At 38.7% G+C, this 234971-nt stretch overlaps 5 protein-coding genes, 1 long non-coding RNA gene and 1 other non-coding gene across 22 annotated transcripts; 3 read left to right on the top strand and 4 right to left on the bottom strand.

Annotated features, from left to right (window-relative positions):
* Window positions 1-31387: 31387 nt before the first annotated feature.
* Window positions 31388-51001, bottom strand: COPB1 (coat protein complex I subunit beta 1). The gene is made up of 22 exons (XM_075755094.1): window positions 50828-51001; window positions 48801-48950; window positions 47847-48076; window positions 46924-47093; window positions 46198-46312; window positions 45498-45590; window positions 44859-44996; window positions 43718-43837; window positions 43191-43298; window positions 42951-43097; window positions 42375-42520; window positions 41256-41352; window positions 40514-40674; window positions 39735-39855; window positions 39147-39374; window positions 38793-38972; window positions 37580-37724; window positions 35985-36104; window positions 35397-35542; window positions 34009-34098; window positions 32985-33140; window positions 31388-31723 (listed from the first exon to the last, which is right to left on the bottom strand). The coding sequence occupies exons 2-22, from the start codon at window positions 48889-48891 to the stop codon at window positions 31664-31666; spliced, it is 2862 nt and encodes a 953-aa protein (XP_075611209.1). The 5' UTR covers window positions 48892-48950; window positions 50828-51001; the 3' UTR covers window positions 31388-31663.
* Window positions 51002-52568: 1567 nt separating this feature from the next.
* Window positions 52569-63647, bottom strand: PSMA1 (proteasome 20S subunit alpha 1). The gene is made up of 10 exons (XM_075755093.1): window positions 63493-63647; window positions 62798-62842; window positions 59787-59888; window positions 59172-59275; window positions 58239-58327; window positions 57455-57525; window positions 56368-56497; window positions 54497-54576; window positions 53263-53367; window positions 52569-52764 (listed from the first exon to the last, which is right to left on the bottom strand). The coding sequence occupies exons 1-10, from the start codon at window positions 63493-63495 to the stop codon at window positions 52708-52710; spliced, it is 786 nt and encodes a 261-aa protein (XP_075611208.1). The 5' UTR covers window positions 63496-63647; the 3' UTR covers window positions 52569-52707.
* A 1733-nt stretch (window positions 63648-65380) lies between these two features.
* On the bottom strand, window positions 65381-87237 carry LOC142602099 (uncharacterized). Its single transcript, XR_012835785.1, has 6 exons — window positions 86716-87237; window positions 85561-85649; window positions 82443-82552; window positions 82296-82352; window positions 72903-73045; window positions 65381-71891 (listed from the first exon to the last, which is right to left on the bottom strand). It is a non-coding gene; the product is annotated as an uncharacterized LOC142602099 (long non-coding RNA).
* PDE3B (phosphodiesterase 3B) lies at window positions 85891-181685 on the top strand. 7 transcript variants are annotated; one of them, XR_012835784.1, is made up of 16 exons: window positions 85891-88871; window positions 156201-156251; window positions 157141-157389; window positions 160634-160776; window positions 163944-164050; window positions 165982-166192; window positions 166745-166818; window positions 167342-167445; window positions 168220-168354; window positions 170452-170563; window positions 171287-171400; window positions 174022-174218; window positions 175887-176090; window positions 176380-176657; window positions 178052-178301; window positions 178639-179864. XR_012835784.1 is itself a non-coding variant. In XM_075755084.1 (16 exons), the coding sequence occupies exons 1-16, from the start codon at window positions 87858-87860 to the stop codon at window positions 178863-178865; spliced, it is 3354 nt and encodes a 1117-aa protein (XP_075611199.1). In that variant the 5' UTR covers window positions 85891-87857; the 3' UTR covers window positions 178866-181685. The 7 variants fall into 7 exon arrangements, 5 of the variants coding, with proteins under 5 accessions (XP_075611199.1, XP_075611198.1, XP_075611200.1 ...); XR_012835783.1 differs by having other exon boundaries at window positions 174019-174218; window positions 176496-176657; window positions 177720-178301; XM_075755084.1 differs by having other exon boundaries at window positions 176496-176657; window positions 178639-181685.
* LOC142602225 (U2 spliceosomal RNA) lies at window positions 118921-119106 on the top strand. The gene has a single exon (XR_012835905.1). It is a non-coding gene; the product is annotated as a U2 spliceosomal RNA (small nuclear RNA).
* A 10485-nt stretch (window positions 181686-192170) lies between the features above and the next one.
* Window positions 192171-217740, top strand: LOC104631337 (calcitonin). 4 transcript variants are annotated; one of them, XM_075755080.1, is made up of 6 exons: window positions 192180-192298; window positions 193095-193206; window positions 201741-201836; window positions 215826-215921; window positions 216232-216363; window positions 217180-217740. In XM_075755080.1, the coding sequence occupies exons 4-6, from the start codon at window positions 215836-215838 to the stop codon at window positions 217376-217378; spliced, it is 417 nt and encodes a 138-aa protein (XP_075611195.1). In that variant the 5' UTR covers window positions 192180-192298; window positions 193095-193206; window positions 201741-201836; window positions 215826-215835; the 3' UTR covers window positions 217379-217740. The 4 variants fall into 4 exon arrangements, with proteins under 4 accessions (XP_075611194.1, XP_075611195.1, XP_075611197.1 ...); XM_075755079.1 differs by lacking the exon at window positions 193095-193206 and having other exon boundaries at window positions 192171-192298; XM_075755082.1 differs by lacking the exons at window positions 192180-192298; window positions 193095-193206; window positions 201741-201836 and adding an exon at window positions 203749-204887.
* CYP2R1 (cytochrome P450 family 2 subfamily R member 1) lies at window positions 194063-203638 on the bottom strand. 7 transcript variants are annotated; one of them, XM_075755075.1, is made up of 5 exons: window positions 203304-203638; window positions 200123-200167; window positions 199202-199834; window positions 196005-196334; window positions 194063-194729 (listed from the first exon to the last, which is right to left on the bottom strand). In XM_075755075.1, the coding sequence occupies exons 2-5, from the start codon at window positions 200127-200129 to the stop codon at window positions 194554-194556; spliced, it is 1146 nt and encodes a 381-aa protein (XP_075611190.1). In that variant the 5' UTR covers window positions 200130-200167; window positions 203304-203638; the 3' UTR covers window positions 194063-194553. The 7 variants fall into 7 exon arrangements, with proteins under 7 accessions (XP_075611190.1, XP_075611186.1, XP_075611192.1 ...); XM_075755071.1 differs by having other exon boundaries at window positions 200123-200264; window positions 203304-203609; XM_075755077.1 differs by having other exon boundaries at window positions 199202-199398; window positions 203304-203444.
* Window positions 217741-234971: the final 17231 nt, after the last annotated feature.

The raw sequence follows: 234971 nt of genomic DNA, 5'->3' as shown, positions 1-234971 counted from the left end.
GCAGGGAAAAGATTAGCCAGGGGAAGTCTTGGGGAAGATGAAGTGAGTGGCAAAGGTTAGAGGGCTAACAGTCAGCAGGAAGCATGAGGGCCCTGACACGTTCTGGGCCTTTGTATATCCTGAAAATCACCTCAGCGTGTCACAGGGTCTCCTGGAGAACTTCAGTCAGTGCTGGAGGATTTTGTGATGGCGTAGCCCACTTGCTGCTTTGAACACTTTTTTGGAGTCCTCAGTGGTCCAAGCCAACAGGCAGCATGTGAGGACAACTGGGGGTGTTCACTCTGGAGCCACACCAGCACCCCAAGCCAAACTGCACGTATCTCTGCAGCTGATGGCTGGATTGCACAAAACACAGACGTAGCCGCTGCTGTAAAGAAATTACAAAACAAGGACAAGACAGGGATACGGCCCCGAGATTAGATGGAACAAGCAGACTCCTGATTACAGCTTGGCACCAGATCAGGTGACAGGCACAGCCAAACCAAGCATTTCCAGGAGTATTGGCCACCCCCAAAAGGCCTGGGAGCAGGCGAGTCTGTGGCTTCAGCCGCAGCCCGCAGCAGTGAAGATCGCTGGCCGGCTGCGGCCAAGGACCCTCCTCCACGGCAGCGCTGTGCCTGAGGCAGGAGGAGGCAAGCCAGCTTGGTCCTCAAGAGGGACATGAGAATCGCATCACCACAAGTCACTAGATGATGCAGTCGAAAGGTGTGGTTTGTTCATTTTGTTTGGATTTAACCTGATGTTAGTGAAGTGATAGAGATTCAGGTTAGTACTGGAATTAAGCTTTTTATACTTAGGCCCAAAGTGATAAAGAGACTTTGGATTCCAAATACTTTCATCAAGCCATGCCTTTGCATTTGCTGAAAATGCTTCTTAGTTTGTTGAAAGCAAGATTGCACACTTTGTGTTTGACCAAACTTCTTTATAATTCCTGTTCTCAAAAAAGTAAAGTCATTTCTCATTTCATTGTAGGAAGTCATAAAAACAAACCTGTCATTCATTCGTGCCCTACAGACTTTTTAGACTCTTTTGGCACTTGTCTTACTATTGGAGAACCTTTCTAGATAATTGAACGATGAAGCGTTAATGCTTTCCGGGGCAGGGAGTGAGGGACAGGCTTTTTTCAAAAAGAAACAGTACAATGTCTAATATAGACAAAACTTTGGGTTTGTTCTTTGTTGACCTTTTATTTCTGAGCAGGGCTTCATCCTCACCACTTCTTTCTTTCATGGCAGTCTGGATTTAATAACGAGAGATCCATTTGGGAATGGATCAGACGCAGTTATAGTCATTACATCCACAAGCAGCATGATTGCATTATTTTTGTGTTCCAATATATAAAAAAAGCTGCCCTAGGGATAACAGGCAGGTCTAAGTAACGTACACATAACATATGGGCTCCTGCTGCGTATTTTTGACACTCCTTAACAGTGAGAATTAAGATCTATGGCTCTCATCTTTCAGCTGATAACATCAAGACAGGCTGTAGTGACTGCACAGCCACTTAAAACCTAAGCCTTCCTAAAACCAAATTGGTCTCTGAGCAAACACAGCAGTTCATGTGAGAACTACTAAATAAGAACAATTTAGAACTGCAGCTTAAACGGCAGCGTATCTAGAAACAAGCGCTATTTTTTGCAGCAGATGAAGCTGTAGCTGATAGTTGCCTCTGACTTGGTTCTGTGATAAAGGGTCGCTCTTTTATTAGGGACATGGACAGAAACTACGAACAGCAGCTCATAGCTATGCAAAGAGGTAATCTCCGGTGGAAAAAACCCCAACCGTCACCAAATAATTAATCTTGCATTCCACTTGTGATCTCTCCCACACAAACGGGGGAAGGTGTGTCATAATTCAGATCACTGCCAAAATAGCACGACGTGGCATTTCTTAGTTTAATTGTTTCAACAGATCGTTTGGTTTTTTTCTGTAAGAATAAGTTTGATTTGAACTCTCATCCTTGAGATACCTGGGTGAACTTCATTAAATGCAGTTTACCTTCACTGAATGACAAACAAGACCCCCAGTGCTGCGGGATGTACAGCAGACTGTACACTCTCCAGGCAAATAAGCCCAACACCGCACGTTGCCAGTCACAGCCATACCCTCCCGTGTCCTTCAGCACGTGTTCAACAGAGGACAGCAATGGTCTGTGGCAAGTGGTAAGAGGAGAGGGCTGGATTTTGAGGGAGAAAGCCCAGGGGAAACCGGGAGACCTCACTACTGGGAATTCGAATCAGATTGACTTCTACCTTCTCCCTTTTTAATCATGAGCCATAAGAACAGCCACAAAGATGTTCTTATGCCCCAGGAGTCTCATGAGAACATCTACACACTGCATTGAGAAGAAGTCCTTGCGTGCCTGCCACACACCTTACTTACATGTATAAGTTACTCGTTTCTTCAGTCAGTGCTATTTTTTCCCTCAGAAACGTCAGAAGTGGCTTCCTATATTAGTAGTTTCAACTCAGCACTTACATATTAGGGACGTAGTAAGTATTTTAAAATAGGTTCATAATCAGTTCATAAAGCCTTTGTAAAATCTCAATGCACTTGTCTTTTATACCTCAGCCTGGCTTTCTCAACAGGAAACATGAAGACAATGAATCCCTAGTTAGATGATTAGCTACTTAATACACATCCAAAGCACTGCAATGCTTTTCAGAGAAATACACGAGTGCACGCGTGTGGCTACTAACAAGCTATTGGGTTTTCTAGGCATGCAATTACCACATTAAAAGAAAAATACATGGCAATACAAAGTCAGTTGTAGAAACAAATCAAAGTAATGGGCTATAGTTTCCCAGATTTTTCCCTATTGAGTGATGAACATGTATTTCTACCGCTTACTGACACACTAAATTGAGATTAAGATGAATTTAATTTGATGTTAATACTGGGTCCCTGCATTCAGAGTATCCACGGCAAGCACAACAAATGAGGAAGCTGGAAACCACAGCAAGGTAAGCAAAGTACTCAGCAATTCACCCTGACAGCACTGTTTTATCTATCCCTTGTTCAGGAATTAATGCAACACTGATTGAAAGTGGTGAGGATTTTACTGCAGAATTAGTAACAATTGTGAGCTATAAATTATGACAGAAAAAAAGGTTCCTGCAGTTACTATGAAAGGCAGATGAAGAAATAGGACATAAATTTACTTTTTGTGTGTCCTAGTGTTGATCTGAAGGTAATCTGTAAGTTCACACAAGGTGCATTAGTTCTTTTCCATAACTGATAAACAGAGGCAATTCCCTTTTACCTTTACACTGACATAGCCTTCCACTGCACTTCAGTAGGGCAAGCCACAGGTCACATGCAAAAGATTTCTTCAAGGCAACATAGTGTCCCTCATCTTATTTTAGTCATCGAAAATGGAACCTGCACTGTTAGAGAGTCTCCAGGACCTTCCTTTGGCATTGCCATAGAGGTTGGGTTCCGACTTTTGGAAGTGATATTCACACTTCACCGTTGCAATGAAATGTTTGGATTTATTTCACTAATAATACTAAAATAATACTGATAAATATAGGTACCCAAGACAGCAGGTATTCTGTGGTCCAGAAACCACTATTTATATTTATTAAACATTTTTAAAGGCCAAGCCTAGGAGAAGTGAAACACAAGGACTGAGATTCAATCCATACATCCTTATAGGGCAAAGTCTCCCAAGTCTTTCAGTGCCAGACAGCACCTGCCCAGAAGGTAGTTTGCACTAGTTACTAGTGAACTTGGACTTTGCCCTTCCTTAAATAACACATATAACAAACATCAACAATGCAAATAATAACACCCCTCACCCCCCCAGCAGCAGCTGAAACAGAAATCAGTAGAATGAGAAAAGCAAAGAATAAATCCACAGCACATATGACAACACTGAACAAATGTGAAAGCAGAGCTGCAGTCTGGTTTGCAGTAGCCCTTCACCTCCACTCGAAATCCTGGAACAGACAGCCATGACTTAGCTAATATACACGTTAGGGATAAAGAATGGATTCACTTACACAGTATTTGCAGTGACAGTAATTTATTCAATAAAAAGCAGCTCATGCCCACCCTGTCACAAATCTCTAGTAAACAGATTCTATTTATCTCTCCACCTACTTCTTATTCCTGTCTCCTTGCCATTCATTATTCTCTCCACAGTCAAGAGTCACAGCATCTGATGCATCACTTCACTAGCGCTTATTTCTTCAGGTGAAATCCCACCAGAGACATGGCCTGCTGTGGAAGCTCAATCACCACTCAATAGGGTTACTGCCGACCTCCCTCCGTGGCCTCCCACATCCCTCACTGCTCTTCTTTGCTTTGCCCTAGGCTGGTGACAGTAGAGCTCTAAGAGCAAGTCATCTTCCCCTTCACACTGCCTTGGAGTCCACTTCTTCCAAGGAATTCCTCTGCTGGCCTCCTGCCTTTGTGATCACGTTTTCCAGCTTCAGTGACTGACACAATCTCACTTCCATCATTGCTGCCATTTCTCCCTTTCTTTCCTTAAAGCTTTTGTAAGCACCTCTTCTTGCTGAAACCCTGAATCTTTGCCATCACCTCTTTTCTTCAGCTGCAACACGCTAAAAACGAGATTTTGTTCAAGCACTTTGAAGGCAGAATTACAGTTAATGGAAAGTTTTTTAAGATCATAAATATCTAAGAGTTTACATATCAGTCTAATACAGTGTCTAGTATAATGTGTCCTCAAGCCATGTTTGATGCAGCTGTAAAACCAGAAATAGCAATAACACAAAGGAAAGGGGTAATTGCTGAGAATTTCCAAGAGCTGTAGCATACGCCAGGGATAAAAGACGGAGATGACCGTAATCAAGGTTCCCTCAGAGTGAGATTTTTGCACTGAGCTCTCCTGATGCTTGTGACCACCAAGAGGACAGAATGGGAACCCATTATCTCATAAGTTACGGTAAATAGCTAGTAATGTGATGGAAACATCATTTGAGGCTTGTAGTAGCTCGTTTTCCCTAAGCAAGGAGGAAAAAAATGGTATTGTGCATCAGAAAAGTAAGAATGTATCCTCAGGCTTCTCCTTGTACGCTGTCATTCATGCACAGTCTGTACCCCAGGGTTTTTCCTTAGGCATTAGCAAACCGAGAGAGAGAGAGAAAAAAAGACTTAAAAGTTCAGGATGTCACTAAGAGCATGGTTAGGGGAGCAATGAAGGAGGGGAACAATGGAGGAAGGGACTGGAAGGTAGAAAACAGTGTCATAGGTTCAAGTAATTTTAAGTAAAAAAAACCACCAAACAACAAAAAACAGGGAGTGGGAAGCTGGTGAACATGGATAAAAATAGTTGAAATGTGAAAAAAAAAAAAAACTATCAACATCAAAATGTTCAAATATCTAATATAAGATTGTTCCTATCATATATGTACTGGGAAGAAAGCAAAGACATCAGAGAAAAAGAAATGGAAGAGTGTAAAGGAGACAAGAAAGTCTAAATGAAGTGTCCATTTCGATATTGAACTGTTTCACAATTTTCCCAGTTTCACTAAAATTGATCATTACAAGCAAGTAGCATTTTCCAGAAGGAAGCTGGTTAGTTTAAAATAAAAAATAAAAAAAAAATTATCAGCTCTTGCTATAAACGATCCTTGTCTCTATGCCCAGATATTTTGCCTTTGGGAGCAGAGCAGGTTTTCTCCCCCCATCTGCTGTTCTTGGAGAGATTTTACAGTATTCCCTCATGGTGCCGCCCCACGGTTCCAGTGAAGAACTTGGTGTAGTCTGGGGCTACGGATAAATGGTGATAAATTTTATAGAGAGGAAAAAAAAAGATGATAAATCTGGTTCTAGAAAGTTAACTTTCAGGTCTGCTGCTGACAGGTTCCATACCACTGCCAGATTACTGTTTTAATTAAGGTACTGCCTAGGAATATCAGACAGAAATTAGGAGTCTATTTCTGAACACAACATAGAGATAAATGACACAAATTTCACCATTTCTAATAAGAGAACAAAAAAAAAAGTTAGCCAAATCCTGTGCCCAGCGCAGTTTCATGGTGGAAGCTGACGGTCCAGGAGTTGGTTCTGAGGCGGTGGAGACACCAAACAGAAAAGGACAACAGGGCCAGGCAGGAAAACAGGCAACAAAAAAGTGAATGAAATCTAACAGGAAACTAGGAGTTTGAGGACACAACTCCTTATTTGCTCACCCTCTATTTCCTGAGAGCTGTGATAATGGTCCCCGCAGTACAGTCTGCCACAGGGCCTTTTCATTATTTCTGTTTGGTTTTACTCAGGGGGAGTCACTCAAGAGTTAGATAACAGAAAGTAGTATTAAGGGTTATGAAAAAAGCATGATAGAGTGCAAATTTTAAACAGACCTGCAAGTAAGCCTTGCCCTCACATCTTCACTGGAGGAGAAAGGTGGAAATACTCACCTGATATAGTAAGACCTACACTAAATAAACTCTCAACCACATTTAAGAAGTTCATGGGAATTTTCTGCTTTTCTATTGAAGGTTCTTCTAACTAGCTTTTGCAGTTCATTCAGTATGAGGTCCTATAGATCTACAGGCATTGTATAATCTTCGCTAATTACTACCAACCGTTACTTCTTCACTGTTTATCGTTTTTTCATACTCTGGTAGATTGCTTGTCCTCATTTTAATCAGTCAATTCATCCCATGAGTCAGTATCTGTATAAATGTCAAGTCAATACTTAATTCTGTTAAGGTTGAAATTGAAAACCTTATCTCATAAACCAAACTACATTTTGCAGTCTGGGCTTTGAGTCAAAGTCAGGTGATGTGAGGGAAACCTCAGAGAATCGGAAGAAATTCCTGGAACATTTTGTAAGCTAGTGACAATAAATTGCGTGTCCCACCAGATTCCACCTCAGGTAGATCCCTGCCACCCTACACTAGAGTGTACTGTCAAAGGCTTATCATTTCCAGTAAAGATTATTGTATTTTAGTAGGGAATTAAGGGATATTCTGTACTCATTAGTGGCCTGCTCAGTGCTGAAAGGCTTAATGAATTGCTTGAGATATCTAGAAGAGCATATTATCACTCACTTTTTGGAGAAGTACCAGGCAGATTATCAAATGATTCTCTTTTTTTTTTTTTTTTTTTTTAATTAATGAATAAGGAGATACTGCTTTTAACTGCAGGAAATTTCAGTAATCATTAAATACATAGAGATCACAAGCCATACAGAAATTAAAAGGAAACATATAAAGTTGCCTTCAGACAACAGTAGGTCCTGAATCTACAAAGATTTTCTAATTTCAAAGCTTCAAGAGGACACCATTTCCATTGTTTGACAGGAAGAGAAGAGTGGAGACTTGTGCTCCTGCCTAGATGTTTGCTGGGAACTCAGTCTCCCAGCATGGTGACTTTCTTCTTGATGGTTTAGATAGATGTAAGATTGAATTTACAGCTAAATTAGCTTCATAATATTAGTAAATGAGACTGCACTGCTCTATATTTATAGTCTTCTTGGAAATGCAAGATTCATCTGCCTTTTCTGAGACAGACATCAATGAACAGACTAAGAACTCCAAGCCAAACATTTTCCAGAAACAAGTAATTTTATCTTTTTTTAGGTTCATATTACTTTACTTATTTTAGATATAATCGAGCAGAGGCACTAAACCCATGTTTTTCTGAGCTGCTGAGCACCCTGCATTTTCCATGAAAGATGCACTTAAATAAGCCATGGAGGATGCATCTCTGGATGGGACCTGTTTACCCTCTGAGAAGTAAGGAACATTTTACAACTTCTCACTACCCCCCCTGCCCCCCAGGACTGTTTTACAGGCATTAGTAAGGAAAATGCAAACAAAACAAAACAAAAAGCTGAGCTGGGAAACATAATAATTTCTCATTTGAACACATCCTACAGCTGAGCAAGTGCAACTTTCAGAAGCGTCACCACTAGACCTGGGCATTCACCTCTCCAAGGTGTCCCTTCTTCTAGTGGCTGTTCGGTCCTGCAACTACTAACTCAGGTCATCAATATCTGGGGAAAGATTGACGTTTTTAAAAAATTGCTTGTTTTAACCCAAAACCTAAAATATTAAGACAGATTTATAGACTTACAAAAAAACATTAAAAACATTTCTCAGATACGGGTCCTCAGGTTTTAGCATGGACTTCAATAACTGAATTCCCAAGTAGCCTTGAGGCATGACCGGAATGACTTTGGCAAGATTTCCCATCCTGAGCAACTGGGCATGAATTTTTACTCCCTCGAACACTAAAAGAACCCTCCGCTATTGACTAAAACCAAAAGCAACCGCTCCCTCATTTTTTACACACCACTTACTGAGAGAAATAGGGTGGGGTTAAAGTGTTCTCACAGTAAGGGAAGAGGGATGTAGAGCTACAACAGAAAGGGGGCAAAAGTAATTATTTTGTTATCCTCCACACTGGCAACCACACCCCAGTCGCTCACTATCCTGCCTTCAAACCCACATCCCAGCGGGGCACCTCAGAGAGCATCTCCAGCTCAGACCACCTTGTGCTAGGGGAACAACAAGCACTCCTCTGCATCAGAGCATCGTTAGGCTATTGTCGAGTTTGGGGAGAGGGCAGAGACTGTTTGAAATCATAGTCGCCCCTTCTAAGCAGCGATGAGAAGGTCAGACACAGAGCTCTGGCAAACCTGCGCTGCCATTCCGCCCGCTGCAAAGCAGCTGGGGAACTTGGGGTGGCTGAGGGTTAAAGCACGCTCCGGGACACAGGCTTGGCTAACTGCTGTTCTCCAAACGAGTTGGCAGCAACTCCCTTTTCCACTGAACAGAAAGGCTCCTGTGTTAGGTTTGATAACTTCACCTTTCATTTAATAAGCCTCCTCAGTATGACATGAACTGAAATGAGAATCCTGCATTATGGACTTAAAGCCATCAGCTTTTTCACCGATTTCAATGTTTTTTAAATTAAACGACAGAGTACCGGGGAAGTGCTGGGGTGGAGTACATTAGGCCTAAGGCAGCAGCTGAGCAAGGCGGGTTTCTAAGTCAGGCTCTCAGCTTGATTTGCTTCCTGCTTTCGAGCTGCTACATTCACTGTCTCTGTTTTGTTTAGCCTTTGTTGCAGTGTCTCCTCAAACAGTGAATTCCTCCGCACAGGGGTTGTCTCCTACCGGGTACATACAGAGCCCAGCAAGATAAACTTCCATCCAGGTCCTACTGAAATACAAGTAATCAGCTGGCTTGATTGTAGCTGGGCATGTACCTCATTAAAGCAATGGATATAAGTACTGACCTTCGTTTAAAATGGCTTCAAGAAATCAGTAAATTCCTCTTTGAGAACTGATACTAGAAATAATAATATCCAAAATATGGCACCCAAATCCGAGCAGAAATGCCAGCCTAACTAGAAACCTGAGTGTGGCAGGAGGTATTTGTCCGAGTCCTGCCTTGGGTAGGGTGGCGTGTCCCCGGGAACTCACGCACACATACGTAATGCAAAAGGTGGGTGCAGAGCAAAGAGAGAAGAAAGCTCACCCCGGGCAAGCACGGCACGGTAACGATGAAAAACACCCTGGTGAGTGAAGGAGGGTGTGGGCTGCAAGAGCACAGTGCGACAGTCTCTGCTCCAGTGCTTCTCCAGTGCTCAAGGAAGGACGACTGGCTTCTCAAATAAACAAGGTCTGCTCCTAGCAGTACCTCTTTCTCTCACCAGTTTCTCTTAAGTGAGACAATCAACAAGATCCTGATGTTTTGGCTAGATAAGTAAGTATAGATAAAGAAATATCAATATTAACAGTGCTTATTAATGTAGTAGAAAAAGAAATGTCACGACGAATAAGCCCAGAAAGATACACATGTGCTGTGTTTGTCCCTGAGTGACAGCAAAAAGCAGGTGGCACAAATCCCAAAAACTCCCTATTTAGGAAGTTTTTCTCCCTTGATTTTCTGCTGAGCTGTGACTTTTACTCTGCCTTTGCTGCGTCAATTCACACGTGATTAGTCAAAAAGAAACTATACAGATTTTCTGAAGCTATGAAAAGCAAAAGCTCTCCACGAGCACAAAGGAACGAAGAGCCATGGATTCATGCAGCAATCCAGACCTGCAGAGACACCGTGGAATTCTGCTGCCTTTTTGCTCCTAGCAGAACAAAAACTAGACTTACTTACATCCTGAAAGGAAGAGTCACCAAAGGGCGTGCTAGGTGACCTAACAGACCTTTTGCATCTCTAACGTCTGATTCAGTGCAAAGAATGCAGACCTGTGAATCATGGCACTGAGCTGAACGGTGGCACAGCTGGAGCCAAAAGATCTCCAAACTTTTCCACTCTAACCAATGACTTATCATTAACATATAATGAACAGAAAAAGATGATGTGTTCGAGACAGAAACGCAAACCAGAAGGCGCTGTGCCAGCCTGATCCCTCCAGTGGCATGTTCCCCTACAGAAGCAGCAATCTTTGGGCTAATGACTGCGTAGGCAGGGGGTGGAAAAGAATCCCAAACTCAGTACCTCGCAGGTAGGCGGAGGATCTGATTCACGTTGTAATCATTTGTAATAGCCCGCAGCCATAAGGCCAAATGCTTTCATCTCCTCAGATCTCATAAGCTAAGCAGTGTTAGCTGGATCAATATTTGCAGTGGAAGGTCTCCAAGAGGCACCAGCGTGGGCAGGAAGCGATGCTGATGAGAGCTGGGCTCCTACCCCGACCCAGCACTCAGCCAGAACCGCAGGACGGGGTTTGGAAGGAGTTACCTTGGCAGCGTTGCCGCTTCTTACACAGGGCTGTAAAGGGCAGCCCTGGTGATGCGTGGTTGAGAAAGGCACCGGGCCACTTTCTCTCTGAAGAGGGTTTCCCGACACCCTGGATAAAGCCCAGCCTATGCAATTGCATCCTAACCTCTTGCCGCAGCTGAAGCTGGAGACAACGCGGATTCTCCCTGCTAGCAAACCCCATACAGGTCCCTGGGCTTCCGCAGTTCTAATTAACTTTACGAATTTAACAGGCTAAGGCTGCTAAACTTGGTCTGAAATCTCAGACTGATTTCAATAAAACCTAAGGATATGGTTAAGGAATGCTCAGTTTTCTTGAGCTGCTGTCTCCAGTTAAAAATAATGTGCCAATAGATAATGCTAAGTTTGAAATGAGGATCTTTGCATATGCTTCAGCCCATTTTGTCTATTTTGGGAATGGCCAAATAATTCAAGGCTGAAAAAATAAGTACAAGCAAAAGACAGTTGTCTCCTTGTTACTGAAACAAACACTAAGTCATATATTATCATTGTCATAAAAAAGACTTCATCAGGACAAAGAGACTCAATGCTACAGCCTGCAGCAAAGATACCATTAATAAAATAAATCACATCATTCACAACTACAAGTGCTTTGCTTTAAAGGCAAAAAATAGGGAGAATAGGACTGTGTGTACTTGGATGAAACAGTACAATCTGTATCAGTGTACTGCACACGTCAACGCTGCTCATACAATGAATAAAGAGGAAACGCAACGTGGTCAAATAACTTTATTAATGTTCTGCACAATGACCTTCTACTAAACTCAGATAACCAAAGTTTCTACATGCTATATAATCTATCAGATTGCTCCCCTATGAATAAATAAAATTCCACAGAAAAAAATTGAGAATGAAAGCTCAATTATTGGTATCTTTTAAGGCTAGTGGGCAAATATTTCAATAGAATATAAGATGACTTGGGGCCAAATAGGAGCACACTGAAGTTTTTCAGCATAAGAAGCAAACAGATACCCCTCCTGTTAATACCAATTTCAGCCAAATTTCACATACTACTTGAGATTATTTTTTCCTTCATGCAAATCAGGAGGAGGATAGCAACCCAAGCAAGTAGCCACATAGAGACGAAAAATGAATACAATGAAACAGTAGCCAGCTAACAAGTGCGTCAATACCGACCTGCCAGTCAGCCCATCCATAACTCTTAAGTCAGCCAAAATTATGCTGCTTGCCCAGAGAAATACAGGAAGGGAACTAGAAAGTCATATAAAAGCAGAAGGAAAAGCAGTGTGGATATGAGCGGGTGATGAAGATATACAACACAAATATGTAGGAAAGCTGCATTAGCTCTGCCCTAACAGAAAACTTGCTTTTCTCAAGGATTTTATGGTTACGCTTCTCAAATGAGAAACCAGGAGGCCGAATCCTTCATCCTGCTAAGGAAGTTTGGTGGCAATATAAAGTGCCATTTTAAAATGAGGCAGAGGTTCTAGCATAGAGAGCCCAGGATGCGAGGTGCTCGCCATCCTGCAGCCCCCTCAGAGGAGGAATGTAGGATGGGACAGGAGCAGGGCTGATCTGAAATGCACCACCTCCAATCTTCCTTTAACACAATCAGCTTTAAGTATGACTGAGGTTGATTTTTTTTTTTTTTGGACAGGAATGGTTCTGAATTGGAGAGATGCAATAATCTCTCTCCATTAGTTCTGAGGTACGGTCTGGGACTTACCCAACATTGATTTGGTTATTTACACATGAATGCTGTGAACGTGAAATGTGTAAATAAATATTTTTTAAATACTAACCAAACTCCCAGACAGCTCACAGGCACACTCACAAGCAGTCAGAAAATATTTAAAAAGTCCAGAAGAGTTCCTGAGAAAGGGCGAATTGTCAAAAGATTAATTTGCTTGAAAAGAAAGATCTGTGTGAAGTCTTGAAGGCATATGTAAAAGCTGAGGGCACATCATGCTCAGCAAAAGATGCCATCAATTAATTCTCTAAACGAGGAAGGCTTCTAAACTTTTCTGGATGAGCCCCATCAGGAGGGACAACAGGGCAAACACAACCAACCTCTACTGCCTTGCAGGGATATAGGGAAGAGACAGTCATTCCAGTACCTTGGGTCTACGAGCACACCGGCACGCTCCCTTTGTGCACCCGGCAGCAGAGGTAAGGGCACGCAGGATGCACCTACATGCACGTGCGGGTGACTCGTCCACCAGATCGTGTCTCAGCTCTTCACCTGACCGCTCGGTCCTGGCAGAGACCCTTCGCAGGAGCGTTGAGAGCCCCCACCCCAGTGCAAAGGAGCAACCAGGGGCATCTTTACGGAGCAGAAACAACCCTCCAAACCTCATACCCTCTCCAAAACAGGATAAATGTGTTTTAGCTGCATTGACTCCAGATGAATTAGAAAAATAAGGAATAGTTTAAATCAGTAAAGCAAAGAGCTGTGATTACATGAATATATATGGACAACAGATCTGCTGCAAAAGGGCCTGATTCAAAGTCCATAAGGAAAGCTATTTCAAATAGCATTCTTCACAGCAGCATTCCCTTTTATAGCACAGAAGAGATGCGTGGCTGTATTTAGGATACCCCAGTAGAAAGCCCAGGAGCAGAGTAAGAACCAAAGAGTTTTTATGTCAACAGAAATGTATACTTTCTTCTCCTCTCCTTTCTTCTTCTTTACACAAACACATTATGCAGTGCCAAAAAAAAAAGGAGAAGGAAATGAAAAGAAAATGGATCAGTTGAAGCCTCCAGGAAAGATAACCTTCAAAGGAAATTTAGCGGAAAATTGAAGAAAATAGAAGCTGAGATTTCTCTTGTACCTCATGGCTACAGAAATAGATAAGTAGGAGAAAAGGCTGCAAGCAGCATTGCTCCTTTTTGTGACAAGAGAGAAAGCCCCAGATATATTCAATCAATTCCAAAGGGAGAAAGATAATGAGAAATTAGAAATACCCATGAATAGGTTTGAAGTCTACTGCTTCTGGATACACATCATTGACAAGAACATGCAATTTCAACACAGACGGGAATCAAATGATCCATACGTGACATACTTAAAAACTCATGGAAACACCCAAACAAACTTTTAGAAGTTACCAGTGTTATCAAACCTCCATTAGGCTTTCAGAAATTTTCCCTATTATTACAGATATACCTGTCAATAAGTAAAAAAACTACTACTACATCTACAAACAAACCAACACTTCTGAGATTGTCACATCTGAGTGTAGCTACACTAATGACCAAAAATTAACACTCCCATCAACTTGTTGCTGCCTGTATGGAGGAGGGAGAATATGGAAAAGGAAAAAAATAATGGCAAAAATCTGAGAAATAAACATTTAACATTAATATCTCAATTTGAAATTAACAGCAATTCCAAGAGACAGGGGTTGTTTTGTTTTGGGTGGAATTTAGCTTTGGTTTTTCCTTTGTTTGGGGTTTTTTTCAGCAAAATACAGGCTGATCACTGGCTGAGCAGAGGAGTTGGGGCAAGAACTCCAGTGTCTTGATTTGGTGGCAGGAAGAAAGATCAGCATTTTCTTTACAGTTTCTAGGCTTAATTAATTTGCCTGTTATGGCGGTGTGTCCCTGAAGTGGAGGAAGTCTGCTGGAGGGTGAAGGCGGCAGAGGAAGAAACCTGAGTTTGCTTTCTTTAAAATGAGGGAGGAGGAGGAGGGATTCGCAGAGCCCAGCAAACAGGCACTGCTGGTTTGTGCAGGGGCTGCAGGCATGCGCGAATATCCTGCCCCCACCCCCTGCCTGAGACCAAACCGTCCCACCGCTGGGCATCCTCTGGTACTCGCAGAATTAAAGTTGATCCCAACAGCGGGAATCTTAACAAAGGGTAGCCGTGAAAACGAGGCACTCCTATTTTAAAAAAAAAAAAAAAAAGCTTTTCTGCAACATCAAGGGACTTGCTGGTTACACCTCGTTTTCTCTCACGCATTTCCACTATAAACAAGAACAATTAAGCATCTGCATTTTTAAGATGACATTTGAAAATTACCTGGATCTTTCAAAGCAGTCTCATCACAGATAAGGCACCCAGTTGGAGAAGTAGTGGACGCTCTTCCGGTTGTCCAGCTTCCTTCCATTAATGCCGGCCTGTGATCAGCGTTGGCAGTAGTCTCGGAAAACAAATAAAATCTTTAAACAATAAGCTACACATTAAAAGCCTGAGAGGCTCCCCTGTGACCCGTGCAGAAATAGGAGCATTACAGAGAGGGCTGGAGACCAGTGATGCAGAAAGTGAAGTCACTGGAGATGTGAGTTCATATTTGATGCATGGGTAGAGGTGAAACGGGCTTACGGCCCTCAGACACTTCAGGGGTTTGTTTGTTTCCTGATGTTCAGAGTCTAAGGACTGGAACAATGTGTGGAAATCTGTACTCAGTACCTGCTTTGTCTGTTGTCAAAAGTACAGTAAGTGCTGTCATCTTTGGGTTTAAACGCCAACTACACAATACTAAACCTAGAGTGGCTCGTTTCTACTGGTGACCAGTGAAAGATGGGTATTTCCCTTCTCCTTATCTCAGAATCAGACAAAGTGTCCATATCTGCTGGTAACCATCCCTCTCAGCAGCACACCTATATATTCCCAGGGACATCCAGAGGTGTGTGTATATATATACACACATATAAAAGCAGCACAAGGACAGGTACTGTAATGGACAGTGTGTATGTATGTCAACTAAGGTGTGCTGCCCCTGACTTTGCAAAATTAGAAGGGGAAAACATGGACAGTCCACTCTTAGCTGTCATTGGTGGGAAACCAAATCCACACCAGCGTAATTAGAAAAGAAGTAGCTGTTCCAAAAAATAGAGGAGTCAGTTGTCGTCTTTCTGAAGCTGCTGTTTGTACTGAAGGCGCACGCAGCAAAGGGAGAAACAAGAATTGTTTGGCAGCGGCCAGCCCTGCACCACGACCTCGCCCAGCTCAAAACACGGGAGAGGAAAATCCCCCAAAAAGCGAGCGAGAGGCCTCGAGCAGCTGCGCTCTCTGCTTCCTTCGCACACAGAGACAGTACCATTGCATGCCGCAGCCCTCAAGGGAACCCACCATCGTGTTCACTGACTCCAGAGCTGCGGCTGCTCAGGACCTCAGGTGCATTTGCCTGGTGAAATAAGTATAATTTCATTTAAAATGTACTAATATCTCAAATCCAACTGGCTGTGAAAAAGGAACACTGCCACAGGACCCCTACCTCGTGTGAGGCACTGGATAAGTAAAACCAGGTCCCTTTCTATCAAAAGCAAAGCAAAAAGTAAAGCCAACAATGTGGGTGCATAAATGGATTTTCCCCTACAGCTGACACCGAATCTAAATTAAACTAAATGGTTTTCGTAATTTGCAACCTCTGGTTTCTCCATAATTACAATGTTGTGAAATGAGCAGGAACGGCTAGTATATACCCACAGGGAAGAATTATGTTTAGTGACCCTATAATGATCGAGGATGAAGAAGATGCAATAAAGGACCCCACAGTATTCATTAATGGCTAAGATCAGTAAGAAAGGAGGAAGCTAGAGTTAATGAATATATATAGGATTTAGATGTAGAAGCTGCAGGCAGAAGTAGCCAATGGTTTTATGCCAGCGATGGCCTTAGACATAAAGCACTTCATTAGAGACAATCATCTTCTGAAAAATCCCCAGACTCTCCCCATCTGCAGAATGCTGGACAAAAAACTATTTTAAAAATACCTTGCCTTTAAAATACGATGTAAAGAGATGTTATTAGCTATTACACATGAAACATTCTGCTAAAAACTAATCCTAACCTCACCTGATTTTAGAGTTGGTGCTTCCATCTGTTCTTCCCTTGCACTGTTGAACTGTCTTTCTGTTGACCACCAAAATAAAAACAGTCTTTCAGTGACACTGTGTTCTCCTTTTTCCATCTGCTGTTATTCTGGGCCTGTTAAGCATTTATTAAAAAAATAAAAAAAAGTATAAGCAAACCACTAAGACAGGTGTCTATGGAAAATTACAGAATTACAGAAAATTAGAAGGAATTTCCCTTCCTACACACAATCTTCCTTTGTTTCTTTCTCACAAGCCTTTGCTCCTTGGAGAACGAGAACATACATAACACTGGGTAAAGAGAACGCAAAAATCATTTGAAGCTCAGATTATGGTATCACTCAGCTAACCCAGTTGTAACTGATGGCATGGTCCAAACATGTCTGGCACATGTTACACACATACCATCCCTGTCTCCATAAAGCTTATCTGACAATCTAGATAGGATTCAAAACAGAATTTTATGGTGGGAAGAGCTCGTATAGTTAACGCCATGTTCTGGCTAAAACACAATTTGAGGGGTACCTTTTGGGAAAGGCAAGTTCCCCTTTGCTGACATAGGTTGCGCTAATTAAATTGCGGTTGCATATTTGCACCTGTGACTGATCTGTACCAACAAAGATTTTAATTTGTGTTCACGCTTCGACATGCAGATACAAAAGCAGAGAATAAGCTGTAGCCTGCTCCAGCATCATTAAAGAATGCAATATTCCGTACGTGCGAACTCTATCCTGCCTACTTAACACTCCTACCTTACAGGATTAAATATACACTTGCTTCTAGTGAATAATTACATCTGGTATCAAAATTTGACGGTGTACTCCAAATGCCTGATAAAACATGAGAGAGGGATGAGCATCATAACTGCCATTTCCTTCAAAGTCCATCACTGAGCGTGTACACGAGACACCCATCTCCTTACCCTCAGGGACTAGGCATCCACCAGTGTCCTGAACTGTTAGAAAAGATCAATTATTCAGAAAATAGTATTCTCAAGAGTTTTCAAAAAAAATCTTATTAGGAAATTATTCCTTGAAAATTTGAATTCTTTATTAAAAATAATCTTCTGTCTTTACAAACAGCATTATACGCAGCATAATAGCTGGATGATTAGAATTTTCATTGTGCCTTACAAATTCCTTACTGATAACTAAAGAGGGTAAGACTTCCTTTAGAAAAGTTTAAAGCACGTGCTTTTCTTACATTCGGAGCCACCACCAGCAGTTAATAAGTATCTCAGAGACCCATTCCATCTCTCAGCAATCCGCTGGATGAAGAATTGCAAAGCCTTTTATTTTGCAAAAATCCCATTAGTTTTTGATAAACTCTTTCTGACGAACGGTAATTTTGACTGATTCACCTGAACAAAGTAACGCACCCACACTTTCAAAATGCCACTGGGGTGAGGTCAGGCGGAGAATGAGTCTGCCAGTGTAAATGACTGCATTTGTCTCCTGTCAGACACCTGCACAAAAAGTACTGCCATAAGATTACTGGCTCGACAGAGATCGAGAAAATGGATTGATTTTTAATTTTCAGGAAGTTTTCAGGGAATTTAAAATAATAGATCCTATTAAAAAGCTTGAGATGCTCTGAGAGTAGGTGGGCCTGTGTGTGCACGGGGAAGCACACCTTGCTGGGGGTTTTACTGATGTAGGAGAGTCGAGGACCACCCTTTTCTCAGTTATATATTGGTACATTATGCACAGTTGTGAACATTTGTGGAAGCAAACATACAGTACCTGGGTTTCAGAATACAACACAGGCCTTGGCAGAGGCCCCTAATCCCCTTTGGATGAGGGCTGCAATGCGCTTAGCTAAAAACAGGCTTTCCAGACCAAACCAACCACTACACCCTCCTGAAACACACTCCAAAACCAAATCAAACACACTCATTTAAAATTCAACCTTGAATTAACCCTCTTTAGCAAATTTGCAAGTGGTACCAAAGGTTGGTTCTAAGGATATCAGCGAAGTCCCTGGCACCAATACAGCCAGTAATAACTGCTATTACAACCATGGCTAGTACCTGGCCTGTAGATATTATAATTAATGCATTAGAGTGAAAACCATTACCGACCCTCCCATTGCCCTCAGATCCATTTCTCCTTGTCCTTCTTTTGCGGGGAGCGACAGCCCAGCCCCAGCCAGCCCCAAGCCTCTCAGGCTCCATCTTGCTTATGTTTCTAAGAAGCTCTGAGCTGGCTCTGACTGGGACACCAGCAAGATTCCTTGCCACTTCAGGACCATCCTCTAGCAAATGACAACCTTCCTTGTCTGCCTTATCAATGATCTGATGTTCTAGTCCCAAATCTAGCACTGAAGAAACTTGAATTAACACTCAGTTACTGCATCGCTGACATTGCAGCGTAGCTGTGCATGAGGTTTTATTTCCTTGGATCCAAAGTGCAGGGCAGAGATGATCACCAGTCAGTTATTCTCAAGCTCAGATCCTGTTTTCATCCCATACCTCAAATTCTGCATGGAAAGAAGTAACATAAGACCCATTTCTCTAAGTAGCTGCTTAACTTATGAAAGCTGAGGATTAGTGGAACTTCAAAGAGACAGGTATCTTTTTCCCAGTCATAAGAACCAGAATTAATTTCAGCCACAGAAACATAACATCTATACAGTAGTCAAACAAAAATGCATTGGATTGCCATTGGGCAATCTACACGATTCAGCTGGATTTGGAAACGGTTACATGGAGCACGTCTATGTGCATGGCACCATTTCAACATATTTTTCAGATGACTGAACTTTATATGATAATCTATAATGTTAGAGCTATATCACACTTAAGACTGTCATCAAAAAACATGAAGAGACAAGTGATTGTAATACATGCATCACTTACATCACCCAGGAAAACTTTTATCACACGATACAGACCCACTCCACAACATAACTCTGTTATCACTGTCATTCACACTCTCGGTGTAGTAGTGTCTTAGGGCAGAAGCATTTGTGAATGAACACTACCAGGAGTTTAGTATACAGCACCATCTCTTCAAATGCCATTGCATTTCTAAGTTCCCAATTAATTAAATGCAATTTCAGGTTACTTGAAAATCTATTGTAAATAGCAAAACATGAAGTTAAAAAACCACACCTCGAATCCTAATAACTGCAGTGTTCAGACACAACATATTCTAGGCTAGCAAAGTACATATTCCCATGCTTTGGTAAGATTTGGGCGCCTCAGTAGCAGAGGAGGATCCACTAAAGGATTCCTGTTATACAATAGTATCACACAAAGCTGAAGAATTTCTCTGCCCCAAAAAGCTTTTTATCTGATCAAACAGGATCAGCTAAAACTTTCAAGGGGCATTTAAGAGTTCTTTGAAGGAACACTCAACTCCACTGCGCTTCCCTTTGTCAATGATTACAAAGCCCTTCCTCTTTCCTTGGGGAAAATATATGTCAATTTGCAGATTCTCCTGAAAATAGCAAGATCTGGTCCTCTAGACTTCTCTAAATCAGTTTGGTTTTTGCAACCTGAAGCAACTGAAGCTTGATGCAGTATACTCAAGCATAGAATCATAGAATGATTTGGGTTGGAAGGGACCTTTAAAGGTCATCTAGTCCAACCCCCCCTGCCACGGGTAGGGACATCCTCAACTAGATCTGGTTGCTCAAAGCCGCATCCAACCTGGCCTTGAATGGTTCCAGGGATGGGGCATCTACAGCCTCTCTGGGCAACCTGTTCCAGTGTTTCACCACCCTCATTGTAAAACATTTCTTCTTTATATCTAGTGTGAATCTACCCTCTTTTAAAACCATCACCCCTTGTCCTGTTGCTACAGGCCCTACTAAAAAGTCTGTCCTCATCTTTCTCATAAGCCCCCTTCAGGTACTGGAAGGCTGCAGAGCCTTCTCTTCTCTAGACTAAACAACCTCAACTCTCTCAGCCTGTCTTCATAGGCGAGGTGCTCCAGCCCTCTGACCATCTTCATGGCCCTCCTCTGGACATGTTCCAACAGCTCCATGTCTGTCTTGTACTAAGGACCTCAGAGCTGGACACAGGACTCCAGGTGGGGTCCCACCAGAGCAGAGTAGAGGGGCAGAATCACCTCCCTCAACCTGCTGGCCACACTTTGTTTGATGCAGCCTGGGCTACGGTTTTCTTTCTGGGCTGTGAGCGCACGTTGCCAGCTCATGTCCAGCTTTTCATCCAGCAGTACTCCCAAGTCTTCTCCTCAGGGCTGCTTTCAATCCCCTCATCCCCCAGCCTGTCTTGATACTGGGCTGACTTGATACAAGGCCCTGACCCAGGTGCAGGACTTTGCACTTGGCCTTGCTGAACCTCGTGAGGTTCACATGGGCCTACTACTTCTTGAGCTTGTCCAGGTCCCTCTGCACGGCATCCCGTCCCTCAGGTGTGTCAGCCGCATCACTCAGCTTGGAGTCATCTGCAAACTTGCTGAGGGTGCACTCAATCCTACTGTCTGTGTCATTGATGAAGATATTAAACAGCACTGGTCCCAGTATGGACCCCTGAGGGACACCACTCATCACTGATCTCCATCCGGACACTGAGCTGTTGACCACTACTCTCTGGATGCAACCATCTAGACAATTCCTCATCCACTGAACAGTCCGTCCATCAAATCTGTCTCTCTCCAATTTAGTGAGAGGGATGTTGTGGGGGACTGTGCCAAAGGCCTTACAGAAGTCCAGATGGATGACAGCTGTAGCTCTTCCCTTACCCACTGATGTCGTCGCTCCATCATAGAAGGCCACTAGGTTGGTCAGGTGAGACTTGCCCTTGGTGAAGCCATGCTGGCTGTCTCGAATCGCCTCCCTGTCTTCCAAGTGCCATAGCTTCTAGGAGGATGTGTTCCATGATCTCCCCAGGCACAGAGGGGAGGCTGACAGGTATCTTTCACTAGGCCACGTTCCTCAAAGCCCCAGGCAGCTTGGCCTGGAACACTTCCAGGGATGGGGCATCCACAGCTGCTCTGCACAACCTGCTCCAGTGTCTCACCCCCCCCTTATGACCAGAGGCAGTTCCCTCAGCCTGCCCTTGTGTGCCACGTGCCCCGGCCCCTCAGCATCTCGAAGGCCCTGGGCTGTGCCCACACCCCCCACATCAGTGTCCTTCCTGGGCTGGGGAGACCAGGAGGGGACAGAGGAGTCCAGGTGCAGTCACCAAAGTACCCAACAAGAGAGGAGGAAAACATTTTTATTGTTATTTCCTTAGTTTATTGGGGGGGGTGGGGGGATGGGACAGAAGGGCTCACACCACCCGGGGCAATCAACACAGCAATCGTGGGTGCCCGGAGATGGAAGGGGTGGGTGAGCCCACAGGACGGCCAGGTGCGGAGCTTGGGCCTCCCAGCTAATGGCAGGCGCGGTGGCTGGGCCAGATGCTCCTCTGAGTCCAGGTGCTCCTCTGAGACCAGGAGTTCCTCTGAGGCCAGGCGCTCCTGCGGCATTGTTGCTGTGCTGCCACAGCGGGGAGCCCTGGCACGATGGAGCAGTGCCAGGGGAGCTGCGCTGGAGGTGGATCCACCTCCATCGGTTCTTCTTGATCCACGGGTGGATCCACCCCCATGGGCTCCACATCACTGTCCTCCGCCTGCAGCTGCCTCCTCTTTCCCTCCAGTTCCTGCAGCCATGCCTTGTCTCTCCTGCCACGTAAAGATGGGCAGTCACTCTCTTTGCTCTTAGACCTCTTGTTTCCAGGCCTCCTTGGAAGCCGAGGATCTCAAAGCTGAGCAAGTTGTGGGCCGGCTGCTGGGGTCCCAGTATTTATAGGGCCCAGAACAAAGGGCAGCAAGGTGGTTTAAGACATCAGGAGGCCACTGTGATGGATGGGAATGCATGTGGCCAAATATGGCTGTTGTGGGAGTCGGGTCTCTGTGGCCTGAAAGATGGCGTCATGTGGGAGAAGGAGGAGGGTCGGGGGGGCTGGGGGCCCTTTTCCTGGGGATCGCTGCCCTGGGCCCTTCTGCTGCCCTTGGGCACAGGGACTACCCTCCACCTGCCTCCAAGCTCCAGCCCCCTCCTCACCCCGTGCCTGGGCTCCCGTGGACAAGATGGTGGCAGCGGCCTTGCAGGAGGGTTGAGGTCCCATAAAGGGATCAAGACAAACACTTGATACAGCCCTCGAAGTGCATTTGGCCCTCTGAGTGCAGGAATGTGCGCATGATTTAACACGAGCAGAAGGAGCTTCCAAAACTACTGCCTAGTAGATGACAGCAGGACTATTGCATTTGCTCTCCAAAACTGGCTGTGCCTGTATCTATTAGAGAAGACATATTGGGAAACAGAGCTAGAAAACACTTTCACTACAACAAACAAGGTGTTGCAGAAGCCTTCACTAAAGGCTGCATGGGAGCAGCAGGACAAGCCTGCCAGGCCCAGCTTTCAACTATTTCTCAATTCCCTTTCCCTGGCTCATGGGAAAGGCCATCTGAACCACGCTAGGCTGTCCCTCTCGTAGAGCGGTCCCGCTGCTGCTGAACAACGCTTCAGGTACCCAGCAGTTTGTTAGCTTTTGTGCATGTCAAAAAGTAGCCTTGCTTTGCTGAGCGCTTACTGTCCCATATTAAACTATGGCAAAGTGTAAAACGTAGGCTGGAGCTGGCAAAGTTTGTTCTTCTGACAGCTAGCTGCTTACCAGCACTCCAGGCCGTCCAGTTCCTGGTTCCATCTTGTTGCACTCACCCAGAGCTTTCTCTGAAACCTCGCTCCGCTCAGTTACCTGCCCATTTATTGACTAGGAAGAAAGCGGGTACCGCTGACTCGGTTTTCAGAAGCAGAACCAGCAACTGAGCTTTTGTACAAAACTTTTCACCAACAGATCCCAGGACACTTCACAAAGGTGGCAGCGTATCTCCATGTCACAGTGATGAAACTGAGGCCCTAAGGTGATTTCCTGGACATACGAGAAAAATTGCAGAAATCTGTTTCATTCTCAATACCCACTCCCATGTATCATCCATTAAATACTGCTATAAAAATCAGTTACAAGCTTTAGAAAATATGGTTGCCCCTATCACAAACCCCAATAATTTCCAAGATGACTGGTAATGCAAAAATGCTTTGGTAACAAAAAAGCAGGAGTTAAACAAGCTTAATTATTTATCTGCTTTAGTATATATAACTCGGGAAGTTAGGGATTACTTTATGCTTCCAGAAATATAAGTATATATTTGTTAGGGCTTGTATCTTCATGCTCTACAATAACACATGAGGAATTAGCTGGAACACACACAATTCCTGATTTTTCACTTAATTAACAAATGCATTCCATAGTCTCACATGATCTGTATTTTCCATAAATAATAAGCTTAACTGATTAACTGATAAATGTCTTCATCTGCTTTTAGCATCTGCATACTGCAAGAACAGGTTTCTTTGGCATTCCATACCTCTCTCAAAGTGACAGTGTTTCTACGGCAACGTTCACATTTATTAAGGCTGGATATAGTATCGCTGCTGAACTTGTGCGCCTGAAGTATAAGTGAGAACAGGCGTAGGAAAAAAACCACCTGTTCTTACTGATGGAGTAAGCGTACCAGCCCTGGAGTAATTATATCTCTTGTTAAAGATGCATTAACATAGCGTTACATGCTTTAAAATATAAGCACTAAAGTCCTGTCAGGTCAAACACCGTAAGGTTTTAATAGCTTATTTTCTTGCACCTTTATAAAAGAAAGTTTGATATGGCATTAAAAAAAAATAATCTCCTACAGGAATCCAAGGCAATTGCTGCTAATCTGAGTAAAAAGAGAATCTGTTTTCCATGATGGAAACATTTATATTATATAGGTGAACTACAAGGAACAAAATTTCAGTTTGTTGGTCTCTATCTGTCAGACAGTCAGGAGATACATAGTCACACGTATCATGGGACAGTACAGCATGGCACAGGGACGCAGCTACCACAGGTGGGGCAAAATCGCTCTTCTGAGACTCCACATCTATGCGGGATGCACCAGATAAGCAAAATGCTCCTACAACGGGGTTTGTACTGACATCTATCTGATGCTCAGATGCTATCTGAGCAGGTAAACACCTGCCTGAATGCAACCAGGTAAAATGGATTTATAGAAACAGGGATTTTAGGAGCAGGTCAGTCAGCGGGACTCCACCTGGGCACACATGTAGGACCTTGCACGGTCTGAATCAGCCACCGATATGTCCTGTGCTGCATGTGCCACCACTTACAGGTTCAAGTGGTCTTTTCTTCTTCTCCACTTAGCTCAAGTATGGATGAAGGGTGAGCTACAGGATCCTTGAGGATGACATTTCTAAGAACCATAGCTACTGTAGAACAAGAATTCACTCTTTCTCCTTAGGAAAAGGATGCATGTCAGTATGGATCTAATTGTAAGGAGCTAGTGAATGCCATCACTTTCTACACAGTGACATCAGCTGTACTAACCAAATAAACTGGAACACTTGCCTTCTAGGCTGGTATCAGATCTGTGCATAACACACAATAAATTAAGTGGACCATTTCAAGTTGCAGTTTTCAGATATTAGAATATTGTAAACAAGCAAAGATGTTGCTTAAGAGACCTAACAGATCCAAGCCTGGAGCATAACTCCCATCTGGTACAAAGAACTGTACATTTGGTCTTTCTGACAAGATGTCTCACCACGTAGAGCGGCTTCCTACTGACAGGCACAGGAACAGCCTGAACGATCTCAGAGCATGGGATAATGCCTAAAGCAGACAGCCAGTTCTCTGCCAGCAGCCACCAAATGAGGTAAGGAATGACATAGGTAAGTTAATGGTTGAAGTGAAGCTCGGACACCAACTTGAAGATCAGCTGTGATTTGGGCTGACCTGTTGCCATTCTGGTACCACATATCCAAGCTCGGTCTAAACTAGGAATGAAGGCGGCACCAGGTCCTGGTCCCAGGCGCACATCCCAGGCACACAAAGACCCAACTGCTGGAGGTCCTCACAGCCACGCTGCAAGCGAGCCACCAAGATAACGCTCTCACACCTTCAGCCCAGGTCAGAAAAACTTCTTTAAGAGGATACCACGAGACTACAGATCCAAAACAGATTCACATGTAAAACCATGCACTGCGTTACTAAAACAGATGAACTCAGTGGGTTTTCATTGTGCTCACAGGTCCCTGTTTTACAGGTAAAAAAGAGAGCACCCTACAAGAAGCTGAGACATTTCTGAAGTGACAATGCTACCCTCCAGAGTTCAAAGGGGCTTACGCGTGCCTGCACCGTTCATTTGCTATTCCTGGCCTCAAAAAGAATTTACTGCTAAATGGTATATGGTTCTGCATATGAACAACTCTTTCACGTGTTTCAGCAGGCACAGCTCAAAGAGGAAACTGGCCCACTAGCACCACTGAATTCCACGGATATTGGAAAGAATGACAGAATTTCATTTGAAAAAACAATTAAAAGCGGGGATGCCTGTGCAACACGTCATGTTAGTTTTGGACAGTACATGAGACCTACAGTTGTCAGTAACAAATATTTAAAATCAAGGAAGGTAAAAAAAGTAAAGGTCATGGGCAATCTCATCTAAAATGAGGTTTCTACACATTAATAAAATATTTACGTATTCTCATATAACATATAGCTTTAGGACAACTCAGTGGAAATAATTCTTTATTCTTGCATCTGAATATGAGTGACAGCAAAGTTCTTCTAGAAGATCAGATTAAAAACTCATTGCTGTATTTTGAAATTCAAAAGATCATTTCTATAAAAGAAAATGTTTTCCTAACCTTTCTAAATACAGAAGTTGGATGGCATTTCCAAACTTTGGAAGCAATTAAAATTAGAAGCATGATAAAATTCTTACAACCCTCTACAGTATTGTAAGACCTTAGAAAAAGAAGAAACCACATTTTAAATGAAAAGCCATTATTGTGACCACTTCTTGTAAAAAACGTAGACCTTTGATCAGATATTACAGCAAAAACATGAAACCTGAAAAACACCGCCAATAGGTGTAGGAACAGTGAGACTCACAACCTCTGCTCTCCTGTTGGGGCAAGGATAACAATAGGCTTATTTTGTTCTGCTTCCCCTAAATGAAATTCCAGCAAAAGAGCAAAACAGGGACTTGCAAGCCACAGAAACTGCAGATTTGATACATATGTAAAATAACTGGTTTTAATAACATCCAAATTCATGTAACTCCATTATAAAATGTCAACAATCTAGAGCTAGAAGAATTATACCGATCTTTCAAAACAAAAGCAATCGCATTTTTGCTAGCATTCTATCCTTGGCAATTGTGGATCATTCTGATGAAATATACTGCACTGATGCAATCAAAAAAATGATACATAGAGTTTGGAAAAGGTTAAAATTACAAGCTACAGAGTACAAAAAAAAAAACCTCAGAAGAAATATCAAGTGAAATAAGATGGCTATTTATGGCTTTACTCAAACAAAAACTTGCCTGGATTAGTATTACAAATGTACGGGCAAAGTCAGAGTTAGAATTTGCTGTATTTTACCTATATCCCTCTCCTAATGAGCTCAGCATCATGTCTTTCAAACAGAAGATCCTCCCTAGGCCAGATGTACACAGCCAAATCTATCTCATTATGCTTTAGAAAAGTGCAATCTCTAGAGAAAGGTCAATGTTCAAACAGATGCACTGTATTAGTAATCTGAGCTGTCAGCATCACTATGTACTGGTTATTCATAGCTAGGCAACCTGAAAATATACAGAAAACAACTGAAGTGGCTGTGAGAGCAGGCCAAAATTACCCTGTGTCACTTTTATGACAAAACCTGCAGCACATCCTTTACTCACGTGCTTCCTCTGAACAGTTTTTAAAAATACTCCATCAAAACTTCTTACCAGTTGCAAGACAGCACCCCCTGGTGTAGCAACACACAAAAATGTTATAAAACACCTTAATTTGTGACAGGGTGCAGCTAACTGCTAGGTATTACTTACCCAAGATGTGGATTAGCTGCCTGGGTCTTTCCTCAACACTCCAGCTGCAGCTCTGTCCTAAAAAGTGCGTGACACAGAGCAAACGCCACTCACGTGAGGCTTCACACTTCTGAGCGTTGTATAAAGCTGTCTCTACAGAAATCACTTACAGATCTTTTTAAAGCTCAATATACAAACTATGTTCCCCTGTGGCCTGATTTATGTTTGTCTTATATTACCTACCTTCACATTTTCTTGGGATGACCCCTTCCTCTCCTGGATAACTGAGAGTTGCCTATATCATGCCTGTCACCAGACAAACATCCTGCTTCTCATGTTATCATCTAAGTAGGACACAAATATAAAACCTCCTTGGGCCCTGAATAAAGAAATCTGGCCCTGACTCGCAGCAGCTCTACGTTAGGAGCAGGGCCGTAGAAGAAACCGGCTTCTTGCTATGCCAGCACTGCATCGTACACTGACTTTCAAAAACTTTTAATGGAAAAGCAGCAAGTTTTCTTGTTCCATTTACACCTACTAGGAATTTATTCCTGTTCTTATCCAAAGCTTCTGAAATCAGAGTTGTGGAGTAACTCTACCTTTCCCAAGCATAGCGTATGCAATACGTACTTATTGCTGCTCAGAAAATAGGTTAGTAACATCCTTGTACAAAGTTTTGAACAATACAGCATAGCCACAGCTATACACTAGCTTTTACTAAGTTTTGTTGCAATGAAAAAGCTGCAAGTAAATCCTAAAGTAGGACAGTCTGTGTAAGATATTCCTTTGTATATGCAGAACAGTTCTCTAGTATCTAGAAAATCTTTTGCACCCCATTAATGTTGATCAAACACTTCAATAGCAATTACTTAAGAGTTCCTGTTCTCCTTAGAACAGCAATTTTTAAAGTGATTGGTGGTGCATCTGTGGTTCTCAAGTCTCCTATTTGCTCACAATTGCTAATTCTCCTGGAAACCGCGATGATGATACATCGGCTTTCCTCCTATTTCCTTTCTGTTAAGCGGTTGTGGTAGTTTCAGAAGCACAGATTTTTTCAGCAGTGACGGAAGACCAGCACACCACCGCTCTCGAATGACACAACCTGAGAATCCTGTCTGTGTAGACAGGCAGACACAGAAAGCCTCACTCAGTCAGTCTCTCTTTAGGGCACTAAGGCTATTTTAGAAAGAGTTGCTCTGAACCAAAATCAGTCCATTATCTGAGCTACTGAGCAAAAGTGTAGCCAAAACACAATAGCATTTATATGTAAGGATAGAACTTCATCTCCAAAGTATAGACGTGAAACATGCATCTAACTTTTAAGTGTTCAGGCTACTGAAAAAATACACCAATGAAGACTTCTCCTCAAGCCCAGTTCTGCAGGAGGGCTACTGAAAAGTGTAACAGGTGGAAAATGAATCCTTAAGTCATGGCAGCTTCTGCTGAACAGGTGTTTTCATGTCCTTGCATAAAGTTGTGATAGCAAAAGATAAACTGAGTTACATTATGTGCCCCTCCCAGCTAAGAGTCACATGAAATACAGGTAGCTGCACACGCCAGGATGTTTTTCTATTCTCCAACAAGGATAGCAGATTGCGACTGAAACAGGGCTTGGATGATGGATATTGGAAGTCATTCTGCTCCTCCAAAAACATCCTTTCCTTGGCTGTGGTCAGCAAATCCATCTCATTCACACCAGTCAGTATACATGCAGCTATGACTCAGTCTCTGTTAGTGTCCTAGTAATCGCAATGTCTTTGCAGTGATGAAACCATTCACCGGAGTCCTAGGATCTTCTTCTCTCTTGGTTTGGCTAAAAGCAATTGGAGAAGAAAATCCCCCTCACGCACCCCCAAGCAGCATACCAATGTCCATGGAATTTCACAGGAGAGCACATACAACATACTCCTACGCTTTTCTCCCATCATCCCCCCTGCCAAATTATGAAATACTATGCAATTAAGATCACATCCTGATTATCTCTATTACATCCTTGTGAATCTGGCATAACCTCACAGAAGGCAACACAACTGCTGTGAGATCAAGCAGAGACGTAACTTCATTATCAAACCAGACCTGCGTATCCAGAGCTTCAGCTCCTGCTGGTATGATGTGATGCACGAGTTGGAGCTTTCACTAGAAAGCAAATTAACGGCAGAACCAAAACGGGATTGCAAGACATGCAAAACCATGCTGCACTATCTTCCTGATTTACCGTCTCTAACATCTACTTGAGTACAAAAGCTGGATATTCCCCACTATAGCAGGTAAAGTGTTTAAAAATAGCATTGTCCTAATACTTAGCATCAACAAAATCTACTGTTTATACCCGAAACATACATTACTGTGACCTGTACAGTTCACAACCATATTTGATGCTCACAGAAGTGGCACAAGCCTTCAGAAGCTACATTCAAGTTTTTTCTCTGCTCAGACTCATGGGAACAGCTTGCTTATCTAAGACCCTTTCCTTATTCTTACTGTCTATAAAAAGAACGAGGTGTGAGCCTATGAGAAAATAGTAAAATAAAGACACCATAGCTTTGGAAGTCACAGGTTTCGAATCTAGAATATTTAACAGAAGACACAGCCTTCGCAGGTGTACAGGCTTGTCTGTAATAGAGGTGTGCACGCTGGAGTACAGTGACGCAGAGTTCGGTACTGTTAGATACAGCATGGCTTTGATGGTAACAGCTTAAAAAAATAACTACTGCCAGCAGACTTTTATTGGGTTTTATTTTATGTAAAAATTCAGAATTGTACAGTTGTATCAGTGCAAAGCTGACAGATCTGCCCCATTTTTAATCACGGGCAAACTATTTTCTTCTAGCACCTAAGCTTAAGAACAGGATTGGAATGAAAAGTGAACTTAATGCTTGGAGGAACAGATCAAAGCTAGCTGGCAAAACGTAGCATTGGGAGGAACAGGTAAAGAAATATTTATATGAACGCCACTTATTAGCTCAGTTTTTGCATTGTACTTCTAGGGCTATCCTTTATCCAGATAAAATACAGCAGCCTAGACTCTTTCATTTCAGAATTTAGATTTGTGTTCCTTCCTGTGCTTATTCAGAGTGGAAAACAGGTATTTTCATCACTAAGGCCTTAAATGTTTTGGGAATCAGCTACTCAGGACACTAACTGAGATCTCTTCTGTCCTACTGGAGCAGGGCACAGCTGTTCAACTTCAGCAGCAGGACTTTCTGCCAAGTGGAGCAGTGCTGTTGGCTCTGGGGGTTCTTCTGTAGAATTAATTGCTTGCCACAATTTAACGAATTCAGAATAAATGCTTAACAAATTCAGCTAAAAAGTATTTTCAATCTAATGGTTATGTGTTTTAATCTACTGCTAATTTCCACAATATGTAGTAGCCAAGTGGTGTTAACTCATTTCCACGTCCTGACCTGACCTTCACTAACAATTCTTCCTTTTCTGCAATTCCTCAACTTGGTTCAATTCACTGCAAGATCGTAATCAGTCTGAATCCTTCCTTCCTCAGCTTACGCACGTGGCTAATGGCTGCATTCACTGAAAATACTGCTTACGCTGCTACAGCTTTAATATTGCACTTGGCTGTCTTTTCTGTATTAACTAAAAAATAAGAACACCACCGGCAATTTTATGTTACTCTTGATAATGGTATTAGAGAAGCATTTCAGAAACAAATTTTAAGGTTCTACTACTTGCTGCAAAGAGCTGAATTTTGACAATCTCTTTTCTGATAGTATAGGCTTGTCTGTGCCAAGTGATTACATTACTAAACCAACCATCTAGAACATACAGCCTTTGATTTAGTTGTCAAATATGTATATTTGGTATACTAGGTATACCAGAGTATTTTAACAGTTACGATCACATATTCACACAATTCAGGCCTAGTCATTACCGTAAACGCTTAAGCTATTACACACTCCCACCTTCTTAGAGTATCAAAATATCCCTGCCAGATATTCAATACTGATCAAATAATACAGAGTTTATAATTTACAGACAAAACAGTACTGGCATAATTTGTTTATTGTACTGTGAGCATCAGTATATATTAAGAGACAAAGAAAACATGACTTCCAGGACAAAGAAAAAAAACCCTGGATATTTAAAATTTTGCTCAGTATCAATCATGAGGAACCTATAAATTATCTGCTGGAATGCTTTCAGCTCAAAAGCTTGGCTTCTACAATTACAGAAGACTGAAGAATACAAGATGTTCTGGATCCCGAAAGCCACATACCTAAGGTTAAAGTGTAAAAGACCTGAAAAGACATTAGGTAAAACTTATAAACTTGTTTTCTTCTGAGACAGATTGATTTTATCTCCAAGACTCAGGGCCATTCCCTGTAATGAAAAGAAAGATGACATTCATGACATTAAAAAGTATTTCTAACTGCTCATTTATTTATATACATCATAATGCATGCCTTAATACTAGGTAAAGGTTAGATCTACATATATTATTGAAATAATGAAACTTAAATTTGAGCAACTGCTAAATCTGTTATCAGTACAAAAGGCAGAAAAATAAAAAAAAAAAATAAAAAATACTGTAAACCTTTTGATCTCCCACCAGTTGAAAGTATGCTGCCACTGAAAAAAATGACAACCGTCAGTCCAGTTACTGGAATTCAGCTGTTCAAAGTCTCTCAGTGCTGATACTAGCACTCAATGCACTAAAGCTACCGAAAATACAGAACCATTTCAATACTGCACAGAAACTGAAGAAATCTCAAAAGAAACTGCACAAATAAATCCACCTAATCAACAACAGAATGATCTCCACGTGAAACTAAGCTGACATATATAATTGAATGCAGTGTAATGTAAAAATGCCACTGTAAACATACCAGAAACATTAATTTAAACCACTCTGAAATCTTTACAATGACATCACATGAACTAAATAATTTTGTGTTATAAATGTGAAAATTCTTAGGCAGTCCTTAATTGTACGCTGTTTAAATTACTTTTATTGGTACACTAGCTGTTTTGTTATTAAACAGTTCCAAATTTGTACTTTTTTTTTAGTCAGGAGGTATAAGTTCTAAAATCCCAAGCAGACTCAATAGTTGTACCTTTAGAAAATAATTCTACTGAAAGACTTTGGGGTTTGTTGTTTTTAAAAACAACCAGCAAACAGCAATTACATGCATAAAATTTCCTTGTTATATGAAATTGAAATGTATAAATCAGTAGGAAACAGATGATGGAACCTTGGGGAGCATTTGCTTTTTATTTAAAAGCAAATCAAGTATACTATCCTATTTGCAGCACTATGGATAAAATAAAATCTTGGCCCAAAGGCCTAATTTTGTGATAATGCACTGGGAGAGAAGATGTACAACGAGGCTTTAGGGTATTATTACACGTAATTAAAAGCCTTTCTTTCCTCACAAAATGTGTGTAAGATAGTTTTTTAAAACTAAAGCTGAAGTTTCTATATTCATCTTCCCTAAAAATTTTCCCATTTACCTAGAAACTAACTGACATTTACTAGAAACTAACTGATGTCCAAAAATTTGCAGATTTTTTTTTTAGAGTGCTCGGTACATTTTCTTAAAAATGACAAGGAGAAACAGCGCTCAAACAGAAGCCACATTACCTGACTCTTTGCACGGATTCGTATGTGACCAGTGACAGGTGCCTCTGGTCCAAGATGAATTGGCTTTTCAATGCTCACATTTGCGAGTGCATCTTCTCCAAATATGGAACGCGCATAAAGATTGGCCGCCATAAAACCACAATAACCAGAAAGTGCCTACAGAAAGCACATTTGAACTCTTCAGAAAGGCCAAAAATCCTTTAAATACATTTTAATTCATCCTACGTATAGCTAGGCAGATATCAGTATTTAACATTTAAAACTTCTTTCTTTGCATACAACATTTTTTTAAAATGTGAGAATCATGCAATGGGAAACAGTAGTGGCCTTTTTCTAAAATTAATATTGAAAACTATGCAATCTACAATATTCATCAAAATAAGGTAGGATGGTATTTTATGATCCGATTTAATGAACAGCAAAATGGTAAAGAAGCTATATAGTACAATAGCTACTATACCTATTTTGGCTACTATACATATATTAGCTAACAGCTATTTTATATATAATCATAACTTGAAAGCAAATAGCTATCGTGTTGTGTATAGATATGTATGGCCAGACAGGGGGGGCTGGACTACATGATCTTTAAGGGCCCTTCCAACCAAAACCATTCCATGATTCTACGATATTGCTTTACAACAAAAAAGCTAAACTGGCAAAAGAAAGGTAAATTTTGACAGAGAAGGAACGAAGTCGGGGCTACCGGAAAAAAAAACCCTGTATAAAACCAGATGGTTCCATCAAATCTCTTACAGCTTAGCTAGTACAAATGAAAACAAGACATTCTGATTTTCTAGCTGAGCAAGAAACAGCTAAAGTGATTAAGAGATACATTATTTTGATAAGATTAACTTGCACTCATTTCAGAGTGCTTATTTAAAAAAAACAACTTTGAAGTATATGTACTATTTCATATTGTAAACAAGTGCCTCTAATAGTATTTATAACAAAATGCTAAACAAATTAAACAAAGCCCATAAACTAAAAAGGGTGCCTAAAAGTCTTCAAGCAAATAGCTCACCTTCTCTGGAGTCAGACATTTCATATTGGTTGACTTCAGTATGTGCTGTAAGTATTCGTTTAGATCAATGATATTGGTATTCACTGTAACCTTCAAGAAGGGGAAAAAAAAAAAAGGCAATTACTTTACTTAGCATCACAGGTATGTCTTCTTCAGGGCTCTAAAAGATTACTGCTATGTTTCTCCTTGAGGAACACCAGATTCAGTAAGCTAGCTCCAAATCACATTATGTGGTGGCCTAATACAAAGTCTGCACCTCCTGCCATCCACTTGTTAAAAGGGTGGGAATTCCATGCTATGGTCATGATTTCTAAAATGTATTAAGTGAATCTAATACTCTGCTGAACATGTAGACTCTCTACAGCAAATAGTATACTTCTTGTCTGAATACAGTTTACACATTGCCAGTACAAGAAAAAGTGGTATGTAGTCCAAAAGCCTGCTTTTAGCCAATGATAAAAATTACTTTCATATTTCCCTTCTAGCAACAAAGCTCTCTGGGCTGCGCTGGCTTCCTCATATTGAGTATTGTGGGTCTTGTTTATATTGTTTTTTAACACATCTTTCAGAAGTAGTTCACAAATTGCTAAGGCTTCACATATTATGGATTAAAAATTATTGTTTATAAATTCCCTTTGAGGGAACTTAAATCCACTCTCAAGTGAATACATATACACAAAGTGTAGCCTTGTTTGCTAAAACATCTCATGTTCTGTTTTAAGGTTTCTACTCTGTTCTTAAATTATGTTGCTCTGTTGCATGATATTACCTCCCGTAAACCCTTTTTTAACAGGTCTACAACTAACAGTTCGGGCACCCTCTAACATTAAGTGCACCTACCATTTTGTTGGTCTTAATTAGCACCCATAACCACTCTGTACACTACAGCTGTATTCCAAGGTCAGGAAGTGAAAGATGTCCCTGCCCCTAGCAAGGGGGTTGGACTAGATGATCTTTAAAAGGTCCCTTACAACCCAAAACATGCTACGATTTTTATATTTTAAAAAAAAGGACAATGTAATTCAGAACTGGAAGAACTGGAAAGGCTGAGCAGTCCGACCAATTCTGCAGTCTCGGCATAAACTCACACTCGTTGCTCTCTTTCCTTTGAGCCAAAACACACAGCAATCACCAAGCAATTTGGACCCCTTCTGTACAGCAGGTAAGGCTCAATACAAATACCTCTTTTGTAAGAAAAAACGTTATTGCATCACTAAGCTTGTGAAACAGGTAACAATAAGAAAATTAATTACTTGAGGCCAACATCCAGTGCGGATGTTGAATGAGGTTTATACAACAAGAGATAATGTTGATGTAATGAGCTGATGTAGAAACAATTACACCTCATCAACAAAAACTCCAAATAACATACAAAAATTAAAACTAACTTTGTTTTCCCACTCAAATTCTGCCCACATTTGTCTGAACTCCGCATCCGTACAAGAAGCAGGCTGGATGTAATCCATGATGTCAATGTGAATATCACTGAGAACCACACAATTTCTGTCGCTGGCTGCTCCAGAGACATCATACACTGCAAATATAAAACACAAACCACCTTAATGTTTAAAAAAGTGAATTTGCACTAAATAAGAGTGCTGAGGTGCCACCTGCCAGTTAACAACAATCAACACTTGCTCAATCTCATTGCTGACCTCTGTCCTCTTCAAGCGCTTTACCTAGTTGCCACAGAACTTTGAATTAAGTGTAATGGTCTTTCAGGCAAGGCTGCCTAGCTCATTTCAATTTCAGAGATTGGGTTCAAGTATCATACTGACAATCATTCTAAAGGTAACCCGTTCCACTATGGTTTTAAGTTATATAATTTTTTTCAAATCATCACAAAATATTCATACATGGTAGACCATTTAATTTCCTCTTCCAGTATCAAGTGTTTTAAGTACTTTTGAGCTCATTAAGCAGTTAAGAAATGCTACACATTAATGACAATTTTGCACACTGAATTGTTTGCTTACCAATATTACCAAAAATTATTCCATTTTCTGTTGAGGCAACTTTGACATTAGCTTTAATATTTGCAAAATCATGTGGAGCAAGTGTCAGAGGAGATGGTTTTTCCACAAGTTTCAAGTCACCTGTGAAAAGAAATTGGGAGATGGGGATCAGGGAACATTAACAGTACATAATGAGTTTAGCTTTTGGAACAAATTTTTTATATTTTCTTCTCATTCAATTCTAGTGTCTACAGAATTGCACTAAATAGTTATTTGGGTTTTCTTTGGTTGGTTGGTTTTGGGTTTTTTACAGTTTGCTACCTGCAAGACAGAACAATTTACACTAAAAATTTTCATTAAAATATTAGTGTATTCACTCAAACCCCAATGAAAGCAGATGTAAATACTGACTTAACTGGGCTTCGGATTGAGTCTAGTATTAAATTTTTAAAAACAGGAAATGGTTAATTCTACCTTGTGTTTTAATCACTGACAACATCATAATACCTAATCCTACAGTCACGTGTCTTAAACCCAAAGTTCAAGATCCAGTATTACAAGCACTAAACTATTTAGAACAGGTCAAAGTATCACCTTGATTTTGAATGTAATTGCTCGCAGGAAACAGTAAGAGATGTATTTTTCCTAATCTTTAGCAAGCAGTTGTAAAAGACTCCTTAGTTCTATCCAACTGTGCAATTTGAGAACACAGCATGAATGGCATCAGCTCTATGCACGAGCGATGCATCAAGTCAGTTTTTGCAATCTATCTGAAGACACCAACTGGGAAACACAGAATTCCACTTTAGTGAGCTGATAAATACAGAATGACAATCTATTAAGTAATATATTCATGTTATTTATCTCCATCATTAGTCTGATCAAGTGATTTACAAAAGATGAGGAGAAGGGTATGACCCTTCAGTCACATTTACATCAATTAAAAACATATAATACGCACTCTCCTAGTATGTTATAAACATATTTCAACTCCTGACTGTCAAAACAGATGATACCTAATAGGGAACTGGTTACTGCTCTTGGATTATCTGTTCCAGTCCCTCCCCTAAAAGAAGTCAATGAAGCCTCAGTATTGTTTCAGCAAGCCTCTGGTACAGCTGTTGGTACAGGGAACGGTTTCAGCTGAGTAAACACAGGGTTTAAGTACTTCAGGCTGAGTGCAAGAACCACCTAGGGCACATGGCTTTCTGTTGCCTGACATTTGCTCCACACCAGTTTGGATTCTGTCCTCTTGCCTTACGGTAACAGCACAACGGGGAACACGTATATCAAAAAACCCTGTCCATATTTCAGGAAAAAGGGAGAAGGGGAAATATAACGCTATTGTTCTCATGAAAAAAACATGAAAGTTCAAAATCTTACTACAGTTTATATCGTCAAATAGTATTGTCAGTGCCAGTAGATACAAGTCTTCCACCTTTTGGAAGAAAAATATCTATTTAAGTCACTCAAAAAACATCCTTTCAAAATGGCAACAAGCTGGCATAAATTTGTAAGTATTTGGAAGTGTTTCAGAAACTCTTTACAACTAGGTGCTACTGCCCAGTACCTCATGGCTGCCCAATGGTTGCTTTGTTTCCACCAGTGCTCCTTACCTAGCGTAGCTAGTTCGAGCGTGCAGTTCTGCAGAGTGTCACTAGTCTGGTTGACCACAAGCACATCCAGCACAATGTCATACTGATTGACGTGGACGTACGCTTCTGCATAGACAGGGTCTGAGAAACCTGTCAGTTGAGTAACCTGTGAAAGAAAAGAGTTTAAGGTACTTTTCTTCTCATAAATCAGTTTAAAACATGGAACCATGCCAAACAATGACAAAAAATAAGAATAAAGTACAATTAAAGCCATTATTCTTTAATATGAGCCTCCAAATCAAGCAAGTGTGCAGAGAGCTTTTAATTTCACAGAACTGACTTACTAGTAAGAGAAAAGGGAAAAAAATAAAAAGGAAATTGGAAAAAACACTGCAAACAATCACCACAAGTTTTGTCTAGAAAATAGTATTTAAAGAAGTTGTGATGTTTAGGAAATCTACAGTTCATGCATAAGTCTTCCAAAATAAACAGATTTCATTGATGTATAGCTAAACACACACAGTCTGCACTATTCATACAAATAAATTTAACTGCGTTCTTCTTTCACATACCCTTTTGCATACACACTACAATCATAAAACCTTTCCAGATGAAATGTATTCTGAATTGAATTCACATAATTTCCTAAAAAAAGGACTAGTAATGCCATTTCTTTTTAAAAAGATCAGCAGGACAAAGAAACGCTGACTTGAAATGAAAAGATAACTTTAAACAGTAAAAAGAATTCATCCAGACTTTTAAAGATTAAAAGTCTGCTTTTTTAACCCTAACTGATAAATGAATCAAGAGATTTTTTTTTTCTCTTTGGACCTTCTCTCCAGGTCCTGGAAACCAGCAGCAAAAACAGGCATAAGGAATGAAACAAGAATGCATTACACTTGACAATAGGATACAGCAGCCAAAGAAAGTGGTTCTTAATCACTTGTGACATCCCTGCTCTCTTCCCTGTGAGCCCTACTGGGCTCTTCAGACTGGCAAACAATCTTAATTTCTTCTCCATGTCCTACCAGGTCAGCACTCTCCAAGTCTCCTCCTTACTCGTCCCCTCCCACACGAAGAGGGTAACAACTTCAAGCACAAGGGCTTTTCTCTTTCTCCTGATCCTAACCAGGAAACACCTGGGTCTCGCAGTTCCAGCCTGCAATTCCAAAAGCTGATCCTGAGCATAAGCAGCACAAAGCGTACATAATTAAAACACTGACTTTCACACTACCTTATTGAGTTTGGATGCAAGAGGATCAGCGGCTTCTTTCCTCTGTGTGTTTCCCATTGCTGCAAGAAGGCTAAGCTGAAACTGGTCTTCTTTTGAGCTCATTTCATTTTTAGCAGTAAGCTGCATGAAGGAAATGGGATCATCTGGCTGAACTGTCACATTCCTCTTCTCAGATTCTTTCTGCAGGAAGAAAAATATTCAAGAATTCATGATGAATTCCATTCCTTAGCACAGAAACACACTCAAGTAATGGCTGACTTACAGTCAAATGGCGACAACTCTGGGACCTGCTTGGATGTGAACATCTGTAAAAAAATGCCAAGGGTTAATGGTTACACACTTCTACTAGCTCACCTTCTGGGAAAGTTTCTCCTCTTCCAGCTTGGCTGAGAGCATATGAGAGAGAGACTGCCTGCATTCTTTGTTGAAAATGTCATTCATGAGAGGAGAACATTCTGACAAAACTTTCAGACACAAGGAAATACGGTCCACATCATCATCTGTAATTGGCTTCTTGGGAAGAGAGGACTTTCCCAAATGGAGAATAGTGGCCATCAGTAGCATAGCTTCAGCGATAAAGGACTGAGAAGGAGGACAAAGGAAAGAGAATGAAAGGACGTTACTGCATTTTACACAGCTTTACAGAAATGTTTGGTTTTGACTTATTTACAAAAAGGTACACATTGATCTGTTCAGAGATTTTATGATTTGATTACTTACTTTTTTAGTACTTATTATCTAGACACCAAGCAGCATTGATTTAGAGACTCCCTAGATAGAGTGGCTGGAAAGTAGTAGGTCCTGTTTGTGAGCCAAATTATCATTATTATCCAACCATGTAACTAGCACTTCACTTTGGACTTAAGCCATTTTGCATCTGTTTAAAAGAGGCAACAACCAGCTCTTCTTTGCAACTACAGTGAAACACAATAGAAGACTTACATTTTGTTTCTTCTTTTCCTGAACTAGTGACACATATCGTAAAGCAATCTTAGTTAAAGTTGTAGCAAGAGAAGCTGCAACAAAGAAATCGCCATCAAGCAGGAATCCTCGTAATGGAGGTCTGCAAAGACAAATGATCATCAGAAAACTAGTTTTGGATGACATTCTTCAGCCTACTTATCTTCATACCTTAACATCCACACTGTACAAACAAAATAAGCTTGAAAGGTCTCAGAAGTTGTTTTTTTCCCCTCTATAAGTAATTTTCCAGATACAGAGATATTTGCAAGTCACATTTCCATGCAGAATAGGAAGTGAAAAGTGTAATGGATAATAATTTCATTGTAGCTATGAGACAATAATGACTACCCCAATGAAGTAGCCTATCTGCAGGAATTCAGGAAATATAGCAGTTGTTCTAGCTACCAATGCAATAAACCATACCAAGTATTAAATAGTGTAAAGTGATGTCAAGAAAAAAATGTTTTAATCTAAAGGCAACATCTCTGTATCCAATTAAAATTGTGAGAGGTCTTATGTATAAATTATCATCAGCCAGAATTTAGGAAATCATAAATAATAACATCCTTTTTGATATGCAGTAAGCTGTGATTACAAATCCCAAGCAATTAGGCAAGTTCCTATCAGATACCATCTACCTGGGATAATTAAAACAGGCAATTACCTCAACCACTAAATTCTGCATGAGAGAGAGAATCACTTAAAAAAAACCCAAAACAAACCAAGTCACTCCTGGCTTAATATGAACTCTTAAATACCTGTCTTCTTCCTTTTTGGCAGGTCGGGAACTACTGAGAGCACTCTGTGTTGCGTAAGTGCCCATCTCTGTCACCAATTTTTGGGCTGGACCCACAGACACCTCTTCTTCAGGTTTTAGTTCACCAGCTTCTTTCTTGATTTCTGATTCTACTATTGGGATCTAGAAAAACAAACAGGAAACAATTGTTACAATGAATATCAAACATATATTTTTGTTCTGCAGAAGGTTTTAATAAAAAATATCTGTATTGTTAAGGTTTTTATGAGTAAAAGGTCAGTTACAGTGCAACAGTTTTGAGATAATTTGAGGAGATAGGCAGATGTTGAAATCCATACAGAAGCCTCCTACCCATGCATAAAGCTCACATTGCACAGACTGTCTTACATCCCTCTCTCAACAGCCCAGACTTAAGGCACTCTTCATTTGTAAGTGGATATAATTAAATTGTATCTTAAATCTGCCATAATTTTCTGAAATAAGGAATTTCTCATCTCTCCTCTTAATAGATATCACTTATACTCAGTATATGTTGGCTTCAGGTATGCTACTTAAAAAAAAATTAGTAACAAATGCAAAACCGTAACTAGTTTTATTTTAGATTTCTTGTGCACACATCATTACATATCACAAGATGTCCTGTTGCATCTTACCCAGTTGTCAAAAAGTATCTTTTACTTAGAAAACACACTGTATAATACAAAGTAAACCCACAAAGAGTTAGCCTAACAAAGTAAACACACCTCTCCAAGGGATCTGCGAACTTCTGTCATTACACTTTGTATATCTTCCTTTGTGCTGCAATATTCTCCAAGGATCCATAAAGCTCCTCGATAAATCCTAAGACAAGAACAGTAACTTAAGTCATGCTTTCATGACATACTCAAACTAGCATCAAGGGACATGATTTATGGTCAGGTGGTAAAGGCCAGCCTTGGCAAATTCAAGAAGATGCAACTGACAGAAAGCAAGTTTGATCAAGAACAATCATCCTTTCTGGCTTAATGAGCTAATGAACAAGTATATCAGGTGAGAGATATTCTCTGCTACAGATTTATTCTGATCTGAGTTAATCTTGATAGTTACAAAATTAAATTTCATTATGATCATAATGAAATAACTCTTTTGTATGTGAATAAAGTCATCTGTAAGTTCTCCAGTTAACTGAGACAAACTAACTTTTCCTCCATACAGGAGAAAATGAAAAACAGAACATGAATGAAGTTCAGGGGGAAAAAACAGCAAAGCTTCAGAGGTTTTTTTCCCCACCTAGTGAGGACAATAGAGATAGGATTCAAAGATTCCTGCGTATTGGCAGAATGGCAGAGTGGTGTCCTGATACACAGAAGTTCTCATATGACTTAACCCTTGCAGACCCATCTGAAAATCAAGTTTTTAGAGCCCTGAAAGGGACTAAAGAAGCTCTGCAAATTGCAAAGCCCAGTCTATGCTAGACTAGGTTTTCTAACAAACATACAGTATTTCCAGTTGCTTACAAGTGTAAATTCCTGCGGCAATAATCCTTTAGTAACTCTGTTGTAACAAATATATAACTTTAGAGTTGGCCTTCATCAAAAATGCTACCCTCTAGGAAGTGGCAATACAATTATCAATTGCCTCATTAAAACAAAATTTGAATTTATTTTCTTTATTCAATGCAACAAGCACCCAATATATCTTCTGTACAAGTAGACAAGAAAGAAGCTGTACGTAAAAATCATCTCCCCCAAAGTATCTCAGCTTCAGTTATTCTTGCATGTGGGTTGCAAGGATTCTGGTACATATTTAATGACAATATACATTCAATGCAAGTGAACCACAGGGTGCTCCAATGTCTGTTTGATATCATCTTTTGGACTCACTTGACAGATTTAATAGCGTGAAAGACTTCAAGCATCTTCTCAACAATAAGAGGTCTGAGGTTATCAAATCGCTGGATCGCTTCCCGCACAAACTCCAAGACATCAGCAGCTGCTGCTTCATTATTATCACTAAGGAACTCCATCAGCTAGCACAAAAGAGTGAACATCAGCACAAACACTGGCATGGCTGAGTTTGTACAATAGTATTTTCCTTCCACATTCAGAAAAATAAAACTGCATACATATCTCCCATTAAACAAAGCTGAAGTAAAAAAACCTTAAGTACATTCCAATCCATTTCCAATTGTCATAATCACAAAATTGTTTTTCTAATGATACAAATTATTGCACTTCTAAGTAAAGGTACTTTTCAGCTCACGTTCTTCAAAATATTTTAAAAGAAAGTCTCAAAAGACAAGTAACTACAGCATCAAAAATCCTGTATTTCTTTAGGGATTAAAAATGGTGTTGCTTTGTCTGAGGCCACTATTAGAAACACCTCAACTTCAGTTATTCTCCAGGTTTTGGGTACAGCTACAACATATCTACTGACAAGATAATTAAACATTTGCATACCACGGGAATAACATTTGCAGCCATATCTGGAAACCGAACACTACAGGAATGCAATGTACGAACAAGCAGTTGTCTATACTTGTCTGTATCTTCGTGCTCTGTCACATTATTGGTTTTAATCACTTCCTTCTTCAGAACAATCACAAGCTGCAGAAAAGATCAAATAATATTGAAGAAAGTCTCCTATTTTTCCAAAGAATAAAACACAGTGCAATGAAACAAAAGTAATACATATTTTACCTCCTCCACGTTTCTTGAAGAGACAAGATCCAGAGCTAGTTGAAGGGTTTTCTTGCGCACTTCCAGATCTGGGGTACTCAACACTCTGAGGATGTCCATAACTAGATCCTAAAACAATTACAAAACGTTAACTACTTTGATGCTTTAAGTGACTTTTCATATGATTTCAATTTCCTCAACAATTTTCAAAGATTTTCTGGAAACATAATATATAAACTACTGACAGACAAGCAAGACATCCTAGGCGTTAAGAATGTCAGTGTTCATTTAATTCAGTCTACATTTACATAAAATCTACCATGCAAGCTACATCATCAAGTCTTATGATCAAGAGAGCATTTGCTGTTGTTAATTCTTACACAGATAATAAAAGCAGCAAGTCATAAACATACAAGTCCATCCAAAACATATCAACAGAAGATTTAAACTTCAGGAGTACGTTTTTTCTTACATCACAACAACTGAAAGTTTTGTTTAGGAAACAAAAGCCTTCAGGAAGTTTGCAGGAAAAGAGACAGCTCCCATACCTGTAATACTCGTTCATGGGAGGGATGCTCCTTTAATTCAATCAAACGATCCAAAACAATCAGTTTCACGTTATTATCACTTTCTTTAATAATCAAATCTATGTAGCATTGGGCAGCTGCCTAAAATTAAAAGCATCAAAACCATTTTTTGAGTAATGAAGAGAAGAAACTGGCAAATTTCTGAGAGAAATTCAGGAAGAGACACCTATGTTACTATTAAAGCAACTACTCAAAGAGGTGGCACAGAAACGAACCCAAGAATAGTCTGTAAAGGTTTCTGGTTCACTACAAACATTGATTCCACCACCATGTTAGAAAAATTACACAGGAAGGCTCACAATGGTATCAGCTTACAATACACAGACTTGATTTCAAATTCAAAGAAAGTCACGAAGAGATAAATTTCCTGGCATGCTTGGGTTCAGTTCTTAAGTACACAGCTGGGCATTAAAATCAATTTAAAATAGTTGCCAGTATTGGCGTATACATATGATTTTAAGGACAGCTTCTGTGTAAAATATTCCTACTCAACAAAAATGACTACACTAAAGCAAGAATGCTGGAATTAATACTCCTCCTGATCTTTTGAAACTACTATTTACAGTGCTTTTACTCTAAATCTAGACTTGCATATTCTATTTTTGAAATTTCCATACAAGTTTAAAATTTCTGTGTGATCTCAAGTAATCAGCTGGACAAACATAAATCTAGGAACCCAAGGTAAATCAGTAATCAATGTAAATCTTCACTGCTCTGTGTTTCCACCCTGGCCTGAAAAGAATAGTATTTATGAGTAAAGAAAGTAATTCAATCTCTGCAAATCTTCAGCTTTAGTCTGCTTTGCTAAGTACACAAACAAGATTGCGGGTTGGTACTAATTATTGTACAACAGCTTGCACAGTATTCAAGCTTGTCCCCTACCACAGCAACACAAAGTCCACTAGCTGCAGGTGTGCAAAATACAGGCTCAATCTTTTTTTGTGACCATCTTTAAGAAATATTTTAAAACGTTTCACATGCGAAGCTTTAAACAACCCATATTACTAAAGCCTTCGTTCTTTCAAAGTATCAAGGTACAGCATACAGTATGCATTCCAGTGCGCTAAAAGCTGCTGAAACATCTGAAAACATCACTTTATACCTTGATTGCTGTCGGTGCACTGGAGAGCGTAACTAGAGTACCTGCAGCTTCATACTTCACTGCAGGACTCGATGACTGCAGTAGGTTGTAGATGCAGCGAATAAACCGAGCTCTCTCTGATGGATTCGCATGACAGACCTAGAAAAGAACAACAATGCATAGGTGGCACATAAAGAAAAGAGAAAATAGCAATCGTATAGATTAGCTGCTCCATTATCTTACAACAAGGAGAAAATTAAGCAAAAGGTGACAATCTTTTCTGAGGATAAGACGTGTCATTCACAGTTGTAAAAATCTAATTACAAAAGCTATTGAAAAGCTAATATTGACAATTCGATGCAATGCTACAAGGCCTTAAACTCACAGATCAGAAGGAAGGACATTACCTCTATTAGCTTAAGAGATGCCCTGCTCATGCCCATGAAAAACAGTCTGGTAATACACAGTCCACATGTGAGACATATCGCCGTACATTGTGCACATTTGAGCAGTTTATTGTTTTTACTAAACAATTACATGTTCCTGACAAGGACTAAATGCTAGTTATAATGTCTTTCCCAGCAATGTTTTATCCCTTTTAAAAAGCAGTCTAATGTAATCTAACATGTGCATTTATTTTAAGTGTGCCACAACATTTACCTTATAAATTAGTTCAACAATAACCAACTGCAGTATGTCACCAAATGTCTGGACTTGGTCAATACAGGTACTCAAATAATCCAAAGCTCGATCCTATACAAATAAAAGATAAATTATTCTAAATTGTTCTGAATTTGTTCACTCAAGCTACATTTTAAAATCAAAACACATTTTAAAAAATCAAAATACAAACCAGCATATATTCAACCCTTCAACTTGAAATTTAAAACAATTTACGAAAACATTGTAAACCTGAAGAGCAAATTACTCCATTCTGTCTACAGATGGCAAAAAGAGATACAAAACTAATGGTAATCAGGCACAAAAGGTCATTGCCTGTAGAGTAAACAATCTAAAATGCTAAACAGAAATTGCTAGTTCTATCTCATGTGACTACAAGAGCTATAAAACAGGAGGTAATGGAGGACCTCTCTGTGGTTAAGCTCACTAGGCAAAACTAATTACAGTTTTCAGCACCTTCACCTTTTCCCTTCACCAAATGCAGCAATTCTCCTTAAAAATGAAGACAGCACTAAAGACTAACTTTTTCAGTTACCAAATATTCCACAATTGGGTTAACACTACCATATATGGTTTTTAATGAATGTAAATAGTTTATACTACCAACAAACTACTGGCTAGTTACATAGCACATTGTTAAGTATTTACACCAAAGGAGTTTGAGGACAAATATCCTTACCTGATCTGCATGAATTAGCATCATAAAAGCATTTCTTTTGCAGCTTGCATCTTTCTCATTCACCAAGAAATCATGGATCAATTCAGGAGCATCAGGTATAAGATGTTCAAAATTTCTGAAAACAAAGAAAAAAAATCATAATGAAAAGAACTACTGGTAACGAGTAGAACCTAAAGCTTAAGCACATATTCTAAAGATAAGCATTTATAAAAATTCAAAAAGCATAAAATGATGTTACATAGATTTTGTGTAGCTATTTGAAAATGAACAGACTCAAGCAGCTTTAAAAAATTGTTTGTTATCATGACAGATAAGCATTACCCCATCAATGATTTCTGCTACGCTGTTCAGGTAATAACTGCAGTACGTGAAGAATGTCTCGCTTCAAATAAATTTATATATTCATATTCCCGCAAGGATTCTTCTATAGTTATGTTGTGGACAATGACGACTATTAATAATGCTTAGATCATTAAGGCAGGCATTTGCCCACACAAATCAACCTGCAATGTAAGGACCTCAGGTCATACTGGAAAAAGCAGACTTCCTTTTCCAAAGAAGCCCATTAGATAGAGGGAAAAAAGCAAACAAACAAACCAATCCCCAAACCCAAACACCACAACAGTCATTGATAAATGTTTTTGAGATCTCAAAAAAACTATCCACATCACTAAAGCTAGCCTTGCTCTTCTGCATCCACAACTTTATATTGTTTCTGGCACTTACCTATAAATCGTGTAAATTGCAAGAACTGCATTTCTGCGCACATAGCTGTGACGATGTTCTAGACACGCACGAATGGCTGGCATCAAAGGCTCCAACAGTTCTGCTTCTTTCAGCTTACAAAGAAAACGGAGAGTAGACCCCCGGATAAATTCATTTGGGTGCTGAAGATCCTAAAATCAACAAGAAATATTTGAAATGCCAGACTCTTCAGCCTAATGGTTCAGCTCAGATGAATGCACTTGTTAGCCTTCTCCCACATGAAGCCTTCCCATGGTACAAGTTCCCAATATGCACAATGACACATCACTGCGTTCTCATGAAATACCTTCTTAAAACACTGCTGTCACGCAATATTGAAAAATGCGTATTTCTGTGTAGTAAAACTTACAAACTCTGGAGGGTTTTTTCTGCATTGTATGTGTTTTCTCTGATCACTAGAGCTGTGAACGCTCACCCTCCAGGCACTCCTGCACACTGGGTACTAACCTCTAGCATATATCAGTTCACCTGCTTCCGACCCATTCCCAAAGAATCCGAAGGACCTTATTATCTTTGTGAAGGAATGTCCCAAATATACCACAATGAAGTTATTCCAAAAATGGTGCCTTTTATGACCCATGGTTTGTCCCAAGACACTATGAAGATGGTAATTAGGCTACCCTCATCTTTGAGGTTCACTGACTTGGAAACAAAGAGCACTAAATTTTTGTTACATCGTAACAGTAAAAGAACACATAAAAATTCCTTGGTAGCAGGTCTGCTGGTTGTCTATAATTATCCAGCTCTGAGGCACTGAGACAAAATGGTTAGGAAAGAAATGCTGAGCATAAACCACTTTTATATTTATTAAATAATAGAAAATTATATACTTTCTATAATGATCCAGTATAGGAACAGAAGTAATGAAATAAACAACAGGCTACCTTTCTGTATGCATCACACACAAGGATCATTTCCTGCAAAAGCCTGCCATCCGGAGTGGTCTTTGGCACTATCTCCCAAAAGACAAGCAGCAGTTTTTTGATGGTATGATCTTGGAGAGGCAGTACAAAACGTATAATGGTCATCAGAAGCCCAGGTAGTTTTTCACCATTCAGAATCATAATGATTACTTTCTTCAAGGCCTCCGTCTTCAACTTGACATCTCCTTTTTCTAGAGAAGGAGGAAATGAAAACAGGAAGGCTAACATATCTCAGTTAGTTTAACAGGAATACTGATCTTCCATGTCAGGAGATAGAAACCTCCTCCAAAGGACTGCAATACACCATATCAATAAATTCACACCCTTACTTCTACTAAAAGGATAAAGATGAAGCAAGAGACATTTAAAAAATAAGCATGGAGTTCAGACTTAATTCTAGAATCAACATCTTGGAATTAATGGAATTCAACAAATTCCACAGCTGTTTCAGGGTTTATTTAAACAGCCTTTTACACCAGGATACTACAATGCACTCTGATGTCATACGTATACTAAATGCTAACTGCCCTTTCTGTCAGCAAGATACAGCAGTGCAGTGAGCGTGTGATAAGACAACTTGTTGCTTATCGTTGCATTACTTAAATCTGCCTGAGCCCAAAGAGGTATTAATTCAAACAGAAAGACAGAAAAGGATTTCAAATTTTTGCACAGACTGAGGGAAAAAAAAACAACCCCACAACCAAAAAAATCAAACCAAAAAACATCACATAAATGTAATGAAGTTTCTCAAAACACAGTAAACAGAGGAAGGTACACACTTCAAAAATCAACAGAACAAAATAAACATTAAATTGACTTAAGTTTATAAAGTGTAAACAATATTCTAGGAAAGGCACAATGAGAGAATAATTCAGGTAAGATGGAATGTCCTTCAAATCATTGTCCATTACTTGCCTAGGTCATTTTTTAAGCTGATTTCAGAAGGTGGTTCTGAATCCATCGGAACATTGATTAACGTGTAACACACATTCTCTGCAGCTGTCATGGTTCTTGTTTACAAGTTTTCTCAATGGAAGAATTATTTTGACACAAATATCAGACAACCTAAAAAACAACCAAAAAAGCCATCCCAAAGTCAACAGATTTTATTAACAAACAACACAAAAATGTTTTCGCAACTTAATGATTTGAAGGGCTTGTTAGGTTTCTTGAGAAGCCACATTCAAAAGTCTTCTCAATTTTCTGTTACGCTAAAACATTCCTGTTAGTACCAAAAAATGAAGAGTGCGAAATTTCCCAAAGACAAAAAAAAGTAAAGAAATATTTCCAATACTTGGCCACAGCCAGAGATAACAGCAGGGTACAGGCACCTGACTGCAGCTGTAAGGATGCAGCAGCTTCCTCTTCATCTACTCCCCCCCCCCCCCCCCAATCCCAGCTATATAGTCCCATTACCTTTCCTGGAGTCCTGTGCCCCTCCAGGTGACCTGACTCAAGCTGCAAAATCAGCTAGAAACATCAGCCAAAAAAAGGGAAGACTTTTTGACTTATTTAACAAGTCAAATCAGCCTATGAAGGAAGCTTTGAAGATGAGCATGAGATCCAACATAGCAGAAACCAAGGATGGGAGAAAAGACAAGATGGCAGAAAGGGGAGCAAGACTGCGCTTCTACCTGCTGAGGATCCTCAGGCCAGCTCAACTCTACTGTCTAACTGCTCCGCTAGACACTAGTGACAAAAGTAAGTATTTTTATGGTAAAAAGTATGAGAAAGTTACAGATCCATCAAAGCTGCTGTGCTTTGTGTTCAGATAACAAAATTAGTGATTAAGTTCTATCCTCATTCTCATGTTTGTTTCTTCCCTGTATAACAGACATCTAGGATCAAATCAAACTTGTTGTTCCATTTCTTAAGTAATAAAAAATGACAACTCCTGCTCATTTGCAGGAATAGAACTGTTTTCTTGCCTCAGACGCAGATTTTACGTATTTTTTCTGCACTGTTACCCAGAACTCCTGCCTCAAAGCCCTGCAGCTAGCACCTTCATCTCCAATAACCACTCAGACCATAAAGTAGATCTTTGCAAAAAGTAGACCAGGTATCTTTACTCAAAGAAAGATCTCAACTGCAGAAATTCTCTCAAAAATCACAGCCAAACAGCTGTCTGAAGCATGAAAACGTGGAGTGTATCTGGCTCTGGAATGTAGCGGTGAAAAACAACTCTCCTAAGATGCAGAGCTGGGAGACTCGGCAGGGAGAAGCACCACGAAGTCTTCCTCCTCGTGAGGCAGCAAGCCTTGAAATCACAATTTAATCCTACAGAGAACCCCCACAGACACAGAAATAGGCGCTACTCTACTTCTTCAGCAATAAAATTTCTGAGTATCTGCAGAAGAAAATTAAAAGTTATACAGTTTATACAACGCAGGAAGACAAAAAGCCACGCCTGCTCTCCAGCTACATCCTTGGGAAACCTTATGAACTGGGACAACTTATGAAACAAAAAGCTAAGAAAGAATGATTTTATCGATGTGCAATCTAGAATATATATGTAAAAACGCTTACTAAAATACCCTAAGTAAATTTATAGCCAGTTTATGGAGATAGCTCTCTTAATTTTCCAGGTGATTATTTTTTGCTCAAAACGCCTGACATGTTTATCTACGAGTTAAAACTTTAAAAGATTCGGATGTCACCGTTTGCCTGCCGTTCCCCTGAATAAATCCAGACCTACAGTACCGGAACAACACAGCACCTCCCCGGGAGGCCGCACCACAAAGGCGGGGGGCATACAAGGCCCACGGCCCCGCGTTAGCGGTACTGAGGGCTTCCCTGAGGGAGCCGCCAGGAAGACGCCGGCGGCGCCAGGAGGCCTCGGGCCTGCAGGCCCCGTCGGAGCGACGGCACCGCCACGGCCCCGCACCCCCCCCACACACACAAGCCCGGCCCGGCCGTTGCTCCCCAGGCGCGAAGCTCCGTACCTCGGTAGCGTAGCGGCCCGGTTCTGTCGAGTCGAACCCGGTGCGGAGCTTTGCCCGCGGCTATCCCGCTCCGGCGATGGCTGACGTGGAGCCGCTCCCTCCCTAGGCCACATCGATACTACGGCGGCCTAGGCGGGACACGCCTACTCGCCCACACGCTGACGCAAAAGGGGCGGGGCCGCCGGCCCCGCCCCTTCGCGTCAGCGTGTGGGCGGGGCAAGAATGTGCGCCGGACCGCCACGAGGGCGGTAGGAGGAGCAACGGGGGGGGTGTGGGCTTCTGCCTCTGACGTCACGGCCCGAGAGGAAGTAACGTCAGCGCTGCGGCAAGGCGGGTTTTTTTCCGCGCAGGCAAGAGGGTGGGCTTAATAACTCTACACCACCTTCCGTAAAAATAGTAATTAAAAATAAATGGAAAAAAAAAAATTAAAAAAAGAGTGAAAGAAAAATAAGGAGGAAAAAAATAAGAGGGGGCAATAGAAAAATAATAGGGGAATAAAATAAATAGAAAAATAATAGGGGGCAAAAAATAATAGAAAAAATTAAAAGCACCTATGTCTAGTGCTTAAAACCAAATACACAGCCCTAACATTATTATTTCAATAATATTTTAATGACTGAACTATTTGAATGGATTCAACACAGTATTTAAAGCCTATTCAAAACCGCACTATGCTTTATTAATAAATACAAGATGCACATTTTAGGCCTTTTTTTTTTTTAACTGCATTCAGGAGTATATCGAGCTCCCACAAGTCCACCCCAAAAATTTGATTCTTACCCTTTTCAATACGTTCATTAGTGAGAATAATTGAGTGATCCAACACGGAAAATTTAAGAAAAAAAAGAAGTACGTTGAACTCATTTTGTTTAAAATACAGTATTGCCCCCATTTTGCACCTAGGAAGCACCAACTCACTGGGCTTTTCCGCCAGACATCCCTAAAGACGTCTCTGCTGGTCCCAAACTTTGTGGTATTCATCCTGAACCCAAACGGGCGCTGGGTACCCGTCAGACCGTGCAGAGCAGGCTGAAGGCACCTGTTCATTCAGCAGCAATACAGACTCCACAGCTCAGGGGACCTGTAACGGGAACGTGACATGCTTCCCTCGTTACCTCAAGTTGGGCCATTAGTGAGCTAAAAGCCCTTCCGTACCCCATGGCAGGCCGACGGCTCTAAAGAAATGAAGCGATTCACTTCGGTTCCACGCGAGCTGGGGTTTACTACAGTGAGAACTTGAAAAAACCCAAACACAAGCTGGTTGGCAGCTTCACGCTTATTCAGCGTACGGCTTTTCCGGTAAACACTCATAACGAGAAATGTCTTTTCAAGTTGAGTTTGAGACAATGACAAGACAACGTGAGGAAACATGCTGCATCCTATTTGTTCCACAACTATTTTGTAGTTTTGTAGGTGTTTTCAAGTCCTCTCAGTTCAACAGTTTTCAGGAGCACCACATTGATAAGTAAATGCTTGCTCTGACAAATGGTCAAACCCACGATGGCACCTTGATTTTACAGAAGTATTTGAATCGTTGGTCTCATTTAAAAAAAAAAAAACAAACCCACAGCAGATTCCAAGAAAGTTATTTATTTCTACTTGTCCTTACAAGTTAAAGACAGTATGCTTTTCATTAAAAAACAGTATCATGTACTATTTAGAAAATGATTACACCTTTCCTGTCAAAGAAAATACACCCAATTATCATGTCCTGTCTACCTTTTAAGGATAGGTGGGTTGGTTTCTTTTTTTTTTTTTGGAGTAATCCTCAGAATGTGTTGGCAGAAAACACATATAAGGTGAGGATAAAGTTACCGGCAAATGCATAAACGTTCCTGTATAATCAGACATACATTAACACAGAGGACCTCATCCACCAACTAGTGCTCCATTGGCTCCTCTGCCTTTTCTGCAGGTTCATCAGCAGGCGGAGCAGGCTTAAAGAGAAGAAAAATACATATTATAGGAGGGCAGAAAACAACAAATCAGCTTCATCCTGGATTGAGCATCACCAGTGGTAAATACTTCTCACGTCAGCAAATAGCTTACAAAGTGGCATTATCCAAATTAAGCCTGGAGCAGGACAAAGTTGGTAACGAGGAGACTACGGATCTGTCTTGCAACAAGCATGAGAAACCTCTGAGGCCACTTCTGTTGCGCAACAGTGAAAACCAGTACTTGATCACAGATGAGGAAAGAAGATGACATTGGAAAGGCCTAGTCACCAGTTCAGCATAAATTGATTTAATAAGCATCTTAGTCTCCAGCTAAGATGATATGGTTTTCATGCAATAACTTCAAATTTTAAAATGACATTCCTTAAAACTCTACTAGAAAAGTGAGAGTTAAATGCTGTAAACATAAATGTGATAGGTCACATATGACAAAATGCTGACTTTCAACAAAGCCTATTTATTTATATCTAAACCACAAACCTTTCTCTGTGGTCTCTCCTCGAGACCTTCTAGGAATGGGGCTACGTCATCATCATCATAGATAGTAAACTCCATGTCTTTGCCAACAATTCCAATGGAAACATTCTGTTAAACAAAGTTTTGAAAAAAGTGAGAAGCAGTTTTCTGCAAATAACTCTGTGGCTTCACGCTTTTTGAAAGAGATGAAAGTTTCCTCCTGCAATAAAGAGACTCATTGTGCTGTTTGCATCTACTTAAGGAAAAAAAAAAAAGGAAATTTTGAGACTCCCTCTTTGGTAGATTGCATGATGGAAGGGGAAAGGGGAAAGGGGAAAGGGGAAAGGGGAAAGGGGAAAGGGGAAAGGGGAAAGGGGAAAGGGGAAAGGGGAAAGGGGAAAGGGGAAAGGGGAAAGGGGAAAGGGGAAAGGGGAAAGGGGAAAGGGGAAAGGGGAAAGGGGAAAGGGGAAAGGGGAAAGGGGAAAGGGGAAAGGGGAAAGGGGAAAGGGGAAAGGGGAAAGGGGAAAGGGGAAAGGGGAAAGGGGAAAGGGGAAAGGGGAGATTCACTCCCTGGAAAAGCTATCATGTTTCAAAATCTTCTAAGTAAAACCACTATTCAAGGGCTGCAATTTCTTTCAATTTTTTGTTTTCTTTTTAATAACAAATATCCAATTTTTCCAAACCACTTATTTTAATCTTATTTTGCATTGTCATTATTTTAAGAGTTCTAAAAAACAAGGTGGGCTAAGAATAAAAAAAATAAAAAAAACATGGAAAAGGGCAGATCAGCCACAAGTGGAACACCAACTAATGGAGGTCTTTAGAATTTTTCTTGTTCAATAGTTCCTCAATTCACTGTCAGAAGTTTCTGCAACTTTATGATGCTGGATCTATCAAGGATGGATGCGCATTACCTTCCCTCACCTCCCAGGTGAATTGCCGACTGTGCTTACAATGCAAAGCTGTGATTCTAGTTGCATGTAATGTATCTTAAACACTGATTAAAGTTTAAAATAGAATGAAACAACCAGGGAAACAATGTCTTATTTAGAGAAAGTTACCATTTTTGTTAAGAAAATTCAATCTGAGATAACTGAGGAAACTGTAGATAAACTGCTGACATGAAATGGAGGTGATGGTATCCACCAGTATTTAGCTTCCAAATTTCAGTGCCAGCCATACTTTATACAAATTTTGTCACAGTACTTTCTAGTAACAGTGGCAGTAAAATTGCATGTTAAGAAAACCTAGTATTTACCTTGGTGGTCAGATCCTGTTCAGCAGGAAGAGTTTCTCTCAGGGCACGGAGTCCATGTTTAACTAGCTCATTTAGATTACCTTAAAATGAAATCAGGAAGACATTTACAGACTATATGTTATTACCTCTAGACACTCATTTCCCCTTCTTCCCATTCCTAGTTGACAACTAGAAAATCAGCTTGGCTAACTTGACTTCCAGAGCTCCTCTCCTTTCTGGTACTGTGTTTTGGGTTTGTGTGGCAAGGTTTTGGTAGCTGGGTGGGCTACAGGGGTGGCTTCCAAGAGAAGCTGCTAGGAGCTTCCCCTTTGCCCCATAGAGCCAATGTCAGCCAGCTCCAAGATTGACCTGCCGCTGGCCAAGGCCAAAACCATCAGCAACAGTGGTAGTGCCTCTCTGATAACACAGTTAAGAAGGAAAAAAACAACCTAGTGTCAGCTTCTGCAGCCAGAGAGAAGAGTGAGAAGACGTGAGAAACTCTGCAGACACCAAGATCAGTGCAGAAGGAGGGGGAGGAGGTGCTCCAGGCGCCGGAGCAGAGATTCTCCTGCAGCCCGTGGTAAGGCAGGCTGTCCCCCTGCAGCCCATGGAGGTTGATGGAGAGCAGAGATTTCATATTCAGCCCATGGAGGACCCCACACCAGCACAGGTAGAGACATCTGAAGGAGGCTGTAACCCTGTGGGAAGCCCACGCTGGAGCAAGCTCACGGCAGGACCCGTGGCCCCGTGGAGAGAGGAGCCCACGCCAGAGCAGGTTTGCTGGCAGGACTTGTGACCCGTGGGGGACCCACACTGGAGCAGTTTGCTCCTGAAGGTCTGCACCCCATGGGAGAGACCCATGATGGAGCAGTTCATGAAGAACTGCAGCCTGTGGGAAGGACTCACATTGGAGAAGTTTGTGGAGGACTGCCTCCCGTGGGAGGGACCCCATGCTGGAGCAGGGGAAGAGTGTGAGTCCTCCTCATCCTGAGGAGGAAGGAGCAGCAGAGACAACGTGTGATGGACTGACCACAACCCCCATTCCCCGTCCCCCTGTGCCGCTGTGGGGGAGGAGATAGAGAAGCCGGGAGTAAAGTTAAGCCCGGGAAGAAGGGGGGTGGGCAGAGGTGGTTTAGGATTTGGTTTTATTTCTCCTTACTCTACTCTGTTTTGCTTGATAATAAATTAGATTAATTTTTTTCTAAGTTGAGTCTGTTTTGCCCATGAGAGTAATTAGTGAGTGATCTCTCCCTGTCCTTATCTCGACCCACGAGCCTTTTGTTGTATTTTCTCTTCCCTGTCCAGCTGAGGAGGGGAGTAATAGAGTGGCTTGGTGGGCACCTGGCCTCCAGTCAGGGTCAACCCACCACATACTGATCACAGAGCTGGTTACAAACATGTATCTTGAGAACACAGCCCTTCCCTACATTTGAAGTTGAATGCATCTAGTTTTGGCACCTGCCTTGCCTCCAGTGCAGTGATAATCAAGCTTCCCCCCCCCGCCCCCCAAGAAGCTATTCAGTAGCCTCCTCATCACCATTTCATCTAAAAATAAATTCACCATTTTAAATTCACCTAATATCCCTGCTCTGATATGGAAAGAATTCTACTTTCCCTGGGTTAAACAGGGCAGAGGCCTTTCACTTTTTTTCTCTGCTTTACTGAGCACAGCTGCTCTTTTCATTAGATGTAGTAAGTATCCCTGATGTTAGACATGAAGATTTGTAACATTTTCTCTACAATTTTGTCTTCATGAAGATTCACACTTAGGCCAAACTTGGCTCCAAAAATTTATCTTCCTATATTACTAAATGCAAAAGAATGGAGCAGTAGCAGAAAATAAACTGCATAACAGATGAATACCATTAGATAGACAGGGTTTCATTACTCACACTCAATAAATTCAGTCATGTGTCTCTCCAAATAAGTTCGCGCTGACTGTGAACGAGCACCAATGGACATTGCTTTGCAGTCAAAATAGTTTGCAGAGGGACAAGTCTGGAAGATGTGAGGACCCATATCCTACAAAGAGAGGAAAAAACCCCCACAGAACATAAACCAAATGGATGAATTCATACCAAGTCTGCTGCTGGAACACATGGTATTTTCTAAAACAGCTTTGCTTCATGGTACATTGCATCACATATATGTAGGCACATATATATGTATTTTATATTGCTTATCATATCGCTGTGCTTATACAATTCCTTCAAAGCTACTGTAAAAAACCCCCAGTAATCCATCAAAAAAATTTAAATCTTTCTTTACACTTTATTCGTTAAAATGCAGCTTTTATGTGGGCAGGTTAGCTTGCACCAAAAACGTTTCCTTCTCTGTTCCATAAACTGTATTGTGCTTATGTACGCTTCCTACTTCATGGCTTGCAGCAGACATTTTACATGCATTCTGCCTTGTCTGCACAGAAGTAAAAACCTGCTGTAGACTTCACCATGCCATGCAAGATTTCAGGAAAGATGACAGTTTCCTTCAGCCTTCCTCATGTCAAAATCTTCAGGGCAGAGATTCTATGCATGCTGCTGTAAGCAAACCACTGTTGCTAAACAAGTAAGAGACGCTGGTGATGATTTCCACATCCATTTTTTATAAAAGGTATTTAAAATAATAGTTTGTAAAGCTCCATAATCAATAGTAAAATAATTACTGTCATCATAGGATCAACTTTTTGATCCCTTAAAACACAAACAAATCTAATTTTTGCAGTATCTCATTTTGCACCTTAAAAGCAGTTAGCTTTTCATTTTTGCAAATGTACACCTCATAAGCGTAGGTAGGATGAGCTATTACTTAATATTTTTAAAGGTATGTTTTAGGGTAAGATACAGGAAATTATTTCCTTATTCAGAGAATTTTGATGAGTCTGCCTTTTCCTTCTATCTTCTCCTCTTAACATCCACTTGTACAAAATTGCATTAAGCACATTTTCTTTTAGATCAATAGTAACTAGCGCAGCTGACTTACATCATAACCTGCAATGAGCAGTCCTACGCCATACGGTCTTCTGCCATAACGCTGTGTTGGTATCTGGGTTTCTTAAGTAAGCTAAGGAAACAATCTCAAAAGAACACATTAATTACCCAAAACATTTTCCTAAGCCAAGCAGTGATGCACCAAAATCGTTACATAGTCTTTGCAAACCTTTTTGCAGCAGTGAAGACTATGTTCAAAAGAAATAGATCTCATAACTTATTTGGAGTATCAACTTTTTCACCAAAAGTAAATTTAGCGATTAGCTTTCCCAAAATAGGTGAGTGGTGCATTCAACCAGGTAATACAAACAGTTCACCCAATGCTTCACAGCCTTATTTCATTTCTTATCTTTTTGAACTTTTTCTAGGCACCTGATAACAGAATACAAGGCGTCCAATGTGTCTCATGCAGAGACAGAACTTGCCACAATAAAAAAAATCTGAGCCAGCAGCTGCAATCCAGTAAACGATCCTATTTCAAACAGTGCAGTCATCTTTCCTCCCCCGCCTCCAAAAGCACGGGGCTGTGCAACAGAAAAAACGCGCTGTGTTAAATGTTGCACAGCACTTTATTGCTTCTCTACTGGTTCAGTGCATATTATGGGACATTCTCTGAAAGATACACAAGCAATGTGAAGAAAAAATTACTTTGAATTAACTTTTTCAATTTAGTAAGACTTTTAAGCTGTGATATATGAAAATCATTTTATGAACAAGTATGAACAGGTAAAAAGCTACAGAAGTGTTACAAGTGAAAAAAAAAAAAAAAAGGATACTGCTTCCAATTAGTGACACTAGGCGAGAAACTGGCAGAGGTCTATCAAACACAAACCTAGAATCCAGACACTCCTGACGCATGAAATTGCTAGGAGGAAAAAAGAAAAAAAAAAAAAAAAGAAAAAAATATATCAAACCAATGCATAGATGAAAGTCACAATGAATTTTTGTCTCAATGCTTGTTTGCTAAGGTAAGCATATTTTTGTTTCAGCTCTGCTCGTTGACAAAAAGGGTCAAAGCTATTAAGTAATTTCATTTCATCATGACCTATAATTGTTATTTAGAAAGTTGACCACAAGTTTGAAAGAGTATTATAATATTTCAGCCATACAAATGCAAAGAAGGTGTAAGTTCACACAGGCAACAGACAAATAATCTGTAAAAAAGCCACAGTTAAATGGTAACATTTCTTTGTAACATTACAGTAATTAAACTTTATTTAGAAATTCTTCCTAGGCCTTCTTTGTCCTTTCCTATCAAACTGAGAAACACTCCTCCTTCCATGTACATTTACCTCATCTGAAGAAATATGTGGCCAGCAGGTAGAAAGCAAGCCCCTCTGAAGTCGACACATACAGCAGGGCATGTTTTTAATAACTGTCTTAAATGTGTGTACACAGAAGCAGCTGCTAGAGGGAAGTGAGTGATGCGCTTTCTCAGACTGCTTGGAAACACCATCACACTGAGGAAATCAGACAGGACTGTCTTAGTAGTAACAAAACCAAAGAGCAAAATTTTGGGCCAAACAAATGAGATTTCTGCCAACTAGTTAAAAATCGGCCATAATTTTGTGCTGAGGTCTTTGGCACAGTACAACAGAGCAGTAACTCAAGACTAATCCTTAGCTGACCATTAAATTTCATTCGCAATAGTCTACAAATGAACTTTCACTCGTTGCAGAACTGTGTGTGTCAACAACTAAGATACTCACCACAACAGTCTTGCATCAGCAGTAAGTCCAGCAATTGAGATACCAATATGGTTGTCAACATACAGGATTTTTTTCTGATGAGCTGCCAACTCAGACTGTGCTCTCTAAACATAAAAGGAGAATGCTGTGTGGCAGACTGAACAGTTTGCCAAGCACTGTGGAGAAATCTGCTAACATTTATAGCAAGAACTGAATATGATCATGAAACAATAATAAAAAGAAAAATTTATAAACTTGCAACAGAAGACAAGAAAAAACTAATTCCACTTCAGTAGGAGACTGTCAGAATGGAAGAAAGAAGAGACACTCAGGCTTTGGGAAAAGAAATAAATAGTTTTATTACTTAATAACTAATAAAAAAAAAAAGAAAAGAAAGAGAAGAACACTTCTGTTAAAGTGAAAAAAAAGTATTTCACTTATTTTCTTCAACAGATTTTGTGAAAATCTGCTTTGTAAACGTACTGAAAATATTTGTGGTTCTATACTGGTACTCAAGCAAAAGGAAACGGGGATTGCATTTACATTACACATAAAAGTTCAGAGTGTACAAAACTAATTTGCCAAACAAGCTTTTCTACTAACATTATTGCCCTGGGAACAGAGTTTTGGAGTTACCTTGAGAGCAACCAGAACAGCATGCGTTTTCGACTTCAGCCCCACAGTAGCTGAGCCTTGTTTCACAGCTTCCATGGCATATTCGATTTGATGAATCCGGCCCTACAGAATAAAACCAAAGGTAATCACTCTAAAGTTAATCCTCTACCAATTTTCAATGTTTTTTTATTTTGAGACCTTTCAATTCCCCCACCCCAACACATACACTTACTGCATGACAGTTTAAACCTACAACCAATACACTTCCTCAATTATCTTCTGCAAATGCCTCGCCATTAACCCACAAAAATCTGGCCATCTCTGAGCCACTCACTACTGCACACAAAGAAACAGGAAAACTAAAAAGAAAAGGGGGGTAACCTCGACATTATAAGAATCACAAGACTTTTGTCACTGTCTTCAGAGGAATCAGTATTTGACCCAATGTGATTCAAAGACAGAACTTCCAGCTGAAGTTGGATGCTTAACTTTTTGTCGAGTTTCCTGAAGAAATGAGTCTTATGCAATTGTTGTGTCTCACCATCCATTCCCTAATAACTTCTGAACAAGTTATTAGTCAACTGCAGTAAAGTCTGAAAGAGGAGTAGAGGTCTCAAAGACAATTAAGTCCCCACAAGTTCTGCAAAGGCAGCCAGGAGCTTTGCAGGAAAATAAGACGACATCATTTTAATGCAACTACCGAGGGCAAAGTAGCTAATTTTCTGTACTCTAGTTGGCCACCCTATGTCAAATACTCAGCATGTTCACTGCTACCATGCAAGTACTGGAATTACTAACTGCAACACAGAGACACATCCTCCCAGTTGTGATGGCATGGAATGTAGTAGCTGTTATAATGAAGTGTACTGGGGATAATCTACAGGAAATCACCTTCTATTAGGTTGTTGGGTTTGGGGTGGGGTTTTTTTTGGTAAAAGGTTTTTGATTTGATTTATCTAGTGCACCAGATGCTTAAAATAGCCTAATGTTCCATTTCATCCACTAAGTTACAAATGGATTTTCAATAACGTAGGATATTTCCTGCCCAAGAGCAGTATGGAGTCAGTGACCTGTCCATCACGTATTTATCAATATGAACAACTTGCAAGGCTGTAAAAGTGTGATACTCCTTTTAGCCTTTAATCTCGTATTTCCTTTTCTTTACAGTGATATTTGAAAACATCCCCCAATAAAATATGATTATTCTTTCCTCCTGTATTAACAATGCCAAGAATTATTATGGTACCATACCACTGTCTCACATACAGGAACATATGGAGCAGTAACTGCAGAACAGTAGCAATTTTAAAGGTCTCTTATAAAAAATAATAAAAAAAAGACATCATCATGATTCGTATTTTCCAAGGCAACTTATGAAAAAAAATAGAAATTAGAGTTGTTAATAACTTCACGATAGCTACTAAGTCTCAAAAGAATGTTACAGTTTTAAAAGTATTTTTTGAAGTAACAGATTATAAACTTTAAAATCAAAGTTCCTGATACGGAATCTGCCAGAAAACACATTAAGTAGTATGAAAACAGTTCAAAGCCATCTACAGCTATCATGGTATTGACTAAAGAACATTCAAATATTCAAGTTGTCTTCACATAGGATGAAAAGCAGAAAACATGCTGTTATAACCTATGTTGAAAACATATCTTTTAGACAACAGTATGACGTGATGAAGATTTTCAGTAGGAATATAAACCCACAAACTAATGATATATCAACTTTAAACTAATACAATTTGCTAACTGCATTTAAAATAAATGTTTCGTTTCCCTAAATCTAGAAATGAGTCAATTTGCAAGACTCTGATTTTCCATAAGTATCCTACCTTAAAATATCCATACCAAGAGAAGAGGCAACATTAACCGCCTGAACTGACACTTGCTTTTAAAATTCTAGAATATTTATTTTGAAGGCAACACAACCTGTGTAAGTTTTACAACACACAATGTATGTTTTTAATAACAACACACAATGCGAAACTGATTCAGAGGTAATAAAATTTCAAATTCAAGTGCAAATCTCAATATAATCTTAAGTACAGCGATAGCATGAAGCCTTCCAAACATTCCACAACACGGGAAACTAGGGACACACGCTGCACAGACTTCATAACGGAAGCACAACATAAACCACATTACAAAATTATTTTGTATTTAACCACTTATATGTTCTCGCTCTCAATGTTGTAACTATAAGCTTTATACCTGGAATTTATTCAACAGGGATGTTTGTGACCATTTCAATTCAGAAAATTAGGATCTGTGAATTCATACTACAAAAATCAGTATCTCAGATTCCACACTTCATATTAACATATGGGTACAGTCATTCAAATAGCAGCTTACAAGACAGCAAAAACTGTGTGCACAGAAAGAGAAACAGGTGCTGTTATGCCATACTTGAAGAAGTCAGCATATTTTCACTTAAGCACTAAATACTAATTTATAACAAACTGATTTTGGTCTGAACAATTTGAATGCAGTAAAGCTCTTCATAAAAAAAAAAGAAAGATCTTCCCAATTGCAAACTAAATAGTTCCTTTTCAGTATTAGCTAGTGAATAAAAAAAAAAAGAATGACCTAGCAGTAGCCTAATATTGGGGCAATTTAAGCTCAGTTTCATGCTTTTTCATACCTTACCAACTTTTTACTATAGGTCTGTAAATCAATCATAGAATGGTTTGGGTTGGAAGGGCCCTTTAAAGATCATCTAGTCCAATCTCCAACAATGATAGCATCTATTTTGCACCTCACAGGTACATTCAGAAAGCAACTGCCTTAAATACTTTGAGGTAGGAGGGCCCACCTAAGCATCATTCAGGTTCACAGATCAGAAGCTTGGAGATGTGCTAAGGGCTTTCTAGAAACCTCCAGCCATAAAAACAAGAAAGGAGCAGACTGCAGTAAGCTTTAGGCACCTGAATACAACCCATGCTATTGTGGTACCGCTGCTGCCAGACTGAAGGAAAACCAAAAAAAACCAAGTAAAAAGCCAGATAGCAAGCTGATAAAGATTTTACCTGTGGGCTCCAAACGGTGACATCATTGTCATACTGGTTGCGAAACTAGAACGAACGAAATAAAATCCATTAGTGTAACTCGTAAGCTGACTGAAAGAGAACTGCCCGAGCGAAGCTCTGGTCGCTTCCATCACGGCCAGGGATTTGCTCCAGGCCTGAGACACGGGGCTGCGCTCCGGCCACACTTCTGCTCCCTCGGGTAAGAGCGCGCACACGCCCCGAAGCACAGAGCAGCCAGCCCCCGCCTCGGCCCCACACACGGAGGGGAGCATCAGGTGCAGGGGGGTGCCGAGCCCCGCCGGGGCGAAGGATGCTGCTCCAGCGGCTCAGCCCGTTTCGGGGGCAGCCAGGACCCACCTCTGCAGCGTCACGCCGGGCCGGGCCGGGCCGAAGGGGTCGCGCCCCCCCCCGCCGCCGCCGCGCCCCCCTCTCTCCCCGGGCCCCGCCTGCCCCGCCAAGGGGAGCGCGGCCGCCCCCTGCCCCGGGAAGCTCCGGGCGCCGGCAGCGAGGCCCAGGCCCAGGCCCAGGCCCAGGCCCCGGCCCGCAGCGAACCCGGCCCTGCATGGCCCGGGAACTGCTTACTCACGGCCCCGCTCACCTCCTTCTCGCCCACCCCTTCCCCTCCCGCTCGCTCCGCAGCCCGGGCAGGGGGCGCGGGGGTGCCCTGCCCCAGCCCTGCCCCGGCCGCCCCTCACCATCCTCCTTCCCCCGACAGCGGCGCGGGCTCCGGGGCAGCGAGGGGACACCGCTCCGGCAGCGATCGCTCTGGACTGGAAACGACCAGGCAGCGCTAGTCGCACCTCGAGTCATCGATGCAGCGCATAGTGGCTCGCCCCGCCCCTGAAGCGAGCGATGCAGCGCGGGCCCCGCCCAGGCGGCGCATGCGCGATGCCTCAGGGGCCGCTGGCGGAGCGGCCGGTCGTGACCGCAGGCTGCCGCGCCCTCCCTGCAGCGCCGGCCTTCCCGGGCCTCGCAGCCGCCGGGCCGGGTTTCCCTGGCACCCTGAGGCGCTGCGGACGCTCCGCTATTCATGGCCCGTTTTCTGACGCCGTGACCTCTCAGTTTACAAACTCCTGGGAGCTTCACTGTGCTAAAGGTCCTGAACGGCTTCCTTCCGCCCGCGTCGCCTGCCTTATTACCCTTCAGTAGTTCTCTTAGTCAGAATCTGAAGATTCCCGTGTGCAATACAGAAATTTCATTACTCGAGGAAAACTTGCACTGTGGAATTTTCAATTATTTTTCTTACGAAAACTCAACGTTAGCCATTCTACTGGTTTTGGAAAAAGCTGTAGCATTTTTAAAGCCACTGAAGCTAAAAGCACTGACGTAAAATAGGGTTCATGTGCTATTAATTGCCTTTTCTTTGAGAAAACTCGCTGCTCTTCATATTCACAGGACACGAAGACAGAATGGGAACCAACACAGTTGTTACATTGTATGTATGTATGGATAAATTCAATCACAGTTACTCTTTAAAAATCGATTTAAAAAAACCCAACCAAACAAAACCAACCCCAACAAAACCCCACCAACTTCACAAAAACTACCTGTAAACCAGCTGTGAGAATCTGTTCATCGAATTGTGAGCCTGCACACAGATGCGCACAGCCACTCAAAAGGTACTGCAGAACCATGAATATTAGGTTTGGACTGTTTTCCTCTGGATTCTTTTTCCCACTCTGAGGCAAAACCCACTGCTGTTGAGAAAGGGGTGTCTGTAGAGCGTACGTATGTCGCACCAACCTTGTGTAGGGAGCGAGGGTACGAATGGGACCTCTTGCTTCAGGAGGCTAGGGACTCCCACCCTGCCTGTTCTGGAACTGCTAGAGGAAGGTTTTAAATCTCTGTTTCAGTCATTGCCCTTTTAGCACGAGCATGCGTTTGATGAAGTGGTGTGCTTCCCAAAACCGCAGTTAAGTTTTCATACAGTGTCCAGGCTAACAAAGGTTATAAGCTTAAGCAGTTCAGGGTAAAAAAAAAAAAAAAAAAAAAGAATGAAGGCAGTTTGGTAGGAGTAAAACAACAGCCACTGTTAATCAGATGGAACAGACTGGAGATCCTCTTGTATTTCTGTTTTGGAAAAAATGGGTACAGGAAGTCTCTGAAATTACATAAAGCTAAATGAGAAGCACTATTATGAATTATATTAGAAAAATATTACTATGTCTTAATTACAGTTAAGATGTGATTACATTTCTAAATGGGGCTTTTTGCTCTCACAATAAACTACAAGTGCTTAATAAAAATTAATTGCTTACTGGAGCTTTTATTTTGGACAATGTAAAATATTTTTATATAGTTGTAACCGAAAAGTGAGTTTAAAAATTACTGAGAACTCCTCTATAGGATTGCATGACTTCTTAGGCATTAAAAGAGAATCAGTTACTGTATTGATATGTTTTAATTTTTTAAACAAGTATCCAGCTGCTCAAGTCACAGCCATTAAAGTCAAACTAGTATTCTGTCACCTTTTGATTACTGTAGGACCGATGACACATTTCTCTTACCACTGGAGAATTTTCTCTTTTCCCTGGAGAGGGCTACAGTGTTGTCTAGGGGGAAAAAAAAAAATCCAGACAGACTGATTTATCTAACTTGTTTTGTTATTTTTAAGCTTTCTGATTAATAAAAATTCATTTGATCTGAAATAACTTCCTTTGTTCAACATTGTTTGGTGTGCGCTGAAACAGGATATATAAACATTTTATTAAGTGAGCTGAACAGCTTTCAAGTTTCACTGAACTTTCAGTAAATATTCCCATAGTCTCTGCTATAATTCCATTCCGTAATAACTTCCTACGGCAATAAGGGACTCCCTAAAGATCTGGTTAGTCCACCTACAGTAACAGAACAATAGACAGATATTTCCTCTCTTTTGGCAAAAGCATGTTAGTTTTGATAGAACACTAAACTATGCCAAGACTCTCTATTGTTCTGTATACATACATACATACAGCAAGTAATGTTAGGAGCCATGATTTTCGTGACAAAAAGGCAGGATTTGTAAAACTTCACATAGAAAATCAGTAAAAGCCATATAGATTAAGAACTTTTGGAAGCTATATGAACTATTGCATAAGTTTGTAAAATAACAACTTCAGTATTTTCCTGAGTAATCTTTTTTCCTTTATTACACGGACAGAAAAATATATTCAAACCCAAACTAACCAGATGTCCAGCTATTAAAAATTTATTCTAAAGCAAACAGACTTGGGTCACGTGAGAGCAGGAAGGGTGGCCTGGAACGGAGTTCCAGCTGCTCTCCACCGCTCTTGGCAGCGCAACTCTTACCCTATTCCCAAGGCAGCAGCACAAGAGGATGTCAGAGGCAGGAATAATCTCCAGAAAGGGGAAATGCTCACAGTGGAAGGAAGTCATTCACTTCCTCCTGACTGCTCCTGCTTCCCTTCGGGCTCAGCACCAGCCCTCTATAGGCAGGGCTAATGGCAGTGGGTTTGTCATGTACTTCTGATTGCATCGCAGTGCTTTGGTGTTAAAAAACACCCAACCTATTCCCCATTGATCTATTTGAACCCAGAGTACAATATTTAAATACAAAATGAGAGAAAGGAATGAACAAGGTAAAATCAAATAGCTTTTTCAGATAACAAAGGCATCAAATCAGAAAGGAAGCATTTTACATATATTTTGCCCCAGTATGGCAAACAGTTACTGAAATTAACGAAGTTAGTGGTTTTTCAGTTGTCCAAAGTTGTTAAAAAAATTGAATGAAGGTCTTAAATGAGAGTTTCAGTAACATTTAAGTGATGCATAAGGATTATGTTGACCTCTGCACCTGAGAAAATGTTGCCCTTGCTACCGTTAATGGTGGTACAGTGGCCTGCGTGAAATGACTGACAGTTTTAGACAGCTTCATAGAAGATAAAAATCCACATGACAAAAGACTATGGTAGCAGAGATGTAGTTGATCAACATAGCTGAAAAACCAGTGCTGAGTGACCAAGATGGTCAAACTGCTGTTTTCTCCAGGCCGTGTCATGAGACACATCCATGAGGCAACATGGGACACAACTTTCCATTGATTTTGCCACTGCTATATCTGATCCATTACTATCTACAAAACTATCCCAATTGTCCATGTCACGGGTATTAATTTTATAATACTAAAAGCTATAGGAAAGTGCATCAAACATTTTCTTTGGTAACAGTCCTAACACCAGTATTAAGATATGCTTGCATAGTTCTATAACAGGTTTGAATTAATAGAAAAAGATTAAAGAAATACAAATTTAATTGTAGAGAAAAAAAGTGAATGACAAGCAGCAATCAACATATGACATCAAGAAATGGCAATACAAAAGATTACAGGACTGAATAGTAAAACTAAAACTATCCTCACATTTCAATAATCTACTTATAAACCATCTATGTTAAGAGAAAAGAACATTTTCTGGCTTTTAGCTTCCCAGTTAGCAACCTGATAATCAGGATCACTTCAGAGATATGAATACACAATTGATAGCTCTACGAAAACACGTTCAATACTTGGTAATGGCCAGATTAAATGTTCGGAATTATTAGGACAGAGAACAAAAAGTAAAGCGTTAGTGTGCTGCCATATAAATCCATACTGCATCTGACACCATTCAGACTTGAATACTGGCTGTTATCCCTGTTTCCCACCTTAAAATGATGTGGCAGTACTGAAGGCACTGGAAAAAGTGGAAAGAATGATTCAAATTATGGAATAGCTTCTTATAAAGAATGAGAGTAAAGAGTGGAAGTCTTCAGTCTAAATAACAGATAAACAAGGAAAGGTGATGAACACTCATCAAATCACGTCTGGCACAGCGATGCTGAACAGATACAATGCTTCTCTTTGTCCTCCAACACTGGTATTGGGTGTCATTAAAAGATAAGCCACCTCCTGAGACACGGCATACCTGTGCTGTGAAAACCTTTGCACCTCAACACATCCTAGGCTTTTGGTTGTGTATTGAGAGAGCAACTGGAGAAATTCATGGAAAAAACAACTTTTCAAGCCACCTTGCAATACTGCTGATGCAATGTTTGAACTAAGTGAAGCAGTGAAAAAATAGCTAACCTAAAAAGTGCATATACAGTCTCAAGAGAAATTAATTATACTATTGTGTTCTATGTTATGTTTCCAGCATAGTTATAAACAGCATCTGATATCTGAGCAATGGCAGGCATTGCTCTGCAGAGATTAATATACAGGAACTAAAAGGCCAGGCTGTTATGCCTCCTCTTCTGCTGATTCACTAGAGGAAACAACATTCCCCACTCCCCTTTTGGGATCCCACTGACTGTCAATCTACATTAACCGCTGTGCTGCTGTGTACTGTACTCCTGTAGTCGTATGGAGTTTTTTGGTAAAAGATTGGCTCCACTGTGGTCAGTGGTAACACTCCCAGGGCACTGCAGGTTTCATGCTATCTAGGCACAGCAGATTGCTAAAAGTGGTATCAATTAATCTCAGTCTTCCTCAAATTTAAAAAAAAAAAATCCATTGCTTAATATCTAGGAATTGTTGGGAGTTTGACTATTACTACTGGGGGAAAAGAAGTGGACAATATTAGCCTCAGGAGACTTAAAGGTATTATTTTGCTAAGGAGGAAGGATGACGTAGAGCTCACCAGCCAAGGAAAGTCAGACTGCTCCTAGAATAGGTGGCATAGAGTAACAAAAAGTGAGCTGCATTAGGCAAGCAACTCTCAAAAGTTTTATAAAAATGCTATCTAAATGAAATGTGGAACACTCTGAAAAACTAAGGACAGCAAAATCCTGAGACAGAGTTTAATTTGTACAAACAGTTAGCTCCCTTTTTTGTATCATATGGTGAAAGTCCATTTCATGGTCAGTCATCTAGGCCAACATGAGAGGAGGTGGATACCTTCTTCTGGAACAGAGTACAAGACTCTCTCTTAAAAACAGTAATTGGGAGAATGAACTACAGAAGACAGACCTTAAAACAGTGGTGTTCTTCCTTCCCCTATTAAAAGACAAATAAAATAATTGTCGTCTTGTCCACTGTAGCCTGCAAATACTGGAGGGCAGAAATAGCAATCACATTTGTTTCAGAAGACCCTTCAGTTTGACATGCTGTATTTAGTTGGGACTGCATTTACACCTAATGTAATCTCAAGTCACCGTGGTCGATGATCACTTCACATTAAGTGCCTCCTAAGTCATTGCTTTGTGTCTTTTGATTGCAATGCCACAAACCTGGATCCTAATCTCCAAAATAAAACTGGGTTTAAATAGTGGCCCAAACACCCTTATTCCAGACCGACATACATACACATTCCAGCTTCACGTACATGGGTTGGTTTCATCAAAATAAGATTATTTAAGAGCAGATTAAATTGGATATTCTCACCATACATTCAGGACCAAACATTTTAACTTTTTTTTTGAGAACTGTCTTACTCTCTTGACAATGTCAACAGTCCATATTTGGATTTAATGCAGGTAATAAATTTACTTCATTAATAGATATTTTATAAGGTGAAAGGACTACTTAATTGTAAGCATTTGTGTGGGACATTGGTCAGATGACATTTTCTTCAACTAGGTTAAGACTGAGGGCAAAAATTGATGACAGCTATAAATGTATGTACTTGTCTTTAGAATCATATAAAGATGATCTCAGAAGTGCTCACAAAGGAAAAAATCTATCATTTTGTATTTAGTACTGTAAACAGGAAAAAATAACTTGTCTCTATAAATGATGCTAAATTCCTCTCCTATTCTTTTGCAAGTTCTCAGGAGAGGTGCAGACATTTCCTTCTCTACAACAGCCTGGCATTCATGTTGCCAAAGGCATTGTTTAACATTTTTTAAACTACTGACCAATTTAAAACACTGGAATATTTTGTCATGAAAATTGTTAACTACACTGATTTTTAAAGTCTAGTCCTAATTTTCTAAAATCCATAGCTTTTGTGAACTGACATCGCTTGTCCTTTTTGGGACAGGCCTTCAGGGCAACTAATCTTGTTTGATCATTAAAGCTGGCTGGGAAAGACCAGGCAATGCTGAAAGCTAACTAAAATAATCCCTGTGGAAAGAGAACTGCAGAAAAGAGTCTGGTTCTTTCTGTCCAATCCTGGAACAAACAAGGGGCACAAGGTTCAAAACAGTAGAGCTGTTGTAGCATATCCTGGTCATGGAAATAGTTTTTATTTGTAAATTCTTGTTTGAATAAAACAAAAATATATTTAGAGAGAAATTCACATGGATATTACTGCCAGTTATTTCTTGGACCTGAAATTTATTTCTTAGTTCTGAGTGAGGTAGAGATTCTGTATAATATACATGGATTGCACAAGAAAAATCTATTTTGAGCTGTAAATTGCTCACTAACCTAGAAGTTATGATTTAAACAGTGTACATAGTATTGTCTGAGTCATCAAACAATAACTGAACTATTATCGTAATTTATGGGAGTACTATAAAATATATTATTGGAGTTTTATGAAAATCTGTTAAGCTTTTCATTTCAATGAAAAAGAATGGCAGTTATTATTTTAAGGTTCTGAGGATAAAAGATCAATTTCAGTGTGTATATTGATGCATAAACTGTTAAATATGTTAATTGCTACTATTGATTCATATTGTTGGAATTATTTTTTACTATAACTGAATCAAAACCAAAATGTCATCAAACACTCAGCAGTGGATATGTAACATTTGAGACAGACATCTGTAAATGATACATGAGTTCATGAATTAACACTATATCAATCATATTAGTGATGAAATTTTTCAACATTTCTACCTATGAAAGAATTAAGTGTAATTGTCAGCAAGGGTCAGAAATCACCGATAAAGTGATACAGAGATAAAGCCTTTGTAATCCGTGAGACCACTAATGGATCCCATTTCCTTACGACAGACATTATTGTCATGTTAAATTAATGGCTAGACAAAGTATTGCCTTCTTAGTTATGCATTTGTATTCCATAAATATTTTACAATGAGTACTTATATGTAGGATCACACAATAAAATATTCAAATGTTCACAATGTGGTTTTGCCCCATGTATTATTGCCAAAAGTTTCTTCTTGAAAAATGGAAATACATTCACATACAGAAATAAATTTGCCAAAGGCTATTAAAGCAAGTACTTTAAAAAAAAAGAGAGAGAGAGAGAGAGAGGGAGAAGACCATAGGAATGACTTACTATTCCTGGTAAGACATTAAGATTTCTGTGACACTTCTCTTTACTGGCATTTTCAAGTTCTATTGGGAGTGTTAACTGTAATAGTCAGTTACTATTTAGGCAACAATTCTGGTATTTGTGGACCACACTTTTCAAAAAGTGACTCAACCCATTCCTAGCATCAGTTTTTGATTAGGAAAGACTACAATACAGAATTAACATGCAGGAAAAAAATAGATGTTTGGGTAAGCTTTAGTCTTAAAAAGTCTTGCTGTCATCAGCCAGGGTTTTTTTTTTTATTGTTTGCCAAGCTCCTAATTTTGCTACATGGATTTTAACAGCTTTGCCGTCATGCGTATCCCTGTTTTCACAGTACAAATTTTATTTGGCACTGCCATCTTTATTGCATATATTCCTGAACAAACAACAACGCAAGCAGAAATCAAAGCCTGTCCTGACAAATGTGAGAGCGCTTCTGGCAGTGTAATGTCCATTGTCTGCAATCGTTTTGACAGACCACTGAGCTCAGACAGTGCATCATACATGCTTAAATTATGAACAAATTCCATTGATGTAAGGATAATTCTAAATCCAGAGTATTTGGCGCAACCCTTGGCTTCTAAGCCTGGTCCATGGAAGGATTCAGTGATGGGCCTGAAGGGCTCTAAATTAATTCCAGACAGCCTCGATATAACCCTGCCTTGACACTAGCTAGTATCTAAAAATCTCTGCGGCAGTTATTAGCATATCACTATATAGTCAACACATCTGCACATCTGTTTTTGATTTTAAGAAGTATATATCAAATAAATTTGTGACTACAGATGTCTCATTCACAACAGATTCTGTGGCACCAAAATATTTTTAAGCTGTGTTTATCACATCATTAAATGAACAGGAATAAGAATTCTTCAGACCAAAGGTATTACCAAATGGAAGATTTCATTCTTTGAATAGGAAATTAAAAAAAAAAAAAAAGAAGAAGATAGCTTGAAATCAGAACATTGCCTTTGCATTTGTATAGACCCTTTCAACTGTTTTATAATAATAAAACCAGGAAGATGTTTTCCAGGTTGGAAATTGAATATGTACCTTAAGATTCTGAAAAGTGACCAGTCATAGAGGCTATCAATTTTTTGTTACACAACTTGAAACGCATTAAGGCAATACAATTACCAGAAAACCCTATGTACCTCCTTGTTTCATAGGGAGCAGCAAATATCAATAGATTTGTGCTTCTTTTTAATACTGTACAAAATCACATAGGTGAAAGTTACAAAATAAGCTACTCTCAAACAGAATGTTCTTTTTATCAAATTCTGTATTCTTACTATAAACTTTACACAATACTCAGCATACATTATTTAGATTAGTTTCAGACAAAAATAGCCTTTTTAATACCAAACCAAAATATTAAGTTAATTTGTTTAGGATCTTATCCAAAAAACACTTATAGAATGCAATTTGAAGTATGCCCCAATACTGCTTCCTTATCAATAATTATCAACCTTCACTCAAGTATATAGCTTGCCCTTTCATAATGTAGCTTTCTACTGAAGTGATATCAATATATATTTCTAATGCAAATCAGACTCATTAAACATTTCTTCAACTGGAGTTTTAAAATCCAGTTCCTGAGTTATAATCTTTACATCATTATCAATGATTTTTTTTTCCACTGGTTTCAGTATAGCCACAGTTTTACTTAGATCTCGAACATGTAGTCAGTACTGTCAGATTTAAATCATATTAAGAGAGTATTTAAAATAGTTGTGGTTTAACCTGGCAGGCAGTTAAACACCACACAGCCATTCACTCACTTTCCCCCGCCAGGGGGATGGGGGGGGAGAACTGAGGGGGAAAAAAAAAGTGAAATTCATGGGTTGAGGTAAAGACAGTTTAATAGGATAGCAAAGGAAGAGAAAATAATAATAGAATATACAAAACAGGTGATGCACAATGCAATTGCTCACCACTTGCTGTCCAGTGATGTCATACGGTATGGAATATCCCTTTGGTCAGTTTGGATCAGCTGTTCTGGCTGTGTCCCCTGCTGGCTTCTTGTGCACCTCCAGCCTTCTCACTGGCAGGGCATGAGAAGCTGAAAAGTCCTTGACTTAGTGTAAGCATGACTTAGCAAGAAGTAAAACATCAGTGTGTTATGAACATTATTCTTATACTAAATCCAAAACAGCACTATATCAGCTACTAGCAAGAAAATTAACTCTGTCCCAGTCAAAACCAGGACAAAAATGCAGTTTATTTCTGCTTTTAGTGAAAACTGGTGGTGTGTATATCTCCAAATTTCCTATCATAGCATTTGCCTTGTGAATTTAAAGGATTCGTCTAGATACTGGGTATCAGCCTGCAACAACATATTTGTGAATGGTCTTTTGGGTTTTAGCCCAAATCTGATTAGCCACAAAGCAGTAAAGAAAATCAAAAATATGTAAGGAATTGACAGAATAACAACTTCATTATGCACATTTGTATTTTTACAAAAGTTTTTAATAATACAGTGTTGTGCAACCATAGCATAGAAGTAAAATGATAGCAGTACTTCATTGCTTAGGAGTGGTTTACCTCTCCTTTAGGAGACTTTTGAGCATTGGTATCAAACTGACCAACTTTCTCTGGTTTCTGGCCTTGGATGAAATCATTATATGATCACTTCTACAAAGTTAAGTGAATGTGAATTTCATAGAATGTTTCTCAGCTCAGGAAATGCCATTTCTGAAGTTGCACTGCTGCACATATGCGTATCACCACTTTAAGGTCTTTTCATTAAGTCATTGATAACAGTTTTAATAGATATCTAGCTTTGACTGTGGTGTTCTTCCAGCTTTTCTTTCTTAATGCATACCTCTTTCCAAGATTAGTGTGTTATGAAGGACCCGTGATGAACATTCACAAGCACTTTAAAGTTCAAGTACCATTTCTGACCACTCAAAAAGTCTTCAGAAACTGAGGAAACAACTATGATATTCAGATCCCACTTGAAAACTAGTACATAAAAGAGAAAAAAAAAATATTAACAAACCCTTCAAGATCCAATTACTATTGTCTCAGCAAAAACAAAAAAGCCACCAGCCTGGAAGTGCAGCGCTGAAACAGCTGTCAAATAGATTGAGCTGATAGAGGAACCCAGCGCCATCCAGGAAGTAAAGCAGAATTCCAGACAATGACGCCAAGGAAAGGAAAACTGGCTTTTCTGTGTATCACATGGCAAATTATGTCTAGTTGGCTAAATAAAATTGCCTCTTATTTGTTCTTCTATTAATTAGGGTATTTCTCTGAATGGAAAATAAAAATCCTCTGGGCATTAAAAAAAGGACTTCAGTAATGAAGTTGAACAAAGAAGTTCAACAGAAAAGTTGAAATTATGTCAGATCTGCCTTATGTTCATCCTTCACTATGAGAATGATCATCATGATCACAGAATCACAGAACAGTGAGGGTTGGAAGGGACCCCTGGAGATCATCTAGTCCAACCCTCCCTGCTAAAGCAGGTTCACCTAGAGCAGGTTGCACAGGATCGTGTCCAGGCAGGTTTTGAATATCTCCAGAGAAGGAGACTCCACAGCCTCTCTGGGCAGCCTATTCCAGTACTCTGTCACCTTCAAAGTGAACAAGTTTTTCTTCATTATCCTATTTTATCTTTCAAAACAACTCTGAAAGATTAGAAAACACATGCATGGTTGACACGAATGCATCTGTCTCCTTTAACAGAGGGTTTACAAAAGGGTCTGGAAGACAGTGGAGTAAAAAGGATGGCATTTCCTATTCACGTCCATGGGAAGAATAGGTCTTGGTTAACCACATTCTTGTATAAGTCTCCAGAACATTGTCACGGACTTCCTACTTGTGATACGCATGCTTGAAATGACTTAATCTGTTTTCCAGCTCATTCAAGAACCCAGGGAGATTGCTAGCAGAAACATCTGATACCTGGTATACTATACTGCTCAGGAGGGCAGCATGCCTTCTTCTGATCTCGTCACCCAAGGACAACTTCTAGGCAAGAAAGCAAGCATGTTACAAAGACCTGGAAGAATGGGTAATTAGAAGAACATTCTAATAATAATGTTGCTTTGACTCAGCCACAGAATGTCTACACTTCAATAAAAGGGGAAAACTTCACTGAACAACTGGTAGAATAAGCTATTTCCTACCACTTCTGCTTGCTTCTGGTACGGTGTTCCAGCTTATACCCCTTCCCTTTGTGGTGTGTAATGCTCCTTTGGAATGGATGCTAAAGAATCTCTTTCTTTGTAATTGTTTTATTCTCCCTGGAAACACAGAAGCCAAGAAAATTGCCTAAGAAATAAGGAGGAGGTGAAAACACAGACTGCTGTCCCTGCTGCATCAAGTGAGGCTTGCAGGATTGTTCTAGATGACATATGACCCTCAATAATTGGAGTGTCAAACTTCTGGCAAAAATCTTTGAGCGGTAATCTGATAAAGGTCACCAGATGGTCAAAGATCTTGTGAATATAGTTTGAGAAGCACAAAAGGTAGTTCCAAATGTGGAATTGAAGTGAGGCTGAAGAGTCCAGTCTTTTATGGACCACAAGTAGCTCAGGAGTTCTTAGAAAAATAGCCTTGGAAAGTACTTATGAAGTCCTGAGGGGAGGTAAAGATCTAGACCACAGCAAGACCTTTTCCTTAAGAACATGATAATATGCCAGTAGCCTGCGTTAGGGCTCTCTGGAAAACAGGTAGCATGATGCTGCAGGTCTGACAAGCTTCTCCAATTGCCACAATGGTCACAGAGCTGACCCACTACACTAAGATCTCGCCCAGGAATCAAAGGGTCCCAGGTATTGGGTTTTGTCTTTGTCTGGAGTACAGCTCTTTACCAGCCTGACTGAAACAGGGCATTCAAAAGCAATTCTCTAGTTGTGTTGATGGGATAATAAGCTATTTTGATGTTACCTGGTCCTGAAGAACCCACAGACCTAATGAACAAATACTCCTGAAGTTAGTGCTAATGATCTCAGTGGGCAAAAAACCAAAGTTGCCCAGGAATATGGGCTATCAAAGCAATGGGAATAATTATCTGAGATTCAGAAACAATTGCCAGAATAAATGCACCTCTCAAAACCCCAAAGCAGAATCTAAACAACACAGAATAAAAATACCGACAGTAGCTAAAACTATCTTAGCTGTGGAAAAAAAAAGAAAAAGGAAAAACTTTCAAAGTTGGGAGTCAGCTTTCCATGCACCACAGGTACTGTATGAAAAGGGGAATCATTTTGATTCCATAGAGATTTAAGAGAAATTGACTAGAAAGAGGATTATGCTTATTGTCACATTGACATTATCCAGGGCATTGGTAGCTCCTGCTGTTATCAATAAAATTATCTGACCTATAGTGCTAGGTACAGATACACGCTCAGTGTGAACATAAACATAGATCAGCTGATGAAGAGAATATTGAATCCTTGCCTAATTCAAACACAGTATGCTTAGCTTACTATTAATCATCAGGGAAGCTTTTTAAAGAAGCTAGCCCTTAAAGAGTTCCATAGTTTGTCTATACCGAAAAAAGGAAAAAGGAGGGGGGAAAAGGGAGGAAAAAAGGTAGTGAAGGAGGAAAAAAATGACACGTTTTCCTTATCAGAAGGAATGGTTTTTGACTCTTAGAACATATTTTTTGCATTCCATGTCTAAATAATTTACATTTGCATTTGTGAACTATGTTCAGAGATTAAGTAATGAACAATACATGGTAAGTACCTGATTCTATTTGTTAAGGCTCACATGAGTTAAATTTCGGCAAGTCATTTTGTCTTTCCAAGTAACTGGGAAAGCACAGCCTGACTTCACAAACATCTTATAAAATGTCATGTCCATTTATAAAAATAGTTTATATACATTTCAGATTAACACAAATAGAAAACAAATGTACTGGTGCATACTGCTCTGGCAACTAGAATCTTGTTACCTTACGTATAGTAAAACAATGATTATATACGCTTTTCATTTATGTTCCAAGTCAATATATTCCCGTATCTGCTATAAAAACAAAGGCTTTTAGCTAGACCTCTCAGAAGCACGATTCTGTTTATAGATCATTAGTGCCTAAAGCCTCAGTATAAAAAAAAATATATTAAAGCAGCATTCCTGCCTATCCCTTCTAAGGCTCTTTTATTTTGCTGGGCAGTGTAAAGAATTGGGCCTCTCAACTCAAAACATGAAAATTCCTTAATTATTTTAAATTACATGCCAGGTTAATATATTTTACAGCAATGCAATGTTTTTCTACTCAGAAATATCTAATTGCACCATTAGATTTGGTACAGACCTATTTGTGTAGGAGACCTGGCTGAGGAGGTAATTAATTTGGATACATCCCAGGATTTCAGTTAACACCATAACTGCCCCATGTACATTTTAACAATTCCTTAACTACAAAGTATGTAAGTTGAATCTAGGGAATGGTTATCTTTTTCCCCCTGATATATTAGGAAGCATTGACACTTTAACTAAACATTTCCTTCAAACTGGAATGCTGTTTTCCTTCTTCGCTCCACCCCTTTCAGAACTTGCATGAAAAATGCACTTAACAAATAAAAGCAAAACTAAATTTATGCGTAAAGGATAGATTCCTCACTTTCAGCATTAAAGAAAGCAAACATACCAAGTGCGTAATATTTTAAAGAATAGGGCTATTTAAGTAATTTCACAGTAAACAATCAAGGCCAAAACTGAAGAACATAAAATCTTGTTTAAATCCAACCTTTAACAATACTACCGGACATCAGATGTTCATTTTTTAGTATAAAAGTGCCTCAGAATTAACAGCAGCAATTTGAATACATGATGTAAGCAACTTCAGTTAAAGTATGTCTCTCAGCTGCTTTGATATTTGGCTAACCCCTGGTACATAGCTTTTTTTTTTTTTTTTGTAATTTTTCTATATCAGATAATGAAAGCAGTGCGTGGTGGTTTAAATCCCAAAGGTTGCATGCATCTAGGAGACCTACATTGAGGAAACTATTAAATTGCAATAAGCCTTACAATAATGAAGTACTAGAAACTACTATATTGCAATAAGCCTTACAATAATTAAGTACTAAAACCCAAAGTGGCCAGGAATCACAAACTTTCAAAAAATTACCAAACACACATTGGTACTAAGCAGTAATTACTATGAATTACAAAGTCTTTGTAATTAGCAGCAGTCACAGAGAAACAGATTACAATTCAGCAAATTTTACAAATCAGCAAGTAAGTAAACAATAATAAAGGGTAATAGAGGCACATGTTCACTTCATTTACTAATTGTACTGTTTGCTCACTATGCTTTTTTCTCTAGCAATATATTGGCATAATAGTCACATTTAATAACCATTCTAATTCTAGTAAAGAAGACATTCTGAATATAGCAATACAAGTAATCAAGTAAACACAGCACGGCAGTTTGTAGATCAGTGCTAGTGAAGACTGTATCAGTGAAATTTATTATGTGATATCTATTCCTCTTGAAAATAAATATTTGAATGCTAATTAAATAAAATCCTCTAACTCAGTTCATGGTCAATGTTATGCTAATAGTTAGAATAAAATAAGACACATGCATTTCATGTAACTTGCAATTGATATAACATTTTTTCCAAATGTAATTAAAATTCCATCAAGGCTCAACTAGACACATTTTCAGGTCTCAAAAAACCGTCAAGATCTTTTTTTCCAATGCTTCCATAAACTCTTCCATAGTTTAAACAATCACAACAGAAATCATTATGGAATGGTATTAATGATATTGCAAGTACTTGATAAACAAGAAATCAGTTAATGATGTAAACTTAAACATAGTTCACTGATACAGTGTTTGAGTTTGTTATATTAAGCATCGGTCATTGCTACCTAGTTATTACTAATTGAGCATAAGTGCAAAGATATCATAATGTAAACTTCTGGGTTTCATTAATCAGCTCTGGTAAAACCTATTACTGTGTCCAGTTCATTCTTTCAAGGCCCTTTCCTCCCAGGTTGTTGTTAATTCAAACACAAAACTCCAAAGCAACAAAAGAACCCTTCTAAATTTGTTGGTTTTGGTTTAGCGGATCAATTACTCTTTCATTGCAAGAAAGATGCAACAGGTGGACATGGCTGATTGCTTCTACATCATTACTTTGTGCCCCAGTATGCTGGACACATTTTAGCTATAAATAAGCATATAAAATTTAATCAACTGAAGATAATACACCTGCATTATCTACATTCAGAATCTGTAAACTTTCTATAGCACACCCTCATTTTTGCTTACATAGTCCATTCAGACATGTTAGCAATATTTTCTAAAAGCCCCTATTTACTCTTACTCAAAGAATATCGCCCGACAAAAATTAACATCTTGGAAATATTTAAATATGTTTTCACATCCAACTGTTCTTCCTCCTCTTACTGTAACATCATGCATACAGGTAATAAGCACTAGTTTTGAGCACAAAACCAGCTGAGTCAAATGATCAAACCACTTATCTGTAACTCAATTGTGAAATTGCTGTCTGTTTTACCTACATTTGCCTTTGACAACTAAATACAATCCCTCAATGTTTGTAAATAATCATGATGTATCATTATGCCACACAGAGGAGACAAAAGCAGCAAACCCATCAGAGTTACAAAAGCATTTCAAGTCTTTAGTTGGTGTGCAGTTTCTGATGTGGTAAATTCAGGCTCTGAGTTGTCTTAAACCCAAAGCATGCTTTCACTAAACTGTGAATGGTGAAAGGGAGTGGGAGCTTCAGCTAAGATGCTAAAAGCATGCTGATAAATGACTACAATTGTATGCACTATTGATTATGAATGCTAAACAGCCCTGTTGCATTACCTGAGGATGTAACTTTTAGCTAAATAAGTAGACTTAAATAGGAAAGATTACCGAGACAAGATGCTTGAAATTGGAACACTTTTCACCGCGTGTCATGACTTCCTGGACAACATATAAGGCTCAGGTTATGTATGATGAACAACTTGGTCTCAACAACTAATAAAAATAAAATTAACCTAAGAAATGCTGGTGCCATTCTTAGGTTTTAGAGGACAGACATAAACCACATAAATTTATCATTTTAAAACCAGATGATTTCTGTCTGCTACCACAATTTATTCCTGTCTGCTTTTTTACTCAGATGAATTCCCTCTGTGGTTAGAAGGACAAAATACTTCCACATTAATAAGCTAATTAGCCTAATTGCATAATTTTGCTATTTTTAAATCTCATGTTGCATCTCCAGAAGAAATAGTTACTAAGTCACACTTACAGGATTGTGTTACATTTCTCTTCCTTTTGTGGGGAGAAAAAAAAAAAAAGAAGTTACATTTACATGTTTTGTTCTGGAGATCTGCTTACATAAGACTATCTTATTAGACCATCATTACTTTGAATGCTAAAACCAAATTAATCTCCAAACATTTTAGAAGTCAAGATAACGAAATATAATAGTTTATGATAATCTTTGAATGCTTAATATTCCACATAGTAATCAGCCAAACAAAATAGTTCAGATTATACTGAAGCATGTGCTGAAACACGTCAGACCCTGAAGAGCTATAACTCAGCACAATTTCTTTACTGGGTTGTTTTATGCCTGCTGACAATATAATGTACTTTTAGCAATTTAACAGAGTGTAAACGACTGTTAATTAACAAGGACCTGTCTTAATAATTTAGGGTCAATAAATTTGTAATCTGAAAGACACGGAAATGAGAGAAGCTAATTGAATTATTCAGGTCACTTCCCCCCCCCCCCCCCCCCCCCCCCAATAAAAGGACTAATTTTGATCTCTTTCAGAATATATTTATGCATATGATGCTCATATGTTAAGTCAGACTTCTCTGAAAAACCAGACCAGCTCCCTAGTTAGATTTAATCTTTAGGACTATTAATGAGCGGAGTCCATAAAATGCCTCAATTTCAATTCAAGAGAGAAATTTCAATTAGCAAGTTAAGGACTAAATTACCATAGAAATATTAGTATGTATTCTTAAGTTTAATGCTATTTCAATGGAAGGTGTAGATTTTATAATAAAACATGATTCAGCATAAAGTAAACTTTTTATAGAGATCTAACATATGAAGAAAGTCACCTATTTTCTGTTCTATTATTAATCTTCAGTTTTGTTGGTACCATAGGATGACAAATTGTACTTGAATAATCAGCTTTGAAAAAGTGAAATATGGCCAAAATTTCACATGACAAATTCCTGCATTTTCTTGTAAAAAAATTTAAACTATTCCACTATTCTCCACATAAGCTTATGTAAATAAATCGGTACCATATAAAATTACACCATTCTCTAATATCTTAAAGTCAGAATTTTGACAGCTATTTGTTGAACTTGATAGTCCATTATCTTTATTTTAATTAGGAAATAAGCATCCAAATTCATGGTACTACAGGGGAAAAATTCAGCCAAAGACATCCTCATTTATTTAAGTGGGTAATTTCCAAACCACTTTTCAATATTTTTTTTTAGATTTATACGTTATATATTGCACAAAAGTGATGTTTTAAAAAGTTATGCAATTCCACTAAAATTTCCATAAAGCTAATATGACTTCATCTAATTAATTAGACTATTATTACTGTTACTTGAAGGAATATGCAGATTATACATGGCCTGACTACTGAAATCACATCAGCATCAATGGATTCTGCTTGTAAAACATTAAAAATCATTGTCTATTGACAAGTTAACCTTTCAAGTGAGAGTTAAGGTATGATCAAATACATTTCAGCTGTAGAGGTGAACATCATTGCATGCTTATCTGGAAACGCAGATGTTGGTCCATCTGCAAAGTATCCAAGGTTGTTCAGAATAGGAGGAGGCTGATTGCTTAGATTTAAAAAATATAGTAGTAGAAGCATCTGGATACAGTACCAGAAGCCAGCATGCTGCTACTTCTCTTCATAAAAAATATGGGCACCAGAAAAAAATTGAGAGACCAGATAAAGATTTGTGCCCTTCTAAAGTTAGTGTTTAATTACATTGATACAATATTTCTGCTGTTCCTTGATTGTTCCTCAAGTTTGTCCCTGCTGAGCTACAACTTGGAATCTCCCACCACACTGTTATTTTCCTTTGCCAGAAATGGGAAATCTCATCTAACAATGGCCTATCGTAGCAGCTCCATCTTTCTAGTGCTATCACCCACACTTTTTAAACTGACAAGTGCTATATCCACTAGAGACACCATACAAGGAACAACTTTTTCCCCTACTCCTTTCCACTTTTCTTTACCACATGCCTGTTTTTGACAATGTTAAACTAAAAGATGTAATTTGCAGTAACTTTATCTTTGCTGTTATATGATGATCAAAATGTGGTGACTTACCTTTGAAACTGACTGCTTTGCTTAATGTGGAATGCAACTGGATCTCTCTTTCCCACCCTTAAACATGACAAGTACATCAGCAACACCTTATTGCAAGCATACTGACATCATGCATAGTGACACACTTCCATAAGAAGCCTCTTTTACCTGTATTTTTTTTCTTCCCTTAGTAACTCCATCTTGGTATCCTTCAGTTGCTTGTTTCCATTATGTCTGGTTGCCTATGAACTACTGCAGATCTCTCTAGGCCTTTAGCGCTGAAGACATACATACAAACATCTTAGCAGTTGGTATCACGGGCTGCTTTTAAGGAATAGCACATTACACACAGGTAAATTTGAGATCACCCAGGCATTGCTAGTTGCTATCTGCAGCACATGTTTCTACAGTTTACCAACAGAGCAGCCACAGTGTTTGCCACAATACAAACTTGGAAAGATAATACATATGCTGGTGTTTCTCCAAACATTCATGCAAGTTTGGTTAAGACTTTTGATTTCCCTAAGTTAAACACACTTGCATGTGTTTTCTGGAGGTGTAATATTTCTTTTGTTTGTTGGGTTTTTTTGCTAACTGATTATGACTGTAATAATGCCATTTATTTATTTATGTAAGCATCTGATGTAAAACTGGTAATAAGTTTGAGGTACACACAGGTTACTGCCTGCACCATCTTAACTTTCTTTATATTAACTTACAAACTAATGTCTCAAACTGTAGTATTCAAAGAAGAAATAATGAAAAACATGGTATTCAGACATCAACTTCCTCATGGATACGAATGAAAGAAAAGCAGAAAGTGCAATAACGTATTAACTCAGTGCTCCAACACGTCCTCTGTTCCCACCTTTCCCCCCCCCCACACACACTCTACACTACACCAGTAGTCAGGTAGTAGAATATTGTTCCCTGAACAAGACATCAATTTACCAATTCTTCAATTATACACAAGAACTTCTATGCAAATTATTCCAAATCATGATTAGAAAGCCAAGCTATTTAAACCATGCAGTTGGTTTAAATTTCTTTTGTTTCCAATTTCAAAGTATACTTGTTTAAAGAACTTGATTACATCTAAGTCCATTACTAAAACTGAATGTCAAATACAACAGATGCATTTTGGCCAAGATAAAGTTCAGTCCTTGAGAAAGCTATCAACTGTATCAGACAATTTTGTCACAGAAATACACAAAAAAGACAATCCAGAAAGCACTGATGTGTCTCATAATTTCCTGAAATATTACTCTGTGAAAGTTTCCAAGTTAGGCACCATACTATTAATCTCTTTCCCCATGTAAAAAGAGCAAATATTAGAGAAAACATACAATAATAATTAGATCTAATTACTATTACTTTGATGAATACAGCATGGAAGGCTCAAAGAGAAACTTTAAAGAGGACTTCCTAGAATTTGATTAACCTTTCTGTGCTGATACAAGAGAAAGCACAAAATGGTTTTCTGAAGTGAAGAGCTCGGTAACTGTATCCAAAGTTATTAAACAGATGCAAAAGTTTTCCACATGGTGAGAAACTGATCAGAATCACAGGACTAAATTAGGAAGGAAGAATCAAATGTTTATTATTTGACGTAACTGAAGAGGAGGAGACAACAAAGGTACTCAGAGGTGAAAACCGCAGCAATTTTGAACAGAGCTGATCCCTGCGTGTACCAAGATTAGAGGGCACACAATAGCCAGGGCATTGACAAAAACATTGGGCAGTGCAAACAGAAGGGAATGATTAAAACTTAGAAATATTTGAGTGGATGTGGTAAGATTTAGACGTGTCCTGGATGTGTGGGTCAAAGGAGAGAAACAGGCCAAAGAAGATGCCAAGATTACAGCCTTGAGTGAAGAGAGTCATGGTTATACTCTCTGTTCTTTCTAGCTACTCTGTTTTGGAATGGAGAACAGACAATGAAATCGGTAACTTAGTATTTTGAAATATCATAGCCCAATTTTCATTTAGAAACTTACCAAACAGCAACTGAAAGGCCACAGTATCAATAGCCACTGTTAAATGGATGCAGGTATCATATCATATGGTAACCTTAAGAATCAATCAATATCACTAAACTACTTATTTTTCTTGTCAGTGAAATTGGAAGATGACAAAAAATATTAATTACCCTGAATTTAATTTCTTCATTCAAATTTAAATAAAACTTCTAATTTTTTTATTTGTTTCAGGAATATTGATTTACCAGTAGTACATGAAAAGGTATTTCTTTATTCTTAAAATTATTCTGTCACAAGCAGAAATTTAATTAATGTTCTTCTAACTTATGGTAGATGCTATCCTACTCAAACCAAGTTTTTCTTATACTGAAATTGTTCTTCATTAGATTGTAAACTCCTCAGGACAGGAACCTATTCATAGTCATACCCTTTTACAATAGAATATGCTAGGAAGAGTATTGTTAGGCACAAGGGATGCCACTAAAGAACAACTATATTCCCATTACATTTTAGAATGAATTGTGTATACACTTCTTCAGGGCATTTCTGCACAGACATACCATTGAAATAACAGCTAATTATTTCATGATAAATGATCTGAAACCAAATAAACAGTATGGTGGTGAAGTATGCTGTTGATACTAAGTTACTAAGGGTAGTAAAAATAAAACTGGCTGAGGGAATCTGCATCCAGCCTCACAGTATTCCTGAGTGCATAAGCAGGTGAAATTGAATGTAGATAACCATAATGTAAACACAGAAGAAAATCGTATCCTTACCTATAAAACTATCTAGTGGATGTACATGTTAACACTGACAAAATATATCCTGGGATCTCTATAGTTAATGCTATGAAAACAGTTTTCAATGTTTGCTCAATGTTCAACAGAACAACATTAAACAATGCTCAGTTTGTCAGCTTTCTGCTTCCTTAACAAAGCAAAACAAATAAGTGACAGAAAGTATAAGAAAAAACTGGATAATGACATGAAAACCATTATTTTGACTGCTTTTTATCTTGAATACTGTGTGGAACTCCTGGTCTCATCTCCAAAAGCATACAGTAGTCCTCAAAAGACACACACAAAAAAAGAGGGATTAATAGTAACGTGAAAAAATCTAGACTAAAATTCTTCAGCTTGGAAAAGACTAGACTGAGGAAAGATATAAAATCATGAGTTGAAGAGAAAAGGTGACTACAGAGCGACTGTCCATTGCTTCTATCAAAATGAGAAGAAACGCACATAAGACAGATAGGAAACTAAAACACACAAAAAAACAACAACCCACAAACAAAAAAAACCAACCTCAAACATTTTGCACAACATATAGTCAAGTTGCATTGAGCAAGGACCTCTTCCTGTAGTACACTGCAGATGTCAAAAGCCTATGTGGACTTAAATAAAATGATTAAGCAAATTTGTGGAATAAAAATCTACTGAGAACTGTTAAAAATAAGACATCGCTTCTGATTCAGAAAGTGCTAAAGCCACAGATGGTTGCATTCAGGGTATTATGGGATCATATGATATCTTATCCCTGTACTCTTCCTTAGGCACTTTCTAGTGTCCATTGCTACAAACATGTATATAACTCAAATATAACATTTTAATAAAGACTACACAATCTAATTATTTCTGAAATGCATTTATTTATAGCTGAATTCAATGGATTTGAAAAATAAAGGATATGCATAATATCAAGATACATCTCATCCTTGAAAATATTTACATCTACACTTGATCGTGGTCCAATTGATGTCAGTAACATGAATACAAATAAATGTAAGAATATAATCCCCAAAGGAACGTCACATTTTCTCTTTTGAAAACTTTTAAACAAGGATTCTGTACTATCATATTGGTACTAAGTGTACCAAGTCAGGACAGAATTTATTTTTCTTTTTTTGGAAAGAATGTAAGAGTACTTCTAACAGAGGAAGGTGTATGATGGTTTTTAAGTTCCATCAATTTGATCTACATTTTGAAAAGCAAATCATTCCTTATTTCCATTTTCTTATGTACAGAAGTTACTTTGTCACTGCATATTGTATTTTCTGTCAGTAATCATGCTGGATGATTTCTGCATATTGTCAACTTTTAGGCCGGTAACCTGCAGCAGCACTTCCTAGTACCCCGCAGCTTCCCCAAAGCTACTCAAGTGCTACTCAAATGCAGCAAATCACATGCAATGGCACCAAGTCATTTCAAGAATTCTTTGTTTCAGTAAGCAAGCAAAAAGTGCAATCACCGACTTACCTGATCTGATTTCTAAACCATTTTAAGTAAAGGAGAACAATATTATGTGGAAACATGGTTCAGAGGACATTTACTTTAGTAATGAGGTAAAGATGTACAGAATTATAATTTCAAAAGTGCTAAGCAGTTACTCTTCCAGAAGCAACCAGGATGAATGAGCAACGGCATTACTCAAAATCCCATTACCCGCCTATTTTCACTTACAGCAGTCTAAATACTTTTAATAGTCTGGTCCAAAATGATTATTTTGATCCATTCCAAAGGGACTCGCTGTGCAAATAATCAAACCTGGTCGAACAACGCAGTCTAATCTGTAACTTACATAAGAAAGACTGAAAAAAGTGTAGACAATTACTCTAATCCATACTTACTTTTCACGCGTTAAAAAAAAAAGGGGGGGAGGGATGGTCCTTAAAGGGAAAATACTTGGACACTCTTTGTGTGCTTTAAAGCCCGTTCTAGAAACTTTTCCGTGTTATCTCAAAACAAAAAGACAAGGAAAAAAAGAAAGTTAAACCAGCTCAGCCTTTCCGTCCCTAAATCGCTTCACCCAATGTCCTTTCCCGCAGCTGGGGCGCGGTGGCGAGGCCGGTGCGCGGCCGCCCAGGCTCACAGGAGCCCGGCCCGAGGTGGGGGCGGCTGACTGTCGCGCGGGATACATACGGTTTTTTAAAAAGATCTGTTTAATACACACGGAAAGCGCGGCTCCCTGGGGCCCGGGCGCCGCGGGACTTCTCCGCTGGCTGCGGCGGGAGCCGCTCCGGAGGGACGGGGACGCCGGGGAGCGGAGCGCCGCCGGTCACCTCAGGGCAGGCAGCCGACGGGCACGGGGCGCCCGCGCGAGCGGCGGGATGGAGTCAGCGGTTCGCTGCGGGCGTGGAGCGCGAGCGCTCCTGCCTCCCTCCCCCCGCCCCCGCTACCGTGCAGCCGTTAGCGCGTGGCAGTTAGGGCGCAACCGCTCCCGAGGCGCGTGCCGCCGCAGGGGCTTCTGCGCGCGCCGTGTGCAGCGTCGTGAGGAGAGGCGGGCGGGCGGCTGTTCCTCGTCTCATTCCCACCCCCGCCGGGGCTTCGCCAGCGGCCGTTGCCGCCGGCGAGCGCTGGGAGGCGACAGCGAGTGCCCGCCGCTGGATCCGCTCGGGGAAAGCGAACGAGCGAGCAAGACTTTTACCTTTTCTCTCTTTTCCCGTCTTTACCCACCATGCTGCGGACGCCGCTGCCCGCGGAGGAGAAGCGGTGGCTCAGCCCGGCGCCTTTCTCCTGAGGAGATGAGGGAGGCGCGGCTGGGCCGGAGCTAGCGCGACCCGCGCTTCTCCCCCGTGCTCCCCCCTCCCGCGTCCCCGACCACCATGAGGGAAGAGAGAGAAGCCGCGGCCGCCTCCCACCACGGAGCCAGCAAACCCCCGCAGCACTGCCAGCAGCCGGACGGCGGCGGGGCGGCTGCCCCCCCGGCGCTACCCAGCGGCAGCAGCCCGGAGAGCCTGCGGAACGGCTACGTGAAGACCTGCGCGACCCCCCTGAGGCAGGACCCCCCGAAGAGCTTCCTCTGTCTGCTGTTGTTCCCTACCGCCGCCTCTTCCCGGGCTCTGCTCAGCTTGGGCGCCCTGGCCGCCGTTGTCCTCTCGCTTCTGGCCTTTCACGGCCAGGGCAGCGCCGGGGACCAGCAGGACGGGAGCGGCTGGCGGAGCCCCTGGCCGCTGCACGCCTTGCTGTGCCTGTCCTGTTGTCTCAGCTCCCTCTTCAGCATCGCCTGTGCCTTCTTCTTCCTCACCTGCTACCTGGCCGGCGTCAGGCGCGGGGAGCACGGCGGCGGCACGACCCGCTGGTGGCTGCTGGCGCTTCCCGTGTGCTGCTACTCGGGGGACTTCGTGGCGCTGCAGTGGTTGCTGCCCGTGGGGGGGCACGAAGAGGAGCCCCAACCCCCCGCTGAGCCGCATGTGGTCCTAGGTAGGCTCCTGACAGTGCTGGGCTCGGTGGCAGCGCTGACCCTGCTGCAGAGCCCCCTGAAGTTGCGCCGGAGCCTCCTCGTCTTGGTCTTCTCCAGCCTGGTGTGGCTCGTGTCGCTCACCAGCCTTCACTCGCTCCCCCCAGCCCTCAGACCGCTGTTGGCCGGCTTGGTCGGGGTGGCAGGCTGCCTCCTGGCACTCTGTGGCGGGGAGCACGGCATCTTCTCGGCTCAGAGCCGAGGAGCGCACCACCAGCATCATCACCACCCACGGTTTTCCAGCGTGGAGGAAAAAGTGCCTGTGATCAGACCCAGGAGGAGATCTAGCTGCGTATCCTTAGGGGAAACTTCGGCCAGCTACCATGGCAGCTGCAAAATGTTTAGGAGACCTTCGTTGCCTTGCATTTCCAGAGAGCAGGTAGGTTTCTCTGAAACTGGAGGGAGAAACTTTCTGAGGAATGAGCACCACTCGCTTTTCCTAGCTGCTGTGTATGTCTGTGCTGGATGTCTGCTAACTGTCAAACTCCTGCTAGAAGAATGGAGGAAAAAGTCCCTTAGCAGGTTTCTCAACTCGGTTCTGCAAAATCTGTATAGTCCTTTATGTCTGTATAGAAGCTAAATCATAACAATGTATTTGCTTTAAGACAGAAGGCTCTCTTGCTTTTCATGTGATCTTAAATATTAAAAAGTAGTTCTTATTGATTAAAACAAAACTCCAAAGCAAACTTCTTCAACTATCAGCTACCTTGTTATTTTAATTGTTTCTTTTCCCAAAACCCACCTGCCTCCTCTGGCAGACTTGACGAGAGAAAGAAACCACAGCTTTCTAACTGCTGGGCACTACTGGTTCTTCCCACTATCAACAAAATGATTGCCAAGTGCTAAAGAAGTACCAGGTTTTGAGGGATATTATTTATCAAATGTTGGCATTGTTTGAGTGGCAGCTGTCCTTCTGCCTTGCAGATTACTGTCTCTTGTTTCTCCCTCTCACCCTCTCTTCCTAGCTCCATGTAAGTTCACATTAGGTTTGGGTTGATGGGATTTAAGAAACCTCTTTTTACTGAAGAGAGAGCTGTTCAGTAGAGCCTGGAGGGCTGCCCGAAACGCTCAGTTTTCTTGAATGGAACTCTGTTGGTTTCTACCTCCCGGAAAACTTTTCAATGAGTCTTGTTTTTTGTAGTGCAAACTCCCCCCAGTGTGTGTGGGAGTTTGTTTTTATTTGGGAACTTGCACGTGAACAGAAGGAACATCCAGTCGTGTTGCAGATGGAACTGGCCCGAGGCTGCTGCAAGTGGATTATCAGCCCGTTATAGGAGGGAGAATAAGGGAAGTGTATTTAATAAACATGCAAGTGAACAGTTTCTGGAAAGTGCTTGTTACTGCCGAATCCTCCATCTACTACTATTGTGGTTGAAATTCATGGATACTAAATTAAATTTTCTAATTTTGCTTTGACATGTATTCCGTAATGCAATTCGTGTGATTGACTGTGAAATAGGTCTAAGGAAATACAAGGTGAATCTGAAATGGTGTAGTTTTCGAGCATTTCTTTCCCTGCATTTGCACAATAGAATAATACAGCGGTAATTGGTTTTGCACAAAAGGTTAAAATGCAACTATGCTGTAACAGGCTTCAGAAATAACTCGTTCAATAAGTTTCACATTATCTAATGCATACTATGAAAGAAACATTAAAATATTGTACTAGCAGTTAAGATATGTAGGGAATATTGTATAATAATTTACTTTCTCTGTTCCCTTCTGGATAGTAAATGCTCTCCTGTTACATTTGTCTGCAGTACAAAAACCTCAGAAAATGTGGTTTCATTAACCTTTCTAGATGATAGAAGATATTTGTTCTTATGCAAGTTACTAAATGCTTCCTTTGATATTCGGCTCACTTTCTAAAGGCATGCGCATATTTCAAGTTAAGGCATTTATTATTCTTTAAGTAACATCATAAATGTCAACCATAACTAAATACCTAGAGTTTATTGGCAGTACTTAAATCATAGGTGTGCATAATAAAATGTAACTGTTTGGTAGACTTCCAGAACTTGATATCTTTGTTATCACTAGAAGTGAACAGAAACAACAAAGAGATCTGAAGTTCTTTATTTTTCTAATAGTCTGTTATGCTTTACAATAAATATTTGTGCTTTATTAAGCACAGTTTAAATGGGATTCACAGATATGTGTTCTCTGCAGTATTTTATATGTGATTTTGTAAGGATAACACAGGTTAAATCCTCTGATTTCCTGTCTGACTTAGAGATCAGACATAGGAGAGCAAATAAAACATCAATTGGGGGGGGGGGGGGAGGAAGAAGTAAGCCCATAATGTGTGGCTTTATTTGAATAAACACTACTAGGTTTTTATATTGCTTCCTTGAAACAGAAGGAATGTATGCACTTAATGCTTTTCAGAGAGAGCATTTATTATGTGAATTTCCTTTAAGGACTGGTTGCATGATTTGCAGATCTTTATAAAACATTACAATGATTCTTTTCCAATATCAATATTTTAAGAGTGAGTTTAATGAGCATTATTAGGAAGATCAGTGGAGTACAAGGAAAATGCTGCAGGTCCACCGTGACAGGAATACTTTGATGAATGAGAGCTAAGTTGCTATTGTGATTGTTAGATGTATTTTGTATGCTTGTTATGAACCTCTTGCATGTAGAGGTCTGTATAAGCCTTGGCAAGCAGGGGCACGTAAGAACAAAAAAAGGCAGTTGTATCGAATCATAGAATCCTAGGTTGGAAAGGACCTCAAGGATCATCTGGTCCCACCTTTCTGGGCAAAAGCACGGTCTTGAGAAGATGGCCCAGCACCCTGTCCAGCTGAATCTTAAGTGTCCAATGCTGGGGAATCCGCCACTTCCCTGGGGAGATTATTCCAATGGCTGATTGTTCTCATTGTGAAAAAATTTCCTCCTGTGTAGATTTGAGTTACTCTTTGAGGAAAATAGGGAATGCTAGCATTGACCTCAAGTTTTCAGTTACTTTTTGATTTGAAATTATGCCTGACTCTATGTGTAGATAAATACACGAGAAAGTAATTATATTGAGTTGACTGGTTTTTTTTCCATTAATACGCTCAAGCCAACAATTCTATGGGGTCTGTGTGCATGGAGAGTGGAGGAGGGAACAGGTATGTGCAACCAGTAGTGTGTGCACACTGGAGTTGGATGGAGCTATCACTGTTTTCTGGGTTTTCTGGGGTAGAAGTGGAAAGAGGCCCTGTGACCACGACCCTGTAAATGCTTTCTAATTTGAGCAATCCTTATGACAAATATTTAGATTATTGCTTTCTGTACTTGAACAGGTATGGCAACTACAATGCTGGAAGGTTAATAAAATTAATTATCTTTATTCTTACCTTTTATATGAGTATCCATGCTCACCTTAGCCACCAAAGTCTACAAATTCATGTTGTGTGTGGCTTTTCTGCAGTACATATGGTTAACAGTGTAGTTTAAGGGGGGAGGAAAGAGTCTTGAATAGGTTATATCTTTAATTTTTTATGTGAGTGTACTTAAATGCCATTATCAAAATATATAAATACACATAGAAGGAAGCAATATGACTAAAATTAGGGTTAAAAATAACGAAAATGCAATGTCTTTTCTGAACTCTACTGTAGTAACACTTTTCCTGCTCACAGAAATTAGTATGTTTTTAGCAGTAAACAGGCTTTTTGTATTCTTACTTCAATATTCATCTTGGACCTATAGAGAAATTGCTTATTAGCAGTATGACTGCAATATTGATTGGTATTACAAATTTTGTATAGATGATGTTTTTATTGCATGTATTAATCAGATGCTAGTCTGTTAGCTGTACCTACTGCTGCTGGTATCAAAGGGATTATCTTCATTGACTGTTGCATATTTAGCACTTAATTTTATTTATTTTTTTTGCATGAAAGCCAAATCAGATTTGGGAAGCTAAAAGGTTCTTGTCAATACTGCAGATCTTGTAAACACTCTGTCTTGAAAAATATTGTAGTAAAACATTTTTTTTCTTTAACATGATGGTGAACGTGTATATGAGAGCAAATAACCATGTGTAGAAACTCATACATAGGAACTTTTCAGAATTGAGAAAGAATATGCAATTTCTAAAATTCATATTTTTCCTTGAGTAAAGAAAAGGCCTTCCTAATTAAATATACAGGATGTGTGTCCAAAACAGTCTGCTAACAGTGCTGACACTTTTCCTAGTTACCTGACTAGGTTCAAACACCTAGGAAGGCTGGGATATTTAGTGGATAAAGACTGCTTTTATATTGCACTCTGCTAATTACAGGAATAATTGTTCTGTGCTTAGGTTGTTGGATTGACCACCACCTCCCCAGCTTCTGGTCGAAGCTGTCTCGTACCTTTGATGCCTCACCCTAGGAAGATCAGGACTTGATTTCAGGAGTCTAAAATATTTATGTAACTTGAAATTAATGCAGTTCTTTATTTGCTTAGACAGTTTATATCTGTGTCTGTTACCCATTTGTGAAACTAGTTATACTTGGTCCTTAAGTACTCGAGGTATAGACTTTCTAGTGCAGAAGCTGGCTGTTAATATGTATTTTACAGTGTCTTGAAATTGTTAAATTCAGATACTCTTTGCAGCCTAGAAACATGTGACCCTTTCCCTGTTGATTGCAGCCAATAACATAAAATGTAACTCTTCTTCCTATGTATTTGACAAACTAGCTCTTTGAAATTTTAAGTTTTCCCCTAATGGTTACTATGACTTTTACCACAAGTACCTGCATGTCAAGATTTGTTTCTGTTGTTAACAGAATCTTCATATCTCTTGGGTTTTTGTTGTTTGTCTTATGAGGAAAATCAAGGTAGAAATGTGGGTGTATTGACCTGTGAATGTAATCAGTTTCAATGAGATGCAGCTGAGTGTGGGGAAAATACAAAGAGAAGGATTACATGGTGAAAGCAACAGTCTTGGAAAACTGTTTTGGCAACCGTATTTTGATGAGTAGGATTGTATTGTTTCTCTCTGGTTCTCTCTGACCAAATGACAAAATGTTTTGTGCTAGATGAAATGTGAAATGAGAAGACTCTTACCAAGAGTTGCATCCTTTTTTTTTTTTTTCCCCACCTCCTTTCTTTTTTTTCCATCCTGAAATTATATTCTTTAGGTATCATACCGGAAAGAAAGGATGATTTGAGCATGGTCTCCCCATAGACACCTGTGGAAAGGTCAGAGATTAAGATGGTATCCTCTAGCAAAGTGACCATTAGGACCATACAGTGGTTCATAGAGAGTGATAAAGAATGCTGTTAGGAAGACTGAGTGCAGTTAAGAACTCTGTTAGCTAAGTTTACCTTAAGCTGGTTTTTAGATAACCAAAACTTGGTGGCAGTTAATGTTCTGGACAGAAAAAGTATGCTAAAAGCAGGGAAACATATCTGTAAGTCATCAGCATAGCAAAGGGAGTTGACTGTTTCTGCAGGTGGGGTTTCCTGGAAAGAAAATGTAAAAGGAGAAAGGAAGGAGATCAAAGACAACTGCTGTGGAAATGCTGGAGAAATTTAGAGGAAGGTGAGGGTGGTGTGACCAGAGTGCCAGTAGGAAAGAAACAGAGGAAGCTGGGAGAGAAGGTTCCAAGAGCCGTGTGGTGGACTGTGACAAAGAGAAGTAACAGAATAAATGGGATAAAGTACTAATTTTCAGCTTTGACTAGGAAGACATTTTAAACTTATGAAAGAAAATTGTAGTGATGAGGAACAAAAGGTTCCCAGAAGAGTCTCTAGAATGGCAAAGAGGACAGCCTCTACACTGCAGTTCTTGAACAGTGTATTCTGTAAGGTTAAATATGAAAGGGAAGAGAATTACAAGGAGCCAGGTGTATTTTTCCTGAGGAAAAGACTCATCTTTTGACACAACATATATGTGTGCTCATACATGTCTGACAGTACCATCCTAATAGTTAAACTTGACCAACTGAACTGACTGAATACTATGACCTTAGAGGTTTCAAAGATAGCAAATTGCAGCAAGTTTTATGAAAAAAGGTGAGTGGGATGTAAAGAGACCCTATGGAATATGCCCAACACAGAGCAAGTCTGCAGTGTCATGTCATGAGTGAATACCAGAGCTGGTGTGCAAGAATTCTGTTAAAGTCTGGGCCTTATTTGACATTTGATAGGAAAGTTATATTTTTTTAAAAAGCTTTTTTCCTCCTGTTTTAGTTTTCTGATACCTAAAAATGAAAACTTCATGTAGCCTTACCATCATTCAAACAAATTACTGATCAAAGCCACCTCTAACTATCAGGTGTAGTGTTCAGAAACTAGTTGCTGAAGGTGGAAAAAAGTAAATCTTGTACTTTTGTTCAAAGGTAAGGATTATTGGAGGGAAACTGGAAGATGTAGTCTGTTCCATCATTGATGCAAAAACTTCCAGAGGAAAACAGTTGAGAAACTTCTGCCTGCCAAATGAGGCCCTCCCAAGGGAGGGCAGACCACAGGAGGCTACAACCGTAGAATATTTTGTTGGAATCTCACCCATTTTTCCAGGATAAATCTATATGGAGAGAGAATGCTGAAAGTATAGTTTAATATGAGAGTAAAAGGGAGTGAAAGGAAATGTTGAATTTCAACTGACTTTTTCAGTGGGTGAAAACAATACTTAGCAAGGTGAAATGACACAACAGAATAAATTTTAATGGAAAAAAATTGGAGACTTTTCTGCAACTCAATAGTGGGAATGAAAATTTAAGGTAAAAGTGAGGACTTGGACTGGTTAGGGCAGACTGTGTAATATATGAGTGAATGTTAGTGAAGCATAAAAAGGATCAATAACTTTAAGGATCAAGTGGAAGTACAAGAGTACTAGAGCCTTTCAAACAGACAGGAACCACAGACACTAATAAATTAGAGTTCACAGGGTAACAAGTAAACAGACAGATGATGGTATTTGGGACGGGGAAGTGTGACAGAAACAGATCGGAGAGATCTGTCCTTAAGGAAGACCAGTTAGGTGAATGGCTTTATTAGCGAGTGTGACAAAATGAAGTGTTCTGGGAACTAGAGACAGCATAACAACAAATGATTGCTGAAATAAAATTAGTTTGCATAGCAGTTTTATGTTTGAAAATGGATCATACAGCTTTGGGAAAGGACATAATTAATATAAATACAGGCAGCTAGTGACCAGGAGTACATTTTGAAGTGTTTGGCCATCTCTACTTTTTCATAGCTTTTATATGTAGCATGTTTCTTTGAAACAAGTGCAACTTCACTGGGAGAGGGACAGAATGGATATCCAAGTAATGTTTTTGTATTTCTTTGGTAGTTCAATATTTACGAAAACCAGTGCTGCTGTGCAAAACATTCACAACTACCAATGCTAACTTCACATTGTACAGGAGGTGTGGAAAAAGCTAACTTATTTCCAATTAAATGGCTAATTGAATGGTAATGCTGACAAGTTTTGTTATCCTGCACTGAGTTGCCAGCATTAATGTTTCTTTATGCAAACGCAAATACCTTCACTAAGTTAAAGGTGTATTTGCAGCAAATGTTCCATGTGTTGTTCATTTGATAAATGTTTGCTTTATGGAATGTTAAATGATCTTTTTTCCATATAAGTTACTATTTTTAAGCTATTCAAGGTACCATAGAAAATGTACCATGTGAAGCTGTATTTGGATGCTTTGGATTTGGTTTTGAGAGATCCTCCCTCTTTTATGAAGAACATTCCAGGCTTTTTGGTGTGAATTAGCAATATAGGTACGTTGATTTAGCTATATCTATGCTGGTAAGAGTAATTGAGAAATACACATTTGGTTTAATTTGGGCTGAGTACTTTCAGTATGGTCAAAACAGCCAGTGCTGCTTCCCCGCCCCAGAGGAACTGTACAACTGTTAGATGGTGATACAGCAAGCCTGTGTCACACCTGTCTGTTTATTATCAGTACAGGTTTATCAGTAAAGTTCATAATATAGAATAAACTCTTCTGAAAGTGTGTAAAACTTAAGGTTTGCAGGGGGAAGTTTTATTGCTTTTATTGAAATAACAGCTTAACAATGACTCCCTGCACTATGGTATTAGTGTGTCTCTTTTAACCTTCGTTATTGGTCATGTTACATTTTCTTACTGATTAGCTTAAACTTTTTTAACGGGACAGGAGCTATACTAAAGGCTAAAAAAGGTATTCTTATACTAGGCTCACTGTCCACATATTTAGCATGATTTTTGTTCCAATGTGACCTAAAATTAAAGGCCTGTATTTATATTTAGGGTGTTTTTATTTTTCTTAGAGTCAGTTTAATATTTCAGATTCAATCATAACTTGTTTTCTGGATTTATTTTTTCTTTTCCTCCTCAGCACTTTTGTGTGATACCTGTTTGACACTTCAGGAATGTAGTTTTGTTCCTTCTGTCTGGTAGATTATCTTAAAGGGATTCTAAATTTCTAGGTACTCTAAGTTACTAATATATGAGAAGTAGTACAGGGGTTTTTTTAAGAACAGGTATCAGTGAGTTTTTCTAGTACTTTTGGCTTTCCAGAACAGTTTCTATCCTTTCACATAAACTGCTGACACACATGCTATTTTTCAACATTTGATGACTGATAAAGACTAATCCTCAGATGTCATTATCTTCTATGTGAGAGATGTACGGTGGCCAAGGAACCTTTACAGAAGTGGATGGCCTGTTACCTGGGCTTGTAGCTTTGGAAGGGATAGATCTGAACAAACGTTTTGTGAGCTTTCTCTGAGGCAGGGATTGATCTCTGTAATTATTAAACATCATTAGTAGTTAATAAAATTCAGTGTCATGCATTTAGTTTAATTATGCTAACTTTAAAAAGAAAGGCATGTATTTGAGAGAAGTCTTAAGTGATTATATTCTTGATTAATTTCCACACTAGTCTTCATTTCATTTGGTTTGCCACCTAGACAGTGTAATGTGTAAATGCACTCACAGGATCTTTGATACCCACTCTTGCAATTCCATAGTATCTTACATGTTCTTACTCCCTTAGAATTATGCTCATTACATAATATGAAATTAAATTTCAGTTAATTTAAAATGCATTTTTGTAGATGCAAGCAGTTATGGTCTTATGTGTTGGTAGTAGGGGAGGGAAATTTGTGCAGAAACCTGAAGATGTGATTAGCAGACTGAAAAAATTTACATCCTGCTATGCCTGTGAAATGCCATCTGCTCTGGCACTGCCCAGAAGGAATTGGCTCAGACTGGAAGAAGTCAAGGCACGCTAGCAGAATTTTCCTCTTGACTAGCCCAATCTGGCAAGAAGCAGGCTTGATTTTGCTCAGGGAAAGATGAATGTTGGTCTGGGTTATACTGTTTCCATTGAGATTGTCCATACAAAAGTGCACTGAAACACAGATGTACCTACTGTGTATTGCTGCTTACAAACTGGGGTAAATAAATGCATTAATGATGACAGGGGCTTGGTTCTTTCTAACATGTGAGTATAGAATAGAGCAGTATGTTTCATATCTTAACTAGAAAATACAAGCAAGCTTGTGCTGTCCACCCTGTATGTGTCCTCTTTCTGTCCTTGTTTCCACTAACTGCATTTTTGGGGCAGCATATTATCTGGGGGTCGCTGAAGCATACTTACAAAACAAATTTCAAATGAAACTTGCAACGAGAGAATTTCAATTAATTATGCACACAGATATTTAACTAGGCATCTTCTAGTCTTTTTTTTTTTTAATAGTAAAAAGCTGAGGAATGTTATGCAGGATCTTTCCAATGATTAAAGAAATGTAGTATGTCTGAAGTTAAAATGAGTGATTACCATGAAGTAAATAACAGCTTTGTGCCGTTATGGCAAAGCACAGTTGAAAGTATTTTGATTACAAGTATCTCTTGACTTATTTTTATGTACTTCTAGAAAATCATTAATTAGAATCTGTATCAGAGTTTCTTACTCCTTTTTATTCAACATAACAGAAGGTTTCCATCCCATAGTAATATTGAAAATCTAATTTTTCTTTCTATTTGGAGTTTCTGGGTTTATTAAGAAAGAAGAGTTTGGAACAGCTTTTATGTTAATGACAATGACCAGTCTTTTTTTGTCATTGCCTTATTAAAAATAAATTTATTTATTTTTCATAACTGACAGCCTGTTTGTTAGATGCCAAATAATTTTTAAAGAAGCTTGAAAAGAATAGATTTGCAAGTGCTTTTCTATAATTTCAAGATGAAAATGAGAAAACAGGAGTAGATGAGCAGAGGCAGATGCTGGCTATTGCTTTTAAGGGTGGCCTGCTTTCAAACCCTCTGAAACAATGACCATCCTATCGGAGACATCTGCAGAATGTTCTGAAGAAGAAAATAGTACTCTCGTCTATGTGTGAAGGTTAACAATTTTTTATGAAGAGTAAAAAACAAAACTAGTTAAAGGACCCTAAGCTTCAAACAATTGTCAAACTGAGTAAGACCTCTGTGCTCACATATGAAATTTGCATAACCTGTTATTAAGATGATTAAGGATGAAATTTCAGGATAGATTCATTTAGAAACTGATTTTATATCTGTAAACATAAAATTGATGCCTCGTTCAGGAACAACAACTGTTCTGACAACTTTAGAAAAGATTCAAACTGTGTTTCATTTAATGAAGACATATCATTTCAGGATTAACTGCAAAAGTCAATACAGCTTTAATAATGGGCCTATAAAGGTATGTAGTTAGTCTTATGTCATTTTCCTCGTATGAGACTAGTTGCTGTTAAAATCTCATTGCTAAAGATTTGTAAGTCTTTTGTACTTGCCTTAACACTTACTATATTAAGAAGCTCCCTAGAGTCAGCAGAGCTCTTAAAACTTTCAAGTGGAAAAGAACATGTGTTTAACAGTGTTTAAGGATTGAGATTATAGTCCTTACTTGTTTAAAAATTCACAGGGTTTAATGTAATTTATAACTTTAGCTGTCTAGTAGCAAGTGTTAACAATCTCGAATGAATACATTCATAAAGCTATGTTCCTTTCACTGCCTGGTGATGGACAGGATTAGTGTGCTTTTAGAAGGCACATCTTTAATTATTTGGGTCTTGAAAGTACAAGAAAAATAATTTCCCAGGAGATTAATGTAATTCAATAGTAAATTGCTTGCTTGCTTGTTTGTCTTGTCTTTTTTGAAATGTCATTTTTCTTTCTCTTTCCCTGTCCTTAGCTGTTTTTACAGTAATTTTAGCACCTCTTCCTACCAGTGTGTTCCTTCTCTTTGTACATGTTACAAGATCAGTAACATGATTTGGTCCAAAATTACAAGTATCTTTCAGCAAAGACATAAAAATGTTCTGACTGTAAACATTTTACTTTTTTAGAAACCTAGCAATCAAATTATTGTTCAAAGAAAAATGTGTAGAATATTTGGTAACCCATAAACGATAAAGTAGAAGAATTAAATATTTCTTTGCATTTACAGCATAAAAATATTTCAGGAATCCCTTACTTGAGTACCATGTAAGTTTCCATTATTTAAAAATGATATATAAGTAGACTGAATTTGAAAAGTTGTGTTTATTTATTTTTACATACTCCTACAGACCTTATCCTTTACCTTGATACTATACAATATTGCAAAGTTCTTTTTGTTTTATTGTTTTATTCTTTTACTTCTGCAAGTTAGATACAAGGTGCTTATTCACCCGCTTCATTCTCTGTAAGTGTAACTGCAAATTTTTTTGTAAGATCTGAGCTCTTAATATGTAGGCTTTTGTAGTTAGGAACTTATTCTTTGCTGCCCAAAGAGAATCTGTATGTCTTCAGTAGTTTCAAAGCTGAAAACAATCCTCTGTTTATTTCCTGGATAGAGGCGACAAAGGTTTTCTAGGGTTTGTTTGTTTGCTTGTTTTTTAAGAAGACTAAACCTTTAGCCGTCTTGTTTATGTTTTGCCTCACTCCTATTGTAAGCAAGTGAGGAGGGACAAATAGTAGTATTGGCTCAAGTGCTGGAGTTATAGCAAGAGTAGCTGGCTGACTAATGGTAATAGGGAACGAACGGTGCCTCAAAAAATAAATACTGAACATCTTACTCTCTTCACTTCTCCTCCATTCAAAGTGGAGGGAAAGAATTAGAGGGTTTGTATTTGTCAATGTACCTTCCGGCAATGTTTGAGATCTGTAAGAAAGCTTTGCCTGATCTTTAGAATACTGACATTCATATACAAATTTAATTGAGGTATTTCGTTCTGATTACAGCTTGGGTTGTAACAGGGCCAGTAGGAGCAGAGGAATATTTTTCTGTCCTGATGTCTTGAGTTTTATTTGCCTCCACAGGGCAAGCAAATTTAACTGGACTTTTGCAGAACTTTTTTTTTTTTTAAAGGAAATTTTGAACTTTATTTCCAATTTCTGAGTAATACTTTGGCTCAGTATGTCTGTTAGATTCCCAGCTGTGTCCCAGGTCTATCTTTTTCTTCCCATCAGCTCTGCTTCACTTTTTGAGCTGTTCTGCAGTGGTACCCCTGCAGATTTCAGGAAGAGGGGTAAGCCAAGAAAAGCCAGTCATAAAGAACAGTGAGTTCCCTGCATCTGTCTTGTCATGAGCATCATTTGGGAGGTTCTCTAGCTTGGTGGACAGAGCTGTATTTTTCTTCTCGTGTCCCAGTCAAAGTGTAGCAGGGGACAGAGCTAGAGAAAAACTGTATATCATGATGGCAGATTCTGTAGTAGGTGGATTGTTATAAGGCAGATAACAATTCTGAGTATTGTAAAAGTACTAAATTGTTGGTATTTGGATAGACTTCCAAGCCTTATAGAGGCTAACCTTCTATACAAAATGGTCTTGTTAGATATCAATTACATAATCAAAATGTTAAAGTCACTTTGTGCCTATTTTCTTATTTAGATATAAGTATTTTTTAGTGCCCTCTGACAGAACTTGGATGCGGATGTTTCTCTACTTCTCTAATCCAAGCATCTACAAACTCATTTTATCAAAGATATCTTCAGCAAACATTTTATGGTTTAGTTTTGGAGATCCTGTCTGAACCTTGAATCCCATAACCTAAAGCTGTCATGTTGCTCATGATTTTTCTCAGAGTTCCCTGATCCATTGTTGAATAGAGTTAGTATGGGAATCTTCGGTATCCCAGCATAACCCTGCAACAATAGTCTCACTAGTTTGTGCTGGTTTGCTTCACTCCCCTACAGTGATATTTGGGTTCCTCAAAATGCCTCGTGTCATCAGAGGTTTTTTGCCTATCATTGCCTCTTCATCCCTGAAACTTCTTGATCGCTTTCTGGAATTTCCATAATCATATACCAGACTACATCCTTTATTTTTTCCTGAGCTGGCTTTCCATTTAACTGAAGACTATTGTATATTGGTGAAGAGAACATTTCTTTCTTTTTTCTTCTGCCTTCCTACCTACCTGCTTTCTACTGGGTCCTGCAGCATCAGAATTAAGAGGAATGCAGGTGTGTGGGAAGAAGCTAAGGAGTAATGCAGAGGAAAACTATACTAATAGAGTAGAAAAGCCTGCTGAAGGAAACATCTGCATTTAGAGAAAAACATCACTGAGATGCTAACAAATAATTAATTGCTGACAAAGAGCATTGATCATATCGTGTAAACATGGTAGCCCTTTCTTGTTTCTTATTTTCTAGATAAGTATAGTTGGCAGTGTGTACCCGCATTCTGTTCCTTGGAGTTTTATTTCAGGCTGCCTGTTTGTCTGTACACCTGAACTTTTTGGCCTAACACTTTGTATTTCATGTTTTGGAATATGGATAAGTTATGATACTAGATTTGAGCAAGAAGGCCTCCCAAGAAACTGGAGAATCCATGATGTATTTGAAAGAATGAGACTTCCAGTTACTGGAAAATCAGGACTGTTTTAGATCTCCTTTCAGAGCAGTTCTAACTTGATATGAACCTGGCTTCCTGAGTGAATATGCTTTTGTGAAAGAAATAGTGAAAAGTCCCTAATGTTGCCTCCTCCCTGCACCTTCATGTTTTCAATACCTAGTTCTCTTTAGTGGTCAGGAAGCTGCTGTGACAGGTTGTTCTGGCTGGCTGACATCTGTCTATTTCAGAATGCTTTAGGGGATTTCCCACTTAAAATTGCACTGGGCAGATCAGTCAGTGAAGTGGGAGATTTTTTTTCAGCAGTAAATTTCATGTGCATTTTGCCTTGGTGAAGCATTGCCCAGAATTTTTAACCAAAAATGATTACTTTAATCTTGCATTTTTGCTTTCTTTGTGCCCCACAAATATTCCATAGTAGAGAAAAACAGTTATGTTTTACACCGGATAAGCACTGTCAGCACATAAAACCTTCGTGCTGGAAATAGTTTGTTTCATGTTTATTCATGTCCTGAAATTACCAAATTCGCATTTAAAAATAAACTCTAAAATTAACTAATTGTTTTTTGTGCAATATATTATCAAAAAGGCCAATATTTGCATTTTTTTTATTAATGTGTTTGATTTTTTTTTATTTGCTGTAGAATCTGCAGTTCCCTTGAAAGATAGCTCACTGATGAGATACGTACTCTCTACATTTTTTTTTTTTTAGATCAAAATGTGTTTTTTTGTTTTCCTTGGTGTATACTGTAACTGTTTTGTGATACGTTTTTAAAATGTGCTTCCTACTTATATAGGAATACACATCTATTTGAAGTGAATGAGAAGTAGTTTGATACAAACATCTAGAGGATCTAATTTACCTTGGGTATAGTATAAAATCGGGAAAATTCTGGAACTATAAAGTTAAAATGAGAGATACGGATAATTTGATGTTTTATGTAAAGTCCACAGCTGACTAATTTTTTTTAAACTTGATTTGTGGCAGAAACTTCAGTAGTGCAAATGCAAATAAAAGAATACATAACATCTTTTAATTTTAGATGATGCTTTCTTTCTTATGTTTTCCTTAATTAAAAAGAAAGTGTAGAGAGCTAGTGCAAAGGTGTGAGAATTAAAAATGCATGCACAAAACATTGCTGTAAAAGTTAATTTATAAGTACGATAGATTAACTGTAAAGATGTTAGTCAAGGGTTAAGCTCAGTGTGTTTCGCTGGCTGCTGAGTGAAACAGGATGCAGTGACTACATTGTCAGACTGCTGGTGTGAGTGCAAACAGATGAGGAAATGCTGGATCAGGCACTTCAGCAACTTGGGCTGTTACCTAGGAAACCGCTTGCGTCATACTTGCCAGCAATTAGCTTACAGTTCTTTTATTTTTGATAGTGTTGCAAGCTGAACTCGACTGTTACAAAGGAAAAGGCTGGCTTCATCTCAAACCGTTGGGTTGTGACTGCGGCTGTGGCACTCATGAGAATTTGCAAAGTGCTACTTTGGATAAATTGAAAAATTATTAAATTGTCCAGCCTACTTCTCCAAAGAACATTGTAGTTGTGCTTGATTCTGAAAGACGTACAATCAATTTTTTGTGATCTGTATGAAAATGATCTTCCCTAGTTATCAAAATTAAGTACTATGTAAGTTGCACCAGTGTTTCGGATATTGCCACCTTTTCTAGCAATTACACCAAAATATTCTTGTGTGTTATATATTAAAAAATAGTTTTCAAAATTAATGTTACCTGAGGTTTAACCTCTAAAGCAAGGGATCCTTTTTCTAAATACTTTTTTCCTGTGTTGATTAAAATTCAGTAACTTCCAGTGGTTACCCAGCCGGTAATATAAAGTGGTGTTGAAAGCAGTGTGTGTTTTATCTCAGAAAATCATCATGTCTTCTGCATTTCACTTAAAAACTGTAAACAAATTCACAGTAACTGATTTAATATTGATATATGTTGTTAGTATGGGTATTGCATTATGGCTAGCTATGACTAGCTATTTTTTTTAGGGAAAAATCATGCAGTGACCAACAGGTTAAACCAAGAGTGTTTGGCACTGTGTTTTTACTTTTTTTATTGTGTGTGTGTTACAAAGGCAAACACACAAATAAATCTAGATTTTAACAATCTAGTATTGTAGTACATAGTTAAAGGCTAAACTTGTTAAAATGTTGAGGTTAATACAGACTACACTTGTGTTCCTGTGTTTGTGTGAAGCTTAAAAAGTTAAGTATTTTAAGTATTTGAATACCAGGATTTTCAAATTATTTTGGAAGAATTTTTCCATATAAACCCCCCCATTTTCTTCCTTGTTAAAAGAATAACTTTGACAGATCATCAGGTAGAGCTGTGTTAGTATCTGAAGTCTATACGCAAAGCTCCTGGTGTGTGTGGGGGGAACCCAACCAACCAAACCTCCCTAACACCCCAAAAACCCACCCCAATCAGAAAAAAAAAACCCCAACCAACCAAAAAACAAACCTCCAAACACAAGTCTTCCCTTCCTGTCCCTAAACCCCATATTGTTAGGGTATTTTTCACACTGTGAGCCAGTGTCATCTATGGTTAGCTGGTCACTGGGGTTGCATTCCAAATAGTCATCACTGTCTACCTGGCCTGGGATCTTTGTATGGGATTCTCTTCAGTTTTATTTTAGTTAAGAAAAAAAAAAAAAAAAATTGTGTTTGAGTGGAGGTGCCTAAAGCACTGGGATACCATTCTAAAGGAAGAACAACTGGTTTTGCTGCTAGTTCAGAATTGTTTGACTGACTTGTCCAACCTCACTAACACATGTTGTTAGATTTCAATCTGTATGATTAATAAACAGCTAGTGTAGCTGTTAACAAAGCGAGATCTGGAAATCTCAGTTTTGAATGGTGAATTTTGTCCTTAATATTCTTTATGCCTTCAATTCCAGACAGTAAAATGGAGGCTATTGTGTCATCAGATCACCATTGTGTTCCATGAGTGTATGTCCAGTAACTTTGCCATTTATTTAGGGTAATGCCTTCAAGTTATACAATACACCAAACATATTGAATATTTTGTTTTATCCTCATTTAGTATTTTAGCCCTATAAGCCTTGTCAGTCTTCCTTCAATGAAGGAGATGTGAGTTACACGATCACATACTTATTTTTCTGCATAACATCTAATGTTGTTTAATTATCTGAATTTAATCTTCATTCTGGCACTTGTTCGCTATTTTCAAAGTGCTTTTATGAGCTGACAACATTCAGTTGTTGTTTCCTGAATGTCAAATTCTCAGCCAGACTGGTATACGTGTATGTTTCAAAAGATAATTCTGTAGTAACAGATGGAGCTGCAGCTTAGTAGGATACTACTTGGCTATTTAATTTTTTAGGCATTACAGTAAGGGACTGCATTGCTTTTCAGCAAAGTCTATGGAGTTTTGTATGATTCTTGGGGAAACATTTGGTTTATATCTGTTGCAGTCTCCTGACTTCATAAGTCAACTTGTCTTATACTGTATAGTCGGTAACTTTTAGAACCAGTCAGATAGGTAGGTGCTATGAAAGAGAAAAGGGATTAAGGTCTCTTCCGTCATGTTTTGATTGTGATTTTTACTGAGGAAAATAAATCAGTAAAAGGTTCTTTGCTGAATGAGCAAAGAATCTGTAAATGTCTCTTATGCTATGAAGTATTGTAGAAAATTCCACTGAAAACATCAAGAAAGTGACTGCCAGTCCTTCATTTTCTTATGTATGTAGTTAAAATGGCCAGCAGTCAGAACAACTTGGATGGGATAATTCTGTGCATCAGGAATATTTTCATGCATTTCTGAGCAACACAAAGGGGTTTTTTCTTTGTTTTGTTTTCTTATCATATGGTGATGTTCCCAAATGATCATTAGAATCACCTAAGATGGGCAGGCTTTTAAATGTTATTTTATTCCCATTGTGTAATTTGCGTAACTTTTTCCCAGGTCTTTTTCTTTTCAAACCATCTTTGCGAGTAATGTTTTTTTGTTTCCATGTAATCATCAAGATCAATAGAGGAAATTATGTAGACTTACTTCTGTTCACCAGCCCCTTTTTCCTGATATTAAAATCTCCCTCTTTCCTCTGAATAGGAAGTTTCTCTACAGCTCCACCCTAGGACTTCACAACTTCAGTCTGTAGTAAACCTGTCATTGGGCTTCTTTCTTTGTTTTGGATTTTCAGGATAAAAGGTAGGGGGAATTACAGAAAGGCATGCCTTAGGCATCTCTCAATTTTCCTGGCATATCACAAGTTTTCCTTTGCCAGTACAAGAAAGATGTTGACCTGTTGGAGTGAGTCCAGAGGGGGGCCTCAAAGATGATCAGAGGGCTGAAGCACCTCTCCTTTGAGGACAGGCTTGAGAGAGTTGAGGTTCTTCAGTCTAGAGAAGAGAAGGCTCTGGGGAGACCTTATAGCAGCCTTCCAGTACGTAAAGGGGGGCTACAGGAAAGCTGGAGAGGGACTGTTTACAAGGGCATGTAGTGATAGTATAAGGGCTAATGGCTTTAAGCTGAAGGAGGGGAGATTTATATTAGACATTAGGAAGAAATTCTTCACTGTGAGGGTGCTGAGGCACTGGAACAGGTTGCCTGGGGAGGTTGTGGATGCCCCATCCCTGGAAGCGTTCAAGGCCAGGTTGGATGAGGCTTTGAGCAATGTGGTCTAGTGGAGGGTGTCTCTGCCCATGGCAGTGGCATTGGAACTAGATGATCTTTAAGGTCCCTTCCAACCCAAAACATTCTGTGATTTTCGCTGCTTATTTATTGTCTATGTCCAAGTGAGTAACTTGTTTCCAGTTTCTTCAGTGTCAGATTTTCTCTCAATGTGTTTGGTATCCACATAGAAATTGAGTCCTTAGTTAATCAATAGAATGTAACAGTTCCCTCCAAACTTGTGGAATGGATAGTTTGTTCCTCCTTTTCATTGCCTTAGACGACAGTTGCAGGTGATTTTTCTCATCTTCATATCCCTCTACAGTTTTCTTTTGGGATAGTAATTTCATAAACATTTCTGACTTAAAACCTTGTCATCTGGGTACTGTAGCTATTTAGAGGAAATTTTTTTGCTAAGATGCACATTGGAGGCAGAGACTTCAGTGGCTTTTAAAGTCAAGTGATACAGTAATATCAGTAACTTTTCTATACCTCCCTCTCTTTTGTCTAGTTGTTTGGGATGGGGGTGCAGGGGTGGTTGGTTTGTTTTTTGTTATGTTTGTTTGGGTTTTTTAAAGGTTTGGAATGGTGAGCTCTTGTATTTGTCTCTGATATATTCTATTTTTTTTTTCCAACCTTCCTCCTTATTCCTTCACATTTTGGTGTTCTTTGGTTTTTGGGATTTTTTTGCCTCTTTTGCTGATAATACTAGCAGCAGAACTAACTAAAATGCATGGTGCAACAGCAGCTTTTGCTGGCTGGGAGGTACAATTGCGGTGCAAGTCTTGATTAAAATTTTGAGTTCTGGGGTCAGAGCATGATAATTTTCTGATGCTAAGAAGCTATGAATTGGACATAGAATGCTATGTCCAATTTAGATTATTTTTTATGTGTTTGCAAAAAAGTTTTTTTGATTATATTTTTTTAATTTTTTAACCTTTGGATGTGTCCTTTCTCGTATGAACACCACTATTCAAATGTTCCAATTCCCTGAATGCTTTGTGGTGCTTCCATTGAAAGGAGTGGTCTGTCCCAGCACTGTGTGCTCGTTCCTGTCCTGGCACCATCCCTCTTTGTGCTGACACAAGCATTCATGAGATGACACGGTGAACTAAATTGGGGAACTAATCTAAGTTAAAACTAATCAGTTCTTTTAGTAGTTCCTTGTCACGTGTCTGCACCAATGCTATTGCTGCATAAGAGAGGCAGTAACACAGGGATGGGAATGAGCAGCTGAGGGGGGGAGCACTGCTCCTTTATTGTGGCAATGCCAAGTTATGCTGATTTAAGAGAACTAATGCCACTGTAGTGTAAAGAATGGGTGTGTTAGAACTTCCTAATAAATCAGTCAAAATAGCATCCCCTCACACCCAAAAGCCTCTGTATTTTTTCTATGTCTTGAGCAAACTGCATATTCTGTTTGTCTACTTGCAGTAAAAGGAACAGGATGCTTCAACATTGGATAGCTGAAATGTGGCAAACAGGTACTTAAAATGTAAGATATTAAGCAATTGCAATCAATCAGGTGTGGTCTCATGCTTGCAACATATAACACTATACACAAAGTTTTCGTAAAGACCTTGAATGGAAAGGTGTATGTAAAGGAATTTAGATATCTAACTTAGACTTGTCCAGTAAATGGGGCAGAGGGTTCTTTTGAAAAACAGTTTAAGATTGTGTGGTAACAGACAGAACCATACCGCATTCACATGTGAGAACAGAATGAACTGGCAAAGGACACATGTGAATCAGATTCTTAATACCTGAGTATTTGGCACTCATTTAAAACAGTGCTTTGATACTGTTGTGTTTATGTGAAAATTCTTTGTTATTTTCAGAGTGAAGTAAACTGAAAACATTATAAAACTGCAACAACACTTTTGTGAGTCACCTTATCTGTCTTGGACTCTCATCAATCCATCATGCTTCCATCTACAGGATTAAATATGGTAGTTTAATATGGTAGCAGAGAAAAGCTATTATCTTAATATGTAGAACTGGAAGTCCCCCCCTCACCCCCCACTGAGTCAGGAAGTATGTCTGTCCCTCTTTGATGCTTCTAGGTATTTTGATGATTTTTCAGCCCACTTTTGTGGGTACCTGAAGTTTCCAATAAAATAAGTTGCTGCAGTAAGGAAGCTTCATTCCAGCTCTTTGCAGTAACTCTCCTTGGCTCTTAATTTTCATGTTGCCAAAAATTCACATACATGACAGCAAGAAAAAGGAAAATGTGATCAAAATGACAGTTTCTTATTAATAGTTCAAGCCCAGACTTGACAAATAGGTCCCATGACTTTGTTCCTGCTACCTTCAGAATTCTGTGTGGTTTACAATTTTGTGTAATGTGGGATTACACACAGAATCAGAGAATAGTAGGGGTTGGAAGGGACCTCTGGAGATCTAGTCCAATCCCCCTGCTAAAGCAGAATCTCCTAGAGCATGTTGCACAGGATTGTGTCCAGGCAGATTACACAATCTAATCATGTATCACATATTGTTTTCATAATAACTCTTAGTCTGTGGTATGTTCATTTTATAGAGGTGTTTGCTTATGTGTTCTGTCCATCATCCCAGTAGAATCACCAGAATTAGCCACAATGACAATTTTTTGCAGAAGGGGTTGAGAGTGGAAAAATGGAAGCAGGTATACCATGTCGCATTTCAGCTTTTGAATAAATTCATCTGTTGAGGAATACACACAAATGACTTCAGGTATCTGTTTCTGTTGTGAACTTTTTGAATTTTCTTCTGCTATATGCTGGAGGTTTGTGATCAAAGAGAAAATCTTGTGAAAACACCTGCAGTCCTGCTGCTTTGAGTTACTAACTCTCCTGCTTTATGAAATCTGAAATATTAGATCTTGCATTGTGCAACTAGTAATACTTTCCTAATACAAAAACAGTGTCTCATCGCCTTTTTTTTTTTTTTAAAAAAATGTTTGGGAAGATAAAGCAGAAATTTGCCCTTGATTAAGTTCAGATTTTTTAAACATTAACAAAAATTTTGATTATATAGATGTTTGACAGTGATTAAACTCAAACCCAGAAGTGAGAGGGAAGTGAAAGGAATGATAAACTGGAAAGAAAACTAATCACATAAAACAAGATTATAGAAGCATAAAGTTCATAAGTAAAGCCTGATGTCAAGCTGAATTAACTTAATAATATTTTTGATCACCCATACCAATTATTCCTAGCCAGAAGATGGAGTTAGAACACTTTTATTATGTCAAAATAAAGATTTAGCAATTCTTAGGGCTTTATCTATTTGCGAATGATTGTACCAGATGATCTGTTCTAGACAACGCTGTGTGAAGTATAAAGGATATGCAGGGTCCTCCGTCACTGGAATTCCCAGAATATGGTCTGTAAGATCTTTAAGAGTTATGGCTAGTTGGCAGAAATATGCTGAAGAGTTAAAACAGTACGAAGACTTTTCAACTGAAAACTTTATTAGAAATGTATTGTAAGAAATAGTTGAGGGGAATTATTCATTGACCGAGACAGTCTGGCAAGCACTTTGGAAGAGTGTAAGAGTGACCCTTAGCAGTCATCCACTATAATGACTGCAAAAAGGTATAATGACCCTACAACATCTCAAGAAAAGGGGTTCGTGGACTACTGTTTGTGATGACTTTAAAACAGCTACATCTAATGCTGCTAACAGTACAGCTGAGACAATTTATAGCATACTGTGTGAAACCTACTCAGGAAATTGGGAGAATATGGGTGGATATTTTCTGTTCGATTCCATTCTGCCATTAATCTTTTTGATTAATTGAACATATGGAAAAATAGCCCGCAAGGCTTATATATTTTGCCAAAACTCCTTGTTGTGGCTGATGAACTGTCAAAAATTGAATGTTCTGTGAAATTTAGCCAGTTTTCTGTAAATGGTCAATGCTGACAGGGATATAACCCATGGCCAGACTAGGCAATTCTAATCTGATTTCCCTGCCTTATTTTCTGTGCCACGCTATCTGGGGGCCTCCAGTCAAAAAATCATCTTTCTTATATGTTAAAGGCTTTGTTCTCAATGCAAATGTACTGTGCGCTGATTTAATTAGCTTGATTGCAGTCCTATAGGCATTGAGGAAAATGAAAGGTTACCCTTTTGTCTATTGGTCAGAAACTGATGCATCAAACAGGAGCCATTTCAGAATCTCTTAAGTGTTTGATTGTATTGATATTTAATATAGCTTGATCCACAATAAGATCCCAGATTTTTTTGCTATGTTTAAATGCTAAAAAAGCTGTAATGTATTTGTATTTATTAGGTTTTATTATATAAAATAGAGATTTACTCTCTCTTTTCTTGGAACACTTATAAAGCAAAAAATTCTTGTTTTGCCAAAATACTTAAAGATAGTACTTTTGGAAGATAATATTTTGTCAGAAAATTTCAACGAAGTATTCAAAATGTTTCAGATTTTCAATATGAAAACCAGAAATGTTGAGATTATCATGAATACTGTTTAGTGAACTGATGTGGATTTTTTTGGTGTTCATTCCATAACTTCTTGTAAGTGCTTTGTGTAGTTTTATTGTTTTTATTTGATTTAGGAATTGCTGCATTCTACTGTGCTGTTTACTTAGTAATGATTGTTAGAACATTTACTTCAAAGTTAAAAAAAAAAAAATAAGGAAAAGCAAATTCATGTACCCCAAAACTGTAAAATTTCATAAAAAGAAAAAAAAAGTAGAATGCCTAACATTCACAAAACATAAGTGTTTTTCCCACCCTGTTTTTAGATCTGTGTATTCAAAAGACTGACTTGTCACGATGTGTCTAAGTATTGTAAAATGCCCTGTATGTTCACAGAGAAATCTCATAACTTCAAAGCAGCTACACAACTTTTTTTATATTAGCAAAATTAATTGTCAATGTCAAAAATATCATCAAAAAAACTTTGAAATTAAATTACAGCTTTTGCATTTTGACATTTAAAACTCGTTGCTTTGTATTCTGGTTTCATAACCTATATGAACTGTAGAGTATGCTTTTGTTTAAGCAGTTGTAGTCATTTTTGGTAACCATTTATACACACTGAGAAACTGCATTTTCTAGTTTGCAAAGTAGTAGCTCATATTCTGTGCCCTGAGGCAATTAATTAAAACTGTTTAAGTGTGATAGTGAGAGTTAACATTGTTTAAGCATAATAATGTGAGTCAGTCTTATGGTGTTTGTAATAACAAGTGTCCACATTACTGTTTTTAAGCACCAATATGAATTTTTTTTATTGAAGAGTAAATAAATTGAACTGTTCCATTCTGCAAATCAATCAATATTTCTAAGTAGCTTTTTCTAGTCTTTACCAGTTCTTTTTTGTGAACTCCAAATTGAATTTCCTCTAGACAACATCTTTCATTGTTAAAACTTTACTCCTGAACTTGCACTACTTCTTGAAATCATAGTCCTACAATAAGCTAAAGCAATGTATCCCTAAAGTTTACATTATAAGACAAAAAGTGTTTAAGAAATAATTTCCTGTCTTCTGTTTTATCTTCCTGTTAAATACTAATAAAAGACACTGTCCTGTGCTGTCAAATATCTGAACGTGGTGAGGAATTTTTGTTCCCTTACCACAGATGTCTTTTTTTCAGGTCATCTCTGAACTGGCTATTCTGACCTTCTTTTTTTGTGTACTTCTATGGGTTAACTTATTGGCAATACAACCCTCTTGTAAATTATGACTTTAACATTTTGTAAATGTATACAAATTTATGTATGTGCATGTACACGTGTGTGTGTGCACATAGTTTAAGTACCTTTTTGTTATGCAATCATCCATCCCTTGTATCTTTGAATTCATTGACTAATTTCAATTAAATTTGACAGACTTGAATAATAAATTACCTGTAAATTTCATGAAAATCATTAGCCAGAAGAGAGCCTCCTAGCACCCTCATTATGAAAAAGACTGAAGAAGCCAGTAAAGTCAGATGGAATGAGTTCTCTAAATACAGGAAAATGGGGCATTTAGAGCTTGCAACTCCCAAGTCACCAGGTAATCTAGTCATAACATAAAAGTTCCAAGGATTTAATCATTTGTGCTCCTCACAGTTACTTATCCCTTTTTCTGAAAAAGTGTATTCACTGTTCTGATATTCCTTGTTGAGATGTTTTATTCAAGTTTTGTGAAAGTGGTCTTATGTAGTGAAACATGACAGTCATGTTATAGGACTTAATTTACTGTTCTCCAGTCTTTACAAGAAACAAGCTGTCTAGCGATGACAGCTCCAAGATAAATGAAATGCTCTCTCATTTATTGGCTGATTTATTTATGCTTTGAGCTTTTCTTGCAGTAGACTAACTTTTTTTGTTTGTAATAGACTACTGGATGGAACGGCAATGGTCATTCTTTGAAGGAGGCATTTGAATCAGTTTTACCTTAGCATGAGGCATACCTCACTGCTGTTGCTGGGATGTGAAAGCAAATTGTTTCACTTGTATTTTATTTTGTGTTTTACCTATTCAGAACTAGAAGAATAGGTCAGTCTATTCTTGTGGAGCCCTGAATAGTAAAACAGACAGCAGATAAAAGGATGTAGCAAAGAAGCTTGCTTTTCAGGAAAAAGAAGAATTTTCATAGAATTTCTTTTCTCAGAATGATCAGAAAGCCTAAAGTTTTAACATAGTGTCCTGGTTTCATCTGGGATAGAGTTAATTTTCTTCCTAGTAGCTGTTATAGTGCTGTGTTTTGGATTTAGTATGAGAATAATGTTGATAGCAACAACTAAAACCATCAGTGTGTTAAGTAGTGCTTACACTAAGTCAAGGACTTTTCAGCTTCTCGTGCCCTGCCAGTGAGAAGGCTGGAGGTGCACAGGAAGCTGGGAGGGGACACAGCCAGGACAGCTGATTCAAACTGACCAAAGGGATATTCCATACCATATGATGTCATGCTCTGTATATAACTGGATGGAGTTGGCCTGGTGGAGGACTGCTGCTGGGCATTGGTCAGCAGGTGGTGAGCAATTGCATTGTGCATCACCTGTTTTGTATATTTGATTGTTATTATTATTTTATTTTCCTTCACTGTCGTATTAAGCTGTCTTTATCCCAACCCATGAGTGGTTGGTTGGTTGGTTTTTGTCCTCAGTTCTCTCCCCCCATCTCACTTTGCGGGGGAGTGAGCGAAATGGCTGTGTGGTGTTTAGCTGCCTGCTGGGTCAAACCACATGTTGATTCCCACTTATTTTCCTCACAGTCTTTTCTGATGCTCCAAGTTAATTTTTCCCCCTCCCTCTAAGGAAAGTAATTTATGTGTGAGTGAAGTATGTTTCTTATTGTATCTCCCAAGTCCATGTTTTGTTTGCAGATAAGATGGTTTGTATGTTTATTGTTTATTATTGTGTTTATATCTATGTGGTGTTTATTTTAGCAGTGAGATGATTTTTTTTTTTTAAATTAACCAGCTAATGTTTATGAAGGAGAGGGTGAAGAAGGTAAATAGACACTTACTTGAAACTTGACCATTTCCAAGACCAGTTATAAGAACAACAACAAGGTCGATCTCCCAGTAAGTCTTACCTCTTTATGGGATACAAAGCTGGCATTGTAGGAGCATAATTCTAACTAGAATTCTGCAAGTGTGTGCTTAGTGCATTGGCTGCATTTTTGGTAACAACTGGTTATTTGCCTCTGGGTCTTTGCTTCCTATCACAAGTTGTATTTAAAAGATTATCCAGGTGGTTTCTGAATGTATCTGTATGGGAGGTTTACCAGCAGTGAGCTTTAGACAACAGAGTCTCCTGCTGGTGCTGTCCATTGAAGCATGGTTGAGCTGTGTTCTAGCCCCTCAAAAGTTCTCAAAGTATAGCAGTTTGCACAGCTAGTTGTTCCCTTCAGCACCTTGATTGTTTCCAGATACAGCAGCAGAAAAATGATGCTTTGTTTCCCCAGGGTATTAGAAAACTGGCAACTCAGTTCTCAGCTGTCATGGTGGGAAGTGTGATGAGAAGTAAATTCAGAATCCTGGAAAAGTTGACTTGGAGCCCAGGTACAGGAGTATAAATCAGAAAGCAAGCTGAAACAATTTCTAAACTATAACAGAATCAACAAGGAAGGCTTTGCTGAGTTTAGTAGAGCCAATTTTTTCTTCAGATCTTTCTGCTTGACTTCCAGCTAAACTACTTAGACCTTTGGCTGGTGTCAGAATGTTTCAGTTTAGGATCAAATAGCTATCCTTGGCCCAAATTACTTCTGGATATTCTCCAGATATAATATTCTTTAGGGGTGTGTTGAAATCATAGAAACAGTTTTTCCCACTCCCGGTAGCAGACAAAAAAAATACTATTAGATGTATGAAACCACACATTATCTGCTTCAGATCAAATTGATGTTATTTACTCCTTTACATTGTCTTGGTTTTAGAGAATTTGGGGATGAATTGTGTAAAACTGTTTGTATGTCAGGAGGTTAATATTTAAAAAAAGAGGATTATCCCTGTTTACTGTCATTTTTTATAGTTTTTCCGCTTTGCGTATGGATGGTGGATTGCTTTTGGTGGAGTGAAGGGGGAATGTTACTGATTTTGATGACTTCCATTTGATATAGCATATGTTCCAGTTAGCCTTCCAAAATTTACATTAATTCTTGTGTTAGCTTAAAGGAACAGGCAGATTGTATTCTCTTTCCATGCATTGTTTTGATTGGAGGTGTTTACAGCAAAAAACTGTGATAAATGCATACATAGCTTCTTGTGTCTGAGTAACTAATTATAGTTCAGGGGTTGAGAGTGACTGTTGAACGTGAGGTTTCATATTGGAACTATGTAAAAAGAATATGAAAATAAGCATTCTGGTTTTTGCAATATTGACTTATATTATTCAGTTTTCTTCTTTACAATGTCCTTTTTTTTGGCCATTCTAGTTTTAGCTTCTTCCTTCATGTTTTCTCAGAGTCAATAGGAAGAATGTGAGCACACAAGATACAGAGTCTCTCTGTTATGATGTCTAACATTACAGTGCATTCCTATTAGGCCCTGCTCTGATGAGAAAACTGCTTAATTTCCATAGCCTGAAGCTGGAGAATGCCTACTAGAAGTGCAATACATAAATCTAGCACTTAACTTTAAATAACATTTTTTGAACTTGTGCAAACTATGCAATTTAATATTTTTTTTTCTTTCTTCAATAGATTTCCAAAAGTGTAACAAGTGGTTAGAAATTTTGTAATATGTTGTTATAGAATGGAAAGTGTCAAGCTACTCAAAATTTGGGCTTTATTTGTAAATTACTCTGGACCAATAAATCTGTAAATATAGTTGTCACACACATTCTTTCTAAATTAAAATTCTGTAACTGTAGAATTAAGTTTATTTGGGAAGCTGCCACAAACAACTTTACAGCTGTTTAGTTTTATGGTTTTTATTCTTGAGGATTTTCAGAATAATTCTTGCGTTGAATTATTTAAAGTAGAGGATTTCTAAGTTCCTTAAATGCTAGACTTTCTAAATATTTGAATAATTAGAAAATAGTGATGGGATGATTATTTCTGCGGGTGCAGGTTGTTTTGTGGGTTCTTTTGTCTTCCTGCTGTGGGAACAACAGGGCTTTGTCCCTGTAAACAGTTACCCAATGAAGTTGTTACTGGATTTGAATTTTTGTTTACAGATTAAACAGAAGTGAAAGAAGCTCAAAGCATGCATTCCAAAACTGATGACTTTTTTTTTTTTTTTTTTTCCTGGGGGAGTGGGGGTGGAAATTGTACTATTATTTAAAATATAGAAAAATAAGTCTATTACTCTTGGTATTCACTGCAAGATATTTAAGCAGATAAACATTCTTTGAAAATCCCATGAAGTTTTAGAAAAGATCTTTTGTTGTTTTTATTTATAAAATTGTATCTGTCTTCCTGAAGCTATGGTGAGCCCTGCATACTGTCATTCTTTTTCAATTGTAAACATAGTTTCGGTACTACCACTTTTGCACCAAACGCTGTTCCTAAGCGACTGCTGACGTCAGTTGGTGCAGCACAAGAAGGTTTGTGTGTTTATCTGCTGTGGGCAGACTCTTAGAAAAGACGAAAGTATGTAACTAGATTAGGCCAAAGAGATTGCTGCTTTAAATGAGCATACATACTGTTTGCAATGTCATACTTTATTTTTTCTGTATTTTATTTTGATTAGCAGTTGTATCTTCTGTTGCATATGCCACAGTATCTAGTTTGCAGGAGATGACAAGGAGGGTTATATGTTCTCTTTGCTATTGCTTTAAAGGGGTAGACTTATTTCTTCTTTTCTATAGCATAGTTAGAATGAGAATTTAAAAGGAGTAAGTGTCATACCGTAAAGCTTTCACACACCTGATCTCAAGGTTAGAAATAAATAGGACTGTTAGAAATGAAAGCAGGCATACAATTTCCAGCTCAAGCGAAACATACTTACTTAGAGATTTTTGGCCAGAGTCTATACATTTGGAAAAACTGGAATGATACTCTTGGAATATTTTACTGCATGCCTTTGTGCCAAACAGAGTTGGAGTGGAGCTGGCTTAATGACCTTTGTGATTTTTTTTTTTTGTCTTTGATTATACTTGCAGTACACCCACACTGAGTAAAAATTACCTGTAGCAGAAACTCTTTGCATGAAAATCTTTTTATGAAAGTAAAGGAAATAGTAGTGGGACTGCAGTCATGGTAGACCAAAGAGTGAAGCTAAAAAGTTTATAGGAAGTAGTAGTACTGGATGGTTTAATAAGGCAGGAAGAAAAATGACAACCATAGAATCTCTTCTTCAGGTTGAAGAATAGAAGCAGCAACTTTCAGAACTGAAGAAAATACCTGTGGGACATAAGAGGACATTAGCAAACATAAAGGTGAAAAGGTCAAGCTAAATATAGTCCACTTTTAATATGTCTGTTGTGATGGTCTTACCGGTCTTCAAGTCCACATCAAGCTTTTTACCTTTCTTGTACTGTTATATTGTGCTATCCAGCCTGGCCTTGAAAACCTTCAAGGATGGAGGCTGCACAGCCTCTCTGGGCACTCTGCTTTACCTTATCCCACTGTCTGTGTATCCTCAGAGTGAGAAATTTTTTTCTTATGTCTAGTCTGAACTTTTCTTGTTTCAACGTCACCCCTCATCTTCTCAGTATGCACCACTGGGTACAGCCTGGCTTTGTTGTCTTGATGGTCTCCTCTTAGACACTGGCAGGCTGCTGTTAGGTTCCCCCCAAAAGCTTTCACTTCTCCAGACTGGATGAGCCCAGCTCCCTCAGCCTCTCCTCACAGGGTAGATTCTTCAGTCCTGTAGTCATCTTGGTGGTCCTCTGCAGAACTTGCTCCATTTTATCAATGTCTTATTGGGGAGCACAAAACTGGATGTACTGTTCTAGGAATGGTCTCACGAGAGCTGAGCAGAGGTGGCAATCATTTCCCTTGGTCTAATGGCTGTGTTCCTGTGAATATAGACCAGCATACTGTTGGCCACCTTTGCTGCCAGGGCACACTGCAGGTTTGTGTTCAGCCCCTCATCCTTCACAGAAGAGCAGCTTTCAGCCTGTATCATTGCAGGAGACTCTTCCTTCCCAGGTGCAGGGCTTCATGTATTACGCTGTTGAATTTCATAAGACTGCTATTCACTCATTCCTCCAGCTTCTCTAGGTCCCTCTGGATGGCAGCCCGACCCCTGAATGTAGTCTTATTCCCCAAATTTGGTATCATCTGTAAGCATGTCTTGTAAACTTTCATTGTTCAGAAGAACATAGTCTGTTTTAATTCAGGTTAATAAAAGTTAAGTAGCTGCAAGTGGTATTACTAATTTGCTCTTACTGCTTTTTCTTCTAGGTCTTTATTGAATTTTCATTCCCTTTAACCATGTTTTCTTACTATAAGAATCTTTTCTTCAGCTTTCAATAGCAAAAGTAGAGTTAGGAAATTACATTTAATTCAGTAAACTCTTCTTAAACAAATGGTGAAGTTACTTGTGAGTTTCATGAGTATAAAAGCATAAAAATGGCTCAGATTATTAAGCTAAATGGACTCTTAATCTGTCTGTAACATCTGATCTTTGTCTAAGGTCAAGTTTAACATGTGTTCTTATCAGTTAAATATCTTTTACATCCTTGACTTGAAGATGTCATATAAAACAGATTTTTGGGACCAAAAGATGGGTTAGAACTTTTTTTATCTGTCCTATGCACCTGGCTGTTACTGCAGTGTCTCTAGAAGCAGCACACCGAGGGAAAAAATCAATAAAACCAGTAATCATAAGTTGCTGCTTATCATCTTCCCATCCATTAGAAGGGCTAATGTGCAATTAAATGCATTAAAGATCATGGGGGGGGGGGGGGGGGGGGAAGAAAGTAGCCATAGTCAGAGGCTGATGGAAGGATAAAAAAATGATAACATATGATGCTCTTCTTTTTATTTTTTTTTTCTCCCATACCACCTTCCTATACTCTCCCACCTTCCACCTGTTTTCAGCTCAGAGGACTTGCTAATGGGGTTTGCCTATTTAGTTACAAGTGCCCGTTCAGTCTCCCCTTACACTTATGGGCACTTCCTCCTTTTCCCAGTCTTCCCTTGAACTTATTTAAACTTCTTGCATCCACAGCTTCCTTTGATAAAGCAGGTTACTTAGTACTTGTTAGTGAAGAACTGCCTCTTTCTGTTTTGCACCTGGCTCATCCCAGCTCTTTCTAATGGCTTCTGGTTTTTGTGCTGTAAAAAAGCAGTTTTAGTGAGTTTAACTTTCTACTGACCAGTTCCTTGGGCAGAATTTGCAACAATCATGAGTTCAGTGTAGCAATATACATTACATCTGGCGGTGACAATAACTAATTTGTTTAAAAATTATTTTAAGGTGACTAGAGACCAGCTTGGTATGTCAAAGTTCCTGACTTTGTGTATTCTTAGACTGAATATGTTGCAGGAATATATAGTTTTGCTGTTTCCTGGAGGTTGATAACTGTCTCCCATTAGGATTCTTTGTTGCAGGATGATGCCACTCAAAGTTCTGCCCAACGATAGCAGATGTTTGTGTGCAAAATACGTGAAGACAAATGAAGAGCAGAAAAATCTGCTTACTGAGAAATGATACTGTGCTATTACATTTATTTCCTTTTCCAGGGGGAAGTTGTTGATTTTGAGTTGTGTGAGATCAGTTGTAATTACTATAACTGGCTTTGCGTACTTACAGAGAAATGGCTCCATCTTGGATATATGGTTTGGGTTTTTAGAAGTATTTGTTTTCTGCAGGTACTCCTCTTGTTCACAGAGAGCAAATTTTGTATGTTTTTGTAAGAAAAGGATTATTCCAAAAATTATCCTTTCAGTGACACTGACTTCAAAAGGCAGCCACAGCAGAGATCCCAAAATACAGGTTTATAGACAGAGAAAAGGTCACTCTTTCCTTGTTAGGTCATGTGTTGACAGTAAAAATAATTTTTTTTTTTTTTAAAGTAACTCATTGTTTATGACTTATGATCTTATAACAATCCTATTTAAAATTTTAAAAGCTGTTGCTCTGGAATATATACAAAATACATCAAATTTCTATAATGATTTTTAAAAAAATGAACCTATTTAATTTGTTAAACAGTTACTATAATCTCTCCTTGAATTAAGAGTATAAAATATTAAAATGAAATTTTCAATAACACCTGTGGGTTAACTGTAATTATCTTAAATTGAGACAAAGTAACAGGCTTTTATTACATTTCCTAATTGCAGTATAACCTATAGCAACCATTCTTGTCTCAGGTTTCTTAGTTACCATCCTGTAGGTTCTATTAGTTTGTAAAACTGTAACTCGGCTCTGATCCAAAAATTTCTCTTTGTAAATTTATAATAGACAAACTGAGAAGCATTTCTCTCTAGACTTGCAAGAAATACCCATGCTGGTTCTTTATAACTTTTTGATAACTGATATGCTGGATTGTTTTTAGCAGTCCAATGTTAGTTTTCAAAAAGTTACATTTCCAGTGCAGAATCATAATATATTAAAGCTGCATTATTTTAGCATATAGGTTTTTTTCATAGGTTTTTCAATACATCTTAAACTGGCAAACATAATTTTAAAATTCTGAAACACAGTGTAGAGTCAACAGAACTTTTCAGAACTCTTTCACTCATTTGTATGGGAAAATTAAACTTTAATAAGGAAACAGAATAAAGTGGGAAGATGTGTGATGTTAGTATGAGATGCTGGAAATGGAATAATATTTCACTGATAACTGGCTAACAGTAAGATCTTGTTTTGTGATTGTTTATACAAATATTATGAAAATATAAATTTGTTCTAACTTTAATCTTGTATATTTCTTCTTCCTACTTTTCATTTGGCTTCTACTTTTATTCCAGATATAAATTTAAACAAGTATAAAGTTAGCGTCTTCAGAAATACCCTGAAAGGCTAGGAGCCTTCAACAGATATAGCTTGATTTTGGTTAGCATGTGTTCTACAGCAATTAATAAGAAAGTTGGCTGATAAGGTGCATTTGTGAAGTTACAAATCAAATATATTTGTACATATGCTTTTTGTCTCTGTAGCCTGGAATGAATACTTCTATGAGGGATAGTTCACATGTGGCTGCCAAAAAAAGAAAGGCTTGTAGATAAACTCGGCATGATATCTGAAATAATTAGTTTCAACTTAAATATGGTAATGCCTAAGGTAGTCTTTGGAGGCAATTTGAACACGTAATCTATATTTTGTGATTTTCTTTTGAGTTATTCTTTTTTTGGAGGCAACCACCTTAACGTGTTGTTCCTAGAGTGGATTCATAGCATATTTTGTGAAATATTAGTTATTGTCTTTCTGCTCTTGGTAGCTTTGCCTCATTGCCTTATTGCAGAAACTGACCATTCTTTTTGGCCAAATAACCAATTCTCTTATGTGTTGTACAGCAGTGGTGCCCAGACTACTTGGGAAGGCTCATGGTTACTATCCTACTTCGGGTTACAGCAGTTGCAAAGGGAATTCCATCCCTGATGTAAAAACTTAACCACTTGTTAATATTTGGAGTTCAAACCCTACCAGAAATGAGGCTTGAAATGGAAATTATCACAAGGGAAATAAAATTGGCAACTACTCCTTTTGGTATAAAGCGGAGGTGGGGATACAGGATAACATTTACTATTTCATAGAAAACATCTACTCTTGACACGTTATGACTCTTATGACCTATACAGGTTCCTTTCAAATGCAATTATCCTAGAAGACTGTGTACCTGTTGGTGTGAAATTTTGTGTAGACATAGCTAACTAGTTCAGGTACTGCTGAGGGCATGTTTGCAGTAGCACATAATTCTTCTCAGGCTGTGAATCCTGGGAAAGGAGCTGAACAAATATTTAAGTACTGAGTCAATGTTGAACTCCAGCCACTGTGGCGACTGAGCTAGTACTACCTAAGTTTTTTAGCTCATAATTCTTTAGGAGTTTTCTACGTGATTTACATTATAATTTTTAAACTGTTTTACTCTATAAGCATAAAATCTATTTTTAAATTCTCTGTTTGTGAATAATATCAAATTTTGTTGTCTTTCATAAACAGATTACAGGGAGGTTTTGAACCCACTGTTCTTTAGTTTAACTGCTAGTACATTAGCTAAAAAAATAATTCTGAAATCCCTCTGTAGACCTCTTCCTGAAGAAAGATTTGATGCATGTTTACCAAATAATTAGTGAATCTTAGAGGGTTTTGTGAATGAAGAACCATGCAGCAGAGGAACCCTGGAGTGGGAAAGGTGCTGGATCACACGCACAAGCTGAGATTTCAGTGCTTAAACAGGTTAGCATCTTGTAAGGCCCTGCTAGATGTCACTCTCTTCCGTTAGATTGAGCTTCTACAGTCTCTTTTGAGACCGTTTTTGAAGCTTGTCAATAGCTTCATTAACTACTCTAAGGGTTGAAGTAGCTGTTTGATGGACTGGACCACTAAGAAATCATTACCAAACATTCTGTAACATAAAAATGTGCTTCTAAGGTCTACAAGAATTCCTCATTGCATCAGTAATATACTGGATTTATGTTATAGGACTTTAAAAATTGGGTAGTTCCTAACACCAGGCTTTATCAAGAAAGTTAGAAATTAATAGTGGTGTTATAGATAGAAATAACACAGTAGAAAAGTTTGCAAAAACTATCTTACAAACCAGTCTGAACAAAAGAAAGAGCAATGTACTGTTTTTTACAAGTTGTCATCTACGTGTTTAATTAAGATTTGTGAAAATCTCACAAGTCTAAAGAATTCAGATAATTGTAAATCACTGGATATTGAGTTGGAGTTAATATTAATTTTACCTGCTAGATAAAGAATTAGTTACATATCATGACAGTGGAAAAAAAATAATCTTGGAAGCTAGAGTGAGTCCCTCCTCATGAAGCTGTAGCATGCAATGTCAATACTGTTGAGAGTTATTACTGAATATTGAAGTAGATGGCTTATGTGAGTTAAAACAATAAATGTTTTGTGCAGACAATGTGAATATGTCTTCAACTGAGCATACATATGAATAACTGTGGAAACTCTTGCAGGCACTTGTCTGTTCCTCTGCTGTCAGCTAAGAAATCAGATAGCTAAGAACTTTTTTAAAAGTTTCAACAAGACCTTTTCTCCATTCAGAGATCTTGCATTTTGTGGCACCTTAAGAATTTTAAAACTACATTAATGAAATAAATCTTTATGTTGATTGTTTAGATTTTTGCATGAAGGTGGAGTGCTCAGATTAAATCTTTAGATACCATCAATGATTGTTTACTGAAGCAGCCAATCAGAGAAATCGGAGAAGGAAAAGCAACTGTTCACTTCTTCCTAATATTTAGGAACTGCTTCAAAATAGCAATCAGAGAGTGTCTCTGTAATGATGATTACATCATCAGCGATCATTCAGAATTCATATTGGAGCAATGGAAACCAAAAGATCCGTTACACTTGTGCTCAGAAAAATTGTTAAAATAAAAGGGGAAAGTAAATAAAGTAGAATCCCTGCAGGGGCCATAGACACTATTCAAAGACATCATACTGGAAACTTGAGACAAATGCGTGCCATTTATCAAAACAAGATATAAAGATAAAAAGAAATATGCCATGATTAAGCAGGATGGTAAAAAAGGCTCATAGGAAAAAGTAAGCATTCTTGAAAAAAGTTGAGCTTATATCTAGAACAGACAGGTTAAATGTAATAGTCCGAGACAGATCAAAAATAATCTGAAGAGCAACTTATAGAAAATATAAAAAATTATTAATAATACTTGTACAAATACATTAGAAGCTTGAAGCCTCCCAGAATGCCTGTAGGACTTTTAAGTTCTCAGAAACAGAAAGAGCATCCATATAAGATGAGGCCACAGCAGGAAACATTTATTTTAACATTTGCTGTGGGAGAACCTGGAGAAAATTCCTATGCTGGAAGTTTACAGGCAATGTTTCAGAGGGTTTAAGTAAAATTTAGGTATTGTAAAATGCATTTTTTAAAGGAAAAACAACAAAATGTCAAGAACAGATAACACATGCCTAAGGTTCTCGAGAAACTTGAGGATGAAACAACCAAATTGCTTGCTGAATGTAATGTGCAGCTTTTTACTTAAAATTGATTGGATCCCAGCTGACTGCAAGTTGGCTGATGTCATGTCCCTTTATGAAAGTCCCCAGGAGAGATCTAAAGAACTGTTGGCCAATAATCACGACTTTCATAGCAGGTAAATTAGTAGAAATCATAACAAATGTTAACATTACCCATTTCAGAGAAAGATGATGTCTGGTGGAAGAGTCAACCCTCCTTTTGTTAGTTAGTCTTGCATCAAACAAACTTAGGAGAATTTTTTGAAGGAACCAGCAAGACTGTAGATTATAAAGATCTATCTGATACAGTCTGCTTGGATTTCTAAAAGGCAAGATTGGAAAAGGAAAGAGAAAGAGGTAACAGGGCTAATCATAGCTATTGGGAACACTTTCATACAAGGCACTGTGAGGGCTGCTGTGGGGCAAGTTAACTCCATCTCTATACAATAAACTGTGACTGCATCATGGAAAAACATAGCTATAAGGAGGATATGACCGTGGTTTGTGAAATCATGGCAGAGAAAGCCTAAGAGGCTAGGGGCATCACATGTTTGAGTCTGCTTGAGATGGTGTACATTTTAAGCTATGAAAATTCTTTTGATAAGACATTACAGATGCCAGAAGTTTAAGGAAGAAAATTCATTGAGAGCTATTAAATACAGTGCTTTGAGGAAACACTTGAGCTGCAGATTGCTGGATACTGGGAAGGTTCAGGAGAAGAGATTTTTTTATTTCTCTGTAGGAATCTTCTGCTGACTTGTCAAAGACAGGATACTAGGATAGGGAGGTTGGTGGTCTGATCCAGTGTAGCTAGTTTATATTTTTGTTGAAACCAGTAGGGTGATGTTTGTTACTTCTTTTGTAATTTAAATGGGTATTCTTGATTGCAATTGCATACAGAAGAGGAAGGAAGAAAGGACAGATAAATTAATAGTTTTAAAGTCATAATCTCTGGTTAAATGAAAAACACAAAACCAGATTTTGATGCTAGTAAACTTAATTATGGTTTTTTTTGAACTTACATGAATGAAAATAACAGTAGCCAAATTCCCAATATAAACCTACCTTATTTTAACATAATTATAAAGAATCTTTTGGCTTGTATCCATAATGATTAGTAATGAACTTTTGTCTCAGAGCAAATTTGAATTCAAAAGTAGGCTACACAGTTATCTGTTACTGTAAATTTGCTACAGAATTCCATTAATACTTTTATAAAATATTCTGTAGTTCCAAGTTCTAGATCTAATGTTTAATTTTGCCAAATGTTTCCCCCTCGATATTTAATCTTGTTTTTTCTTTTATCTTCATTGGTTTACAATCTCTGTGTAACCTGAACCATGAAGAACTCTTAGAGAAAAACTGAGTTACCTTTTTCCAGTTAGCGTTTTCAGAAATTGATTCTGAATATTTATACTGTTTGTGCACCTTCCACTTTGTCACCTGAATCAGCGGTTATTAGAAGTTTGAGGAACTGGAAGAATCTGATCTGATTGGAATGCCAAAGGCAGGGGCAGCTGCTTAAGTGACAGCAAGTATTGATACAGGAGTTGCTTTTATTTGATGTATTTTGTTAGCATGAATGCATGGAGTCCTTCTTGAGGAACTCAAATTACAAGTATGTAAAGCTCATTTTTATATAATGCTATAGGTCATGAAAATATAAAACCTGGACTGAATATTGATGTATTTGAATAGAAATTTATATGGTGTATTTTTTAGCTCTGCACATAGGAGAACAACATTTGTTAGGTTAGATATAGGGTTCTGAAGTGAAGTCAAACTTTCCTTAAGCCTGTCTAGCCAAAACTGATTAGTAAATAGATTTCTAAATTATAATCTAACTTGTCTTTGCTTCCCTTTTCCAAAATGAAAATTATTAACTTGACACATAGACTAAACTTAACTTATTCTTTCTTTCCTTTTTCTTTCATTGGTTTAAGATCAATGTTTTCTCAAACTCCTCTGTTGTAGGACGAGACTGGAAGCTGAAGAGAAGTGGCCTTGATGGCAGGGATGTGTGTGTTGTTATCTTTGTGAAAATCTGTTCTCAGCTCAGCTATATTTTTAAAAATTGTATTTTGCATATGCTCAATAAAACGTCATTTAACTTTATAGCACAGTACCTGAAGATTCCACCATAATGCGTACTATCCTATCTGAAGTGGACTTCACTGAAACTATAGTTTCAGCTCTGAGCTTGGGTTGTGCCCCAGAACCGAACAGGAGGATATTGTTTTTCTGTGCTTTGTCTCTCCCTTGCCTTGTCTTGCCTGATTTGATTGCAGTAGGGATAAGAACTGGATGTAGGTGTGGGGAAGAAAATAAGTTAAAATGTTTTGGTAAGCAGAAGGGAAGAAATTGGGGCTAAAGGACAGGAGGTTCAAACTTGAATGAGAATGGGATAATTTTATGTCTGGAGTAATGATTGACATGCTAGACAAGGAGGTTATGATAATAAGCCTCAGAATTAAACATAGCTGGAGATAACTCCTTATTCCAGTTTCATTCTTCAGGTAAGGGATGGGTCTGGATTAATGCTGGAAGGGACAGAGCTGTAAATCTTGTATTTGAGAGAACAAACAGAAGTTTGTGTCTGCTGAGGAACATTGCAATCAGGAGCCCAAATGACACCATCTCCCTCTGCTGCAAGCAAGCACCTGAGAAAGGCTCATAGCATCTAATATTCATTTGAATAAAAGATGCTAACCTGACTTCAACCATTGCTTGCTCCAGTGGAACAGATCTTCATTTCATCAGTGTGATGCCATATCATGGAATTTGGGAGTTTTGGGTTGCCTTCTTGAAAACAATTAGGCAGTAACAATAAAAAAGCTAACATGGGCTCTGATTCTGAAGGAATTTAAAAAAAAAAATCTGGAAATAAAAGTGCCTATGACTTTGCAGGTTCTAATTATATAATTCTATATACCTTTCCTGTCCCTCCCTGCCCCCCAAATAATGAAATCTGTGCTGCATTGCAGTGAATAATGAGAGATTTTTAAATTTTATTTTCTCACTGTAGTTCCCGGTTCTCTGTGCGCCCAGAGAAGTGTAAAGAATGAGTCAGAGGTCAGGAAAAAAAGAAGAGATGGGCATAGGCTTGAGGCAGTTGAGCATTACATTGAAGAACTGACTTTTATTCTGACTTTGTCATTGAAATGTCTTTGTGTGTGAGAGATCCTTGGTGAGTCACTAAAATCTAACTTTTCCCAAGTGATTACTACTTGTATGTGTGTTTTTTGGTTTGTTATGCTGGGTGGGTTTTTTTGTTCTTTTTTTTTTTTTTTTCCTTGAGACTATGGATCCGATTTGCAATAATGGTAACCACTCTTTGCTGTAGCCGAAGACTATCAGCCATACTTTGAATGCCTGAAATCTATGTAAGGGGTGGAAGAAACTGAACATTCAGTTAGACATCCAAATTTAGCAAGATTATTTTTAATTATTTTTTTATCTGAGTTAATAAGTACTCCAGTATTTTATAAGCATTTTGTAATTAATTTTGTAAGAATGTTTGTGAATATTCAGGTGTTATGATAAGCAGTATACCCAAGCCAGAGTAAGTAAAAAAAATAATAAAAAAAATTTGCTGAGTGGTTTTGAACTGCATTCAGCAAGTGTGGGGCCATACACTGAACCGTAAAGAAGCAAAGTACTGTGCTCTTTCTGCGGACCTCATCTATTGTCTTTCAAGTATGGTAACTCACACTTGCTATATTTCTTCTTGATGGACAAAATTTCTATCTTCTCATTTACCCATCTGTAAATCCCTTAAAATTAAGTCCTCTTAGTATATTGACAATGAGTGCGTTGGCTTTTTTTTCTATTTATACACACATTAGCTTGATATTTTCTAAACATAATTATTGCATCAAACTTGAGGCTACCTTATGATACTGAGGATTTCGGAGATATACGTTTTCTACATTGAATTTTGAAAAATGCTTTCCATTCGCTTGAATAAGTGATGACGAACTACTTACACGCATCACCAAAAAAGAATGTGACAGCTAATTAATTGTTCTGCTGCAATAGAACAAGTTCTGTCAGTCATGAATTGAAATTTTTGTTTATAATATATCAGCACATGGCAGTGGTACTGTGATCCTAAAACATTAGCCACAATATTTTTAATGTCTAGAACACGGTGAGTGCTGCTTATACGCTATACAATTCTATTACAAATATATATATGTATATTATACTATAATTACTGTATAGCAGATTTTGATATATTTCAATTCAAATATTGGAGTTTTATGTACAGTGAAGCACTGTGATTCTCTTAAGAAACCTGCATTTGTGCTTTACAGTTTTGCTTGAAATGTTACAATACTAATACCCTTCAATACACTTCCATTGTACATGATTATGATAAAGCCTTTCCTTTTCCAGCAGTCTTTTCTCCAGGTACAGGCTGGATATGTTCAGAGAAAATAGTGTAGATAATCAGAGATATGCAATAAATTCTGTAGTTGATAGGACTTTTTAAGAGCTATGCCTTGTTTTATTTCAGGGTTGAAAGTATGATGAGAAAGGCTCATTTTGTGATTATAATAGCCAAATGACAAAGAATCTTTGTCTGCATCAGTGTTGTTATGCTGATAACCAGTCTATTTCAATTGTCTTTCTCTCTTGGTCTGTCTTTAAGATATTTGTCATAATGCTTTCATCTGTCTTGGAGAAGATGGAGGGGTTTTTTTAATAGCATTATAGAAAACTCATTAGAAAATTAATTTGTATTCTATTCACAGTTTGGAAGGTTTTTGGTAAAGAACATATGAGGTCACACTAAATATGTGGAACAGAAAGAAATACTGAATTGTTTCCTTATTTAAAATGGTCTAAGTTAACCTTTTATCCCATAATCATTTAGATGTGTGGGTGGGTATGTTACAATGGCTTGGCTAGTTTATGATACATCAGCTGTTTTGCAGTAATTGCCAATGGATTTGCTTTTATTTCCAGTGTAGTAATACATTTCCAGTGTATTTTCTCTGAGGAGTGATAACTTGAAGTATTTTGTTTTTTAAAAACAGTAAGAGGCTTCAGATGGAGCAGCTGAAAAGTAGCAGCTTGCACACTAATTGCCTAATGGATGGGTCTGAGAGGGCCTAATGGTTAGAAAAATGTCCTGCTTCACTGGGGTAGGTTCAGCTCTACGTGAAACAGCAGCAGTTCTCATATCCTGACTCATGCATTATCAACCTATTTCTACCAGTTGGGAAACGAGGTAATTCACGTTTCCTGGAGTTGAGAGGCATATATATTGAGAGCTTCGGATTTATCAGATCACTTCAAAAGATTATAATAATTTTAGTGATTTTATTACTTTATTCATAACTTCCAAGAGTTTACTTTGCACTTTCTTTACAACACTACAAAGAAATTTGGGATACCACTTGCACAGCACATGTAAGATTGGTGAATGGGTTGATTTTATTTATTACAACTTAATATTAGGAATCTCAGCATTTATCTTCAGTTCGAATACAGGTTCAGTTAACATAATTTCTGTGCTCTTGATATGACACAATAGTTTCGCATGCTAACTGACAATTTTAAACTGATGATAAAAGTCTCTTGAGCTGCTTTTTTCTTTGAAATATTTCACCATTTTACATATATTCTGAAGATTTAGGTTAAAATTGCTGAAGTCCAACAAATACCTAGTTCGAGAGCTGTCTCCAGTGCTGTTGTGGGCAATTTCTGTCATGTACCCCAGTGGCATCCAAGTTTTTCTAAATCATAAGTGAAAAAGTCTTGCAGCCTTTCACTGTCTGTATTGGTGTAAATGTGCTGTTCAGAATGACAGATTTTATCTGCTCACTATGTAGCATGCTGATTTCTCAGCAATTTAACTTCTTTTCCTTTCCCACCAGCCTGTAGCAATTTGGTTCAAGCATTTGCATGTTAATAGTATAAAAAAGTCAAATTTGCATCTTTTACCACCAGTAATCATTTTCTATACAGACTGATGATGCAGTAATGAACCAGTTATGAGAGGGCAACTCATGAATATAAATAGTCCCATTTTACAAGTATTTTGCCAAGGTCGGGGGAGAGAGGAGGGAGGTCAGAAGTAGCTCCTTAGTCACAATCACATCTGGAGCTGAAACAAACTCTTTCTTTGTCTGTAGAAATTTGGCAGTGTTTTAGGGTTGCCAGAGTTTAGATGCTAAAGCCTGGGACAATGGCAGAGAACTAAACTGTACATACATAGATTAACTATGCATGGAAAGTACTATTTATCTGCATAATAACCACTTTTTCTGAATGCCCTGTAGCCTTGATTTCTGCATGTTTGGAAAAACAACTGTTACCACAGAAATACAGGAAAAGCCATACCCTATATGCTTTTCATAAGGCATTGGATTTGACCACTAGAACATAACATCTTAATTATACAGGACATCTGGCAATACTATGAGGTTCAGTCTGCATTTTCCCCTCATCACAGAAGAAATATTAATGCATCAGCAGAAGCATTCTTTGGATACAGTGATTATTGTTCAAGATAGCACTACTGGCACTTGATGTTGACCTCTAAACTTGTTTCTGCTTGGCAGTGGCTTTCGGTATTGTCTAAGTGCAGACTGGTGTCTTCTCAAAGAAAAAATATTTTTGTTTTCTCTTATCTGTCAATCTGTCCACTTAAGTAGTCTCTGTTATCATAATATTATAAAATGTGACTTACAAATTGCCTCTGGGGGGGGGTGTGTGTGTGTGTGTGTGCAGGGAAAAGCGTGTCTTCAGGTTCCAAAAAGGGTGGTGCTTATGTGATTCTTCTTGCAGTTTCTCAGTTTAATGCCGCATTTTAAGGAAACTGTCTGGGGAGTGTAAGTTCTTTAGGGAAAGAGGGCACAGGTTGTCATTAAAAAAAAATTAACAACTCAAGAAGACGACAAGTTTACATTATTGCCACAAAGAACACCACAGCCAAGGGACATGATGGTGGGTACTTTCTAGAAATTGTTTTCCAGCCAAAATATTCTCCTTTTTTTTTTAATGTATACAGCAGTTATTTTTCTTCCATATCCAACATGTCAAACTGATGGAGTATATAAACTTTATAATTATTGACCAATCTTGTAGTTTCACTAAACAAATGTTTTATATTTGACAGTCATTATACATAATCATTCTAGAATAATGCCATAAAAAGGAATCACTAAATATATGCTTGAGGAGAGACTTCATTGGCCCTTAGCTATCAGCTGATGAATAAACCAAGCAATGTGTCCTCATGCCCCCTGAAACATTCCCACAGGTTTGAAGTACTTTTTGGATATGGGACTTACCACTTTCCATATTCAAGGCCTTTTATGTTACAGTTCAGCATATGGGACTTAGCACTTTCCAAATTCAAGGCCTTTTATGTTACAGTTCAGTGTAAATCTGAGGTGCCATATAGATTTGGGAAAGTTGAAGTACTTTTGAATTACCTAGTGGCTGTGGTGACATGTCTGGAATGGCAGAGTTGTGGTAAAAGGTTTTAAATGTGCTTAGGTTTTTTTCTGCTGAAGCAGATGAGGAATGATTCATAATCTGCTGTTATCTGAGCTGGAATGAAGGCAGGAGCAGCATTAGCTTCCTGTGGGCATCATCTGCCCAGTGCAATAGCCTTAGCACATTACTGATGAGTCCAGAGAGAGCATTAAGATACTTGAGTTATTTGTTCTGGTATCTCAGATACTTTGTCAGAATGGTAGCTTGAAAATAGGATACATCCTTAGACTTTTAGAAATTTCAAATGATGATGCTGTTTGAATTTAGTGTTCAGTAGTTGCATATAAGGTTATGACCAGCATGGATATTACAGCATGGTGCTAGCCTCAGTAATATCAGAAGCTCTGACCATTTTGAAGTAGGAAAGCTCTTCAGGAACTTCTTTGGGAAGGGCATTGCCTGCTTCCAAAAAGGTTCATTCAATGATGAGAAAGCCATAGTGTGAGCCATGGGGAATCTAATAACTATAAGCCACCAGGGTTTTTTTTTGTTTTGTTTTTTTCTTAAAAAAAAAAAAAAAACCCAAACAAAAACCAACAACTATTTTGGATCAATGCAACAAATAGTGGAAGGGGAATGGTGGAACGGCATTGGATTTTTTTATTAAAATTAAAAAATTAATGATGGAGAAAGCAGCCTGTAGTCTTTTTTTTGTATATTTTCATACCACAGGAAGTATTTATGGTTGCATCTGTTTTGTGTTTTAATAGCAAGTATATATATATACTCCCCTTTTTATTTCAAAATGTAATGCCTAGTATAGAAAAGCAAACAAGGCAAAAAGCTCCTATTCAAACAATGTATATATATAATCAGTGGTGTGACCTCTTAAGTGGTGTGTCACTATCCCCCCCCCCAAAAGATCATAAATAAAAAATTAATTTCCATCCTAATTCTAAAGTTATCCAATGTGTTCGGGTGTCAACATACAAGCAAATTACAAAGTGATAAGATGAAGGGAAACAATATTGGAACTTGCTCAAAATTTTAAAAATTATTTGATCTTATCTGGGACTACAGACTTGTTGTGCACCAATCTGCATTGTGCAGTTTATAGAATCACAGAATGGTTAAAGTTGGCCAGGACCTCTCGAGGTCATCTACTCCAACTCCCCTGCACAAGCAGGGCCACCTAGCGCCACTTGCCCAGGACCACATCCAGATAGCAAATGACAGCCTGAATTGAACGTAGCTTTTTTTGTCTGGGAAAATTAATGATAGGAAAGCTATTCTTGTTGTGGATTTTTCTATAAAAGACTAAAAATTTTATTCTGTTCATTATTTCTTATGAAGATCAAACATAACACAACTAGAAAAACTAGCAGAATTACTAAGTATTTTCAGTCTTTAAGAATTAATAATTTTTTGTTGTTGCTTTATTTTAGCAAGATTGTGCAACTCAAAACATACAAAAGATCTAGCTAAACTTACAGATTTTTTTAAAAATATATTTTATATTACATTGAAAAACTGTGATAAAATTTAGTCAACTGGTTTCTATTGAAATGTGATAGACTTAAAATGTGTCATTGTAGAATAAAGTTCATTTGTGACGTAATACTTTTGACCTTCTTCAGTTTGTAGCACTTTGATTTTCCCGGAAATGTCTTTGTCATTGTTTTAACTTCTTTAAATACACAAGTACTCATTGGTGGGTGGGTGTGTGCGCGCTAAATTTTTATTTTTTTAAAAGGAGCTTGGCATTATTATAGATAAAAAATATTGGAAAATAATTATTTAGTCATTTTATACACTTCAGTTGTATTGTTACATGTGATTCATGTAACTTTCTTTTCACTTTTCAAGTTAAACTTGATCCTTGCTCAAATGGACTTCATTACAAAACCTGAAATCTTACTCTTTCTACAGATTATACGAACCACATTTATATTGCAGAAAAATTCTTTTTCTTTAGTTATTATACAAAATGATTATTTATGGGTTTAAATTGCCTATAAATTCAGAAGTACTGTGAAGTGGAATGGAAAATGTCATAGCTGTGCCCTGGTATGACTGATTAAAAATGTTCATATGGCCCTTCAAGCACTTATATGTTAGTGTCTGACAAATGGCTTCTTGTTTGTTAGATGCTCTAAAAAGGTCACTCCTCAGCTTATAGTTCATGATTCTATTACTGCCATTACTTTGTCAAATAAATGGCAGGCTTCAATATAAGCATTTCTGTCCTGTCAGGTTCACTTGCCATTCCTGGCAAGTGTTTATACTATCTATATAAATAATGAAGTAATAGCATGCCTATAGGAGGTTTTTTCTAAAGTCAGTTGGGTGCATCGTATGTCATAAAAGTTTGTAGAATTATTATCTACCTAAATATTTTTCAAAATATTTGATTGTTTTTGTTTCGTTACTTAAAGGTGGCAAATGCATTTGTAAGTATTGACAGTGCACCTTCTATCAAAATGCATTAAGGCTTACAAAACTAAATTTAAGATAGTACAAGTAACAAAACTGTACTATGGCTGAGGTCAGAGATAGCTGTTGCCTTTATCTGTATCTGAGGGGTAACTGCATGGCCTTGGCGTTTTTGTGTGATATGGGAATAGAAAGATGGTGCAGTGGCAGGAAGGAGACTGCAGCTCCTTTATCTCTCTTAAATGTTCTTGGGGAGATTGCCTGATGTTTTATCATGTCGTTTACAATTTTTATATTCTAGGTTCATGTAATAGATTTAAACGGTTATATTTAATTTTTAAGAAATTAGAGCAGAAAGAACAATTCCTGTAGAAGTAGTAGTATGTTTATTCAGTAAATAGCATTGGAGGTATAATATGTATTTTAGCTCAGTTTCCAAAGGAAGTGAAGCTTATATGGTTCTGCCTTGCAGGCAGAAAGGTGCAGGAGAGTGTGTGTGCTGTCTGTATTTGCCTGTACATCTGTCCCCTCTTGCCTGTAGCTTTTGAACCTGTTGCATCATTTCAAAAAAATTGATAGAGGAGTAGTTATTTTACTGATGATCCAGTTCCTATAAGTTTGGGGATTGTAGGTATCAAGGTGTCGTGGTTTTACCCCAGCCAGCAGCTGAGCACCACGCAGCTGCTTGCTCTCTCGCCCCCCATCGGGATGGGGGAGGGAATTGGAAAAGTTAAAGTGAGAAAACTTGTGGGTTGAGATAAAGACAGTTTAATAGGTAAAGCAAAAGCTGCGCGCACAAGCAAAGCAAAGCAAGGAATTCATTCACCACTTCCCATGGGCAGGCAGGTGTTCAGCCATCTCCAGGAAAGCAGGGCTCTGTCACGCGTAATGGTTACTTGTGAAGACAAACACCATTGCTCCGAATGCTGCCGCCCCCCCACCCCTCTTCCCCCAAGCTCCTTATAAACTGAGTATGACGTCATATAGTATGGAATATCCCTTTGGTCAGTTGGGGTCACCTGTCCTGTCTGTGTCTCCTCCCAACTTCGTGTGCACCCCCAGCCATCCTGCTGGCAGGGCAGTGCAAGAAGCAGAAAAGGCCTTGGCCACATGTAAACACTGCTCAACAATAAGTCCATAGAACAAAAACATCTCTATATTATCAGCACAAATCCAAAACATATCGCCACACTAGCCACTATAAAGAAAATCAACCCTCTCAGCTGAAACCAGGACACAAGGGTTTCATTGTAAGCTTCTGTGTGAGCACTACTACTTAATAGAGATTTCCTGTGGGAGAAAGACCTCACATTCATTTTAAGTGCATGGCAATTTCAGTTTCAATTTAAATTTCTGGTGGTTTTTTTTACTGTTATCTCTTGCTTTTTTACCATATGATATTTCATTAAATGAATTTTGGGGCATTCATATTGAATTTTTGTTTTTTAACTTTCTAACTTTAATAGTGAGCTCTTTCCAAAAGATTTGCTAAAATTATGAGGAGCAGAGTTCCTTTCTGTAAATCTTTAACTACATTGCAGGTACCAGATAATCAAGCAGGAGTTTCCCTTCTGCCTTGTTATCCTGAGATTTCTAAAGATGTGGAGTTCTTTATGATTCTGTCTTACTCCAGCTACTCCTTGTCTATTCTAAATGTGTCCTGTTGAACTAAGTAGCTTGTTTGAGTAGGTGTATGACTGTTATGTACCTCTTTGAAGTTGTTTACATTCTTGGAATTCAAATTTGCCAAACTAATTTTGAACTTATGCTTTGTGATATACTACTTTATTAAATGGGGTTATAATGAATCTTTTTTTATTTTTTGCTACAAGTGCAAACAAATTACTAGGCTTTATGAGTAATTCTTTTTCTATTTTGGGGACGAGGGAGTAACTAAGAAGATAGAGAGATGACTGATTTAGGCGTCACCCCAGTTTTTCTAGTTTTGAAAACAAAATATAACCTTTATACATTTATTTGGGGAAGTAATGTTGGGATAGGGCTTGTAGCAGAGGTATAGCTGTATTCTTCATTTTAGAATATCTTCTGCAGTAGTGACAATTGCCAAGCAGTGATACTGTAATAATATTTTGGAAACAACTATTCCTGCTACATTAGGAAACAAAACAGAAAACCACCACCAAATAAGGCATATTTACATCTTTAATAACGCTTCTCTCTTGATTTTTCTATTACGCATGTGGATGAGTGTGTGTTCTCTTTGTAAACCTGGAGCTAGTCTGCTAATACACAGTTCTTCCAGTTAATCTGTCAAAATACAACATGCGAACTGGTTTTTAGGTCTAACTAAACTAATCTAAGAGACTGAAACATGTGCAAACCTTAATTTTTATTTATTTTGACTATTAGTGAAACTTGCTGTGAACAAAAGAGCATTGAAAAAATTAATTTGATATGATACAACTGTCAAAACTTACTTGGATGTGCTCAGCTTGAATCTTGCCTGCTACCTGCCAAAAAAAATAACCCTGGCTGCTTTTCAGTTCATGGCTGAAGAGGATTTCTTTATTACACTCTTACATTTTGTTCTTAACAAATAGTAATTTATGAAACTCAGATAGTAATATTTGAAAGAAGACAATAGAAATAATGCTTGTTTTAATTCCCTCACGTAAGTAGGGTAAAATAATGTCACTTGTGTAAAAAAACCCAAACCCTATTCACACTCTTTTCTCGAATAAGTAGCTTTTGCTTTTTGAATGAAAGGTAGCATTGCTGGAGTCTTGGGACTTGAGCAATTATTTAAGATATCTTCCTGCAATTTAAATATTGTCATTTGTTTTCATGTTTTTAAAAAAGCTTGCTAGCTTTTAGGTGAAATTTCAATTTCCCACTTTATCTTGTGTAAAAGCTGTTAAGGAGCAAAGATCAGGTGGTGCTGCAGCATCCATACACTGTAGTAAAATGCTGAGAGTTCCTTCAGGCTGTCTCATGCTCCTTCAGCCCTGTTCTGAGCCCCAAGATTCAAAAATGCTTGCATAATTGGGTACTGTTTTGTGACTTATTAATTGCTCTCTTGGGTATATAGTTGCATGTGAGCCAGATTGGCTACTTTCCCAGCTTGCATCACTGGCAGCTGCTTTGCTTGAGGCAGATGGCTTGTAAGAGAAGCACCCATAAATTAGGGCATTGCTACTTTTTTCAAACTGTTCTGTGAGAGAGAACCTGATGAGATGACGTTTCAAAGTGTTTTTTGTACACCCTGCTAAACTGCTTTGTAAGTATCTAAATAGCACATTTTACAGTCATCTCTATTTTATTAAAAGAATTTTAAGGCAGTACAGACACTACAATGTAGTTAGCATGAAAATGGTCAGTTATATTAAGAACCTTTGGTGATGTTTTATATACGACAGAAGGTTTGGAAAGAAAAAATTCATATCAGAAAGAGGAAAGAGCCTTAATACCCTTTATATAATGAGAGTAAGAGCGTTTTTAAGGGCAGTAGCTAGAGAGGAAATGGAATAGGGTACAATAGGAAAATTTCAATGGTCTACTCAAGTATTTTAGACCTATTTGTGTGTAACATTTTTCTTCTGGACTTCATGCTCACAGTTCCCATGTAGAAGTTTAATAGCTAGACTTCTAGAAAACTACTTGTAAGGAGCAGTATGAGACTTGTGCAATTGCCTTGTAGTTAGGAATTCCATTATGGTGCTTCTTCATCCATATGTTCGCTCTGTAGGTGTACACATACCACTGTTTTGGAGACTGAAAAATTTCTTGCATGAGCAGGATCCATGGGCACACACATGCACACAAACCTTGCCTTTCTATGTGTCTCCACAATGGCATAACCCCAAAATCTCATCTTAGAACTGTCATTTCTTAAACCTATATAGCAATTTTAAGCCAGAGCAGTTTACTACTTTTGCTGTCTGTTTATTCTTTTGTTCCCATACTGCTGTATTTTGTTGAAGCAAATTACTTTCGGTCTTTTCTAGTTTGTGCCTCAAAGATTCTTCTTTACTGTTGACCGTACCTGCAATCCTCCAGTGGGTTTTAAGAACCACCTTTACTATAGAGACTGCTTCTGAAATTTGTGTCTCTGTGTACATCTTTGCAATAAGGCATGCATTTGAGAAATGGGATAGATGATTTGGACTTGTAATCCAGGAAATAAAGTATTACTAGAGGAAACATCAATAATTTCCTCCAGTGAAGTTCTAAGCTTTCATGCTTAGGTGGCAAGTTGGGAAAGTTTCTAAATCTAACTCAGGTACAGTTAGGAAATGCTATAAAGGAGGGAAAAATAGGATCTGAAAAAGAATTGGTCTCTGACCAAATTTAGCTCAGAGAAAATAGTTTTTCCTTCTTCCCTCAGGAAACAATCCTCTGAAGTTGAGCTGCGTCAGAGCTTTTGATCTATGATATTGGTCCAAGCTACCTTTGTGCGTGGACTAGTGTTAAATCTCTGTTTCATGGCCTTCTTGCCTTACTGTGAAGAAGTACTTGGGAGCAACTCTGCTCGCAAACTGGCCACAGAACCAAAGTCTATCTGTCTTTATCATGCTTTTATTTGTAAATGGATTTTTAGTTGTTAAAACATTTAAATAGTTTAGCTCTTGTGGTTATGACAGGTGTCTGTTGATTTCCATCCTCCCCCAATATATTTTTCTTGAAATGCCAGATTTGTTCATTTCACTACTGAGAGGAAATGCTGAAATGTGGTCTTCCTGCTCTGCTAAACTTGTTATATAATTCCTTTTTGTATGTGCAAAAGATACTGTAGCTATGTGTATATTCTTTTCAAGGAGAGAAGGAAGTTGGAATCTGAAGACAGATATGAACTGTCTCTTGCTGAAGTGTTAAAATCAAAATTGTTTTTTAAAATAACATTACTTTTGGAAGGATGGGTTTTCTATGCTCCTACATAGTCCATAGAGATGAGGTGATTTAGAGCACTCCTAGTTAGGCTGCATATGTCATAATCTAGAGCAAATATTTAAAATATTCATTCACACATAACCTCTTTCAACTAAAATTAGCTTCTGTGAAAAGACCCAGAAATTCTCATAAAAATAAGCTGTAGAGTAAACCAATTGGTAGTTATGGGATGGGTGCAGAAATTACTGCAATCTGTTTTGTCCTATGTAAGTAGAGAATAAAAATAGTCCCTTTGGGCCTAATATTTCATAACTTTGTGTGTATCCTGTTTTATCTTCTGCTGTTAAGGCTTAACTTGGCTGGTCTGACTTCTTCAGTGTTAAAAGATATTTTCAGCAATCGGTGGCATAATTGAAGCACAGGAAACACAGGCAACTGCCATCACAGAGCTCCAAAGTAAGAAGAGTATCCTCCCTCTTTGTATTAATGTGAAGTTAGTAATAGGTCTTTAATGAGTGTTACCATTTCTGACTGATAACTGCATAATTGTCTTCACTGACCAAGAAAGCACCACTGCATAGGTAGACATGGAAGGATTCAAACCATAATGCTCTGAAGGAGAGAGGGGGTTGAAATAAAGGCAAACTGGCATGTGTGTGGTTTTTTCTTTGTAAAAATGTGAAAGCAGGAAAAAAAGAAACAGCAAAGGCTGTTGGCAATTTATGGGTGAGTTGGGTTTATTTTTTAAAAGTCTTTCTTCCTCAAAATTTGAGAGAGATTTGTTTGGTTTTTTTCCTGCCATCTACTTCCTACTGACTGGTCTCTGGGTCAGAATCCCTGGTAATATGTATGGCAATTAGCCTATGTCTTGCTGATCTAATTGCCCTCATAGGCCAGTGGACTGTCCTTGGCAGAAACAAATACAAAAAACTTAGACAGTATGAAGAGACAGGTTGAAAAGAGAGGATTAAAAAAAAAAAAAAGTAATGTAGAAGAAATCATTCCTTCTTTCCATATGTTTCAAACAAGGTTCTGTCAATCTGTTTTTGCATTCTGAGTTTATGGCTGCCTGAATTTTGTTTGAAACATTTGATCTGTAAAGTATCTTTACTTTCAATAGTATCCATGACATACAAACTTATATATCAATGGTTTTCTTTCCAATTCCTCTATCATAAGTAGAACTTTTTGTATATAAAATTTGTTTATTTCTGTCTTAAATATGGATTTGCTGTAATATAGTTGGAGTAGAGAGACAAATATTCTGTATCTATTTACCACTACTTTTCAGGGGAATAAGATACTAGTTATTTTGGTCATCCTTACTTCAAAACATTCCCACTTGAATATGAGAATTAAAGTAGTTTAACCTTACATTATGCTGTTTGCAGTTGGGCAAAGAAAATGCTGTATGACATGAACAAATCTAATATGGTTCAAAAGAATAAATACTCTTTACTTGAAGATTTGCTGTTCTCCATTTTCCTTATCATATGACCATCTTTATTTAAGTGGACATGTAAACTTATGTTTAAAAACTGTTCTTTCAGGTTATTTGATCTAGTACAGAGGAATGCGCTTATATGATTATCAGCCATCACCATCAAATTAAAAAATAAGCAATTACGTAGATAGAGCAGATCATGGACCTTTGTATAGCAATCTAAGCAGTCTGGAAAATGCATTTAAAATATTAAATAATTCTTTTGAAAGAAAATAGCAAGTTAAGGAATGGTAATTTAGAATCTCACCAGAATATTAGTCCTTCCTTGTTTCTCTTTTCCCCTCCCTCAAGCTGCTGCTCATCTAGTTTCGCTCCAAGCAGTAATAGTTAAATCACTGGAGGATAAAGAATGGGGAAGGAGCCAAACTTCTTTTCATTTAGGGCTGTAATTAATAATAAACACTTTTTAACTTAAAATTTCAAATACAGCTTCTGAAAGTCACTAATTTATTTTAAGGAAAGTGCTAATCTCCTCAAGAATTGTTACAAATCTTTTCTGAATTTGGGTTCTTTTAAGGTATTTGGTGATATAAATGTTCAGTTTAGAGGCATATACAGTGCCTGTCATCTTCAGATTAGACTTGCAATTCACTCTGATCTTCAAAAAGTAGGTTCTAATTGGATGTGCTGAAATTGTAGCCAAAAAGTAAGGCCTGTAACGAAGGCCTGCTTATATTATACATAATAAGAAAACGCAGCCAAGAAGAAAGACCTGTAATGAAGGCCTACTTGTATTATATGTGATAAGAAACTATTCATTATTACTTTAGGTAGAAGGCTAACGATTCTTAGAATGAGCACCTGCTACACATCATGAGAAAAAGGAGGGGCTACAAGACACTTCAAGGTCCTTATGTGCGTACTTTGCAGAAAGGGAGGACATTAATTGCCTCCAGCAACAGCCTTATCTTTCTGAGGTGTATAGCAAACAATTACCAATACCGAAATATTGAGAAACTAGGGGAAAGGTAATTTGGGCCAGGGTCCCCATGACCACCGACCCATAAGCCCCCTACCCAAATTATACCACCTACTCAAAAGATAGAGGTGGAGAAAGGAACTGAGCATGCGTTCTAGTTTGCATACTAGGCGAAGAAATGTGAACCAATTACTGTAACGGGGAGTGTACCACTTTGTAAGCTTTGTAACATTTGTGTATAAATATGACAAGGGAACCAGTGTTAGGTGTGCCTGATTAGAGGAACTATCCTCCTGACACCCAGCGCTGCAATAAAGGAAGTGCCTGCTTCTTAATGCTAAATTGGTGTGAAGGAGTTTTCTTTCATTCCCGAATTTTGGTGACAATATGAGATTCATCAATGTGTTTGTTTAGTTAAGTATAACTGTAAGCAACTTCTCAGCTTTGTTGGCTTGCTATCTGCAGCTTGGTTCAGTTTTGTGTTTATTTTAATATTTGGTGTTGCATTCTATTTCTTGGAGATCTATGCTGCTGGAAGTGTTGCTTTTCTCCTTATTTGCCACTATTGAACCTTCCTGATTATTTTTAGTTACAAGCCTGATATTCACATTTTGGAAATGTAAAGAAAAATAAGATGCATTAAATGAAAAAGTTTCGTAGCTTGCTTTTTCAATGGATTTTCTGAGCGTTATGCAAGATGATATTTTATTGTGTTTCTTCATTTATTTTGTTGTGTTACTTGGTTTACTGATGCTCTAGTATGGCTGAGGTGATAATACTGTTAGTGCAATGATATGTTTTAAGAAACTTTCATAATGTGATTAGATCCTTTATATACCTATTTCTGTAGGGTTTGTGTGTATATACATGTATGTGTATAAACATGTATATACATACATATGTATATATAAAAAATATTAAAAGTCTGAAAAAGAAAGGTAATAGAGGTGTTCCAAGCTCTTTGATCTGTCTTGCATTTGAGTTTTGAAGAAGGTACATAGTTATTGGTGAAGAAAGGCTAGATCATTAGTATCAATTATTCTGCAAAAGGAACAAATGGATTTAGTCATATTTGAGTCATAATATAAACAAATCTGGTAGATAGTATATATTTTTTTTAAACTATATTTCTTTTAAAGGGCATGACTGGGTCATGTGGAACATTCTGGAGGGAGTAGGAGACTGTTGCTACCTTTGGGAGCACATTGGGTGAGGGGGGAAGACGACTACAAGAGTGGAGCAAGAATGAGATGTACAGAAAGGAGCTGGAGACCTGTAGTCCAAAGACAGAGATGGTGGATGAGAGGAGTAACTCCATAACCAGGCCTCAGAAGGAAATTTGCCAAGGATGCAAGTGGATAGTATAGTTTGCTGCAACTAGGAAAATTGCTAAGATGGGTCCATTTTTGTAATCACTTATTTTACGATACTTGGACATGATATCAAACTGGTCCACCTAGCCCAGGCTTTTTATCTTTAATAACAGTCAGTAGTAGCATTTGTTTCAGAAGTGGGGTTTTTTCCCCTCTGGGGTTCTCTTCCATGTTTTGTCAAGTTACCATTTGGATCATCATTAGCTAGAGGATATGTCTGGGCTGTGGTGAGTAGCCATGGATTGATCAGTCTCTGAACTCTTTTTAACATGTTTGGTTACATTTAGTTTCTGTGAAAACCTGCAGCAATGATTGCAATAATTTAATCATGTAGTATATGAGAAATACCTCCTGTGGCTTGTTTTAAGCCTGCTGCCAGGTGATCTAATTACATGGCCCTCATTCATCTGCTTGTGAACAGTACTGACTACCCACTCCATATTTACCTTCTCCATAACATTGTTACAACCTTCTGTTTTCCTCACACTTGAGGGATCCCAGTCTGTGTAGCTCCTCACAGTAGAAACTGCTCCATGTCTTTGATTTCTTTTATTAGCCTGTCCTTTTTTGTTTCTTCTATACTTCTGTATCTACACGCAGCACTCAGTCTGTGAGTGTAACATGGATTTATGCACTGACAGGTTTTTCTGTATTGTTTGATGTTCCTTTTCCAGTATTTCATTTAACATCTTTGAGAATTGGCCTGATGCCAATGACTTCAAGATCTCTTTCCTGGTTGCTATTGATGTAATATGAGCCTAGTTTTCTATATAAATAGTTTAAAATTTATTTTTGTTCTCAGCATTTACTTAGTACTGAGTTTCAGCAATGTCATTGCCTATTTACTGACTATATTAAGATCTTTTGATGCTTTTCCCCAATCAACTCTATTTCTGACTATCCTCAGGAATTTTGTGTCACTAGTACATGTTGACACTTCAGACTTCTGTTGCCTTTTTAATTCATTTTGAGTGGGTTGATTAAGATAGATTCCAGCTTGAATCGTTGAGGAAGTCTCTGTTGGCAACTTTTTTTTTTCTTTTTGTGAACTATCTACTCTTATTTATTTTCTGTGTTTTAACAAATTGTTAATCCAGAGGAGAGCTATCCCTTTCTTCCCATGTGAATGTGATTTCTTTAGGAGCATTAAGGGGACACCATGTCAAAGTGGTGTGGGGTGTTTCTTTGGTGGTTTGTGTTTGTTTGTTTGTTTTTAAATCAAAGTACACTGGCTGACTGATTCACTTTTATTGATGTGTGCAGTCTGTTTCAAAGAATACAGTAGATTTGTTTGGTATGGTATCCATAGATAATCCTACTGATTGTTGTCAGTTTCATTTAAATAGTGAATTAATTTTGTGGGGTTTCTCTCCCCCCCCCCCCCCTTTGTCCATTTCCTCTGAAAGTTTCTCCACATTCTTCTGGATCCCTTTAAAAGCTGATATTATAGCTGCTAGTTTCTAGTCCTGTGGTACAAGACACAGCTTGTGATTGGTTATACCATACTGTACAGATTTCACTTCTTTGAAGGTTAGTATAATAAAATCTTATCTTTCATGTGTTGGATCAGGCATGATTAAATATTTGATTATTTATTTTGGCCAGTCTATCTCCTAGTTTAGTTTGTATGTGCTTTACAAGGGTATTTGATTAATATATACATTTTGAATGTCATAAGTTAACTGATACATTAAAAATACTCAAATAGACAAAAAATTCTATTTGCTATATTTCAGCATAAAGATTGTAATTAAATGCTGTAGAAGATATTGGTTATAAGTATTAATTTTAGAATGAAATCTATAATACCTGCAGTGGAAAAAACCCTTTGTTTTTAAAGCATAAGATGTATAGCTTTCAGTTTAAAAAAAAAAAAACAAACAAAAAACAAAAAAAACCCAACAACAACCCCCCCCCCCCCCCAAAAAAAAAAACAAAACAACCCAAACCCTATACAACTATTTGGCCTTTTTCATAAAGATTATGAGGGATTTTTTTAAAATGGAATAGCCAATTACAGTGGTCTGATAGATGTTGTAAAAGCTTTTCTGCTTGCCTCACTGGGACAGTATTTTTCTCGTCAGGTATTGCTGGGAATCTTGTCATCCAATAGTTTTTCTGTGGTTAGCATTAGTTTTAAGTCCTAGATATTTTCCCCTTTTCTGCTTTTAAAAAAATAATAATCAAAACATACACAAGTTCTAGGAGATGCTAGTCAATAGTTGAATTTGTTGATGAGAACACAGAATTAGTCACAGGTAAGTGTAGACTTCTTTTTGTTAGGTTCATCTTGTTAATAGCTATTTTGAAAACATAGTCTGTAAAGAGACTTCATAGCAAACACATTAAAGGCTATTAGAAAAAGACTGAGAAATGAAAGAATTAGTGGTCTTCCCCAAGGAATAGTTACTTTGCATGCATTTATAATATTTGATGGATTTATTGGGCATGCTACACTGCAACTTTCTTGTAAATAATACTTGTCCCAAATGGCAAATGATATTCTCTCTGTCAATGTTGTCCAATGTTGTCCAATGTTGTAGGCATTTATGTAACTTTCACTATTGTGAAGATTTTGCTAACAATGTCTTGCAGTTTAAATGAATATCCCAATACTTTCTTGCTTGTGTAGAAAAGGCTGGTGAGCCGTTCTTATTATCTTACGGTCACTGCAAGACACTTGACCCATCTTGACCTCCTTCTTTCATATTAGTTTCTCTGAGTCATGCTACCAAAATGAAAGAAAAAAAATAATTGTGTTAAGTCCAGGTATTTTTAAGATTAACTCAACCCAATACATCACAAAGTTTGATTATTTTTTTTAATTTTTTTTTTGAGGGGTATCAATTTCACTCATCAAAATTGTAGGAAAACCTATTACAGAAACAAAAGTCAGTAGGTTACTTAAAATAAGGAACAAGTCAACTTCATTATTTTTCACAATTCTCTTTTGCACTAGAATTTCATGCGCCTATATTCAGAAACCTTTGCAATAACAATGTTGTATGTAACTGTAACTCGTGCTCTATGAACAGGGTAGCAAAGTGGCTTAGCCAGTAAGTCAAAACACTGGAGAGAAAACAGGCTTTTGGATATGATTTTCCATTACCTTTGCGTATGGTAGGTTATACAGTTTTGTCTTCAAATGTTGGAGAATCCTGTGATCATTTGAACAGCAGAATGGAACATAATTTATGAAAAGGCCAATGAAGAAAATAACCTGTAGTTGTAGAGATGTTGGTTGTGGGACAAAGCTGATTTTTCTTTCCATATTAGCAGAGTGTGAAATTCAGCTTACATCTACATAAAGGGAATCGATTTCAGGAGGAAGTGCTATTAAATATTATAAAAACCCATAGCATTTCACAATGACTTCTGGAGTTTTAGGGTGTCAGGGATTCTTTTTGCCTCTTTTAACTGAAATCTGAGCTTCTTCATCCATTTTTCACAGATGAGTAACTGGGAAAAACTACCAGAAGTGTCTGTCTGCATACTGTCTTCCTAGACAGATGACTTTATCATGAGGCGAGGTGGAGCTGTGTAAGTGGCCCTCCCTGTACCATTAGTGGTGATTCATTGTTCACTTTGCACCATGTAAGATAAGCATGACAGAAACAGCTATCTATACCAGACTTGCTGTTCGGGGCACAAAGTGGATCTCCCCAAGTAGTTTTATTTAACCTAGTCATCATCTAATGTTACAACAAGTGGGAAAGCATCATTGTTCTTTCTTTTTCATTGAGAACTGCATCACAACATTACTACATGGAAAAAAATTTCGAAGTTCTTTCAAATCTGCTGCCGTTTGAGGTTTTTTTCTCCGCTGCTTACGAAGCTGCCAACTAAAGTACTACTTAACATGAATACATTAGAGAAAAGTAAATTGGCACTTTCTGTAGAATGCAGCAATTTGCATTCCCTTGTTTTCTGTTTCTGATAGCAATCTGTGTAACATTCTTCAGAGTTTCAATACTTTTTTTCCCCAAGAGATCTCATCTTGTATTTTTCTGGCACTTCAACTAGAATCTTGTCCATTAAGTTACATTTTTTTAAAATACTGATTTAAATTTCACTAACACAATTGCTCTTGTAATCAGACTCATAATTATACTCTCTCATCTGTTTTTAAATTATTGCTTTTAATTCTTTAGCTTGAGCAAGTGAGAATTTAGTTAGTTCAATCTCCATGTATAACTTCCAACCACAGCACTGCAGCAATATTTGCTTTCCTTTATGACATAATATCTTCTTTGGCTTCTTGACCATTTTCTTTCAGCTTACTTCCCTAACTTCAGTCCCTGTAATGTTTCTTTTTGGGTCATTGTCAAGTTATTGAAAGAAAACAAGACTAATTTATGTAAAGCTTGTAACTTCTGGCAATTTTGTAAATAAAAATCCTTAAGACAACAATTAATGCAATCAAACAAAAAAGTATGTAATGAATTAGAGGTTTTGTTAATCTGAAGGTGCTGTTACTCTGAAGGCTCTGAATGAACTACCATGGGGGATTTGCAAATACAGCCTCATAGTCTGAAAAAAATAGTGTCTTGTGCCTGAAGTTAGTTGGAGAGCAACTATAAGCTTTTGCAAAAACAGATCTTTCAGTGGGTAAACTGCATGAAAGTGTTGCTGATTATTTGCTTCCTCACTGCACGAATTCGGCATTGACAGATTCAGAACAAATGGGAACTTTGCATATTCTGTATTTAACTTGTGAAATGCCTTTGTGTATGAAATTGGATCTGCCAGAAGTTTACATGGATTCTGTAAAGATGATCAGAGAAATGCAAAGGTGGAAATCTATTGACCTTTGTAATATACAAAGCCATATAACGTACGGCTCCTTGAGCTGTGTTGCTGAGGCTGAAAGAATGTTCTGAGAATTAACACTGCTTACTTAAGAATATTCTTATCTTGAGGTGGCTGCTGTTGTCAGTGGCAAGATACTGGACTAGATGATCATTTCGTCTGATTCAGTTGATGTGAACCATTCTCACATTCATGTCAATTTTTGGCTGAGAGTTGTACAGCTTATTTTTTTGTTGCTTGTTTTAGAGGGTGTCTCGAGGAGAGGAGAAATGTACGTATTTTTATGAGATATTGAAGAGACAGTTGTGATAAAAATCTTTGTGATAAATTCAGTATCTTCTTCAGCTCAGTGCTGGGAAAAAACACTTGTGGTCATATGACATCGTTTCTCTTTGCTTAGAAGACAAAGATCTTCGATTCATTGCTATATCTCTAGTGTAATAGGTGGGAAAAACCCACTTGATTTAAAAAATTAAGTCAATAGAGGGGGAAATCAGTTCATCTCTAGTAAGTGTTTTTAGTTATTGCATCAAGAATATATCAGCATACAGTAAAATGTTTCAGCATAGGATTTGTGCACATCCTTCTATTGCAGAAAGATAAAATTTAAGATTGCTCTTTCCATCTGTTCCAATATGATACATTCACAATGTGTCAACATAGCAGTAAAGGCTTTTACTATGTATAATTGCAAAATAATGCCAATAGGTAAATGTGGAAAGGATGTTTTGGGATCAATTTCTAGATTTTGCTTTTTGTAAAATAAACCCAACTTTAAAATATGGGTTTAGGTTTTGGATGACAGTAAAAGTAGTACAGTATGCCAGAACACTGAAGCAACTGCACTGGATTAGAGCAATAATCCACCTAGCACTATTTCTTTTCTTTGATGGTGATTAGAACCACATGCTCTAAAGGAAAATGCTTATAATGGGCAGTTAAAGGATCTGCACATAGCAGGCTTTTTTCCTCTGCCTTCCCTCCCCCAGTTGCCATAAATTACTGGTTGGCCTTTACTCTGATGTGCAAGCCTGACAAAACCTAGAAGGAACAGGAAATGACCTAAGTGTGGTTTTAGCCAGTTTTCTTCATTACCTACATAAGAAGAACATCCCCCTCCCCCCCCCACTTTCCCTTGATAGACAAAACACCTTTTAGAACCTTTTTGAAACATTTCAAGATCTTAAAAAATATTAAAAAGAAGATCAGAGCAAATATAACAAGCAGTAGGAAACCTGAAAACTTTGTACAGCAGACAAAGTAGAAGCTGACCTGCTGATAACTCCTGGTTACAAAAGCAGAAGTAGCATGTCTTTTTAAAAAACAAACAAATGAAACACATAAAAGAGAAACAAAACCCCAACCAAACAAAAACTATTTTTCTGCTTGCAGGGAGTAATAATAACTTTAAGAACAAGCCTGCTGAAGGCTTATTTGAAACTTTAGCGTAACAGTGGAGCATTTTTGCTCTGTTTTTATATATGTGCTGAGGACAAAGTTACTGAAAACAGTAACTAAATACGGGAAGACTCTAAAGTGACTTGTTAAAGTTTATTTAGGTGCAGCTCTTGTTGAAGATTTGTATTTGCAAGGAAGATTGAGAATACTGTGGAGTGTGGTGAAAACATTATGGTGGCCAGACACACCTTATGTTCCAGTGTTGTTCTTATGTGTCCAGCCAAATATGTTGCAGGTACTGTTTGATGTATAGACTAGTATTTACTAAAGCAATTAAGTAGGAGCAAGTCTTTTTCCATTCAAGGAAGATTATAGACTTTAAAAAGTGAACATAATGTCTTTTAGGAAAGAGTTCAGTAAAGTCAAGGATAGAGTCTAGGATAAGGGGCTGTGACTGTTTCCTTGAGTACATGTATCCAGACCTCAGAATTATGAAAGCACATACAGTTCTATTCAAAGATTGTGGCTATCTGCAGACTTCACAACCTATTAGCCAATTTACAATCTTGGATAAATAAATTGTAAGGAGTTAGGAAGTGATACGTATTAGGATTCCAAAAATATCCTAGTTTTCTCCTGTCCCATTTATTTTCACGGGAAGGTTTAGTGGGTGGAGAAATATCATCATGACTCTAAATGCCTTAAGTATCATACTGAATGCTTTTCCAAGTGCTGTATTTCTGTCTTGATTACAATAATTTACTCAAGTGGCTGCTGTTTTGGCCTGTAAGATTTCACAATACAATGTTGTCTGTCTTATCTAAATAATGCTACCTCTACTTTGACAGAGTCATTCTTTGGTTGCATCACCTTCAGTCTCATACTGAATACAACTTAACTACTTACTAACATACTTTTTAAACAATCTACCTCTTCTACACCAAGAGGGGGAAAAACCCTAATAAATAAATAAATAACTAAAACAAGACTCCTAGGTTGTATACTGCTGTGTTTGGTTTTGTATCATTAAATTACATGGGTTTAAGAAGCTAATTGATTGTAAGCTATTACAAAAGACTAATTTAGAAATAAAAGTAATGAATTTAGCATCAGTCTTGTTTGAAAAGCAGTCATGAAAAGAAATGGATATGTAACGTAACCTTTTTCATATTTTACAATAAATTAGTTTCTCATCTGGTTGTAGAATTTTGCTTTTGAATGAGGTGATTTTTTACAGAGTTGATTTCTGAATCAAGTTGCTATGGTGTTGGTTTCATTGTTTAGTTAATTCTATGCTTGGTTGCTATGGAAATACTTATTTATGGAGCTAATGCCTAATGGTGTCAAACAGATGCTACTAGCAACTAGGAATCTTTTATATTTGATCAATGAAAGACTCAGTCAGAACTAGAAACTAAGTTTTGTACTCATTTTTTCTCCATTAAAATTTTGGAGCGTGGAATGTGAATGGGTGGTGTCAAATAGGACGAGTTTTCTCTTCTTAAGCATTAAAGCACACACTGAATCTCCTGAATAGTATCATTGTTGAAACTAAAACTTCCCACTTACCTAGTTTAGGCAATCAAGCAGCATTATTACAAATCTTAACATTGTGTATGGCCTTAGATGCTGTGCACACTTCAACTTAGGGTATGGACTGTATGTATTAGTTATATTCTAGTTTTAAAATTGATTTTTACATTTCTAAACTCTGAAACTTTTTTTTTTTTGTAGCCGTGTATTTTAAATCTCTGCTTAAGTAGGAATATTATCCTTAGTATAACTTTGCACAAACACAAGTAATTCTCGAGTAGCTAAGATGATATGATTTTGTATTTTATAAGTTAAATTATTCTGAAAATATCATTTCACAGTTATCTAGCCAAATATAGTTTGAGTTGGGCATTAAATTTAAAAAAAAAAAAGTTTAAAAATGCTTAGTGTACTTTTATAGTAATTTTAGTGGTTTATAACGTGAGAAAAGTAAAACCCATACGCTTTTATTGCACTGAAATCTTTAGAAGTTTAAAATACTCCTCAAACATGACTTTAGCCAAATGGAGCTGGGGCACTCATGCAAGGAAGATCCAAAAGAACTCCACCCTCCATGGCATCAATGTGCTTCTGAAAGACACATCTGTTACAGGCCCTGGAAACACTGGCTGCACTGTGATAGGAAAGATAACTTTTTATATAGAAAAATCAATAAAAACAAAACAAAAAACCCTGAAGCTCTGCTGGATTTCATTGACTGTCTTCTATTTCTCATCTGGTTTTTGTTTATTTAGACTATAAGCTTCTCAGAGGAGCACTTTTTCCTTTTTCTTTGTGAAAATTAATATTGCTTGTTCCTGTTGCTGTTTGAACTATAACCTGTATTAGAGAAGGCCTTTATTATTGTTACTTTGTGTACTTTTTAAACCAACGTTTCTGATGTTGCTAACAATGTGTGCTTTGCAAAAGTACTGTCCTTAAGTTTTGGTGATTCTTGGGTTGATACTCAACGATCAGTACCTTCACTTTTTTTTTTTTCCCTTTTTTCCCCCCTTCTTTTTTTTTCCTTTTTTTCCCCTTCTTTTCTTCTCTTTTTTTTCCCCTTCAGTGATTAGATGGATTACAAATAGTGTCAGATAAGTTGATTGTAAAGTTCTTCTGTTCAAATTGCATGGCAATTCTTCTGGAGTATATGGAAATACTGTTTTCATTGTTTGAGAAAATATGAATGGATGGTAATATCTGATGCCTACTGTAAATTTTCCTGCATATTTTCAGTAAGTGCTATGTATTTAAAATCTCCTTCGATTTGACTAAGCATCCATAGAACTGAATATAGTGTTCATTCTTCAAAATAGCAACTCTGGAGAACTTGTTGGCTTTAACCACTTTTTTAACCTTTAAAAAAATATATTTCTGGTGATGAAGATTCCCTCTGTTGATACTGTTAGCCTGTTTTTAGTGACATGTTTCAGTTTGACCTAAACCCATCGCTGGCTGATGGTGGCCAGATTGGAAAAGGTCACTTAAAGGGTTTTTGTAAGCTGGCTTGTATTCTTTTAACTTTGCTGAAATTTATTTTATAGGCTAAATAGATTCAGTTATTTTAGTTAAGCATAATACTGTCCCTGACTATTAAAGAACAAGGCATAGTACTGTGTTATGTGTGGGTTTTTATTGTGGTTTTTATTAACTGTACTTCAAAACCCTGATCAGCTTGACAGGCAATTATATAAAACCAGGAAAGTGGGACCATTGCTCTTTGGATGGACTGGGAGACTCCGGGCTGATAGGATAACATCTCCTCCAAGCTGACTGGTGATTTGGTATACATGGCTATGGAGGAAGGCCTATAATTTCTCACCCCTCAGAAGTTCATCTGCAATATCAGACCCCACTACAGTTTTATTTTCAGAGGAGCTCCCAGCTGTGTGATTGCTGTGGTGTTGGCACTGACGATGCTCAAAAGCCAAAGTGTGTGAGTTGCTAAGCAGAGGTTTAAGTTGTAGCTTGGAACTTTTATGACTCCAGTCCCTCCTAGATCAGGTGTTTCTTGTTGGAGGAGGTGAGGACGAATGTTATGTGCAATGGATTACAAAATCTTAGTATTACAGAGAACAGATCTTTCTGCAACAAGTCTTACGGTTGCAAAATCAAAAATTGCTGAGGCTCTGCCTAAGACCTATTTTAAGGTCTGTTGGTCTGTTCACATTAAGTCAAAATAAACTGTATCATTTTTACTCCTGCTGTAAGATTAATGCAACTCTGGGAATACTTAGTAACTTTTGTTGATGATCCACAGTAATTAAAGCTCTGACTGCCAAACTCTCAACAAAAATAGTGCAAAAAATGCTGCTTTGTTAGTATTCCAGATTTAACTTGCCAGGCCTGGAGTTAGCCTAAGTTAACTAAGTCTGATAGGTAGTGAGAAGCAAAGTACAGTTTTCTTACAGTTGGTTTCTTAATAGAATGGTAAAGAGTAACTATTTCTTTAAACAGAGAAGTTTTTGTAAAGAAGCAGACTTTATCAGCTGCTAACCTTTACAACTGTCACCCCACCTTGTCCCTCAAACCATTTCAATTCTGCAGAAGGTTTATTAAGGAATATGCTGCTGGTTTCTGTTCCTTTCTCCTGAAATTGTTTTTTGTGGGGGGAGGCTTTCTGCATTTGAGTGCCATCTTGTGGTGTATCCTAAGCATCTAAGGAAAAGGTAATAATCCCCCTTTCATTATTAGCCTGTAAGGATTTGATTAGTATAGAGATGTAACAGGTTGTATTTACCGTGGAAAAATAGTCGTTGTATAGTGATCTGCATTTTTTTCCATTGTGCTTAGTAGAAGATATTACTACTTTGTGCCTGAAATTTTCATCATCTCATTTTAATTACTTCAATGTGTGGCACATGGAATGAGCCCTGAAAACTTTACAGCTAGTATAGACTGTGATAGCCTGCTAACTGTGTTAATATACTACACCTGTCTTCTCTCGAGATATGACTTCCCATTAATGGTGGTGTGTAGTGAATTAAAAAAAAAAATTCTGTTGACAACATATAGGTAAACTTGAGTTCTGTTTATTTCAAATCTGGTTTAGTTTCTTTGCTGTAAAATTTGTATCAGAGGGGAAGCTTACATCTTCTGGTTTAAATGAAAACAGAAAATTTTCAATCATGAATCCAAGCTGTGAAATTTTTGATTTAAATGAAATTGTGTATAAAATAGTGCCCTGCCATTTAAGATATCAAACCATTATTTGCATTGCAAGTAGATTTTGCATTTTTGTGAGCTGTGCACGTTATTTTACCTTGTGTATGCTAGATGAGTATGGGCCACAAGATATAGCAGTAACACTTTCCATTGAATATTTTCTGCCTATGCAACTTTGAGCCTATTTCTTTACTATAGCAGGGCTAAAGCCAAAAGGAAGGTTTTGATCTTTTTTAGTCATATAGATTGATCCCCAAAATGATAACAGTATAGCTTATGTAAGCGCATATGTGTGTACATATATGTACATGTACACAAAGGCTCCCAATGGCTTAAAGGATGAATAAAGGAGGTTGCATCAGTAAAAGTAGTTGCAGGTAAAGGTTTGGTACAGAAATGTTCTGGAGTTAGGTATTTTATTAAGATCTCATTTATGATGAATAAATAAAATTAGCTAACATACCACATATTTAAAAGACAAAATATTAGAACAGCTGGGGGAAGGGAAACCTCTTTTGTGTCCCCTAATAGAGGTTGCAAGATTGTATGCAAGCTGATGCAATTTCATGGACTGTTAGTATCAAAGGTTGCTAATACAACTAACAAAACTCATGTGGACATCTGATCTTTGTTGCTGGTTGAGTCAAAAGTCAATGAAGCAGATTAATGCAGTCTCTGTGTCCAAGCTTAGAAGGACAGAATGAAACCAAAAGATTAATCTGTATTTGATACAGTAAATGAATGTCAATCTGGAAAGAGAAACCTGAGAATGAAGAAAAAAAACCCCCAAAACTCAACATGCCGAGATGGACAACTCATTCTAGTTTGTTATGGAAGAAAAACGCCTTCATTTTTACATGCCAAACGCAAATGCATCACACAAAAAGGGTATGCCAGATAATGTTGGTTGTTATCTTAATGCTTGTCACTGACAGGTGAACAGTCATCTCCTATGCTTAGGGTTTTGGCTTTTTTTAAAAAGATGAATGAGGAGATAGTAGCTAGATTAATGACTTTAAAAAACAAAAAACCCCTCAAATTCTTAATTCTTTATTTGGATCTGCTTTACACAATATGACTGTCTGATATAGCATAACTTACTCTCAGGTTAAGTACATACTTAATGATCGATCTCTTCACTTTCCATAGCAAGTGGTTGTCATGACTATTAAGTTTAAACATGGTTTAATGGTATCTCTATGAAGATAACAGAAGAGAAAAAGAGACTTTAAGCACCGCCCTTGCCTGGGTACTGCTGACATGTAAGCCAGTGTTTCTTTATCAACACTTTCTGTACCTTCTTCTGGATAAGTGCCAGCCTGGAACATTGTGTTTTCTCCATGAAAGAACTGTTAGTCTTAAAGGAACAAAACCAAACATAGTTCTCACCTATAAAAACAAGCAGAAAGACTGCAAAATATGAACAATCAAGTGGGGTATTGGCACTTTATTTGTTCTCTGTAGCTACGGAAAAGAGGAAAAAAAGGGTTATCTTTATATTTGTTTTATTTGTGAATGCATGTTGTACAAATGAATTAATTTATCAGAGAATAATTGGAACCCATCAAGAAGTCATGGAGACTGAAGACTTTTGAAACAAGCCAGACATCTGAATTTAATTTCTTGCATGTTGTTTTTATTTGTTGTCAGTAGAAGAAAAATTGAGTGCTGTTGACGTATTTGAAGCTGATAGTATCTTCAGATTGTGTTGCTGACGTTCTTTTGTGGGTTTGGTGGGTTTTGTGAAGTTATTCAGAACATGTAGATTTGTAACCATATTCAAGCAAAACCTGACAAAACCTCCTGCAAGAAAATGCTTTTAAATGTACCAATTTTTAACCTGAGATATTAGGGAGCTTTTTGCCTTTTTAAAAAATAAATGATGTTAATGTAGTGCTTTCTGCACTGTATTTACAAAATTGCTACTGTTTGAATGGTTCTGGACAGAAAAAAATTGTAAAATACATTGGAGGCTTTAGGATAGATTTGCTTTTATAAGTTGAGGTGAATAGAAGCAGGAAAGCACTATCACCACCTAATTTAGTGTACATGTTAAATGATTTATAAACAATCCAGAAATATTGAAATAAGACCATGTAATTATTCTGTCATCAAGATATCTCTGTTATGTGCAATTTCTTCGAACTCTTCTTTAGGACTTTTTCTGGGATAGCTTTAACTGAGAAAATTACCTAAGTTACATATAAAAACATGAAGGGAGAAGCATTTCATATTACATCACGTAATGAAGATTTATTTCATTGTTGTTTTTCTGTATTAACATATCACCTATTACTCTCCCCCCCCCCCCCCCCCCCCCCCCCCCCATACAGATGATACTTTGGGATTGGGATTTGAAGCAATGGTACAAGCCATATTACCAGGTCAGTGTATTATGAATCTAATTATTCTTTTGTGAAATGTGATTGGGTACAGAGTTCACTGTAAACTGTCAGATTTCAATTTTTCTGTTGATGTTTTATTTACTTAAGTAATGTACTAAGTACCTAGTACATCCTAGCTCTATGTAGCAGAGTCTTGATATTTAGCAGTTCAGACCAAGTTGACAGGGATCTACTTTGTGGTATATATAAGAACAATCTCAAACCTAACTAAGATGGAAGTGCTTTCTTTGAGATATTCATTAGCATAAGGTTAGGGACATTTCCCAACAATGTCACCAAACTTGGGTCTACGAGGTTCTCACATTTTTTCTTGATTGCTTGCTTCTCTCCCCCCTGTCTCTCTACCTCTTGTATCAGTGGTGGCTTCTAATCAGCTATTGCTGTTCCTGTTCAGAGACTTATGCCAAATAAAAACTAATCATTTTTTTGACAGAACTGTTAGGATTTGTTTCAGTAGAATCAAGGTTAATAAAACTAATGAGGCTGTGGAAATCGCACCTCTAAGAGGCTTGTAAGAGTTTGGCCACCAAAATTCCTCTTGATTTTATTGGAAGAAATAGAATATAAAGTTTAATTCTGAGAAATTAATGAAAAAATGAGATAAAAGTGGCACCAGATCTTTATTTTAAACAGAGAAAAATAAACTAAAAGCTAATGTTGAATTCTGAAATATTTTTATTGTGTGAAAAAACCCTGCAAAAATTAGTCTGAATATGTCTGTGTGTATATATTTTCTTTAAAAGAAAAATACATTGTATTGATTTTTTTATTTTTTAAATTCACAATAGATAAGATGCTTATTTAAAACTTAGAATACTGTGAAACATTTTGACATGTTAATAGTTTGCAACATTTCCATTTATTCTAGAATGCTGGCAGTGGAAATGGAGTTGATCTTTCAGTACTAAATGAGGCTCGAAGCGTGCTAACAGACCTCCTGACTGACCCATCCCTTCCACCACAAGTGATTTCTTCCCTTCGAAGCATTAATAGTTTGATTGGTGCTTTCTCAGGCACATACAGGCCAAAGGCTAGTCCATTCACACCGTTTCCTGGTTTCTTCCCCTGTCCGGAAATAGAGGATCCTGCTGAAAAAGGAGATCGAAAGCTGCTCAAGGTCAAGTGACTTTAATTTTCATTCATGTATGTGCTGCAATTTAAAAAAAAAAAAAATACACTTTTTAATTCCATCATGACAGAACTGTTGCCAGATTTCCTAGCATATGACAGTAGACTGCTCGCCAGATTGGTGGATTTCTGCTGTTATCAAGACTCACGACTGTACAGTTTTCACACTTGTGGGCAAGTAAAAGTTGTCTAGGAAAGCACTTGAGTATCCCCCATCCCTTGTCTCCTGGCCTTGTTATTGCTGGTAACTGAAAGTCTTTTCATAACAACTTTGATTTCTGGCACAGTCTAAATTTTGTTTACAGAGCAACTTTTCTTCTTTGTATAGTGATTGCTAGCGACTTTGCTAGCACAGAGTGATCTGGAGTTCCTTAGTCCTTTGCTACTCATGTTTTGTTTATTCTCTGCTTCTTTATCAAGTAGGGGAAAGTTCTGGAGATTTCTCATATCCCCAGTGTTCCATCTTTCTTAGAGTAGCCAGGTAGAAGAAAAAGTAAGTGCAGGTGCTAGAGCGTTCTTTCCATATTGTGCTAACGTGCACTTTTTTGGGGAGTGGACCTTTCTCCTTCAATGTTGGGGATTTTGAATTTTCAGCTGTGCTCCCTGTGTTGTAGAGAGGATGCTGGTTAGATTGATATGGTCCACTGACAGAGGAGTCCATCTGTGGTGGGTTGACCCTGGCTGGGGGCCAGGTGCCCACCAGAGCCGCTCTATCACTCCCCTCCTTCACTAGACAGGGGAGAAAAAGTGCAACAAAAAGCTTGTGGGTGGAGATAAGGACAGGGAGAGATCACTCACTAATTATCGTCATGGGCAAAACAGACTAAACTTGGAGAGGAAATTCATCTAATTTATTACCAAGCAAGACAGAGTAGAGGAATGAGAAATAAAATCAAATCTTAAAACACCTTCCTCCACCCCTCCCATCTTCCTGGGCTCAACTTCACTCCCAGCTTCAACCTCCACCCCCACCAGCGGCACAGGGGGACGGGGAATGGGGGTTACGGTCAGTTCATCACACGTTGTTTCTGCCGCTTCTTCATCCTCAGGGTGAGGACTCCTCTCATCGTTCCCCTGCTCCAGCATGGGGTCCCTCTCACGGGAGACAGTCCTTCACAAACTTCTCCAACGTGGGTCTCTCCCACGGGGTGCAGACCTTCAGGAGCAAACTGCTCCAATGTGGGTCCCCCACGGGGTCACAAGTCCTGCCAGCAAAGCTGCTCTGGCGTGGGCTCCTCTCTCCACGGATCCACAGGTCCTGCCAGGAGCTTGCTCCAGTGCGGGCTTCCCACGGGGCCACAGCCTCCTTCAGGTGCCTCCACCTGCTCCAGCGTGGGGTCCTCCATGGGCTGCAGGTGGAATCTCTACACCCCCTCATCCTCCCTCCATGGGCTGCAGGGGGACAGCCTGCTTCACCATGGTCTTCACCACGGGCTGCAGGGGGATCTCTGCTCCGGCGCCTGGAGCACCTCCTGCCCCTCCTTCTGCACTGACCTTGGTGTCTGCAGAGTTTCTTACATCTTCTCACTCCTCCCTCTGGCTGCAAAATCTCCCTCTAACTGTTTTTTTTCCTTCTTAAATACGTTATCACAGAGGCGCTGATTGGCTTGGCCTTGGCCAGCGGCGGGTCCGTCTTGGAGCCGGCTGGCATTGGCTCTATCAGACACAAGGGAAGCTTCTAGCAGCTTCTCACAGAAGCCACCCCTGTAGCTTTGCCCCCTACCAAAACCTTGCCACACAAACCCAACACGCCATCCTAGCCTGAGAGCACTACCACTGTATGATAGAACACAGAACATGCTCCTCCACTTCACTTTCTGGTCTGGCTGATTAAGGACTGCTGCATGTTTCTGTGGATGATATGGTGGTCATCTGCTTGTCCAATTCCACCTTTCTGGCTGTGACTACAGCTTTGCAGCAAAGCAAATGGAGTCAAGGTACATCCCATATCAAGGACTCAAAGCAGTCTGATTTTTCAGGGTAAGCGACTATACTCTTTTGTGTTAACACTGTTTCATTTTTTTGACACATGTAATAGCTTTGCGAGTTGAGTGTGATCTTTGACCACCTGATGAAGCTTAAAATTGCAAAGTCGTTATTTCTGCCAAACTTTTGAAGTGACAGAATCCAAGGGTCACCTGTCCTCACACATGACCCTGCAGACCTTACTCAACACTGTAAATATTGCTTTGGATTTTTTGTTTTAAACATTTTTTTTCCTGGCTTCCTTTTTACTTTGCGAAGTCTGGTTACACATATCTGCATTATGGAGAAGAATCTTCCACCTCCCCTTCCCTCCATTGAATGGCCAAATCTAGGGATGAGTTAACAAGTGGATTGTAGACTGAATGCAGTCAGAGGGAGATGTATTTTAATCAATTTACAAAAAAAAAAAAAAAGTATAGGTTATCTGTGCGATGGATGCAGATATGCTAAAGCTGGCTTTGCAGTTTCATTTCAGTGATCCTATCCTTTCTATTAGTTAGGTTCTACTAATTGTTATTTAAACATGGATATACTTTTCTGGGGGTATTTCAGTAAGGCAGAGCTAATAAATCCTGAGTTATTTCCATACAGGGCTGTTTGAGTGCCGTTGCCCTGCTTTGTGTTCAAGTACAATAGTCATTCCCAGTGTTTGGTCTGCAGTGTACCTAAACTAAGACAGCTTCCAGGCTGGGAGTGGGGAGGTGCCTGGGAAGCTTCCTGAGTGCTGTGGGGCTGGTATGTAAGCAGAGAGGGAGCCTTGGCGGACCAGAACTGACTCTGTACATTGTGCATCACCCTTTCCACAAGTTCCACAATACTCGCACTGCCAATATTTAGCATCTAAGTTATCGAAATCTCAGGGTATCCTGAGAGCTGGAGAGCTGACATTGGGATGTGTAGAAAAAGAATCTGTAATCCTACAGCAACTGACTATCTCTAGAAGACCTTGATTTTTAAAAGCTCTGAAGAGTAATTGTTGGACCACATGGATTTCAGAGAACAAGTATCTTTACATATTTTAATTTGGGGGAAGACAAAAAGAGATATGAAAAATAGTTATTCCTAGTAAGCAAAATAATTTGATTGCATCTTTTTTATTTTCTTGAGCAGTAAGAGTGAATGTAAGATACCATACTTACTGTTTCACTATAAAAAATTAACAATAAATAGTCTTTACAAACCATAAATAAAATCTTAATGTCTGTTTTTACTTATATAGATTTTAACCATGGTTAAATTACTCACAGGGATTAAATAGCAGGAATAGCCTGCCAACACCACAGCTGAGACGAACTTCAGGAGTTTCTGGCATTCCACCTATAGAATCAACATCATCTAGATGGGAACGGAGTAACAGCAAGAGATCTCATCAGGAATATAACACATCAAGGTAAGCACTTAACCACATTTTAAGGGCAATAATAAATGTAGCCGTTCTACAATGTTTATGTCTGTAATGCTGGAACGTGGCAGTGGAAGTATTTAGTGTAACATCTTGTGAATTGAGTCTCCAAATTCTGCCAGCATAAACTGGAAAATGTTTCAAGTTAATTATATGCTATACTTTGTATCTCTATTTGATCTGAAGTAGATAATCAGGTCATTCTGAGGTTGAATGATATGTTCTGTCATAGTAAGTAGACCTGTGTATCAGTTTTAGTAGGAAATGGAAAAAAAAAAAAAAGTCCAACATACACAATTGCAAAACAAACTAGTTTAACCTCTAAACCTTTACTGACTTCCTCCTTCTCCTTTTTACTTAAAGTATGTATCACTTCCACATACCCCAAAATTTGTTTTCTAATTAAACAGATGATATAACTTTCTTGCATTTGGTAGCCACTGTTGTGTGTATCGCAATGTTTATTATTCCTGTGGCCATCAAACAAGCAGTAAGGTAGATTAAGAAAGCCATCTCTTCTCTACTTGTTAGTCAATATGGTGTAAATAAAGCTTTTATTTCCAGAATTAAGATTACATTTTGAATTAGGATTAAAATAAATGTATGGGGTTTTTCCTTTTGTTTAATGTTGTATATGAGTGAAACTTCACAAATTTAGTTTTATTTAAATATGTAAATGTGTATGGCTTTGCGCAATATCTCGTGAGAAAAGTACAGCAGATGCTTGACATTGCGTGGCAGCTTAAACCTGTAAAAATGTGTGTGGTTTTGCTGCTTTTTTTAATACTTGGTATCTCTTAAGACTAATGATTTTACATAAGTCATAAGGAAAGTATAATAAATGCATTTTTTTAAAAGAAAATGAGTTATGCTGATAACTGATAATTACTAGTAGTAGATGAAAGTTTATATACACAATATTGAAGAATTTATCAATATTATATTTAATTTTTAAATGAACCATTTAAATTATTTGGCCCTTGTCAATGGCTTTTTCCCCTTGAATATAATAGGCTTTTCAAGTTTTTACATAGTAAAACTTAACTGTGCTTTGTGTATAAAATATAATTGAAGATGCTAGTAGTAGCAGTGGTAGTAGTTTAAAGATTGTATTTTCATGCTGATTTGGTCATCAGTGTTTGAAAGAATCTGCCCAGTTATATCCACTGGAAATAACCAGAGACCAGAGCAATCGCTTTAAACTTACAAAGTGTGGGACTTCAGTTTGAGGCTCAGCACTTCTGGTGCAGATGTTTACAGAGGGTTTCCTTACAGCTCCTACTGACCAAAGAACCTACTCAAGCTCACTTGATTAAAAGTAGCAATATGGAAAACACCCTCGCTCATACGCTGTCACTTTTTAACTATCTCTTGATCCTGATGACTAGCACTTCTGATTAGTCGTGTTCCCCTGCCCTGCTCCTGTCCACCCTCATGCAGCCCTAGAACACGTGTTCGCTTTTTTGTGGTTTGTGTCCTGCCCTTCAGAGTTCTTGCCAACACTTGCACTGTCTCCGTCTCCTTGCATCTTCCAGTGATGGTTCTTATCAGGTGTGCTTCAACTTCTAACACATAATCATCTCAAAATTCCCATGGGTGCTTACCTTACACGTAAGGTTAGGTGAAATAGCTGAACTGGCATAGCTGTTCCTGCTGCCAAAAGAGGCAGTCCTGCATTCCTGGAGCACTTTGTGCCATTGGCTCTGGCTTTTGGGTAAGCCCCTTAAATTGTCAGAAAAATCACAGCAATAAGACAACAATTTTTCCTGCCTTGGGGAGCTGATTCAGCCCAATGAAGGACCCAATGAATGGTAGAAAGAGAAGCAAGGAGGAGGCAGGCTATTACTAAAAAGAGAGTGTGAAACAGCAAACTGTTCACTAGGAGAAAAAAAAGCTTATAAAAAAACAAAATATTTTTTACATGCAGTGACTGTTTTCAACTGAATTCTAGCTGAGTTGAGAAAGATATTACACAGTGGTGCAATAAATTAATATTGCTACAAAATTTCATTTAATGTTAAAGACTTTTATTCTATTCATCCAGGCAGTGTTCAAAAGCAGCTTTTGAGAGCTGCTGGTTTATGTGCATGCAAATTTTTGATTTGGTTTCTCATTCAAACACTAGTTCAAGATGAACTGACCTTGCATAATATATAGTCTTCCTACACTAAATACTGTTGCAGCATTTTTATATGCTTTAAAAGAATGCATGTAAGCTATAATAAGCAGTGCATAAATAGTGAAAAGTTCACTCTATCCCAGCTGTCAACTCAAGCATTTTTTAAAAGTTGACTAACATGTCAGCATCAGGCTTCAGAAAAATAAATCTGTGTTTATTCTTTAATTATTTTTTTATATTTATATATTGAAACAAATGATGGGAGATCAGGTATTTTTTCTGCATTTGACTTTTGTTTGAAATCTGATTAAACAATATTAAATCTGGTTTGGTAAATACTGTTTTCCCATACTGAAATGAAAGAAATAGTTTTACATAAGCTATTTTCACTTCAAAGTACATGTATACAGTTATTTTTAATTGCATATTGCATTTTGGTTTACTAAAGGAAATAGGTAATTGGAATTTTGGAGTGCAATTTCATGCTTCGAACAGCAGATGGCACAATTCAACAATCAAGTTTAAGGATGTAGCTACTGAAGCACAATACAACTTTATGTCGAAACCAGCTTTAGTTTTAAGATGATAATAAATAAACTGATTAATTAAATATGCTAAATTCATTTGAAAAGCAAGCTGTAGCTGCGTAAGATTGTCATGGTATTTCCAAAGTAACCAATCTTTTAAATGTTCTCAGATCTGTTAGAAAATAGCCTGCTTTGTTAAAATGTCCAAGAAAAGTAAATACCATGTTAGAAAGTAAAACCTGTGGCACATGGTCTGAATAGACTTATTGTGCCATTTTAGGACTGCATAAAGTCTTCTGTTGCTTTCACTCAGTACCAGCAGTTTTTATCCCATATAATTGACATATATTGCCTAGCTGATCTTGAATTTGACTTCTTTCTAGTAGTCTCTTTTTCCTGAATTGTAGAGGACTTGTAACAGAGCAGTCTGTCCATCTTATAAGCACTTCATTTAATAAAAATGGAAGACAAGGTAGGAAAGAAAAAAATTCTTACTGTTTTATTTTCAGCCAAGGATCTCATTCAAATGGGTCTTTTGGTGCAAACTTGCTGACAATACCAAAACAAAGATCATCTTCTATGACATTGACTCATCATATAGGTCCCAGACGAGCAGGTAAGATCGTGCAATTTGTATAGCTTAGTGGTAGGATATCAAGTTAGTAGTTAGTACATTACATATTACTTTTTTTTTTCTTCATGAGAATGTAGTACTAAAATAACATCAGCGTGTTGCATATATTTGAAAAAAAATTTATTTTTAATTTGCTTCTAAGAATACTCAAAATTACTGTTAACATCAACTTTGTAGAAATCTCGACTATTCACCTAATGCTATGTTGCTGCAAAATGTTATGATGTTCAGTATAGTTGGTACCTGTTGAAAATTGCACTGTTCACATACATTAATAAGGGACTTTTTTTAGTAATTATGCTTTTCGTACTGGAACAGTGTCACTTAGACACTCCTAAATACCTGATAGCCATCTGAGATTAATATTCAAACAAATTTTGGAAGGACTTGGAGTAGATTTTGTTCTAACACTGTCAATGCAATAAGTTAGTACATACTGTAACAGCAGTGCTGAAATAATGTGTATATCAGTATTTCAGAGATTGTAACTTGTCTATTTGCTCCTATTAAGTGAAAACTTGAAAACTACTTCTTCTGACATTTCTGACTATCCATTTTAGCATAATTTAAAAATAACAGCCCATCTAATAATTTTGTTTTATAAAAGTTTAAATATGCAGGTTGGATTGAGAGAGACGAATGAACTTTTAATTTTTATTTTTTTTTAAACCCAAAACTGTATTGTTTCACTTCCACTCTTCTAAACACTAAGAAACATGCAAACTCAGGCCAGAGCTGCATGTAAACACATGGTTGCATATTCTCAATGGTTCTGTCATCATAAAAAGCTGGGCTGCTTTCTGCACTTTTCTACTTTGAGTCTGGAAAATACAGAGCACAATGATATGCATTAAAACCTGCTGAATGTATATATGTAAAAAGGATGAAATTAAGTAACCAACATTAGAGTATTAACCTGTTTTAGTTCAGGAAGGGAGTTTACAAATTGCTTCTCAACTTTCTAGACCTTTCTTTGCAGCAGTGAAGTGACAGGTGCTTTCTAAAACTTCTGTCTCTGCAGCTAGCAATGTAGACTTTGAAAAATTTTGTCTTTATTGTAAACAAAATGTAATTACATACTACTCTTAGGGGGTGTGAGTCAAGTTAGTGTAGCCTATGACACTGTTGGAAGTGTAAAAGTATAATTCATACATTCCCTATTTAAGGGCAATACTGTATATTCTCTTAGTAATTTGTTATCAGGCACTGTATAGTCATAAAACCTATGATGGAGTTTTTCCTTCTTAATTTGCAGCAGAATAAGCAATTCAGCTTTGGAAAGTCCACAGAATACCTCATTCTTTTGCTCATGGGTACTTTATTCTATTTTGATAAAAGTGTGTTTACAATGGCTATAACTTACCGTGGGCACTTGTAGATAACCTGTCTTTTGTATATTTTCACAAGGGAAATAAGTGATGTTTTGGCTTAATGCAAAATTTTGTTGTAAATTAGGCGCAGAGTAGCCAAAGTCCAGATTTACCAGTTTGCTTTCCTAGATTTCCCAGACAGAAGCCTGAGGTAAAGCCTAGCTTACTGTTTGGACAGGAATGGGGAATTTCATGGACTGAAGGGAGATGGAGTTGTTTGTTTATTGTTTGGGTTTTTTTAATCTCTAATGACCCATGAGCAAACTTTAGATTGCCCCCCCCCCCCCCCGCCCGCAATGGCTGATTAGGCAGATTTAGATGGATTATCATGCCAATAAAAAAGGAATGTCACTGTCAGAAAAGACCAGTATCTGCCCACTTTAATCCCTTGCTTCAAAATATGATTACAGCATTTATTTTTTTTACTTTGTTTTAAAAAATGTCTCAAGGATATTTTTTTCTTTATTGCCATTTAATTTCAGTCTTTCTAAACAGTAATGTTTTTATTATATTCTGAATCCCATTTAATGTTTGTTTTGGAAGGTGCTTCTCCTGGCCTGAGTCCTGTGGGCTCACCTAGTCATGGATCTGTCTCCAGTGGGGCTTTCAGCAGCTGGTCACCTGTAGAATTTCCTGATACTGCTGATTTTCTCACAAAACCAAGCATTAATATATATAAGCCTCCAGGATACACATTTAGTTCTCCAGATTTTCAGCAGCAAGTTAAAACACCTGTAGGTTATATGTGTAGCAGGTACTGTAAACTCTGTTACATTTTTAATAACTTTGTATGTGTTGAAAAGAATACAATTAAAATGAAAAAATGTAACAAGACCTATAAATCTACTAGTGTTGGAAAAAAAGGCATATGATCTTATAATAATCTGTAACTGTATTATCCAGGGGAGACTAAAGAATGCTGTATGTATGCCATTGATTTGAAATGGCTCATGCGTGAAAGCAGCAGTTATTGTAGAGTAACAATATTTTACAGATTTTTAGAAAAGGAGAACTTCCTACCTGGGAATTGAATTCTGTATTTCTGAATACTTTCTAAATAGTTAGCTCTACTTTATTAATTCATGGAGGTGAGTCCACGGGAGGTGATAATTGATTATTTTCTGAGTACAGACTAAATCTATATGTGACAAATTTAAGAGAAAATACTAAGGCCACTTGGTGGAGGAACCTTCAAAAGTATGCCTTTTCATAAAGTAATTTGCAGATATTTTTCAGTACAACACAGCAGCAGCAAAAGTAGTAAAATTAATTAAATGTTATAAATATTTTTCATGTGTTCTGTAAGCTGTGGACGTCAGATACTCAAGCCTGTTCCGACACCAGAACCAGAATTTGCAGAATATAAAGACAGAAAATCAGGTGGGATTTCAAAATAGACAAATATTTGATATCAACTTTTTTTTTTAAAAAAGCCAATTAAATTAAAATTTTTATATTTCTATGTGAAATTTTCCTATACTTTAAGTAACTCATGTGCATGTATTTTATTTTAGTTTGTGGCTTGGGATAATCAAGATAATCTAAAATATTGCCTTCTTCAAAGTAAGGATTGTACAATAGGGTTCCACTTATAGCTTTATAGTTCTGTACTCCATATATCAAACAAGTTCTCTGCCACCTCAGCTAAACTAATCACCGAACCAATTTTTTGCAAGTAAAAAGCTATACTTCTAGTTTTTCTCAATCTTCAAATAGATTTTGTCTAATAAATTTTGTCCTCTATAACTTTTTAATTGCTAAATTCTTAAATAAAAATTGTTTAGAAACAAGGTATTACTTATATTTCTATGAAGAATCTATATGATCAGTTCAAGAATTATTAGACAGCAGTAATTTACAAACAAATTATTGATATAGTATTTATGTATATATTTTCTTTAAGGTGAAATTGGAACTGGTAGTGTTCCAAAAGAATCTTTCCACTATACAGAGAAGAAAAAAGATGAATGGAAGAAAATGATTGATCAAACACAAAATAATCTGCTGGTAAGCATGTAATTGCAAAAAAAATTGCAATAACATTTATCAATACAGTATTTCTTTATAATTTCTAACATGCTGTAAAGGGGTCTTTGCTAAGACTTGTAATTTCTGCAGGGAAATAGTACATCATTGGAATTCAGATTTTCATTTAATAATTGTGTGTTTCCAGTTTGCATAAATTTCACTAGCAAATGAAAAGAAACATGGGGATTGTATTAATTTTTTGTTGATTAAAAATTAATTTGTGTAGATTTAATGTTGATAGTACACTCAAACACTGAATGACTAGTATTTTCTTTTGGAAGTTTATGGAAGATGTGGGAGTTTCAGTGAAACTTACAAATGAATGTTCATACAGTGCGGTATATTGGAAGTGCAGGGAGACAAATGGTTTAAGCCTAACATTTTGGGTTTATATATAAACTTCTTTTAAAAGCTTGTTCAATTAATGAATTGTTAAAGCTCAGTGAATGTTTTGTTAACCTATGCATGGTTTTACTTTGTTTTATTAACTCATCTTTTTTTAAAAAGATAAGAATGAAAATTTAGCACCATCTCAGAAAACCCTGGAATCTGCTGCCCCAAAATATGAAAAGTCAAGGCCTTAACTGTGCTATTTATACTATTGATTTATGATTTTCTCATAGCCATAGTTAGAGCAGCATTCAATAAGTTCAATAATGATGTATCATTTTCATGGCTTGCTTTGCCAATACAACTGACAGATTAGTTTTCATTGTTATTTTAGAGATGATAAAGTATCTTACACTTACGCAGGTGGAGCAGAGTCCTGCATTAGAAACAATGTTATTAGATCATGATTCACTAATGGAGAAGATGAACAATTGGAATTTCCAAATTTTTGACCTTGTACAAGAAATGGGAGACCAGTCTGGAAGGATCCTTAGCCAGGTTTGTTGTCTTTTATTATATGAGAGAGGGTGTGTAAAGCTGTTGTGCTTATATATTTTATTTAAACCGTGAAGAAGTTTTGTAGTCAACATAGATATGAATGCTAACTTGAAAAGTAGAAATATCATTTCTCATGTACTCCATCTCATTGTAAACCATAAAAAGTGATTTATCTATAAACAACTTGCTCCAAATTTTCTGAATTTTATTCTCAATGTAAAAATAGGTTAGATTCACACTTAGAAGGTTTTATAATATGCCATTTCCTATGAAAAATTGTCTCCTGCTTTCAGAATTACTACCTTGTTTGTCAACCATTTCTTTTTTCTTTATTTCAGTAAAATATTTCTGCCAGAGCCTCACCTGTGGGGGAAGAGAAGTGATCTTTTAGGCAGTCTTTTGCCTCTTGATCCTACAAACAATGGGATTTTTTTTCCATGCTGCTTTCTGCATGTAGTATCCCTTTTATCTCTTTCTTATTTATTACTAAGCTCTTTCATGCAGTTTCATGTTGTGCTGAAGCCAATCTACTGGCAGATGCAAAAATATGACCCTGTTTGCTCTTTCTTAGCCTCTCCCATTCATCAACGTCATCTGGAAGCTTCTGTCTCTTTATACTGGATTTAGCGATCATAGAGCTATAGTATGAGCTGGAGTTGCTTCTGATCTGACTACAAAATATTTTTATTGCCAGTATCTTAGTTTCCTACCCTTGAGTAGAATGCATGTTACTCTTGTTCAAGGGTAGTGTTAGGAACGATTAGCTGGAGGGAAGGAAATGGGTTAGAAGCACTCAGGTGCAGTTGGAACCATAAGCCTACACCTCGACTGAAGATAGGATAAACCAGTGGGGATAATTTCATTTTTGTCACTAGACACTGTCTTTTCTTTCATAATACACAATATTCAATTAGTCTTGTTTGATTAAATGTTTTCAGGTCTTTTGTCACCTCAGTTAGTGACAACTGTTAATGTACAGACTAGAGTGCCACAATCCACTTGTGAGTGGTGTTTTTACTGTAGTATATTGTACTCTGTGATCCACATTACCTTGCATTTCATTTGTGTGCAAACTATGGGATAGTTCAAACCTGTAAGTACTTAAGCGTGCAGGTTTCTACTTAACTCTACCAGAATTTTTGTATCAGTTCTTCCTGATATTTTTTGTATGTGTACTACTCGTCCTTCTCCTCTTCCCGCCCCAGTCCTTTTGTCTGTTGTGCTGTAAGCATCTGATACATATTTTACTTAAGAGCCAATTAAAAATTGTATTTTACCATCATCAGTTTAAGGTTCCTAGATGGGTATGTGTAAGGGGAATGGTTGGGTCAGGCAGAACGAGGGATGTACCCTCATTTTGCTCTCACGTTCCTTTGAGCACCTCCCACACTTCAGAACTTATGCTTTCTCTCAAGTGTCTGGGAAAGAAGTGACAAAAATGAGTGGCAGTGACTTGTATAGAATAGCTTTCTTAATATTTGCAGTCTTGGGGGAGGATTAGGTCTTTGTAGTCACTAAGTTCTACTTGTAAACCATAATATAGTTGCACAATATATACATGTGCGGGTGTTCTGCTTGCATTTTTGAAAGCTTTGTTAAAACTACCCAAGATAAGTCATAATGAATAAAAGAAATAGGATTTCTTTGCCAAAGTCTCAAAATAAATACATTGTTGGGGTTTTTTTTAGTATCAATGGCTCTGCTACTATAGTTAAGTAGTTTGAATTTTTGAATAATAAGTAGGAATATAGATTTCTTCTTTTTAGGTCACTAATGGAATTAAAGCATGAGTTCTTTAACTTTATGAAAATTTTAGAGAATATTAAAATTTATTAGTGGTGCATACAATGTATCAGTAAAGAAATAAAAGCTTTTATTATTCTTTGAGAGGATGATAAAAATCCACATTTTTGTGCTAAAGAATCATTAAACATATATCTATGACAAAGATTTCAGATAATCTTTAATGGAATTTCACTAATTTCCATCTCTATCAGGAAGCAAAATTTTAAAAACAGGAACGTTTTTAAGGTTGAAAAAAGCAGAATATGCTTAGGTATATTTTTCAGACTAAAATTAATTTTAATATGTATTTAGGTAACTTATACGTTGTTTCAAGACACTGGTTTGTTTGAAATTTTCAAAATCCCAACTCAAGAATTCATGAATTACTTCTGTGCACTAGAAAATGGCTACCGAGATATTCCCTGTAAGTACTATCTAATTACATACACTAATTTAAAGAAAAATGTATCTCCTTTAGTCTGTGTATTGCTTTAATGTTTAATACAGAGGTAGACAATGTCTGAACATAGTATATTTTTATTAATATGTTTGTCAGAATTTAGAACTGATTTAATGAATTGCAGCAAAAAAAAAAAAAGGTGGACTCCAGAAATGAATTTGTTAATATGTCAGTTGAATATAATCTTAAAGAATTTGAATAAGTAGTTGAATCAAACATACTGAAGCCAATGGGAGGATATTTGTTGATTTAACAGAAATTTGGTTTAGGCCCGTAATAGAATAATAAGAAAATATAGAATTTTGACAGTAATTATTCATCTTTCTGTTTGGGGCAGCCAAATTTACTAGAAAAGAAAGCAAAACAAAAAATACTCCCCACACACCCCCTGTCACAGATGTTTGCACCAACTCAGGTGCTTGTAGATATCAGCAGTGCTAGTGGCTCACCATCACTGATTGAAAAGGCCACTTAATCCCTTCCTGACTGTCAGGTAGGATGAAGTATGCTTAGAGGAGATTTGATGTTTATCTAACTTGTTTCTTAAAGAAATTCAATTTTTCCTTTATTTAATCAAAATCTCCCTTACAGTAAATTTGGTACATTACGTTTCTTTTTTTTTTTCCTTTTTGTTACTTTTGATTATATTTTAGATAATATTTTTGATTATATTTTGATAATTTTCAGATCACAATCGTATACATGCCACAGATGTTCTCCATGCAGTATGGTATCTGACAACACGGCCTATTCCTGGATTTCAGCAAATTCATAATGAGCATATAATGGAAAGTGATATGGGTATGTATCTGCACAGGTTACTTTTTTTCTTTTGCTGTAAGAATGTTTTACTGAAACTACAATAGATAAACCGAATTACTCTGGAAGAAAATATCTAATTATCCTTATCACTCAAATATGTTTTTGTAGTTTAATATAAGGCAGTAGAAATATCACAATGATAGTACACACCATTCAGAAGTATCATGCAGTAGATTTTTAGAAAAATTATTAGATGAGTAGTGGTTAATTTGTTAGCCAAGAACACAGAATCACTTAATAAATTTTCTATGCTGAATTAAACCTCTGTATACTGCTACAGTCAGCATATTTTTAGCGTTTGAAATACATTAGTCTAATATTTCTTAACTTTATTGGGGAATTAAATAGACCAAAGAAAAAAATACTAAAGTCAAAGTATTTAACTTAATTGAAGTTCTCCTTAATAGTTTTAGTGTAAAAATGAGTATTTCAGAATTCTATGTTAGATATCGCATGCACACATTCAGGCATTGAAGTGACTACCCTTCCAATAACTGCATTAGAGCACCCTTGAAAGAGAAATAAATAATTCAAATTTTGTATGACTTTAGTTCTAATGTTGCTTTTGCATTGTCAGTGACTTCATAGAATTAACTTTTAAATTTAGATTTGTAGTTTTTACTAAAATATGTACTGTAAGTAAAGTATAATTATTCTAAATATACACTTTTATACTAAAATGTATGTATTTAAGAAAAATAAAATGGAGAAATCAAGCACTAAGAACTGTTTTATATATGCAGAAAAAAGGCAAGATGCAAGTCATGTGGCTTTTAAAGGGCTGTAATTTTAAGAAGTAATTGGTGAACTGTAAAGAACATCCTACAGATACGTTATTTCTTCCTTACTAAGTAGCCCCTCTGCTGTCACCTTTCTCTTTTTTCCCAAATTTGTCCATATCCACTGATTGCACCCTATTGCATTTTCTTTCTCTAACTGTTAAAAGAGTTGGGACTGAAGGAAATCAAAATTATAAAAATACTTTTGTTTCCCTTTACAAAAAAGTAAAATTAAAATAAGAAGTTATAGTCTTATTGCTTTGGAACTCTTCCAGTATAAATGTTACTAGGATTTTTAATCCTCCCTTATTCTTTTAACACAAAAGAGCACCTTTTTATTATGCAGTGATGAAATTAGTATTGGGTTTTTGGTTTTTGGTTTTTTTTAAGTAGTGACTTTGTCCAGGGAAAAGAGGAGAGTAAAACTGAATCTCCTTATCGTGCAAACATTTCTAACCTAATGGGTTTAGTTCCTTTTTGCAGTAGTTTCCACTGTCAGCCAAGCTTTTCCTATAGGTCTGCAAGTTCAAGAAAGGGGCAAATTGTAGAAATACTGAGGGAGATGCTGATTGAGCCTTTCCTGGCCTTATTGAAGTTGGAGAAAAACTGTAGAATGCTCTTTTAGTGCTGTCATTTAAGAAGGGAATTGAAATTCTAGGACTGCATAACAGCAGGAGCTCTTTAGCAGCATGACAGCAAGGGGAAGGCAAAGAAGTGAGAGAGACCTCGACGGTGATGTGTAACCATTGGTATCCATGTGGATTTTCGAAGATCTGTAGTTTGGACTCAGATGTACATTTTTGCTAGTTTTTTCTCTTTCTCTTCATTCTCTCCTGTGAAACAAATACCTACAAGTGCATTTTAATAATTAAAAGCTTAGATTGTTATAGTTGCTTTCTAATCTAAATGACAACTCTACTGCAATCGAGACATAGCCTAGATGGCCAGTGTCCCTTGTTCCACTAGATTGCCTTCTGTGCTTGCTGAAACATTCCTCTGAACCAGCTTTCTGCAGCATGAGTGAACTGTAGCTGCAGAGTGACTTCCTCTGTTTTATGTCTTCTGAGGCACCATACAGTTTCAAGGACCAAGGCAAACCTTTTCTTCCTTCCTCTCATCTTCTGATGAGGGAAGTAAGTGTGGATAAGTGCCCCACACATATTGCCAGAAGTGTAAAGTCTACGTTTCTTTTTCTACAGTTGCATGGCAAGAGTGAGCTTGACTGGTGAATTAAATATATTTCTTTTTCTGATTGTGCCTGTACGAAGTTCTTCTGAAAGTGTCCTTTATTTGTGTGAATGACAGTTATCCCTCAGCATTCTAACAGGAAATCTTGTCTGAAAAAATGGATCCCGAGGTATATCTGTATGTAGTGCCAGGTAAAGTATTGGGTTTAGAACAGGAACATTCCAGTTTCTAGTTGTGAACACCACTTACAGGCTCCACAGTGTCCTGTAGGATTTTGCCCTCCTTGTGCAATGCCGTGAGACAGCTGAAGCTTTTTATGTATTTGTAAGACTGCATCTATCCTTTTGGACAACGTGTGTGGCCATGACAGATTTACAACTTACTGGCATTTCAACTTTTCTTTAAAATTGCTGCTTCATCTATAAACAATAGTATGACTTTTTTTTTTTTTTTTAAAAAAAAAAAGGTAAAAGTCTTTCTTTGCCAATTATTCAGCTCCACAGTTACAAGGATAACTATATTAAGATTATGTTCACATAGTGTCCTGGCTGAGTCATTTAAAATATATTAAAAATATGAATGAAATATAGTTTCTAAAAATATTTTATTTTTGTATTTAAATTTTCTTAGAAGAAGCCGGTGGTATTTCCCCTGTTCAAGTCAGCTATATTTCTTCAAAAAGTTGTTCTATTGCTGATGACAGTTATGGTTCTCTGGCATCAAACATCCCTGCTTTGGAATTGATGGCTTTATATGTAGCAGCTGCCATGCATGATTATGATCATCCTGGTCGAACAAATGCTTTTCTAGTGGCTACGAATGCACCTCAGGTAAGAAATTCTTTAACCAGAAAATTATTTGTCTGTGTCTGAAATCAGAGTAACGAAAACTTTGCTCTTCTATATCCCTACTGTAATCTGTTTGGGATCATTTGCCTAATTTAAGAAATGGGGAAATTAAGTTGTACTTAACTTGTGTAATACTTTTTTACTTTCCTGATAAATTCTGATGTGTTTTGTACGTATTGGTTGTGTATATGTGCAAAAATAATTTTCAATTTACAAATTGAAAATAATAACATAAATTGGTACAGGTTAGAGTAAAAGATTATTTCATAGAGAGCTGATCCTAGGACTGTCTAAGCAGCTAATTCATGGATATCTTACATTTTGGAAATCATAGTGGTGTCTGCAATTACCCTAAAACCACAAGTTCCTCTAATAGTCCAATAGTTTTGGACTAACTATTAGTTAGCAATAGTTTTATCGCTATATTCGACTGTTAGAACAGAGAGTAGAAAGAAGGGATATGCTATGCTCTTCAGGGTCTAAAAGGCTAAGGCAAAAGAGGTAAAGAAGAGTAAAGCTAAACAAAATAGCAGACAGGGAAGAAAAAAAAAAAAAGGTGGGGCAGGGAAGAGTTGGAAGGAAAAGCACTGAAGAAAAGATGCCTAAACTGCATGGTGAAATATTTTTATCTGAAGAGTGGAATATTATCTGGGGAAGAATATTTGTGATGGCTGTTTGAATCTCTTAAGTTAGAGACAGGAAGCTTAAATAATAACAACATCATCATTAACAATAATAACAGTAAATCAGAAACCAATACAACTTATCAGGAGATGGAGACTTTAAAAGGGAATTTTCCAGTCAGTTTTCAACAATATTTATTGCAAAATAAATTTTAGGATGTAAGCAGTTATATATTTCTGCTGAAAACAGTATACAAGGAAGAATAAAAACAAACACCACAGACATTCATCTCCAATTTTCAAGAATATACACATTCATTTTGTTAATGATCTCTTTCTTTCCTCAAAGCATAAAGATTGTTTTTGCAGTTTTCCAAATAATTATTTCAGGTCCTATTTAATCTATATTCAATTAATTATTTTCTAGGATGTTTTGTATAAACACAGGAGTTGTGAGTAAAATCTACTACTGTTTGAATATTTTAGTTAACTCATTTGCAGTTAAAATGTATTCATTGGCATTAAATGTAGCACACTGAAAACTAGTGATTCTCCACACCATTTCACATTAACCACAGTTCTTATATGCTTTGGAGTTCTTTTCATGTGGGGGTTTTTTTGGTGTTTTTTTTTTTTTTTTTTTTAACATAATATTGAAATTAAGAGGAATTAAAAGCATATACTTTAATCTGGGTTTTGGTTTGGGTTTTTTTGTTTGGTTGTTTTTTTTAATGTCAGTGTGTGTGCTCCACACATGCTGCCAAGAGTGCAAAGTCTACATTTTAAGTGGTTTGTGTATGTGTGCCTACAGTGTGAATGTAGATGTCACTAAGACATCGTTAAGGACTTTTAAGGAAAGAAGAAAACTTTGCTAATTGTTTGGGGTTTTATTCTCATCTGCCATTACTTTAACCCTCAAAACTAGAAAGCAAAACATCATTTCCAAGAGTTTAAGCCTTTAAGCTTCAGAATATTTAACTATGATTTTAAATCTTTACTCTGTCACTTCTGATTTTTTTTTTTTTAGGCTGTTCTCTACAATGACAGATCAGTCTTAGAAAATCACCATGCTGCTTCTGCCTGGAATCTTTTCTTATCACGACCAGAATACAACTTTTTATCAAATCTTGATCATGTAGAATTCAAGCGTTTTCGTTTCTTAGTGATTGAAGCAATCCTTGCCACAGATCTCAAGAAGCATTTTGATTTCCTTGCAGAATTTAATGCCAAGGTTTGTTGCATTTTAGTGTCTGCACTGAGCTAGTCATTTATTATGATGTTAGTGTTGCTACTCAGTAGTTTTAGTATTAATAACTTGTATTTAAAGTTTATATTATTTAAATTTAAGTTACTTAAAAATGCAAATAGAGTATTCCTTTTGTACAAAGCAACTGTAGGTTGTTTTGTAGATTGCCTAATAAGCCTAGCAGATGTTACGTAGGGACCCACAGGAGATGTCAATCATATCTCACATTTCATCTTCTGAGAGATAGTAAATGACTTTATTTTTTACTATATAGGAAAAAAAATTATATAGAAAAATTAATGCAAGTGTCTGCTGTGCAAGGCCTGAAAAAAAACCCCATTGATGAATAGTTTTAACTTAATTTTTAAAAAATGTATGTGCTCAACCCAGGTCAATGATATCAACAGTCATGGTATAGAATGGAGCAATGAAAATGATCGCCTACTGGCCTGTCAAATATGCATCAAACTGGCAGATATTAATGGCCCAGCAAAAGTTAGAGAGTTGCATCTCAAATGGACAGAAGGCATTGTTAATGAATTCTATGAACAGGTAGGTATGGAAAGTGTAATTTACTCTTTTTTAATGACAGGCAGACGATCGATTCTTTGTACTACCAAATGTTTAACTATTTAAACATTATTCCTTGTGTTAAATCTTCAGGTAAGGTATTTCCATCTTCTCTTTCTGAATACGGAAATTTCTTTTTATTGGTAGCATACTACATAATCTTTTACCTTCTATCGATTGTGTTAGAAGCCTGAAAAAAGCTCCCTGCCAATGTTGTTCTTTTTTCAGATATTAGTTTATTTTCTTTTGGGTGTTTTTCTTAGGGCGATGCTGATAACTTCCCAAAGTGGAAGAAGTTATTTTGGTTTAAGTTCACTGGTATGTTTCCAGGTCAAAGAATCCACAAGACTAGAAATATATATTCAGCTAACTCTTAGCGAGAAGACAGAAGATATTTCAAAACTTTCAAAATTAAATTTTAAAAATACAGATGAGTAACTAATGGTATTAAAATGTAAATAAGCTTTTTACATTGGAACTTTGATAAATAATCCTATCAAGATTAACTGGAAAAAAGTCTGAAAACACGTTGCCTATTTTTACGTTTACAAATTCTGTAAGCCCCCCCCCCCCCCCCCCCCCCCCCCCCAATATGTTCTACGTTTCTACGTCTGGTATTTTGCTGTAGTCAACTTTCTGAGGAGTTAACTATTTATGAAGGACAAACACCAAGGATTGAAAAATATTTTTCAAACTAGGAAGTAAATACCAAAATCACTTGGGAGATTTAAGCAATAGCAATAATAATCTGAAGTGTTTACACTTACTGTAAGACCTTAGTTTTCTAAGTTGCTCTTTAGGAAAAACTTTTTCATAAAACTGTCAGGTCCAAAGAAGTGCTGAGATTAACTGATTATAACTCAGAGTTGTGTGTGACGCGACTGTTCAATTTTTTTTTCCCTCATTTATAAATGGGGAAAAAACCCAACCCAAACACTTTATCCTGGACAGTTTAGTTCAGTCATTCTTCTGTGACTTCTGGGAGAAGCCGCTTACCAGAATGCCTACTCTAGCTGATTACTTTCCATTTTTTCTGTTCATCAGCTCAGCAGTTGAAGTCAAATCTCTGCCTATGCTGAAGCCGTCCTGTAAAGGCAGAGGAATAGCAGCTCCAGTAGAACTAGGTCTCCATCCATGCACAAGGGTATCACGCAGCAAAGCTGACAGGAAGATTATGCAAGTCTGAGCCACAATGTGTCTTTATTTCTAAATTGCTGAATTACATTTTTATTTCACTTAGTCTATATATTATTGCCTCTAATGAAAAGATACAACCCACGTGATGTTTACTTGGTTCCTTAAAAGTAATCTTTAAAATAAAAATTTAAAGTTAATTTTGTGAGAAGCTCTGATAATTTTTTAAATTTCTTTTTCAGGGTGATGAAGAAGCAAGTCTTGGATTACCTATAAGCCCCTTCATGGATCGTTCTTCTCCACAGCTTGCAAAACTGCAAGAATCTTTCATCACTCACATAGTTGGCCCCCTTTGTAATTCCTATAATGCAGCTGGGTTGCTTCCAGGGCAATGGGTTGATGAAGAGGATGATGATGCAGAAAGTACTGAAGATGATGATGGAGCACAGTTAGAGAGTGATGATGAAGAAATGGAAGATGATCTTATTTTAAGTAAGTTTTTGTATTTCAGTTGGCGCATATGGTTGTCATTTAATAGATTCAGACATAGCAATGATGGTTGAAATTGTATAGTACAAATATTGTAGATGATGCAATTATCCTGCTTCATAAATTTTACTCCTTTAATAAAAATTTTAATACCAGGAGACTTGCAATTTGAAACAGAGACTCATTGTTATCCTTTACCATGCCACTATTTAAATATTCCGAATAAGCATCCATGGTTTTTGCTCAAATGTACATCTCTTACAAAGTGCCATTGGTTTTGTATGTGTAAAACACAGTTATTTTGAATCTCAAACAATCAAATATGCTTATAATTTTACAGAAGCTCAGAGAAAAAAAGGTAGACGAATATTTTGCCAGCTAATACACCATCTCAGCGAAAACCACAAAATATGGAAGAAAGTGATTGAAGAGGAAGAAAAAATTAAAGCTGAAGGAGCTAAACTGCTGACTGAGATTTCATCTTTACCTCAAGCAGATGAAATTCAGGTTATTGAGGAAGCTGATGAAGAAGATGAGCGACAACTAGGAGAAGACAAGACGTGCTAAGAAAACTTCAGTGGTGTCCAGTATAATGATAGCCTTTTTTTTTTTTTCCACTGTGCTGACTTTAGCCTGACACAGTTCACATAAAATTGAAAGGCCTTAATACTGTGAGAGGATTCTTTCTGCTCTAGTGGAATCCCACTCCTATGCACTTTCGCCACACAGAATATGAAACTTTATTCAAAGATCGAGTATTGTATACCCTGATGCAAAGTTCTTTATGCCTTAGTTGGTATAAAATATCCTGATATAATGCTGCCTTGCTGAATATGGAACTCTTATTTTCCTTGAGGTACCTGCAATTTTTAAAAAACATTCAGTGACTTCAGTTACCAAAGTGGCAAGAACTTTTTGCTAACAAGGAAATGTGGGATGAATCCTAATATTGTCTTGAGTTGTTTATTTCATGTTGTTTTTGAACATGAATAAGAAGTTGTCTGTGCCTATATGAAAACTATGTTACTGTTGCAGTGCAAGCCTGTTGCGGGGTGTCTACTTAGTGCAGTAGTGTGCTTAATGTAGTCATCTCAGAGCAACTGTTCAAGGACTGTGACATAAATGCTTAATTCTGATATTTGTGGTTTAAAAAAGAAAAAAAATCCAGGTGCATCTATTTCTGATGCTTTTTATTATTGTGCATAATCTGATGTTTTATTTTTGCAGAAAATATTCAGGTTTGCAGTGGGTGTTCATGATAATTCATTGAATACAAGGCCATTATCATCTGTTCCCTTGCTGGTTTGTGGTAAAACATTAAAAACCTGTTCAGCTACTTAAATTATTAAGGAATTTTATTCTTTTAGTCATAAGGCTATATTTCCTGCCCTTACTCAGGTTCCTGTTTAAAAACAAGTCAAACACATCATAGATTTTTTTTTTTTTTTATCTTGCACCGATTTCCGGTATTAATTTTTAAGGAAATAAGATCGTATTTCATTTATTCTTTGTATGTAAAACTTTAGGAGAATTAAAGATTTAAAAAAGAAAAACCAAAACATAAAATGGCTAGTGTATTTTAATGTGCCCCACATCTTTTCTCCCATCACAGACATAGATTGTATTGCCTTCAAGTTTGATGTACATCCTGAAATACACACATGGAAAGGAGAACGTGAAAACTTCGTGTAAAGCCTAATAGTAAGATAAACATCACTGTACTATATTACATCTTAGATTCTTGAGTTTTTAAATAAGAAACTTAGATATTCCACACAAATGTATTTTTAGGAACACTACCACTGTAGGTCTAATTTAAAAAAAAAAAAAAAAAGGAGCATACAGAGCATAAATTAGGCTACAAGTATGTAGGCAAGCCGCAAATAAAGCTAGTTTTAAAAGTGCACCTTTTAGTACTAAACATTTATGCTGTGCAGTTGAATTGAATAAAAACAAATGCACATGTGTGCAAGTTGCTAAATGTATCTTAGCATATTCATGTTTACATTTACATCAGTTGACTTGAAAAAAAGGTAACATTCCTAAGATAACCTTGTATAAATTGTATTGCACTATTTTACACAAATTGTTATTCTGCTTTTGATTGGCCAGTTTAAATAACTGAAAGGAATTTTTTCCACTAATAAGATTTTTGTTGATCCATTTAGAAGACCACTGAGATGTGCTTCTGCTATTTTATATACTCAGTGCCAAATCGCCCTTTGCTGTCACTGTTACTATCACTGCATTTTTTTGTAACATGAGCAGTGTTAAAACCAGATATTTCTGTCACTAATAAAATGTTGCACTATTGAAGCTGGCACTTACTGATCATTCACTTTTATTTTACATTTTTTAATCATATGTTTTCCTAACCAATAATTTGAAGACTACAGAAATTATGGCAGTTTCAGTATGCTGTATTGTCAGCATTTTGTGTTTAGCCTATGTGTTTGTATAAACCACTTTAATACTGTTTAGTTTCATTTTGCTTTGACTGAAGAAAAGATGCAAATGTCTAAAGTTACTGTTAAATTATTTTACATGACAGTTTTGCATTGTTTCCTTTTTGAAAATGATTACTAAAAACTGATATTAAAAAAGAATATGAAGGTGAAAATAACATTTTATCTTTTAGTAAAGCGTTGGCAGCATTTATATCTGGTGACAACTTTGCCAGCAACTTTCTTATCTCTGGTTTCTCTTAAACTCTTTAGAAATATTGAACCAATTTTTAAAATCAGAAACAAGTACCAAACCTCAGTGTTTAATAAACTATAATGCTAATATGTATTTCCAATTAGATATTTTCAAGTTACAATAGCTTGCTTCAAAGAGATGTTTAATTATGAATGTGTTCAAAATCTACCTTAAAGTGTCTGTTGTTTATGTATACATAATATATGACTAATTGATACTCTAAGAGCAAGGGGGAAAGAATGTACAAATGTCATCAAAGGTTGGTTCAGGGCATGTTTGCAGAAGTGGATGTAACAGTAACTGAAGGTGTCTTAATCTTTCAAAAAAGGTAATGGGGTCATTTGAATGTTGATTCAGCTATTGTCAACAATAATATATATCCATATAAGGCATATCACTCTTATTCTGGTAACAGCCCACTGAGAAATTGGAGCCAATTTAAATCTGTGAATCACACTTCAATTCACAGCTACAAGGGATGCTAAGGAGCACAGAAAAGTACACGAAAGAACACATGTAATACACTTTTTTAAAGCAACACTCACCACTGTTTTGTTGGGGGTTTTTTTTGTAAAGAAGTAAGCCAAATTAGCCTACACTGAAGTTGATGCTGCTACAGCAGGTATTTCTTTCACAGATAATATTCTCAGGTTTAAGTAAAGTCTTCAGCCCCTTTCCTGTCAAGAATCTCCCATCTCATCATTGCCTTCTTTTACAATGTATGTTGGATTACTTGCTCCTATGCATACAGTGCATAGAGAACTAGACTACAAAGTTTTATGTAAGGACCCAATTCCCTCCATGCCTCTGGAGACCTCTGGATGTTATGATGGTGCTAAACTAGTCAAAATGAACTACTCGGATCTTCTTCCTGCGAGGTCTTCCTCCATGATGAAGTTAGACGGTGAGTCTAAGATTCAAAATGAAAGGACTGGTGTAACATTACTTAAGGTAAGTCCAAATTAACAAAGTTTGCACAAGACCTGATTTGCTCTGTGCATAGAACCATTTCTTCTCTGTACTTCTTGCATTCAATTTTAACCACAACCGGTGGCAGGTGAATCAACAAAAGGAGCTAGCAGAATTCAAGAGCTCACTTTTAGCTTTTGTGCTTCCTCCTGGGCAGGCATAGTTGAGGCTGGGCTTCTGGTTCCTTTAAAAGTATACATGGAATTTGAGGTAATCCAGTGTGTGGCACTAACATTCATAGGGCAGTACTTTCCCTTTTTTCCAAACAACATTTGAGAAGGTGTGAAATGTGCAGGATTGGAAGTGTCTCACCTGCTGGTGGTGTGAGATCAGGAATCCCAGTCTGTGAGACATATTTTGGAGTAAAAGGATGGAATTAGCTTAGGTGAGGAAAATTAGAAAGGAGACGTACAGATGGCAAATGCACACACATAAAAGATACATTCTTATTCAGAAGAGAGACACTGTTTATTGGTTTAAGCCAGTTCTTGTTTTCAAAAGAATACAGAAATAGGATATCTTTGGTAAGTCAGAATATTTGGATTGTTAGAAATGAAAATAGAAACAAAAATTAAATTATGCTACTAATAACAATACAATTTTCATAACTTAAGTTGTGATGCCAGTTTCAGAAAATTGATTTTTCTGTGGTCAATAAAGATTAGGTGAGAGAAAATAAATATACAAAGTTGATTAAATAAGGTACAAAAAGTATGATCAAGGCAGTGTTTATTTTGCTTTTTTTCCTCCAGCTTTCTTCAGAATTGTTTTTCTGGACAACGTGGTGCTTCATGTCAGTGGTAAGGCAAATGAGGTAATGAATTGCTTTCATATTTGCAATGAAGAATTTTCCTTTTGATATCTTCTGAATTAAGCCTTTAGCTTGCTATAAGAATCATACTGCAGATTCTCAGAGATGAACCTGCCAAAAGAACACAACCATTAACTGGTCCCTATCTGCTCTTAATTTAATAGGGCAATAAGCAATAAGTACTTTTGTCATCTGCTAAATGAGAAAGTGTAACATGCCTTTCAGAGGAAAGAGGCAAAAAAAGCATGTGGACTAAGCCGCTACAGGATAAACATTCCATTGCACTTGAGTTTCTAGCTGGCAGTGACCCTCCTGGCATAGCGTACATCCCCCACAGCCTTGTGAATCCAGCTAATAGATATGTAACTCTTAACTGAGCAATCTGTCTCAATGGCTTTGTTGTCCATTTGTTACTCTCATTTTTGTAAGATGTTTCTGGCTTAGACTTGAAATAATACTTCTGGTTAGTAGGGTAACTAGCAATTGCTTGTTTTGTTAATAATAGAATTAAGCTGTAGAAAGTGGTTCCAGTAAAGAAGAAAGTTTTCCTTTGGTACTGAGATTGAAACATCTGTTGAGAAATGGGCTGACTTGAAATGCTATTCTTGTGATACAATCAGAATACTGAATAATGGATGCTTAATCTATTTAAGTGATTGACACTTATTTGGTTCTATGTGACACTACATACACCCTTTAAGAAGGGCACAACACAATCAGGAATGTTTGACTGGAAGGTTTCTTTTGGAATCTGTACACCGTGAGTCATCTTTTGATTTCTGTACTTCAAGAGATCACAGGTGATAGCAACTGGTGTCTATGATAGGTTCTGCTATGCAGTCTACATAACCTGACAGAATGTTACCGTCTGTGAAATCTAAGTAAAGAGAGTAAAAATCTTATACTGAGGAGAAACCTTCTGCCTTCTGGTTTATCTGTGATGTTTCAGAAAAGTAAAAATATGTAACATTAAACCAATAGAGCCTTTAGAAACGGTACAAGAGCACAGTGTTTCAAATTATTCCTACCATTCACCTTGTCATTTGTCCATGTTCTAAATATCTTGCCAAAAAACAGGTGATGAGTCACTTCTGACTCATCTCTCCAGATCAGCAGAACCCTTTGAACCCTGAATTAGATCGAAGTCTTTTCATTTTACTTGCGTATAAAATGAAGACTAATGCTTAGCTTGAAATGTATTATACCAAAAAACCAAAGGGTAAGCTTGACATTACTGGACATGGGGAGCAGACTGCAGACTTTATCACCTGTGCCAGTTAGATGTGAAAACGTGCTCCTATATGTGATCATTTAAATGGGCTTGGTATACCCCTCTTTCTTTTATCGTGATGTTAATCCTACTAGAATTTACTAATCTCTGTGCTATTGCCAATTTACCTGACTCATATATTAACTAAGCTTTCTCTCAAATAAGTGAATGAAGAAGCCCTCCTATTTATCTTTGAGAATGGGTTTGTAATAATTTTGTTCTATTCATCATAAATAAGGCATTACCAAATACTGTTTCTAATTTCAGATGTCACACCCCAGGAAAAATATCTGTCAATTAGACAGATTGCAGAATTCCAGTACAAACCAGTGAGACTGACCAGAAGTATGGAACACATGGCCCGAAAGAAAAGGAGAACGATAAAATTAATTTGACAGGTTTTTCTGAGTCTAGAGAAATGAGACTTAAGTGAGATATTCTAAGGTTTTAAATACTTAATAAGGCTGCTTCAAAGAGCAAATAATCAGAGTAATGCTTTCAGTGTTCATAGTGTTTAGGACAAGAAGTACAGCTTTAGATTGCAAAAAGGAAGATTCAGGCTCGACATGGCTAATTGTCTAAGGATTCAAAGGGCTGTGATTCACTGAAATAGATTGCCTTGGAGTATTAAGGAAGTTGTTGAAAATAAAAAAAAGTCTGAAAAACAGTGTCCAGAAAAACGTGTTGCTGGGTCAGATGAGTGAACTGCATAACTTACTGAGATCCTTTCTGGACCTATTTTTTAAATACTAGAAATAGAGATGACATCTGATATGGATCACTTTAATTGGATGTGTCAACAGAATCTCTATTTCAGTGAATATTAAAAGCTATTCATTTACTAAGTATTTAACTGGTAATGCATCTCCCACCAGAAATAGTCTTTTTATTTGTTGAGGGAGAGAGCTAGAATCCTTTTGAAAAAAAAAACAGAGGAGGTTTGAAGCTCAGCTAGTTAAGATTCTGTCTAGTTGTCAGCTTATGAATAAATGGAAATGCAGTAGCCAAATTTTTTTTTTTAAATTGTCTAAAGTTAGTTTGCTAAAGCTTATTATAGTTTAAATATTTGTTAAGCTATGTGATCCTCTCTAGATCCTAAGAAAGTTCGTATTTAAGACATTGGGAGGTGTTGGATGCTTTTGAAGATGATGTAATTCATATACTACAAAGACAGTTAGTTGAAGCAAGTGGGGATTTTTAGATAAATTTGTCCTTAGCACTGAGTTTTATGGTAATCGGCAATTAATTATTCTCAGTCTGTTTTCAAGTACATAATCATGACATTCATTATGACATGAAGAACTTGAATATTCTATAGACTTATCTGCAATTTGTGATGAAGTAAATGCGATATTAAGGTATGTTGCATTTCCCTCTATACTGTGATAGTTTAGACTGTACGTTCTTTGAGAGAGAAACAGAATGTCTTTATATAACATAAAATACAATGGAACAAGATCTGAAGATGCCTTGAAGGGGTTTTAAAAAGCAACTTTTATGCTTCCAAAAAAAAAGAGCAATTAAATTAGCTTCCTAACCTGTATCGGCATAAGAAGGGTCATAAGTACCTATGTTTTTCCTGGAAAAATTAGGCTTATAAAATTCTGCTCTGGTGCATGTTCACCAGCATTATTATTTTAACTGAGCTTATTGTGCAAGTTAAAGAGAACCCAAAAGGGCATTTGGGGGTCCTTAAATGGGATGTGTGTGGAGAAGGGAAACTTAATTACCTGAGAATAACTGGAATTCTTTTAAGATGTTTTATCCATAGTGATTCTATTACCTAACTTTCATTCCGTAATGGTATGAAACTCTACCTGGATTACCTATATTAGTGAAGGACCTGAACAGTAATTTATCCATCCTTTATTCTGTTGTTTTAGTGAGGGTATATGAGTGTCTGTGGGGCATACAGCGTGGACCCTGTTGTCTAGATGATAATGGTGGGACTAAGGAAGGCAGCACTTGAAAACAGCAAGGGAATAACTAGTTTATTCTGTTTTCTAGTGTATTACTATAGGCTGGTATATATCACATGCAAAATTTTAGGCAAGCAGCCATCTGCTGCGGTAATAGTAAACTATTGGATTAGATTCCACATTCCTGATATCCTCCATTATTTTAATGGATTTAATCTATTTGGAATGTTACTTATTCAGAAGAATGTAACAAACGTAATGTCTCCTGAAGTCTGGCAGTCTTCCTAAGAAATGACCAATCTGAGTATGGGTTCTGCCTAATTCTAATCGCATCACCATCAAGATAGTTGACAGCCTTCAAAAATATCTAAAGGGATAATCTAGAAAATGGAAGAATCTGCTGATCCTCAAATGTATTGTATGAAAGGACAGAATAAGGCATAATATTTCCAGAGCAGAAGTTTAATTTGATCTTGATTAGACAAAGGGTTTGAATTATGAGGCCCAATGCCAAAAAAGCGCCTCAGACATCTAGCTGCTATGAAAATGCATGTCTGTACCTTCACAGACCAATTATATTGAGAGTTTACCTTTCAAACTCCTAGTGAATAGTCCACTGTACTTCACTGTGTTATCTTGTGTTTCATTGTTCCATCTGCCTCACCCAAAGATAAATTCTGATCTGGCATCTTCACCATTATGATTTTCTTTCCCGTTTATCCTTAATCCTTACATTTTCCCATTCAATGCATTCTTGCAAAATGTAGGTAATCTTATTTTCACCCCTTTTTCAAAGTGATTTGACTATCTTTTATTGTGTTCTCTCTGAACTTGCTACTTTTCAGGTGAATCTGCTATCTTAACAACAACATAATCTGCCTCATCTTCTCGATAGTGCTTGTACAAACCATTAAGATCAATTCAGGCTAAAAAAAAAAAAGCAGACTAATAGTTTATTTTCACTATTCATACAACCTGAATCAGAATTAGATTCAGAATCTAATTGTGTAGCAGAACAACATACTAAATCAAGGAAAGACCTGCTTGCTGTGTGAGCTCAGGCTGCTTTAACTCTTGAATAGCTAGCAGAGGTTTGGAGTTCAGAAAGAACAGTAAATTTTATAAGCTGATGATTGAGATAGGAGGGACTACTGTAAACTTATGTAGTTTACTTCTCATGCTGAAGGCAGGGTAAATTAGAACCAGAGCACAGAAGAAAGATCTGATAACTGATTTTAAAATTTCTGTAACAATCCAGGAATAACTATCCTCACTGCTAGTTATATACCTAATTCTTCATCTAAAGCTGTTCAAAGTATTTACCTGGTTCCTAGTTTAAAGATATTTCACCTTGACTTCTATTTATATTCTTGTCTACTTACTGAAGAGATCTTTTATCAACTTTTTGTTCTCTGTTTAGATAGGTGTAGACTGTAATCAAGTCACTTAATCATGTGTTTGGTAAAACCAAGCAAATTTAGTGTCTGAATGTCTCACTAGCCAGTATGTTCTAGAGTAGATTTCTGTGGTGTATATTCTGGACACATGGTTGAGCCCCCAACTTATCCAAAAACTTTCTAACAGTGCCAGTGTATCACCAAGTCTGAAATAATAAATCATTCTGAAATTGAAGTATATTAGCTTGGACATGGTGCTGCCCTGATATGATCACATACTATTTGGTCAGCTCATAAATTAGTAGAAGTACCTTGCAGCAATCCAGAATATATAGCATAAACATACTCGTAGTCATTTTTACATCTTGATAGGAACACTACCAATTCTTACAAATGCTCCTTCAGTTATAGAAGGAACAGAATATATATAACAGAACAGAGTATTCAAGGAATGCTTGTGCGAGCACCAAATAAATACATAGCTTCTATATCTGTTAACAGTTGGACTCAATGATCATAAAAGTCTTTCAACCTAAATGATTCTATCCTCACTCAATAATCAACATAGGATCTTTTGTTTAATTAACAACCCACCATGAATCCCAAGCTCTTTCAGAATTACAGCTTTTCAATATAGATTTCCCTCATCCTATGCCTGTTTTTCTGTGTCAATGGCTCATAGACATCTGAATTTATATTTGGACACATCCAAAAAGGCCGGAGTCCAGAAGGAAAGACCTTCCTTCTAATCATATTGGATCTGGCCCACAGGAGGTCAAAAACATACTCTGTGAAATGAATAGATTATAGTGTGTGTGTATGAAATGAATGTAAATCAACTGAATTATTTTCAGAATTACAATTTTATAACTTCTGCAACATTACTAGAAAATAGAGTGATTTTTGTATTGGAAAGTTACCTGCATGATGATGATGGTTAAGGAGGGATCACCAGAACAAATGCGGAAAGATCCACGGCTTCAGCTCAAGCTCTGGTTGAGTCTAGTTATGGGCAAGGAACATTTGGAGAGAGATGCTGAATAGAGACTATGCTAAATTCCCGCAGCATAGAGTCAGTGCACATCAGATCATCCTGTGCAGTACTGTAATACTAGTTATCACTGCCGACATTGATAACCACTGCCGACATTGTGGATGCAGAATTATTCTCCCATTTGGATTACATCAAAGTTTCCTTTGCAAGAAGACTTGGTGTACAGGAAAGTGAGATGTGCACATCTGTTCGGCAATTTTAGATTCAGCAAATACTCATGTCAGTAGGAAGAAGAAAGGGGAATGAGTCCACAAACACATGGAATGATTGTTAAGGTTAGGTTGGATTAATAAGCAGAGAAACTGCATTAGTGTGATGGCCATTATGCAGCAGGTACCAATTAGGCTTCTCTTCCCTTGCAGTCTCATCTGTGCAGTTCTGCGAGAGACTGTACATGTCTCAAGCTAACCCCAATATCTCACCTTGGACACTACTGGTAGCTGATCTGATATCCTACCTAGACTGTTTGCTTCAACAATCCTTGTTGAACAAGAGCTGCAAAGAAATCAGCTCATTTTAAGCATCTTCATGCAAAGTCGCTTAGTTTGTCCTTGGCATGCTGAATAACTTCGGAGGTTTGAACTGGCCAGTAACACACTGTTTTGAATGACAGGTCTGTTCTCTCAACATACACTGAAACTACAGAGGGAAATACTTCTGTCCCTGTGGTGACAGCTATCCTCAACAAAACACCTGAAAATTTACCAGCTGTTGTCCAGACACCTGCAAGCTAAAGATGGCATTGCCATGGATCTCCAGGGCTGTTTAAGCAAGGTCCCTCAGCTAATGCTAGATCATGGTCCCACATAAATTATTCTGGGTCTACAGAGAGCATATTCACTTTGCTCTATTTAAAGATTCCTAGGGCTCCTGGGCACCACATTTCCCTTTACCCTTAAGATAGTGGCATATCCCTGTAGCAGAGGGAACTATTGGTTCAGCCCAATGAAAAGGAATTTTCCTTGCAGGTTCAGTTCATGTTCCCTGCAGCAATACTCAAACCATGGACAAGAAAGATCACATCTTCCAACCATATTTTAGCTCTTAAGTCACTACAGATCTTAAACATGAATGAGTTTTGCTCCTTTCCAACTCGGATTCTGTACAGAATTAAAAATCACCACAGTTCTGTGATACACGTAGTTTAAGGATGAAAGACGCAGGCTCCTTGTAAAGTCTATTCTGAAATAGCACTTTGACTGCTACAGATACAGTGATTTCTGGTACTTAGTCTGAAAAATTCTACTAATTCAATCCAGAAATAGCATCAAAAGAACTGTATTTTTTCCAGATTAACCACTCATGCTTCATGATGTTTTGTAAATAATTGCAAAAATTAGAACACATTGTCTTTTTGCTTTCCATCTACTCTTTTCTTCTCTATTTATAGTTTTTCTCTTTATTTAACTTTCCTTTTCCAGATTATATGATCAATTCTCTGGACAGTTATTAGTTCCCAGTTAAAACATTACACACTTGACAGTGCATACATAACATTAAAATACATGCTATATTATAAACACCAGCCGTGTTCCCCTTTTCCCTGTTTCTATTTTACCATTTCCTTATTAAGAGAAGTTGAGATCTAAGACATGAGAGATTGTTCACTGAAGAAAGTCATAGCTACATCATAGAATCATAGAATGGTTTAGGTTGGAAGGAACCTTAAAGATCATCTAGTTCCAACCCCCCTGCTGCGGGCAGGGACACCCTCCACTAGACCACGTTGCCCAAAGCCTCATCCAACCTGGTCTTAAACACTTCCAGGGATGGGGCATCCACAACCTCTCTCAGCAACCTGTTCCAGTGCCTCACCACCCTCACAGTAAAGAATTTCTTTCTAACATCTAATCTAAATTGACCCTCCTTCAGCTTGAACCCCTTGTCCTGTCACTACACTCCCTCATAAAACAGTCCCTCACCAGCTTTCCTGTAGGCCCCCTTCAGGTACTGGAAGGCCGCAATTAGATCTCCCCGGAGCCTTCTTTTCACCAGGCTGAACAATCCCAACTCTCTCAGCCTGTCCTCATAGGAGAGGTGCTCCAGCCCTCTGATCAGCTTCGTGGCCCTCCTCTGGACTCGCTCCAACATCCTGGCATGTAGTCCAAGTTAGCAGAACTATTTCTAGTACATACTGGCAAACTAACAAAAAAAAAGCATTAGTATGATTCTCTAGGTCTTTCTCTCACAATATATTCTGGATACATATACAGAATATATCACAATAAATTCAAACAATTTACTTTCAGAGAAGCAGTAATGTTTCCTGAACTTTCATGAAATCTCACTTTGTATAGTTAATTTCTGAAAGCATAAATTAACGAACCTTCCTCCATTTATTAGTTTTACAGTAGGCTTATGTTCACCAGTATCACTGAAACTGGTGGAAGTTCAGATAATTAAGGGCTAAAGAGTAGATTTTCTTTAGCATTCTTCCAGTGTCAATATGACATGCTTGTAGCATTCCCTTTTCAGTTTCTGAGGATGCTGGCATGGCCAAGGTTATTCAAAAACTTAAGTTTAAGGAGAGAGTTTTAGAAAGGAGGACTTAAGATACTACGGTGGTACTGACTGCAGCTCTTGCATCAGTGTTAAGAAGGGAATCTCCTGTTGGATAGCAAGATGCGTAGCCCTGGGCCTGGACTTAGGTCTAGGAGTAGGTACAGGAATAGACTGTGCCTAAGAAATAGGCTGAAAGCACCCATTCTCATGGTACAGAAATGGCATGAAAGAGCAAAGCCACGCAACCACATCCAGAGTTTCTGGTTTATGGCAAGTATACAAAACCAGAGCCAAGGTGGAGAAAATAGAGGTAGGAGAAATATACAGCAGCTCATAATCTTCCTACTGGTATTACACTGTAGTTGGTTGTGGAGACCTTTGAATGGGATATAGTAAACTACTACAATGGTGAGTTGACTATATTCTCCTCCAATTAGCAGAATTTCTGTGATTATACTCAGAAAAGACAAGTAATTATTGCTCAAGGAGACATTAAAATAATTAAGCAAAGAATATAAAATCAAGTCTTGATCCTAAAATTCCTATACCTTAGGAAAGACTGCTGAATCTATTCTGCATTCACAAATACTGAACAAGACTGGAAAACAGGACAAAGAACATTGCAATAATCTCACAGGAAAGGAAAAAAGCTGAAGTGGATTTTTTTCTGGACAAGCTAGAAAAAAGCATGATTCAAAACTGTACAGGCATTGAGAGCAGCAAAGGCAAGCTGAATATACATTTTTTAGCTATGTTTACAGCAAGAAGTCCTTCACTGCCTTTGGGAACAGCAGTGGACTTACAGAGAAAAGCTACGTGAAAGTTTCTTCTTGTGGTTGTGATACACCCGTATGTGGAAATAGTGCTTACAGTTCTAAACTATCATCATAAATTAAAAGAGCTAACTCTGCAAAAGACAAAAATGAGACTATAAATACTGGAGGGAATGAAACTTAGGAAAATGGTGAAACCAAGAGCACAATAAATGGCATTAATATACAGAAACCTAGAGGTTACAACTTAAATTTCAAGAAATCTTTCCATCAATATCTGGACACATTGTTTTCATCCAAAACATTAGGAAATTTAAAGCCACATAGGAAAAAATTCTGCAAATGGGAAAAATCTTACCTTGACACATTACTTAATGTCTTTTTTCATCCTGAAATTCTACAACTGGAAAAAAATACACTGGTTAATATATCAACCTTTAATCCCAAAACAATAAATAGCCGCCAGCTATGCTAGATATTTCAGCTGTAGAAAACTCTAACTCTCACCGGGAAATACTGAACATCTGGCTGGCTACTGATGTTCATTACTAATCAATCTTGATATAATAGAGAAATTCCAGAGGACTGGAAAAAACTATTGTTGTGTAAGTATTTTAGATTATTAAATTGGATCATTAGGATAATTCTAAGAGGGAAAATAATGAAAATGTTGATACAGAATGAAAGATGTGAATATAACTAATACTAATACAGATTTTATAGAAAAGACAGTTTGTCAAATGTATTTGATTGCTTAAACAAGACCATAAGTTAGCAGATAATGGTAAAAGTTTGGATTGATTTTCTGAGACTTTTATAAGGCGTTTTGATTTAGAAACCAGAATGACATATAATCAATGTGGTTCTTATTAAATGGATTAAAAACTAGCCAGGAGTTAGATGTCAAAATATCTCAGCAAAAGGGAATTGTCACTGGCCAGCTGCATTTTAAGCATAGCCCCCACAAGAACTGGTTCTTGATTTTTTTAATTTTTTTTTTATCCTCCGCCCACTTCAATTAGGACTATTTGAATCAGGTTTTAACCAAAGGATGTACTATAGCTCTTGCAACCCAGAAGACACGCCTAGATACTAGCAAATCGCTGGCTGTCTGATCTAAGAGCACAGGGTGGGATATAGGAAGAATTACCATGAGTCCGGAACTGTAGCACTGAACTCTTCCGTTCGGTATTGCTTCCTACTGATGGCAACTAAATTCGGGAGATTCCACAGTTTTTACTAAAGCATGTCACAAGCACCCAGCCTCAATCTTGACTCCTAAGCACCACTGTCACCAGTGTCTTAGGAGTGGTTTATCCGCAGCTTTTGTGGTGTGCTCAGTGCACAGCAATCAGGCTCACCTCTTTCCTCTCCTTTTTGAATCTTAAATCTCCTCTACAGTAAGGCAGTTATTCAGCAGGAGGAGTAGTCTGCCCACCCTCTTCAGATCACCAGAAACATGTGTTTGAGATGCTCTCTGTGGGACATGTGGGTCTGACTACCCTCAGAGTAAGTCATTTAATCTGGACCTGCTGCATCTTAAATCAATAAGCTATTATAAAAGTAGACCAGTATTAGCTCTGTTTGACCCTTCTCTTTTGCTATTTCAAAAGAAAGGAAGTATTTCAGCTCAGAATAAGCTGAAAACATCAGGTCAGCAGAAAATCACCAATTCCTGCCTTTGAACTTTCCTGCAGCTCTGAGTTGAAGCATAAGCTGTATAAAGAACACGGTCTAATATTTAGCCCTGTCCTCAAATAGCCGCTTGCTCAGTGTGTCCTTTGTTCTGAACCCTGTTCTGAGGCCCTGCTTCTCCCCACATGGTGGGAATTGAACAAACCGTATTTAGAGTGTCAGGTTCTCCTGTAGGGCCTGCATGCATAAATCTTTATTTACCAATAACAACAAAGCAATAGCTGTCAAGCCTAAAACTTGTGCTTAAAATCCATTTAAAATCTGCTTCTCCCCACCCTATTCCACTCCTCCTCCCAAAAAGGTCTCTTCTCTGGTCAGACTCACGAGCAGCTTATTTTCTTGACTTGTAGTATGTTGTAGCATGTGACTTTAACATAAACACTGTTTTTTCCAGACTATTTAGGCAGAGATTAATCGTTAGATAATGCTTTGTGTTGAGAGGCAATAGAGGACGTGTCTGGAAATGCAATAAACTCGCAAAAGAGATTGCCATAATTGTCAAGAGTATAGCAATAATTGAACACTTTGTTTATGTTACTAAATGAGAAGCAAGCCATAAAAGATCTTAAAAGTGAATTCACACAGTTATCTGATTTACTAGAAAACTATGACCAACTGGGAAGACAGGGCAAGGAACAGGAAGGATTAAAATATTTTCACAGACAATTTGTTCATCGAGGCTGGAAAAGATAGTTTATTCTGAATTACAGAAATTTAAATAGATAACTTTAAAACCTTTTTAGCCATGGAGAATTATAAAGAACAGCTTAGCTGGAATAATGTAAATGAGATTTCCACAGATGAATCCAAGTATAAACATTTTGAGCCATATTCTCCATGCTTATAAAAATATCCTCTCAAAGTAAAATGGCTTGCTAAGTAATTAAATGCTGAATCAGAAGTTAGATTCAAAACACACTTCTGGAGTGAAAACATCAACTTTAAACATAGGATGTGTTTCACGTTTTTGGTTGAGGGTTTTTTTGTTTTGTGAAAACTATGTAAAAAGAAACTATTAACTTGTGCACAAATAGTCAGAATTTATCTGCAAGTCCTTTACATTTTTGTTGTTCTGACATGAACACATTTAGAAATAGAAGGCAAACTAGATCCTTAGCTGCAAGTTGGAGCAGTGTGCTCCACCTGACAATCTAGACCCTTCTCTTCACCGTCTTTCTGCACAGATGAGGTATGGCTGTGGTTGTAATGTCATGCCTAATCTTGGTTTGAGATCTGGAATCACTCCATGAGGAAAACACAGGTGAAATCGTTGTAGTAATGAAGTGAAAAACAAAAACATTTCCATTCGAGCTAGTTGTTCTCCAAGACAATGTCTTCTTCCTGAATCGAAAACAAGGTTTTGGAAAGACTTAAAATGTGTTCAATTACATTTTTCACTCTTCTAATGAATAAGATTGGTCATATCTGTGTTCTAAGAGGAGTTGTATGAACTTGGTAGTAGTATTCTGTAAGAGAGGATAGGTGATAATTTACAGCAAGAAACAGATTTTAGAGAATTTGTTCCTCTCATTACACAAATGCCATTGTAACTAATTCTGTCAAATTTATTTAGATAAACTCTTAGCTACTTTATCTTGTCTTGAAGTGCCAATCTGGAGAGAAGATGTTTTAAAGAAAATGATACTGTGAATTTCAGCCTTTGTCCCCTACTATTTTCTTAATTACTTCTACTGCCAGTCATAATTACCTGACAATGGTTATAACTTAAGTAGAAAGATATGAAACAAGTCTGGAAAATGCCTTTAAATACAGTTCCCATTCCATGAATGACTCATTACAGGGAGTAAATGTGGTAGTGGAAGACACAGATGAATACAGCACATCTGGAACTGGTAAGGTCAAACAGGCAAAAATAAACCTAATAGAATACCCAATAAAGGTGGACTTCGACATATCTAACTTTGGCCATTTAGATGTTGTGCATCTATTCCAAGGGAATTGTCTTGTCTCCTATTTTTCTGGAGAAAGAGTATCCCAGATAAGTGAACTAAGTCACCCTCTGCATAAGGCTATATCTATCTATGGACTGCAGAGGTAGCCCTGAGTTAGCTTATACAGAACACCTAATTTTTTAGGTTGATAATCATATGTAAGGTAAATTATCCATTCTTATAATCATCAAAAGACAAATCCATAATGATTTAGGACTGCTAGAATATTTCCTCAGGACAGAATGCAGTGCTACATGCTGACGCCCAACATAGTTCCTAAGAAAAACTGCAATTTCTGGTGCTGATCTAAGTGCTGAAATTTGTGTGATGTATTGTAAGTAATGACTTTAGCAGCAAATGACTATTAATTGTGAAGCGAATAACAACTATGTACTGCAATGATATAAAATGCATAGACTCCTCAGATAAGAAGATATTGTGCTTTTTTGTTAGTTTAAATATAATGAGTTCATCTATATAAAATACATTATGCTAAAATGTGTTATGTCCAGAGTAAATTACATTGAATATCTTTCAAAATAGTGGTTTCATTAGAACTGTGGATATTTTATATCCTTCTGTCCATTCCTGATTTATTGCTATCACTTATATGTTATACATGTCTAGATTTATGGAAAGAAACAGTGGAAGGAATCACTCTTACCTAGTGAAAAAGGAATAAATGCATCTTTCTTGACAAACTGCCCGCTGCTGTCCAAAAATCTCTCAGGACAAAACACTTCTGGATTGCTCCAGTATTTTTCATCAAAATGAACAGAGTAGAGGTTTGTAATGACTGTAGTGCCTTCAGGAATAGAGTAACCACGGACAACAGTATCTTTGGAAGTTGCATGAAAAATACCTAGTGGAGCTATATTACAGAATCTTAGAACTTCATGTAGAACAGCCTCAGTGTATGGCATTTTGCATTTCTCTTCTAAGGCAGGCATTTTGTTTGGGCCGATGACTAAATCAATTTCTTTTTGAACTTGCCCTGTTAGGAACAGGAATAAAAGCTGACGGTTATTGTGTAATATCCTTTCTTTTCTAATTTAAGCTATAAAATACGTACTTTTTAAAAGGATACTGAAACACAAAATATCTTATATAAAATACAAGAGCTTATAAGCTTTTAAATTTAGACTCTGTATTCCGTATCCTGCTAGTAGGAATTATTACTAGCATATATACCAGTAATCTTCATTTTGAAAGTAATTATTCTCAGTAAAATCGTGTTTTAACATACTTTTCTTTGCTTGTGTATATTTTTATTTCTGGTGCTCTTCAAAACTAAAGAAACAAGCAAAAGATTGCAAAAATAAAGTACATTAAATACTTGAGTGAACACAGATAACCCTGAAATTAGCCACTTGAACTTTCCCTCGTCTAATTCTGCTATCTAATATATCTGCTATCTAATATTCTAAAATCATTCACTCTTAAACTGAAAATACCTGATAGAACACAGCAAGAGTTAAGAGGGACAGGAGTCTGAATTTAACTGAAAAGGAATAAATTCAATTACTGGGTTTTTTTAAGCTATTTTAAAAATTAAGTTTACAGGTTATTCAAATAATCTCAAAGGCATTCAAACTGCCTCTTCTTTTTCCTGATGCACTTTCTTTGTTGAAACTGCCAGACAGCTCCTAACTAAAAGAAAGTTGGACTTTTACAATTCACATGGAACCAATAATGAAAATCTGGGCAATCACAGAAAAAGTCTACCAGGATCACCAGGTTTTTCAACCTGAAATGGCAACGTTTCACATCAAGATAAAGAAGTAAAATGCAGCTTAGTGAAAGTACATTCTGTGATGTAGTGGTGTATACTGTAATACTTGGACAGAGAAATAAATGAAAGGTAACAGTAATTTTCAATTTTTATCCAGATGAACCGATTTTGAATCCAAATTCAGAAACTGATTATATCGCAAGGTTTGAGACCAGAAGATTATTTTAGGTGAGTGGATCTCTACAAAATCAGCCAATGCATAGGAGACACAAAACTGCAAAGTTTTCTTGATCTTTATTGAAAAACAGTATCTTGGTCAGATCTTAATAGAGAAGGAATAAGGATGTTTTTGTTTTAAGATGTTAATATTCTTTGTGAGCCAGGACAGACTGACAAGAAACCTCAAATGGACCTTTTTGCATTTGGACTTTTTATATAATGTAACACATAAATATATCATACTAATTATGGCACTGAATATATTTTTAATTAAAATATGGACTATGTATATATGTATCCTAAAACTTAAGTACCTATACAATCAGATTTTTTTTTTCATTTTATTAAATGTTTTTCTTTTTTGGTAGATTTTCTTATTTTACTGTATAAAGCATATAGATGAATCAGTGGAACTCAGAAGCATAAAAGCCACATTTAATTTTTTTAAAACCCACTTGTTTTAAATCATCTGAAATGTGCTGACTGGTTAAAAATAGCAGTCACAGTTTTAAGCTTCCACCAAAAAAACTATTAGCTGTACTTAGTGAGCTGAAGCAACACATTTCTCTTAAGTATGTCCCTCAAAGATTTTTAAAATTAACAACTCAAATTCTGTTAGATCTTGATTTTCATCCTAGGCTAGAAAAAAGTTTTCCTATTTTTAATCTTTAATGAGCTTCGTCATGTTCAATTAACCAACTAACTAAAATAGTTGAGTAAATGAAAATAAGAAAATGTGTAAGAGGTTATGGCTCTCGGGATATTTCAGCAAACTTTGGTTCTACTTGCTTAGCCAGATATTTTAACCAGCTCAGTGAATATGGGACTTAAAATAATGATAATAGCAGCAAGAAAATAGCTTTGGCATCAACTTCTTTATTTACTCTGAATGATTTTCCCTGTTTATAGCATGTCAGGCCTTGACATACACTATCGTCATATTTTAATTTTAATTTTTTTCAAGTAAAGCTGTATTTACCTTAAATGTAAATACAAAATCTGATCTCTAATTTTAAAATAATAATTGCCTTTTGTCCACCCAATTTAAAATAAAAATTATTCTAGCTGAGAAAGTTAGAAGGTATAGAGTCATGCACCTACTACCATAAGAAGAAAATATAATCTTTCATACATGAAGGTATCTGGTTCCTATGCAGAACTTCAGATTTCCAGAGCCTTATAGCTACAGGTAGTGTTGTTATCCCTGCTCTGAAATGATGATGGGGGTGAAATTGAGGTTAGAGCCATACTCTTTGGTCAAAGTATCAGTAGTAACTTTCCAAATTATCTAGGCTGCTCTTTCTCCAAATACTGAAAGTCCCCAGTTGAACTAAGCACTGCTAAGGTTTTGGTAGGAAAAGCTAAGTGGAGGCAGTGAAACAAGAAAAGTGACTGTTCACTTCTAAAATCCAAACTTTTACACAAAATGTCTTGGCTGAGTTTCAAATATCTATTGCTGTCTTACTTCACAGTGACTGTAACATCTTTTTATTTTTATTTTTAAATGCTATTTTTCTTCTTCCAAAAGTATAAATATATGTGTCTAAAATATGTAAATCTATTGTGAATTGAGGTACTTAAGATAAAAAGAAATTGTACCTAAACTGTTAGCCACAACCTGATTTTTTTGCTGATGTTTTCACATTTTAAATTTAGTTTATTAGCTTCATATTTACAAAATAATATGTGAAAATTTTATCATCATACTTGACTTTTGATATCTTCTTCATCTGCATATAAATTAAGCTTTCCACATTTGTCCATAGTATATTTGGTAAATGACACAATAGAATAATATATACAAACCGTCCTTTTTGGTTACGACTATGGATCACTGCCCCACTTTGAAAAAGCATTTTAAATTTGCAATAGGAAAGTGTGTCGGTTCCTCAAAACATCAAATTTCTTACCTTGAATGTTTGGATAAAGAGCCATAAATAACACTGCCCATCTTAAAACATTTGTTGTAGTTTCTGTCCCAGCTATGATGAGTTCTCCAACAGAGAAAATTAAGTTTTCTCTTGAATATGTAGATTCCGGATCATTTTTATTGCAATCCATCTCATCTAAATATGCATCTACAAAATGTCGAGGTGACTGAGGCTTCCTGTTTTCAGAGACACGTTCAATAAGCTCATGAAGAAAGTCATAGACTTCAGCTGCATTTTTAAACAGCTGTTGGTGTTTCCCAAATGGCAAGATACCAATCCAAGGAAAAGCATTATACAAAAATACAGAAGCACTAGCAGCTAATTCAATATTTTCACTAAAAATCTCAATCATGTGCTGAAATTCAGTATCTTCGTATGTAAAACGTTCTCCAAAAATAATCAAATTAGTAATGTTTGAAACAGCATTGGTTATCAAGTGCTTAAGATCAAATGGTCTGCCTTTGTACGTATCAATGGCATCAAGAAAAAACATAGATTCTTCTGAAATTTTGTGTTCAAAGGACCTTTGACCATATCCAAAAATTCGAAAGGTATTTACAGCTAATTTGCGATGTTCTGTCCATCCTCTGCCATATTTACTGTTCAGTAAGCCTGAAAAAATATTTTGACACAGTATTTTATGCAACGCTTTATTTTTCCCCCATAAGATAATAAAATCATTTAACAAGACAAAAAATGAGACAAAAAATTACACACATGTTGCAATGGAACATGGTCCAAGAGTGACAACCCTTTCCAAATACTATCTTTAAAGAAGCATCAAATATTTTATGAAAGGAGATAAAGTAGAGAAAATGGCTAAAGCGAATGTTTCATGTGATCACAAACCCATTTACTGGACAAAAACTACATCCTTATAAAAAGGACACTAGCACTTACCTCCCATGTTTGTCAGCTTCTTAAACAAGGGAAGAGACGGTCTATCTGCAAAAATTTCGCTTTGATGAACAAGGCATTCTTTTACTGCATCATAGCCATTCAGTACAATAGCAGATATACCTCCAAGATCAAGACTGAATATCTTTGGGGGCGGAAAAAAAAAAATTGTAAAATGCTACAACCAAATCTTGAGAACAAATAATGAAAACAAGTAATGAAAAAGTGAAGCAACACTAAACATCAACGCAAAATACAGAATAAACTTCAGTAAGGCGTACAGGTAACCAGAAGTGATACAACTGTTGCATTACATGGTAGAGTTTGTTGTGAGCTAATTTACTGTCAAAAGATAAAGTAAATTAGCCCACACTGCATTCTGTGCTTTGCTGTGCACCTAAAACAGCCAGCTCTCCAAAGTAAGGACTGGGGATGCTTTCATATAGTCATTAAAAAATGTGAATTTGGTACCGCAGTGCATATTTTTCAGAAAAAATGTAGTCCCCTAACATTACTAGATATAATTAGATATAAGTATTTACTTATAAGTATATAATATAACATTATTAGATATAAGGTATAGTTGTTGTATAAGAAATAAAGTACATACATTGTCTACCTTCCTAATTTGCTGAGACTATTCCCAGAGGAGGGAGGAAAGCTTTACTACTCTATCTGCTCCTCCTTCCTGCCTGAATAAAGGTAAATTCCAATAGCTTAATTTGACTGAAGCTACAAGTTCATATCATGAAGACTTCCAAGATGTCACTTAGTAATGGCAGACACAGAAGTGGTATCAGTTGTGAAAACCACCGAGCTGCACCTAGTCCTTTCTGCCTCTGAAACTGGACACCAGCTTACTTTAGACAGGCTCCCAAAGAACCATCAGATGATAGAAGTGAGAGCCATGAGGACAGCCAACAAATGACAGCATAGCCCAGCTAGTCCCATCTCCAGTTTCCAGAAGTGGTTAGCACTAGATGCTTTGAAGAAAGATGCAATACATCCTGCAAAAGGCACATACAGGATAAAGAAAATGAAAATCTTAACCTCAGTTTTAAAAATAAAAACCGAGGCTAAACTCAAGATTGGAATCCTGTATCAATTTCCATACTTTTCTTAGCATTATAAATCTGTATTTTTACCTATACAAATCTCTAGTTTTTCTTTCATCTCAGAGTTGTTGACCTCCACAGTATGAAATAATGTTAGCCCATACGTTCTATGACAACTGGGTTGTTACCGAAAGGGTTGTGAGCCACTGGCTGCCCAGGGAGGTGGCGCAGTCACCGTCCCTGGGGGTATTTAGAGACGTGTAGATGTGGCGCTTAGGGACATGGTTTAGTGGTGGACTTGGCAGCACTAGGGTAACGGTTGGACTGGATGATCTTAAGGGTCTTTTCCAACCTAAATGATTCTACAATTCTATGACTATTTTGTTTCATCAAACTTGATATTTTCACTGTTATAAAGGCTTTTCTTTTGCATGTGACAAGACACTCCCATTATATTTCTGCAAACCATTTGAGAGTTTTGTATACTTTGATCATAGCTTATTTATCTTTCTTCCTATGTCATACATAATTTAAAGAAAAAAAAATTCTTCATTGTATTTTTCCAGAGCCCTCCAAATCTTGATATGCTGTCTTCAAGTCCCCTCAAATTCTGCAGGATCCTTTCTGACAGCAGCTGACTAGAACTACATACAGCATTCCAGGCAAGCAGGAAGCTTAGTTTATTTGATGATGCATTTTCCTTCCTATTTGCATTCAAGTTGTCTTAGTATTTTGCTTAAAACACATTTAATTTTTCCTATTGCCAAAATAAATGAAACAAAAGATAATACTATGCTTTTGTTTCTGCCATTTAGCATGCTTTTAATTCATGCACTTTGCTTCGCTTCTCATTCATGACAAGACTGTGACTTACTCTGTTTCTGCTGCATTTCATAAATGATCTAGACAAAAGCTTTTGTTCTAGCAACAGTTTTATTTCCTTGTTAGGAGTGTTATATTTAAACACTTCATTCATACTTAAACCATCGTTTGTCAGACACAAAGCTCAGTCCTTCACTGACCTCCAGTGATAATCCTGCTAAGTAAACCACCACAGGTGTAATAGATAGTCTGGAGATGTACAGGCACGCCGAATGGCTGCACGTGCAATGGCTGCATGTGCGCGCTGACTGGCCAGCTGCTACCAAAGCGGGAGGGGTGTGTTTAGGTACGTGTACACGTACACACTTACAAATGCTAACACCTGCCTGCCTTGTCCTGCTACATTTAGTTTGGGTTTAACTTTTATGAACCTCCTAAGAATAGATTGTTTGTTTGAAACTGGCTGATGAAAAGAGACATCTGATATATAAGAAAGTATGAAAAAAAGAAAAAAATCCATTCTTACATAGTTATACTAATTGACTGTAAGTATTCCAAATATCCCACTGAAGGGACTTTGAAGCAATGCGTTTTCAGTGAAAACGTTGCATTATCCAAGTGCCTGCTCTTTGGTCGTTGTAATTTTGTTAATTTTAAGTCATTTTGGCGTGTCCAAGACTTCTGGATATGAAACAAGCGAGTTACTTCCACTTGCTGCAGGACGCCACGTTAAGCATTGTACCGAGCCCATGCAACAACAGCAGGGGCCAGACGGGCAGGCAGCTCCTCTCCACTCTGCCGCCCTGGAGAGGGAGCTCCGCCGTAACAGCGGTGAAAACCCTTCTGCTCTGCCCCTGCTCCCACGGCAAGAGCTGACCGCAGCACGGCTTTGGCCAGAGCCTTGTGCTCCGGGCCCCGCTACCGACCGGGTACCGGGCCCTTGCCCCTGCTCCCGTTCGCTGGCGGCGCTGCTCCGCCCATGATGCCGCTGCCTCCTCCCCGAGCCGGCGTTAACCCAGGGGGGCCGCCTCCGCCGTGCTGCTCGTTCCCCAGCGGGACGCGGGAACCAACAGCCGCTCCGGGCCGGGGCCAGGCGGCGGGACGGCTCCCCCGGCCGGACGAGCCGTGCTGCCGGTGCGCGTCCCGGCTCCGCGGCAGCCCCGGGAACGCCAGGATGGGGACAGCCCGCCCGGCTGCCTCTTCCCCGGGCTCCGCCGCCGGTAACGCTGTCCGTCGCGACCCAGCCCGCCCCGCTCCCGCTCCGGGGGGCCCCGAGGAGGCGGCGGACGCCGCCGGAGCGGCGGTACCTGCCCGTGGATCTGGCTCTGCCGCCGCATGTAGACGTGCGGCTGCTCCGAGCCCAGGGCGTGGATGTTGCCGATCAGGGGCAGCCCCGCGGGGCCGGGCGGGAAGCCGGGCGGCCGCCGCTGCTTCAGCAGCTGCCGCACCACCAGCGCCAGCACCACCGCCAGCAGCAGGAGGCAGGCGCCGCTCCCCGCCGCCGCCGCACCCGAGCTCCCCGCCGCCGCCGGCCACATCGCCCCGCGCCGCCGCCGCGCCGCTTCCTCCTGACGCCGTCCCCGGCCCGCCGCCCTCATTGGGCGGTGACGGCACCGCCCCGCGCCCATTGGCCCGCGGGGGCTCCGCCCCCTCGCGTCAGGCCGGGGGCGGGACGGGACCGTGCGAACGCGCGGCGGGGCAGGGCTCGGCCGGTGGTTCGTGCCGGGGTCGCGGTCCGCCCCGCCCGGGCGGAGCTGGGAAGCGCTGGGCAGGAGCTGTCCCTCTGCGGCCTGCCGGAGCGCAGAAAGCGGGTCTCGGCCCCGTGGGGTTTGGTTTTGCCTTTTTTTTTTTTTTTTTCCCCCCTGGAACGCTATTAAAAGTTGCTCCCTTCGGGTTTATGAAGTGTTGAAAAACCCATGCGGACCGCGTGCTTCATGTGTTGACCTTGACAACCGAGAAAAGTACCAAAGATTTATTTGCTCGTTGTTCACGTTGCTGAGGAAGCAAACATCCCGAGTTCTGAGATGTCTTTCCCAGAGCCTCTTCGCGCCTGGGGAGCCTTGAGCCAACAAATCCCGCTGCGTTTCCCTCTGCCCTTTCCATCCACAGCGTTGGGAATCTGGCAGATTTCTGCTGGGAGGGGGGTGGGTGCCAGCTTCACCTGTCGTGCCTGTAATTCCCTGTATTGCGCAGCCTGTGCTCGGGTCATCTGACCCAGCTAACAGCGAGAACGGGCCTCGTGTCCCTGCGCTCGTGGGCAGCTGAGCACAGGAAGAAGTGTCCCCAATTCCTGTGACCAAGCAGCAAGGAAATCACACATGTGACGTGTAAGAGCTATTGTTACTCAGAGGGATGATGCCTCAGGAAAAAGGACTAGAGTTGCTGAAGAGACCAAGATCGTTTAGTGCGGAGCTAAGAAAGCAATGCTGCTGTGCCATGTGATGTCCTGCTAAAACACCTCATAAAAACCTCAACTTTGTTTTGCTATTCCAAAACTGCTGTTTTACAAGCAATTTTAGGTATAACAGAGGCATTCCTGCCCTGTTAAAATGTCTACGCTATGTATTTCCGACTTGAGATTTTTTTTATTGAATTCAGCTGAGTATCTTCACATACATTCGTAAGAATGTTGATAAGATCTAAACTAATAAAAAATTTATGCTGATTGAACATTTGACTGATCAAAATGCATTACAGACTTGATAATCTAACCATTGAATGCTTAATTCTCAGTACGTTCCCGTGAAGGGACATTCTGCTTTGAATGCGGCGGTACTGACCTGAGAGTCCATGGCACAAAAGCTGAGGAGGGCCTCGGATGTCGCTCAGAAGGCAGGTGGTTGAGAACTCAAACACAGCAGAGGCCATTGCTTTGAGAGTACAGAGAGGAGGTAAGAGCTGTGGGTACCACAGGGAACAAGGAGGGGAGCTGGGAAGTGACAACGCGTAACTTCGGCTGGCAATCTGGCCGCAAGACTTTGGTGAGGCTTCAGGGCAATCAAACTGGTTATCTGGGTGCTTGCTGAATAGACCACAAGGCTGTGAAGTGTAAAAAGAGAACAGGATTCAAAGAGTGTACTCGCTCACGTTTGCCCAGGGTGGGCAGATGGAGAAGGAAAGATAAATGGCACATGTGTATTACAGACCAATACACCAGTAAGTTTCAACGAAGGCAAGTGCAACGATGCTGATCCCATTTTCTCAGCTGGAGTTGATGATGCCCGTGTGTTGTCACGCGCTGAAGGCTGGTTGGGCTGGCTGGCTGGACCAGGGTCTGCGCTGGTTTCCATGGGTCAATACAGTGAGAGACTCTGATTTGCATCAGCGTCTTTCTTTGTCCTAGCTGCAAAATGCCAGTAAAGCATGTGTCAATGCCAGCGTCGTACATCAAAATCTTACCCAGTTTTTCAGAATACGAAGAAGTGGCTCGAGCACTGCTGGAAGTTTTTTGTTTGGTTTTTTTTTCATTCTTCTTCTGCATTACTTCTTCATCCTTTCTTCTAGTATGATGCTGCCTGGTGTCTAAACTGAATTACTTGGTCCATACCTGCAAAAAATGTCAGTATTTCAATGTCAGTGCCTTAAGATTTCTCACCAGAGGGCAAGGCAAGACATTCAGAACCTCAGCTTGGCTCCAGCCAGAGGCAGAATGAGGAGAAATGGCCAAGGATTAAAACAAGGTGCACAATGTGCTTAAGCAGTTGTGCTGAAGCATGCAAACTCAAACAGATAGATTTAAACCTAATTACTTACACATATTTAAACAAAGAGGGGATGTCCAAACACTTTTGCTCAGCATATTCAGGTGAATAGAGGTATACAAACTGGCTGGTCAGAAAACACTTCAAAACAGTGTGAGAAAGACTAATTCACAGCCTACAATTATGTAGAATGAACTTGCAAGATGAAATTGCTGTTGATTATAGTGGGAGCAGAAACATTAATGTGCCAGATGATACATCGTGCAATTATGTGGTTTATGGTATGGTGTATATACATACGGTTATTATTGCAGTCTCAGTTAGAAAGATGTAAATAATTTATGTACATCAGCTTCTGTCTTTGGAAAAAAGAGGTTGGTACTTTTCTCCCCTCATCCTCCCCTCAAGAAGATGACCCTTGAATAGTTCTCAAAGTGTCTGAGGAAACATGGGAAGAGGTATTATTGCTTTGATTTATTGATTTTTACTGCTTATCTTTAATGTTCTGTTATTTAAGTGTGTAATACTTCACATGCACCCAAAGTTCTAGATGATCATGCATCTCTGTAAGACAAGATAGGAAAGGTGATTGACAATTTTAGCAGCAAGCATTTTGAAGGGGAAAACCTGGGGGAAAAATAGCAAAGGAAAGACCCAAGAAGAGGAAGAAAAGATAGAGAAGAAAAGTCCAAATGTTTGGTTAAAAAGGAAGGAATAGACTTCTATGGGGAAAAAAGCAGACAAGATTTGACAATTATCTTCAAGCAGAGGAGACAACAGTCAAAACTGACCTTACCGTACTGTTTGAGCCTTGGTGATGGAGAAGAGACAGTGGTGTTATCCACTGTAACAGAGGAAGAGAAACTGAAGCGCATGATTGCAGAACAGTAAAATCTGGTTTGGTCAAGCCAAATGTGAAAAGGTGGTGAATCAGCCAAGATTAAAGATCTGAGAACCTCTAAAGGATTCATGATTAAATGGAGGAAAAAAGGACCAGCGTGGATAAATATGACTGAGAGTTGTCAAAAGTAAGTGATAAATAAACCGTTGTGGACAGATGAAATCACTTAAGAACGCAGGTTTAGGGGTGCAAGACTCCAAGGGCAGGATTCCTTGCCAGTTTCTGACTGATACTTTTTTTTTTTTTGTTCTTTCATTCCTTCAGAAGTGTGGGGGCAGCTTGTGCTGAGTTGCTTCTTTAGGAAGGTTTTACTCAATCATGGATGATCAAATAAGCAAACTCATAGGATGAGTAAAGGTTTTTTGATTTCAATTATAAAAATGATGGCTGAGTAAAGAAACCCATTAAAGCATGTATCTTTATTAAATTCTAAAACATTCTAGTCATCAAGATTTACAATTACTTTGCATTGTAAATTCTGAAAGGAGAAGTCAGAGACAATCAAGTAACAGGAAATTATTGTGTTCCTGTCTTCTCAAGAAAAGCAGAAAGCAGTTATTTGATGGGGAATGACTACAACTACATATGCATAGCTTTGGCTTTTGAAGAAATGTACTGACTGATGTGGCTGGTTTTTCAGTAACAATATTAAGATCCTGATCATAACTCTATTACACTCTTGGGGAGAAAAATTAAGTAGTTTCCAAGTTCCATTAAATATCTCACAAACTTGTATTCAGCTACAGTTTGAAACAGGCTTCAACTTTCTTACTCTTCAGCGTTGACATCGCTGCTGCACTTCTAGAAAACAAGGTAAGCCTTTATCAGGCTAAAGTGCTTTCCATTCCTATAGTAATGTCTCTTGTCCGGTGAAGTCATGCCATTATTTATAAAACGTCATAGAGGAAAACAGCTTGCTTATAGCCAGACACTTAAAGACTTTGCTCCTTTTCTTTGAGGGCAGAGCAGGGAAAAGAAAGAGATCTGTACAGACACTTGTAAAATAAGCATGCTTCTCATTGAAGAAATTAATTTCATAAGCCCACTGACAAGTAGAGTCATGTGCAGATGTTCTCTACTACATTCACACACCTATATCACCATAGTGAATGATCAATTTCTGTGTTACAATTATCTCCTCAGCTAAGCCTATAATGATGTTGGTGCTTTATAGACTTGCTAAAACAGAAAAACACATCCAGTGTTTTCCCTTGTGAATTTGGTGATCGGTTGCTGATAAAAAAAACTTTTAATTAATCACAGTCCTTCTGTGCCTAAACATTTTATGTTTGTCAGGCAGACTCAGAAAGCTATGACACTGGGTTAAAGACTGTAACTTCAGAAATAGTTTTGGCATATTTTATTTGCTGGCTCTTTCAGAGTATACTTAGGTCAATTTTATACATAAATTTAGAAATTTATCTTTTTAATTGATAGTCTCATATGACTATTGGTTCCCAGAAACTCTGCTGTAAGTAGATTAGCAAATCCTATGTTGTAATAGCCTTTGCCTTCATCTACTATTTACCAGCACTGAAAGGAGAGACATCTTTTTTGGTCCCCGATTTAGCTGAAGGTGCAGGCTAAATCATTGCCCTTGCACAAGTTCCTTTTGTCAAGAATCAAATAATTAACCAGGCAGCTGAGAAACAACTGCACCCGGTCCTCCTCACGCAGAGGGCAGTACTGGGACCAGCAGGGATGTATAGCTGGAGTACCTAACAATGCTGGGGCAACTGAATGGTCCTGGAAAGGACAGAGAAAAATACTAAGTTACACTGTGGTTTAATCAGACCTCAGCACTATCAAGACAAAGAATGAAATCATGACATGAGATCTTCCACCCTTCTTATATCCTGTAAAGAACAATCATGGGATTAACTTGAGTACTTATGATATAGTTTCTCACCATATTTTTGCTGACATGTGCTGATGACATACAAGATTGTAGCATAGCACTTGTGCAAGCAATCAAATCGAAGTTTTATAACCACACTATTGCTTAATAAGGTTAATTTTCTGTTCCGAGGTTGTTTTCCAGATAAGGAGTTTGTTGAACTCTTATGTTACCTGCAGAATGCATAAAACTGAAGTGGAAATAGGTGCTGATTTTGAAATATTTTCAGTGAGATTTTCCTCCATAGTTCATCCCCTTTGTGCTACCCTGGTCACGCTGCAAGCCTGACCCTGGCTGTGTTTGGTGAGCTATGAGTTCCTCTCGAGGAATTCCCCTTGTCAGCCTATTGGAGGTGCAGCCTGTGACAGAACTGGGCCTGGCTGGAGCATGGCTGAGTTTTGCAAATTGTCGGAGGGTGGGAGCACGTTGCCGGGTAGCATGAGGTAGGGCTGGAGCCTCTGTGAACCTGCTCAGAGGCTGAGCTGCAGTAATGCAGGACAGAAGGTGACAGAGCCATGGACAGCTTCCTTCTGGTCTGCCCCTTCTGCCTTGCCAAGCAAACCTCAGTGCAGGACAGTGTGGCCCAGTTTGTTTTAAAAGATTGTTCCGCACTGGATTTTGAATATGTGGAGGGAAACTGCTGCAAAACCTACTGAGCGAAAAAGCTCAGTGGAAATGTTTCAGTGAGATTAAAACAACGCAACACTGATCTTCTGTTTCAAATGTCTTCTGGAAGCTTTTCTAAGGCATTTTGGAAGAAAATCTGCTTCCAGATTGATTCACTGATTTCTCAGTAATTAGTTCAAAAGCAGTTCCACTTTCTCAAAAGTAGTCACTGAAGCTGCCTAAATCCAGATTTAATGCCCATTAAAAAGGAAACGCTTTACTATTGGGATCTATATCAGTGTTCTGGTTCTCAGGCAAGTACTGCATTTTTATGAAAAAGAGGCTCTCATTTTTGGGCCAAATTTAAACCAAACTACAAGATGGATAGGTAAAATGTTATTTGTGTGGATAAGCATGATGTGAGTTTATTCTAAATCTGAATATGGCCTTTTGGAGGCTATGGAAGCAGAAATAAGAAAAGGATTAGACCAATTAGGGGTGTAAGTTTTGCGAAAGCAAATGTTAACAAAAGTTTGGATGGTAGGTAAGGTGCTTTGTTTCAGAGTTTAAGCTAGTCTCTAGCTATTAAAATTACAGAATCACATAAATTAGAGGTGAAAGATACAAAGAGAGCATATTTAGCTGATTATGTTCCTTCCCCAGAGCATATCAACTATACATGTCATTGCTGACAGATGTTAGTCTACATGCCCTAAACCCCTCCACTAAAAGATATGCCATAACTGCAATGCAACCTATTCTTATATGTCAGTAATCTCAATTGTAGAAAGCTCTTTCTAATGTGTGGTATCTCCTTTGTTGCCTTTTAAGCCCATATAAATTCATTGTTTTCAATATAGTACCAGAGTGTAGAGTATTACTGCTTCATGGCAAGTATTTATATTTTTGTTATCACATTTCTCCATAGTCTTTCCTTCTGTTAACTGTTTCCCCCATCTTTTAGTTTCTTCTCCTAAATCATGTTATGGGATCTATGATAATCTGACTGGTATTTTTCTGGGCTTTTTTCAACCTGCCCAAGTCTTTTTGAGGTATGGCATGCTGTGCTGAACGGAGTACACCAGCAGATCTAGAACTTACCAGCGACAAGTCAAGTGTAAGAATTACCTCTCAGGCCTTAAACACGATACTCCTGTTAATATACAGCTTGCTTTTACAACAGCACGATGTCGTTAAGTCTGGCTTAGTTTATATCATTTTCTGCGGAACAGATTACAACAAAACGTTAGAAAGATGCTTTCACAGGAGCTCAATAGTGCTCACTTTCCCCCCCATGGCTTGTGGAGTCTTCTTAGGCGGCAGCGTTTTTTGGCGGTTCATGGAGACAAGATCCTGAATTAGACAGACTAGGCACAGGCATCCACCAGAAACACAGATAAGTAACTCCCCAGCTTCTCTTCATAAAGAAAGACCATGTGATTTTTACAGCTGGTTTTATCACAAATTGTCCTTATCTGCAAAAGGCTTAATTAGGCACTATGACGAACCAGCTTAGAGAGAGCAGAGACCTGAATCACGCTCACCTCCCTTGTGAAAGAACTTACCGTGCCTGTGGATAGTAGCATAGTCGCTGTGACCCTTTCCTTTTTGTAGGGTTGTCTCTTGTCAGATATGAACCATTCTTGGGAATGGAGATTTTCTCTGTGCAGCTCACAGTCTTGTCTGTCTTGAAGAATTACATTTTATTATTGAACAAAAATTGCAACATAATATATAAATGTGATATTTTTGTTTAACGGCATGTCAGCTGGTAACATTTAAGAACCTCGCTGCAGTGTCTACGGCTTGGTGACATAATGGCAATATTTACAGTAGAAAAATGGTTGCACTTTAAAATGTATTAGTTAAATAATATCAAAGAGAAGAAGTTGTATCTAGTGTAGAGAAAGAAAGTAATTTTAAAGTAGGAGAGATTTTTCTTATTCCCTACAAATTTAAATAAATTTATTTGAAGAGGAAATTCCTTTTACTTGGAGCTGCAAGGTACATGAGATAATCTGATTTCTTTAAAAAAAAAAAATCCAGTCATTCTGTAGCTTTTCATTCATCTGCTTTGAACTTATACCCATTGATTATTTTACCTGATATATTATCAAGCACTAAAAAAAACCCCAGAACAAGTTCCTTTGAACAGATTGTTTCAGTAAATGACTTGCCGTATTAGTGCAGTGCCCATAAGTACCCCCCTGTGTTAGGTTTTCCTGGTTTGGGATTTATCTAGCAAAAGGAGACCATTATCCTGTGAAAATCCCGTAGCTTGTTTACAGCTTCAAAAATAGACAAACTGGTCTTTGGAGTTCTTTGTACTGGGTAAACTGTCTTTCTTCTCTGTCTTATGTAAAAGAGAAGAGAGGTTTGCAAAAAAGCAAATGTATCTGGTGAGACCAGATGACGTATAGCTGAGGGGAAAAAATAGGACAAGCGTTCCAGCTGGGAGTCCCTCCATTAGTCCTGGCAAGGAGCAGCCGAAGCGCTTGCCAACATCCAAGCACTATTTCATCTATACATGCACGAAAGTAGATCTCTTGGCATTCATACCTGTTGCTTTAAATTTACATTTCTTCCTGTGAAAGCTTAAAGTAGCAATGTTGGCACCTGAAATCCCGTAATCAGCCCGAGGCTGAGGCGCGCTGGCAAGAGGAGAACTTGAATCAACCACAAGATGAAATACAACTTTTTCCTCCCTGAAGAACTGAAATATGCTATTCCAACAGACTGATACGGATTTTTTAAGGTTAAACCAGGAATATTCTATGTTGACAAGGAGTAAATAAATCCCCAAAGCAAATGGGAACTATTAACTCTTAACATAGGAAGAGGAAAGGAACAATGGGGTTAGAGAAATGTCTGACTGGAAGCCCAGTCATTTAAGTTCCCGCACTTTATTTCTGTTGGTGTAGCTGTACAAGTCACGTTAAAACAGCAAAAGCGATGCTGAGCCGTTTCTTTAGGCGCTACCTGATGTTTGTAAATGCAACCTCAGAAAAACTAGATTAAAAATCGGAATAGGAGTCGTGGAAACGGAAGAGATTCAAAATCAAATACTTAAACTACTTCTCCCGGGGGATTCCCGTGATGAGCATACGTGCGATGGAGCTGCTATTTCAAACGAAATTTTAAATTTGTCAGTGCGGGGGGGAGGAGGAAGCCTCCCGGGGAGGGCAGAGGCGAGCGGTGCCGGTAAAGCGAGGGGGGGGGGGGGGTTGCGCCGGTGCGGGCACCTCTTACCGCCGCTCCAGCAGCGCCGGTGGCGGGGCGAGCCCAGATCTCCGCGGGCACTTTACTCGGAGCCTCCAAACGCTGCCTGTGGGCACGGAGCAAGCCCGGCCCCGTCACAGCCCCACGCACTGTGCGCTTAACCGTCTCCCCGCCCCGCGCCGTGCCGCTCTGCGCTCCGTTCCTGCCCATCGCTGCGGGCCGCAGGTGAGCTCGGCAGGTCGGAGCGCAGACCTCCCCCCACCCCCGAGGGCTCTCATGAAAAGCTACGAAGCTGTTTCAGAAAAAAACCCCCGCTATTGTCATCTGAAAAAAGAAAAACAAAACAGAACACCCCAAACCACAACAAAATCAGAACCCGACGCCAAAAAACCTAACCGGTTTTGCAATCGGCGTTCTGCAAGACGAGCGCGGAGAAGTTGCGCAGCGCCCGCCGTCGCGCCGCCCCTGCCAAGGGAAGGGAGGGGAGGTGGGCGGCCGAGCGGGCGCTGCCGCCCCGAAAGGCTGACAGCGAGGGGAAGGAGAGAAACCCTCGTCGGATGATCTGTCACTCGCGTGTGGTTTTGCAGTATGTTCGCGTTCTAGTTTAAACTTCAAAGCTAAAATCGCCTCAACAAAAGAATACCCGCCCCGCGGTTCTCCCCAACTTTATTCACCTCCCGGTGCAACACACGATTTCGGTCGTCGGGGGCGACCCGTGTCATCGGCTTCTGCAGAAACAGAAATGAAGAAACGCCGGGAGGTCCCCAGGAAAGCTCCCCCATCCATTCTAAGTAGCGAAACGAGCGATCTAGCTGCGCTCGGCACCTGTCCCGCGGTGCGGCGCGGTGCGGCCGCGCAATGTGCGCGGGGCTCCGCTCGCTGCGGTGTCACCGCCGGGGCCCGGCGGCAGCGGCCGCGGCCGCGCAGCTCAGGCGTTACTCACCGCTGCCGCGGGCGGTGCCCGCAGCCGCCGGCAACGGCGGTGATGATGAAGGGCCACGGCGATGCGGGGGAGCGAGGCAGGGACGGGAACGGGCGGAGCCGCGCCGGGCCGGGGGACCCGGGGACGCTCAGCGCGTCTCCCCGCGTTGCAGTCGCGGTCCCTGCGCGCCCCTCCGCCCGGTCCATCGCCCGCTGCCGGGGCTCGGGACAGCGCTCGGGCATCCCCTCTGCCGGTGCCGCCGACCTCGGCAAACGCGCCGCGACTTAGGCGCTCCCTGCCCCCGGGCGGAGCAGTCCGCCTGGCCCGCTTCTCCCCCGACCCCGCGCCCGCTCCGGCGGGCAGCAGGTTTCTCCCACCCCCGTGTCCGCGCCGCGTCTCCCCGTGGCCGCCCCCGCCGGGCGGGTACTTGCCGCGCCTGGGCAAACATCCTGCGCGGGCAGGTGCAGCGCCGCCGCGCCATGACAAAGGGCCCTCCGCGGGTGATGCATGGGGCGGCGGGCAGCTGCCCGGTAATCCCCGCCGGCGGGGCTCAGCGTTGTGCCGGGGGGGAGGCGACACCCCCCCCACCCCTCTTTCCGGGTGTCTCTTCCGTGCACGGACAGGCACTGCACCTGCCCCTGGAGTTGTGCGATCATGATGATGATGGTTTCCTCTAGGACCGCGGAGTTACGCCGCGGACCAGTCCCGGGGAGGCGGTGCGGCCGCACGGCAGAGCACAGGGCGGAGAGCGGCTCGCTGCCGCCGCGGTGTTGCCCGCAGCTCCCAAGGGTCCCTTCGCTCCGGGCCCCTCTCCTGCCGGGGAAGCGAGGGGCTCCAGGGGTGCACCCTTCGGGCAGGGAACAGCGCTGCCCCGCCCGCCCCGGCGGCTGGCGCGGCGCCCGGGGAGGCGGCGGTGCCCCTGCCCCGCCGCACACCCTGTCCGGCCCCGGCCCCCGCCCGTGGGGGATCAGCCCAAATCAGCCGCTGTCGGGGCGCCGGGAAGGCGGCTGGGTACAACCGGACTCCCCGCCGAAGGCGCTGCGGCTGCCGGACGGGCTGGGAGTGCGGCCCTGGGGGGGGGGGGGGGGATTCCCGGGGAGGGAGCGGCCCCACTCTGCAATGCGGTCCCTCTGCTGCAGAGGTCGCCACGCGTGAGCGATCCCGCGGGGGAGCGGGGCCGGGCCGCGGCCGTGCGGCGGGAATGGCCCTCCCTCCACCCCGCAGTGCCCACGGCGGCGCCTCTCCCCCCCCCCCCCCCCCCGCCGGATTTTTTTTGTGAATGGGACGCTCACGGAACGGGCATGACGTCACCGCCGAGCCGGGCTTTGGTGTCCAATGACGGGTCCGGCGGGTCGGGCCTCGTCGGTCGGGCGGCCGAGGCGGTGATTGGCTGGCGGGCCCTCGCGGGCGCCCACGCAGGCTGCCGCGGCGGCAGGTATAAAGGGGAGCCGGCGGGCAGTGCGTGGTACCGCGGCTCGGCGGCGCCACCGGCATCCTCCCTCCTCCTCCTCCTCCTCCCCACCACCACCACCACCGCCGCACCGCCGGTAAGCACCGCGCCGCCGTCCGGGGCTGGCCCTGGCCGCGGCTCCCGGCGTTCGCGTGGGTCCCGTTTCTCTCCCGGGCTGCGGAGCTTTGCAGGGGGCCGTCGTTCGTGTGCTTGTGTACGCGTGTGCAAGGAAGGTGGGAGAAAGTTAGTCCTCGGTCTCTCCCTTCCTTTTCCCCGCCGACACGACGCGGGGTGTCCCGCCAGGCATGCGGGGCGGCTCTCGGTGCAGAGATCTCCCCGGTGCCGGGCTGGGTGCTCTGCCGGCGCTGAGGGAAGCGGGGCAGCCTTCGGAAGGTGCCTCGTCGTTCCGGTGAGCCCCATCGAGAATTGGGAGCTAGCAAAAATGAAGCTGATGCGGTAGTTAATGATGGGCTCGTTTGACTCTAAGGTACTGATGCGACGCGACGAGGAAGTGTATCTCAAGGCAGATTATCTTCAGTTACATATATATATCTACAGGTTTTGGTTTTCATGACTAATTCTTAACTTAGTCTTTTTCTGATTTCAGAGTAGAAATATTTATTGCAATTAAGCTACTTAATTCTTACAGTGTAATCTGAACTGGGATGTTAGTGTGCTAACTGCCAAGAAACAAGCAGTTTCAGGTAAAGTGCTAACAGTGGCACTTCATTCTTAAAAATATTACGCACTAAACACGTGTTTTTTCTTGTGACTCTTATCCCAGAACTGTGCCCGGTCACGCTGGACCCACTGAATATGATATTGTGGGCCATAGTTACAGGAATGTGTTTTCCTCCAGTTTGAGGGGAAGTCTGCATTAAGTTGAATGCAGATAGCTGTACAGAACTGCAGCTCTGAAAAGCTGCATTTTTATCCCCTGTAATAGTGCTAAACCGTTTTAAAATGGTGAGAAAACCAAAGCATGATAGCAATAATAAAAAGGTAATATTTTTTTAAAAAAAACTGTTAGTATTTGTGTTACTTGTGCTAGGAAACGATGACCTCTTTAGTAGATCATACAGGATTGAGAGGGTTGGAAAACAGCCATTGCTTGATGTACCTCTTTGTCGTAGAGCGGAAATCATGGTTATGCTGAAGATTTCATCTTTCCTTGCTGTTTATGCCTTGGTTGTGTGCCAGATGGATAGCTTCCAGGCAGCCCCAGTCAGGTAAGAAGCTGGTCCTGTTGCTGAGTACTATACCTGAATGGTACAAAAATATTTATATTCTTTAGAGATCTAGGGGGGAATTAGACTACCGTGAATGAGAACGGGCATCTTTGGATGCTGTCTCTGACACTGTGGCTTTTTAATGGCATATATGAAATGCCAAATGCTGTGCATGAGGATGCTTTACAGAGTCATGCCAGTGAAAGACACTGCCAATGACATGCAGTAATGCATCACAAACCCTTTCCTGGGCATGGCTCTCTGCAGCACTCCTGGTTTTATTCATCCTGGTTTGCTTGCCTCTGCTTAGACCTGGCTTGGAGTCCGTAACAGATCGAGTGACGCTCAGTGATTACGAAGCTCGGAGGTTATTAAATGCGCTGGTGAAAGAGTTCATACAGATGACAGCGGAAGAGCTGGAGCAAGCCTCTGAGGGGAACAGGTAAGGACTGCAGTCCTGGGGCCGGAGAAGGGCAAGGGGGGAATGTTGTGCGTTTGATATTTAGCAAAAGTTATCTGAACAGACCCTCTGCGGGTCAAGATTTTTTCTTCTTTTCTTGGGGTTATGGCTAACTGTGGTCACCTACCTGGTAAAGGATGATACTGCAGAGGCATTCTAATGTTGGTATTGGGAGAATGGCTTCCGCCTAGTTAACCTGCTTCTATCTGTCTCTTACAACTGAAAGTGGAGGGCGATTTGAGCTTGAATGAGGGGGTTATGTTAAAATATGGCAGCAAAAGGTATGTCTTCCTAGTGGGAGTTTTAGGGGGCATTCAGTCACTCTTGGATTCTCTGTCGTGAAAGTGCATGCTGTTGTAAGGCATGGAAAGCCCCTGGCAGAGGGAACGTGTTTCTCCTAATGCACGCAGCACCACTCTCTCCCTGTAGACCAAAGGCATGCAAGAGCATTTGCATTATCCTAACAGGAGTTGTATTGCAAAGCATGATGGTGATGTATGAGAGACTGAACAGCATGATGAATAGATGGGAAGTAAAATGTCCTGACCTCTGACTATGAGCATCCAAAAGGCTAATGAATTTGCTTTTCAACAAAGTTGAATTAATCAAGAGTTAGTGTTTTCTTTCTGACTGCATTTGTATGAACTTTCCTTGCATGGAATGTGATGTGGAGGGTTTGGGTTTTTTAATTTTTTAAAGTTTCTTAACTGTAGATATTTGTCTAGGGAAGAAATGCATGAACATGCATGTTTGAGATTACTCTTTCTTTGGGCATGTTTTTTTTTTCCCCCCCTGCAGCCTGGATAGACCTATTTCCAAACGCTGTGCCAGTCTGAGTACTTGTGTGCTGGGCAAACTGTCTCAAGAATTGCACAAATTGCAAACTTACCCTCGCACTGACGTCGGGGCCGGAACTCCTGGCAAGAAACGAAATGTGCTGAGTGACGTGGAACACGAGCGCTATGCAAACTATGGGGAACCCCTAGGAAACAACTAGACTTGCTTATTTCTCCCCTTTTTCCCTTTTTTTAACCTGATGCATGTGGATCTAACGTTGATTGCTAACTTTGCTATGTTCTTTTGATTCTGTTTTCGACAGAGAATGTTTGAGATGGACCCAGTGTTAGGAAGACAGAGAACATAACATGCATACCAAGCTAGGGGGAAAAAATAAATAAATAAAAATGAACAGCACTGCCTTGAGATTTCAGATGATTTTCTTAGACACTGATTAAAAATCTAAACAAGGCTTTTCATTTCTGGCTGCTAAATGTACCAGTAGACTCATCTTCTGTGCCTGCCTGTGCACTTGTTCAATAAACCTATTTTTCTATAAGGATTTAGATCTGCTTGGCTTAACTTGGTTTAGAGAGTGAGGTTTCTAGATATGACTAGAAAAACTTTGCAAGTTGTCCTAATGTTGAAGAGAGGCAATGCTAGTAATTCTAGGAAAGTTGAAAGAGAACTTAGAAGTTGAAATTGTACACGTACATTCATATGTGCTGATATAATCAGACGTGCATGCAATCTTGTTAGTAAGAATCCTGAGAAGCAAAGGAATCAGGGAAGGCTCATAAAGACTTTTTCAAACAAACTAGAAATGTAATCCTCTTTAAAACTGGGTATTGAACGCTTCCAGGTAAGAATTTTGTGTTTTTTCCTTCTTTCTTCTTACTCTACAATAGTTCTTTACACTAGTATATTCAAAACTCGGGTACCTTTAAAATACTTGTATTAATTCAAGACAATATAATATAGGTGAATTGTAAACTAAGACAAACCCAGATTTCATCACAGTTCTTCTGTTTCAGCACCTCATCTATCTTGTAGTCAGAGGCCTGTTCCAAAACGTTGGCATGGATGTTACAAACAGTATTTGTTGTTAACATTAATGAACTATCTTGTGATGCTTATCTGAGAAATTCCTCCAACTGCAAGAAAGTCATTGCTTTAGCAGAAAATTGCTTCAAGCAAGGACTGTGTGAATGTGTGTGCCTTGAAGTCTCCTGTCTAGCAAAATTATTAGCTGTAGCCTGAACTCTGATCACAGAGCTAGTTCTGAAGTTGGTGAACTGCTCCCATGGTGAAATGCTCTACTAGACGGGGCTCTAACCCCAGGAAAGAGGGCTTCCCATGTTCCCATTAAATACGTGGAAGCAATCTGTGTGGTTCAGCTCTGAAAGCAACAGGTCCAGGTACAGCCCTACCAGAGGCACTGACAAAGCTCCTGTAGTTGTAAGTGATGCTAGGATTTCGTGTGTGTTCTGGGTATTCTGGAGCGTGCGTGTTGGAGTGAGACATCAAAGATCAGTGTCTGCTACTGTCCTTCAGCAGCACTACAAACTAAATGCAGATCTAAGCTTTTGGAGGAAGTGGGATTGGTTAAATGCTCCAGACCTGGACCTCCTCAGCACCTCTCTGTTGACTGTAAGGACTTGCTGGAGGCAGGCAGTGACTCGGGTGTAGCTGAAAATCTGGCTTGACTGAGTCTTCAGCGCAATTGCCCAAGACAGGGAAGGGTTCAGCCACCTTTTGTAAACTGAGCCTGATGCTTAGAAAAACACACATCTTTTGGAGCCTGTAAGCTGTGAACACAAGTTGCCAATGCCTGCTGCACAGCAATCCTGCTTTTTCTTCTATAGAAGACTTTTTTTTTTTTCCTAGGCATAGCATCCCTTACTGATACTTCATTGTATGCAGGGTGGATGCTTTGGGAACTAACTCTTTATTTTCCTTTTTGACAAGCAGTGTAACAGCACAGAAGAGGGCATGCAACACAGCAACCTGCGTGACCCATCGTCTGGCAGACTTCCTGAGCAGGTCAGGAGGAGTGGGCAAGAACAACTTTGTACCAACCAACGTGGGATCCAAGGCCTTTGGCAGGCGAAGAAGAAGCGTTCAAATATGAAAAGCTGAATGATAATGTGAATATGGTAAATACGTTGCAATAAACTGATTTTGCAATGCAGGCAACCTGTGGCGTTATCAGAATTTTAGTTTTGCTGGATGAATAACAGACCCACAGTGATAATCTCCGAGAAAGCAGGGCAAGTAACTGTATAAAAAAATGTTACAAGTATAACAGTAGCATGTTTAGACTGTGAAGAGGAGCTTTTGTAGTTGTTCTGCTTAGATACCTAGCTTCACAGTGCATTAACTAAACACAAGAGTTAGACTGGAATTATTTGCTTATCTTACCTGGAATGCTTCATTATCGATATATCAGTAACTCTGGATTTGTTTCTTTCAGATTGCCATGAAACTGAAAGTTCAACTTTAATTTCTAATGAAAGCAACTCTTCTCCATAAATCAAGACAGCCAAAAAGAAGATTAATTTTGCATCCTAATACTGAAAATGTTTTATTTAATACAAATGAAAACACTTCTGTTATGTATAGTACAAGAGAATCTAGTTATTAAAGTTAAATTATTGTATATTCTTTTTATATGCAACTCTATTTCAAATAAAATGTGACAGCATCTATTATTTATTTATCTTCCAGCTTATATGTGATCCATGCTACTTATCCTGGCACTACTGCCAAAACTCGGGGATTATACTAAACTGCTGCCTGGCAAGGCATATGTGTATTATATGGTGTGCTGTGCCTTGATGTAAAACACTTAACTAACCTGATTGTACAGTATGTTTAAAAAAAAAATAATCACTTCAATATTGTATCATTTGTGAATTTACGCAAAATTAAAAAAAGTATTTTAGATACACTTGGATTGAGAAACTGATTTTTCATTTGAATACACTTACAGAACCATTTGGCATCACCCAAGATCATTGCAGATCAGATGCCCATTGATCCGCTACAACTTACTAACTGCACATACTAGAATTTGAGTCAAAAGTTCAGGAAAAATAGCTGCCTTTATATATTCATAAAGCGGTAGCTCAAAAAGACACAACTTAGTGGAGCTTCTGCTAGAAAAATAAAAAGAAGCCATCTTTACTAAAACTATAGAGACAAACTTTGCCATGTGTGGGTTAAGACTAAATGTTTTTATACAGAATGTAGTTCAGATGAAATGGCCTAACGTGCTTTGTAGATTTTTTTTTTTTTTTTTTGTCTAAGGTCAGGAAAAAGTGAATTAGAAAAGGAGAGAGAAAGCAGCTACAGAAATGTACCTTTCTTTTAAGCAATCCTGAGACAGAGTCTATTTTGGGATCAGGGATAAATAATTAGCGTGAGTGGAGAAGAGGGTAGCTGGAAGCAATCCATGGACTTCTAAGTGGTGCTGCCAACTTCCTCCTCAAAGCTGCTGCTTTTTCAGTTTAGTAGCTGAGTCAGATATTTGTTTAGATTTGCTTTGTGCTCCACAGCCGGACTCTAGAATCTGCTTCATCAGTTCAGATGAAGATCACCTCGCCATGCAAAGTCGAGGTTAAGGCTCTTATTCTATCTCTGTCTGTCTCTGCTGCAGGTGTAATAGCAAAAAGAGAGGCGGGGTCAACCAGATGTAGACAGAGCCAGTAAGGCCATCCAGTGACGACGCTTCTATACCATGCTCCTTTGCGGCTATGGCTTTACTCCTTCGGGAACATTTCAGCCCTGGTAAGTCAGCGTACAAATAAGACCTTGTAGAAGATGCAAACCAGTTTTGAGGGAAAAATTCCAATGCCTAACTGGGCAAAGGAGGGATGTTCAGACTTGGCTTGCAAATCTGTTGCCCAGAGTGAGTCTGGTGCTTTTTCACATTTTCCTCTCAAGTATCTGAGATTAGCCGCAACTGGGTGTGCTATACCCTCGTGGTGAACCACTGCCCTGTGTCTGTACGAGGGTCTGGTTGGGTCAGACCCAACAGTCTTGGAGCCCGTTCTTTGCCAGATTTCAGGTATTTTTCTCCTTTTTCCTTTGCACATAGTGGGAGTCATATGAGACTCAGATCACCTGGCTATTGGAGTAGCACCTTCCCCTGTCATTGCAGAGCCTCTGGGCACAGGTGGCAGGTTGACTCTTTTGTTCCCTACTACAGCACCCGACAGCTTAATTCTCTCCAAGATAAAATGCCTGGGCACAGCTATTGGGATGAATACATGTCATTTAATGATTTGTATTCAATAAGCAGCCAGGCAATGTTCATGGGCCCCTTCTGGCTTTAAAGTCTAAATGCGTAGGCGGTTTATTTTTTCCATGTACAGCCACTCTCTGCTGTGAGACACCTGAGGCTGCTTCAGGTAATTGTATGACAGCTGTAGTGTCCATCTCTTCTAACGACTATTAGTCCTTCTTTTCAGTTTAACAAAGTTACGCATTTTTTCTGTCAGCCAAAGGGATTTCCTCAGGCTAATATTTTACGCCAAATCATAAAGCTAACATGTAAAATAAACTAGTAGCCCTTGGTGCTGGTTTTTCATAGTCCTGGTTGGAGGAAGGTTGGATGACACTTTTGATACATGTTTTTTATTTTGTTTTTTGGGTTTTTTTCCACTAGAAAGAAATAGTTACTTTCATATGTCAGGATCTATTCCTGTTGTATCTTCCATCTCTTTTCTCATTAAGGTCTCTATCTGCACAGCAGTGCAATACACTCACCAAATAAATATGCCTGTAAAGGACAGAGGGCCATAGCACCATGAAAGCAAAGGCAAATAGGAAAAAAAGTGAGGACCCTTACATCCTTTTCCATGATGTGAAGAAATAGGAACCCTTCACCACAAAACTCAGTTGCTCAAAGCTTCAGGAGAAGCAGATTATTACTGAAACAAGACAAAACTAGAGGTGTTTTAATTTTTTAAATTTTAAGGCAGTGAACATGGTAGAAGAAATTGCAGAGCCATAGAAGCTTGTCAATTGCTTTGACTGACTTTGTGAACAAATGGAAGAAATTGCTTCCATTTTTTAAGAGTGCTGTTCTTCTTAATATTACCCAAACTTGTCAGCTCTTACATAAACCCCATACTTCTAATCCAAGAGAAAATCTATTTTGGAATTAGCATTTGATAAGGGTAACTATGGTTTCTCATGTACTTACCTTTCCATTTTAATTACATTGCCATTCTAAGGATGCTGAAAGCTCGCAGAAAATATAATGTTGGTGCAGTATGTGTGACTGGCATCAAACCCAAGTTACTTAGTGTTCCATCAGCCAAGACAACACAGATCAGTCATGCACGAGTGTTTGTGTTCTTGTTTACAAGGCAGTATCATCATGTCTATAGTTTGTTTCTGATGTTTTTAGATGCTCGTCAGTGTGTGTTTTCTTTAACAAATAGGTTAGTTTTTTAACCTGTGTGCGAACCAAGGCTTTGGGAGTGAACTTTGCAAGTAAAAGCAAAGGGGAAAGAAATTTCGGAGAAAGAAATACCTGAAGATAATTTATCGTAAACTGTCTTCACATCATTATAGATTTTTTGGGCTTTAATTTTGCAGATTATTGTCTAGTGATTTGGTTTTGCAGTATAAATACGGACACAAGCGCTGTGTGGGCCCAAAAAATGTTGTGAATTTTGCCCGGTCCTCTGCTCTGAGCTGATGGGAAGTAAGAAGCACCATCTTGCGGTCAGTGAATAAGCACAGCGAGGGCATACAGGGGTCCCTCTCAGATGTGGAATTTACCCACCTGCTCCTGCTTTTGTCTTGCTGGGGCATGCACCTTCCAGCTGGACATGGGGTGGGGGAGCCGGGGCGGCCACTTGGGCTGATGCCATGAGGCAAACTCACCTGCTCGCTTGCTGGAGCGAGCTGCAGGGATGGGGACATGCGGGAGGATGTTGTGGGCTCCCCAGGGTGTCACGGGCCCCCAGGACCACCGTGCAGAGCTGTGGCACCCCACGGGGTATCAGGCAAGTGTGAACCAGCTGCTGCGGGGACCAGGTGAGGGATAACAGAGGAGCTAATATCAACATATGTCCCCATGGACCTTTGCAGCTGCCAAAACAGAGACGCAGAAGCTGTTCAGCTGTGTGCTTTTTGTCAAGGAGCAGGTGGCCTCCTGTTCCTAGATCCGACTGAGTTTTTGGTTCAGGATCGTGCACCAGGACGTTGCTACATGTATTGCTAGAGCATCATTTTGAAATAACCCAGGCAGACTTTCACTGTGGCTCTCTTCAGAAATTTAGATCTCTTTTTTCTCCTTCTGTTAGTGGAATTTAATTCATCTTCCTGAAAGCTTCCATCATCTGCAGCGTGAGAAAGGAGCAGAGCTAATGCTATTGCTTCTGACACTGAACACTGCCAAAAGCAACTTATAACAGGCAGTAGTAAATTTTGGTATTGGTTATCTAATCCAGCATTGTCGTGTCTAATTAGCAGATTGAATGCCTCTACAAGGTGAAGAGTTTAAAACATGCTGGAGGATTTGGGTCTCTGCCTTTTTCTAGACTGAACTATCTCAGAACAGGAGAGATGAACCCCTTACTTGACCCACATTGAGCACTGGAAACTTCTTTCCAAGCTGGTTGTGCTCACTGCTTCTAACAGTCAGGTGAACGCTGCCCTGGCTGCTGGAGGGGCCCACAGTGCACACCCACGTGCTGTCTCTTTACTGGTCTAAAAGGTACCACGTCCTTCCCCTCTTCTGCACGGGATTGTCCTCTACTTTGGATGCTCCTTATGCCTTTTAAGGTTGTTCTCTTCTGCAGAAGATGTCCAGGGAGTATAGTACCTTCTTTTTTTTTTTTTTTTTTTTTTTTTTTTAGAAAGTAAATAATTCACATTTCTAAATTATGCCAAGCATTGCAATACCTTCTCTAGGAGATTTCAGATCCATCCTTGGAGTAATAAGAATCATTGCAACATTTCTCTTTTCTTTCTATTCTTGGCTTTATTACAATTCTTGTTTGCAACGATTACTCTTTCGGCTGGGGCTGAGGTGTGATCCCAGCTGACTTAGTGTCACCTCCACAAAAGCAAATGTTGCCTTTGAAAATCTGAATGTCTACCTCTGGGCAGGCCTTTTTTTCCCCCATAATGTGTGAAAAAATACTCATAAATCCCACTTGGTACTTCAGTACACTCATATGGGCTGTCCACAAAAGATGATCACACTCTTGCTAGTTTGGCTTTTCTATTTTCTTCTGTCATTATGTCACATTTCTTCTTCTTTTCAATGGTTTTTCCTAAGATCATCTTGTCATGTTAGCACGAGGCAATTTGATATTGTATTCACCTATTCAGTGCCTGTGAACTGCAGCATATATCATATATGCAAGAAATCCATTTGATTTTCCAATTGCTCTTTGAGAGTCTGCAAGCCCATCTTCTCTGTGGAGCCAGCACAGCAAGGAGTGCGATCGTCTGCAGGCGGCAGCCATGATGGTAGAGGCAGGTACAACAGTCTTGAGTAGCTGCTCCCAAGGTTGCCAGCAAACGTAAGCGCTTGAGATGCCGGCAGCTATGCTATAGAAAGGAAATTGCCTCGGGATGAAGCAGAGGAAGCAATGAGGGCTTTAAACAATCTGTGTAATTACAAAGTGCTGGATGCAAAAGCAGCGGTGTTTGTGACCTGCTGGCCAGACACCCTGGCCATTTCCCTGAGAGGCCGCAGTTCACATTAGAGCACAGGAAGGTGGAGAGGGCAGTCAGGTTAGCCTTTTCAGTGCATTACTTTGCTTTTTGTCTCCTTCAGCACTAGTCACTGCTGCTGGCGTTCTCGTATGTCCAAGTCCCTCTGTCAGTCAGGTCAGGAAGGCTGGATCTGACAGGTTGGTTTAGGGCAGGTGGGTGCCATGGAGGCAGGCTGTGCCCCAGCCCCTCCGCAGCCAAGGAAGGAGGGTCAATAACTTCTTGCCCTGCGGCTCAGGTGTTTCCTCTTGGCCCCAGGGGAGAGGCGTAGGAAGGCTGCTTCCCACCACACGGCCTGCCCTTCTTCTGAGGTGCAAACGCTGTCATAGCAGGAGGAGGAGTGTAGCTCTGGGCTGCTTGGCTGCCTCTCACCAGCTGCCCTCCCCCACACAGCAGCCGTGGCCCAGGGTGCTGGGCATGCTGGAGGCTGCCTCCTCATCTCCTAGGGCTGAGGGACAGAGCCCATAGACCCCGATTGTCCCCATCCTCGTAGGTCCCACTGACCTGTATTTGTTGCACAGTCAGTTGTCTTCCTCTATAGCTTTGCTGCAGGTCATAAATCATGATCATAAGGAACATTTCTTGCTGTTTAGTAAACCAGGTATTTTGCTCACTTTCTGTTTGTCCCCTCTCAGGCCGTTTCTGCTCCATGAAAGAAGTTCATCCTATGGCTATCTGGAGTCTTTACAGCTTTTTCGTAGCTTTGCAAACACTTTGAAAGTCCAAATCAATTAAGTCAACCACATTAATTTGCCCATTATTCTGCTGACATGCTTGAAAGGCTGTTGTAGGTCTTTGCTATCTCTTGCTGTGGAGGGAGCCAATTATTCTAATTAGCACATATTCCTAAAATAGTTACATAGATAGTTTATAATTCCATTTTTAGCTCATGATATAACTGTGTTTTTATATTGAACAACATCATAGTTGTTACTAATGGGTAGAAATGGCCTGTTACTGCAAATGAATCCCAAGCAAGTGCATCAGGGGAAGGATGACAATACCAGTGCAGTGACTTTCATGTGGATGGGCAGATTTTATCTATGGAAGCGGCTCAGTAGCTTAGAGGTGCTTTTTAGCATGTTAGCTCTTCAACAGAAGCTGAAGAAGACAGTGCTGCCCATGACATTTTTGAGTGTGTGCATATTTTCCAAGCACATTTTTTACTCATAGTTTTTTACTCGCAGTCCTTTCCTCCTAGGCTGGAAAATGATTCTCTATCATTCTATTGTTTAAGATACTCTCTAAGTATTAAATCAGTTATGAAAATGAATATTGATTTGTGTTCTTAATGTAACACGAGCAGAGAATTAAATGGAAAAAGGAAATAGATCTGACCTTCAAATGCTGGAATTGCAGAGTTTAAATGAAAACTGCCTTAGTTTTCATTTAAAAGACCCACAGATAAGCAGATCAGAGACCAAGCCATCTGAATCACTTATATTGACAGTGAAGTCAAAAAATTTTTCATAAACTCTATGTATTGGCTACTTCTAGCTCAAGCTTATTCCTGGTGAGGTTAAACACTTCAACGTGCAAAAGTTTTGTTTGCATTATGCAAAGCTGCCTTTTGCTTCTCTTTCCTAACTAAGGTTCTCAGAAAAGGCAAAATATCTGTATTGTACCTAGTGACAGAGCTATGTGTTATCTTGCTCCTCTGGTGTCAAAGCACTGTTTTTATAATTGTGTAATTTAAACCCCCATGCATTTATTATTTAACTAACTGAAACGTCTTTGTGACTGAAGTTCTTGATAGGATTAGTGTCCCTATTCAGTTATTCCAGTGTCTTTCTGAAAGATGATGGAATACCACCTTATAACAACAGCTGCAGCGCCAGTAACTAAAAGCCTTAGCACCGTGTCCCATCTCTTGGTAGCACAGATTGACAAAAAGTGTCCCACTCGCAAAAAGAAGAATAGTCCAGGTATTTCTCCTCACCAACAATTTTATTGCTTATTTGAATATTCTTTGCAGCGTTTGCAGAAGCTATGCTTTATAGGATGCCACTGGTGCCACTCTAATGATACGGCAGGAGGGATTTGAGCTAAAGACCCTACTCTTACAAATGTTAGTAATTTGGCAGGTAAAAAGCACTGCTAGTTCAGGACCTCCTGATGGTATGTCAAGACAAAAGTTTACCTGGGTTAACCTTTTTTTAATGCCCTCCTAAACTGTGCAAGCAAACCCCTTACTCCTGCCGGCTGCAGGATCCCTAGCTATGGACACCAGGCTTATCTTCTTTTATGGGCACATTTCCCCCCCAGGTTTTGCTCTCTAATCAGAAATTAAACTTGACATGGCTTCACAAAATACAGCCTCCAGCGCACTGATTAGAAAATACTGTGATCTGTACATCAGGTGCTTTTTCTGTATACCATTTAATGACCTTATTTAACTTTGTAATTCAGACTAAGAAGTAATATCCCATATGTCTCACAACTCACTTTTTTTTCCCTCAAGATTGGTATATCCAGTTCCTGGAATTCAGGTGGCGTTTCTCAGGTGAGCTGAAGCTCCTTTACAGCACTCATGGAGGATCCTAAATTGATATAAATAAAATGTGTACCTATAAAGCCCATTTATATTGCCACAGAAGTATGAAGTGCCTTTAATGTAAATGAGAATCTAGACCAACATTTTCATGTCCTTGTTTCAGTCTCAGGTAAAATTATATCTGGGAAGATGAGAGGAGAAGGCATTTCACATACTTTTTTAGTAAGTTTTTAGTGACTGCATAGAGATTAAAACTATATAAATGTGCTTAACTTAACAGAGTGATTGGCAAATACATCTTCTAGAAGCTAGAGGGCATAGGAGACACAGAAAGTCACCGGTATCACTCAGTTATCAAGAGGTATGAGCGAGTCATTTAGAGTAACTTTCTGTTTTTTTCGCATAAAATGGTACTTGCTACTCAAGTTCAAACTGATTTTGTGACTCAAAAGCAAAGATATCTTTCTGGATTTTTATCAGTTTTGCAGATGGTCTAAAGGAAAATCAAGTATTTGTAGAGCTATTGATCTAAATGAAGATGTTAATATATTCTTCCAATTTTTAATCGAGACTAGTAATAAGTTTATGTTCTGCAGGAGCTCCTATCATTAACCATTAAATAGAGAACTACTAATAATTGTTTTAATGGAAAAAGTCAAAGTTAAGTTCATGAGCATAGAAACATTTCTACTGAGCCAAATAACCATAAACTTCAGATTTTCACTTGTCTAGCTGGTCTGGTCAAAATATTTGGTAACTTTTCTTTGCCCCTACGCAGTATTTCTGTGATAACAAAATCCTGCTGTGTTTTATGTTACAATCCATGTGTCTACTAGTATAATACCTGCATGAGAGGGACACTGGCAGACTTTTTTGCAGTATAGACCAAGGCTTATCTTGTTTGCATTTTGACAATAAAGTTCACAGGGCTTACCCTAAATGTATAAGAGGAACAGAGCATCCTGAGCTGCTCTTTGGAAGACCTCCCAGATTCCAGTGTGTTTTGTTTTCAATCCAAAGTAATCTGATGAAAGAACCGAACTTTGCCACAGTCGGTAAGGGAGACAAGAAGTACGTATCAAATAGTTTATGCTGAGTTTCTCAGGTCAGTTGACTTTTTCTCTCAAACAGAAAATCAAAGGTACTGTGGGTTTGTAGGACTCCAGCATCAAAGGAAAGATTCCCTCCAGCCATTGTGAACTGCTACGTTTTCCACAGGTTTTATGCCTAAAGCCAGATGGGTGCTGAACCACGAGATGATATTCCAGTAAACAAAACAGGACAGGTGGAGTAATGAAACTCCACTGAATTATTCATTGGGTCCTGAACGATGCAGAGAGAGTTCTTATAGTGCACACCCCTGAAGCCAGTAGCAGCACAAGGCACAGCCCTGCCTGTGTGGTACGCCTGACCCCTTTTCCCAGGTAGGCATCAGCAAAAATTAATGTCTTGTATAAATGAACTGGAACAACTGCTTTAGGTAGCTGTCTGTTACTTATCTAGAAATAGTCAATCTAATTCCAGAAAAAACAGTTAAGTGCATGCTCCAGTGCCATGGACATAAAATTAAAAGCATGTTCAAGTGCATTGCTGAAAAGCAATGAACTTCTACACATCTTTAAAGAGAAGCACATCTCCAGGCTGGCTGGCTCAAATCTGATGATGCCTCCTAATAAACGTCACAGATAAATACAGGAACACAGAATACATCAACACAGAGCTGGTTCCAAAAACCAGTGCATACCAATAATGTAATTTTAGCCCATGAAGCATTTTCCCAGCTGGCCTTTGGAAGCTGAGGAACTGTACACCTCATCAAAAAGGTACGTGTCTCGAGGTGCCGTACTCCTGCTGCTGTCACGATTTAGTAACGATCAGTGATGTGTTAATGTTCCAAGTGAGGAAATTAAAGGAGGGTGTCCAGCACAGGCAGAGAGGCTGGAGTGGAGAAAGTTATGATGGTGAAGCCAACTGTATATATAAAACTGAACTTGCCTTTCAAATAAAAATTATTTTGAGGTTTATTTTTAGATGATGCTGGGAGGGAGTTTCTGCTGAAGCCTTCTGATAGTGGTGGTGAGTGAATCAGTATTTCAGTCTACAGCTCTGGAGGAAAGGTTACGTTGGGTGTGGGGGGGAAGAAACCCCTCTATGGAATGAATGTGGAATCAAACCCTCCCATCTTCTCAACAGAAAGTTTGCTCTTCAAAACCCTGTTACAAACATTGGTAGAAGCAATAAAACACTCAAAATTACCACATAATAGGCTGATTACTGGTATCCACTCGTGGCAGAGAAGCACTGGTAGGGAGAATCATGCTGTCATTTCAGATTTGTGCTGGGCATGAATGTGGTGGTGGTGAGTGCTGTAAGAAAATCCAAAGTAGCGGGTGATACTACGGGGTTTCAGAACCATGCAGTGCCATGAGGGCTGAGGAATTATAAAATACTGTTCGTTGAGTGCCATCTGCACTGTGTACTCAATGAGGCAGAACCTTGTAGACAGAATATAAGCATATAAGTCAGGGCAGCATTTTGAATTGTACAATAACGAGTCAAGGAAAAGCTGGAGTACTGAAGCTTCCCTGCATGTGACTTCGTATCTTAAATAATGTCTTTTTAACCCTGTATTGATATAAAATCCAAGTATATAGTAATATGCAGATTAATTTAACTCAGCTGATATCCCATTTTAGATGTCTGTCTGCCTTCTGATGGTGGTTACTGCTAAGAGCTGTTGTACTACTTGAAATTCCCTGAGAACAAGGTACAGATGTTGCTTCACCATCAAATGTCACAGAATATTTGATATTTTAATCCTCCAATGTCTTTAAAAAATATTATTTACAATTTCTCACAATGTTTTTCTTGTTCATTAAAGAGAAAGTAAAACTTATTAGGATGCCTTCTAATCCTAGAGTAAAATTTAGCAAAATAATCTGATACTTTGTCCTAAGAAGCCAAAAGGTTATTTGCTTTTGCTACTGGATACCTAAGCATATGGCTATAGGAGCATGTGACTCTGCTTAAAGGCTTTTTTTCCCCCTGACAGTAATTTGAAGGACACTGATGTATGGTTAGTCCTAGAAATGCAGGTTTTCATTTAATACAATATTATCAACTTCATGGGGTAGAAGACTGCTGTCTTTGCATTTTCTGTAGCAGATGTGCACACCACCTTTGCTAGCTCCATTTGGTGAGACCATGTTGCTAGGCGGAGGCATGGAAAAGTTTTAGTGTTGTTTCCTTGAAATTATACATATTTCTGTTTTGCTGCCTCCTCCTTCCTGCGTGGTGACTGGACCTATCTGTGGTACCGGGGTTTGGCACTTTATTCTCTGAGCTTGACTTCTAAGAGATCATAATTTATAGGGACGTTCATTGGGAAACCATTTATTCTGAAAAGTTCTGTACTCATGACTTCTCCTGCACAACAGGCTTGTGATTTTTTACTTGATTTTTTGTGATATCTTTGTCAATAGGGCTGAAATAGGATGATGTTTAGTTACTGCTTCTCTGAACTTTTGACACTCGCTGGCTGTTTTCTGTTATTCCCTATCTGGTCCAGATGCCTCTGCACATGAACTGCCCAGCCGCTCAGCTTATTTTTTTTGGATGGCAAAGCCTTGATTTTGTCTTGTGATGGAGGACATTAGAACATGGAGACTACCCGGTTTTTGTGGAAGGACTCCAGTGGCTCCACATTCTTGCATGATTGGATGCGGTTAGCGAGATCCATGATGTTCAACTGCTGCATTAAAACTGACCTTGGTAGAGGTTATGTGATTTCTGTAGCATTTCTCTGGGCTGCTTTGGGTGCACTGTTATATGTTCCCAAGAGACTGTAATTCAAGCTCATGGAATTCAAGCTCAATCCCTCACGAATGGCCCTCGAGATCACTGGCACTTCTCTCAATCTGTGCTTGACTGATGCTGCCTGCAGCCTGTACTCCCAAGGAGCCTTGGTATTTTAAGCCCAAATTTGGAGCTGTTCCTCCCTTGAGACATATTTTGCGGGCTACACTCTGCTTAAGTCTGACTGGTAGTATTTAAAAAAAATAAGACGTTAAAAACTGGTTGATCTCTCCTCAGGCCAGATTTCCAAACAAGCTCTGCATCTAGCATGTCTCACTAGGACGAGGGAGCCAGGCTGAGCGCTGTTGCCATAAATAAGACAAAATAGGAAGATTTTTCAGAGAATCTGAGTTTGGGCTATCCTGGCAAAACCCTTGTTAAACTCATTTTGGGCCACAGTGCTTGTACGGGTGGGAAGAGCATCCAGAAACTTGGCCTTCTCCTCAGTGCTGTTGGGGTAGGTCAGGCTGTCTGAGAAGTGAAAAGCTGGGTTTCCTCTAACAGTGGTGGCTTTTTCCATTGCTTGCACAACACATTTTACAATATTAAGTTGCTGGAATAAATACATGAAGAAGGCAGAAAAGGAGAAAGGAAGTTCATGTTTTCTCATCAGAACATTAAGAGCAAACTAAAGTGGCAGACGTGCAAGGGCTTCGGTGTGTGCCTTGCTGCAGGCACTGCCAACAGTCCCATCGCTGTGAGGGCAGGACAGAGCAAGGCTAAGCAGGGACTGAGAACGCACATAAATAAGAATATGTCAAAAGTAAAATAGGAAGAGATAAACTGGAAAAGGCTAAAATCCAAACCTTAAATTCAAAGAGGGAAGACTATTCTGCTTCTTCCCCCTTCCAAGTTTTTTGGGAAGCTAGTTCTGGCTATAAACTCTACGGAGCAAGAAATGCACCCTAATCTTAACAAAATTTGGGATGCTATTTAATTTGCATTGGGTGCAATGAGAAAGAGTGTGGTGGGTTGACCCTGACTGGAGGCCAGGTCCCCACCAAAGCTGCTCCATCACTCCCCTCCTCAGCTGGACAGGGGAGAGAAAATACAACAAAAGGCTCGTGGGTTGAAATAAGGACAGGGAGAGATCATTCACTAATTCCTGTCACAGGCAAAACAGACTCAACTTAGAAAAAAATTAATCTAATTTATTATCAAGCAAAACAGAGTAGAGTAAGGAGAAATAAAACCAAATCCTAAACCACCTCTGCCCACCCCTCCCTTCTTCCCGGGCTTAACTTTACTCCTGGCTTCTCTACCTCCTCCCCCACAGCGGCACAGGGGGATGGGGAATGGGGTTGTGGTCAGTTCATCACACGTTGTCTCTGCTGCTCCTTCCTCCTCAGGACGAGGAGGACTCACACTCTTCCCCTGCTCCAGCATGGGGTCCCTCCCACGGGAGGCAGTCCTCCACAAACTTCTCCAATGTGAGTCCTTCCCACAGGCTGCAGTTCTTCATGAACTGCTCCATCATGGGTCTCTCCCATGGGGTGCAGACCTTCAGGAGCAGACTGCTCCAGCGTGGGTCCCCCACGGGGTCACAAGTCCTGCCAGCAAACCTGCTCTGGCATGGGCTCCTCTCTCCATGGGTCCACAGGTCCTGCCATGAGCCTGCTCCAGCACGGGCTTCCCATGGGGTCACAGCCTCCTTTAGGCATTCACTTGCTCTGGTGTGGGGTCCTCCACGGGCTGCAGGGGGCTATATCTGCTCCACCATCAACCTCCATGGGCTGCAGGGGGACAGCCTGCCTCACCAGAGTCTTCTCCGTGAGCTGCAGGGGAACCTCTGCTCCAGTGCCTGGAGCACCTCCTCTTCCTCCTTCTTCTCTGATTTTGTTGCCTGCAGAGTTGTTTCTCTCACATCTTCTCACTCCTCTCTCTGACTGCAAAAACTTCTCCTAAGTTGTTTGGGTTTTTTCATTCTTAACTGTGTTATCACAGAGGCGCTACCACCGTCACTGATTGGCTTGGCCTTGGCCAGTGGCAGGTCCATCTTGGAGCCGTCTGGCATTGGCTCTGTGAGACATGGGGGAAGCTTCTAGCAACTTCTCTCAGAAGCCACCGCTGTAGCCCCCTCGGCTACCAAAACCTTGCCACACAAACCCAAAACAGAGAGAAAAAAAGGAATCCAGGCTCACCAGAAAGGACAGTTTTTGCTCTGTGAATGCAGTTGCATGATGCAACCACATCCAGTAGCCACGAAAAAAAAAAAGCTTGTTGGTGGTACCATTACAAGTGCTAAGGAGCGCTGGTGTCGATGCCACTGCATACTGACCAGTCTGAGCGCTTACAATGAGAACAATTAATATCAGATTCCTGAGAAGGTGGTGGAATTTGCCAAGCATCCAAAAAACAACCAGACCATTTTCAGGTCCTGATTATTTCCTAATGAACTGCTTGACCCCAAGGGCCTATAGCTGCCATGAAAGTCTGCCTTTGGAAAGCCTCTTAGAATAGTTCCATTCAAATACAGACATAATTACACCTCTCCTCACAATATTACATTTCAAATATCCTCCCAGTAATCAGAATCGCTGCAGTGTGTGAGGAGTGAAGAGCTCCTTTATCCTTACAGCAGAAAGCATCTGAACTGTTACAAGCTAAAGAAGGTTTATAATGGGAAAGGCTAATAGAAAAGGCTTTGAGGAGTCATCACAGTCACAAAAAAGGCATGAGCAAATCTGAGTCTGAGAGCAAGCGGCAATGCTGTCCCTTTACTAGAAAAAGCTCCGATGGAGAGTGAGCGAGAGAGAACAAGAATCCCCTGCCTCCTGCGTGGAAAATCACAGCTACAGGAAAGTTGTTGTATGTTTCAGTTTGTTCCCATGGTTTTAATCATCTAACTTGCTCTAATTATTCCTATTGATTTATGTTTGGCAACTTTACATTAAAAATTGTTTCCACTAACAGAATTGCAAATGTGAAGCAGATAGAACAATGCTCATGCTTGCAGGAAGGATGAGGGGAATATGACGTGTTCAGATGCAATGTGAACCACTCATTTGGCCAAACTCTCCATGAAAATATCTCTGATATTTGCTGTGCCTACTATTCTTCCTTATTTGCAGCGGACCTTCAGTTTTCTTTCTCCCCTTGATGATGAGCAGAAATGTTGACTTCATAAGGAAGTTCTTCCAGTTTGTTTCCCAGGTTATTTTTGTACTAATCCATAGTTTATTGAGCAACTGCATGTTTTTTGCATGAGCCTTACGTAACACAATAGTAAGCCCGTAGGAAGTTTCAACCAGCTGTACTGTGTTATGCTGTGACATTCAGAGCTCTGCTTTCCCAAACGCAGTATGAGTTTTATCAGTCACACTCAGCGTCCTCACACTGGGATGGTCACTTTGCAGGTAGGACATGTCTGACAGCTATGTAACTGGGAAAGTCTATAAAATCCTGACATCTCATAGATATTAAGTTCCTCTAAGTTATAACAAAGTCAGCATGCAGTGGAGTGAAACCCAAGGTGGTTTCCTACTAAGGGAAAAGTGAGGGATTAGCTGCTCTCTTTTACAGAAACTGCTGGTCTCTGTGATCTGGAGATGGGCTCGAGGAGTCTGGCAGAAGGAAGCAGGAGAGCCATAGTGGGTGTAATATGGGACATGGTAAGGAACTGAGATTAAGAACTATAATAAACTATAATAAACAGCATGGAAAATGGTAGGAAAACAACCTTTGCTAGTTCTGCTGCTCGTACAGAGATATGGACTTTGCAGTT

The sequence above is a fragment of the Balearica regulorum genome, chromosome 5 (genome assembly GCF_011004875.1).
Source record: "Balearica regulorum gibbericeps isolate bBalReg1 chromosome 5, bBalReg1.pri, whole genome shotgun sequence".
NCBI classification, from domain to species: Eukaryota; Metazoa; Chordata; class Aves; order Gruiformes; family Gruidae; genus Balearica; species Balearica regulorum.
The sequence above is the reverse complement of the archived record's forward strand: the minus strand, read 5'-3'. Positions and strand labels throughout refer to the sequence as shown.

Coding starts and splice junctions, on each gene's coding strand:
- COPB1 (XM_075755094.1), bottom strand. CDS start 48,891: ATGACAGCTGCAGAGAATGTGTGTTACACGTTAATCAATGTTCCGATG. Junction 48,077..48,800: donor CAGCTTAAAAAATGACCTAG/GCAAGTAATGGA, acceptor CTCCTTCTCTAG/AAAAAGGAGATGTCAAGTTG. Junction 42,521..42,950: donor CTGCAAATGTTATTCCCGTG/GTATGCAAATGT, acceptor CTTTTGTGCTAG/CTGATGGAGTTCCTTAGTGA.
- PSMA1 (XM_075755093.1), bottom strand. Junction 59,276..59,786: donor CTGTTCTGGTTGCTCTCAAG/GTAACTCCAAAA, acceptor TTTTATGTTTAG/AGAGCACAGTCTGAGTTGGC. Junction 56,498..57,454: donor TGCTCATTGCAGGTTATGAT/GTAAGTCAGCTG, acceptor CTCTCTTTGTAG/GATATGGGTCCTCACATCTT.
- PDE3B (XM_075755083.1), top strand. CDS start 87,858: ATGAGGGAAGAGAGAGAAGCCGCGGCCGCCTCCCACCACGGAGCCAGC. Junction 164,051..165,981: donor TATAGGTCCCAGACGAGCAG/GTAAGATCGTGC, acceptor TTGTTTTGGAAG/GTGCTTCTCCTGGCCTGAGT. Junction 166,193..166,744: donor GTAGGTTATATGTGTAGCAG/GTACTGTAAACT, acceptor GTGTTCTGTAAG/CTGTGGACGTCAGATACTCA.
- CYP2R1 (XM_075755071.1), bottom strand. CDS start 203,594: ATGAGGGCGGCGGGCCGGGGACGGCGTCAGGAGGAAGCGGCGCGGCGG. Junction 200,265..203,303: donor AGAGCCAGATCCACGGGCAG/GTACCGCCGCTC, acceptor CCGCCCCCAAAG/ATATTCAGTCTTGATCTTGG. Junction 199,835..200,122: donor GAAGCTGACAAACATGGGAG/GTAAGTGCTAGT, acceptor ATATTTTTTCAG/GCTTACTGAACAGTAAATAT.
- LOC104631337 (XM_075755079.1), top strand. CDS start 215,836: ATGGTTATGCTGAAGATTTCATCTTTCCTTGCTGTTTATGCCTTGGTT. Junction 215,922..216,231: donor TTCCAGGCAGCCCCAGTCAG/GTAAGAAGCTGG, acceptor GCCTCTGCTTAG/ACCTGGCTTGGAGTCCGTAA. Junction 216,364..217,179: donor CAAGCCTCTGAGGGGAACAG/GTAAGGACTGCA, acceptor CCCCCCCTGCAG/CCTGGATAGACCTATTTCCA.